At 39.6% G+C, this 244,617-nt stretch overlaps 5 protein-coding genes across 5 annotated transcripts in view; 2 read left to right on the top strand and 3 right to left on the bottom strand.

Moving 5' to 3' along the window:
- Positions 1-5,337: 5,337 nt before the first annotated feature.
- Positions 5,338-48,256, bottom strand: CSN6 (COP9 signalosome subunit 6). Its single transcript, XM_067158088.2, has 6 exons — positions 47,964-48,256; positions 38,438-38,569; positions 26,329-26,480; positions 21,311-21,473; positions 17,042-17,235; positions 5,338-8,152 (listed from the first exon to the last, which is right to left on the bottom strand). Exons 1-6 carry the CDS (start codon positions 48,163-48,165, stop codon positions 8,012-8,014), a joined length of 984 nt encoding a protein of 327 aa, XP_067014189.1. The 5' UTR covers positions 48,166-48,256; the 3' UTR covers positions 5,338-8,011.
- A 326-nt stretch (positions 48,257-48,582) lies between these two features.
- On the top strand, positions 48,583-76,719 carry LOC136885668 (uncharacterized). The gene is made up of 7 exons (XM_068230303.1): positions 48,583-49,740; positions 53,038-53,376; positions 59,489-59,515; positions 59,595-60,581; positions 62,817-62,996; positions 70,290-70,442; positions 72,475-76,719. Exons 1-7 carry the CDS (start codon positions 48,733-48,735, stop codon positions 72,631-72,633), a joined length of 2,853 nt encoding a protein of 950 aa, XP_068086404.1. The 5' UTR covers positions 48,583-48,732; the 3' UTR covers positions 72,634-76,719.
- A 6,250-nt stretch (positions 76,720-82,969) lies between these two features.
- Tcs1 (Threonyl-carbamoyl synthesis 1) lies at positions 82,970-94,685 on the bottom strand. Its single transcript, XM_067158393.2, has 3 exons — positions 94,374-94,685; positions 93,983-94,169; positions 82,970-85,608 (listed from the first exon to the last, which is right to left on the bottom strand). The coding sequence occupies exons 2-3, from the start codon at positions 94,008-94,010 to the stop codon at positions 84,935-84,937; spliced, it is 702 nt and encodes a 233-aa protein (XP_067014494.1). The 5' UTR covers positions 94,011-94,169; positions 94,374-94,685; the 3' UTR covers positions 82,970-84,934.
- Positions 94,686-103,049: 8,364 nt separating this feature from the next.
- LOC136885667 (protein SET-like) lies at positions 103,050-134,264 on the top strand. Its single transcript, XM_067158363.2, has 6 exons — positions 103,050-103,114; positions 109,305-109,417; positions 115,392-115,468; positions 119,896-120,056; positions 129,039-129,103; positions 134,051-134,264. The coding sequence occupies exons 2-6, from the start codon at positions 109,323-109,325 to the stop codon at positions 134,262-134,264; spliced, it is 612 nt and encodes a 203-aa protein (XP_067014464.2). The 5' UTR covers positions 103,050-103,114; positions 109,305-109,322.
- Positions 134,265-150,584: 16,320 nt separating this feature from the next.
- LOC136885666 (uncharacterized) overlaps positions 150,585-244,617 on the bottom strand; it is a 158,282-nt gene continuing 64,249 nt past the window's right edge. Inside the window, exons 2-15 of the mRNA XM_067158362.2 lie at positions 234,547-234,689; positions 225,281-225,477; positions 208,589-208,730; positions 204,900-204,996; positions 195,211-195,387; positions 187,964-188,128; positions 184,032-184,259; positions 179,001-179,238; positions 172,584-172,764; positions 170,497-170,669; positions 167,203-167,462; positions 161,022-161,213; positions 158,596-160,285; positions 150,585-156,199 (exon numbers count right to left, since the gene is read on the bottom strand). Of these exons, the coding sequence (XP_067014463.2) occupies positions 160,103-160,285; positions 161,022-161,213; positions 167,203-167,462; positions 170,497-170,669; positions 172,584-172,764; positions 179,001-179,238; positions 184,032-184,259; positions 187,964-188,128; positions 195,211-195,387; positions 204,900-204,996; positions 208,589-208,730; positions 225,281-225,477; positions 234,547-234,677 (2,364 nt within the window). The 5' untranslated portion in view covers positions 234,678-234,689 and the 3' untranslated portion in view covers positions 150,585-156,199; positions 158,596-160,102. The remainder of the gene's footprint in view (positions 156,200-158,595; positions 160,286-161,021; positions 161,214-167,202; positions 167,463-170,496; positions 170,670-172,583; positions 172,765-179,000; positions 179,239-184,031; positions 184,260-187,963; positions 188,129-195,210; positions 195,388-204,899; positions 204,997-208,588; positions 208,731-225,280; positions 225,478-234,546; positions 234,690-244,617) is intronic.

Below are 244,617 nucleotides of genomic sequence, written 5' to 3' on the forward strand. Positions count from 1 at the left end.
GCATCACGACAATGCTCCAGCACATCATGCTAATGTAACAATGGATTTTCTTGCCAGATCAGGATTGACTGTGCTTGATCATCCTCCATACAGTTCTGATCTTGCCCCATGTGACTTCGCACTCTTCCCAGAAGTGAAGATGAAGCTCAAAGGGCAGCGTTTTGCATCCGACGAGGAGCTTCTGGCAGCATGGGATCAAGAGTGTGAAAATGTAACCGAAGAAACGTGGCAGAGTTGGTTCAGTGACTGGTTTTGACGTATGGAAAAGTGTATTGAGTGTGGTGAAAATTATTTTGAAAAAGTCTAAAGCGTTCACTCACATTGCAAAACTTTCCTAGTGCCCTTTGTATCTCGCCTGCTCCACACTCCTTGCACACCACGGAACGACGGTTGGACGTTCACATTCCACACAGAGGATGAAATACTTAGGTATTATCGGTGGGATTAATCATCAGAATTTGACAGGAAGTCAATGATAGTGATGTCTGTCTGTTAGGTCATCAGCCCAGAGGCTGGTTGGATCCTCAAATAGCACCACCAAAGGTTATGCGGTTATAAGGAAACCCCAAAAACCAATGGCAACACCAAAATGAGGCGTACTAAGCAAGATGAGGAATGAGGTAGTTTGCCATTGCTTTCCTGACTGGGTCAGAAAGTACTATTGCAGCACAACTGACCCTATGAGTAGCACCTTTCATAACACTCAGATGCACTAGTCATGCTCCGAATGTCATTACTCAGCACTACCCATACCCCAGCAACTTCCATATTGCCACAGCCATGGATGTTGACTGGGACTTTGGTGGAAGCTACACTTTACTCTGGCCTGAGGTCATAATCCCATTAATATGATTACCCCAATGAAGATCTTTCATTACAGTATATTAAAACCCAGGTACCTACAGTAATCCCTATGAGGTACTTTCACCCCATCAACACTGTAATTAAAAATGAGAGGACTTATTTTCTTGGTAAAACTTACAATCTGACTTTTCACCCTGTTCACCATCACACCATTGTCCGCTGTCCATCTCACAACACTATTGAGGTCTTTTTGCTGCCGTTCACAATCCTTTTACTTATTTATTATTCCATTCACTACAACACCATCCTCAAAAACGTACAGGGTGCCATGTAACTACCATAATAAGACTTTGGTTAAACTATGTCTGCATACTGGAACACATTTTTTGCCTACTTATAAGGGATAAAAATTTATGGAAATGTGGTAATATAATTAGCACTACAAATAACATTAGATTTCAATATAATGAATGAAAAAAAAAATGAAATGGTGTATGGCTTTTAGTACCGGCAGTGTCTGAGGACAAGTTCGGCTTGCCAGATGCAGGTCTTCTGATTTGACACCCGTAGGCGACCTGCGTGTTGTGATGAGGATGAAATGATGATGAAGATGACACATACACACAGCCCCCGTGCCAGTGAAATTAAACCAATTAAGGTTAAAATTCCCGACCCTGATGGGAATAGAACCCGGGACCGTGTGACCAAAGGCCAGCATGCTAACCATTTAGCCATGGAGCTGGACAATATAATGAATATACCGAGCAAGAAAAAATAAAAAATTATTATCTTCTGTTTGATGGTATCATCCAAACAGTTCAAATAGCAGAAATCCTAACCAATTTTTTCAGTGAATGTAACATCAAAATATAAACTACAAGAATGGTAATAATTTTCAGCATTAATCCCTTATTTTTGGTCTGGTCTAGTTTGTATTACGCTGCTGTTATACATCACACTGGTGTGAGGATACAGAACCCTGTGTTCCTGTGCTAAATGAATATTACTAACAGATGTTCATCACACAAAATGGCAGTAATTCAAAAAGTCAAAAAAAGAACACGTCTAGATCAGTCGGTAAGATCACGCTATATGGACTATTACAATAGTGCTTCAAGCGGTTCACTAGTTGGCTGCTGAAGTTCCTATCCACCGTATGGTAGTGGCTGCGCTTTAGTCCACCTCCGAACGGTAACAGCATTATTCGTTGTTGTCCACGGTGGCCCAGGTTTGGTTCTGGATATCACCACAGATTTAATAATGGCAGCAGGATTGATATGTGGCTATAAGGTGGTGGTGGTGGTGATTATTGTTTTAAGAGGAAGTACAACTGGGCAACCATCCTCTATATAACACTAATCAGAAAGAAAAATGGAAGGGATCCGACACTTCGAAAAATGAAGATATCGGCCAAAGGAAGACAAGGGCCACGAAGGGCGTGAAAATGAAAGACTCCCTAGCCCTCGCAAACCTAATAGCGTCGGGGTCGGAAAAGAACAAGAGGTGACCAAGGAAGGTCGGATAGGATAGATGAAAGTGAGGAGCCTGGCACAAGTAAGTGGAAGCAATGCCAGGACTCAGCTAAGGGCCCCGTGGTCGCCAACCCACGCTCCAAAGTTCAGAGCCCCTGGGGCCTGTGGCTATAAGGGTACATGCAGCTCACTTCCATTGGGGGTGCGCCTGAAAAGAGTTACACCACTTCAGGACGAGGGCATGATTTTACTGTTTTATTGGGCTTTATCGAGCCTAGCTTAAATGATGTAATTCGTACTCACTCATGTTGGTACTTTATTATAGTAGTATGTGATGCAAGCTATTAGGGACATCTTTATATTAAACCATCGTTCTTTGTTAACTCGTGTTACATGTCCCCAAAGTTGAACTTAGAGAATGGAGTGGTTCCTAATATTGAATACTTACTAACATTGTTATTACTATAGCATATTCCCTAAGAGTGGGATTCAGCAAGTTACAGAAATGTGATTATGTTTCCAGGATGTCAGACGAAATGAATAAAATGAAATGGTGGGACCCAGATGACATGAAAAAGGCCATTGTTTCAGTTCAAGAAAAGAACTGCCGAAATATTCAACGTACCCAGGACTACTTTCTTCAAACTGTATGCTGTGAAGAATGTTCATCTGAAAGATTCCTCCCAGACTACATTTGCAAGATGCTTGGTACTTCCACCGAATTTAGAAAAGAAACTTGTGGATTTGGCCATCTGAAGCTTGTGAAAGCGAGATATTTTGGTCTCTCTAGGGGTGATGTGGAACAGCTATCATTTCAGCTAGTGCAGGCAAATAACAGTACCAAATCCATTTTCAAAAGAACAGAAACAGCTGGCAAGAAGTGGCTGAAACTCTTTTTGTCCTGTCATATTTTTGCTAGTGGCTTCACGTCGCGCCGACACAGGTAGGCCTTATGGCAACGATGGTATAGGAAAGGGCTAGGAGTTGGAAGGAAGCGGCTGTGGGCTGAAATAAGGTACAGCCCCAGCATTTGCCTGGTGTGAAAATGGGAAACCACGGAAAAACATCTTCAGGGCTGCTGACAGGGGGATTCGTGCCCACTATCTCCTGGATGCAAGCTCACAGCGGCGCGCTCCTAACCGCATGGCCAACTCGCCCAGTGTCCTGTCATAAAGAAGAAATATTTTTACGAAAGCCAATGAGAACATCTTTTGCTAGATTAAAAGGATTTTATAAGAAAGAATTTTTATGTCTTTAATTTTTTGCTTTACATCGCTCCAACACAGACAATGGTATAGGAATGGAGAAGTAGAATCGAATGTATCTATGTGAAGATGGGCGTGTATGAAGACGTGGAGATCGTCCTTGTCTCCTCTTTCTGTTTCCGTAAAGTCACAGTCCTGGAAAACATGTCTGTTATACAGGTAGAATCCAGTAAAATGGAAACCTTAACGGGAATAGCACCAGTCTAAAGTATGAGACAAGCTCTTCCAAAAATTTCTACAATATCAAATTGAGTGATGGCTTTCCTTGTATGTCTGATGTGAGCTCTTATTTCCTCACTATAGTATGCCTTTGGTGGTCCCGCAAATGTCTAACGGTTGCATCTAGAGCAGCTAGCGTCAACTCAGAGCGGAACAACTTCGGATCCAGTTTGCTTCCCGCTGTTGAGGAACAAGAGCAGCTGAGCTAGTATGGAGGGGAAGTGCAAGGCGTAATACGTACTGAAGGGCAGTGGGGTGCACGTTATTCTCACGCCACACAAAGTCGAAAATTTGGAAAAAATATATAATCGCATTTTTTACCCCCTTGATTTATCTGCGGTTTCCACTAGTTACGAACCACGGATTTACCTTGTCTTCGTAATTCATGCCGATGTACGGAAATCGGGAATTAGTTAAGAAATACCAGTTCATGTTTCCCATGCTTGGAGAGGAGGAAGTGTCTAGTTACTCAACAATCCAGCGCCCGGGGCCACAACACACCTGTGATTGCTAGCCATAACTCGTCCTTGTTATCAACTGTGACTCACACGTAGGAGTGCAAGTCATGCAAACATGCGTTCCTACAGCATAATGTACTTGAGGTTCATTTTTCTTTACACGTAAGCATAGGAAAATTATATTACGAGTTCAGCTCACAATGACGCAGTGTCTCGCTTATCTTCGTATATTAGATTTCCTTTGCAATATAATTTCTAACAATACACACTAAGGAGCTAGAGGCATGTACTGTTGGTAAACAATGCTGTCTGTATTTCTGTGTGACAGAGGGATTGTTGAATAACAGTTCATTTTCATCAGTATTTAGTATTCATTATGCAGTAGAAACAGCTTCGCGGCAATGACGACGACAGATTGAAAGCGCTTGTAGACATTAAGATGGCAATTATGGCAATAATGTCACTTTAGAAAATGAATCCGAGTTTGTAGATAGTGATAGCCACAGTGAAAGTTACTGAAGTGAGCAGAACATTGAAGAAAGTGGGAGTGAAAGTGCCGCGGAGGTTCTTCCAAATGCCCGTGGCTGGTGACACAAAAGAAACGTAGAGACTGGAAATAGGAGATAAAAGACAATAATCCTGATATATATCCATTTCATGGATACAGCAGTGTTTCAGAAATACTTACAAAATTTTTATAGTGCGCCTACAGTCCGAAAATGCGATGATTTTAGAGTACACAGATCCGCTCTCTTTGAAATTTTAAATGAAACATTTGTATAACAAACAGCAGTCACTCAAGGAATGAAGAATGGGTAACTCAAAACTTTCAATAGCATGAATGCAAAATTTGAGTGAATTATCTGCACTAGTTTTGTTTTATGCATGTTTTTGCATGACAGGTACACAAACTACGGGAGGGCAAATTAAATCAGATTCCACAGTCAACAATGTGGCCATTTATTGTGATGTGCATGGGTTAAGGAACACAATGGATAGGAAGAGCATTGTCAGATATGCGGTATTGTTTCTTAAGCAACAATATCTTATATGTCCTGTCACCATCAATTCAAAATTGCTCCTACAGGTCCCTGGTCAAAACATATTACAAACTAAATATAAACAAAGAAACCTATTTATTTTCCTTTTACACAGTAATTAGACAAATTAATAGGAACATAATTACAAATTATTAGCCAAGCAATTCATCTCCTCAATATCACAACACACTTTTCACTAATAACATGTTTCACATCAATAGCATTTATTCACATTTACCATTCATTTTGATTCACTTAAAATACCTTGTGAGCAAAACTTATTTCTATCTTAATCACAGATCTTATGAACAATGACTGCCTACGATTTAGTTTCAAACAATTCTCCAAATAAATATTACTGAAGAGGAAAGAGATCTGTGCTTTTTCCTTTTTCCTATTCAGTATGTATTATGCAGTAGAAACAGCTTGTATAAAGACTGCACTTAAACATTCAAATTAAAACAGGAAAGCCCAATAAAAGATGCACACTTCAGACACTGTTGTCAAGAGAATGAGTAGCCTATATCAGTAATAAAACTTGCAAGCTTTCGGTAGTAATTGTTACAAAAATCTTGTGCTCTGAGATTTGCAGTAAAATAGTTCATGAATCCCTTATACTTCACTGTAAGAAGTCAGTTACCTTGATAGAAGAGAAATTTGAATTACGTGATCAAGTTCTCGTTAACACTCGTTTGTAGATAAAGAAAAGCTTTCAAATTTTGAAAATGCACAGAATGTCGCAAATTGCAAAGGGAATAAAGTACAATATCAGCAAAAGTTGTATTTGAGGCTGGTCAAAAAGCAAAACTCTATTTCAAGAAACAAATAATAATCGCCAGGCATTTTACAGCAAGAAAGCAAAGCACCCAGACATCGAAAAAAGGCTCTTGATTATGTGAATGAGAAGAGACAATACACATACACAGTTACAAGTGAAATAACAACTAAACACTAGCTACAGCCAGGGAACTAGATATCACAGGTTTCAAAGCTCACTGGGGTTGGATAAGATGATTTTAAAATCAGAATGGATTAGGCCCTTAGAGGAAAATTAGCACTGCAACAGATTCCAGCTCATTACAGAGAAAAATTGTTGAATTTTGATCAATTCATAATAAATTTGCACCGAGAGCATTCATAGATACTTTCACAAAATGGCAATGCAGATCAAATGCTGGTTATTTTGAATTTACCCTTATAAATTTAGGGTGTGTGGACCGTTGGCATATATACATTACTATTTATCGACATATTAGTCATGATAAATTCATAATACTCTACTGATAATGAGCAATATATTGCACTAAAATAGATCATGAATGCTAAGACCAGGATTAGTTTTCATAAAATGGGACCTATATTCGTAGTCATTCAAGTGTATTTCAGGTGAAATTGAATTTTTCTTGAACTGGGTGTCCTTAAATGTGGGAGCCAATTACATATTTTTATGATAGATCTGCTGAGAATTTTGAAATTATTCCTCAGAAATGGACATTTTGTACTTACAGAAATGCGAAAGCAAAGTTTGATTGGAAGTACTAAAGAAACAGTTTACTTCTTAGAAAGTGAATAACGTATATATGCAAATAATCCTTGCGTATTTTTTTCAGACTATGGTGATGAAAAGCTGGCATGTGGGTATTATTTGCACGAAGGTTGGTATACAGTGCTCCAGTCATACAGAAATCTGGAAGTTTGCATTTTTCTGCTCATGATGTTGGCAAATCTGTTTCCCGCCAAACCAAGAAGTTTGCAATGTAGACCTACATATCATGTCACTCGTGTGACATCAATCCAAGTAGTGATACATGTTCGGGATGGCAGGTTAAGTCCTTGTTGAGGTCGTTCATAATTAAAGAAAAGTTCCATATTATTGAAGAAGCAGAGGAAATTTGTAACCGCTGCGTAGGAAGAAAGTACGATGTGTAGGAAAGTTGCGGTACGTGACTGGAGGAAAAATGAAGTTTTGAACAAACAAGCTGCATCCATCGAGCATTTCACAAACAAAAAGCGACATTTCCAGAAATCAAAAACAGGATATGCAAATATGTGACTGAAAACAGACAGTCACAGATGGTCACAGTTGGAATGTGTCGTCAGTTGAAAGATATAGCAAAAGAGATAAAAATTACAGTTTGTACGGCTAGTCGTGGCCAATGCGTGGTGTTTTTGAACAAAAACAACTTCGGTTTTCATAGAAAAATTAGCACGGCACATTATCTCCCAGCCAATTATGAAAGAAAGATTGTGAATTTCCACTATTTATTATTGGTTTGCACCGGAGAAATTTGCAATTATTCTCGCATATTCGTAATGCAGACTATATTATAAGAGCAAGGAGTTCTCAAAATTTTATAATTCATTGAGCTGCAGTATTTATGGCTTTCAATATGAATATTTAACACTGCTATACAAGTACAAAAAGACATTTTCAGTTTTTCTCCAAAATTTTGCTAAAATTAGAGTGCAGGGATTATTTGCATACACACAGTATTACTTGGAACTTTGTTTTTCTCTGAAGACAGTTACCAAATAATACAATGCCTCTACAGATTATTCTTTGATAATATTTTCAGCATTTTGAATATTTCTTGGTCAACAAATGTAGACAGTAAAACTCATTCAAACAATCCTGATACAAGTAATGCATGAACTTTGGAATTAAGTCCAATTGAAATGGGGATAAGTACAGCACATCGAGAGCATTAGACAATCCCAGCAGACAACAATTCATTCAAAATTCCGTCCTCCTCTCAGAAGAAGAGGCCTCGCATGCGACGACCCATGCCTTGCCGGTCGTAAAGGACGTTGAACTTGTTGACGAACTGGTTGGTATCGTTGCAGCCCTTTGTGATGGTGCCCAGGTAAGTCATCAGGCCAACATCGTTGCATTGCTGAAAGGAAGAAAAATCCTGGTACAGTAAAACCTTGTTAATTCGAAGTCGTTGGGGCACAAAAATCGGACTTCAAATTACGTGATATTGAATTAACCACTAACTCCTAATTCAGAAATACCAACCCTTGCTGCATCACAAAATATTCTAAGACTCATTATAGAATGCAATTACCTTCATTCACAGTTTAAACCTTTCAAATGCCATGGCAAAAATCTATTTCCAAAATGTATCCAACAAAGTGCATTTACAGTATTCAAATAATGCCTTGGATAACTTACTAACAAACATAACCTCACAAACGAAAGAAATAAATTAAAAGAGCATGATTCAAACATGAGGATAAATCTATGCTGGCTCCCCAGTGCACGTGCTCTATTCATTGGACTACTGTACTGTATGCATTTTAGATGCCCTGTACTTGCACAGAAAGTATCCGATGCCCTTAAAACAACGTGGCTTATCGAACTTTCTGGTGACGAGGGGAGAAAGCTTCCATCTGCATTACAATATTCTTCGATTTTCCGCCAAGGCACCTCCGTCAAAATACAGAAATGCACCCATTAATGCGTGCAATCGCTTTGATTCACAGTTTAAACCTTTTAAGTGCCATGGAGAAAACTATTTCCGAAATGTATCCAACAAAGTGCATTGACATTAGTCCTACTCAAATAATGCACTTGGATAAATCACTGGCAAACATAACCTCACGCAACGAAAAAAATATACACGATTCAAAGACGAAGACAAATATTGCTGACTCTCCTGTGCAAATGTTTTTTTTATTACTTTACTGTCTGCATTTTTTTAGATGCCTTGTACTTGCACAGAAAGTGCCCGACGCCCTTAAAACATCGTGGTTTATCAAACTTTCCTATACAAGGAGAGGAAGTCTCTCGCTTCCGTGTGCATTACAAGTTTCAACACAATACAATGACCCCCACCCTTGTACGATTTCCCGGCTAGCGCTTCTCTCGTTTAAAACCTTAAGTCCATTTGGGCTTGGCATTTAAAAAAATGCAGTTTCATCGACAATGACAATATTGATAATACCAATATAATGGTCCGTTATTGGACATTATAAATTTTCCAGCTAACTCAGCTAACCAAAATATTGGTATTATAAATTTACTCATTCAGGACAAATATTTTAAGTTCCCTATGGGAATCAACATCTATATCAAATGACAATACTGTTCGGTGCGTACAAATTGATTATATATGAGCCACTCTTTTTAGCCGATTGTCGGCATCGCCAGTGTTCGCGGATTCTGCTTCTCCGCACACTGTTTGCTACGTAATATTATTTAAAGTTAAGAACTTCGTTTTGGTCCGTATTGAATCTAGATTTACACTATAAATTGAGGATAATTATGTCCACCTTTTCAATACAAATACAATGTGACGTCATTAACACATCACGAATTTAATACCTTTCAAAAAATTGGGACCGGTTTCGGCATTATTTGTATGCCATCATCAGCCATAGGAAACTTTGTGACAAGGCTTAAGTACAATATTAACATAACATACAACATGAATATATATAAAAATTGACCACATTCTTACATAACTATTAAAATTTTTTTGGTATACTCCTTTAAACTTAAGATTAAAATTGGTAGCATATTATATGCAACATATTATGACTTATTACTTCTATACAATTTTTTACTAAAGTTAAAGCTTTGTCAGGTTCTTTAAATACTACAAAATGCTGATTTAGCATCCAGTTAAAAAAAAATTTCAATCTTTGAAATTTTTTTATAACTACTAGGTGTTTAAAGGCAATTGTGCATTTTGGTCAAAAATACCTAAAAGTGACATGTATTAAAATGAGTTCACCTATTATCAGATTGGAAACAGTAACCTATTTGTACTAGGTGTAGAGATATGTTACAGTATAAGTCTTTGGTAACTCAATGTCTTGCGTTAATGCAGTTTAGTTATTTAACAACAGATCGAGTAAAATGATAAGTTCGGCTGATATTATTTTAGACTTTAAAACATTATTTGTCCATTATAGAGGTCCCTTGCAGTAAAGATTTTTAGTGGGCAAAACAGTTCCTTTTAGAATTGATTACAGGTTCACTCTGTTTTGGGGCTTGAATAGAATGAAATTCTTATTTCATTATATGTTGTTGTGCAATATTCATATACATAATGTTCCGTGTTTGCTAGTGTCCTTAAAATATAGATCGACTTAACAGGAGTGGACTGGTGAACCGGAATTTCTTGGAGCATTACATTCAAGGTCTTTGAGGTTCTAGAAATATCTCGATCCAAGACGGACCTAGGAGAAAGATATATATACTACGTATTAGCATAAGAATAACAAAGTTTGAGAAGGCCCTATTTCCATTTAAATAGAAACTCACCCCAAGCACTACGTTGTCGAGAATAAAGCCAGAGAGGAACTGTCTACTGGAAAGGCAGATAACAGACTACGAGTACTAGAAGAGGGGCGGAGCATATGATGTAGGGGAAGAAGGATCGCGGTAACGCGAGATTATTGGTCGGGAGGGCGTGGATTACGGAGGGGATGGTAGATGAGCATATTGCGCACCGTTTTGTGTACTGGTTGATTTATTGGTCTTTTTAGATTGTTGATCACTGAAATGAGCGTGTCAAACAATATTGTGGGTTTTTCGGATACCTCATTCAGATTATAATTAGGGTTAAAATACTGGTCCAATGATATGAAACATTGTTCCATTATATCAAGTAAGGGCCCTTTTCCCAATATTTCTACGACGTCAGTGTCATGATTGATGTCATGAAAACTATGTTTATAGTCATTTATGTGTTGTCCTATAGCTGAAAATCTCCTATATTTAATGGCGTTGACGTGCTCATTATACCTAACCTTAAAGGATCTCCCTGTTTGTCCAATGTATGTACTATCGCAGCTGTTTCAGTGAAATCTGTATACGCCCGGTTTATCATATGGGTTTGGTGCGTTGACTAGTTTAGCGTTATGAAATATGTCAAGATTTCTGTTGTTGGTTTTAAAAGAAATGTTGATATTTTTCTTGAATATTTTTGTAATTCTATATATGTTAGGATTATATGTGAATGTTGAGTAGACTTTTGGTCTAGTTATTTCTTTTTGTAGGTTTGATTTCGGTCTGTGCTTGAACTTATAAATTATTCGTTCTATGAAACTACGATTATAGCCGTTATGGACTGCAATGCTACGTATTGTTTTTAGTTCTCTATTTAAGTCTGATTTTGACATGGGAATACTAAAAGCTCGGTGTATCATACTATTATAGGTTGCCCGCTTTTGGCTGGGTGGGTGTATGGAGTCATTATGAATGGTTGTGGCGGTATGTGTTTGTTTTCTATAGATCCTGTATTTAAAGGAATGCGGGAGCCGAGTGATGGTTAAATCTAAGAAGTTAAGGACTCTGTTATCCTCGGATTCTATTGTAAACTTAATAATATCTGGATCAATATTATTAAGGTGTACCAGGGTGGTGGGTGCATCGGAAATGTGCCGGTCCATAACTATAAACGTATCATCAACGAATCTGGCCCACAAGAGAATTTCTTATCATTTTCTATTCTAGTATGTTCAAGGAAATCCAGATATATATCAGCCAAAATGCCAGATGCTGGTGACCCCATGGCCATACAAGAAAAAATCCTTTTTAAACAATCGTTTATATGAAACCCACCTTTAAGTCACTGCTTTGTTGTCTAATGCACAATGGAATATTTTTCAAGATAAAGTATTCAGCAAGCTAACCACTATACTTTCTCAGAAACAGTACACATTAGACCATAAATTCCAAACCCTAACCAATAAATCAAATGCAGAAAACAGGCCGTCCAGGATCTCTACCCTTAATAACACGCATAGCCAAATTTTAGATCAATTTCACCCGCCCCTTATTAATCTCTCCAACAGTGACTTTGACGAAGAAGAAATCGCTATTTTCTCTGAAGGCCCAAGCATAATTGGTGTAACTATAATATAGTGAACATGACCAAACAGCTGGTAATAGAAACAGAAGCGGCCATCAACAAAATACCTATTGACACTCAGAATGAGGTTAGATATGAAGCCAAGAAACAATTAAACAGAATTCTAAATGCACCGGTTTACACTACTAATTCAACGCAACACGAGAACCGAAAAAAGATCCTACAGCTTAAGAATAAAATTAAAGACACAAAAACCATCATCACAAAGGAAACACCACTATTATAATGGATAAAACTGATTATATAACCAAAACAAAATTTTTTTTTTACAGACAGTTCTTTTACAATAATAGAAAAAGATCCAACTAAATTCATTCAAAAACAGCTAAAACAGATACTAAAAAACATAACCTTCCTGTTGACTGACAGCGAGAAAAACAAACTGATCAATATGAACCCTGGTCTCCCCACGGTCAAAGCCCAATCAAAAATCCATAAAGAAGGAGTACCGATACGTCCCATAGTAAATTTTAGACCGAGCCCTCTTTACAAGACAGCGCAATTTATACAACAATTTCTTACAAAACACTATACTTGTCAAGCAAACAAATCCGTGATTAACACTCTAGAATTAGTTAAAAAACTAGACAACTTTAAAATGCAACCCCATTATACTATGCATTCATTTGATATCATCAACATGTATGCAAACATAAAACCAGAAAAAGTACTGCCAATTATTTCAAAAAACCTACGTACCCACAGCAAACTCAGTCAATTAGAAATAGCAGATTTTATAACCATCCTTAAACTATTAGTTAATAGCAATTACTTCACATGGAGTCACCAGCATCTGGCATTTTGGCTGATATATATCTGGATTTCCTTGAACATACTAGAATAGAAGATGATAAGAAATTTAATAACATTCTCTTGTGGGCCAGATTCGTTGATGATACGTTTATAGTTATGGACCAGCACATTTCAGACGCACCCACCACCCTGGTACACCTTAATAATATTGATCCAGATATTAAGTTTACAATAGAATCCGAGGATAACAGAGTCCTTAACTTCTTAGATTTAACCATCACTCGGCTCCCGCATTCCTTTAAATACAGGATCTATAGAAAACAAACACATACCGCCACAACCATTCATAATGACTCCATACACCCACCCAGCCAAAAGCGGGCAACCTATAATAGTATGATACACCGGGCTTTTAGTATTCCCATGTCAAAATCAGACTTAAATAGAGAACTAAAAACAATACGTAGCATTGCAGTCCATAACGGCTATAATCGTAGTTTCATAGAACGAATAATTTATAAGTTCAAGCACAGACCGAAATCAAACCTACAAAAAGAAATAACTAGACCAAAAGTCTACTCAACATTCACATATAATCCTAACATATATAGAATTACAAAAATATTCAAGAAAAATATCATCATCTCTTTTAAAACCAACAACAGAAATCTTGACATATTTCATAACGCTAAACTAGTCAACGCACCAAACCCATATGATAAACCGGGCGTATACAGATTTCACTGAAACAGCTGCGATAGTACATACATTGGACAAACAGGGAGATCCTTTAAGGTTAGGTATAATGAGCACGTCAACGCCATTAAATATAGGAGATTTTCAGCTATAGGACAACACATAAATGACTATAAACATAGTTTTCATGACATCAATCATGACACTGACGTCGTAGAAATATTGGGAATAGGGCCCTTACTTGATATAACGGAACAATGTTTCATATCATTGGACCAGTATTTTAACCCTAATTATAATCTGAATGAGGTATCCGAAAAACCCACAATATTGTTTGACACGCTCATTTCAGTGATCAACAATCTAAAAAGACCAATAAATCAACCAGTACACAAAACGGTGCGCAATATGCTCATCTACCATCCCCTCCGTAATCCACGCCCTCCCGACCAATAATCTCGCGTTACCGCGATCCTCCTTCCCCTACATCATATGCTCCGCCCCTCTTCTAGTACTCGTAGTCTGTTATCTGCCTTTCCAGTAGACAGTTCCTCTCTGGCTTTATTCTCGACAACGTAGTGCTTGGGGTGAGTTTCTATTTAAATGGAAATAGGGCCTTCTCAAACTTTGTTATTCTTATGCTAATACGTAGTATATATATCTTTCTCCTAGGTCCGTCTTGGATCGAGATATTTCTAGAACCTCAAAGACCTTGAATGTAATGCTCCAAGAAATTCCGGTTCACCAGTCCACTCCTGTTAAGTCGATCTATATTTTAAGGACACTAGCAAAGACGGAACATTATGTATATGAATATTGCACAACAACATATAATGAAATAAGAATTTCATTCTATTCAAGCCCCAAAACAGAGTGAACCTGTAATCAATTCTAAAAGGAACTGTTTTGCCCACTAAAAATCTTTACTGCAAGGGACCTCTATAATGGACAAATAATGTTTTAAAGTCTAAAATAATATCAGCCGAACTTATCATTTTACTCGATCTGTTGTTAAATAACTAAACTGCATTAACGCAAGACATTGAGTTACCAAAGACTTATACTGTAACATATCTCTACACCTAGTACAAATAGGTTACTGTTTCCAATCTGATAATAGGTGAACTCATTTTAATACATGTCACTTTTAGGTATTTTTGACCAAAATGCACAATTGCCTTTAAACGCCTAGTAGTTATAAAAAATTTTCAAAGATTGAAATTTTTTTTTAACTGGATGCTAAATCAGCATTTTGTAATATTTAAAGAACCTGACAAAGCTTTAACTTTAGTCAAAAATTGTATAGAACTAATAATCAGATAAAAAATTAGATGTATGGCTTTTCAGGCGTTTGCTCTATTAACCCAGCATTTCGTCTTAGGTCTGACACTAGACTCTTCAGAGTGGGATGTGTCGGACCCTACCCACTGATGCTGGGGTGTATGCAGGTGAACTTATCAGAAGTCTTTTATTAGGCACAGTCTGATAACTGCATACGTGAGATAAGACCCCACAAAGGAATTAATGCCCGCCTAGCAATTCCAAATGGAAATTCATCTAATTTTTGATCTGATTTTGATATGCTCTATTGGTGGAAAAATATCTACTCCCCTCCATGGGAACTTAGAATTTCCATTTAGAAGTAATAAGTCATAATATGTTGCATAAGATATGCTACCAATTTTAATCTTAAGTTTTAAGGAGTATACCAAAAAAATTTTAATAGTTATGTAAGAATATGGTCAATTTTTATATATATTCATGTTGTATGTTATGTTAATATTGTACTTAAGCCTTGTCACAAAGTTTCCTATGGCTGATGATGGCATACAAATAATGCCGAAACCGGTCCCAATTTTTTGAAAGGTAATACATTTGTGATGTGTTAATGACGTCACATTGTATTTGTATTGAAAAGATGGACATAATTATCCTCAATTTATAGTGTAAAACGTAATATTATGGTGTTCCTTAAAACGCTGAATACAAAAGACTTATGATTTTGCTTGAACTTAGCAAATATGAAGCACACACTGTAGACACACAGAAGTGAGTGAAAGTACGGTTAGCTACCCCTGTACATTTCGGAAGACTCGTTCTATCACGACGCGAATAAATTTTGAATTTAAATTACTCAGTAAAACACAACTTTTTTAAAACTTAAAGGCAGTTTTGAATTAAAAGTCTGAATTTCGGTAATGGGACCGACGTTGTTCTTCGAATTACGAATTATCCGTATTTCGAATTAAACAACTTACATAAAGTGCAAAACCATACCTCATGTTTCCAGGAACGAGAGCTTCTTCGAATTAGACGTGATTTTGAATTAACCGATTTTGAAATATCGAGGTTCTACTGTAATACATTTCGAAGTTGAAAACCAGTAACACAGCATTTTATCTACACTGACAAATGGAGATCGAAGTGTAGCACTATATTAAGGTAGGATAAAAATAAAAGAAGACATGAAATCATTAGGTACTTTCAAATACCCTACAGGCTTAAAAGTGGGTACCAGAAAACTATCCCCCCACCTCCCCAGAAAAAATGAAAATTCAAAAACTACATAACACTACTATTAGCGGGCTGAGTATGCAGAATAGAGATTGCATGCTATTATGCTAGTACAGAAGATGATTGATTGTATTCAATACACAGGGTGACCCAAAAGTCCGCTAACATATGACGAGGCAATACTTCATGGAATACTGGAGGTAGAAAAGTAATAATTGACAAACATAACTGGCATGAAAAGGGGTGCACAAACAGGCCAACAGATGGCGCTGGATATATATCGCGCTGATCACCGGGAGCTGGCAAGTTACTTCAATTGATCTACTCATCTTCAGCTTCAGCACGATTATGGATCTTCATATGTGTTTGATTGTATTATGACTTTGTGTCCGACAGTGTATACAAACTAGCTCATTTAACCGTTTTTCAGTTTCATAAACATTATAAGACTTTGCCTAACACTGCGTGTGCCATACTGCCGTTCAGAAAATTACGCACTGTTTCTTTTAAGTGACTTACATTTTACTTCTTCTGAATTTTACAGTGTCTACCCCCGTCATTTTTATATCGCCTCTTATACTGATCCGAAGTGAACTTGATCTTTGATTTTCTTTTTCCTATGCATTGTTTTTCATGTTTTAATCGGCTGATGATGACCTGGACTAGGGTCGAAACTGGTACCACTTCTACTTATTATTAAATAAGAATGTAATCACTGCATTTCTTATTCTTTTGTATTGAATAGGTTGAACCTCTTTATTTATTATTTCAATTTTAACTGGATAGCAACACGTCAGTGATGCGGCATGAGACTAGTGTGCGGTATAAAAGGAGCTGTTGTGAGAGAGGGTGTTAGACGCGCCTGCAATCGCAAGATGTATGTATTTCGTGGCCAAGATTGTTAACAGTTCTGACAGCTTGAAAGTGGGTACTTACATTATAGAAGTCCTGCCTGAAACGAGGCCCATGGAGGACGGGTAGCCTATGACTCAGACTGTATGCTTCACGCAGTACTTCGTGGCAGTGTGGTAGGTGACCGCCCTGCACGGCTCTCACGTACTCTAACACCAGTTTCACGCGGCTGTGAAGCATCTTGATGGCCGAGTGTTGGGCCGTAAGGTGCTCTGCCACTGAAACAGTAACACACACGTTTCAATAGTAATCATTATCACCACCATAATTACATTCTACTTACAAATGCGTATCATAAAACTAAGTCAGAGCCATGTTTGTACGAGTTTGACCCGCTGTAACTCAGAAATGGCTTCAGTGAATGACATTTGGAGTGCATTTAAGTGCATTCTTAACATAACTACTAAGCTATATTTTACAAAGGTAACTCAAACAAGGCACATGCAGTAGAAGACAATGCAGAGCAAGTCGACAAAAAAAACACTTGACACAGATCTTTGAAAATTACTGGCATTTGCAAATGATTGCAGATAGAGCAAAATCTCTAAGTAAATAATTTTCAAATCTTAACACTTCCAGGACCAAGCCCATATTTTTATACTTGTCCCCATAAACGAGGCAATTTTAGTGATGTTCAAAAATATCCCCCCTACACCTACTCAATGGATCTTAACTTGTGGTACACCATCCAAAAGGTGCTGTCTTTTACGTTTATATTCCACTTACTACGTTCAAAGATCCTCATTAGTGTACAAGTATAGGTATTTTTGTTAATACTATGTACAATTATAAAAAGTTATAGGCTAATATTACTCCATTAACTTAGGTAGTTTCTAGAGACTATTAACAATGCTATTTCTCTAATTCATAAGACTATGTACTGTATGTTGTTGTTAAGTGTAAGAGAGGGCTGTGAGCCATAACTTCGCCACATACAAAGGCATAAAATAAATAAATAAATAAATAAATAAATAAATAAATAAATAAATAAATAAATAAATAAATAAATAAAGCACAAAACTGAAAAGTAATTTCAACTTATTTGTGGCTTTTTTCATATTAAATACAGATTATGAAAGTGATACAAGCGACATCTTAACATCAAAATGTTACGATTTAAGCCTACTCAAAATTATTTATGATACATAACCTTCAAACCCACCACTAGTACTTCCCAGTTAACCTATTTCACTATCAGATGAAAGATCTTCATACCGAGCTCGATAGCTGCAGTCGCTTAAGTGCGGCCAGTATCCAGTATTCAGGAGATAGGGGGTTCAAACCCCACTGTCGGCAGCCCTGAAGATGGTTTTCCGTGGTTTCCCATTTTCACACCAGGCAAATGCTGGGGCTGTACCTTAATTAAGGCCACAGCCGCTTCCTTCCAATTCCTAGCCCTTTCCTGTCCCATCGTCGCCATAAGACCTATCTGTGTCGGCGCGACATACAGCCAATAGAAAAAAAGAAAAAGAAAAAGAAAGGGTGTTTAGGGGTTGTAGTAAATTGGTAACAGATGTCAGAGTAATAACCAGCAAGAGTCTTGACAATGACCACCGTCTATCAGTAGCGGACCTGAGAAACTTCTGTCCCAAAAGTACAGAACAGGAAAATGCCAAAAATCAAAGTATGGGTACTCCAGAAAACAGATATGAGAAGTGAGTATCAGAACTGGATAAAAACCGTTACCAAGAGATGAAAGGAAAAATGAAGAGGCAGAATGGACCAGACTAAGGGACACATTGGTTAAGGAAGCAACTGAAGTCTGTGGAAAGACAAGTATGAAAACAGGAGAGAAGGTAACACCTTGGTGGAATGAAAGAGCGAGAGCAGCAATCAGAGAAAAAAATCTCTTGCGGAAAGAAAGGGACCGGGAGAAAAATAAACCGGATCTTACTAGACGAGGCAAAGATCAAAAACCTCAAACAATTACACCGAAACAAGAAACTGTACGTTAAAAGAACAGTTACAGAATAAAAGACCAAGGCATGAAATATATTTACTCAGAAACAGGACAAAGACAAATGAGGCAATAAGAAACTACTGTATAGTGTTAACAGAGGTAAAAGGAAGCCAATGAATACCATAAAGGCACTTGAAGATGAAAATGGAAATCTGCTTAGGACAGAAAGTGACATGAGAGAAGTCCTGAAGAATTTCAACCACCTACTGAAGAGACCAGTTCAAGAACAAAATACAGAACCGGAAATCCAAACCTACAATGAGGAACCTCAGATCACCTGGACAGAAACTGAGACAGCCTTAAAATCTATGCCTAAAGGGAAATCTCCAGGTGCAGATAAAGTGAATGCGGACATGATAAAGGCAGCAGGCATCCAGGGTATACAATGGCTACACAGATTACTAAATGCCGTATGGACAGACAACAAAATACCTGCAGATTGGAGCAAGGGCGTTATAATTCCCCTGTTTAAGAAAGGCAGCAGACAGAAACCCACCAACTATAGAGGAATAACATTGCTGTCTCATGGGATAAAAATTCTAGAGAAGATCATAGAAAGGAGATTGAGAACCATCATTGAACCACAGTTAGAGGAGGAGCAATATGGATTCAGAAGTAACAGATCAATAATGGATCTAATTTTTAGTACCCCCGTGCTGATGGAAAAGTATTGGGAGAAAGGCAAGAACCTGGTCGTATTCCTGGATATAGAAAAAACCTATTATTTATGATACATAACCTTCAAACAAGGAAGCCTCCGTGGCTCAGGCGGCAGCTGGCCAGCCTCTCACCGCTGGATACCTTGGTTCAAATCCCGGTCACCCCATGTGAGATTTGTATTGGACAAAGCGGAGGCGGAACAGGTTTTTCTCCGGGTACTCCGGTTTTCCCTGTCATCTTTCATTCCAGCAACACTCTCAATCATCATTTCACTTCATTTGTCAGTCATTAATCATTGCCCCAGAGGAGTGCGACAGGCCTCGACAGCCGGCACAATTCCTATCCTCACCGTAAGTTGGGAGCTTCATTCATTCCATTCCTGACCTGGTCATTCACTGGAAAACAGGTGGTAGGTTTTCATTCATATAACCTTAAACACACCACTAGTACATTCCAATTCATCTATTTCACGATCAGAGCCATCTAGATTACCTTATATATTATTTATTTCAATCTCGTCTTCTCCTAACCCTTTTCGCACCAACTTTATTCCTACAATCACAGATGATAAATTCTTTCACTTCTCTGCAATGCATTCCTGATTCACGAAAAAATATAACTAAAACTACTCTCAAATATCACATCTAGTGACAGAATTAGTTTCTACATAGCACCACAAAGCTGTAACGAAGCCTGTAAAAACTGCAGGCAGGGATTTTCAATTATATTTTATACTTAAACCCATAGAAGATATGGGCTAGGAAAATTTCAAAAGAATGGAAACACACAGAATCCATGGGCATGGTCACTAGTGTTATCTAGATTAACTAGATTTATAAGTAACCAGAAGCATACGTCTATCTCCAATAGAGAGCTCACAATAAGCATTTTTATGGTTTCAGTCTTTACTGTTTATAGAACAGTAAAATGTTCATACAATTACTGTGAAAACATGAGATATTTAATGATGATAAAAATACCTTTTACAGGAAGTATTTTGAGTGAGCCGACACCATGGTGTAGGGGTAGCGTGCCTGCCTCTTACTCGGAGGCCCCGGGTTCGATTCCCAGCCAGGTCAGGTATATTTACTTAGATCTGAGGGCTGGTTCGAGGTCCAGTCAGCCTACGTGATTAGAATTGAGGAGCTATCTAATGGAGATGGCAGCCTCGGTCTGGAAATCCAAAAATAACAGCCGAGAGAATTAGCCGTCCTGACCACACGACACCTCGTAATCTGCAGGCCTTAGGGCTGAGCAGCGGTCGTTTGGTAGGTCAAGTCCTTTCAGGGCTGTAGGGTATTTTGAGCGAACAGTTTTCGAGATGCTGTCTTTGGAAACAGTTTGTACTCGTTCAACGATGACCAGCCGAAGCAGTGGGAGTGTGTTCATTTGACAGAACAGCTGGCCATGTTTGAAGGCTAGGAGCACAGCTTCAGCTCATCGAGCTTCAATGTGGCAATACAATTTATAAATGCTAGGAGAAGATATAGGCAATAGGAAGAAAACACAATTGTCCCAACTTCTAAAATGACCCTCGTATACGGAGTTCTTGTCTCCATCACTGCCTTGCTTTAGTCCAAACTGATTACTGAAACCTCGACACTATCTTTCTGCTATGCTCTGTTCCAAGATTCAAGAGGAATCATTACATTCAATGAACTGTTTCCACTTACCAAGAGAGCTTTCTCCAGCCTCGTTGCTAGACATTCGAGCCACGTGGTCAACACCGATACGCTCGGCCTCCTCTGTGGCCAGAGTATAGTGGAGTTCTACAAAGAGCATGGTGGCCTGGCCCCCGACCAGATCTATCACAGACTCGTACATTGTCACGGGAAGCTGGTAACGAGAGGTACAGAATTATCAACATATTATGGAAACAGCTGCGAGATGAATAACTTACCAGATTATGGGTCCCCACACACAAAAATAACACAATGGACCAAAAATTCAGTTGCAATCCTAGACAGATAGGAAGGTAGAGGTGGAAAAGAGGAATTTTACAGTCCAATATTCGTAGGAAAAACATGAGAGATACAGCTGCACTGTATTGCCAAATCAACAACAAGTATTTTGGTTCTTTGAGGAATATTTCACCTTTACAAAACTATAACTATTTAACTTCGTTATTCTGCATGGAATAAATAATTACAGTATTGTAAAGGGGGATTTTTTCCTGAAAGAACCAAAATACCTGCAGTAGGTTGGCAAAACGGGCATTGATAATGAATTTTATTTCATGTAATTGCCAAATCTATTCAGTGGATTTGTGACCTATCGTTCCCAATCTTAATATGCACACTGTTCCAATTAATAAATGTACGAACACACACACAGGGTTAAACTGTTTCAAGTGAGTGCACAACACACAAAACACGGCGAGGAGCAGTTCACGGTTGACAATGGGACGCTGTCAAAATTCAATCTCTGGTTTCATACCTTGTAGTGGTTTGTAGCCTGAAAGAGCTGTAAACAGAGATTTACTGAAATCGGGATCTATTGATTTATAAGTGGGCCAGCCAACACCATCAGCTACCTGTTGTATTTCACTTTCCTCCCCATCTGCGTTATTTTTGTCATCACCTCTGTTACTTACTACGTCCAATTCACTCTCTTCTGCTTCAGACAGGTCATCAAGATCTTCATCTGCCATAATGCATTCAGCCAAGTCTGTTTACTATTGCTTCAACCTTGGCGCAGATTGAGTGGACTGGACACAGCTAACGGCTACACTGCCATCTAAATAATACATTTCCGACAGACTGTCAAATAATATCTGGATGTTACAAAGTTCCATGCTGAACCAAAATATTTTGTATCCGAAGCCATCTCTTTTCAGTTTCAATTCAATTAATTTATAACTGTTGAGTTCTTCAGTCTACTGAAACTAATTTTAAGTAATAAATTTATAAACTACCTGAAAAAGAAAAACATATCGTTGCTGTGGTGCCAAAACTGTGAATGTGACTATGTTCTTCCTATCCATTATTTTCATTAACCCAATGGCTGCCAAGATCCGATGTAAGCCAAGTGAACATAGACAGAGAATGTAGAACAGTTTACATATAGAAGTAATGAAATCAACCCTGAAATTAATAACAGACTAAGTAAAGGTACAACATTTTATCATCAAGTCAGAGAGCTTTTATGGGATGACAAAGTACCCAAGAGAACGAAATTAACATTAACAGGAAAAGAGGAAGGACAGAAAGGAGTAGAGGAGGCTTGTTAACCACACCCGGGCGACTGAAATGGGACATTGACGACTACTACTACTACTACTACTACTACTACTGTCGAAAATGAACATGACAATTATCTTAATATTAATGAGCGCAACGCAAGTCATCACGACGACAAACCTAACCTCAATTTTCAACTTTCAATTTCAAAACCTATAATCATTTGGACATTGTTAAACATAGAGATTTAAAACTTTTAACATTAAAAGACAACACAGTTTAGTGATTCTAACAGCGACATTAACATGTATATGAAATAACAAATTTGCACAATTACAGAAAGTGGAAATTAATCATTCATTAATTTTTTTAACGTAAAGACATGTACACCAACAAAGTAAATCACAGGACATATACATGGATATATCATGTCATGAAAAAAATTTCATATATATAGATTCAAAAATGAGGCGTGTGCAAAATTTTCTCTAAGACCTTACATTTTGCCTTAATTTAGGTTGGCAGTTTTAACAGTACTACAGAATTTTAGCTTGGCAGGGAAAGGGTTAAGAATGGTTGCACCTCCCAGCCACATAAGGATATCCAGTCCATCGGCAGATTTTCGTCGAGTTCATTTTACTATGCATGTGTGTAAAGGAAAATGAAGCTTACTATACTGCACTGTAGGACTTATTTACCCACTGCCAGGGTGTGATGAATTTAAGGTGCATTTTCCTTTATAGTGTAGCCTAAGAAAATGAACACAACGAAGGAGTCCTCATGGACTGCATATCAATACAGCAAAACCTTGATGCATCGTTTTTCAAGTGGGAGGGGAAAAAATGACGACGCATGCGGGAAAATGATAAATGGGAGTAACAAAAAATAAGGGAAGAGCAAAATAATAAAATACAGGTACTGTACTTGGACATTTTTCATCATGTAAATATATTATTGTTATTATTATTATTATTATTATTATTATTATAGGCAATCTACGCACCTATGATAATGCAGCCCTACCAATAAGATGAATTCTAATGCTTAAGTCGGCGCGCGCAAGCATGCACGCACACACACCTCCCAAACCGTCGGAATTAACCAAGGAAAGTGTCAGACCTAAGACGAAACGCTGGTTAATAGAGCAAACGCCTGAAAAGCCTTACATCTGATATGCTTTTGAAGGTTAAAATCCCCAACCCGATTGAGACCCCTTGAACCAAAGGCCAACGTGACGAAAATAAAAAAATGACTTTATGCCGTTTCTTTTTCTTTATATCTCGTAATAACTGAAAACCTTTAAGGTCAGTTCTCTCATTGGAAATTGGTATACGTAGATATTATGGTGATAACCTGTATTTTGGTAAAGATTCCGTAGACTCTTCGTGAACGATAGGTTAGAGACCAACATGGCATGGCTCAGATGATGTCACAGAGGTTAGAAACTCAACGCGGCGTGTCTCGGACGATGTCACAGCGGACTATGAGAGGCTGCCAACTTAGAAAGTAGTTACAAGCCAACGCTAGTGAAAAGATTATTGGTCTGGCTTGGTTAGGTCCAGCTTGTAACAAGACAACTGGGCAGGGGCCAACACAGCTGTCAGTATGCCTCTAGCATTCCACAAGGTACGGCACAATTAATAACCCTGTGACTAATTAAACCTGGTGCATGCCGTGACTATTTAAAACTCCGCGATTTTCTGATTTTCAACCAAGGTGGCAGCCCTAGCCAGCCAACAGCAGCACAGAAAATGGTGGCAAATTTGAGTTTTACAGTGCCTCCGTTTTAATTCTTGTAAATAAGAATTCTTCTAGAAGTCGGTCGAGGAGAAGCGTTAGTGTCAGGAGGCTCGTAATGAGGTTGCAACTCTGAATCACTCGGACATTCTCGCACAACAGGTTGCCACTATTATAGGCCTATGTTAGAGTAATGAGCTGTCTCTTTAAATTCAAAAAAACTTTAGCACATATTTTCCTTGCATGTGGGAAAATTGTGGCTGAGGACAAATATTTTTTTGCCAATAAAAGAGATAAAACAATAGTTCTAGGAGCGATAATGCGGGGAAATTTAACATTGGTTTGTATGGAACATTTCTGACACTGAATAAACTGAATGATGAATATGGAAAAACGACAGTTCCGGGAACGATGCATCAAGGTTCTACTGTATGTGGCTGTGAGGTGTGACCAGTCTTACGCGAATAGGTAGGAAAAGCATTGTCACATTTACAGTTTTGGCATAGGAGTGACGATGTGGTAACAATACTACACTTGAAAAAAGAAATAACTTAATTAAAATAGAATGACTTGTTCTTGAAAGAACAACATCAGATTCTGTTCATCAGATGATGTTCTTTCAAGAATGAAGAATTTCACTCTATTTTAATTAAGTTGTTTCTTTTGCAAGTATAATACTGTTACGAAATGTTTTCTTTTTCTGCTAGTTTATAAATTTGAGTGAAAACTTACAACCTGTTATCCAGTCATTGACCGGGTAAGGGATGGAATGAATGAAGCCCCCATCCTGCGGCAAGGATAAGAATTTTGCCGGCTACTGAAGCCTGTCGCACTCCTCTGGGACAATGATTAATGACTGACAGATGAAATGAGATGATAACTGAGAGTGTTACTGGAATTAAAGGTGACAGGGAAAACCGGAGTACCTGGAGAAAAACCTGTCCCGCCTCTGCTTTGTCCAGCACAAATCTCACATGGAATGACCGGGATTTGAACCACGGAACCCAGCGGTGAGAGGCCGACGCGCTGCCGCCTGAGCCACGGAGGCTACTAGTTTATAAATTCATTACACAAAATTAGTTTCGGGGTTGAAGAAACTAACAGTTATAAAATGAACAAAAATATGGCAGTATAGTATAGCATCATGTACTTTGTCGGATGAGAGACGGTAGTTACAAGTAACTATTCTCATTTTGGTTCCGTATTGAAGGTGACGCATATCACAAATATTTGTGATATGAGAGACGGTAGACAAGCGGTGGGTGATGCAATGTCATATCGAGCAATCCCAGACATGCGACCGGCTAGGAAATATCCCGACAGATGAGGCGTAAGGGTTAAAAACCCTCAAATATCATAGTAGTTAAGATGAAAAGAGAACAGGGATATGCAACTGCTTTCAACCATGGGACAAAATTATTATCCTGACCTGAAATGTTAATCACTGTCCCCCTAGTTATCAAATACCTTTATTCCTTCTTGTTTATTCATTTTATGTTATTACCTAATAAATACAAATTTGGTTTAATGTGAAACATTCAGTGAAATTAGTGTTTCATGTTACTGGACATGAATGTAAGACTTTCCTCATACGCAAACCCAACACTAGGCTCAATCATTCTCACGGGACACTCTTGGTCGGCAAACACTGCTAATGTAGGCCTGGTATCAGCACAATATGGGAAGAACAAGAACAAGAAGAAGAAATGAAGAAGCACTGCAGTAAGTAGCACAAAAAAGCTCAGTCTCATTAAGCATTAAAGCTTTATACTTACATCGCTATGCCTGGCCTGTGGGTTGAGTCTCAGATGTACAGGACTCTCGTTGATTTCACATATTTGCTTGTGGATCTTGATGTCCGAGTCGTCTGGCTGGTCACCAGTTGTGTACCACCCCAAGAAATCCATGTCGCTGAACACTTGCTTGACTAGGAAGCATAAAAACTGCATGTTAATAGAGAGAAACATAACTGAGAGAACATAGCACAGTTCAAAGGTAGTCAGTGCTAGGTTCATACAATGATACATCAAGAGATAATGACAGGGCGTGTCACGTGTGAGGCACCTGCGTTTCGCAAAGCGTGAAATCACAAATTTTTCGACAAATTTGGCTCAAAACACAAAATTGTTTATCTTTAAGCAATATCACAAATAATTGACAAAATTATGTGAAATCCCTCTTGATCCAAGAAGCATAACGAAAGGTGATTTAGAAAATGATGAAGCATCTCGCCTGATAAACCAAATTCCCATCCTATGAGAACTCTGAGCATAAGAATATCTTGAACCATATACAGTGTTTAGGGATTTAGTTGGTAGTTCGTGTAGAGCAGGTAAAGATATTGGTGTGATCGACATTCTTTCTTTTGAAATCAGAATATGGGCATTTCGTGAAATGAAGGCTTTATGGATCTCAGTCAGTAATGTTGGTAGTGAGAGGTCATTTTCAATTAATTTTAATATAATGTCCGACACGAAACTGCCAGTAATATGGAACTCGTGGTACGTCTTCTTCAGACTGACGTGTAAATTATTTACGTAGGCTAGATCCTGCTTGTTAATATGGCAGGATATTTTTTTCATCCATGCTTTCATAAATATGTAGGTTAAGTAAGATGTGTTTTTAACAAAAGCATAACTCATGTTTCTTGTATACACGTATAAAAATACTGCAAATATGCTGTCAACTATCTTTCGGTTTAGGTTTTATTACTGAAAATTGGAAATACAATTCAGGAAAATTATTGACGAAATAAAATAAAAATAGCGAAAAATATACCAAAATAACTTTTTTAAATATGACAAAACTGGGCAACTTCTAACAAAACTGTACAAAAACTATTTTAATCCTCCTAGTCAATACTAATTTTTTAAGTCCAATTAAGACGAAAGTTCACACATAAATAGACATGTTTCGACCCGGCATTGGGTCATCCTCAGCAAGACATGTATTAAAAACATAGGAAACACACAAAATGAAATGAAACTGGGCAAACATTTTTGCCACACAATCAGGTGCCTCTAGTCATGCGAAGTGATGAGCAATCAATCACCAAGACAGTCCTGCACCTCTACTCAGATGGTTGAGGCTCTGGACTTCTGACCCCAACTTGGCAGGCTCCATCCTGGCTCAGCACGCTGGTATTTGAAGGTGCTCAAATACGTCAGCCTCATCTCAGTAGATTTACTGGCATGTAAAAGAACTCCTGCAGGAGTAAATTCAGGCATCTCAGATCCTCCAAAAAAAACAAACGTAAAAGTAGTTAGTGGGACGTAAAGCAAATAAAATTAATTAATTAATTCATCCCACACATTGGCCCCATGGGCAACCTAAGAAGCAGTGGTGTGATCGGCTAAAAGAACACATGCGGGACACCAATGGCTGCTCGCGATGCTCTTGATCCGCAGAACTGGTGACTGGCAACCAAAGAGCAGACCCTGCGGCAAAGCAGAATAAGTGCTGAGAAGAATAGGATAAACACAATGGCACGTCAACTTGAAAAGGGGGTACAATGATAAGTATAAAAACACAAAAGAAAAGGGAAAAGCTCCCATCTCCAAACAAACTGGTTCTCTCCTTATCAATCCCAATTCTTTTACATCCACTTCTTTTCGCCCCTGACATGATTGCCTCTGCTTCCCAGCTTCAAGAGGAGGGCAGGCATCAACACTCATTGAGGGGCCACTTTGGCAGATCTTCAGTCTTAAAAGTGTGGGGTAGGAACAAAGATGGATAAACAGAGCAAAAGGAAAGAGACAAAGATTATTATTTATACTTACCCAATGGGCTTCTACTGTGCTTGTTCTCTGTTCCTAGTCGTTTACTAACTGTATTCATCTTTCGTTTGTCTCCTCCCTTTTCTTTTGTTTATCCAGCTTTTTTCCTCATCCTGCATTTCGTACATCAAGATTGAAGATTTGTTGAGATGGACCTTCTGCGAGTGTTGATGCCCACCTTCCTGATGAGAGCTGGGAATCAGAAACAAGCTTGTTGTGGGCTTAGATTAATGGAATCAATAGCTGACGCTGTGCTACCCAATACTCATTACATTCAGCTGTGTGCGAAATGACTGTAGTTTGTTTTCTTGTTGCGCCCTTCTCGCCGAGGACGTGAGTACGTGCTCGAGCGGTCAACAATGCTGCCAACCTGCTAAGTTCGGAACTAAGTTTAGTGACAAAACCATTGGACTGTGACCAAGCAAAACAGGCCTGGGGGCGTAAGCCCGCACTGTATGTTGGACAGTGACGAAAAGCTGAATTAATTTATAATTCGGGTCAGTGACAAAGCAATTGGTCTGAATTGGTTAGGTCTGCCTAGTGACTAAACCATTGGACTGCGCTGGTTAGGTCCAGCTAGTGACAAAATCATTGGTCTGGATTGGTAAGGTCTGGCTAGTGACAAAAACATTGGTCTGCGTTGGTTAGGTCTGGCTAGTGACAAAACCATTGGTCTGGATTGGTAAGGTCTGGCTAGTGACAAAAACATTGGTCTGCGTTGGTTAGGTCTGGCTAGTGACAAAACCATTGGTCTGGATTGGTAAGGTCTGGCTAGTGACAAAACCATTGGTCTGCGCTGGTTAGGTCCAGCTAGTGACAAAACCATTGGTCTGGATTGGTAAGGTCTGGCTAGTGACAAAAACATTGGTCTGCGTTGGTTAGGTCTGGCTAGTGACAAAACCATTGGCCTGGATTGGTAAGGTCTGGCTAGTGACAAAACCATTGGTCTGAGTTGGTTAGGTCCAACTAGTGACAAAACCATTGGCCTGCGTTGGTTAGGCCCAGCTTGTGACAAAAACATTGGTCTGGATTGGTAAGGTCTGGCTAGTGACAAAACCATTGGTCTGCACTGGTTAGGTCTGGCTAGTGACAAAACCATTGGTCTGCACTGGTTAGGTCTGCCTAGTGACAAAACCATTGGTCTGAGTTGGTTAGGTCCAACTAGTGACAAAACCATTGGCCTGCGTTGGTTAGGTCCAGCTTGTGACAAAAACATTGGTCTGGATTGGTAAGGTCCGGCTAGTGACAAAACCATTGGTCTGTGTTGGTTAAGTCCGGCTAGCGACAAAACCATTGGTCTGCGTTGGTTAGATGCGGCTAGTGACAAAACCATTGGTCTGCGTTGGTTAGGTCCAGCTTGTGACAAAAACATTGGTCTGGATTGGTAAGGTCTGCCTAGTGACAAAACCATTGGTCTGAGTTGGTTAGGTCCAACTAGTGACAAAACCATTGGCCTGCGTTGGTTAGGTCCAGCTTGTGACAAGAACATTGGTCTGGATTGGTAAGGTCTGGCTAGTGACAAAACCATTGGTCTGAGTTGGTTAGGTCCAGCTTGTGACAAAACCATTGGTCTGGATTGGTAAGGTCTGGCTAGTGACAAAACCATTGGTCTGCGTTGGTTAAGTCCGGCTAGTGACAAAACCATTGGTCTGCGTTGGTTAGGTCTGGCTAGTGACAAAACCATTGGTCTGCGTTGGTTAAGTCCGGCTAGTGACAAAACCATTGGTCTGCGTTGGTTAGGTCTGGCTAGTGACAAAACCATTGGTCTGCATTGGTTAGGTCTGGCTAGTGACAAAACCATTGGTCTGCATTGGTTAGGTCCGGCTAGTGTCAAAGCCATTAGTCTGGGTTGGTTAGGTCCAGCTAGTGACAAAATAATTGGTCTGCGTTGGTTAGGTGCGGCTAGTGACAAAGCCATTAGTCTGGGTCGGTTAGGTCCAGCTAGTGACAAAATAATTGGTCTGCGTTGGTTAGGTGCGGCTAGTGTCAAAACCATTGGTCTGCGTTGGTTAGGTCCGTCTAGTGACAAAGCAATTGGTCAGGTTGGTTAGGTCTGGCTAGTGACAAAACCATTAGTCTGCATTGGTTAAGTCCAGCTAGTGGCAAAACCATTGGTCTGCACTGATTAGGTCCAGCTAGTGGCAAAACCATTGGTCTGCATTGATTAGGTCCAGCTAGTGGCAAAACCATTGGTCTGCATTGGTTAGGTCCGGCTAGTGACAAAACCATTGGTTAAGTCTGGTTAGTGAGAAAACCATTGGATTGTGACCAAGCAAAGCGGGTCTGGGGTTGTAAACCATCAGGTTAGGGCTGTGAAGTGGCTTTTAGGCCTCTACATTCTGTAAGGCGATAGCAGCGCTGTCTATGTTGGACAGTGTGGAGAAGCTGAATTAATTTATATTTGGGGTCAGTGAGACTCCGCAAATAACCTCAGCCTTTGTGGGTGGAATTAACTTCCAATAAGTAACCAGGGGAACCTGACCCCTACAGAGCGCATCACCAGGTGGCAGATAGGGTGCCCCTACAGTACGTAGGGCTGGTTGAAATACCCAATACAACACACGGACCAATCATGTAGCCCGATTCCTGGGGGCTTTAAAATACTGGGACATCCTCTCTCCAGGGGTCATAAATATGGAGGGCCGTTGCCCTGGGATATGAGAGAAGACCTCAACAGCATCTAAGGCGGAGAAGATGGACTTCGGTACAGTGGAGATGGCGGAAGGGGTAAGCCCGTAGTGTCTGTACTCCAGAGGAGCGGCTACAAAAGGCGCCTGACTCCATGTTAGGGGCGGCCTAATTTGAACCTGCTATGGGAGCTCATATGAAAGAAGCGAACCACAAATTCACTAATATCAAACAGGACCTTCAAATCATAAGTAAGATCAATAAAGGAACACTAATGAACAACCTAGAAAATATCTACATTATTCTTGATAAATTAGAAAATGGGGAACGGAATCTTAATTAAATGAATGAGCAAAAAGACCTCTTATGCGAGCACATCAGTAAATACATGGAATGGGTTGACAGACAACAAATAGGACGAAAAAATGAAATAATCAAGCACGACGTTGCGGAATCACTGCTAAGTCTCCCTCCTCCCTCAAATGACGAACTAGATGATGACACAACTCAACCTCCCTTTTCTTCTGTGGATTGCACGAACAATCAAACCGTGTCACATCGCTACTATACTAGGTCGTACACAAAGACAGATCCCCAAGGCCATATTCTCTTTGCCCAAAGCAGCGCGGAATAAACATCTTTCCAAGATATGATAACGTGAGGCAAGCTGTTCTAACCAGATGACCGCCATTTTGTAACAGAGAAGATACCAAAGAACTTTTACCGATCAAACAATCAACACAGCAAATATTTTTTTCCAGAACTGTAATTACTGCAAGCTATTGAAATACTGAACAGATAAACGTTGACTCAAATAAGTGTAAATAACAAGGATAATGGGCGCCACCTGCCAAACAATTGCAGGAATATTTAATTATGTAGAGCAACGAGCCACTCCCTCTCCCAAGGCGACGGTCATCAGGCTGACGAGGCTCCAGACTTACTTTATAACCTTACCTGTTGCTATATAACCCCTGAAATTAAACTTGGGTAACATGCCAGGTTCAGCCTCACTCCACTGACAAAAGACTCACTTTAAGTTTGATTCTATGACTTTACTCCCAGAATAAGAACTAATATGTGACAAACACCAACAAAATCAACACTTATGTAACCCACTTAGTGCTTGCTGTTTACATAGAGCAAATATACACAATACTACCCAACAAAATCATCTCTTCACGAGATTTATTCGTTTGCCGTCTACAAAGGCAAATTACACATCATTAAAGTCACCAAAAAAAAATAGAACATCATTATACTTTTAACATACCTCCAGGTAAGTGCCCCACTGCACTCCACTGTTACCGTGAATCCTAATCTGGCAGAGAAAAGTACGACGACTATTTCTCTACATATGGATGCAACCTTCTTTACTAACAGCATCCCTAACCTTATTTACACTTCTTCGTCGACGTCTTGAATCCTTTCCAATTGCCGGCTGGACAGAAAGCGTTACATGTCCGGAGGCAAGCAAACAGCAAAATTCTCCATCAACTGAAGCTGCATACTCGGCTGACAAGTTACAAACAAACACTTTCTTTTTCAGAAAGTCCACTGCAAAGCCAGTAAGTCGTCGTGATTATACCATGTTCACTCCGTAACAGATACGAACAATAGCAGATCGTATAGCAAACTGCGCAAATACGTAGCTCCCGCAGACCAGTACAAATGAGAAACGCACAGTATCAGCATCAGAGTCAGAAACAGAATGAGAATCAGAATAACTCGCCGCACACGCGTACACACTTATATATGCTTGCTACACGTGGTTATAGCGTCCTGAAAAGTTTACTGGTAGCAACGCTCACACCGGCACTTCTTCCCGCGTCACTCTGTCAACCCAAACCTCGCTCAAAACAAAGCCCTCGCATTGGCTATCGAGTATATGATGTGACATAGACCGTCCACTCATGTATGTCCACATTGATCTACTCCAATTCTTCAACCGATACAACCTGCCGTACCCCGTGTTTCCAAGCCACTTAGTTGCAACACACACAACTGACCTCAACCGTCCTTCCCGATATAGTCGCTGTTTTCCCGGTTGCACAATCCTAACGGCTAGGCCATATTTACAGACTCTTACCCAAACGGAAATTTATACAAAATATTTTTTTTTTTTTTTTTTTTTTTTTTTTTTTTTTTTTGCTAAGGGCTTTACGTCGCACCGACACAGATAGGTCTTATGACGACGATGGGATAGGAAAGGCCTAGGAGTTGGAAGGAAGCGGCCGTGGCCTTAATTAAGGTACAGCCCCAGCATTTGCCTGGCGTGAAAATGGGAAACCACGGAAAACCATTTTCAGGGCTGCCGATAGTGGGATTCGAACCTACTATCTCCCGGATGCAAGCTCTCAGCCGCGCGCCTCTACGCGCACGGCCAACTCGCCCGGTATATACAAAATATGATGATGAACATATGCAATATTCCCTAACTATACATTCTTCTTATAATATTACGTTTATACATTGTAAATAAACAAAATTACATGATTTTAACATTACAAACTATATACGAAAATTTTCTAACCTAAAAACTCGGGAATCGTACATACATACGGTTACAGAACCTAAAGATTAACGCTTGTGTTCATTGTCCAATATTTTTCATCTAAGTTTCTAAGTTTTCCTTATACAGCTGATGATGACCACTAAGTGGTCGAAACATGTTCTGTGAGTGATAATGTATATTTAATTTTGCCCAACGCAAAAAATGCTATATGGTAGAGACGGCGGTGGTTGTCAATTGGTGCGTGTTGAAACCTTATAAACTCAGTGCTGTAGTGTTTTGGTGAAGCTATTAGTGTCCAGTTCAATTCCTAGAGTGAATTTTAATTCGAGGAAGTGTTATTCACAAGAATAAAAGTGTGGTATAGTAAATATTAGTTGAATATTAACATCACACAGTTCAGTTTTGAAAGGGAAGCCATCTTACTTTGTGACGCGAACAGGGTGCGCTCCTTATATTGGGTTAGGCTTCAAAGACGCAGCCCTCTTGAGTTTGTAAAGATCAAGCAGACAATGGGAGACAATCAAAGAGAAAACAAATGTGCAAAATGCGATACAGCATTCTCAAATGAAGATAGTGTTATTGGCTGCGACGGAGTATGTAATCTCTGGTTTCACAGAAAATGCACGTCAGTCAATGTAACGGAATTCAAGGCCCTATCATCAAATAATGGATCCCTCATGTGGATGTGCGGGTCGTGTAGGCATCGTCTAAAAAACTACGGGCTCAATTCTGCTATACAAGAGAACGATGAAGCCAGGCAAGCCACACTCGAAAACAAACAAACATGTGACGACATCAAAAAGAAACTAGAAGTAGTGAGTGAAGAGTTGATGAAAAAAATGACACTTATCTTGGAAACACAACTTCAACAAGCTGAAATATTAGCTTCAGGACTAGGAAAAGTCTCGAATAAACCAGTACAGGACCCAGAGGGATTAAAGCAAAGAAAATCTATTACCAACAAGGAGGAAGAATGGACAAAACATAAGAATACCAACAACAACAGGGAAATTGCTAGGAGTATGATTGAGTTCGGAAACCCTACAACAACAGCCCAACACAGGTTATCCTCTCCTAGAAGAGATACAAGACAATATGAATCACCAAGAAGACTCCCCCAACAAGGCACAGGAGGCAAAGAAAAAGGAAAACTAAGAGCAGCACCCAGGACAGCATGGGTGTACGTGGGAAGACTGAAGGATGACATCACAGAAGAAGATCTGAAAGAACATCTCTCAAACAACGGTATCACTAAAGTAATTGAATGCGAACAATTACCCACTCGAGGATCAAACAAAGCGTTTAAAATAGGCATACCTATGGAAGAACGGGAAATAGTCTTTGACCCAGAATTCTGGCCAAATGGAGTAACCTACCGCACTTATCGATTTCGTAAGCAATAAAGACGAGACTCCAAGAGAATTCCAGAAGACGACAGGCAAGACATTGGATATACTACTCTGGAATGTGGAAGGGTTAAAGAGTATTGTTAATACAGCACCAGATGATATTTGGATAGGACAAGATGTAATAATAGCTACAGAAACTTTTTTGACGGAGCCTTTTGGCATCACAGGTTACTACACAGCACACTCTTTTGCTAAACCAAAAGCTTTAGGCAGACCGGAGGGAGGTGTATCCCTTATGTTCAAACACACCATAGGAAAAATTAAAGAGATAGTAAAGGAAGAAAACATGACAATCGTAAAATCCACGGACATTACAGTAGTGGGGATGTATATTACATATGGCACGTCAATAGAAGATACAGCGGAGCAGGTATTAGGGGCTATATCACAAGTGAGAACAGAAGAAAACGTAATTATTGCAGGAGATTTCAACTGCAGAATTGACAAACCAAATAACAAAACAACAACTATACTGAATATTCTACAGGAGGAAGGTTTTAAACTCATCAATAAGGCCGAAGATATAACCTATATAGCGTACAATGGAACAAGCACAATAGACTTAGTTTTTTATAGAGGAAAGAAGATCATAGTTAAAAACCAAAAAAGGAAATGGAATACCTTAAACACACTGCTCACTAAACATATCCCCATACATACCAGATTTCTACTAGTAAGAAACATAGATGAAAAGACACTTCCTGACCCACATAAAACAACAAGGAAAATAAACTTAGAAATGCTACAAAACAATACACAGGCTATAGAAAGCGCGAAGCGACACCTAAGAGACAATGATATCAATCTCACCATGACTACCATTCAAGATGCTATAATTGCAGCAACGGTACCAGCCAAAATAAGGAAATCGAAACCATGGTTTGACACTGAGTGCTACCAACACCGAAGAAAAACGTTAGATGCCCTACACAAAGCAAGACTCAAAAATTTAAAAGATGACCTAGAGGAATATGCTAGGAAGAGAAAGGAATACAAGATACTCTTGAAAAGCAAGAAATCACAATTTATAGAAAAAGAAGCACTAAGAGAAGCAGATGAAGCACGCAAGGACCCCTACATAGCACTTAGAAGAAAGGTCACCAGAACATCAGATGAAATCCAAATGGAAAGTTGGGAATGCCACTTCTCTCGAATTTTAAATAAAAGACAGACAAACAAATCACATGATAGTAGGACACCGAATGAGGAGGAAAAGGCCTCCCAAATAACAACAGAAGAGGTTGAAACAATAATCAAAAACACAAAAAACAAAAAGGCAGCAGGACCAGACGGTATTTATAATGAGATGTTAAAGGAATCAAGAGGAGTGTTAATTGAAATATGGACAGAGTTATTCAATAAATGCCTCAGCTCAGGAGAAATTCCAGATAACTGGAGAAAGTCGACAATCAAAGTCCTATACAAGGGATCAGGGGATACAAATAATCCGAATTCTTACCGTGGTATAGCACTTGAAAATAACATATTTAAAATCTATACAAAGTTACTCAACAAACGTCTCATGGAGACAATAGATCCATTGATTCCAGACCAACAATTTGGCTTTAGAGAAGGAAGGTCCACCTTACAGGCCGTACGTAATCTTCTTAATGACATTGACCAAGCGCTGAGACATCCAAAAGGCAAATTCAGAACCGTCTTCATCGACTACACAAAAGCCTTTGATTTGTTGAATAGGACAAAACTCGTAGCAAAAATGGAATCCATGACAAACGGAGGAAATGAAGTTACAACAGCCATAAGAAATATACTGACCTACAACAGAATAGAAATAAAGGACGGAATAACAACTTCAAGAGAGATCCTGCAGACAAATGGGGTTCTACAGGGGGATCCCATCAGCCCCACCCTATTCAACATCGCCACCGCAGATATCGTGAATATCTTAGAAAAATCGAATTCATTATCTTTATATATGTACGCAGACGACATGGTCATAGGTTCCTCAAACAGACTTGAATTACAAGAAGCACTAAATGACTTACATAACTGGGCAGAAGAAAATGACTTCAGTATCAATAGTAACAAAACAAAATACATGGTGTTCCGGAAAGGTGGAAGATTAGCAACAGAGGATAAAATTACTTTAGGAGAGAAAGAACTGCAGACAGTAAACTACTATAAATATCTAGGAATCACCCTACAAACAACACGCAATTCATTCAGGATACACGTAAAGGAAAGAATAACAGCTGCTATAAGAGGAATATATGACATAAAGAACATAACCAATCTATCCCTCCAGACGGCTATGATCTTATTTAATGCCAAAATATCGCCAGTGCTGACCTACGGATTAGAATTGATATGGGAAAACCTATCTTTTTCAGACCTAAACTCAATGGAGAAAGTAAAAGCCCGATATCTGAAAAGAGCACTTGGAGTGGCAACAACAACACCTTCTAGGCTTGTTTACGAATTGGCAAGAGAAACCTTCTACATCGAGGACTTACGTTACAAACTATCCCTGCCATCTACTGAGCAAGCGACAAAACTGATCCAGACAAGAGAGAAGAAGCGCGAAGAAATCCCTCTGGACTTCTATAGCACAGATGCAATGATCGACAGGAGATGGGTAAAAGAAAATCAAGAACTTAGAAATGTAATTACAAGATTGGCAGTTCATGGTTTTCACCATAAAATATGTAAAAACAAAAAGTTTCACGAACCAAACAATGAATGTGTATGTGCATTGTGTAATAACCACTGTGACAGATACCATATAACCATGTGTCCTAAACGAGAAAGATCGATCGTGGACTATAGCAAAGAGTAACTATATAGGTGCGAATTTTCCTTTTACTTCATCTATGTACATTAGTATGCAATAATAATGATATAAAAAATAAAGTATCGATTAGGTGGTTCTTTAATTATACTTGTTGATTATACTCATCGATACGGTCATGATGTGGACAACTTGCAATTCAAGCAGAGCTGTCGAAATGCATTCTGCCTCCTACCAATTGTTGTGGATACTCTCTGCTTTATGATTTCCGAGGATTCTCTAAACAATACTACCCGAATGCGACGCTAAGATGGTCCCTTATGCAAGTTCACCGCCGATCGCTCTTCCAGTACGGTACAGTACTTCCTCAAATTGCCGCAATGACGGGACGTTTAACACCAAGATCCGTAAATATGCCATAGCCGTCCTTTCATGAGATACAGTTCCTTGAAAAAAAAAAAAAAAAAAAGTGCGATTGAGGATTTAGCATTGATGGGACCGAAATTTATGGACGGTTGGTCCGGGAAATCGTTTCTTCGGGGAACGGTTAATGCGGGATTTTTACAATGTGATTTAATTAGGATGCTCGCGGGACCACATAATTTGAATGAATAATATGGGAAAACGTAGTTTCCTGGAACGTATAATCAAGGTTCTACTGTATTAAACATTTTGCTCATTAACACGGAATTGTGCATACTGTTTCTGAGTTTTGACTAAGTATAACATATCCCAATCTGTTTAATGGATAATATAATTGGAGGTAAGCTGTCAAAAGAGGAGAAAAGTCTACAGTATAAAACTTACACTGTTCTTCCTTAGTGTTGTAATAGTCTCGGTCAATGATGATGTCGCCCCCAATAGTATTGAAGAGCAGCTCAAACGAATTCATGATCTCAATATTACGACCCTTCTGCTTGCCGATGAGAGCTCCAATAACTGCAGAAAGAAAAAATCAATTATAGTACAATAATCTCTAGATGAGACAGTACAAACACACACTGATTCATCCAGTTAGTAGCAAGTATGTACAACAGTAATATTGTAATGGTACAATAACATCCGTCATCCCAATGTGCGGCACGGGAAGAGCAATCTAGCCAGCCGCAGTAGCAGTGACATCACCTGTAGTGCCATTTCTATGAGTTTTGACTTGACAGTTAACCGGAAGTCAGACACTGGTGTCAAACTGTTACAGCTGATTCATGACATACAACACGAATGGAAATGTATATACTCGAATATAAGTCCAGAATCAATTATTCTTTGTAGCGACATGCATGACTCACATAAAAATAACAACAACATATTTAGGATAAGATAAAAATATATCAGATATTAGATAAAACATGAAAAAGTGACATTTCTACTCACCATCTAGAATCAATTACATTTCTCGTAAGGAAGGAAAAATCCTACAAAGAGAATACACCACTCATTTCTGACTCACTATTGGCATTGTCATCGTCTGTTGAGGTTTTGCTCTCACTTGACCGTGACGAGATAATGTCTTCAACATAATTGTCCGTGATACTTTCCCTCTCCCAAGCTTCACTTATCTCGGATTGTGTCTCATGAGCATGCTCCACTTACACGACCTACGGCTTCCTGAAGAAGTCTTTCATCTTCCGAAGCTGTGAAGAGTCGGTTATTAGAAGCTACATATTCCTTCACTTGGGCCCAAATCAGTTCTATGGCGTTAAAATGGCAATGGTACGGTGGAAGGCGAACAACTTTATGTCTATTTCATTCACCACGTTGTACCGGGAACGCCGCTACGAGAGAAGTCCGAAGCATGTTTGTTGAACTTCGCGTGAGGAGGAAGGTAGGCAGCCCGCCGAACGCAGTGACATACCCAGCGAGTGACGTGGCCGCCGTAAGCCAACTATTCGTGCCATATATGGTAATGTTCCAGCTCACCCTTAAAAGTACATTTTGAGCTACTTTACCGCTATTTTGACACTGCCATCTTAAAAACCTTTACAATGGACGTCATCTGTCAAGATTTCAAGAAAATCTACTGAGTATTATAGAAGTTATAACGGTAGACAGTACCCGAGTTCTAGACACTTCCATGCGAACGTGTATAAAAGGAGGACCACCCGACCTATGAAGTCAGTGTCTGTCACTCCGCCGTCTCCGTGACACGGGTGACAGGAGAAGTATTGTGTGTGTCGAACTTCTGGTTGACAGTCTGCGAAATCCAAGTATTGGAACTTCGGCATTTTCTCTAAGTGTTGTATCGGGACTTTATCATATTCTTGAAGTGCCTGAAGTGGACTTTGTTATTTTCTGCAAGCATCGTGTTGGAACTTTGTCATATTGACACATTGGAACTTTGTTATTTTTCGTGTGTCGTGACTGGACTTTGATATTTTCTTAAAGTGCCATATAGGAACTTAGTTATTTTTTCGGAAGCGTTACATTGGAACTTTGTTATTTTCGCCAAGTGTCGCAATAAGACTTTATTATTTTCTTAAGGTGACATATTGGAACATTGTCATCAGAACTTTATTTTCTTCGAGTGTCGTGTTGGGACTTTAATATTTTGACATATCAGAACTTTGTTATTTCTACACATTGGAACTTTGTTATTTTTTTTTGAAGTGCCACATAGGGACTTACTTATTCGACGACGATTGAAAGGACTTTGAATTTTCACAAGTGTTGTGTATCGCATTGAATTTACGTTTCGAACTTATTCGAACTTGTATTTTTTCAATCAATTTCTGGAACATTGAAGTTTTCCGAGCGTGTAGGATGAACTTGTGCCCTACCAACATAAACTTTCGTGTGAACGATATGACTTGTTTTCTCAAGTGCCTCATTGAATTCATGCCTTGTAAAGACTATGAAACTTAGGGGACGTTCAACATTACGTTTAATTGTGAAATATGCAATACTTTCCAAGTGCTGCACAGGGACTTAAGTTTTGATTCTTAAAGACTGTGACAATTCAGAATACGCATATCGCATTCCCAGAAAGCCTAGAACTTTCCAGTATTTTGAGTGATCCATAATTTATGAAGTCAGACTTTTTCTTTCAAATATTATTTTCTTTAATGGCTATTCAGTTCGCCTATTGACGGAACAGGACAGTTTCCGAGTGCTACTTGTTCAGTTCATTGCCAATATGTTTTAAATCTTTAGAACTATGCATTTAGGACTGCAGTGACAGTAATCCTCTAGAACATTCTGACTTACAGTGAGCTTGCATTATGAACTTGCATTTCTACCAGTACTTGTTCTTCGAGTGATTATTCCAGAACGTTTTGATTTAATATCTAGAGTGCAGTAACTATAATTAAAAGGTCATATCTGTTCGGACAGTGCCATGAATGTGTGGAGTGCCGTGCAGGAAATTCAAGTGTGAATTACATCTCGAATCGAACCCAGGAACATGTGCCAATCTTCAAGACATTCCAGAACATTACATGTAATAAATATCATTTTTGGTCCGTATTGATGATATTTGATTGAAATAATAACATTAAGTTATTTATTAGACCACCTAATCAATACAAAATCATCTTGGATGATTTACATAGATTTGTTAGCTAATAGTGGTACATGTTTCGCCTTCCCTGAAGGCATCATCAGCCATAGTCTTAACCTTAAATTAAAAATAAGCGTCTAAATAACATGTAGTAATGAAATGAATTTTAAAATCTTGAAGAGATTTGAAGTAAAATAACATTAAAAATAACAATGATGGTTTGAAAATACAATGTGATGAGATATAATAGTGGAAGTATTGACAAAATTAACTTAGAAGGCTGCTAAAATAAGTACAATGGATAAAACAACAGATTGTTATACAACAAGTAGTAAGATTGCATAAAAGTAAAGTTGATAGTCTGGCGGTTATAATTAGACGATGGCGAAAAATCGCATATAATCAAAGTAAAGAAGAGAGAATAAAAGTCAAAGTTAGTCGAGAGATCCGGAGTTAATCATGATCTTGAAGATAAAAGACGAAAGTCAGATGCATATGGTGAAGTTGTAGAACACGTTGAGGTTATGAAGTTGGTGAATAGAAGTTGAAGAACAGTTTCAAATAGGATCACTATGGGCCATCTCAAAATTTGAAGTGATGTTCAAATGTTGTAAATTGTGAGTTTGTAGATATTCTAGTTGAAAAAGCATATAAAAGTGGAATCATTTGACGGTGACAAAGATAGCTTGTAACATTATGAGTTAGAAGTATTTGCATCAGTAGACTTCTTGCTACGTGTGTTATAAGGCAGCGCTCAAATGTCAAGTCGAAACTCATAAGAACTAAACTATATAGGGTCGCCTGCTCGCTCCAACTGCACTACTCATGGATGAGCCTGAAGCTCACTCAGTGACGGAGCAAGACCACAGTAGAAACAACTCGAAGCTGAAAGCAGACCTTTTCATTTCTAGAGAGATCCAGGGGCTTTTACTTTGCAAAGCACCTGGAAAGACTGCCCTCTCTCTAAAAAAAAAAAAAAAAAAGCAAATGAGGAAACAGAGTAAGTTTGATTTCAGTTCTACCAGCAATTGAGAATGAGGAGTACAGCGTAGTGACAGCGCTGCGCAATTCACACTTTATTACCATAGGAAAAGTGGTGGTGTGCTGAGAGTGTGATAGGAAACTAGGCTGTTAAAAACAAACTCAATTATAACAGCACACATGGAGCGCACTTCACAACAAAGCGGCTGCATTCAGTAAAAAAGCATACTTTAAAACACAAACACAAAAAGATGCCTCTCAAAGCAAGTTTCATGAAGACACGCATGAAGGCATGATCGCAGCAAGCATACCACGGAACAAAGTTCAGGTGCCAAAATACCACGCTTTTCTCTAGAAGTCCTGTTGTCACCAATTCCTGACAAATCTACACTTTGTAAGGGATATCTTGATTCCTGGTACGTTAATGCTGTAGACTCCATTAGAACAAAAACTGGCTCTCTTACATCTGGATTGCTTTGGACCAATACATTATAAACTTGGTTGTGGGACAGCGCACCCACACCATATATAACTACCAGCTGAATTCTAAAATGAACAGATCATGCAAACAGTTGCCCAATTCATTAATGACATACTAAAAGTACTGCAGCCTGGAAGAATGTTCTATTAATGCAGGTACTGTACACTGACTCAGCAGTTTATATGATGTAACTGCACTTGAAGTATTCCATTCCCACCCCATTCATTTCACATGTTTGGCCCATATTATTCACCATGTTTCAGAAGAGGTATGAAGTCACTTCCCGTAAATCAATGATCCTGCTTCTTCAACCAAGAAGGTGTGGTGTCAGTTGACACTCAGCCACCCAAAGTTTGCAACATTATAATGAAGTGAAAATAATGCAAATCTTACTACTATTTCCTTTTAGAGGAGAGATGTGTTCATTGCGATATCTAAGAAACCACAGTCCGTCCCCCAGAAGTACATTTACTTTTATAACCTAATAAAGAGCCCCCTGCCATAGTCCATTGATAAAGTAGCTACTTGCAATCCTACTGATCAACGTGAACAGAATGCAACGCCATTGCCATCAATGCTGATAATTACACTGCGTTACCAACCCCGGCTGAATAATATCACAAACACCATATAAAGGAAACAATAGAGTGCCTTAGGCGAAACAGAATAGGCTCTTATCGCCCTACAGAATGCTAGAGTCCCAAAAGCCGCTTTGCGGCTCTAACCCAGGGGCTTATGCCCCCAGACCCCCTTTGCTTGGTCACAGTCCAATGGTTTTGTCACTAACCAGCTCTAACCTATTCAGGCCAATCGCTTTGTCACTAGCCGGACCTAACCAATCCAGACCAATCGCTTTCTCACTGACCCGAAATATAAATTAATTCAGCCAGCTTTTCCACACTGTCCAATATATAATGCGCTGCTATCAATCCAATGTCACTAGTCTTAGTTCCCAAATGAACAGGTTGGCAGCACTGTTAGACCGCCCGAGCATGTACTCACGTCCTCAGCGAGAAATAAACAAACTACAGTCATTCCATGCGCAACTGAATGCAGTGAGTATTGGGTGGTAGTGTTGGCTACTGAATGCATGATTCGAAGCAGTGTATCGATTCATTCAAGTGTCCGAGTGAATCGATTCACAGGAACGGCGAGCTCACGGCACACGATTCAGCTTACTCCCAGCGGACAGTGCTGAGTGGCGCACTCACTGGACGTTGACGGGGAGCCGAGCTTCCGCTGCAGCGAGACAGTGAATCATGGCACATCGAAAGAATCGTGAACGAGTGCGGCTCAGTGAGACACATGATACACACGGCTCCTTATCGGCTCACTGGACACGCGGAGAGCCGAGCTTCCGCTGCAGCGAGACAGTGAATCATGGCACATCGAAAGAATCGTGAACGAGCGCGGCTCAGTGAGACACATGATACACATGGCTCCTTATCGGCTCACTGGACATGCAGAGAGCCGAGCTTCCGCTGCAGCGAGACAGTGAATCATGGCACACCGAAAGAATCGTGAACGAGCACGGCTGAGTGAGACACAAGATACACACGGCTCCTTATCGGCTCACTGCAGCGAGACATACAGTGAGCCATGCTACACTGAAAGAATCGTATGCTACAATGGACTCTCGAGCTCAGCTCATATGAAAATAATACCCATTTGCATTCACTGTCCTCTTCTTACAGGCAGGTTTAAATAATAGATGGATTTATTTGCAGTGTTAAAAAGGTAGTCACAACATAATTCTGAAGTAGCTAGTAAGTAGGTAGGCTATTAGGTTATACTATTTATTAGTTTAATGAATCTTAGTATTATAACTTAGTTGACATTTGACAATTAAACTCGACTCTAGCCTGCCCTATGACTATGAGTCATGCTCATGACCATTCAAAAGTACCTGTTTTATATTGGGAAGAACGGCTCAGTATTCTCTCAGTTCATATGTCACATCGTTGCACAAGACTTCAATCATATGTGGACAGACGCAATAACAGTATGTTGAATCAGAAAACCAGCGGGCTACTGTACATCTCGGGTAGCCTATACAAAATATGACTATTAAAAAAAATCCTCAGCTGATAGAAATTTTTTTTTTTTTTTAAATGACTGAGCGAGTTGTCGTGCGGTTAATATCGCGTGGCTATGTGCTTGCATTCGGGGGATAGTAGGTTCGAATCCCACCGTCGGCAGCCGTTAAGATGGTTTTTCGGTAGATTCCCCATTTTCACACCAGGAAATGGTGGGACTGTACCTTAATTCAGGCCATGGCTGCTACCTTCCTAATCCTAACCTTTCCCACCCTGCGTCGCCGGAAACCTTTCATGTATTAGAGCAACTAGCACTTTTTCTAAGAAAGGAGTTCATAGTATGAAGACCAGATGGCAGCTGCAAGCACTGAATGCTGTTGCTGCTGTCTTACCAGCACATACTACACAGATGCAGTAGGAGCGGTGACCAATGAGCCGTGAATCGGATCACTGTATCGATTCAGTAACGTGAACGGAATCAAATGAATCGATTCAGTAAAATGAATCGAATGTCCCATCACTATTGGGTGGCACAGCGTCAACTAATGATCCCCAAATTAACATGATTGGGCACTTGGATCAGTTAATTTCTACAATGAATATAGCCTACTTTCAAGATGTTAAGACTGCTGTTGACTCCCTCCTGAGTGAGAGATAAACAAAACATCTTTCAGAATCCTAAAAGTGCTAATGATGTTGCACACATCAAAGCTAACTCTGGCTGGATTCCTGAAAATATAAAAAAAAGTTTGTAACTTGTAGGTTATTCCTCATGAAATCGATGATCATCATATGTGACATGAGAAATAAATTGAATGCTGTTCATAGGTTACTAGGTCAAAAATTCATGAAAATGTTTAAATCACTTCTTGAGAGAAATCCAGGTTACACCAGTTTGTTTATTGATAACCAGATCCTCAGTGAAGAGTAACGAGAGTCTCCAAAAGACATCACTCCCAAACACATCCATTTATGTAAGTATGCACCAGTGACCTAATGAGATGCTGAACGATCATTTTCAGAGTACAAGAATATACTCTTCGATAGCAGACGAATCTGACACCTGAGAATATAGAGAAATACCCTATAATATACTGTGCAGCGCTCTCCCTCAGATCATTTTAATGGGTGCACCGCCCTGCTGTTTTTACAGACCGCTAAGCTAACATAACCTAGATATAGTTACATAATATTAATACAATGTTGAGTGACTGGATGTTCCAAATTAAAATGTAAGTACTGTAAAACTGTTTATTTGAATGATAAATCTCCGTTAATGTCAGCATAATTGTATCAATTACATCGGAGTTCAAGTGTTTAGCTTGACTATCACGCAGTGTCGTGCGCGAGCGGTGTCTGGATTAGCATGTAATCGCATGCGAGCGCTCGATTCTGCATGATGTCACAAAATAGTATGGCACTCCATAGCAACCGAGTGGTAAGCCCCATTGTTACATAATTATGAACATGCATTAGGACACTGAAGTTCAAAATACTCTGTTATGCCGTGTTCGTGATACGAACATTAAAATACTTTAATTTTGCAGTTAATGTTTACCTTCCTGACATTACTGTTAATTTTTTCATATTCATTTTTTACGTAGTATTCCCAGCCTGGATGCTCATTCCTGTCAACCGGCTGACGAAAATTTCTGGGGAGAACACTACTGTGCTTTGCACATTGATGGAAATCTGCACTACAATCTAATGTGACTTAGGCCAAATTATTTAGGCCTATATTGTAATTTGTTTAAAATTAATCTTTTTTTTTTAACCTTTCAAGCTCAATAAAGGCATTTTTGAAATATTTTTGTATTTTTGATATGAAATATTTTGAGGTTTTTGTTATATATTTGAATTAAGTATTTATTGCAGCCAATGGCCATAAATACTTCATTAGGCCTATACATTTCATAGACTAATAGTACAGCCTACTGTATACAAAACTCGGACTCTACTCATTACATTTCACATGAGGTTTTATGGACAATATTACAGTTAAAGTGATTTTTTACGAGGTTCCAACAAAACTACTGTAGTGGTGGTGATTATTGTTTTAAGAGGAAGTACAACTAGGTAACCATCCTCTATATAACACTAATCTGAGGGAAAAACTGGAAGGGATCCGACACTTCAAAAAATGAAGATATCAGCCAAAGGAAGACAAGGGCCACGAAAGGCATGAAAATGAAAGACTTCCTAGGCCTCGATGATGATGATGATGCTTGTTGTTTAAAGGGGCCTAACATCGAAGGTCATTGGCCCCTAATGAACGAGATGGACAACATGATATGTGACAGTTACAATTTTTAAAAACATATATCCACTGACTAGATTAAAAAATGGGCATGAAAAATGAGTATGAGATTAAAACAATCAGTGGATCTAATTCGCAATGCCTTATGTTGGAATAAAAGAAGAGAAAATATAGGAGACAAAGAAATAAGGCATTGCCTGGTAGTACAAATACACACACACACACACAATTATCGTTAGACGTTAAAATAACACATTAAAATGCGCAACACAAACTAAAATCAAGTCAATAGGATAAAAGTGCAATTGACACAAATACACTAGCAAAGAAACACAACATTACACACGATAAAACAGACCACATTCCCTCATAAAGCGGATGACGAGGTCTACTGACTGCTCTTCATCACGCAAGATAAGGGAGATGGTACTCGGGAGATTAAGACTACGGCGAAGATCGACCAGGTCCGTGTACCACGGTAAGATGTTCACCGCAGGTACACACCGGAGGAGGTTCTCCTTTCAGAAGATGCGAGTGAGTCAAGATACCATGGCCGATCCGAAGCCCTAGGCCTCAGGAACCTAATACCGTCGGGGTCGGAAAAGAACAAGAGTTGACCAGGAGAGGTCGGATAGGATAGATGAAAATGAAGAGCCTGGCACAAGTAAGTGAAAGCAATACCAGGACTCAGCTAAGGGCCCTGTGGTCGCCAACCCACGCTCCAAAGTTCAGAGCCCCTGGGGCCCCTTTTAGTCGCCTCTTACAACAGGCAGGGGATACCATGGGTGTTATTCTACCGCCCCCCACCCACAGGGGGGAACTACTACATAGTACAAAAACAAAGAAGCAAAATATGTTGACAGAATCCACAGTAATCCAATTTATTACTGTGGTCATCCTGCAAACATAATAAGCGTTTTCCGGTTAATTATTCTCAACTCAAAGTGTAACATAAGACGACGATAGTCGGGAGAGAATGAAGAAAAAGAGTGATCCTTTTTAAATTTGCAGAAAGCAAGGCGAAATTAAATGTCCATTGTCCAATACAGCACTGTGACAAATGAGAAGTAGTTTTAACAAACCTTGTTGAGGAGTTCCTTTCTGGGCACGTAATCTTGTCCAATGTTCAGAGATGTTCATTATTACAAGAGGGTGCAGGGAAACAGACACACTTCCAACAGTCCCTGACGATGCCATAACACCTTTAATAGATGAACTAACATTTGCCACAACTTCATCAACCTCCATTTCACTTTGGCGAGGACTGCTCGTTTCTTCTGCCATATTTTGAGAATTTTATCACAACTATTACACTTAAAGAGACGGTCGGCAAAACTACAACCCAATCAACATCAACAAGCAGGTCCTTTCCAGTTCCCACTCCAAAGTCCGACTCTACCGCCCTCTACAAAGAGCACACACCACAGTGACAAATCCAAAGATCTTCAATTACTTTGTAGATAAAAAATACCCTTGCGTAATGTGGTACAAATACTTTCTGTCTATCAGTTTTAAGGAAGAATACATTAATACTTCATACGTATTTATTAGAAACAATTTCAATCATACTATTATATGTATAAAATAAATATTGTCGAAGAAGAGAAATTTGTATTGAATTGGAACAAATAGTGTGTATTGTATACACGAAGATGTTCTCTGACTAAAAAGACAATCGAAAATGCAGGTGAGTGTGAATTACGTTCAGTAAGGTTATATCCTAAGACTGCAACACCTATTCAGTGATTAAAATGTCATGTTCAGACTTTTCTGCCGTAATTTATCATGAACTAGTTGAAAAGCAGCATTAGCTCAGTTAACAATATCGGGGTTTTCACGAGTATTGATAAAATGGTTGTAAACAAGGCACTAGTGGATGTCCGGTCAAAATATGCAAAGTACTTATCTTTATTTCCTCAGAATTTTGCTTTCTGTTTTGCTTATGGATCTGGTGTATTTAAACAATCCGGGCGTAGTAGTGGCCGTAAAAATATGATTGACTTCATTTTTGCTGTTGAAAATTCATCCCAGTGGCATAAGCAGAATATCCAGTGGAATCCAAGCCACTATTCGAGCTTACGTAGGTTGGGCCATAATTTTATTGCCAGTTTTCAACAAAACTGGGGTGCAAAAGTTTATTTCAATACACTTATACCCGTTGATGATGGTGACTCTCTTATAAAGTACGGTGTTATTTCCAAAACCGATCTTGTGACTGACTTACTGGACTGGTGCGATTTATATGTTGCTGGTCGTCTTCACAAACCTGTGGAAGTGATTCGTCAAACATCAGACTCTCAAATTAAATTGGCTCTACAACAGAATCTGCAGAGTGCTGTCCATGCTGCTTTACTTATGTTGCCAGAAAGTTTTGCAGAAAGAGATTTGTACCAGACAATAACTGGACTTTCATACTTTGGAGATTTTCGTATGATGTTTGGTGAGGACAAGAATAAAGTGACTAATATTGTAAACCCTCAAATTGAAGCATTTCGTGATCTGTATATGCCTATATTCAAGTCATTGCACGATTACATGGAAGTACCTACTAGTACAGAAAGTTGTTGGCAGAACGCAAGTCCAGAAGCTAAGGTGTTTCATCTGAACCAGCTACCCAAAGTTCCGCAGCGTGCTGTGGTTCGTGCCTGGAGTCGTGATTCTGGAAATCGTCGACGGGACACTGAGGATTCTCTCCATGCACTTGGCCATGATCCAGATTGTGGTCTTGTTGTGAGAACTTGTCTCAGTGACATTGTGTGGGGATCTAGTGTCCGACAAAGTTTGAAAGGCATTCCAACAGCTGGATTTACAAAATCTCTGCGCTATAGTAGCAAGAAAGTTTTAAAAATGCTTCAGTCAAAAAAAATGAATGAAATTCATTAATTTGTCTTGGTGGTTAGGTCTGTTAAATTTATGATAAAACCTTTTTTTTTGTTGTCATTATTGTACATAAACTATTGTATTATAGATTGGCTTATATTGAAGATATCAATTAAAATAATCATTGAACCTCATTACCAGTGCACGATCAGCTATAATAGTCATGTATGAGATTGATGATTTTATTTTCAGGGACTCTGTTGTATAGTTTGTAGTAGTATACGGCAAAACAAAACAATCATTGTACATTAGGTTTTGAAAATAGAAGGAATGGGAATTATGATAATATTTTCTAGTCATTATTAGGGAAATATTCATCAATATGGTTTATATAATCCTGTCTATCCTGTGTGTGTTCAATTTCACCTTCAGTGGTGTTCCTTAAGTCCAAATGAAAAAATCATGAACTAGTTGAGGAGCCTGGCACAAGTAAGTGCACACAATGCCAGGACTCAGCTAAGGGCCACATGGTCGCCTGCTTGCGCTCCCAAGTTAAGAGCCCCTGGGGCAGATAGCACAAGAACACAGCCTCCAAGCTCAAGGAATTAATAATGTTATTGGCTTTACATCCCACTAACTACTTTTACGGTTTTCAGAGACGCCGAGGTGCTGGAATTTAGTCCCACAGGAGTTCTTTTACGTGCCAATAAAGCTACCGACACGAAGCTGATGTATTTGAGCACCTTCAAAAACCACCGGACTGAGCCAGGATCGAACCTGCCAAGTTGGGGTCAAAAGGCCAGCGCCTCAACCGTGTGAGCCACTCAGCCCGGCCTAAAGGAATTACCGTATAATTTCGAATACCACCCGCCACGGAATAAGACCCGCACCCTTATTTTGAAAGAAAATTTTTAAAAAAAGTTAATTAAAAATTATTTACAATCTTTACTAACACACATCAAATGATTAGAAAATACAAATGAAAGTAAACAAACATTTCCAGAACGATATCTAACGAGTTCATTCATCATCAGTACCAACTTTGGAACTTTCATCACCATCACCTTCCCACAAAATGTTGTCATCGCGGCCATCCATAGCATTAGAATTGCTACATTTCCTGAAGATCTTCCATGTGAGGTCTCCAGGGATACGATTCCATGTTGTCAAAATCCACGAACACAGCAGCCGAACTTCCGGGCGCTGAATGCGACCAGTTGGCATCACTGTGTGATTATCAGCCACCATCCATTCTGTATAGAGCTGTTTCAAGGCTGCTTTAAATAGACGGTTCACGCAGACATCCAGCGGCTGTAGCACAGATGTCATCCCACCCGGAATGACTGCTAGATCGGTTTTCCCATCCTTGATATGTTTCTTTACAGCGTCTGTTGTGTGGCCGCGGTAACTGTCGAGAACAACCAAGCTCTTTTGTCCCAGTAATGTACCAGGGCGACGTTGCCAGACACACTTTACCCATCTTCCACAAGTGAACTGTCCATCCAGCCGGAGTTCTGAGAGCTGACGATAACACCAGCAGGTAGATTTTTAGGAAGCGTCTTTCGCTTGAGAATAATGTATTGCGGCAATTTGGTTCCGTCTGCGAGAATAAACAACATTACCATATACCGTTGTTTATCATTACCACCTGTTCTAATGGTAACACTTTTCGCACCCTTAACATTCACAATCCTGTCCACTGGCATTTCAAATTAGACTGGCGTTTGATCTGCATACCAGTTTGGCAAAGCAAATATGCATTTTCCTTCCGCAACCAACTTATGTGACACTGAAACGACAATAACTTCTCATCGTAGGCACCAGGAAGACGCTGTGAAATTGAGGTACGCCTTTGTACGCTTAACCCATTTCTTTTATAAAAATTACAAACCCATCCTCGGCTTGCCTTAAACCCTTCCGTAGAAAGTTCCTTTGCCTTTAGCTGACGCATTTCGGTTGACACACGAAATCCCAATTCCCGCCTTTCTGTCACACATTTATAAAGTTTTTTTTCAATTTCTGGAAACTGTTCACTCAGTCCACGAAAAGCTCTACGATCACCACTACATGTTAATAGCACATTTTTCTTCTTTCTCCAATCGCAAATACACAACTCGTCAATATCTTATTTCCTACCGGCGGCACGATTTCCAATCATTTCGGTTTCCCGAACTACTTTCAGTTTCTCACTCGCAGTAAAAGATCACAAACACTTTGTGGAATTCATGTTGATACTCCGAGAATGTGCGTGAGGCTGACCCCAAGTGCGAAAGTAGCATATACTGAGAGCGGAGAGAGCATTGATGCTAAGCTGCGCCGGCAGTGATGCCCGATTTACGCACATTCGGAAAGATAAATTCCCCAAATTTTTAAATAAGACCCACACCCAATTTTGGAAGCGAAATTTTGGAAAAAAAAACGTGCGTGTGGTACTCGAGATTATACGGTAACTAATGAAAGTTAAAATTCCCAACCTGGCCTGAAATGGAATCCAGGTCCCCTCAGATCACAGTCCAGTTTGGTAACCATTTAGCCATCTAGCTGAACATGAAGTTAAAACAACACAAGACTGGAGAGAGTATGGGAGTTTTTCCTGAAAGGGTGTAGTTTCATTGTTATATGTTTTCAATGGAAAAGCATCATCAGCAATAATAAATGGTGTCATGTATCGTTGTTGTAGTAAAGATTTCCAGTTTGGTGTGTTCAGACCAGAGTATGCAAACATTACTGCCCCCTGCATCAATATTAAAAAATTAATCATGGGTGTTTCTTTTTAAGCAAGTTGAATAACACAACAGCTGCAGAAATGCATCTTCTTTAGACTGGCACAGGAAGGTGAGTGATCTACATAGTGCTGCCCTAACTGTACTATGTCTCCCACAGTGTACATGGTTTTCTACCTAGAGAGAGAGGACAGTCTAGAGTGTACAGACACCTTAATAAGAGCCTGGAACCATTGAACTTACTCCTTAGGTTTTTCACATCTGGTTCCTTCAGTTCCTACACTACCCACACTCTGTATTCTCTTAAGTCCGATTTCTTTACTTCTCTGCCTCGTGTCATATGAGTAGCCTGTCTCCTGCCCGTCAACACAAGCTTGACTCATTGCAGGTCTGTATTTTCCACTCTTTGTCCATTTTTGCCACTTGTGAGCACCAGTTTTGTACCCTGGCAGGCTACGTGAGGCAGCAAGCCAGCCAATGAGGTTGCAGCTAGTTCGCCCCAGTTGGCTAGTCCAATTCAGGGTTTTTTTCTTTCAAAGACATGCTCAAACCGAATGCCCCAGCCATTCGTTTGGATTCTCAGTAGCTACATGAGACAACCATGCCTTCTAAGATTAGCAGAAAGGCCACCAAGAAAGCTGGCAAGGCCCAGATGAACATCTCTGAGGGAGATAATAATAATAAGAAGAAGAAGCACAAGAGGAAGGAGATCTATGCCATCTCTATCTCCAAAGTACTTAAACAGTTACATCCTGATACTAGCATCTCCAGCAAGGTGATGAGCATCATGAACAACTTCGTCAAAGACCTCTTCAAGCGTATCGCCGCTGAAGCTTCCCGTCTTGCCCACTACAACAAGCGCTCCACCATCATCAGTCGGGAGATCCAGACTGCCGGTTGTCTCTTGCTTCCCAGAGAGCTGGCCAAGCACGCTGTCAGCAAGGGCACCAAGGCAGTCATCAAATACACCAGCTACAGGGGATAACCACCCTTCTTAAGACTAAGGAGCAAGCTTTCTTACTATCTGTAAAACAGCCCTAGAAAATTGTTTGTGTTTCTCTCTCGCTAGAAAGTGGGAGTGGGGAGTCGAAAATATATTTTGTTAACATTAAGCATAAACCAAAACTTATTGCAATGCTCCATTATTTATTAGGCAGATTTGTATAAGTTTTAGTTCCATTATCAAATTGTAGATTGGATAATACTGATTTTAAAAATGAAAATTTACTTGGCAGGCTTATCCCTCATGCTTCACCTCGCAGGATTTGTGGCCACTGGCCTGACGAGAAATACCACTTGTCTACGGTACACCAGGGTGGTCCGTTTACTGTGAGCTATATGGCACCTCCAAGTGTAGTGATGTCCAGGAAAAGTCCCTGCTTCCTCTTTATCGTGTTAACGAAGCTGAATTCCCATCCACAAAATACTGTTACTGCAATAGACGCAGCTCTGTAAAACATTTTCTTCGGGTTACCTATGTGCTCAGGAAACTTGTGTAGAGTTTTTAATATCTTCCCGAATCTACTTGAAGATATTTGCCGTTCTTTAATCATATTCTTTAATTGAAGCCATTCTGAGAGCAAAAATATGCAGATTCACACCACCATCCAGCACAAAAACAGGGCATTCTCACGACTCTCGCCATGAGAGAGACACGAATTTGTAAGCTATCAAATATAACAGGAGATAGACACACTCGAAGTCACGTTCAAGGGTAATGGTTACGACGATGTACAGATTCTTAGAGCCCTGCATCCCAGAGGGACAACTAATCAAAGCTCACAGAAAGAAGAAGGGAAGGGAACTGCCTACCTGCCTTACACATACAACACCACAGACAGAATTGCCAAGGTCCTTCGCAAGCATAATATAAAAACCATGGAACTCAAAATGTGCCGGTGACCATCAGTGGAAAGATTGTGATAACCCACGAATTCAACGCTGTGCTAACTGCGTCAGAGCCAATTCATTCGTAAAAAACAACAGCAAGAAGCTCGACATAAACCACAGTGCCTTTAACCAAGAATGACCCAGAATTCAAAGAAGAAAGTCAATAATTAGCAGCAAGACCGACTTCTAACATGGATACTCTTGTATGTGCACAATTAAATACTCATCACTGCAAAGCTGCTATGGCGCATGTATCATTATTTTTAAATCACAACAATGTTGACATATTATTCAACCAAGAACCCTATTGTTATAATGGAATACCCTGCTTTATTCCTTCAAATTACACATCCTACTACATCACATCTGATAACGACCCTAGAGCCTGCATTCTCGTCAAAAGCAACATCTCACATAATTTTATTCTACTTCACAGTTTCTCCACTGCTGATAATGTTATCATTGCTATGTCAGGCAATCAAGATATTTACATAGCCAGTTCATATCTGCCTCCGTACGATACACTACAGCAAGATCTCTCACCCATACAAGTGTTCCTGAGTTCCATGCACCCAACTAACTTCATCTGGGGTCTAGACTGCAACTGTAAGCATAGTCTCTGGTTCAGCCCAATCACAGATGCTAGGGGCAGAATACTTGTGGAATTTCTTTCTGCGAACAGTCTGATCACAATAAATGAAAAGGATGGTCCCACATTCTCTGGTGCTCAGGGGGATAGCTGGATTGATATTACTGTCACATCTACCAACTAAGCCCACAGAATTCTGAATTGGCACGTCAGTGAAGAAGACACTCCATCGGATCGTAACCTTATTTCCTTTGAATTATCTACTCACACCTCCTCTAGAAACTTAATTCGTCAAGTCAGCAACTCTACTAGACAATTCGCACGCAAGTAGGAAACTGGAAATTATTCCAACGTAAAATCAGTCAAATCGGCAATCTATGGATGACGCAATTAATTAATGTTAACACAAGAACACACCTGGAAGGCACTCTAGCATCCATATGGCAACAACTTAATGAAATAAATAAAATCTGTTTCCCACCTTTCTTACCAACAAATAATTTCAAGCCTTGGTGGTCTCCCCAGTTAAATGTCCTCAGGAAACAAGTTAACACAGCTAAAAGAAGACTGAAGAAAAGTAAAAACCCAACACTTAAAATTATCTATGAAAATAAATTTAAAACTCTCAGAAATCAATACAAATTGTAGTTAATTAAAGCGAAACGTGAATCCTGGAAACAATTCTGTACAGAGAACATCAAAGAATCTCCTTGGAAAATTTACAAGGGTAGTAAAACAGGCTTTACCAAACGTATGCCTTCAACTACTTTAACCCTAACAGATGGATCCTCAACCTCATCAGAGATAGACACAGCAAAGGCACTGCTCGAAAAATTATTTCCGGATGATGTCTCGGATTCTGATAATGATGAACAACAGAACATCAGATTGATAAACTCGAACTTTAGGGCCCCTAACACACAACCGGAACTCGAATTTGCAGACCATGAAGTAGAGAATATTATAACCAAAATTCAGGGTTAAAAAGTGCCCAGGACCCGATGGAATTGATGGAGCAATAGTTAAAAGTATACACAATATCCTACCAAATTTTTGGAAAACTATTTTCAATAATTGCTTGCATTTCGGATGCTTCCCTAAAATATGGAAAAATGCCAACGTAATAGCAATTCCTAAAGCGGACAGAAGAAAACTGCAGTCAGTAGAAGGATACCGAGGGATCAGCTTACTATCAATCCCTGGTAAATGTCTGGAAAGACTATCTATGGAGAGGTTAAACTACTTTCTTCAAGCCAACGGGCAGGTACCATCAGAACAATACGGATTCACAGCAAGAAGATCCACTACAGATGGAATAAAGGCAGTGTCAGATTTTGTTCACCAGTGTAAAAGACTTGGACTGAAAAGCTGTCTTCTTGCTCTAGTTTTGTAGGTGCTTTCGACAATGCATGGCACGCTAGTATTCTAGCTCGCTTACAGGAACAAAACTGCCCTTCAAACATTTTTAACATCATTAAGGACTTCTTACAAGATCGTACAGCCCACTTCACCCTGGAAAAGACTTCAATCTCAAAAGCCATCACAAAAGGATGCCCCCAAGGTTCGGTCGCTGGTCCCACTCTGTGGAACGTCATCATTAGTGGCTTAATCGTACAGCTATCAAATGAACCCGATCTGGATATAGTTGTTTATGCTGATGATGTTATGCTCATGTTCAGAGGTCCTTCTCATTCTCGTATCCTTTCCACGCTTCAGGCAGCCCTCGAAATCGTGCGGGATTGGTGCGAAAAACACAAACTTGAAATATCTAAGGAAAAGTCAGCACTAATGCCAATGCATATCAGGAAGAAGGAATAATATACCAGTCATCCTTCAGTTACAGCTTGGGATCTCAACGTTGTGTCTAAAATGAAGTATTTGGGAGTAATGCTGGACAACAAAATGAACTGGTACCCGCACATGCAATACCTGGACATTAAAATAATGCAAATCCAGAACAACTTAGTCAGATGTTCCAAAGCGACTTGGGGCATGTCTTATCATCATTTGATGACGATATATAATCATGCTATTCTACCCGTCATATTGTATGCCGTAGAAGTATGGAGCATCTCCATATCAAAGGAGCCAAATTGAAATTGCAACAAATACAAAGATATTTTCTCATATTTGCAACAAAGGCATACAGAACAGTCTCAAACAATGCTTTGCAAGCTATAGCCTGCACAATGCCCATAGATGCAGCCATTCTTTCACATAATGACATCAAAGCCATCTCCAGAGGTCAACCCACAAACACAGTAGTTTCTTCACTGAAAGGAACTGAAATCCAAACAAGATCAACAAGAAACCATCGTAGAGGTAATCATATAAACATAAATACTTCAGGAGCTGTAGATAAAGACGTCCTCATCTTCACAGACGGATCGAAAACCCAAAACCTTGTCGGAGCAGGAATGGTAATACCAATACCAATGGCCAGGCAGGCATCTATTTTTGGAAATGAGACATAGCTCTCATAGTGCATTGGCACTGCTGGTGGTTTCAAATAGCCTATGCAGTGGCCTCCACGGTATGCACTAGCCTTGCGTCTTGGGTGGTGTGCTAAGTCCCAACTGACGAGCCTAACTTAGCACACGAGGGCGAAACGCAACCAAGAATGAGTTCGCTGGAAAATTTATAATGTCCAATAACGGACCATTATATTGGTATTATAAATTTACTCATTCAGGACAAATATTTTAGGTTCCCTATGGGAATCAACATCTACATCGCAGGAATGGTAGTCGAGAAAAACTCGAAAGAAATCTTCATTCAAAAAAAAAAGTTAGATATCAATTGCTCGGTATTCAAAGCCGAACTATTGGGCATCATCATGGCTGTGGAATGGATAGAACTACATAAAAACTACTTCAACTTACGCTATTCATGTTGACTCAAAAGCTGCAATTTTTGCCATAGCTAATAAGAAAACTACCCATCCTCTCGCCACTCAAATCAGAGACAAACTTATTACCCTCAACAAAACGAACAAGATTACTCTTCACTGGATTGAAGGACACACAGGACTTCGGGGGAACGAGAGAGCTGACTATCTTGCCAGGATTGCTGCCAGCTATAAATCTACAATAGACTACAAATCACCACCTCTAAATTATGCCAAACAAGTATTAACTGAATACTATACAACAATTTGGAACTCCATATATACCAGCTCCGAAGATTCCCTCCATACAAAATTATTCATTCCTAATATAGGCTACCACACAGGCTGTCCTCATCTATCTGGCCCAACTTCATAACCACCCAGTTTATTACAAATCATTGTCGCTTTAAATCCTATCTCCACAAAATGAACATACCACTCTGCAGCTGCCCGGAAAAATCTCCACAGACTGCTCGACACGTGTTGACTGAATGCACTACGTACTCGAGAGAACGATCAGCTGTGCTATGATCAACTCCCCTGCCAATGATTGTGAAATACCACTGGAACACTGTCGAAGTAACAGAATTCCTCAAGAAAATCTTCCATTCACTTCAATACTTTATCCGTATGTTGTTATCATAACTGTAAATATCTCTTGATATACCTGTAGGTGAAACACGGGTTGTAAATATATTAGCTAAATAAAATAAAATAAAAATTTAAAAAACCCATGTTTGGCACCGTCACTGAAATTGCTCACAGTTTACGTAAAAGCAAGGACAAATTGTCCCCACTGTTACACCCTGGGGTGTACAAAATTAGCTGTACTTGCAGCAAGGTATACATTGGCCAAACATGCGGGTTCATTGGGACTCGCATTAAGGAACACCAAAGACATATCCGTCTCGACCAGCCAGACAAGTCAGCAGTAGCTAAGCGCGCCCTATCGTTGGGTCATGATGTCGTGTTCCAAGATATTCGAGCTCTTACCCACACTAAACACTACAGGTCTAGGATTATACGGGAAGCTGTGGAAGTACATAAAAATCCTAACAATACCAACAGGAATGCTGGCTATCAATGAAGTAATGTGGTTATTAAGGATTTACGTAGGTAGTTCCCTTCCCTATCCTTTCTATATTGGTATTTCGTTTCGGTGTTTTCCAAATGTGTACGTTCATCATCACCAGTTGGTTTTCATTCCAAGCTTTGTGTTATGTCATACTGGAGCTTAATGTTGTTGAAGCTCCCGCTTGGAGTGCTCTCCCAGCATACAGCGAGCCAGCCACCTGGTGATGAACGAGCGTACCGCTACAATTCTCAAACGGTAAAATATTGTTAAATTCAAACCCTCATTATTGTAGAAGACTTCCTTGGCAACAGTCGAGATTTATCTTCTGAAAATGCGGAGCAAAGTTCTCTGCGAAACATAAATGTAAAGAGTTTCACCTTGTTTTCTTGACACTGCATAAGCCCATATCATGTCTACAAGTACAGGCCTGAAAGCATCAATGTTAACATAATGCATGACTTTGTATTTTATGGATATTCAGGATATATTCGATTACTAGTTTAATAATTCTTTGCACATTGTGCGCATTAAATAAATTAAAGTTTCCCTTACAAAATTCTTGGCAACATTGATGATAACAATGACTTCAGATTTCATTATCACATATTCTCCCTTTGTTTCAGATCAAAGAACTAAACTCAAAAAGAGAGGTATGAATTCCAGGAGTACTGTAAGAACTCACCGGTTTGCAAGGTGGCATTGAATCCTTCTTCAAGAACAAATTGATGAACTGTAAAAATGTCTGGCTTCATCGGGCCTGCCTTGCCTCCCCATCTGAAAAGTTCTAGCGAAGAAGTAGAGGACCCTCGCAGTACCAAGGATGCCGGCGACCAGGTCGGTCATCGCACAGCTCCTGTGAAACGTAAGTCGTCGTCCACTAGCTCCAGAGCAGACACAGAAGATGAGAACGGTTCTGTCCTTATACTAACGGCTGACATGTCAGATGAACTGTTCTGTGATGAAGAAGAGGAAGAATCGTACGGACCGGCCTTGCCTCCAAAATTAGAGAAGAACCGTGATCTTCATTCAAAAAGGTCAAAGGTGCGTGCAAACAAAAAGTTAAAATCTACATCACAGAACAGGAGGACTGTTAGCAGTGATGAGGAGGATGCCAGCTCAAATAGTGAAAATGAAACTAGGAAATCAATCGGACCAGCTTTGCCTTCGAGGTTGAAGTCTGCTGTACATAGTGTAAAGCCAAGCAGTGAAAAGTGTTCAAGTTCCAGTAGTGAAAAGTGTATAGGACCAACTTTACCCCCTGAGTTATTAAAACAACGTAGTGTAGACGACGTAGATGAAGGTGATTCGTCCAATCTCTTCGGACCAGCATTGCCTCCAAAGCTGCAAGATAGTGTTGTTGATTCTTCTGATGAAAAGGCTAGTGAACAGGCAATTGTCAAGGGTGATGAAGGAGAAGACAAGTATCTGGGGCCTGCGTTACCTCCTGGGTTCAAGGTCAAAGGGGCGATTGAACCAGAGGAAGATAAACGTAGCTATATTGGACCTGCATTGCCACCAGGCTTCAAGTTACCTGCACAGAACAAGTCGGACAGCCCAAACCCTGGCGAAGAGCCTGTCTCCAGTAAGAATGACGATGCCAGCTCAGACAGTGAAGGTGAAACCGTGGGACCCCAGCTGGAATTTGATGCTACCAGTCAAGCTCAACGGCAATTAGAACTGAGAGCAAGAAGGTTGAGGCATGATATTGTATCCAAGGTAAGAATGAAAGTATTATAAGTAATATTTCCATTACTGGGATAGTGTAGGAAATAACTTAATGAAGGTGCCAGTACAGAGAGATTTGTTAAGAAGGAAGCCATACTTTCCAATGATGTAACTTAAAAGCTTTTCAGTCTGTTGAACACACAAGTTAAATATATCAGTGTAAGATACAAGGAATAAAAATTCACACTATTAAAAAATGAATGGTTCCTGGTGTAGGAGGTCAACTCCTGGACTAAACTATGTTTACTTCGGTCTGTTTGCTTTACGGGAGTGAAAGCTGGGTGGACTCAGGATATCTTATTTATAAGTTAGAAGTAACAGACATGAAAGTAGCGAGAATGATTGCTGGTACAAACAGATGGGAACAATGGCAGGAGGGTACTCGGAATGAGGCAAAAAAAAAAAAGCTAAGTTAGGAATGAACTTCATGAATGAAGCTGTATGCATAAACCAGCTTCGGTGGTGGGATCGTGTGAGACGAATGGAGGAGGATAGATTACCTAGGAGAATAATGGACTCTGTTATGGAAGGTAAGAGAAGTAGAGGGAGACCAAGACGATGGTTAGACTCAGTTTCCAACAATTTAAAGATAAGAGGTATACAACTAAACGAGGGCACAGAACTAGTTACAAATAGAGGATTGTGGTGGCGATTGGTAAATTCACAGAGGCTTGCAGACTGAACGCTGAAAGGCATAACAGTCTATAATGATGTATGTTAAACAAAGAATGACATGTTTCGTTCTTGAAAGAACGTCAACAGATTCTATCAAATTACAGTGGAATATTTATAAATGTATAGATATTTATGTTTATTCCTGTTTAAATACCTAGGAACTTGAATCTGGAACGTATCTTAATGAAGTCCTGCTTTATCTCCACTCCATCATATACGGCATAGATATATATATTTTTTTATTTTTTTTCAAACAAGAAATCAACAAACAAATGTTTCGCATTCACTTAAACCTAAGTAATTACTGACACCCGACGCAGTTTTTGTGGTAAAGAAAACACACAATTTTCAAGGGAAATTCATTTTTTGTTTACTCAAAATAATGGCCATTGGCTTCTTCACACTTCACCCATCTTTCAGGTAAAATTATAAATACCCTGCCAGAAAAACTGCTTGTCTCTTGCAGCAAACCATTCGCTGAGCCATTTTGCAACTTCCTGGAAATTGGTGACTTGCTGCTCTTCAAGCACATGCCCTATTGATATGAAGAGGTGATAGACGGCGCCAGGTCGGGGAAGTACAGTGGGTGCAGAAGGCTCATTCAAGCGATGGTTTTGGTTTTGCTGTGTGAGACGGAAATTGTCGTGTAACAGAATCACGTTGCCATGTCTTCTGGCCCATTCCGATCGTCTTTCGATCAATGCATTATTTAAATTGATAATTTGTTGGTGATAGCGTTGTCCATTAATGATTTCGGTGGGCTACTAGAGTTCATTATACACGATACCGCTCCGGTCACACCAGACACAAAGCATGGTCTTCTTGCCAAAGCAATTTGTCGAAACCATGTCTCACATGTTCTAATCGATGGAGCGTGTTCTCCATATGTTTCTACCACCAAACGATGACTTTCCACAGCTGTTTTCTTTTGATTAAATAAGGACAGCAATGCATGCCGCAAATGTTCTTTTTCAGGCACAAACATCGACATGATCACTAAACGATACAACACAGGCGCTAGTGTTTGGCGGACTCAACTTTTGTGTGTTGGTAGATTAATGTCAGACAGGCAAACTGACGTATGTGTCAAATTCATACGCTGCGTACTGTTCTCTGGCGCCATCTCTTAGTGAAACCAGAAAAGACTTATGCATACACCTGATATGTTAAAAATGAAGCAGTCAAAAAATGCTAGTGGAGACAAAGCAGGATTTCTTAAGATAAGTTCCAGATTTCACGTTCCTAAGTATTTAAACAGAAATAAATATAAATACACGTATACATTTATAAACATTTGAGTGTGATTTGATAGAACCTGATGATGTTCTTTTAAGAATAAAGACATGGCGACTGTACCAAATGTTTTCTTTTTCAGTCATTTTATAAATTTATTATTCAAAATATGTTTTGGCAGACTGAAGAACCTAACCGTTATTTTATTTTTTTAAATATTTTGATCTGCACTATTTAGCGTAACAACATTATTACTCTTCTTTTCATCAGTGGTCGTAATAAGTTAATGTGTAATATTGCATCTACATGAAATTTCAGGACAGTTCAACTGACACGGAACAGAAGCGTGAAAGCTGGATGTTGGAACTGCCTCCCGAGAAGGCAGTCGATCTTGGTCTCGGACCAAGACAGTTCCGGAAACGAGAGAGGATGGATCCTGGTGACAGATCTGTGTGGACGGACACTCCTGCTGACAGAATGAAGAAGAAGCTGGATCCAGTAAGTTTCATTAAACACTCGCAAATTTTGAAGGGTCCTTTTTCCTGTTTACATTTGCAAGACTTATTGAGGGCTGTGAAACCAGAACGGTATCGTCACTTGCTTCTCACTAGTATGGCTGCAGTTTGATTCCTAGTCAAGAAATGGTGTTTGTTTGTTTTTTGTTTTTTTTTAAATGAAAGGTTGAAGATTTGATTCCACATAAAACTAGAGGTCTGGTGAATGGTGCTGTCTCCCCACAAACAATTGTTGACCATCATTGAGTAGGTTATACTAGAACAGGCTTTCACAGACGATGTCAAGTAACAAGCTTTGGTTCTTTTCAGAGCTATTAGGCCATGACACACCATAATAATTAATTTATTTCTTCATCGTCTTTCGTTTTGGCAGACTATGGACAACATTAATTTGAATTTAGCTTCATCTGTTTCTGGGCTTTGATCCTCGTCCAGTTCCCCTTCATCCTTCACTCTGCAATCTCCTCCTTTCTTCTGTCCATGGTGCTTGGATACAGCATTTAACTTTTTCTTGAAGACTCTTGATGGCCCTGATCCTCGACTTGTAAGCATCCTTGTTGCTGATCTCCGTTCATTGTATTCCCATTTCTTCTAGATCGCTCTTCACCTCCTGGTACCGGTGCACTGCAGTTTTCCTGATCTCAAAAAATCTTATTATCTGATTGGCCAGTCAGTCTTCCCAGGTTCATTCTGTAGATATGTCCAAAAAACATGGCTCTCCTCTTCCGGATGGTATCTGAGATCTTTTCCATCTTGAGATATAATTCTTGGTTTCCTTTCTTTCTGTATGATCCATTCTCTGCTCTTTGGGGTCCCAGTATCTTCCTCAGAATCTTTCTCTCCACTAGTTCTAACTTCTTGACCAATCCTGTTTTTATCAGGTTCAAATTTTCAGGTGCATGCATATAAAGCCTCCGGGCGGATCACTGTCTGGTAGTGTCTGCGTTTTGCATTGATCGAGATATTGATTGATTGATTGATCGATTGATTGATTTGTTTATTTATTGTACGACATAAACAAAAGCATGCCAGATACAGATACATTAATATTTACAAATTCGCAGGGGCACACGAAAAGGCAGGCTGATATCTTGAAGTCTAAACCCATCCTATGGTTACGGATGTTGGCAATAGGAAATCCGACAGATTTGCTTGATATGCTTTTCTTTAACATTCAAACACAATATGGTGAACTGATTGTGAGGGAGCACCGCACTCACATTGGGGAGAAGGAATTTTACCCCATTTAAAGAGTGATTCAGCACAGATTCCATGGTTAGTCCAAATCCTAATGAGAACAGCCCACATTCTTCTTCGTGGGTCAAAACCAGGTACAGGCGTAGTTCCAATGAAGTCACTCCAAACTTGAAGGTTGGTGTCGGTATTCCATTCGTTTTTACATAAGACATTCAGTACAAAATGGTTTTCATAAAAAATTTTAGCATAGTTGATTGGTGGATGTCTAGATTTCATCCGGCTCCTACTCAGACCAGAGATACCACAATGAATAGGAAGAGCTGGGCTATTCTCAAATCAGAGCAACTTTCCTGCATGGGTGTAGTAAGTCCACTGATAAGTCTGATGGTGTTAAGGAGTTGTTCAGCCATAATGCAGTACAATATTCAACTGCAGAAAAGACAAGACCTAATGCAGAACACGTCAGAGTTATTTAAAATCAAATCAACCACTATTGATCTGCATGTAGGGCAGTCACCCAGGTGGCAAATTCCCTATCTGTTGTTTTCGTATCCTTTTCTTAAATTATTTCAAAGAAATTGAAAATTTACTGAACAACTCCCTTGGTAAGTTATTCCAATCCCTAACTCCCCTTCCTATAAATGAATAGTTGCCCCAATTTGTCCTCTTGAATTGCAGCTTTATCTTCATATTGTGATCTTTCCTACTTTTAAAGACACCACTCATAGCTATTCGTCTACTAATGTCATTCCACGCCATCTCTCCACTAACAGCTCGGAACATACCACTTATCGTAATCTATAACCTTCATCTCCATGTTGACGAACTACACAATTAGAAATAGCAAAGGATTTCCACCTATCAATACTTATTTATTGCACTTTCCTATTTCTAACATACCACTTAGTCGAGCAGCTCGTCTCCTTTCTCCCAAGTCTTCCCAGCCCAAACTTTGCAAAATATTTGTAACGCTACTCTTTTGTCGGAAATCACCCAGAACAAATCAAGCTGCTTTTCTTTGCATTTTTTCCAGTTCTTGAATCAAGTAATTCTGGTGAGGGTCCCTTACACTGGAACCATACTCTAGTTGAGGTCTCGCCAGAGACTTATATGCCCTCTCCTTTACATCCTTACTACAACCCCTAAATACCCTCTTAACCATGTGCAGAGATCTGTACCTTTTATTTACAACCCCATTTATGTGATTACCTCAATGAAGGTCTTCCCTTATATTAACACGTAGGTACTTACAATGACCCCCAAAAGGAACTTTCACCCCATCAATGCTCTAATTAAAACCGAGAGAACTTTTCCTATTTGTGAAACTCATAACCTGACTTTTAACTCCGTTTTTCATCATACCATTATTGCAGAAGCACTGCAAGTAGTACCACAAACCCTGTGCAGGATATTATTCCTTCCTTCTAATTTTGGCAGCTGTGTTTTCAAGATGTTTTTTGGAAGATAATGTATGGCCCAGGGTGACACAGGCCATGATCCCTGATAAGTAACAAATGGAGACATTTTTCCTGTTTTGTATGTCTCATAACATGGTGGTTGTACCCTGAATGTGGCACCACTGTTGGATGTTCCACGCCCGGGTAATCTTCTTCAGCCACATTCAAGTTTCCCTTCTATCATCAGTTGTATCAGGTCTAGAATAAAAGATGGAGAGCAGTGACTTACTATGCAAGAACAACACAAGAGTGAGTGTTCTGTCTTTCTCACCAACTATTGTGCTAAAATTCTGTTTCGGGTCATTCCAGTTATAGTTCTGTTTTCTTCTTCTTCCACATACTTATCTTTATTGAACGCTGCATGCATGAATTTGACAACTTTTGTTACCGTAATAGTTCACTACTTCGTTCTATTCAACCTTGAGAAATTCTCCCTGCTTCAGTCAGTATTAATTGTGGAAACTTACGAATAATGTATTTTATCTTCATCATAAGAAGCACAAATTTTACTTTAAAGAAAAGATTTTAAAGTGTGATTATTGTAACTTGAAGAAACAGTGGGTATATATTCTATTTTTAAGACTGCAATTTTATGGCTCAGATTTTGTTCTAAGCATCTTTTAAAATGTACTCAGTGCATACTCATTTGATTCTAGGACTTAAAAAGTTGTACTGTACTACATCGTTGTTCTTATTATAAGAAGTTGCTTTCCGTCGCACCGACACAGATAGGTCTTATGGCGACAGTGGGACAGGAAAGGGCTAGGAGCGGGAAGGAAGCAGCCATTGCCTTAATTAAGGTACAACCCCAGCATTTTCCTGGTGTGAAAATGGGAAACCACAGAAAACCATCTTCAGGGCTGCTGACAATGGGGTACGAGCCCACTATCTCCCGAATACTGGATACTGGCTGCACTTAAGCGACTGCACCTATCGAGCTCAGTGGATCGTTGTCAGTATCTGTTATGTGTATTTTAATTTAAACTGTATGAAGCAGCTAAAGTAGGAGATGAAACATGTACCGCATATTTTTTAAAATATAATTAATCGCTAAGAGTGATGAAAAGTTGTATTGATTGGGTGGAAATCCTCAAATATCTATATATTCTGAATATTCAAAGTCAATACAGAACAACAATGAAATTTATAACTTGGAATTACCGTGTAGGACCGCATGAGTAGAGAACACACAAGAGAAAGATATGGGTGGAAATCATTATTCTAATCTTCACTCACAAAAACTGCAGCCAAAAAGTTTGCACCCACGTCTTTCTCTTGTGTGTTCTCTACCCAAGCGGTCTTACATGGTAAGTGTTCGCTCTCCACCTGTTTCCTAGACTTATATATATCTTGCTCCTGCTAGCATTTTTACCTGAACGTGCATCGTTTTATGTTAGGCCTTTCAGGAGATACTGTCCTGTGTTTTGCGAGAGGTAACACTTCACATGATTTCTTGTTGGCGATTCATCTGCATTTCAGAGGAAGCGGTTAGTTCATCGACAAAGCCTCTAGTGTCCATCATTGGACAGCATAAAGCAGCACCAATAACATACAGTGTATATGCAGATGCACTCCGTGCATAATTTCTTTCCTGGAATTTAGCGAAGGAAAAACTTGGGTGCGTACATTATTTGAAATAATATTGGTACCACTTTGCCTTCAGTGAGTGAGTGTTGATGTCCACTCTCCTGATGAAGCTGGAAAGCAGAAACGAGCTCGTCAGGGGCTGAGAAGAGATGGATGTACAAGAACTGGGATTGTTGAGGAGAGAGCCAATGTGGAGATTGTTCTTTTGTGTTTTCCTATGTGTCCTTGTGCCCTCATTCTGTTTCTCCTTCTTCTTATATTGACCTGCCGTATGTTGCTCTTATTTTATGTTCCTTTACACATTCGTCATCATCATCATCTGGAAAATTTTCCAACCACAGGCTGGTTCTGCTTGGAACATAAGCCTTTCTAGTGTTTTCTGTCCATCCGCCACTTCTATTTTGTCACTGTTGTCCAGTTCCCTCCTCTTGCTTCGATGCTCTTCTTTACACCTGTCCCTCGGTCTTCTTCTAGGTCTCCTTCCCTTCAACTCCATTTCTACAGTTTTCTTGGCATTCTCTTAACATGTCCATACCACTGCAGCCTTGATTTTTCTATCTTTTCCTGTAGGACATTTACCATTTCCCGAACTCCCTCATTTCTTACTCTGTCCATTCTTGTTAAACCTCTGAAACTTCATTCCCACTGCTTATATTCTACTTTCATCCCTCTCCTTCATCACCCATGTTTCTGATCCATATGTCAATATTGGCACAAAATAAGCCTTACAGATAATTCCTATACATCTCTGTGGTACATCCCTGTTCTATATCAGTCCCACTCTTAAAGAATCCATTTGCACACCTTCCTCTTTCATTGATTTCCACCCTGTTTCCTCCATTTTCTTCAATTACACTTCCCAGGTATTTGAATCTTTAAGCTCTTTTCAACTGCTCCCTTCCTAATGTCATGCCATTATACACTCAGTTCTTGTTTCGTGTTGTTACTAGCACTTCACTCTTTTGTGCTGAGAATTTCATTCCTTAAGACAACACAACTTCCTCCCATACATTTAGCTGTTCTTGCACTTCACTCTCACTGTTTCTCTGTATTAGAAGATCATCTGCAAATAACACTGCTTTCATTCTTCTCTCCCTGGTGTATTGTATCAACCATCACCACTACAAATCTTTATATATGACTTTGTTTACGGTTTCTTCTGATCAGCTTCACATTCTATGATATTCTTCTTTGGGTTGAACACTGCCATCGTCTTGAAGTCTTAAAAAAAAGATAAGTCTACTCATCACGGACATAGATATGCATGTCAGTCTGTTGTTTCTGAAAGTATTTATCTGAAATGTAGCACTATACGGGTGTGAAATATCGACACTAACTGCAACAGAAAGAAGGGGAATAGAAGCCCTTGAAATGTACTGTTACAGAAGGTTAGATGGGTCAGTCGGATCGCAAACAGAGAAGTATTGGACAGAGTAGTTGTAAGAGTACAATTTGATGATATTTGGCTTGAGGAAGAAATAGGTTGGTTGGACACCTTCCGAGACATGCAGAAGTAATTTATTTAGCTTTGGAGGGAAGCATACTGGGTAGAAATGGCCGAGGGATATTAAGGGATCAGTATGATAGATTAGAAAAGATGTAGAATGTGATAGTTATGTAGCAATGAAGAGAATAGGGTGGTGCGGAAAACTATATCGACCCAGGCTAACTGGGTAAATACCTTTACCCCTTCCCAATGTCAGCCGCTTATAATCGTCAAGGTAATTATTTGCAAGTTCTGTGTACCGCTTGTAAGCAGCATCCAATTTCATATATTTATTACGGATTGCGTCAACCGCTTATACACGTCAGAAGTTTATAGATTCTTCTGATCTGACATCTGTTGGCCTTAGTTTGCAACAAAGTACTACATTTTATTTCGATGGAACATCGTATTCCATGTAGAATTCATGTGGCCATGCACATGTTTTCCGTGTGGTCAGGAGTCGAAGCAACAGGGCTTCTGCTCTAAAACCCCAATTGTAAACAACAAGGTAATTTTGCAGTGGTATTGAGTGAATACTCTTGCTTTCCGATGAAAGTGAAGACGAAAGCGACAGTCATTCTTCCGAATCGAGTGATGAATTCCACGACGACGAGACACGAATGTGAAGAAATTGAAAACATTCAGGCTGACTGGTTTACGTTTGGAGGGCTGCGCAACAGATTAGATTTTAGGAGGGATAGTGGGATTCTGTTAACTTTGGGGATAATTCTGAACCATTAACAACATTTGTACATTTTCTTAGTGACCAAAAAATCTGAAGTAAACTGAATTGTGCAACACATGGAAAGTTAATGCTCAGTTAAGGGGTTAATGTATCCACTATCTGCTCAGAACGTCGAGGAGTGACAAATGGGTTTTTACTCAAGTTGTAACGAGGTGTTATGTGTGATGATCTTGGTGAAAACAGAGAACTGGCAGGTTCAATCAGTAGGGCTGGGCAGTCCGTAGCGAGAAGGTTGGTGAGATGGATTGGAGAACTATATCAGACCCGTCCAAGATTGGTGACGATAAGCTGCCTGGGAAGACTGAGCACCTCAGATTTAGCAGGGGTATGTCAGTCACTTTGATAAGGAATACTGAAAAGTACTCTAAACAACAGTGTCCACCTGGATGAAGATCTTAATATCACGTAGCTAGCACCTTGCATAAGACATATCTGTGTTGGTGCGACATAAAGCAAAAAAAAAAAAAAAAATGGGGCATAGTGGGTCTGAACCCCACTGTTGGCAGCTTTGAAGATGGTTTTCCATGGTTTCCCATTTTCACATCAGGCAAATGTTGGCGCTGTACCTTAATCGAATCCATGGTAGCTTCCTTCCTACTCTTATCCCTTTCCTGTATCATCGTCGCCATAAGACCTATCTGTTTCACTGTGACATAAAACAAAATTTTAAAAAAAAAAAAAAAAGAAACACCTTAATACCATAAAAGCTTCAACTCTAATACTTTTCCTTTCTTGCCTCTTCAAACAGTTATAATCACTTTTCTGTAAGAGTAACTCAGCCTTGCTGTCCCATTTTGTTTCCAGAAACCATCGGAGCCTGACAGAGCACAGCTCTCGATGCAGGCTGTGCAAGAACGAGACGAAGTCATGGATAAATTGGCTGAGAAGCATTCAAGTAAGAGAGGTGCCCAGTCCTTGCTGGAAATGCATCAGGAGAAACTCAAGAAGAAAAAGAAGGTAAGGATTGAGACGTCGAGGTAGAATTGTAAAATGCTGATAAGATTTAGAAGTGCAGACCATCTTCATTACATATGTATTTAGACTTTATGTTTGCTCTAAGCACTATCCTTAAAGAGTATAATATTTCAAGGTTTCATTGAATTATGTCATTACATAGCTATAAACTCCTGCTGAGGTATTAGTACCACTGCCTCCAAATTCTGTCCAATCATTAAGCAGTCATAGCTATACGAAACTAGAACTTTTAGATTTAATTAATTTTTATTAATCATGATATGTAATGAACTACTGTACATAAACACTCTCAATGCATTTCAGAAGGAACCTTGCCTTTCTTCATCAGGAGAAAACAGAAAAATAAAACATGACACATCAAAGGTTGCCAGGAAAAAGCAACTAAGAACTTAAAATGCTGCCCTAGGATGTAATACGGATGCCATTTTAGCCCCATGCTCAATGAATGGCAACAGTAAAGCATCATTTTCTAATGGTTCTGATAATAGGTAGTCATGATTAACTGAGGTTGTAGCCTGTATCGCAATTGAAATTATCTGGGTGTTTACGTATTTCAACCGCCTCCCTTATGATTCTGGGGCGATATTATTTTATACGTGCAAGAACATCCACTCATTGGAACATAACATCATGACCAGGTGTTCAGTAATAGCTGATTTATCAGGTTGATTGAGTCTGATACACCTGTCGTCGTTCTTTAATGCGTGTACATATCTTTCTCGAAGTTTTTTGTGTCTAAACAAGAACAGAGCAGAAAGCATTTTGAATTTTAGTATATAGTGACTAACTTAATAGGTTTTATTCGTTTTATGATTTGAAAGTTATTCTATTTTTAAAGATTTTACTAATCAGGAAATCATACAAGGGTGTAGGTCCCTGTACTCTGTGTTGCAATGCACACAGATGCGAAAGACTTCCTTCCCTCGTCGTGGAAAAGTTCGATAAGCCACGATGTTTTAAGGGCGTCAGGCACTTTCCATGCAAGTAAAGGCATCTAAAAATACAAACAGTACAGTAATCCAGAGGTTATGTTTGCCTGTATTTTATCCAAGTGCATTATTTGAATACTGTAAATGCACCTTGTTGGATACATGTTGGAAATAGTGTATTCCATGGCATTTGAAAGGCTTTCTCAAGGACAGTCGAGATTTTCTTCTGATAACGCAGAGCATAGGTCTCTGCGAAATGTAAAAGAATTTCACCTTATTTTCATGACACGACATAAGCCCAAAAGTACAGGCCGTGAAAGCATCAATGGCAGCATGGAACTTTCTGCCTTAAAATCGTCAATAAGTATTTAAAGAGACCATCTTCGATGATTTTCTTTAACATTCAGTAGACTTCAATTTATATTTTCATTACACAGTATTAGTTGGTATACTTTGTGGGCCAACCTGCTGGCCATGATTGTTAAGGCATTGACGTCTAAACGGTCTGACACCGAGGTTAGCCGATTAGAGTCCCATCAGAATGTTGGCCGCTAGAGTAGGGGATGGTGGTATACAATTTCTAATCATTAGATGGCGTGCTAAAAGTTTGGATTAAATTCCAAACCTCTCCGCAATGCTCATATGGAGTGAGGGCATATGACGCTGTTGATGGTGATCCATCCGTCGGATGGGGACATTAAGCCTTGAGCAGACCCCTTGGTGCTATTCGACAGAAGTAGGCTACGTGCCGGCACTGGGTTTCACCCTCTCCCTTCCTAGGGTCATATATCACGTCATTAATTTCATCTCATTAACTCCTCTGATGAGGTTGATGTCAGGGAGGACATCCAGTCGTAAAAACCCGCCATGACAGATTCATCTCATCTCACCTCACCTCATACCCGACCCCGTAGAGAAACAGGACAAGGCTTGGACAAACAACCAAACAAAACATTAAGTATACTTTGACTTTTAGGCAACCTCTAAATTCAGGAATTGTTACTATGTAATATATATATAATTTAATGAATTTAATTGAGAAATGCTCAGTTATAAGCTATGTCTTGTTTTTTTTATTTTTACAGAAGGATGAAAAGGAAGGGAAGACTGAGGAACGCCGCCCTTTTAGTCGAGAACTGGACTTGCAGACTAACCGCTTTGACGAAGCTCAGAAGAAATCCATATTCAACAAGGCCCGACTTCTTAACGATCGTTTCTCTGCTGGACAAAGCAAATACCTGTGACACCAATACGTAATAAATGTGGATATTGTAGATAACTTTATACTGAAATACTTACACTTTTATGTGAGTAAAGGAATGGGAAAACTAATGGGATATATTTTGCACAGACCTGTGTGTTCTCTATATTAGATACGGTGGTTAGAACACGTTTTTGTGTCACAATAAAATATGATGTAACACGCTAACCAGCATCGGAAAGTATGCTGCAACATTACAGTTAGGGTTAGATAGTAAACTAGCAGCAGCCATAACTCCGCCCACTTTGAAATCAGAGTTAGAAATTAGTTTTAAACAGTGTTGGTAACAGTAGTGAACAGTCCAATAATAACTTACCATATTTATTCAGTTATATGTCGACACCAATTGTAAACCGAACCCTGAGAAATTAGAAATAAAAATTTAAAAAAAAAAATGTTAATGAAGCACACAAAGTATAAGTAATTAATTTTGTGCCATTTAATTGTTTAGTCAGGCATTTCTGTCAGATGGTTCAGATTCATCATCATGTCCAGAGGTGCCAACCTTTGAAGTGGGTTATCCGTAATCCCCTCCACACCCACCTTCAGAAAATATTCGAGTTAAATCCAAAACATGCTACTGCCTTCTCGATAATGACACCTCATTTGCCCTTCCTGACAGCAATCTATTCTAAAGTATTTCATACTAACACAATACAGTTTGCACATTCCCAGTTAGTTCTATCATAAAACATTCTTTGTAACTTGTTTCGTACCCAGCAGCTACTTTTCAGTGTAGGTTTCTTTTGAAGCATCCTTTTCCCTGTGATGACATTTTTGTCCTTTGAACCATAAGCCATACCAGTGTAGATGTACTTAATAATGCTGCAAGCTCTGAAACTAGGAGGGTTGAGCAGTAATGCTTCCTTCTTTCCTTTCTCTCCTAGATTTGTTTGGTGATAGTGCCACTCTTCCGTAATAATTTCCCCTTTGACCGTAATAGTGAGGTGAAATCCGTAATTATTACAGACAATCTGTAATAATAGTTGGCACCTCTGTGTGTCTGTCTTCTACGCTATTAAGTGTATTCTATATCTAACTACGAACAATGATTTTTCATGTAATGTTTGGATACGATGTTAGAATTTCAAAAGCTACTGTTAGCAGAATTGTTAGGGAGTTTCTGCAGTGATAGCATCCCAAGAAAAGATTACGTAGTATTTCCTTCAGTTGAGGAAATCAGGTCCGACTCCTTGGCTGAATGGTCAGCATTAAGAGCTTTGATTCCTGGCTACTTCACGGATTTTAACACTAGAACGGCCGAACTTTCCTCATACCTATAAAGGCCACAGGCGGTCATTTTGACCGCTGCCACTTACTGACATATATCTAGCATCCAGGATCTGGGAAACATGCGAATGTTCAATTATTAATTTTAAAGCAACATAGTTAACAATTGGGATGTATTGTATACAGATCAATCCATTGTTAAGTATTAATAATTGTTCATATTCTCTCACTTCTAATAGGTAAAAATGAAATATTTTGACGGACTTGCTATTGAATTCCTTTATGAAAAATGATAAGAGTCTCAATTTGTTTACAAGCCTATTTAGGCACTTGACAAGCAATTTATGCAAGTTATATAAGGGACAATATCGGTGTTCCCTTCTAAACTACGGATGTAATTTTTGGCGTAAATGTACATAACCCTAAAAGATTAAAAGTCACAAAAGCACAACTTCGTGCATTAAAAAGTACGAGCGTGGAAATACCTTGAAATTCGCTAACGGTCAAAATGACCGCTCTGGCCGTTCTAGTGTTAATCACATCCGATTCATTCTTCTGGCTCGGGGACTGGGTGTTTGTGTATATCCCAACACCTTCCTCTTCACATTCAGGCAACACACCTCACTACCACCCGCCACAGAAACACGCAATAGTGATTACATCCCTCCTTATAGGTTTGACGTCACGAAGGGCATCCGGCTGTAAAACAGTCCAGATCCACAGTTCACAGGTGTGGGCAAAAGCAGTAGATTATCAACAACCTTATGAAATATGCAGTTTACCTGGTGATGTACATGCAATAGATGGTACACGTGCAAGAATCTATAGGCCATTCCACGTTAAGAAAACAGTATTATTCTTATGACAACAGCATTGCCATATTGAGCAGCTCTGGTCAACAGCATCACAGGAAAAGATTGGCACGTACATTTTTGAAACTCGGTATTTCAGTTCAAGATAAAAGGCAGAAAAAACAAGCTGAAAATTATTTTAATGAACTCAAATGGACTGGGGGTTTAGATGGGGCAAATTTTGGTGTTCACAGCATAATGGGAAAACGGTGGCACATACATTTGTGGAAAAGAAGATAAAAGGGGTGAAGAAAATAAGCTGTAAATTAAGCACAGTTTACATATGTTTCTTCCTCAGCCTCATCCATGAAGTAAATAAATCGCTGTATAAATGTTAAAGAAAGAAATCGTACACGTAGCTAATTACTCACATAACACTCACTCAACAGAAGAGCAGTATACACTGATATAATGACTAAAAATCATATGCAACTCATAAATAAAAGACTTCTGTTGCCAGGATTCACATAGCAACGGTTTACATGTATCAGAGCGACACAGAGGGAAAACGAAGGAGGGCAATACAGCGATGGCTGTTCCAGCCATTGTGCCTCCTCCCTGCAAATGCATTCATGAAATAGAGATGATTCAGCAGTTATTTAAATAATGTAGATGCAAAAAATGCCTCATCCTTTTTACTTTTTCATAATATAAATTATAATATTCCTTAATCACGAGGAATTTTCGGTGTCTAAGAGGGGGTACTTGTAGCGCCATAAGACCAATACTGTTTTCTTAACATGGAATGATCTATAATGATGTAGAGTCAGTAGAGCTGAAATATGCTGCAATCAAAAGGGATACTTTTTTCTATTAATGCCCACGTGATTAATGACACTTGTTCTGGTCGTGCTCTGTAAACGACAGTGATAATATTTAATAACTCCGATATCCGAGCAGAGTTTGAAGTGGGGGACAAGTTACAAAGGGATGCTGAACAGCGTGGGAAGGATGATACAGGTCTGTAAAAGATGGTTTCCCGTCATTAGCTGGGACTAGTTATTATAATTTTCAGACAACCTGTTTTCACGCACCAAGTGTTACAGCTGTATTCAAACAGAATCGCATTTGACCTGCTCAAAAACTTCTTCTAACCATGCTAGGCTTGTAGGCTTGTAGGCTTGGTGTACATGGACACATCTGAGTATTTGATGATCTTGCCTAGGCATTCAGAGTTCTGCCCTGCAAAGTGCTATCCTTCGGCAAATTTCTGGACCATAGACCTACACAAAAGCAACAATTAGCTTTACATCGCACCAACCCAATAGGTCTTATGGTTGCGATAGGATAGGAAAGGGCCAGGAGTGGAAACGAAGTAGGCGTGGCCTTAATTAAGGTACAGCCCCAGCATTTGCCAGGTGTCAAAATGGGAAAGCCATCTTCACGGCTGCCAACAGTGGGGTTCGAACGCACTATCTCACAGCTAACTCACTTGGTACATACACAAAAATTTTGCAGGTAAGGAGTATGCTGTCGTATTTTTCACAGTGAGGTTATTGGTAGAATGTTCTTTCCTCCACGGAGAGAGGATGGAGGGTGAAAGAAAACATTGGTGCTGTACAGGAGTGTAAATTAGTCACCTGTATAAGTTGTAGAGGTTGAGCAGATGGTAGCGACGATGGAAAATTATCACTCATTTTTGGACAATTATTGCAATACAGTGAATTCTACCCTTCTATTCAGACCTACATTTTTAGAGTGTAACAAACAAATTGACTAGTGTTGTTCAGCCAAGGCTGTTTTTTAATGTGCATTTATATCTTGTTAATGGATCTACTTTTCTAATGTATGTATATTTGCTCATAAAAAAGACTGAGCACATAGTGTTCAATGTTCCTGACATTTAATAATCAGACTTCAAGGAACATATCTATATATCTATAATTGTTTCTGAGAAAAGTACACCTGGAAGGAACATACAACACCATGCCCCCATTCTTTTCTTTGATCTATTGTATAACTTGTGTTTTAAATACAGTAATATTATAGTGAAACAATGTTGTATCCTCTCTTTCTGTCTAATCCTTCCTAATTTTGAAACTATTTTTCAAATTGCCCTTGATAAAGTTGATACAGGAATCAAAATCAACAGAAAGTGAAGAAATCTGTACATTAAAAGAGTTTATACTAAAAACAGCTTTGGCAAATCCGTCTGTCCATTCTACTAATGGGCTGATGTGGTTCATTTCTGTTTTATTCCTTCTGGAATTACCTACTGGTGAATTGCGAGATACTGATAGGTCTCTAAGTTCTGCCAACTTTGAGTAACTAATCATCATCATCATCAATGTCCCACTCCAGTTGCCCGAGTGTGGTTAACAAGCCTCCTCCATTCCTGTAAACGACAGTTATAATATTTAATAACTTCCATATCCGAGCACAGTTTTAAGTGGGGGACGAGTTACAAAGGAATGCCGATCAGCATGGGAAGGATAATAGAGGTGTGTAAAAGATGGTTTCCCATCATTAGCTGGGGCTAATGTTGTAGGGGTTGAGCAGATGGTAGCTACGATGGACAGTTATCACTCATTTGTGGACAATTATTGCAATACAGTGAATTCTACCCTTCTATTCAGACCTACATTTTTAGAGTGTAACAAACAAATTGACTAGTGTTGTTCAGCCAAGGCTGTTTTTTTAATGTGCATTTATATCTTGTTAATGGATGTACTTTTCTCGTATATGTATAATTGCTCATAAAAAAGAATGAGCACAATGTTGTATGATCCTCACTTACTTTTCTCAGAAACAATTGAATCTATAAATATATTTGTTGACATCTGATTATTAAATGTGAGGAACATACAACACTATGTGCTAATTCTTTTTTATGAGCAATTATACATACATGAGAAAAGAACATCCATTAACTACTACTGACGGGAGAGGCGGTCCTCGTAGACGGTGACGCTGTCTCTCAGGCCAGGAGATTTCTTACGGTGAAGATGCTCCGAGAAGGTGAGGGGGTTCGTGACTGTGGCTTATATTAGGAACTGTCCCGGCATTCGCTTTTCTGCAGAACGGAAAACCATTCTCAGGACAGCCGACGGTTGGGGCCAGCCATGAGGTCCAGCCCTGTCCCGTCTCCCGAATTCAGGCGCGTAGAGCCGTGGCAAGCCCTCATCTGCTCGGCTGGCCAGTGGGAGTGCAGAGCTGTTGGACCACAGAGGCCACTAATGGTCCAATACCCACTCTGCACTACAGATGCTTTGAGTGATCATAAAATCAAATCATTAAATGATCACTCCAATAATTTCGGGTGAAGGCTTACCCTAACCCACAATACACTCTGTACTTAGCGGATTGCTAAGCGACTAACACTTTCATTAATATTCTGATATACGCGATTTTCATGCTTAGTAATGCCATTGCATGCAGCCATGTTTCATTACTACCTGTCAAGCCAGAGAGTATACACTTCCTCTGATGATGGAAGAATACTATTCTCTGCTAGATCCTCTCTGATTCTCTGACCTTCCCAGCTTCTGAATATACCCAACAGATGGCAGAACATTTCTAATAACTTATATGCTGCTAAGGGAAGACAGTCAAGTTGACTCGCCTTCTGTATGACTGTTGATAAAGCGCAGGGACAAACTCTTGGCAAAAGTAGGTAGTCTATTTACCTGAAACAGTAAACAGCCACGGCCAATTGTACGCTGCACTATCTCAGGCAAGATCATTTGAAAATGTTAAGATCCAGATACTGCCAAATGGTCGACACATAGAGAGTATAGTATGGAAAGAAGTGTTGTAAACTACCATCACCAGGTGAGTTGGCCGTGTGGTTAGGGATGCGCAGCCAGGAGATAGTGGGTTCGAACCCCACTGTCGGCAGCCCTGAAATGGTTTCCCATTTTCACACCAGGCAAATGCTGGGGCTGTACCTTAATTAAGGCCAGGGCCAGTTCTTTCCCATTCCTAGGCTTTTCCTATCCCATTGTGGCCATAAGACCTATATGTGTCGGTGCGACGTAAAGCAAAAAAAAAAACTACCATCAAACAGGGTGATTTCGGACAGTAGGGTAGATTTGCCTTTTTCTGTTGCATTGCAATGAGTCGCCGCTGCTGTGCACTTCCAGACGCGTTTTAGTTTGTTCTTGAGGTTATGTTTCCGGCGTTCCACATTTTAAAATTACGAGTTAACTTCTTACTTTCAAAAATTTCCAGTGTGCACTGGTAGTGTTGAAAGTTTATGCGTTATCATTAAGAGGATAGTTTTGATTGTCGCGACTGGAAGGAATGCATTATAACTATGATTCTTAGCGAGATCAACTGACTGAAGTGTTTATAAACGATTGCTGTCGAATTTTGGTGTGATTTAGTGAAAAGTAGTGTTTTATACACATTTTATTGAAAATTGAATGCAGTCTGCGTGATTTCGGACAATGACTAGAAATAATCAAAGGCAGATAGGAGTTACATCAAAGTGTAATTACGAAACAAAACTATTATAGAAAGCCGTAGGCCTACGTGATAGTAAAAGTGGCAAGATGTCTTATAGGAAATAGTTTGATTTGCATGGTACACCTTGGCCCACCCTACAAAAGTGCAGAAATTATATACAAAAACAATGGCAGGACAACCAGTGCTATATAAAGAATGAAGGAAATGCTGAAGGAAACACATTACCTTCCAACACAACCTGCTACTTCCTGCTGCCGCAAATGAAATGTTCTTCCTGGGAAGTTGAGTTTTGGCCGTGACTTCCGAGATGAAAGCAGTGCAGAAATAAGTGACAGTGCTGGCAACAGCAGTGAAAATGAATGCGACAAAACACACAGTGAAGGTAATGACCAAAGTAATGACGTTCTGGTGTTGGAAGAAGAGGCTTTCCTAGTTACAGATTATAAATACAAGTTGAGGAACAAAGAACATACGAGGCAGTATTTTGATGTGGCCTCAAAGATTCGTTCAAGGGATGTGGATGTCAAATACTTGCGTCCACATACAAACAGCAGGAAAGTGTTTGTGTTCCCCAACATCCCTTATGAAGAGACAATAGATAAGTATCGTTTGTAAGAAAAATTATCAAGATTTTTCAGTAGGAAAATTTTACATTTTGGTTGCCAGAAAATAAAGATCAGAGAGTAACACATTAAATTTATCATTACAATGATTTTAACCAGCTAGTCATATTTTGGACACCCTCAGAATACTTTAAATATCACAACACTAAAGCAGAAAGAAAGCAGAATTAAAATTAAGGACTGTTTGTGTCCGAAATCACCTAATACGCATTGAAACTTCGGACAGCGCTTTTAAAAGCATGTGCATCCAAAATCACCCCGATGTAGAGGGGTGAATTCGGATACTCCTTGTTATTTTTTTAGGATAACATACGCAGCCGTATATTTTTTGTTTATATGGTATTGTATTAATTGGATATATTCCTCATTATTAGGATAAAAAGTACAATTTAAAATTTCCTTCGTGTGTTAAGATGAAAATAACCTCAAAACCGTCCAAAATCACCCTGTTTGACGGTACATTAAAACTTTTTTCAGCTTATCCCATTTATTTATGGGGTTTAAGACCGGATGCCCTTTCTGACACTGCATGAATCTTGAGACGAAAATCTCAACACAGGATCGACAGGGATTCGAACCTCTGCCTTCAGGGTGAGAAGCCAGGAGCTAAGCCACTGAGCTAATCATCCCTCCCCATGTGTTATAAACTACATTACGACGGGCATATCAAGACGAGTTATCTGACCTGCTGTGGAGCAGCGCGGGTCCTCTAGTAAGTATTGGAAAGAAACAAGTGTCACATGAAATAAAACACATGGAGAGAGAGAGAGAGAGAGGAACAAGAAAAAGAATACAAAATAGGATGAACATAAGGGCAGGTGTGAGACTATTTCTAGCACATTTACCAAAACAAGAATATAGTTCAGCTTTATGAAAACGTTTACTCTACGAGTCTCGTTTTCTAAATCTCGCATATGTGCAGTAACAGTAATGATTCATAACATGTCTATGTATGTACAAAGAAATCTCCAGAATTTTTTCCACTTTTTAAAAGTTGATAGGTCTGCCTAGTAATTAGGGAAAAAAAGACAGGAAGAAGACATCTCCATCATCCTACACTTCAATCAGTTACTCACTACTGATCTGCATTTAGGGCAGTCGCCCAGGTGGCAGATTCCCTATCTGTTGTTTTCCTAGCCTTTTCTTAAATGATTGCAAAGAAACTGGAAATTTATTGAACATTTCCCTTGGTAAGTTATTCCAATCCCTAACTCCCCTTCCTATAAACGAATATTTGCCCCAATTTGTCCTCTTGAATTCCAACTTTATCTTCATATTGTGATCTTTCCTACTTTTAAAGACGCCATCCAAACTTATTCGTCTACTGATGTCCCCCCACGTCATCTCTCCACTGACAGCTCGGAACATACAACTTGTAACATACTTTGTATTTACATACAACTTAGTCGAGCAACTCGTCTCCTTTCTCCCAAGTCTTCCCAGCCCAAACTTTGCAACATTTTCATAACGCTACTCTTTTGTCGGAAATCGCCCAGAACAAATCGAGCTGCTTTTCTTTGGATTTTTTCCAGTTCCTGAATCAAGTAATTCTACTTTGTCTCATACTCTATAGTATGATTCATACTCTATAGTCCGCACACATTTTAGCGATATTTCTTTGTGTGGGGGTGGAGTAATGAGGAACCTCTCACGGTTTCGGTAATACTGCCAACTGAATGAAAATGAAATCTGAATTGAAACGATATGATCGATCGATATTAATTTTCTAAACCTTTATCATCTTAAGCCAACTATGTCATACACACTTTATATAACGTTTCTCGATGCGAATCTTGTTCCCAGTATTAATTCTATAGTTTGGCTTTGCTGTGTAAACAACAACAGTACTAGTACATAAAGTGTACACCAGATGTCGCACAGTGATGCATAGTTTGTGTTTCAAAGGTTGCCAATACGAATCTCGAAGATGCCCGAGGTCGACCTATTCAGCACTATAGGTTGTCCATGTATCGCTAAAAGGTGCGCGTACGGTAGTTGGGGTATCACACCAGAGACAAATATACTCTCTCCTTTACATCCTTACTAAAACCCCTAAACACCCTCATAACCAAGTGCAGAGATCTGTACCCTTTATTTACAATTCCATTTATGTGATTACCCCAATGAAGGTCTTTCCCCATCAATGCAATAATTAGAACTGAGAGGACTTTTCCTATTTGTGAAACTCACAACCTGACTTTTATCCCCGTTTATCATAACACCATTGCCTACTGTCCATCTCACAACTTATAGAGGTCATTTTGCAGTTGCTCACAATCTTGTAACTTATTTATTACTCTGTACAGAATAACATCTGCGAAAAGCCTTATCTCTGATTCCACTTCTTTACACATATCTTTGATATATATATATATATATATATATATATATATATATATATATATATATATATATATATATATATATATATATATATATATAAGAAAACATAAAGGTCCAATAATACTGCCTTGAGGAATTCCCCCTCTTTAATTTTTACAGGGACAGATGAAGCTTCACCTAATCTAATTCTCCCAGTTCTATTTTCTAGAAACAGAGCCACCCATTCACTCACTCTTTTGTCAAATCCAATTGCACTCATTTTTGCCAGTAGTCTACCATGATCTACCCTATCAAATGCCTTTGACAGGTCAATCATGATACAGTCCAATTGACCTCCTGAATCCAGGATATCTGCTATATTTTGCTGGAATCCTACAAGTTGGGCTTCAGTGGAATAACCTTTCCTAAACCCAAAATTCCCTTATCAAGCAACGGGAAACTACCTCACTCCTCATTTCCCTAGTACGCCTCTTCAGTGACGCCTAGGCTATTTATGACAGCTGTTGGCGGAGCTGCAGAGGATCAAACCAGCCTTCGGGCTGAATACCCAACATACATACATACAAGACTAAATATTCGTCTGACCCCTCATGAAGCTTATACATGTAGGATTATTTTGGTTTAACTGTTATTGCTGAAAATTGCCAATAACGTTTAGTGAAAGTACTGTCAAAATAAAATAAAAATAGTGAAAAATATAATGGAATAACTTTTTATAACATGATGAAATTAAGCAAAAAAATGTCATGACCATGCTAGGAATTACCATTGCATATGATTATACTGATGTTCAGAAGAAATCAAGGAAACTTGGGATAATGAATTAATGAATAAGAACAAAAAGACAAAACAAAAATATCTGACACAACCAAACAATATATTTCCTTGTAACAGTTCAACAGAGATTCAACAATAATATATACATAAACACATTGGTTTTTTTTTTTTTTTCCAAACACACAAATCACTGGAATGTGATCACCACCTTCAAACAGGATAAGTTATTGCAACAATACAAAATAGAGCGAGATTAGGTGATGAAGTCGTACATAAATAAGTTATGGTAAGGAATAAACAAGTGACCAAGTTAATAAAGTAAACAGTTTAAGCATCTTGGTTCTTCGTTCAACGTTGAGTGCGACACTACTCCAGACGCCCGTGGAGTAAATGCGGCCTGGATGAAGTGGCGGCAAACTCCTGGTGTTCTCTGCGATAGTGGGATACCAATCCACCTGAAGTCCATGCTTTACAGAACTGTTGTTCGCGCAGTTGCTCTGTATGACAATTCCGGCCAGCAACAGACAAGCACTTCATGTCATGGAGATGCACATGCTTCGTTGGTCCCTTGACCTGACCCACATGTGTGTTGCTGTCTTTCTAAATATGACTAATAAATAAGTGATACTCAAAACGCTTTCAATTAAAGCTTACGAGCAGACCGCCAGTGAAGACAGTTGCAGGCTTTCACAGGGCGATATGAAACTACCAATGCTCCATAATCGTTTCTTGCTATTGGAGTACAAGGGATTAGACTTCATTTAGGCATGTGTAACTTTCTTTATCACCATTACTCAATATACAACTGTTTATTGTGGTGGAGTTGGTAACCATCTGTGTGGGTTAAATTATGGGAGTAACACAATATTTTATAATAATAATGTTATTTGCTTTACGCCCCACTAACTACTCTTTCACGGTTTTCGGAGACGCAGAGGTGCCGGAATTTTGTCCCGCAGGAGTTCTTTTACGTGCCAGTAAATCTACCAACACGAGGCTGACGTATTTGAGCACCTTAAAATACCACCGGTCTGAGCCACGATCGAACCTGCCAAGTTGGGGTCAGGAGGCCAGCGCCTCAACCATCTGAGCCACTCAGCCCGGCTCAACATTTTATAAACTGAAGCGATGTACCGAAAAGGAATCTGACATTTTTTCTGAAAGTGACGTTTCATCGGATTAAGGATGTTCCTGCGTAATGGCGTAGTCTTGTGGAAGAATTCGGAACTTGCTGCTATACTAGAGGGTGGAGAACTTCTGTATCACGCGGAAAAGGGATCTATCTTCAGTCCAAGATGGCGTTTTCTGCAATTAACTCATCATAAGGATTTTGGTGGTTAGACCCCTATTCGGCGCATCACTTCAACAGTAGCTGTCAAGAACAGTGGTGTGGTGCCTTTACCTGTAGGGATGAAGATCTTAAGACCTGACAACCCTAGCAGATTAGTTTTTAAAATGTTACAAAAGTTTATTAAGGTTGTACCACACCACATTACGGGGTATTTTTATCTTCAATGTAATGTAAGGTCTTTGGATTTGTAACTATGCTGTGTGCTCTTTGTAGAGGGCAGTAGAGTGGGAACTGGAAAACTATAAATCATGAAATTTATGTAAACCCTAGTAGAGACGACAGATGGCACCATAAATGTTGACAGAAGTGAACTATCACTGGAGCCAAACCAAGAGGATGCTATTCAGATGACTTTCTGTCCTAGTCACAAATTCTGTTCACCACTTAGAAGGACTCTGGTGCTGGCCACTGAACCCGATGAAGTGACCATGATAGGCAGAATCAGTGAACAAGCAGTTTCTGATGTAGAGAACTCCAAGCCTGCTGATGTGTTACCTAGTTCCTCCGCATCGTCTGTTGTCAGCAGACCACAGAGTCTAGGAAGTGACGATGCTATGTCTGCTATGTCTCGAGAAGTTCCTGGGGGAGAGATGCCGCAACACCTTTAATAGATGAACTAACATTTGCTCCAACTTCAATCTCCATTTCACTTGTCTTCACTGTTCCTTCAGTGCCGATCAACTCTCTCAACATCAAACTGTCTCACTGTTTTATCACCCGCCGATAAACTCCCTCAACAAGACCAAACCTGTGTAACCATTCTTTCACTGCCGTCAAACATACACCTGGCCTCAACACAAAATATTCCCCCGGGACACTCAAGTCCACAACTGTAGATCCTGACCGCAGTTCCTCTCTCGCCTCTTGACTGTTGTCTGTGAATACAGCGGCGAGATCAGGCCAGATGTGTTCAAACTCTTCTGGCCTAATACAACTCGGTTCGTTACTTCTATTTGCACTAGTTAAAGCTATAGGCTCTTTCAACTCTTGAACAACTTTACGAAGAAAGTCACTTCCTGGAACCCTGACACCAACTTTGGGGTTTCCTGGATTAAGCATTGGATTTAAAACCGGTTTCCGTTCCAAAACAACTGTCACCTTCCCCGGGAGTACGCTTTTTAATAGATTGGGAGGTAACGAATCCGTTTTGGCCCAAGTATCTATCTCCTCAACTCTCGATAGACATATGGACACAGGTTTATTGGGATCACGCCCTTTGATGGAATATAGTAACTCAATAGCCGATGTGTCCTGGACCAGAGCAGCAAGACCGTATATGGTGTCTGTAGGCACTGCAATAACAGATCCTGCTCTCAGCTTCTGGCAGGCTTCTAATACCAGCTCTGAGGGTGTTCTTGCAGAAACAAGCATGCTGCCTGCAACATAAATCACAAAATATTTTTAAAACAGACTAGCTATAAGTCTAATCAAGTAATATGAACATGAAAGGGAAAACAATGGGATAAACACAATGACAACTTAGTGTGGAAAGAGAGAGCCACAAAAGTTTTTTTTTTAAACAATCTGCTTTACGTTGCACCGACACAGATAGGTTTTACGGCAACGATGGGATACGAAAGGGCTAGGAGTGGGAAGGAAGCAGCCATTGCCTTAAGGTGTGAAAATGGAAACATCTTCAGGGCTGCCGACAGTGGGGTTTGAGCCCACCATCTCCCGAATACAAGCTCACAGCTGGGCACCCCTAACCACATGGCCAACTTGTTTGGTAGAACAACAGAAAGAGGAAACAAAGGCAAAAATGACAACCCAGGAGGACAAGGAAACTCTCCACATCTTCACACACTGCCATCTTGAAATAGGCGTGGGCTCTTTCCCGATCAATCTCAGTTCTTCTATATCTGTTTCTCCTCAAGCCCCAACCTATGGCTTGCGCAGGAAGAATGGCCACCTGCTTGAAGCCAAGAAAGCACTCTATGCTGAAGAATGCCTTGTTGGAGGACTGGAAGCAGCGTGTGACAAGTGTTTTTACTGTGCCAATTACCCATCTATCTGTGTTAAATTCTATGAATCTCACCATATTTCATAAATGTCAGTCAATCGCAGGTGAACTGGCGGAAACAATTACCGTCTTGGTAAAAGTATACACCATGCACTCCAAGCTTTGTAACATTATAAGGAAGTAGAAATTATGCAAAATTTATGAAGAATTCCTTTCAGAGGACAGATGGGCTCTGGTAAAGAAGTAGGGGACTGAAAATAAAAATAATATTGCACTGAAAATTACCCGTGCCTTCAGCACTCCATTTGAATATTTCTAGGTCCCGAAATGTAGCATTTTTAGTGATTTTGTGGGTTATATTGGTAATAATTACTCATATTTAATAGGCGACAAAATGGTATGGCCAATGTACACAAGAAGAATTCTGTGGACTAGTGATTTATTGGTCCAGGGATCATGCTATTTTTCTGTTGACCTCCATTTTGCTGTTTGAACTGGCCGCTGTAGTCATATGGACAAAGATAATGAGAATCCACAGACATAGCACTCCCATTCCATGGTGCTAGCCCTGGACCTGAAGAAAGTAACAAAAGACGGCCCAGCAGCGAATGGACAAAGATAATGAGAATCCAGAGACATAGCACTCCTATTCCACGGTGCAAGCCCTGGACCTGAAGAAAGTAACAAAAGATGGCACCAGCAGCACAGTACGACATTAACCAGTCCTGTCTACCAAGCCTTAAGTATGTTTTCATATTTCTCAAATAACAACGGTATTTCTTAATTTGCCGCAGATTTTTCACTTGATACGTGTAAAAGCAATTATTATGTTCCATTTGTGACAAATTTTATAGTGATATTTCAGGGATACGAATGCGCATCGTACCCTCAGTAATTTGCAATGCAATATTATTATTATTTCCAGTCCCCTACTTCTTTACCATTGCCGAGAGATGTGTTCATTGCAATGTCCAAGAACCCATCCCCAGAAGTAAATTTACTTTTGTAGCCTAATAATGAGCAGCATGGCAAACTACCTCACTCCTCGTCTTGCCTAGTACGCCTCATTTTAGTGCTGCCATTGGTTTTTGCGGTTTCCTTATAACCACATAACCTTTGGTGGTGCTATTTGAGGATCCAACCAGCCTCTGGGCTGATGACCTAACAGACAATGAGCAGCACACTTCTCAATTGCTAAGGAAGCTACTAGGTTTGTTCCAACAAGAACGGGAACAGTATGCAAACTGGCTGCTGCATGCACAGTACGGAAAGAGCGTTCCAACAAACTTCAAACTCAAACGCAGACTCGGAGCCGGTTGTTCCAACAGACTATGGACCATTCCTGAACCAGTTTGCAGACTGGTAAAGCAGTTCGTTCTCCAGAACAAGTACTGTTCGTCAGAGACATGCGCAGTACAGCAAAATAAGTGTGAGTTGTGCATTGTGGTCCATAGCTGTCACTTGGTGAAGCGTGAACAGCTGATCGGTATCATCTGGCGCGAGCAGACGACACGTTACACGTACAATTAAATAGAAGTACGGCGTTGTTATACAATTATACAGTAAAATTTAAAAAGTTATACAGTTAAAAAGTCATATTTGACTACACACTAATAAAGTAAGAGACACGAGAAGCAAACGAGAATGATGCATGACGATTTTGAAGGCGATTCCTTGAGCCAATAAGCTCACTGGGACATTCTATAACCAATAAATAAATAAAATAAATTCTGATGATGATCTTATGAACTTGGACTCCAGTGAAGATGATCTAGGTATATATTACAATATCCCAAAAGAAAAAAATGAAGATTATTTAGGCAAGTTATATATTTTTGTTTACTTGTTTGCAATTATGTTTAAATGATATTTATTTTCACTACATGTACGAGTAACTCATAATTTAGTAACCAAAATTCTCTTTCTCTCTCGCTCTCTGCCTATAGAAGAAACAGTACCTCGCTATGACAATGAAACATTCAAGGAACATTTTCGTGTCAGTAGGGAGATAATAGAAAATATGCAGAACGGTATGAAGGAAGTGACCAGTACAAACATCAGTCTGGCCAATATGAAAACTTTCTGCACTGAGTCAGGTTTGTCTGCAGCTGCTGCAATAATAATAATAATAATAATAATAATAATAATAATAATAATAATAATAATAATAATAATAATTTTAATAACTGTTAAGTGTTGCCTTTCCAATAAAGGTTCAAATTTTCCTGTGGTTTATTGGGCATCAGACTGCAAGTTTCCGAGATGTTGCAGATCGGTTTGACATTTCTATGAGCTCTCTACATAGAATTGTCAAACGATTGACTGTCTTCACAAGTAATCACTTGGCCTACAGAAGATGAGAAAGTAAATATTGAGCAACATTTCAGGGAAAGTGGATTTCCAGGTGTCATTGGTGCCATATGTGACTGTCATATTGAAACTGATAATAAGCCTGCAAATGATTCCAACTCTTACATAAATAGAAAAGGACACTATTCCACACAGGTATATTTTATTTATCAACATATGTCTTCATAGTAAACCACTGTTATTATTAATGAATTAATGAATGCAAGCTGTTTGTGACCACAAGCAAAAATTTTTGGATGTGTTTGAGTATTTCTTTAAATGCTATTTGTTCGGGGAGTCGACCCATGTTGATCTTTTGCCCCTGCTGGCACCATATTGTATGAACCTGCGTGTAATTGGAATGACGGTAATGTGGAATTTTGTGTGTGAGGAAAGGAAGATAAAGAACGTCATTACAATTAAAAAACCCTGACCCGGCCGGGAATTGAACCCGGGGCCGCCGGGTGACAGGCGGACGCTTAGCCCCCTATACCGCGGGGCCGGACTAGCGGAATATTTAGAAGTTCACCTCTTGGCAATAATTTAGAAGAAAAAAAATTGATCAGTATTTTGTTTTAGGTGACAGTTATCCTCTGAAGAGAACCGTCTACATCATCGGTTTTTACGCTGCCAGTACTCGTGGTAGAGTTATAAATTCACGTAATTCTGGAATAAAGTAATTATTATTTTAGAAACAGGTCCATTAGTCTATAATTTTATTAGCTGAGTCATTTTATTGCCTATTACCTTCCATTGAGTAGGCCTAACAAGTTGTTTAGCGGAGATGAACAAGAACAGCTGTTTGTTTATCCTCAAACAGGAATCTCCCGCGTAATTGTGAACGCATGTGCATTGTAGTTTTTCTTGACCGTCCACGAACCGTTCCAACAGACTGCTGTTTAGCGACTGTTCCCAACGAGTACATAGCTCGCGCATGCGCTTACATCAGTTCATGAATCGATACCAAACCGTACGCAAACTGCTTGTTGGAACAAACCTACTAACATTGCTATTGGCCAACATAAAATAGAATGCAACATCATTCCCAGCAATGATGAGAGATATTCCACTACCAAACCCCGCAGGATAAAAGCACAAGTAAATAGAATCTGTAAAGGGTGACACTATGTTAGGCAGGCGGCAGTTGGGAATCATTAGGAATGTCTGAAAAGTAATCTTTTACAGTACATGAAGTACCAGAGAGGAGAGATCCTTCCCCTCTCCTTGCTAAAAATGCACCATCCAGTCCCCAAAAGTATTCTTAGTTATACAGAGAAATAAAGTGAGACAGCATGAAAGAATGAAGTGCCACCATTATCTCTGAATCAGCTGTGCACAGGTCTATGTAAATTTTCGTGCTAGAGGTCGCATGATAAGTGGCCGCAGGGTTACCAAATTCAGTGAAATTTTATCCCCTGCCTTAATACAGGTACATTTTTGATCATACAATCTCTGTTGTGAGAAGTGTGTATATGAACATAACTTGAGGCATTTTTCTATAATCTAGCCCAATGGTTTTGTCACTAACCGGACCTAACCAATCCATACAAATGGTCTTGTCAGTAGCCGGACTTAACCTATCCAAAATAGTGGTCTTTAAATTAGCCCAGTCATTAAAAGATATTTGTAGGCTGAGATGTCATCCGAGCCACGCCATGTTGTGCAAACTCTGACATTATCTGAGTTGTGCCATATTGTTTCTTTAATTTGTATGATATCATCCGAGCCATACACGGCCCGCTAAAGATAGAATTACACCTGTAAAGGATCATATTGATTGCACGGCAAAAAAAAAAAAGGCAATTCAGTAGCTGCGACATTTTTGCACATCCAGGCCAATCTTTGTCGTGATGCTTTTTCAGTGGCTGCAGCGCATACTCTCTGCACGGCAAGAAAAAAGGTAATTTATTGCTCATCTTTTCTTCATAAGTAGACAGGTTGGCAGCCTTGTGCACCACCCGATCATGTCATCCGTGAGAAGGCAATAAACGACAGTCATTCCGCACGTAGAGGTAGGCGATACAAGTGGTGACCCGTGGCACTAACAGTGTTCTCCCCAGAAATTTTCATCAGCTGGGTGGCAGGAATGAGTAGCCAGGCGAGGAATACTACGTAAAAGAAGTGAAAATGATAAAAGTTGAGTTTAGTCTCTTCAGGCATTGATATATTTCAGTGTTGTCGCAAACAAGACATAACGGAGTATTTTGAACAACTAGTGTTCTACTGCTCGTTCACAATAGTGTAACACCGGGGCTTATCACTCGGTTGCTGTGGAGTGCCATACGGGTTAGTGACGGCGGGCGCAATCGAGTGCTCGCATGCGATTCCACACTAATACAGACACCGCTCACGCACGACACTACGTGATAGTCAAGTTAAACGTTGAAACTTCGATGAAATTGATGCAATTATGCTGAAAATAACGAAGATTTGTACTATAAATAAACAGTTTTACAGTATTTACGTTTTAATTTGGAACACCTAATGACTCAAATATGTACTAATATGTAACCAGCACATATCTAGGTTATGTTAGCCAGGCGGTCTCTAAAAACAGCAGGGCGATGCACCCATTAATAAGGTCCCAGGGAGAACACTGCACTAAGGTCGTAATACTGAAAGATGTGTTGTGACAGTTCTTAGATGCAGGTCCGTTTACTGCCTGCCAGGGTGGGAAAAAGGTAGTGGGAGGTATGGTTGCCAAGGAAATGGGTGTGGGCCCACTTGGTTGCCATGGAGATACACCTGCTGGTCAGCTCGCACTGCTTGGAGTTGCCAAACCTCTCACTTCCGAGTTAGATCTTATCGCAAGCGGTTCACTTTGAGTTATATTCTATTTGTTTAACTTTTTTTTTTTTGCTAGTGGCTTTACGTCACACCGAAACAGATAGATCTTATGGTGACGACGGGATAGGATAGGCCTAGGAGTTGGAAGGAAGCAGCCATGGCCTTAATTAAGGTACAGCCCCAGCATTTGCCTGGTGTGAAAATGGGAAACCACAGAAAACCATCTTCAGGGCTGCCGACAGTGGGATTCGAACCCGCTATCTCCCGGATGCAAGCTCACAGCCGCGCGCCCCTAACCGCATGGCCAACTCACCCGGTTAAAATTATTTTGAGGCGCCGGGTAGTGTGGGAAAGAGTACACATTTTCCCCCTTGAACACACGATTTTTTTTATTTGTTTTACATCTTATATTTACACTACTGCGGTGTATAGAGGCAAAGGATGGTTATGCTGAAGGATTTGACAAGCTACAAGTACCACTCCTGTTAAAGAAAAATAACATTAATTTTACATCCTGTTAACTACTTTTACAGTTTCCGGAGAAGACAAGGTGCCAAAATTTAGTCCCGTTGGCGTTCTTTTCGTGCCAGTATATCTATAGACACGAGACCAACATATATGAGCACCTTCAAACAACACCCGACTGAGATAGGATACTGCTAAGTTGGGCTTAGAAGGCCAGGGCTCTTCTGGCAAAAGTTGACATCATGCAACCCACATTTTGTAAGCATTATAAGAAAGTGGAATTGGAGTTGCTTTTAGAGGAGAGATGTGTTCATTGCAATGCCTAGGAACCCACCATCCCTCCCCCAGAAATACATTTACTCTTATAACTTAATAAAGAGCAGCACCCGCTATTGTCAATTGCTAAAGTAGCCATTTGCAATCCTATTGGCCAACGTGAAAAGAATGTGATGTCACTGCCATCAACGATAATTAGATTGAGTTACCAACCCGCCTGAATAAAAGCACAAATAAAAACACCATGTAAAGGAAACAATGTGAAATACACAACAGCAATAATTTTATAGGAAACTTTAATGCAGTGGCAGATATGGGGCTGGGGCAGCCTAAAGCAATTCATGCACAGTCACGTCTAGGGGGAAAGAGCCCTTAAATAGGAATTCGCCTGTTGCCTCAGACGGAATAGAATGACTCTTATCGCCCTTGGTCACAGAACAATGATTTTGTCACTAGCCAGTCCTAACCAACGCAGACCAATCTCTTTGTCACCGACCCAAATTATAAATTAATTCAGCTTTTCATCACTGTCCAACATACAATCCGCTCCTATTGCCCTGCAGAATGTTACAGAACTAAAAGTCGCTTCGTGGCCATAACATGAGGGCTTAGGTCACCAGAGACCCCCTTTGCTTGATCGCAGTCCAATGGTTTTGTCACTAGTCTTAGTTCCCAACTAAACAGGCTGGCAGCATTGTTGACCGCTCGAGCACGTACTAATGTCCTCAGCGAGAAGGCCGCAAGAGAAGAACGACAGGCATTCCACATGTGGCTGTATGTAGCAAGTATTGGGTAGCACAGCGTCAACTATTGATTTTAAAAATTACTGTGGTATGCAGGATATAGTTTCAATGAGATGTATGTCTATTAATTAATGGCTTACACATCCTGGCTAGTGACAAAATCCACTGGTCAACACGTCAGTGGTGCATAGTATACAGCCACTTAAAAGAAGTTTGGACACAGACTAAAGCCACTGGCCTAACAGCAAAGGAGTTTTATTGCTTGGTAGTTGCTAATGAATCTACATACCGAATTCTGGGAATAATGTCATTTTTTAATCATTTTCAGCCAATGGTGCATCATTTCTGATATTTTACTACAAAAGTAAATATATTACAAGGGCAGGTTGGTGGGTCCCTAGCATGGGCAATGAAACTGTCCCTCTATCCTACATGTTATCCAAGGTAAGATTTCCAAGATTCACATTCTCATACTAAAGAAATGCATGCTGAGGGATTATTGAATACCTTTACTGTTTGGTGAAATGGCGAAGGTGAAAGAAAGGAGAGGAAAAAATGGAGGGGATCCGACATTTCGAAAAATGAAGATATTGGCCAAAGGAAGGCAAGGGCCATGAGGGGCGCGAAAATTAAAGACTCCCTAGGCCTCGAGTGCTCTAATGACATCGGAGTTAGAAAAGAACAACAGTTCATGCAGGGAGGTTGGATGGTACAGATGAAAGTGAGGATCCTGGCACATGTAAGTGGAAGCAATGCCTGGACTCAGTTAAGGGCCCCGTGGTCGCCAACTGATGCTCCTGAGTTCAGAGCCGCTGGGGCCCCATTTAGTCACCTCTTGCGACAGGTATGAGATACTGTGGGTCTTATTCTACCGCCCCACCCACAGGGGAATTACCGTCTGGCAAACCTAAATCTGGAACATCAGGTACAGGCTAATCTGATCATGTACAGTACCATATTAGCATTTACAAAGAACAAATCCACAGAAGAATAAAACAATTTTTCAATCACTAAAACGCTTAGCAACATAGCTGATTGTATACTCTTACTGCTTAGTGAACCAGAATCCTGAACAATAGGTAAATATAAACCTGATAATGCACATAATTAGCATTTAGCAAGTAGAGATCCATGAAAGAATACAAATAAAAGTTTTTCAAACACTCTTACCAAAATTCTTAGCTACAGATGGACACATGGCTGCCTTCAACAACCACGAGAATCTTCCTATTATTTGCACAACGCTACACCCAGGCACTAACCAAACACATCATTTAAAATCCGTAAAGACAAGCAGTGAAAAGATGTCCAGTTCTCTGCTTGAAGACTGTACTCAAAATAGGTGAATAGCGGTTTCCTGAAAGAGTAAATAAAATACAATTTAGAATCAAACGAGAGAAAACTGTCATACATAAAAAATATGCAACTTACAAAGACACAATTCACTAAAACGTGATCGAAGTTAAGAGTAACTTTGCAATAAATGACGCAATTCAACACATAACCTATCGGCCGGCTTGCAGGCTTAGTATCCTACATTAACAACATATAAATCATATACCTTCTAAAATCTGTAATATACAATCTTCCTTAATTCACCCATCTAAGTCTATAAGAAGTTAGTTAAACGAAAACTCGTGGCCAATCTATGGAACTTGATTTCGTTTTACCGATCGAAGCTTTCAACTGTTTAAAAAACTCATGAGAAATCACGAGGAGGTTTCACGTTCATGTGAATATCTATGTGGATGCAGGATTGCCACCGGGCAAAAAAATGTTCGTACTACTGTAAATATTCCCCTAAACAGGTACTAGATTATGTCAGAAGATAATAAAATGGACCTTAATGCGAACAAAACCGAATTGGTTGTTTTCAGGAGGGGAGAAAAATTATCTAAAGGTTCTAGATTATGGAAAAGGTATTATACGCGAATCTTTTCTTGAAACCGATTTTTACAGGGCGAGAAGCCGGAGTGAGGAGTGAGGGGGGAGCGCTGCCGGTTCCGGTTTGTCAACTGGACAGAAATGAAATTTTTTAAAAAATCTCTTTATTTGCAAATGAGCTGTCTACTCGGTGGCAAATGGTACACTAAAATACATTATTGCCAAGCACTAAATTTTAAATTAACAAGAGGAAAAAAATCCTAGAATACAATATTATACAATTTACGCTAACATTTTTTCTATTAAACACACAGCTCATCCTTAATAAATTTATATTGTTTACAAAATTCTACTTATAATATCTCCTGTACTTGCAAATACAGTCAACTCATATACAGTATGTGGAATTATTTCAAATAATACTATACAACTGGTATAAGATTAAAATTTACATTGCATTTATTTATTTATTTTTCACCCATTTTATAATAAGAAGAATGTGCGCTCACTTGAGCATCTTAGTCCTTACTGTAGTCTGTAATCGATTTCGTTCTTTTCGTGCACTTTAGTAAGCGGTATGTGTCAATTTTTGCCGCACAGCACACACACCCGTATACTGAAAGTCTGACTATCACATGTCTTTGCTTCTGGTTTTCTCTGGTCCAGGACTTTTCCACAATAGCAGGTGAGCTGTAAAATTCCAGCTGTATTTCTTCCCTCTTCTTATTTCGGTTCCTTAGTAGCTCTTGATATGGTCCTGTTGATGGTAGGTGGTGTTGGGTCCTGATGAAGTAAGTTTCTTCCATCATCTCGTATAGAAGTCGTGAGGGGGCTCTTCCCTACTCCCATTGCTCTTTTCGTGTACATCGCCTTCACCTTTTCAATTTTGGTTAATTCACCTATTTTTAACTTTTCCCAGATGACCTGTATGCCGTAGGTGATGATCAGGGCTATTGCACTTCTAAATAGTGCCATCGCCGTGCTGATGGACAGGTTCCTGATATTCTTTATTTAGTAGGTAGGTCTATATTGCCCTGATTGCTGTCGCTGTCCTTTCTTCTACGTGAAGATTGTATGATGATACTGTTGTTTGCAGTGTAACTCCTAGGTTTCCACCCATTTTGGAACCTAAGTAGCATAACGACCTGCTCCGTCTTAACCAGAGCAAAACTAACTCCAAATTGGTCTTGACCAGAGCCCCTGAATTGATTCGATAATATGATCGATCGATATGAATTTTCTAAACATTTATTATCTTACGCCAACAACTGTGTCACACATACATTATTTAACATTATATAACATTTCTCGATGCGAATCTTGTTTCTAGCATGAATTAAGTTATATACTGTAGTATGGCTTTGCTGTGTAAACAATAACCACGGCCGACTTGATGCGTCGCTCTAGCGCAGCGAGGGATCCAGTTGGCCGTGCAACAACAGTATTAGTTCGTAAAGTGTACGCCAGATGTCGCACAGCGATTCATAATTTGTGTTTCAAATACGGATGTCGAAGATAACCGAGGTCAAATTCTAGCTCGTTGTCAAATACAGTAGACTGTATTGTATTTGCCGAGGTCTACCGATTCAGCACTAGGGAGTTCAGGCAAGACCAAATACAATTAATACATATGTAATTGTATTTGGTCTTGGCTCAGGGCTCAAGAAAAGGTTCGCATATAGTACCAAATCCTTTTTTTTAAATAATGGAGTGGGATTATTCATAAAGGCAGTTCAGAAAACGAAGTATACCTAATGCATTTATTAAATGATAAATTTTAGTTATCAGAACTTACCGGTTTTGATATTATCAATGATGAGAAGCAGCAATGTTGCAGTTTCAATCACCACCATCCTAAAGCTTCCAGTTTCAAGCTCACTACGAGTTGAGAGACATTTATTTATGTTTAGAATATGAACACTATGAATATTCTCATGCATTTCTTTTCAACATTCACACCCATTTTGGTTAATTTACCTATTTTCAACTTTTCCCAGATGACCTGTATGCCGTAGGTGATGATCAGGGCTATTGCACTTCTAAATAGTGCCATCGCCGTGCTGATGGACAGGGTCCTGATATTCTTTATGTAGTAGGTAGGCCTATATTGCCCTGATAATGAGAAAAATGTAGAAAACAAGTTATTACCGGTACTGAAATTAATGATTTTAATGTGCATATTTTAAAACATCAGAAATAATTCAAATGACTGCCAGACCTCAACTCCGCACTTGCAGCCTATTGTTCATGTCACTCTGGCAAGTCCATCTGAAACCCGAGCAAAAATGTAAATTACTTGTTCTCCTCCCTTGTCATCGCTTTAAGTAGATCTTGCTTACACCACTCCTGTACTTCTTGGAGAGGGTGTGTTGCCAATAGGTAGCCAATGGGACTATTCGCCAAACCGACAAAGTTATACTCTAAAAGCATACTCTGTCTCACACTCGCTGTACGTTACCTTTGCGACGATAATTATGGCATGGGTGTACAAACCGACAATTTTGTTCAGTCAACACATAACCCTGGTAGGGAAAGGTTCCACTAATAAAGCGATAATTCAGGACAGATCGCGCCTCGTCTGGTCTTTCTTAAGAAAGCGAGTCTCTCATAAACTCCTCAGCCGATTGTAATAACTTTCTAATGTTTATCATTCTTGTTATAACAACAACATTCGAACAAAAAGATCTAAAATTTACATTTTGGCGGGGAGGGGGTAATTTCATTACAGGGGAATTTTTACCCCCTCCCCCGCCGGATACTGTAGTTAAGCCCTATGTCCTTCTCCCGCCCACCACTTTCTGATTTCGCACCCTGATTCACTGTCTAATCCGATTTTGCAAAGTGAAAGTACAAAACGAATGCAGGTGGACCATGCGCAATATTGAAACAAGAGCACAGTACCGCAGCGTCTTCATTCGGCAAGTGTGGCCAGGCAAAGAACGAGAAAACACGCAAGTAAAATGGACCTCAGCCCATTCTCGTGCGGACCATCTTGAAGACGTGTCCCGCGGCGAGTAATCACGCTGTGTGTTGCCGGTCCCATCCAAGTTAGTGATGTGCAACTTCGACGCGAGATTTCGCGCAGTAACACAACCGAAGTGTGACCGAGGCCTACTTTAACCGCAACGAGCTGTCCAATTCAACCAAACCCACAAAGTTATACTCTAAACCAGGGCCTCTCAGGGTGCATGCGCGTGGTGCATGCACTGTGCACGGTACAAAAGACGACTTCGCTTGGTTGACCAGAGTGCAGACCCCCCACTCCTCTCTCCCTACACCTGTCGCCCCGTTCGGCCTGTCTCCGCGTTCCTCACCTTCACTGCTGTTTCACCCCCACTGCGAAATGTTTATGTGTGGTGAGCGGAGACGCTCAGTTGTATGGGACAAGGTTACCAGTGTTATTAAAAAGATTTTAAAAGTGAATTAGAAATACACATACATGCTTGAGAGGAATGTAAATATAATTTTTAAAAAATGCAGAACCCGTAACCAAAATGAAAATGCTATAGTACTGGAACAAACCTCATTTGTGGATATAGAATGCTCTTCTTCAAGATATTTCAACTTCCTTAATTCTTTCTCTCTGACGTCTCCTATGATTTCACAATCATTTTCCGAATGTAGTCTGTTGTAGTGTCTTTCAATGGACGATTTTCTTACGCACGTAATTATCGTCCCACAAAAAAAAAAAAAAAAAAAAAAAAAAAAAAAAAAAAAAAAAAAAAAACGAAAGTTCCCAGTTCGATTGAAATGGACTTTCGGAAGTCTTTGCTTTCTTCGAAACAGTTGCTCCATTATTATGTTGTTGTCGTGCGCTTATCTATTTCACTGATAAACACGTCGTCTACCACCAAACGCTTCGTCGCTCTCAGCACACTACACCATCTGAGTCGAGCCGAGTTGAGGCGAAGCGTACCGTTGCACAGTGCACAGAGCCTATGCACCTCGCTCTTCACGCGTGAGAGTTAGGGCGTTTGAGAGGCCCTGCTCTAAACGCTTACTCTGTCTCACACTCGCTGTAAGTTACCTTTGCGACGATATGGCATGAGCATAGGAAAATGTAAATGATCTGAATACCAACAAGGCAGAACTGGTAGTCTTCAGAGAGGGAGGAAAATTAGTAGGCAGGAATTTCATCCTATGTAAGGGACATAGGAATCATTTTGGTAACTCAATGTTCGGCTGCATGGCTAAATGGTTAGCACTGTCGTTAACATTTTTGTTTATTTTTTTGCAAGTGGCTTTACGTCGCACCGAAACAGATGGGTCTTATGTCGACGATGGAATAGGAAAGGGCTAGGAGTTTGAAGGAAGCGGCCGTGGCCTTAAGGTACAGCCCTAGCATTTGCCCGGTGTGAAAATGGGAGTGATGGTGGTGGTGATTATTGTTTTAAGAGGAAGTACAACTAGGCAACCATCCTCTATATAAAACTAATCAGAGAGAAAAAATGGAAGGGATCCGACACTTCGAAAAATTAAGGTATCGGCCAAAGGAACACAAGGGCCACGAAGGGCATGAAAATTGAAAGACTCCCTAGGCCTCCATACGTAATACCGTCGGGGTCTAAAAAGAACAAGTGTTGACCAAGGGAGGTCGGATAGGATAGATGAAAGTGAGGAGCTTGGCACAAGTAAGTGGAAGCAATGCCAGGACTCAGCTGAGGGCCCCGTGGTCGCTAACCCACGCTCCAAAGTTCAGAGCCCCTGAGGCCCCTTTTAGTCGCCTCTTACGACAGGCAGGGGATACCGTGGGTGTTATTCTGCCGCCCCCACCCACAGGGGGATGTGAAAATGGGAAACCACGGAAAACCATCTTCAGGGCTGTCGGCAGTGGATTCGAACCCACTATCTCCCTTATCTACCTTATGAGATTTAAGATCATTAACACAAGGATTGTCCTCTTTTTAAACATTTAGTTTAAACGGTTTATCCTACAAATTCTTCTTCTTCTTTATTATTATTATTATTATTATTATTATTATTATTATTATTATTATTATTCAAGGGATATGAATCATTTCTCCGTGTGGTCATATTACTTTGTTCAAAGGCAGGAGCGGTAGGTTGTATTGTTGCAATGTTGCACAACTGCTAATAATTTTGCACTTCATTTGTCGTCTTTTCTTGTAATGTTTTAGTTTAATAAACCTAACATATATTCGAAAACATGTTAAAATCAACCATCTTTGTTATAGGCCGATGACCTTAGATGTTGTAGGCCCCTTCAAAAATCGAGCATCATCACCCATCTTCGGTCGTTCGCTGTAGGCCTACTAATGCTTGGTAAAGGACTAATAAACGCTGATGGCTTCGAATCGAACTCAGGGGTTTGCTTTCCTACGGCAACTCCCAAGCGGACAGCGCGGCGTAATGTACCTCAGCAGGGACGAGCCTAAGCTTGTATAGCATCAAGTAGTAGTCAGGCTCCATGGCTAAATACTTAGCGTGCTGGTCACAGGGGTCCCGAGTTCGATTCCCGGCAGGGTCGGGAATTTTAACCATCATTGGTTAATTTCCCTGGCACGGGGGCTGAGTGAATGTTTTGTCTTTATCATCATTTTATCCTCATCAGGTCGCCTACGGGCGTTAAATCAAAAGACCTGCACATGGCGAGACGAACATGTCCTCGGACACTCCCGGCACTAAAAGCCATACGCCATTTTCATCAGATATCAAGCTGGCCAGTATCGGTCTCAGGGAGTTGCACGAGACTAGCTAGTTCCCTATCGAGAAACAATTCAAAATGTCCCCGTTAGATTGCGCCACTCCGTGGAAATTACTTCATTCCTACTTTCTCTCCTCACGCAAAGGTAATTTCATTCCCATTTTTTAAATTTACAACTTTTTGTTTTACGTTACACCGACGCAAATATGTCTTATGGCGACGATGGGATAGGAGAGGGTCAGGAGTTGGAAGGAAGCGACCGTCGCTTTACTTAAGGTACAACCACAGCATTTGCCTGGGGTGAAAATGGGAAACCGCAGAAAACCATTTCAGAGCTTCCGACAGGGGTGTCCGAGCCCACTATCCCCTGAATGCAAGCTCACAGCTACGCTACCCTAACCGCGTGGCTAACTTGCTGGGTCATTTCTTTTCCACGCATACCAGACTACCCACAATATTACCAACAATCGTCGCCATAAGACCTATCTGTGTCGGTGCTACGTAAAGACAATAGCAAAATAAATAAATAAATAAATAAATAAATAAATAAATAAATAAATAAATAAATAAATAAATAAATAAATAAATAAATAAATAAATAAATACAACGTTACCAACATCTTGTTTCAATGAAAAACAGGAGAGCAAATTTTCAATTCAAGTGAGGCAAAAGTAACTGTGCCAGGCTGAGTGACTCAGGCGGTTCAGGCACTGGCCATCTGACCGTAACCTGGTAGGTTCGATCCTGGCTCAGTCCTGTGGTATTTGAAGGTGCTCATGTAAGTCAGCCTCGTGTCAGCAGATTTACTGGCATATAAAATAACTCGTGCGGGACTAAATTCCGACACCTCGGCGTCTCCTAAAACCGTTTAAAAAGTTGTTAGTGGGACGTACAGCCAACAATATTGTTAAGATAACTGTAACTTAGTTGTAGTGTATAATTAGCCTCTTATTTTCTGGGCTATAATTGCCAGATATATTTCAGTTTTAGTAGGAATGTAGTTCATTACTTAACGATAATATAATTTCTTGTTATTTCTGTAAGCAAAAAATAAAAATGTGACACTGAAAATTTTGGTGCAACACCCAGCTTTAGATACCGTACCACCAGCCACCACAGTTCAAAGGTTACTGTTGTATATTTTAATTCTCTGTAATTAGGGCTAAATGTAGGTATTTCTTTTGTAATTATTTGAAATGTGTTAATTTTCCTTCTTTATGCAATATGTAAGTATGTATATCTTTTGCTTTTAATGTCCTCTTAAAGACATTATACACCTTTGAGTGCTTTCTTTATTCCTACAGCTTGTTTTGGTACTTGCTTCATCACCACTCCCACTTGTTTTGATTGCTTAAAATATGGTTGACGCGGCTTTCAAGTGGATTAAAAAATGACGGTGCAACTGCCACTCCATTGTCTCGTCCTTTTGGCCCGTTGAACGAAATGTACTATAATTAGATATCTCTACTGTATTTGACCTTACGGGCCTTACGGCATCTCGAAATGTAAACCACGTGATTGGCTATCGAGACGATACTGAAATTGAACCATGTTGTCCAGTAACAGAACGCGTGATTAATAAAATTTTTTTAAATATTTTATTATTAGAAAAGTAGGATATATGTGACAAATTAACGCTTTAAAATTCTCTATATGTTCATTCATATTTGGTTCTTAATGTACCCAAATCGCAATACAGAAATAGCAATAAGTTACTGTTGGCAGTCCTGTTTGCTGATGTGGCAACTTTACACTTTTTCTAACCAAATAGGTTACAACCTGTTTGATCCAACTTCCCTCTATCTTCGTGTTGAAAGGAAAGATTCCTATCATAGCATAGACAAATATGTTACAAGGATCATTGTAACCTATTTGATATCGATACCTACGTGATAGAGCTGTTTGTCGTAGGACTGGGATCTGGGAGAATGTTGCCATTCATGATTCACTTTTTGCGCATGCGTGAGATTACAATGATAAGATGAAAATGATAAGATCCTTGGATTAGTATTTCGCCTCCAAGGTTTACGCAAGAGAAATCTCCAGTTGAAATTCGAAGTAAGAAACTATCGAATTCACATTGTTGCGTGTGAGGTTTTGGAGCTAGAGAAGTGGTCAAGACGAAAGTTTATAGCGAGAAGACGGACTTCCTATAACAATAATATGCAAAGCCTATCCAAAATACTGTTGTTTCAAAAATCTTCCTCGAATTAGGATCCCATTTTATTCTCAACTGATCTCAACGCCGTATGGTGTACTTCGCGCATGCGCAGTTGCGCAGTACAAAGAACGTAATAGCCAATACGATTTATTTCGTTGACATGTCTCACAAAATAACGGCGGAGTACGGTACCAGTAATTCATCTTCTTTTCAGTGCTTCTAATTGCATTAGGGCAGGGTAGTGAAAACAACATCTTTGATGAATATGGTTGTTGGAATTGTTCGTGTTTAAGTTTTCCTTTCTAAAGTTCGTTTTCCACTGTGTAAACAAAGGAAACTAAGTGGTGTGTGTCTCCGCAATAATACAGGTGAACAATGAATGGGACTAAGCGAGCTCGTCTGGTGGACGACGATTATCAGAGGGAAACGTTGGAAAAGCTGGATGGTATTCAGAAAGATATTGATGCTTTGAACGTGAGTGCTGCTCAAGACATTATCAAAGTTGAGGAGGTGTATACAAAGAAAAGAAAAATCCATTTCGAGCAGCGATCTGAACTGTTGAAAAGTATTCCAAAATTTTGGGTATCAGTCGTATCCTTTTTTTTCTTTTCTCTCATGACTTTTCTATTGTGTCATGTTTTCTTGTTAAGATATTTACTCCTCTTCTTGCCCAGTATCTGGAATACAATAGGGCCTACGATACCGTACACTTGGATTTTCGTACCATTGTCGGAAAACATATTTCTTTTCAGTTGCAGTACAGTGGGAATGAAAATTTGCCTGGATTCACAATGTGCGGTCACCCAATCCCGCCAATAGTGACGTCGGTTGTAAAGGCGTAAGGTAGTGGATTTTTTTTTTTTTTCCTCTTCTCATTTTTCATAATCATTATGTTAATAGGATAATCGCCGCTATTTCTTATACCAACTTTTCGAAGACGGCCAGGTGTTTGTTGAACAGTTATCCAAGATTCTTGATTGATGAGTTTGTAATCAGACTGTCGGCATATGATCCGTCACGAGACTGTTGGTTTTCAGCACCCGTATGTCACAGACCGCAGTGTGATATCCACGCACGAACTTCATCATCGAAAGAGAGTACCAGTGCCGGTTGCCAGTGTTCCGAATTCATCATTAGCAGGGAATATAATCACGATTGTTAGATTTTACCAAGAAACCTATTTTCCTTCTTTTGTTATCTAATTAAAACCTACCGGGCGAGTTGGCCGTGCAGTAGGGGCGCGCGGCTGTGAGCTTGCATCCAGGAGATAGTGGGTTCGAATCCCACTGTCGGCAGTCCTGGTTTTCCGTGGTTTCCGTTTTCGCACCAGGCAAATGCTGGGGCTGTACCTTAATTAAGGCTACGACCACTTCCTTCCAACTCCTAGGCCTTTCCTATCCCATTGTCGCCGTAAGACCTATCTGTGTCGGTGCAAAATAAAGCCTCTAGCAACTAAACAATTAAAACCTCTCTTTAAAAGACATTCCTTCACTTTGATTAGCAGTTTTAAACATATTTGTTTTAAAATATAAGATCGATAAATAATGGAAGATATTGCCCTGGCTGATTTTTATTGCAATATTCTGCTTTTGTTCGTTTCTCTACTTTAAAGACATATTTAAGTGTATATAATTTTAACTTAGAAAATAAGAAGCAATCCTGTTTGAGTTAGCATTGACAATTACTTCAATTTTGTTGTTATGGGATGCCATTGGAAGGAATGGGCTAATAACATGAGGTCATAAAAACCAGCTTTTGCACCAATGTTAGTTATGATTCTCAGACAGTTGCCATTTGTTTTCACATTTATTAATCACAAAGCAAGTTGTACATTCCCTGTTTGGCTGATGATGGCATTCATCATCCCGAAACCAGCTCCATGTAATATATAATAATATGGTGATTTAAAAACTGCTACATATTTGTATTGAAAAGGTGGACCCTCATACTTCAATTTTTTGCTTTGCGAATCTCCATTCAGTACGGACCAAACAATGAAATTCTTGACATTGAACATTTATTAGTGAAAAGATGCTCCCAAGAGGGCATTTGATAAATTCTGTTAATTTTCTGTGCTATAAAAGCATAGAGATTTTGTTCTACTCTTGCAAACCGTAAAGTGATGCTGTTCACATTTCTGGCCGCATAATGTGCAAATACATTGATCGTTAGCTTGATGAAACTTTTTGTTTACACATGGTGAAACCCATGTATCGCTAGCCTAATGATAGCATGTCTTTGTATTTGGTTTGTTCCGGTCCAATCCCTGTATATCACTGCGTCCATCCTAAAGAAATTGTAGTCTATCTCCTCTGCTTTCCATTTTCCTTCTGCTATCAGTTCATTGTACAGTCCGGTGGGAGGTAGTTGTAGTTTGATCCTTAATTCTTTTAGGAAGAAAATTTCTCTTGTCAGGGCATAGATCATTCTGTTTGGTGCAAATTTTCCAGATCTAATAGCTCTTTTCAGGAATCTTGTTTTGACATTTTTAACTTTTTAAAGATCAGAGATGGGTAGTTTCTCCCAAATGAGAGTGAGCCCATACGTAACTGAGTTATTGTAGTTTCAAAAAGTGTCAGCTGTCACTAGTGCAAGGGATGTTAAGTTCTTAATGTTATAAATTGCACATATGGCTGTCATCCTTTCTTCGATATGCATGCTGAAAGATTTGGTGGTTATCTGCAGTGTTATTCCAAGATATTTTAATTTCCATGGGTTCATTTTTTAGTAAAATTATGTCATTTCTTGTGTTTCTTCCCTCTTTTCTAAAAGTCATTTGCTTCGTTTTATCTAGATTTATTTTGAATTTGTTCTTCTGTGCCCATTGTTCAAGGTTGTTTAAAGCTGATTGCAGGTTTTCTTTGTTGGACGAACCTAGGACCATATAATCAGCATATAGAATAAACAATGTTTCTTTAGTTCCTTCCAAAAATTTTCCTATGTCAGCAGTTACAATGTTGAAAAGAAGGGCATTAATGGGATCATCTTGTAGGACTCCATTTGTTTGTACAATATCTTTAGATACTGTGACTTCATCGCTGATCTGAAGCACGTTGTATTTTAAAATATTTTATATGATTTTGATTATTGTATGGTTTTCTCCAATCATGCCTGTGAGTTTTGATATGAGTATTCCGCAGCCTACGTGATCAAAGGGTTTAGTATAATGTATGAAGATTGCATGATATTTCCCTTTTGGAAACCTCAGGTTGCTTTCTATGTCATCTAATAAAACTTTCACCGCATGAAGCGTCGATTTTCCTTTTCTGAAGCCAAATTGGTAATCAGGTATCTTTTTCATCTATAATTTCTGTTAATTTGTTTGTCAAGATTTTTGTGAAGGTTTTGGAACTTGAGTTTTTCAGGGCAATTCCTCGATAAGAGTTCATGTCGTCTGTGTGACCTCTTCCTTTGTAGAGAATCGTTAGCGTTGCTCATCACCATTTTTCAGGGATTGTTCTTGATTTTAAGCATTCATTGAAAAATTCTGTCTAGAATTGACCAAGTATGTCCTTTGATGCCTTCAGGTGTTCGTATGCTATTTGTTCTGGTCCAGTTGTCTTTTCATTTTTTATTTTTGTGATGGTAAATTAAACTTCCTCCCGTGAAAGTATTAGTTCTCTAGCTATGTTTGTATTACATTTATCTTGGGTTATTAAGTTTGGCTGATTCTTTCATTCTGTGTTCAATATGTCAGAGAAGTGTTTTTCGCATTTTTCAATTGGAATTTCTGCATTCCTACGTTGATAATTCTTTTTAAGAACAATGAAAGGATCGCTTCTTGCATTCTCGGCTAGTTTTATGGCTTCATCTTCAATGTGTTTTGTTTTCACATTTGGAAATAGGTTATATACCTAGCATTCTTACAAGACATGGGATGAGGAGAAGGAGGAAGAGTTATTACCTCTTCTGGTATGTTGTTTGTACACTATGGGAAGTTTTAGTTGTTGGCATTACTGTTGTGGGATACCATGGTGAACAAGCTCTTGTACCTGGTAATCTGTTTTCATATAGTGTCTGTACTAGTGCGTATTTTTCACTTTATGCAGGGCTGAAGGTAGGAATATTGTTAAAATTCTGCATGCAGATTACTGTCTTCTTTCCCATTTCTTATTAAGTTTGGGATCAATTTCTTCCATCTGCTCGTATCCTTAGAAAAATCCAAGTTCAGTCCCCATTGAATAGGGGGTGAGAAGGAGTGAAAAAAGAAAATGTCGAAAATGACAGAGATTACGGGTGAATGTGTGTGTGTGTTTCAGCATAGCTCTCAACCAAACATGATACTCATATGACTTACTGTTTGGGAAAGAAAACTGTTGGGTAAGACACCCCTACAGGCGGGGGTGGAAAGGCAGTGAAATAGTAAAATAATAGAAAACAACCAGTATTAAAAGTGAAAACGATGTACTGTATGTTAATAATAATATAGTTTTTCTTTTGCATTTAATTAAATGGTTTAGAAAAATCTAACACAGTTGAATTAATAAACGCGGGTGAAGGTGTGGGCACCTGCTAGTAATAAATAATTGTAAAACTCTCCGTATGGCATGATTTTAAAGTTGTACTTCACTATTGAAATACCCTTAACCGACTCGGTCAGTAAACGGTTTCTTTCTTCTGACCACTTTGTTTTAATCAGGAAAAGCACGCTTTCAATGGTTACATTGCAACCTGGAATAGCGAAATAGAACTGTTAAATTTTGAGGAGCTCACTAAGTGTTTCGATATCAGGGCTACATTTAAAAAATTCACACCACTGCTTATCTAATGTTTTATGTTCATCAATTTTGGAACTCCTAGTGTAATTTGTCTCACCAAGCGAGTTGGCTGTGCGGTTAGGGGCGTGCAGGTGTGAGCTTGCATCCGGGAGATAGTGGGTAATGAACCCCACTGTCGGCAGCCCAGAAGATAGTTTTCCATGGTTTCCTGTTTTCACACCAGGCAAATGCTGGGGCTGTATCTTAATTAAGGCCACGGCCGCTTCCTTCCCATTCCTATCCCATCATCCCCATAAGACCTATCTGTGTCGGTGCGACATAAAACAAAATAGCAATGTAATTTGTCAAAATGTTTAGAATTGTGTATCTCCACGCCTTTCGATTGCAAATACTCAAGACAGGAAGAACGTATTCAAATTTAACATTTTTCATATTATGAAGCTTCACCCATTTAAAACACTTTAATTTTTCCATCATAGGGTTCACTGATAAAATCAGAGCGCATACGCATCAAATAACTAAGTGAGTAAATGATGTATTCTGAGAGAATGTGGACTGAAGTGGAGGAAATTCAACAAAAATAGCTTTGCAGTAGAGAAGACATTAGGAAACTGAATAACTACAGTGTTCTCCTCAGAAATGTTTTTCAGCATGGTGGCAGGAATGGGTAGCCAGGCAGGGAATACCACGTAAAAAAAATGAAGGTGAATTTTTAAAATTTATTCACCTCAGGAAATTAACAATAATATTAGATGGGTAAACCTTTTGCAAAATTGAACTATTTTAGTGTTGTTGTCATGAACAAGACATAACAGTATTTTGAACGTCTAGTGTTCTGCTCCTTCATAATCATCTGACACCGGGCTTAGGCCTACCACTCGGTTGCTGTGAACTGCCATACAGGTTTGTGACTTCATGTGGAACAGACTACTCGCATGCGATTCCACAGTAATCCAGACACTGCTCGCACCCAATGACACAAATATGTATTAATATTATGTAGGCTTACCTAGCACAATCGAGGTGATGTTAGCTGGGTGGTTTGAGAAAATGGCAGGATGGTGCGCCCGGTAAAAAGGTCCTAGGGAGAACACTGAACTAAGAACACAATATACAAAAATCTATATTTTTAGTAGCAAATAGTAAATGCCTGCTGGACAGGAGAAGCATTACAAAAGGACATGTCCGGTAAATGCCGGTCAGTTGATCTTGGGTGTTTTCCTTTCCTCTATACCAGGTGAGTTGGCTGAGTGGCTAGGGTCGCGCAGCTCTGAGCTTGCATCTGGGAGGTAGTGTGTTTGATCCCCACTGTTGGCAGCCCTGAAGATAGTTTTTCGTGGTTTCCCATTTTCACACCAGGCAAATGCCGGGTCTGTATGCTGTACCATAATTAAGGCCACGGCCGCTTCCTTCCCACTCCTAGGCCTAGATCTATCTGTGTCGGTGTGACGTAAAGCAAATTGTAAAAATTGTGAAAACTTTCCTCTATAGGTGTCCAAACCATTTCAAACATGACTGGTCTCTCCTTCCACTGATCCCTTCTACTTTGAAGGAACAACCTTTTGCTTTCCTGAACCTTGGTTGGTCGTTCATATTTCTGCTCCATTCATGTTTATTTTAATGGCATTCTTGTTTAATTTTAATTTTAGTAGTATTTATTCTGTACAGACACTGTTAAGCAGGTTCTTCAACAGCTGAAAATGACCTATTTACAGGTTGAAACTGGTACTGTCCTTTTATGTAATATTGACACTATGTAAAATAAAGTATTGATTAGGTGGAGAACTCATCCTTCATACTTGTGTGTATAAATGATCTGACTTTATGGTGTCAGTTATAAAAGATATTTGCTCAGACAGATGATTATATACAAATCAGAATTACATACACTGGAGTTCCATGTAAACCAGTTTTGGCTCTTTTCAGGACCCTCTCTTACCTTACTCGTGATTAATGATGTAAATATTTCTCCCCTAAAACATCAACAGTATTTTTATATTTAATATTGTATTTGTGTTGTTTGGTTGATGATCATGAATGATAATTCCTTAACAGAAGCACAGTTTCAAAATCACCCAGATATGTCGCAGGTTGTGAAAGATGAAGAAATTTATTGTCTGAGTCATCTAATTAATGTGGTAGTTGATGAGAACGAGAAGATCGCTTCGGGGTACAGGTAAGGTAACAACTGGAACTTGATTGTCAGATCACCTGTCAGTGGTCATTATTTGTATTTAGTTGTAAACTATTGATTTGTAGCATGCATTTTGCAGAATTCATTATTTAACTTTAAAATGATGTGATAATGAAGTTCAAGTGAAATGCTCTCAAGAACTTGTGCATCTACGACTGTCAGGTGCAAGATATGGGATATTCATGTTAATTTTCTTGCTAGTGGTTTAACACATCTAGCGCTACCAGGGAAATTGAAGGTTGCCGCTTGGGAGCAGCTCCCTAAAAACCTGTTTTAGTGCTCTCCCTGTTATTGCTTTTCTGAATTGTGGTTATTTTTTATAGTTTTATTTGCAATGTCATAATCTTGGAAATGCCTACCTGTCTGGGATGTCAATATGTCACAAAGCTGGCATTATTCACTCATTTTTTGACAGTTTACGACATTGGTGCTGCGCTGCTTGGTTTGGTACAAAAATCTGGCTAGGGAAAAGACAGAAGTTATGCTTGAACCCACGCCAAGGAGGTGAATATATATTCTGAATCTTGTAGTGCGCTCATGTGCCTCAAGTGTTACCAGAGTGAGCATATAGAGTGTAACCGTGATGATGTTACAAAATTTCAGGGATGATGGAGGACGGCAAATGGATCAATTTGAGATAAGGAAACGTTCGAGTCAAAAGTTATTAATAATCCAAGTTGTTTTATGTCTGTTCGTTCTTAACAGTTCAAACGACACGGGGGATATTCGAACGGGTATGACAGAACTTTGTACAACGGTGCAGTGCCTGCATTGACTCAGGGGGACACCATTTCGAATATTTGTTGTAAGTGGAGCAGCTTGTGAAACTTGTGCAGGTAAACAAATAAAAATTAAAAGATTAATATTAAAAATTAAACAGATTATGTGATAACTAAAACATATGTATACCAGACAAAGACAATGTTGCAGGAATAATTATAACATTAAAATACATATAATAATAAAAATTATGGTTATGATCTTCTTGTCATAATATGATGTCTTTAAGTTGACGTAGGACCTCAGGCAAAGACGTAAATCTCTAACGTCTGATGTAGAACAAGCACTGACTTCTTGTAGGAAGATTGCCACTAAGTGGCTGAAATTATTCCCAAGACTGATGTGATATATTGTATTGAAAAGGTCAATCCATCTTAACTTTTTTTTTTACAAGTTGCTTTATGTCGCACCGACACAGATAGGTCTGATGGCGACGATGGGACAGGAAAGGCCTAGGAGTGGGAAGGAAGTGGCCGTGGCCTTAATTAAGGTACAGCCCCAGCATTTGCCTGGTGTGAAAATGGGAAACCATGGAAAACCATCTTCAGGGCTGCCGACAGTGGGACTGGAACCTACTATCTCCCGAATACTGGATACTGGCCGCACTTAAGCGACTGCAGCTATCGGGCTCGGTTCTTAACTTTTGACTCGATCATTTCCGGAATATGGTTCTTTGTCTCAAATTGACCCATATGCTGTCCTCAGTCATCCCTGAATGTTTGAAACATCGTCACGGATACACCCTGTATAGCTCAATAAAAATTAATTAACTTGCAACTTATAATTTCTAACGATTGCCATTATTTTCAACAAATTCTATTACAGACAATTTAAATTGTGCATCATAACTACAGTTTTTCTTTCCCATCATGTCACTAAGAAAGACGTCACACAACAATTCACACGTAAGAACACTGTTGAAAGCGATTACTGTACACGTGTGAGTCACAGTTGATATCAAGGGTGAGCTATGGCTAGCAGTCACAGGTGTGTTCTGGCCCCGGGCGCTGGAATGTTCCTCCTCTCCTAGCATGGGAAACATGAACTGGAATTTCCAAACTAGTTCCCGATTTCCATACATGGGCATGAATCACGAAGACGAGATAAGTCTGTGGTTTGCAACTAGTGGAAACTGTACATAAAATGAGGGGGGAAAATATAGGATTTTTTTTCTCCAAATTTTTGTTCTAAAAATCAGGGAGGGGGAAATTACATGAATATATATGGTTCTTTTCTCCCTGGATCTTAATTCCTCCTGTTCCAAGTTTATCTATGACTCCATCCAATGTCCTCTGAATGTACCTGTTGAACAGGACTCCGTGCTTGATGCTGGTTTCTTCTTGGTATTCTCTGCACCTCAACACATACAATCTTAACATCGAAGACCTTATGCAATAAAATAGTAAAAAAATAATCATCCGGCTACTTTTAAAATCCCACTTCTAGCAATGAATACCAGTAAACACTGAAAGAATATTTAGATTGTTGCTTTCACGGTCCGTAATTGTAGGCATGATAATAGCATTGCCATGTCAAGGAAACAAGGTGAAATTCTCTACGTTTCACAGAGAAATTTCCTCTGCGTCTTCAGAAGACAATTTCGACTGTTCACGAGGAAGATTCCTCCAATAATGAAGGTTTGAATTTAACAAGCGGAGGTCACAATGTCTGCATCATCAATTTTGTTCAAACTTTGTAGGTTGCTAGTACTGCATCACAAAGTCATAGTGGCAAAGTAGTAGCATGCAACTCTCAAACATTTTCAAACAAAGGGATTTTGAAAATGTTGAAAAAAGTTAACAGAGGTTTAGCATGCTAGGTACCATCAAGCGAGACACTGGTAGAGCGGTTAAGGTTCTCCACTTCAGTTAAGAAGATGGCGAGTTCAAGTGTACAGATCTCTGCACATGGTTATGAGGGTGTTTAGGGGTTGTAGTAAGGATGTAAAGGAGAGGGCATATAAGTCTCTGGTAAGACCCCAACTAGAGTATGGTTCCAGTGTATGGGACCCTCACCAGGATTCCCTGATTCATGAACTGGAAAAAATCCAAAGAAAAGCAGCTCAATTTGTTGGAATTCAAGAGGACAAACTGGGGCAAATATTCATTTATAGGAAGGGGAGTTAGGGATTGGAATCTTACAAAGGGAGATGTTCAATAAATTTCCAATTTCTTTGAAATCATTTAGGAAAAGGCTAGGAAAACAACACATAGGGAATCTGCCACCTGGGCGGCTGCCCTAAATGCAGATCAGGATTGATTGATTGATTGATTGAAGTCATGTTGCTACCAGCTTTTTACCCCTCTTTTCCCCCTTTTTTCATCTGTTACAAATTTATTTTCTTCTATTACTGTCAAAATAGATTTAAACATTTTCTTTTCCAGTAATTTGGCCTCTTGTTCAATCTCTACAGTGTCTCCGGGATCCAGTAAGCAATTTATATAAAGAAGGTGCTCAACGTAAGCTATGGCCCTTTTCAACTGTTTATTTATTGCTTGCTCTCTTGGGAGCTTGTTTTCACTTTGCGTAGCTTCACATTCAAAAACACTTTCATTCAAACATAATTCACCATGTCAGATCTCCATGCCGATCAAACTTATGATGAGCACGTCTGTATACATTGCATAGAACTGTTACAGGGCACAATGTGGTCAGACAGTGACTAACTGCTGCTCCCATTCGCAACACGAGGAAAACGGGGATCAGGAAATGTCAGAAAAAAAATTGAGACCAGTGTGACTTAAACTCGCCATCTTCATAACTGAAGTAGAGAACCTTAACCACTCGACCACCGCTCCACAGTCTCTCGCTTGAAGGTACCTGGCATGCTAAACCTCTCATAACTTTTTTCAACATTTTAAAAATCGCTTTTTTGGAAATGTTTGTGAGTTGCATGCTACTTCTTTGCCAGTGTGTTTTTGTGATGTACTCGTAGTACTACCAACCTACAAAGTTTGAACAAAATTGGTTATGTGGACATCGTGACCTTCCCTTGTAAGAATGGTTTACCATTAGTCTATAGTAAGTGGTACTCTTGTCCAGCCCTGCGGTGTAGGGCGCAACACGTCTGTCTGTCACCCGGCGGCTCTGGGTTCGATTCCCGGCCGGGTCAGGGGTTTTTAACTGTAAATGATTAATATCCCTGGCCTGGGCACTGGGTGTTTTTGTCGTCCTTAAGGGGAGAGACCTAGCTTAACATGGGGAAAATAGGCCAATATTCATTCGATTGTTACATATGCTACAAACGTTGTTGACAAATGCTGCACATATCCCAGTATTGGCATGCTTCAGAGCATTCAGAAGCAACTTCAATAATGTCAAAATTCTAATTATAACATTTTCAAAAAAAATGTTCAAAATTTCCTGCCTTTTTAACAATATATTACGGTTTCCTTCATAACCCTCTTACTGATTCACACGGATAATTGTGGATTTTTCAGAGTTTCCTCCTATAGTGTTGTACTACAATCTGTACCTCGTTCAGGTCAATAAGATTTTAATTAAATTTTATATAACATTTTTATTTAAAAAACTATAAATATTTTCTGGTGCTCAGAATAAAAACGCGACAAAAAATCCAAATCACAGTGTATGTTAATGATTGAGGTTCATTTTGTAGCTGGAGTTTTGATACACACTTTAAAAAAGGAAAAGTACGAAAATTCTTATAAACTTGGAATTTGTAAGGGACATTATTAAAGTTGCTTCTGGTTGCCAGGAAGCATGCCAATACTGGGATATGTGCAGCAATTGTCAACAACAATTGTAGCATATTTAACAATCAAATGAATATTAACCTATTTTTTCCCATTGTTAAGCTGGGTCTCCCCCCTTAAGGTTCCTTTCCTCACGTTCAATATGTGCCACTTCTGCCATTTACATAATACAGGCAGGTTCCTCACATATGGTGCAAGTAGGGGCAAAAGATCTTTTTAGGTTAACACCCCGAACAAATAGCATTTTAAAAAAAGTGGTACTCTCATTCGTCACTGTGTGCTAGCATTTCAAGTGGGAGCTGACAGCACCATCTAAGCTCCAATTAAGATGTTTCTTGTATGTGCGTTGTGAAGTTACGGCAAGGTCACCAGACGAATGAGGGACGAATGTGGTGGAAGAAATAAACAGAAATAATAATAATGAAATAAAATGCAAAGAAAGACTCGCAGGATCGAAGAATCAAAGAATAGCATCAAATTAAATTACACAAAAATGCATTTTTTTCTACTTACATTTAGATATAGTTTCAGAATGTTATCTGCTTCAGCTTGTTGGTAAAAATGAAGATAAAAAGTTTACTTTTTAACTTCTACAGAAAAAATTCATTTTTTAAAATTCTGAAGGGAAAAAAGAAAAAGAAAAAAAAAAACAAAAGCAAAGCTTGACTAATATTTTTTCGGCTGCACAAGTACACCTCATCAACATAGACAGCAAAGTAATGTTGCCCAGACTGAGCATGTGGCCGCACGGTTTGAGTCAGCTTGCATTTAGAAGATGAATCCTACTGTTGGCACACCTGAAGATAGTTTTCCATGGTTTCCCATTTTCACCCCAGGCAAATGCTGGGGCCATGGTCACTTCCTTCCCACTTCTAGCCCTTTCCTATCCCATCGTCGCCATAGGACTGATCTGTGTTAGTGCGACGTAAAGCAAGCTGAAAAAAGAAAAATCTTCTCTGCCCACATATCTCCCCTTCTGTGTTCAGTTGTATCAGGCTGTGTTCGTCTTTTCGGAATACGTGACAGAACTAGGCTGCTTTCCTGCGTTTTGCGTTTCCCGGCACAACGGAGTACTTCCTCGTCCGTGTTATGGTCTACCCATGCGATCTTCAACATCGCGTGATACAACCACATTTTGGTTGTTAGTGTCCATCCTTCGACTCCATAAAGCAACACTGTTAACACTTCATGACTCGCCAACAAATTATGAATTGAAGATCATGGTTGCCCACAAAATGTTGTAACTTCAGAAACACACTCTTTCCAATGCTAATTCTAGATTGATTTCTACATTTAGATCCTATTCTTGCAATAGCCTGCATACTAGGTGATTTAAATGTGATGCCCTATCAATGGCGTTTCTGTCTAGAGTGGTAATAGCTTTGCTGATTTCTATGAATTTTGTTTTGAAATTTGCTTCTAATTATTTTATGCATTGCTTTTTTTTTTTTTTTTTTCAGAATACATTTTTATTTTGAAGCAAATCCTTTCTTTGACAATGAAATCATCACTAAGGAATTTATAATGAAACCGATGAGTAAGTATTTTTTCTTTCAGTTGTGTGTTATTTACTATGTTATTTGATGAAATTGTTTTGAGATACCAAATTTCTGAGGGCTGCTATGAATGTTTTGTAACACAGGGAAGTGACATACAGTTGCAGCTCATGGCTGTGAAGTTAGGTGAAGAAGTAGTAGCGAATTAAAAAAAGAGTGAACTCGCGTATTTATTGTATACCAGATTAATCCTTCAGTCCTTTAAGGCTGCAGACTTGTCTGTAATATCTTCATAGAAACTGCAGTTGAAGTTCTTTCTGAATTGCAATATTCTTTAATAAAAAGTTTCTCTTCTTAAATTGCATTAAACCATACTCCATGGCTCAACAGCCTCAAATGCCTTGGCCTACCGAGTGACCACTGCTCAGCTTGAAGCCCTGCAGATTACCAGGTGTTGTGTCATTGGCACGAGGTATCCTCTTGGCTATTAATCTTGGTGTTCTAGACTGGGGTCGCCAACACACCGTCGGATAGCTTGGAAATGAAATCCCAACACCGAGAAGCAGTTACGCTAGATAAATGAAGTTCGGGAGGCATGTTTGCACATCTGAAAGATGACACTTATTTATATTTGCACACTGTTCAACAAAGAGTGGTGCTAGTAGTGTCAGTATGATCTTGTTTGTTAAGAATGAAGCCGTACTTTCCAGTGTCGACTTAGTTAAATGTAACATAAAACTTTCTAGTCTTTCAACGTCAAGAATTTCATTATATGGTCCATTTTGAATCAAGATTCACTGAATAATAAAATGGAATATAAGGATCCACTTATTCAATACTAAATGTGACTTTCCAGTCTGTCAAACATACAGCAATTTCAATATAAATTATAACACTATAAACATACCTATAAAAAACATGGCATGTTCTAAGTGATTTGGTAGAATGAAACATGCCATTCTTAGTATAATAGTGTGTATTTTTTACAGGTATGTTTATAGTGTTATAATTTATATTGAGATTGTGTGTTTAACAGACTGAATAGTTTTATATTTCAGTATGATCTTTGCAAAGCAAGTTTCGTTTAAATACGTGCTGTACACTTCATGAGCGTTAGTCATCGTCCAGTATTATTGTATTGAGGCAGGTGTGATTCAAACATGCGTTTAAGGAGATGAAAAAGGCAGTATCAGCAGCTTAGTTTGAACGAGGCCGTGTAATAGGGCTATGAGAAGGTGGACGTTCTTTCCGTCGTATCTCAGAAAGAGCAGGGATGTATCCACAGTGCATTGGTGTTGGCAACAATGTTCATGGGAAGGTACTCTCTCAAGAAGACCAGCATCCGGTCGCACATGTCACTGCAGAGAGGGAAGACCATCGTATTCGTCACATGGCTGAGGTGGATTGTACAGCATCTGCAACAGCCATTAGAGTTTAATTTGGTACCAGAGTGACACAGTGAACTGTGAAAAATTGATTATTTGAGGTACAGTTCTGAGTCAGATCCTGTAACATTCATGCCACTAACTCCGAATCACTGCCATCTATGGTGTCTCATTAGAGAAGGGAGAGGAGATCTGTTGTGTTCTCAAATGAAAGTCATTTCTGTCTGGGTGCCAGTGATGGCCATAGGTTGGTAAGGAGGAGGTCAGGCAAGCCCTTGGAGCCAATCTGTTCACTGTGGCATTGACACGCTGGACCTACACCAGGAGTTATGGCATGGAGAGTGATTGCCTTTGACAGCAGAAGCACTCTTGTAATCATCCCAAGAACTCTGACGGAGGATTTGAATGTCAAATTGGTGATTAAACAGGTTGTGCTGCTGTTCAGTCGCAGCATCCAACGGAGTGTTTTCCAAAAGGATAATGCTCATCCTCATACTGCTGCTGACATCCAACGTGCTCTACAGAGTGTCCACCAGTTGCCTTGGCCTGCGAGATCACCAGACCTTCCACCCAGAGAGCATGTATGGGATGACAAATCCACCGTCACCCAACACCAGCATTAATCGTTATTGATTTTATTGCCCAAGCTCCATCCCACACACTGTATGCTTTGCATTCAAAAATTGATGCGACTACAGCAGTTATTAATGTACCACAATGTCACATGTCTTCTTGTGCACACGTATGCCTGATATCTGAAAACTTTAATCAAACAAATACGGAATGTTACCTAGACCTTTGCTTAGCCTAAACTGTATTCCTCTAAACAAAGTCTTTTTGGTGTTGGAATTTTATTTTCCACCAGTGTATTTCTGATACGCCTTCCTTTTCTTGTTTACAGGCTATCCTTACTTCATCATTTCTCCAAATTGTTTCCGAGGAGTCCCTCGTCTGTCAAATGGAAGTGGGACTCCGTTCAGTCTGAGGCTTGTTTAAAAGCTTGCTCGATAAAAGTTCTGTGAATGCTACCTTACTTTCACCTAGTCCCAGTGGGAATCTCTCCTCCTCAGTTGATTGTATAGTCCCAGGTGCCTGAGCACACTCCTGTTCCATGACAACTGGTATCCCGACTCTCCGGACTGCTTACTGGGCCACTCAGCTGTTGCCCATGGTTCACACACTAGGACGTGACTACAGTGACCCAAATCAAGAATAATAATTTTAATAATAAATACTGCAGGTCTACTGGAGAAATTTCCTGTTTGTTTGTGAGCCTGGGGCTTAATTTCTTTCCTTTGAGGAGAAAGAAGTCATCGGTTGGTGTAGTTTTCTTTTTCCTGTCGCAGGTTTTTTTCCGGATGAAATTGAGCCAGCCTGTGCTTCTGAATAATTTGATTTACAGTGCTTACACTAACACAAAATGTTGTAGCTATCTCCCTTTGTGTCTTAGAAGTATTCTGCAATCTTGTGCTACTGAAAACAGGTAAACTCTTTTGAATCTCCAAGGTAACCTCAAAATTCTTCACATGCAAATATTTTACCCAACACTATTGTCACACTGAGCAATTACCATTCAGTCCACAAACAACTCAACAAAAGAGTAGGATTTAAGAATAAGTAAAGTGTAATACACTACTGTCAGCTACACAAAGTCATAAAAAAAAGGAAACTTTACTCTGATTAATTGGCAAGGGACTGTAACACTGCAGTGTTTGTAGAGGGACTGAATGACTGAGATGTGGTCTAATGCTAAAGAGTAGTGTGAAGGCAGATCAAATATAAATGGGAATTTGAATGTACCGCTGCTGTTAGGAATAATTCTGAGGCAGGACTTTGCCAGGATGTTGGTGAGGGTGTCTGGAGGTGTGGTTTGCGTGCGCGAACGACAGTGGAGAGCTGGGTTGCTTCAGTACGCCATGAGTGAGCAAGAGGTGCACGTGTCTGTTGTGTAACGCATCATTATCAAATCTCTCACAAAAAAGGGCACCAAAACTTCCGAAATTTATGAGATGACTCTGCACACAGTTTGGGGAAGAAACACTTTCATGTGTGTGAGTGGGCTAAAAATGTGTGGCAGGAAGAGAAGCTATGTAAAATGAACCTCATGAAAGGAGACTGCGGACAAGCATTACTGCAGACAACATTGTTTCCATTCGTGACATTATTGGTGAAGATTGGCAAATAAAATTGTGCAAATTGTTTAGCCATAGGAATAAGTTACGGAAGTGTTCAGACCATCGTCCGAGATGAACTCCATTTCAGAAAATTGTTTGCCAGGTGGGTTCCTCGTTTCCTCAACCAGGAACAAAATACTTTAAGCCAGGAAGTTTGTCAGAGACTCCTGTGTCACTGCAAGGAGGAAGGAGAGGATTTCTTGTGTTGTATTGTGACTTGTGATGAAACTTAGGTGCATCATTACATCGCAGAGTCAAAGCAAGTAAGCATGGAGTGGCGGCGAAGAGATGTAGCAAGTCCGGTCAAGGCCAAAACACACCCGTCTGCTAGAAAGGTGCATGTAACCGTTTTATGGGACTCCATGGGAATTTTGCCAGAGGATTTTCTTCATGAACAAAGGACACTTAATCAGCCTATTACTGTTGCCTTTTGGGATGTGGCAAAAACTGCGTATCGCAACAAGTGATACCGACGGCTGATCCGAAACGTCGTTCTTCTCCATGTCAATGCAAGGCCGCATACTGCCGCTTTAACACAGTAAAACTGGAGGAAATTCACTGGACACTACTGGAACACTCTCTGTACAGTCCAGATTTATCGCCCTGCAACTACCATTTGTTTGGACCACTCAAACAAGACCTAGGAGGACAGCAGTTCGATGATGATGCAAGTGCAGAAGAGTTGGTCCGCAACTGGTTCTGCACATGTCCTTCTTCTTTCTATCAGGCCGGCATCAAAAACTTACCAATCTATATGTGTATTTTGTTGGTTGATGCAATTTTTAAAAAAAATCCAATTTATATTTGATCCATCCCCGTACCTTTCAAATTCTACATTTGACTGTACAGCCCACATGTTCCTCTCTGTCATAATTGTCAGGTTACTTAGGCCTGTTCCTTCAATTTCAGCTCGTACTGTGTCGACTAACACACCTATCCTGTGGAAAGAAGGAAAGGAACTGTCCAAACCAACATTGAAAACAAAAGGAAGGAAACGTCGTTATGAGAGAATATCATTTTTCCATTGGATTCAAGATCATTCAGATCCTGATAATGATGACATTGCTGAAGTGAGTATGTTTCAGTTTTAACTAATAAGGTAAGGCAGGTTCTCATAGAGTTCTGAAGCCAAAAGATGAGGTTTTCTCAGACAAAGTTTTATATTTGTATGAAGCAAGGAGTTAATGACAGTTATTAATGGGAAATTACGTCCACACATTTGTATAATCCTCAATGGGTTATAAAAGTTTACTTCACAATTTATTTAGTTTTTTACATTAGGCCTTTTTATACCTTTTTAGTGTTTTACAGGTGTTTTGAGAATACTATCTTGAGACCAATACCTTTTTATCTCTGGCTTTTGGATTATTTCCATTAAAAAAAAACTAATGCTCTAAACTGCTGAATTCCACAATAGTTGGTTTCTTTTCAGAACAAATTTTGCTTTACGTCAAGCAAACACAGATAAATCTTATGGTGATGACGGGATAGAAAAGGGCTAGGAGTGTGAAGGAAGCAACCATGGGCTTAATTAAGGTATAGCCTGGTGTGAAAATGAGAAATCATATAAAACCATCTTCAGGGCTGGCGACAGTGCGATTCGAACTCACTATCTCTCAAATTCAAGTTCACGTCTTTCTGAAACTGAGCCCTTGTATGAGGAGATTTATTTCCAAGTTTTTCAACACACTTTTTGTCATAAGAACTGGTTTTGATCTCTCTTAAACTTGCATCATCATCCATTCGAAATAGTTTGAAACAGTCAATCACACTCACCTCCGGTAATAATCCAACCTTTATACTAGGATTTCATGTAAATGGAATTATGTTCGATCGTGAAGTATTTCCAGGCCGAAACTTTCATCACGCAAATATATGTTCTATATCTCCTATCATCACCATTGCTTTTGATGTAATACTTCGTCACTTTCACTACAAGTACGAACAGAGTCATCATCAAAAAATCATTTGAATCATCACTGCTGGCAAAAATAATAATATCACTGGGCACGTCAATAATTATTTGCAATTTTGCTCTAATTGTCTTTAGGTTGGCTCTATGGTGTTCTGTGCTCATCAGCCACTAGATAGCACTGTTGTCTATGTCTGTGGTAGGTTTCAGCATTATCAGATCAATACAGCTTGCGCTGTTGCGACGTAAGAATGGCCGTGCCACTCTCTGTTTGCGCCAAGGAAGAACAGCGTTCCATTATCTGTTTTTTGCGGTCTGATGGTGTACCAGGATCGGAAATTCATAGAACAGTCGCTCATCTGTTATTCAGGATCCTATCATGCACTTATTCAATATTGGCATCAGTTACGGCTGCAGAATGGACACCCGAATCTTTCCTCATCCTTCACTCTCGTGCGAACCCTTTCGAATTGTTCAGTCCACTTGTAAAGACTTTGCTGTGACAAAACATTGCCGTATTGTGCTAAATGAAATGACGTATGGCTTTTAGTGCCGCGAGTGTCCGAGAACATGTTCAGCTCGCTAGGTGCAGTGCTTTTGGTTTGACGCCCATAGGCCACCTGCGCGTCGTGATGAGGATGAAATTATGATGAAGACGACACACACACCCAGTCCCTGTGCCAGAGAAATTAACCAATTAAGGTTAAAATTCCCGACTCTGCCGAGAATCGAATCCGGGACCCCTGTGACCAAAGGCCAGCACGCTAACCATTTAGCCATGGAGCAGGACCCTGTATTGTGCTGAAAGCATTCTATGAATTTCCACTCCTCTGGTACACCCTCAGATCACAAAAAACGAATTACGGAACGCTTCCTTGGTTTTTGAAAATAATTTTTTTCTGTATTGAATCTTAATAATAAATGTAAGAAATTTATTTTAACTGCAACCTATTCAGTACAGTACAAGATGTTAACTAACACGTTAACATCTTGTACTGTATTTATTATTACGCTTCCTTGGTGCGAACAGAGTGTGGCATGGCCATTCTTACGTTGCAACAGCGCAAGCTGTACTGATCTGATAACGCTGAAACCTACCACAGACTAGACAACAGTACCATCTAGCAGCTGGTGAGCACACAACGCCACAGAGCCAACCTAAAGACAATTAGAGCAAAATTGCAGATACTTATTGACTTGCCTACGTATCTTCGATGTAGTCCCTTATTTTGTCTTCAGATAGACATCTCTTCTGTTTCGCATTTGCTATTTCTGTTTATGAATTTATTATTTTTAACCATTATGGTTTATTTTTTGGTTCATACTGACTTATATCCGAGGCTCGTTTTGTAGTTGAAAGTACTGGGAAAGACTCCAATGATGTAACCACGTAGGTCAGTTTAAGCTGCAATGATGAGCCTGACCAAGAGAGTCCGCCAACATGGAAGGAAGTAGAGACGGCCCTTAATAGTATGCCCAAAGAAAGATCAACAGGATTTGATGAAGTCAGTGCAGATATGATCAAAGCAACTGGTGCAATAGGAATACAGTGGCTTCATAGAGTAATTAATGCAATATGGAAGGATGGGAAAGTCCCAGATGATTGGAAAAAGGGAATAATAATACCTCTCTTCAAAACAGGAAGCTGGAAGAAATGTAGCAATTATAGAGGGATCACTTTATTGTCTCATGGTTTGAAAATATTTGAAAAAATACTTGAAAAAAGGCTAAGGAAAGTAATAGAACCACAACTACTGGAAGAACAATATGGATTCAGAGAACACCGATCAACTACCAATCTCATATTTGCACTTAGAATACTGTTAGAAAAGCAATGGGAGAAGGGCAAAGACATAACACTAGTGTTTTTGGATCTCGAAAAAGCATTTGATAGTGTTCCAAGGAAGACTATATGGGAATGCTTAAGAAAGAAGAATGTACCCAAAGGGCTTATCCAGAAAGTTAAAATGCTTTACGAAGACTGCTGCAGTTGCGTACAGATAGGAAACGGTAATTCTGATTGGTTCCAAACCACTAAAGGAGTGCAACAAGGCAGTACCCTTTCACCATTACTTTTTATCACTGTCATGGATGAAGTCATGAAAGAAATTAAGCAGAAGAACAATATGGACATCAATGCATTTGCATTTGCAGATGATGTAGTAATTTGGAGAAATACAGAGAAGGAAGTCCAAGAGCGGTTGAACACCTGGAATGAACATTTGAAAGCACACGGATTAACAATAAATAAATCAAAAACTGTTACTATGTCTGTCAACAGGCAGAAGAAGAAAGGAAAAATAATGCTGGAAGGTACACAGCTTGAAACAGTAGACCAATATAAATATCTTGGGTGCATCATTTCAAGTGATAACAGAATACAGCATGAGATTAACAACCGCATTCAAAAATCAGCTCAGTTTTACCATCAAGTTCGCAACCTCCTCTGGAACAAACAAGTTCCCTCAAGATCAAAGCAGATTCTATTCCAATCATACTTCACCCCCATAATAACATATGGCCTAGAAACCTGCACAACAACCCAACAAGTGGATAGCAAACTACAAACCGCAGAAATGAAGTTCCTACGAACTATGGTACAGAAGACAAAAAGGGACAGGGTAAGGAATGAAAGAATAAGGGAGGAAGCTGGTGTGTTTGAAATGGTTTGGCCATGTCAAACGACTGGACGATGGAAGGACAGCAAAACAATGGCTACACACAGTTGTGGGTGGAAAACGACCAGTAGGAAGACCTAGGAAGAGATGGCTGGACCAAGTGAAAGAGGACATAGGAACAAGAGGAGTCGGCTGGGATGTCGTCCTGAGAGAAGAGTGGTACATGGACAGACAGAAGTGGAGAGAGCTCGTAAACCACACCTGGGCAACTGGAGTGGAAAACTGATGATGATGATGACTGACTTATATCCAATAACAAAACTGAAAAATCACTGATTAATATTATATGTCCAACTTGTCACTATTATTGCAAACCATCTGCTCCATGGTCCGTATCAATAAATTAATCAATAAATCAAGGAGAGAAATTATTCCACGTAATTGATACCTTTTATTTTGCCTTTGGCAAATTTAATTTACAAGTAGTAGACATTTCGTTTAGACCGACTAAACATCATCAGCTACACTTTTAGGTTTAGGTAGAAATTCATAAAATTACAGAGACATATTTTTCATGTGAATCTTAAAACAATCTCTAACATATTAATTTTTATAAATTAGGTTCAACTTTGAAAACGGGCAAGGGGCGGGGGACAGGTTAAGAAGTTAGCTATGTCTATTTTGGTTAAAACTCATGTTAGTAAACATTTTTTTAAATTCATTATAATTGATGATTAGAAAATGTCTTTGTTCTTTTTGTGTTTCTTTAACATGAAAATGTAGAAATGTGAACTGTCTTCTTATAGCGCCATGTTTGAACTGGAAATTCCTAGTTGCATCTTTTGTGTTGAGGCTAATGATATTTGTGGTGGAATTTAACGTTACTCCGAGAATTTATAAGTTTGTGCAAGCCATGTTTGTGCTTTGAATGGTTAGTTGGTTTGTGACACAACATGCAACCAAGAGAGAAAAAAATGGGAGTGTGGGTGTTATACCTATTTAACCTTCGGCCTTTGGTTAACTTGTGTTAGAATTTGTCAAACTTAGCCCGAATATAGGAGCGTTGCCCCACGTTCTTACTATCTTGGGAGTGGCCCTGCACCCATAGCCTCAGCTTTTTAACCCTGGTGTAATACCGATGTTTGTTCATCAGGGCTAGCTTGCTAGCTCGGCAAGTTGTGGAAATGGGAGGAACAAGTGTATCCACCTCGTCATTACTTGCTGTCGTCTTTTGAGTGGAGGAGAAGTTTGGTTGAAAATCAACGGCTCTAATACTTGTTGGTATTGTTCCTGGATTTATCGTAATTCCTTTCTAATACTTTTAAATATCCTAAGATATGGTCTCATATATAAGATTTTTTGCTCAATCATGTTGTTTAGGTTTTTATTCTTATTATCGAAGGATCCAAAAGGATGCAAATATTTTCTAGATTGTTCATTAGTTCCCCTTTGTTCACTTTACTTACAGTGGAGAGGTCTTGCTCGATGGTAGAAAATTTATGGCCAGGACTGTCCATATGGGCTCCAATAGCAGAAAACCTTATACACTATGTCAGCTGATGACGTTTGGTCTAAATGAAACATGAACATGTCGTACTTTTAAATTAAATTTGTCAAAGGCAAAAGAAAAGGTATTGATTAGGTGAAATAATTTCTCTGCTTGATTTAATCCATATTAATTAAAATGTCGTACATGTTTTTGAGAACCACATTCAGACTCAATAACCAAGAAATCCACCAACTAATCTGCGAATTTGATACAATAGCATATTAACAATATACTATCAGATAAGTTATAAATTATAATACAAGAATTGATCTAAATAAAATCTTTAAAATTACATAAAAAGCATCTCTTCCTCTTAAAATATGCTGATAATGTCTCTAAAAATGATATGTGCATCAAAAATGTAAAACTTAAAATTTATATTGCAGCTCCTTCTGTACTCTTTGTCTGTTGAAAATATAAGGGGCAGTCAAATGAAAACTGAACACCCGCCATAACACAAATTCCGCGCAAAAGTTGGCAACACTGTTGTTACTGCCATCGCTGTGGTAGGACTGCACAGTGACAACTCACAGGTGCACGCAGTTGTTGGGTTATGTCTTTGTTGGCGCGCGGCTTGTTCGTCCAACTGTAGAAATGGAGGCAAGCAGAGAAGTGTGGTTCGTTTTTTGGTGGCTGAGGTAGCTGGAGTACTCCAATAAATACACAGTTGATATTTAAAATCAGCCTTGTCAATACTTATAGTTATTTAATACATTATTTATCATCACCCAATACACCGTACATGTTTCGAGGACCTTGTTGTCCTCTTCCCCAGCGGTTCTATTCACACTACCAAATATCTCTTGGAGCTCTTTACTTATTATTAAACACCAAGCACCAAAGTTATAAACATCTCTTAGTTGAAATCTAATGTGTGCCATAATTAAAATAAAATATATCATAAATGTCATAAAAGAACACTAAAACTACACTATTCTATTTACAGTCTTCTTAAAACATCATCCTTGTCTATTACCTAAAAATATAATCAGTTTATTAAAAAACATATTTTAAAATTTTACTAAAATCTTCCAGTTCAGAGATCATGTCAGTTAAATGTTGCTAGTATTTCCATCTGTCCTCGAACATATTATTAAATTACAAAATCAAACAAGAGTCTCCGGGGCTCAGGTGGCAGCGTGCCGCCTCTCACCGCTGGATACTGTGGTTTAAATCCTGGTCACTCCATGTGAGTTTTGTGCTGGACAAAGCGGAGGCAGGACAGGTTTTTCTCCAGGTACTCCGGTTTCCCTGTCATCTTTCATTCCAGCAACACTCTCCAATATCATTTCATTTCATTAATCATTGTCCCAGAGGAGTGCGACAGGCTTCGGCAGCTGGCATAATCCTATCCTCACCGCTAGATGGGGTTTCATTCATTCCATTCCTGACCCAGCTCTGAATGACTGGAAACAGGCTGTGGATTTTCATTTTCACAAAATCAAACAACAATGGTTAAGTTAATAAACTGAGTGCTGGAGTACGCAAAACTCATCGTCACATGTCTGCTGTGAATGGCGAACACTGCATGTCCATGACGAATGTGCACGAGTGGCATAGGAGATTCCGAGAAGGGCGCACATCACTGCCCAGGACAGGCCTATTGAGCCATTACTCCTGATGTGATAGGATGGATTGATGGCCTTATCCAGGAAAACTGATGAATCATGGAGGAAGAAAGACATTCGTGGATGTCGGTTTCATTTAGATGGGGAATTGAAACAGTGGGTGTGTTGTGGAATCGTCAGCGACTTACCTCTTTCTACAAAACTAGAATTCGTCACCTCATCTCCCAGTGGGATAAATGTAGTAACCCTTTTGGCAATTACTTTTGAATAAAACCATTCCGTGGTCACATTTTAGTGGGTGTTCAGTTTTCATTTGACTGCCCCTTGTACCTCCAAAATGACTAACAACATTCTAGTCTGGTTGTGATTAAGCAGCCACAACAACTTCAACCAAAGTTTTGTTTGCAGCCTTCACCAGTGGAGGATATAATCATTTCCTTAGCTGCCTCTGTGGATCAGTGGTAGATTGTCGGCCTCCGGATCCCAAGATAGTGGTGTTAAAACCCGGCAGAAGTAGTCGGATTTTTGAAGGGCGGAAGAAAGTCCGTTCAACACTCCATGTCGTACGCTGTCGGCATGTAAAAGATCTCTGATGACACATTTGGTGTTTACCCAACAAAATTCATTAAATCTCAGCCATAGACGCCCAAGAGAGTTTCGGTTTACTCGGTCTGTCATCTAGTGGGCCTAGAGTAAAACAGAACGATGAAATTGATGAGCAGACAGCCAGATGGCGTCAAATTGAAATGTCTGCACACGGTAGCTGAGACCATATGATTATTATTATTATTATTATTATTATTATTATTATTATTATTATTATTATTATTATTATTATTATTATTATTATTATCATCATTTTCTTTTCTTTTATGTGTACACCATCCACTTAGTCACTGCTCTCCATTTGTTTATTAGACAATTTTTTTTTCTTCTGAGTTATTTACCCGGCTGTCTTCTGAAGATGAGTATTAACACTTATCCTGCTGATGAAGCTGAGAAACAGAAACAAGCTCATCTGGTGTTGACGAGAGACTGATGTGCAAGAACTGGGATTTGTGAGGAGAGAGCCTGTTCATTTGAAGATATGGAGGTTGTCCTTGTCCTTTTGTGTTTTCCTTTTCATTAACACGTTCCGTGCGGTTCGGGTCACCATGTGCCCCGAAATATGTTACTCTTATCCGTCGGTGCGAACTTCCCAGAATTGCGAAGCGAGTAACTACGTCCTAGTTACGAATTTCCGTTAACTAATCGACAACATAGTGTTCCAAAGGAAGTAAAGGATCGAGGCATACTGCTAGTTCTGATCGGCCCACCAGTGACCCAATTATTTCCGGGGCCATTTCTGTTTCACGCAATTGCTGAATCGGAACACTGTCGCACAGGTAAATACGCTGGAATGTCTCCTCAACAATAACGCACACAACAAGTGCACATGCATGATTTAGGGTGTCATACTAGGGAGTAAACAAAGTCAAATTCGTCAGGTCACCGGTGACCCGAACCGATAATAACTAAAGGCAGTATCGGGTCACCGGTGGGCCGATACGACGTAATATTAAGTCATCGTAATTCACTACCGCAGGGAACGTGTTAACACTTTGAAGGCGAGCGCCGTATGCCATACATCGATGATAATGTCCTGTGGAGAACAAGCGACGTACGGCATTGAGTTCTAGTGCTTATATATCCGCTTCAGCAGGATAGCACAGTACCATAGTAATTTGTTTGTCTCTTTTTTTTATTTATTCAGTATTTTATATATTTTTATGTTATTTATGTATTTCACTGGTTAAGTGTAAGACAGGGACACGTGTCCCTAACTTTGCCAGTTAAAATAAACCATATCTATCTATCTATCTATCTACAAACATTAGCAGAGTGCTGGAACTCATTCTGCAGTGCTTGTAGTAGATTTTAAAAATACCAGGTAGCAGCACAACATCGGAACCTAATTCTATTATGATACTAAACTGGTCCTACCGAAGCAGATCTCGTGCGGCCGACGACTAGAACTAATTTCCACAAATAATGCAATTTTTTCATTTCTCAACCATTAGTATGTATGTTGTGTTTCATAAATATATCAAGGTAGTGTGAATACGTAACTTTTCATCTTTTTAATGTGCATTGTGAAAATTTTAAAAACTGAGAGAAGAAAAAATGTTTTTTAAATTCATTTACAAAAGCTGTTGGTTTTGCTCCAATTTTGAAAAACAAGGTATGCATACGTTCCTGAATCCGAAATAGGTTTGCGACTGTAAGTAAGGTTATCAGTTATTTTTGTATAAAAATGTGAAAACACACTAAAATGCTCAGTCCACAGTGTAAAATCTAACTTCACCTGCTCAGTCTTCAATGCGTTTGTATTAACTATTCATCAGTTGTTGTTTCTTGCATTACAGATGATCAAAGAAGACTTATGGGTTAATCCCTTGCAATTCTACTGCATATTTGAGGACGAAGAACAGTAAGTTCAATATTCTATTTTCTTTAATGTACATTTTTATCCAGCCATACTTGTAAAACATGGATTCTTGTGCATTTGCACCCCAGTGAAAGTTTAATGGGGCTTATGGTTCCAATCTGTAGCTATTTTCAGGTAGTTCCCGTTGGCGATTTTAAATGGCGCTGGAGGTCATTCACACCGTGTAGATAGTTGTAGATTGCATGCAAGTAGGCATGAAATGAGCAATATTAATAACTGAAGGCAGTTTGCCTCGAAGTGAAGTATTTCAAGTCTAACCTCAATCAGTGGGCCCTGCTGACAAAGAATTAGTCGTACCACATCAAGTATTATGGAGATAATATTGCTGGTTGCATTGAATCCGACTTTATCCAATCGATTAACCTTGTTTGAACTTGTATTGATTTTAAGCAGTAGTTCCCGTGATGCTACAGTATTTGTCTTGTTTGAAAACCAAGTGCCCATGTGCTTGCACTGTAAAACTTTGTTCATTGTGCTTGTTTATTAGAAATATATCTTCGCCAGTCCTCCTGAAATCCTGTATTTCCTGTTTGAGCACACCTCAGGGGTTGAAAGCTGAATGGTTCTATTGATGTAGTTCTATATATTTCCTGTCTCAGAGCATTTAATTCCGTTATTTTTATTTTCATGTGGTACTTGGATATTGATCCCATTCTCTTGCATATGGTGTGCTCTGCTGTCTTGCTTTTGAAGGGATTTCTTATTTGTTATATTATCAGCTTTGTGTTCATGTGTCAATCATTCATTTGAAGTTAAAGCTGCATTGAGGTGTGAGGTTATATTCTCAGTAACATAGTATACTGTTGTAACCAAGGTTGAAGTTTACAGAACACAACTTTATTTGCTTCACTTTATGATATTTACACAAATAACTGAAATGTATTTTGAAGCAAAAAGGAATATTGAATCTTGAGAAAAGTCTGTCTTTATACAATATGTACAGGTTTGCAGTCTTTATATACACTTCTATCTTGAAAAGATAGTCTTTGTGAATTGACACTTTGATAGTCGAGAACTATCTGGCACACTAACATAAATGTTCATGAGAGTCCTTGTTTGTTGAAGTGCCTGAATTCCTAAAAAGCAAGTTCAATTGATTGAAGAAATTCCACCTAGCGAAACTAAGGGAGCTTGCATAAGTTAGGGAATGAAAATGGCTTGTAAAAGAATTACGGAACATAGGCAGCGGAAACAGGTAAGGGAGCGGTGACCAGAGGTGAAACCTCGTACTGCCAGAAATTCAGTCCACCTGGTCGAAGCACATTTTCAAGAGGAGTAGCCTCCGTGCTCGACGTAGGGTGTATTCTGGAGCTGGACACCGGGGCAAGTGGGCGAGTGAGCAGGCAGGGAGCTCCTATTTATAGTACACTCGATGGTCAGGCACGCGCACTGAGGGCTGCGCGTCGAAGCTAGCAGAATGATACACAGGCGCGCGTGCAGCTGGCTGGCGGAGCGAGAAGGGAGCGCCGGACATACAACACCCTCCCCTCCTAAATACGCCGGTACGGCGTGAAACGGCGGCGGCGCTGGCGGCGACTGCGATGCTGGGGCGGAGCTGCTGATGTTTCTGTTGTATTGTCCGGAGCTGGAACTGGGCGGAGTGGCGCTGTCTCGTCCTGAAAGGAACCCATTGTTATTAAATGATCTAAAGCTCTGTCAGCAATAGATTTATCAGGTTTAGCAATAGCATCAATAGCTGGACAGGGGCGGTAGCGCAGACGTATCTGATCTTGATGGCGGCAGATACGTTTCTCCGTAGTCTGTATCTCGTAGAGACGATGACCCAAAGATCTGCAGATGACTCCAGGTATCCAGAGTGGGTTGGATTTGAATGTCCTGGTGTAGACCTTGTCGTTGAGGGAGAACTTCGTTGGTGAGGTCTTATGCTGGGCCGGAAGAGGCTGTAACAGAGAAAGTAAAGTTCTGTGAGGTCGTCCATGGAGCTTCTGTGCAGGAGTGATATTATCAGCGCCTGGTAGAGTTCTGTAGGTGTTTAAGAGTTGGAGCAAGGCTTGGTCTTTCGTTAAGCCTGAAGAGACAGCTTTCTTCATACTTCTTTTAAATGTTTGTACGAAGCGTTCAGCTTCACCATTAGATTGAGGGTGAAAAGGTGGTGCTAGGATATGACGAATGCCATTATGTGTACAAGTTTATTACATCGTTGACAAGTAGCTTTGAAAAAACGACAGTCACGACGTTCATGATGCTTGAAACAACCTCGGCAGGAAGGCAGGAGTTTCGAGGTGCTTTTAGAATTGGGCTTCCGTGTAGCATTACGAGAGGGAACCTGGCGAGAATGCTTGGTGGAGAGCGCCTTATCCGTACGGTTCACTGTAGCAGAGGACTTGCGGGCCTGAGGCGAGACTTGTGCAACTTCGTGTGGAGAAGCTATGGCTGCGGCAGTCTGGGTAGTAAGCTCATAAACCGTAGCAATACGCTGGACGTCTTCTAAAGAAGGGTTACTCTGCTTGACAGCGTCAAAACGTATTTTGTCTTCAGGAGTATGTAAAATTATCATGTCTCGAATGAGAGAATCAGTGTAGGATGAACCACAACCGTCCTTGGAGCAGATGAACTGGCAGGGTTTAGCTAGACCACGCAATTCAGTTATCCATTCAGTATGTGTCTGATGGGGTTGCTTTCTGCTCTGAAAAAATTTATAGCGAGCAGCCACTATGTGAGGAGCTTTGGCATAGTGTTCCGTGAGACGGGCTAAGAGCTGCGTGAAGGGTACCTCAGATAAGTGTTCTTCTGGACTTAATTTACGTAGTAATTCACACGTAGCATTGCCAACCGAACTAAGAAATAGTGCGCGGCGGCGTTGATCATCTGTGACAGAATGGCAGATGAAATGCTGTTGCAAGCGGGCTAAATAAACTGACCATTCTTCCTTAGCCGGATCAAAAGCAGAGAACGGAGGAATAGCTGATGGCTGTGTAGAGACAGAAATAGCTTGAATAGCCTGAATTAATGCTGCCTGTTGTTGTTGCATAAACTGTTGTTGTTGCTGCTGTAAGGCTTGGAAGACCGTAGCTAGTTGTTCCGCAGTAGCCATTGCGAAATGCGTGCAAGAAAGAGGAAGGTAAGCTGTGTGTCAGAACTGGTTGGAGTGTCGTTGTTGTTTAGCACGTCGCCGTAGAGTTGACAACTGGACCCGTTGAATGGTAGTGTTGGTTTCGTGTGTACCTCGTCGCTATAGAGTTGGCAACTGGGACCGAAGAATTGTAGCTTGTTGCTTGTTTACCTCGTCGCCATAGAGTTGTGTTGTAACCAAGGTTGAAGTTTACAGAACACAACTTTATTTGCTTCACTTTATGATATTTACACAAATAACTGAAATGTATTTTGAAGCAAAAAGGAATATTGAATCTTGAGAAAAGTCTGTCTTTATACAATATGTACAGGTTTGCAGTCTTTATATACACTTCTATCTTGAAAAGATAGTCTTTGTGAATTGACACTTTGATAGTCGAGAACTATCTGGCACACTAACATAAATGTTCATGAGAGTCCTTGTTTGTTGAAGTGCCTGAATTCCTAAAAAGCAAGTTCAATTGATTGAAGAAATTCCACCTAGCGAAACTAAGGGAGCTTGCATAAGTTAGGGAATGAAAATGGCTTGTAAAAGAATTACGGAACATAGGCAGCGGAAACAGGTAAGGGAGCGGTGACCAGAGGTGAAACCTCGTACTGCCAGAAATTCAGTCCACCTGGTCGAAGCACATTTTCAAGAGGAGTAGCCTCCGTGCTCGACGTAGGGTGTATTCTGGAGCTGGACACCGGGGCAAGTGGGCGAGTGAGCAGGCAGGGAGCTCCTATTTATAGTACACTCGATGGTCAGGCACGCGCACTGAGGGCTGCGCGTCGAAGCTAGCAGAATGATACACAGGCGCGCGTGCAGCTGGCTGGCGGAGCGAGAAGGGAGCGCCGGACATACAACATATACCATACGAACTAGGGGTATCAGATCATTATTTACAACATAGTAAGTACTTGGAAATAAAAATATATGATTTACAATGTATTGGGCATGGAAGGCGGTTGGGGGAAGGGGCTGTCCAGGGGGTAGGGTAGGAGAGGAGGGGAGCTGTAAGCATAACAAGATGTGTGTCACTGCACTGGATGTTACTTCTCTGTGCTATCTGTTGATAATAACAGTAAGGTATTGCACAAAATGTGCACTGTGGCGCAATCTCTGATTTGTTCATGGTTGAAGATGACCTAATGTAGCAAGGTCGAAACTAGTACCAGTTATATAAGATACTATATTAATCTAATAGTATTGAATAGGTGGACCTTTCCCTACCCTTTGATATATATCAGTGGTAGCGCGGTTCTCATTTAAAATACAATTCAGCACCATTTTTTTGTTAGCGAAATAGACCAAATGTTTTTTTTTGGCTGATAGGACATTTCAGTAGGACTTCACATTACATAAACAATCTTCATCTTCTTCATTCCCATCAATTTCTTTTCTTGGAGGTGATGGGTGATGAACTCTTCTATATTTTCTAATGCCGCCTCTGTCTCAACTTCTAGATCAGTGGCCATGTTATCTTCTGCGCTGACATTACAATAATTACTCTGTTCGGGAGTTTGTTGAAACAATCAGTATCTCGGCCATCTTAGATCCATTTCGAATATACATGTACTGAAAAGGATTAGGAAGTAAATTAATACTGTATATTTCTTTCATTATGGTTGCAAAAGTCTCTTCCATATTCCACTGCACTGATTACAGGTAAACTTACATGAATATTAAACCATAATTCATGGGACTGGGAAAATTTTCTGATATGGTCGGTTTCCCTGTTTATAAAGGTTCTGCTAAATGCATGTTTTATTGTATAACTGTTCAATAATAATTTTTGGACTGTAAAGGGAAAAATGGACCAAAGTTCTTTAAGTTCTTCCTGTTTACACTTTCAGCTTTTACAACCAGAATTCTTCAGAGTTGAGAGAGAACGGGGCAGTCGATGATGGAGATGAAGACGATGTTGAAATAATTGATGAAGAGGAGGTGGAAGAAGAAGAGGAAGATGAAGAGCTGGATGAGGAGGAGGTTGAGGATGAAGAACTGTTGGAGGAAGATGGAAACGAAGAAGAGGTCACTGTGATTGATGACGAGTGTAAAGATGCCTGAAGCAGGACTTCGTTTTCAAAACAAAAGCATTTTAGTAATATTTTTAATCTTATTCTTATTAACACAGTAAAAGCTTGCAAATTGTTTACAAACTAATTTTGTGAGCCACAGTAAAATGCAAGGATTCTAGTAAGTTGATACCAGTGAGAACCACCACTTGTGTTGATGAACTGTTCTTTCTCAGTGACTGAACTTATGACTCTGTGATAGTCTGTTATTAAAGCTAAGATTCAGACTTACTGACTAGGTAAGATCATAGAGGGTAAGATTCTGTAATTTCTACAAGAGATGAAGATGATGTGGTCAACACTTGCACTTTGACGGACTGTATATGAGGAGAAACTTCTCAGGTTTTCATGTAGACTAGTATCAACGTTTTCACTCTTATGTTCTCCTTTTAAACCGATTTCTATTAATTTTACCCCATATTTTTAAAATACTGATACATTTGTTCACTGTCTATCTTAACCCATTGGCATACCAATTTTCTAGGCCTTCACATACCTAGAATTATTATTTATGTTACATGAGTCACAGCTACTTATAGGTTTTGATGAAAATGTTTCATTTATTAGCCACAGATGTTTGTAGGTTTTCATGCAAACTTCATTCATAAAATGAGAGAATCACAAATATTATTTTACCTTGTTTGGCATTTCAGTAGGTTTTCGTGGCGTTGATCAGGGATGTCTTGTATGCTTTGCACACTGCTAATCCGTGAAAATGAACCTTTTCTTGTTTGGTTTACTGCTTCTTCCCTCTATTCATATTTAGTTTTTTTCTTGAATTCACCTGTGCAGCATCACTTTCAGAATTTTCTGGTTCACTGTTCCATTTCACTGCCTTTGTCACCTCTTCCACTAAACTATTCGCAATCTGACATTTCTGACTTACATTCACTCTCACTTTTGATCAGAAATTCGGAAAGAGTCCAGGCATGACAGGGATTTACAACCAATGTTAAACGGAACGTGATCCAGTCGTGGTAATGGAATGCAGTCTTTCTCATGTGAAAGAGCATTTCTTCCTTTTTCAAATGGTATATAACATTTCATTTCTTGGCAGAACACCTTAAATATGTGCTCAAATCTGATCAAGCTCATACGACTGGGAGCCACGAGTATATGCTAATATAAATGACCCTGAATTTCTAGAAAGTATTTACATAGAAAATTAAATAATCAATGTACTTACAACAATTCAAGCTTTCCTATAACTGAGATATTTCAATAAGCTGTTATATAAACCTAAGGACAGAAGTTTTATTATAATATACTGTGAGTTTTTAGTTTTATTATGTAATACTGATAGGCAACGAATTTATCAGTATTACAAGTTATAAACTTCATATTTTGTTGTCGACCTTAATGGGCTTACTAATAGCAGAAAAGTCCCATCTTTACAAGTTCAAAAATGTTTCTTTTAAGTATTACAAGAACATGTTTCGCTCATTCTTAGTTTAAAAATGAAGTGTGCAGTTCTGAATAGGAGAACTTTCTTCACACCACACCATTTGCTCCTACGATTAAACAACTTTAGTTTTTAAGATGTTATTTCAACACAGTGCAAATGTATTTTAAATCATTTAATTTACAAGTGGAATTTTAGAATATTTTAACTATGTACATTTTCACCTGCAAATGGTACCTTGATTATCAGTGAATGAGTTCAAGCTGATGTTGTTCTAAAAATGAACGAAACGTACTTGTAATACTTAAAATAAACGTTTTTGAACTTGCATCGTAAAGTTGAGACTTTTCTGCTATTAGCTAATTTATCGTCGGAATCAGCCCAGCTCAGTGTGCAATAGTCCCTCCTCAGGCTTGCCTTAGATTCAGTTACCGGAACTTGTATAGCAGGTTTTTTTTATTTTTTAAATTGAGCCTCTATGGACTGCATGTTAACAACCAATCTCATTTTCAGTGTCTGGGTCTTGTTCGTCTGCCGGCTTTGACATCCTGCCAGTATCTCTTGAGCCCATCCATCAGCGCTTTCTTCTGCTCCTCTGGTAAAGGGTCTCTCCATCTTCTGGGTTCTGTCTCCACCATAAAACGCTCATAGCTTTTCACCATCCTTCTGAAACTAACCCTCCGTATTGATGCCCACCTCTTTCTCACACTCTTGGAACCATCTCAAGATTTTCTTTGTGAGCCGGTCATTATTCATACAGAAGATGTACCCATAACACTGCAATCTTCTCTTTCTAATTGTTGTTGTTATCAGCTCCAACGTGCTGTATACTTCCTATTGGATTTCAGTCGAACCTGCCCGTCAATCCGTCTGTTGCCCAAGATGATATTATTAATCTAAACACTCCTGTTAGTATTCCCTTTACTTTCATCCTCTCTCGCACATTAATCTATAGGAACTCTCCCCACGCCTTTGCTTGGTGATGCAATGTTTCAGTGTTTACATGGATATGTTCCTTTTTTTTTATATCTTGAGTGACAGCAGCACAGGAACACTGAGTTCCTCTAGAATGTTTGGTTCTATTTTATACAAGAAATCTTTTTCTTCTTCCACATCACTCCTTTCTTCCACTCAGTGTCGGGTGTTCAGTTCTTTCCATTATTTCATTTTGGTGTTTCTTTCTCGGTAGTTTGTAATTCCACTGACCATTTGATGGATGTCCCTTGTGGTTCGCTCATGTCTAGCCTCAAGCTCTTGCTTAGCTTTCCTTTCAACATCATACAGACCATTTGAGTGACCAATGTCACTGCTACCCCAAGCTCTTTGTTCCGTATTCTGTCTCTCCTAGTCTTGTTGACAACTCAACGTAGGTATTTCATTTCTGAGCTTGACCGAGAGGATGAACAGCCAAACAACTTAGCATTATACAGGGTGGTCCAGAACAACATGAACCGAGTACATGAGTGTGAGAGAGATGGCCATGCTGATAAGTAATTATAAAAGAAAAAACTTAGATATCTCTCCCACCGTTGTCATTTTAACAGCTGCTAAAGTTAGCAAATCAGGGCGAATTCAAATGAGCTGTTGCTTCTGCACGTGGCTTCGTTGCACTTGAGAGTCATGCCGAGAAATGAGCATCAAGCACTAACCCGTGGGTTTTAACCAATGCCACCGTAACGTGCTTGCTATGGGCCGAGCCTATCCTTGTTCAGGTCCCTGGAAAAGTTTATATTGTCTGTTGGCACTCTCAAGCCGGTCATAAGCCACATACAGATTTAGCAACACTACCTCGAAAAGTCCATCTGAAGTCACCTGCGAAGCGATCTGATTGGCTAACTTCAGCCGCTGATCAAATGACAATGACGCGAGATATCTAATTTGTTTTTTCCAATTATTTATCAGTATAACCAACCCTCTAACACCCATATTCATGTTGTTTCTGACCACCCTGTAGATACAACTGCAAAATTTAATTCTGTTCCTAAGAAGTGTAGAGACCTTTCAAGTTCCAAATAATATTGTTATAGTAATTCACATGTGTTTAGAATGGTCACGAAATGGACCGAAAAGTAAGACCTGAATGGAAAAGAACCATGATTCAAGGAGACAGTTTGATTCCTCTGTTATTCATCATTTTTAAGGATCAAGTGATTAAACAACATAAAAGAAGAACAAAGAAAAATGTTCAGTGAGTTAAAACTGGGCCAGCTTATTGCACAAACAGCTCCTGTCTACCCACAGATTGACACCTGGTTACCTTAGGACTGCTGCTGAGTAGCTCGACCGACCTAACCTCCTTCGATCCACTGTAGTTCTCTTTCAACTTTACAAGGTCCGACTCGTTGGTTGAATGGTCAGCGGTTCAGAGGGTCCCGGGTTTGATTCCCAGCCGGGTCGGGGCTCGGGGGCTGGGTGTTTGTGCTGTCCCCAACATCCCTGCAACTTACACACCACACATAACACTATCCTCCACAACAATAAACACACAGTTACCTACACATGGCTGATGCCGCCCACCCTCATCGGAGGGTCTGCACTCGGCTAGAAATAGCCACACAAAATAAATAAAATAAAACTTTACAAGGACTAGGAACATTTTCATTTTTACTTTTCTTGCTTCTTTGATGCTCTAGAACTTCTATTTTTCCTGTAAGTTAGGAGTTCTATGTAATAATTCCCTAACCCCAAATGCATGAAATAGAGGTATTGAAAGTTTAAGTTTTCTGATTCAAGAAAATGTTATACAGAGGTGTGCTGTAACTCAAAAAATTCGTAACAGACATTAAAAAGAAGTATAGGTAACAGAGAAGATAATGACACAAATTAATTGTTAAAAGACACTAACGAACTAGGGCAGGAGAGTTAGGGGTTCTTGCACAGATATCTGCAGAATTCAATTAATCACTCCAAACAAAGGTTTCTTTTTCATATTAGGTTGTATGAATATAGAAAGTAATTAAAACAAATTAAAATATTTCTTAGTTTATTTTGAAAGAAATTGTTTAGTCTACTTTGCCTGTAATTGGGGATTGCCTAAGCTGACAAACTTACAAAAGAATACAGTTAATGTTTAAAAGAAATTAAATAAGATGGTTCCACACAAATTCAGTTAATATTTAGTTTCATATTTAAAATTAAATACAACGGTTCCAAGCTACTTAAGGTTAAATTTTAGAAATGAGAATTGAATACTTAAATTTCAATTGATGAATTGTATTTTTGGTTCTGTATTGACTTTGAATAGCAAATTCATTTATTCCTATAAATAATACATTTCTTTCACCTTTCAATACTTAATAAGTTCAACATATGATAAATGGCAGATAGTAGAGCATGTTTTGGTAATTATTTGTAACCTTCTTCAGCTATAAATGTATGAAGTTTACATGAAACAACTTTTAGCAGTTTGAATTCCATAACATTATTATTTTCTGTGTACAAAATTCAATATTGTACTATTACTATATACCATGGAATTTGTTCATTATTTATGGGGTTATTGGATGCAGCCAGTAGGGAATAAGGCGAGACATTGATGATGAAACAGAAAATAGCCATATATTTAGGGCTACAGGGTTCTTGTAGCAAATTCTCTTGTAGACTCTGCCAAATGGGAAGCTGTTTCCATTGTTATCGTTTCATGAGGTAAAAGTAGGGGATATTTAATGCAGTAGTGAGTTAAGTCAGTGGAAAAATGCAACTACACAGCAGCTGCTTGATTGGACAGTTCCTAGTATCCTCTCCAGGCTAAAATGCTTCTTATTTGCCACTGATTATAAGTGTTAATCTTTTCTCCTCTGGATTCTCACTTGAGGCCGTGTGCCTGCAGTACCAGATTTTTTGGCTCACGTCATGTAAAATGCGTTTGTTTCATCCACAACATTCGTTAGAATTTTCTTATTCACAAAAGGTTAAAAAATACTCCAGTTCTGGGGATTCTGGAATAAATTAGCGTTCAGTATAGCTAGGATCGTTAAGCTTATTTTGATGATCTTAATTTCTCAAAATCAGGCTCAAAAGGTACAAGATACAGTCTAAATCTGGACTCAAGCTTGTTGCTGTACTTGTTTTTGCATTGCAGCATCTCTAAGAATATTTTAACACATAACTCGGCTTTCTCTGCAGTTCCTTTAACTTTTGCAGATTTGATTTGTGGACTTGCATCTTGTTCCGCTATGACTGTTTACTTCCTGCAGACCCCTGAATGGCCCAGCAGAGTGGAGAGGCTGATTTATGATATAAGATGGACAGAAACATGTTGCTTGCTTGCTTGCTTACTTTCTGGCTTCAGGTAGCCATACTGGAAATACTTCAAAATTCCTTTACCCTCAAAGATGATTGAATCTGAATTTTACCAGATACAAGGTCACAAGGTTTAATTATATTATCTTTTATATTGGTCTTAAATATTATTTTTGTTGTGTGTATGCATGCATGTACAGTATTTATAATAAGCAATGAAGATGACAGTTAGAAAGTAAGTTCTGAATATTTATGATGGTGCCACTTTGGTTTACCTCTGTCTTTGTTGGTTTGATCCTGGTAGAGGTTTGTAGAAATGCAAGATGTTGGAATGAAACATGAAGGTGATTTTCATTCTTTTCATTGAACAAAACATTTGTCAGCTGGGCAATATGCACTCTTAAAGGGTTCCAAATCCACCTGAAGACGTCACCTTTATAGATTTTTGTATGAACACAGTTTACCTTACCGGATTCCACATGCATTGCTGCTTGAAGATTTCCTTACATTCATTTTCTCTGTATCAGTACAACAAGCATGAATTTTATTTTTAACCAAAATTTTAAACTTCATTCCTGGCAGCCTCGCTGGTCTGAGAAATAATAGTTATATATTTACATTAGTACCTAAACTCATTACGTTCCAGTACGAGACCTGTTGGGCAATTCCACCTTCAATATCAGTTTAATCTGTACAACTGAAAGGTTCCGGTGTCTTAAGTCTTTGAGAAAATACCAGCGGTTGACCCTTTGACCCTCAGGTACGAATTCGTGGGTGCACAACAAAAAGAGTATTAACAACACTTGATCACTGCTGAGCAATAAGTGATTGTTTCAGAGATGCACAGGAAATGGTCAGAGCTCAGAGCAGCTGGTATGGAGGGTGGAACTTGTGTGAACTGTAGAGAGAGAGAATAAGACACATACATCCATTATTGGCACAGTAGTAACCTCCAATGCGTGCCAAAATGTGAAGGAAGAGTGATTGATAGGCTTAACGCCTGTACTTTTCGATGTTGTCAAGAATACGGTGGTATGGTATACAGCTCATATTAACGTGGTCGTATGAGTAGCAGAAGATAGTGTGTATTATAAATATCATTTTAACTACAGATATTTGAAAATGCTAGTCACAGGATTGTCTGCCATCTAACAAGGCACTCGTAAAGACATTAACCTCTACTTAAGTTGAAATGTATGTGACTTAAAGACAACATATAATGCTGCACTGGTGCTGGTTTTCACGACCAAGCAATCACCAATTTTTAATGTCCATAGCCAGAACTCTGTATCCAAGATGTTCAGTAAATACCACAGGCCTGCATTAAACATGTGAAACATTAGGTAGTGGAAGAGTAATAATGATAAATGAATAATTAAAAGACCAACAGTAAAACAGTGTGACATACTCATACCCCAAATGCGTAATCTATAGCACATTACAAGTACACGTGCTATACTTACCAGATTGCCATATCTGAATGGTGAGATTCTCAGTCACTTTCTTTGTCAGATTCCTTGGAATTAGAACCAGAATCTTGAAGTTTGATAATAAAAGGCTCCATCACACGGTCTCTTGGGAGCTCCCTTTAGAAATCCTCTTCCTGAAACTTCTCTGTGCATCTGACACAGTCACTCCACACTTCTGATGCAATTCTATCTACTGCCTCGTTAGTAAACCTTTTAGCATCAAACATCTTGAAAGTGTTGTTCTTCCCTGCTACGTAAAGGTCAGTCTCCCCTGATTAACACTTAACAACAACACGTTAAAAATGTCATGTTGAAATTGACATGTATACGAACATTTGGTTCATAGTTGATTTAACATGTTAAGTTGATATGTTGGAGTTAACATATTTTACATGCTGGCGTGTTTTCCGGTGGGTTTGGGAAATATATTAAATCAATTCGTTGTTTGTGTGGTATCGGCCTTTACTTCTGCCCATACAAGTTCAATCAATGCCGTTGGGAATTCTCTGTTAGTGTGCAAATCAAAATTCATCTGCCTTAACAGGTTTTCATTGAAGATCTGTTACTAGTTTTCGGCAGTGAGGATTTTTTGCTGGCGGACATTAACATACAGTCCTGATTGTTTTAATGGACGATTTTGCTTCACGTACAATTCTTTGTACTGTTCAAACACTGGCGCCACACGCAGGTGAAGTGAGTTCCTGTGTTGAGGTAACATCTCCTCTTGCTTTCTGCTTACTGCTTCATGTTTTACAATATTCATACATTTTTCCAGCTTGCTTATACAAAATTGTCATTTAATTAATTCTGCTTCCATCGGAATAAAAACATGCGACAATTACAATACCAGTATAAATGGTCTGTTATTGGAAATTATAAATTTTCCAGCTAACTCGTTCCTGGTTGCCAGTGTTTTGCCCCAGTGTGCCAAGTTGGGCTCATCAGTTGGTAAATAGCACACCCACCATTTATATTTGTATTATAAATTTACTCATTCGGGATAAATATTTCAGGTTCCCTATGGGAATCAACATCTATGTCATAGACAATTACCTCAAGTTTCTCTTTAAAACTTGCAAAATAATCAGTCTTTATTTAATTCAACACAACCGTTCAACTTCTAAAGGCTAACTGATTCTGATTGGCAGGATATCAGGATGGTTTGACATAATGATACCATGGTGTTCTGTGCTCCGCCATCCCAATTGTTCCAAACTCTAGTTACCTTGGAAGGATAACGCTATACACAGTGCCACCTTCTGGAAATTGCTAAGACTTTGCATTTGTTTTGTATTTACAAAGTATTTTGAACACGCCTCGTATTTTACTTCAGTTTATAATTACGAATATCGATCATTATTGGCTGAGGATAGTTGTGGTCCACTTGTCCAAGTGGCTCAGATGGTGAGTGTGTCGACTTTCGAGCTCGGCTTGGCGAGTTCAAACTTTGCTCAGTCTGGTGGTTTTTGAAGGGCTTCAGATACACCGCCTTGAGTCTGGTAGATTTACCAACACACAACAGAATTCTTGCAGGACAAAATTTTGTTCAACTCACTGCCTAAGTTTTTTTTTAAATCCTAGAAGACAGCAATGAGTGCCAAAGCCAGCTCATTCGTAACCCCTACCAGAGGAGTGCAATGATCAAAAATGGTTTTGAAGAATAACTTCTCTTTAAGTGAGTGTTTTAGATAAATATGAATCAAAGGAGGGAGACAATATTACAAGCGGCAATGAAGAGCATGTTATCTTGGGTGTGTGGCTTTTACAGTTATGCTTCTGAAGTCGAAAGATGGTTGTTATTATCATCGTCTAGCTCTGTGGCTTACTGGTTGTCATGCTGGCTTTTGGCTTTCAGGGGGGTCCTGCGTTCCATTTCTAGCTAGGTCAGCGACTTCAACCTTCATTGATTATTTCTTCTGGCTTGGAGGCAGGGTGTTTGCATGGTATTCAACATTTGATTTTTTTGTACGTAGAGCCTGTCCTCACAGATGTGAGCCCATGGACTTCAACTCGAAAGACTCTCAAGAGGCTAAATGCCATCAGTATTATGGTTGTTACTCTGATTAAATGTAACCATTTCTAGTAAGACCTTTTGTATTCAAGTACCTGTATAAACTTCATTTTTTGCTTATTGTTATAAAAAGTAATTTATTATTTACTGCTCTGCTGTTAAGGTACTCTTGAATTTTTACAGAATCTCTACATTCCAACTGTCATCCTCATTTGATATTCGTACAAATTTTGTAAGATTGGATAGCATCTATAAGAATGTTATTTATATAATTGTACATTTTTCCTTGTTATTGTGATGAATAAATTTGTTCATATTTGACAAATTTACTGAGCATTTCACACTGTACCTGAAAGTTAATAAAGGTGTTTCTGTTTTAATGTGATTTCTTCAATAATTTGTCTTGTGATTTTTGCACTGGTATCATAGCTGTTGAGATGTGTGCGAGAACCATGGAGTTCCAATTTGGTATGCATTGCTTTTTCTTTTTTTGCAGGCTCTTAGCTTTCACCTGTCGTGTTCAGTCTACCTGGGTTAATTCTGATTCACTTCGTTGTAAATAGAGATGCAGACTGGTGATCTATCCTTGATCAAACCATCTACTTTGTGTTCGTCCTCGAGGTCTTTTACCTTCCAGTTTGCCTGAAGGTACAAAGGGCACTAGGAAAGTTTTGCAATGTGAGTGAACGTTTTAGACTTTTTCAAAATAATTTCCTCCACAATCAATACACTTTCATACGTCGAAACCAGTCACTGAACCAACTCCACTTTTCTTCGGTTATATTTTCACACTCATGATCCCATGCCGCGAGAAGCTCCTCATCGGATGAAAAACGCCTCCCTTTCAGCTTCATCTTCACTTCTGGGAAGAGTGTGAAGTCACATGGGGCAAGATCAGCACTGTATGGAGGGTGATCAAGCATAGTCAAGCCTGATCTGGTAAGAAAACCCATTGTTACATTAGCACGATGTGCTGAAGCATTGTCGTGATGCAAGAGCCAAATGTTGAGCCATGACTTTGAGAGCTTGGATGACCTGAGGCAGACAAGTCTCACTGTACCACTGACCTTTGTGTTTCTAGCACAACCCGAGTCAGGATGCCCCGTTTAGTGAAGAATACTGCAGTCATCCTTTTCTGCACTGACCTTGACTTTCGCACAGTCACAGGAGTACCCTCATCTTCAAACAGCCACACCTTGTTCTGGGATTTTGTTGGGACATCGTAATAATAAAGCCAAGTTTTGTCACCTGTAACGATGCTATTGACATTACGCAAAGTCCCATTTTCAAACTGTTTTAGTATTTTTCGGCACCATTTCACTCGATGTGCCCTTTGTTCCTCTGAAAGTGAATGGGGCACCCAAAGGGAACAAACCTTTCCAACATGGAGATGGTAGTATAGAACTGAATGAATAGCTGGTGCAGGGATGTGGAGGGTCTCCTCTACCATATGTCAACCGCCTCTCTTGCTGCAACATTTTCCTCGCAGCTTCAATGTTTTCATCAGTCACTGATTCAGACGGTCGCCTTGAACGAGGATCGTCTTCAACCCCAAAATTTCCCCTCTGAAACTCATTGTACCAGCGGAAAATTCTTGTCCGATGTGGACAGTCTTTCCCCAGCACAGGAGTCATTTTCTTCAGGCACTGATCAACCGTTAATCCACGAGCAAAATTGTAGCGGATAATTGTGCGATATTCACCTTTAGACCACAATGACATCTTAACTAGCTTTCAGTCATACTACTCTGTAACAACTGGTGTGAAGGTCGCACCTTGCTGTCTTCTAGACCGGTTTACACCTCTCTTTTCATTCCTTACCATAACAGGGGTGTCCTGCCAACCGTTTTTGCATATTGCAAAACTTTCCTAGTGCCCTTTGTAGCTTTCACTCACATGAGAAGATAGATGTATAGTTCTTCTATGGTGGACACATTTGTTCTTATCTCCATTCATATTATTTATAGCATCGTCTGCCAGCACCACATTTCAAAGACATTAATTCGACTCTTGTCCAGGTCTTATGGCCAGAGATTTAACCAGACTTATGTTTGTAGCTCTTGATATTGGCCGGTTCTGCCAGATGTTATAGTGTTTGACCATGGGCACTCAACCTAGGACAATACATTCCATATCACTGAGGACTGAGCTCAGGTATCCAAAGTAACAAACTGTATCAAACTCCTATAAGCATCCTTGTCAATTCTATAATTTGCTGTTTCTTTGTTATCTTAAATCATTTACTTTTCACCTGACATGAATGAATGGAAGATGCAAATTTCCATTTTTGAGTCAAAATTTGGAAAGAATGTTGTTGATACTGTCTGAGTAAATACGGTAGGTCATCACCATCCACTTTCCTCATCCAACTCCTGCTGTGTTGAAATGTTTATAGCACTTTTTAATCTTGGTCCATCCAACCACCATTCTTCTCAACTATATGTTCCAATTCAGGTTTTCATTTAATTATACTATTCTCATGTTAACATTGATGCTTTCATGGCCTGTACTTGTAGACATGATATGGGCTTATCCTATGTCAAGAAAACAAGGTGACCGAGCTCGATAGCTGCAGTCCCTTAAGTGTGGCCAGTATCCAGTATTTGGGAGATAGTAGGTTCGAATCCCACTGTCGGCAGCCCTGAAAATTGTTTTCTGTGGTTTCCCATTTTCATACCAGGCAAATGCTGGGGCTGTACCTTAATTAAGGCCACGGCCGCTTCCTTCCCACTCCTAGCCCTTTCCTGTCCCATCGTCGCCATAAGACCTATCTGTGTGGGTGCGACGTAAAGCAAGTAGTATATTTCATAGAAAATTTTGCTCCGCGCTTTCTGAAGAAAATCTCGACTGTCCACGAGGAAGACTTCTACAGTAATGACGGTTTAAATCTAAGAGTGCTTTACCGTTGGAGCTATAGTGATACGCTCGTTCATCACCAGGTGGCTCGCGGTATGCTGTTCTATCACACCGTGTGTACGTGAGAAGTAACAGTGTGTGATAGAACATTTCTATTGGAGCTTAATTTTGTCTTCAGCTCCTGCTTAGAACGCTGTGCCAGCATACTAGGAGCCACCTGGTGACGAACGACCGTACCACTACAGCTCCAATGATAAAGCATTCTTGAATTCAAACCCTCATTGGAAGACTTCCTTGTGAACAGTCGAGATTTTCTTCTGAAGGCGCGAAGGAAAGTTCTTTGCGAAACATAAAGAGTTTCGCCTTGTTTTCCTGACACGGCATAAGTCCAAAAGCCTATATCATGCCTACTATTATAGATCATTTTCAGCTACATGAGTATGGGTCTCACCATCCAATGCAGCATCCTTTCCTCATCCATTCTCTTAACATGTTCAAACCATCTGTGTTTATTCCTCTCCATTCTGTTGTAAAGCTTTGCCACTGCAATTTCTTCCTGATGTCCTAATTTCTTACTCTGTCCTTTCTTGTCTTTCCTATTAAACTTCTTAAAAATTTTATTTTACTGGTCACGATTTTATTCTCCCGTCTTTTTGTCAGTGTCCAGATCTCCGCTGGGCAGCAGTACATCACCTCTTTACACTTCATTGGTACTTCCTTCCTCCACACCAGGTTTCTTATCGTCTTCAAATGCAATTTTATATGACGGAAATAAATATCACACGAGAACACGTTCACTTCCTTATATAAATTACTTTGTCACTGTAAATCACAACACACAATTATACACGGTAGCAAGTGACACAACAACACTTCATAGCGGAGTACTCTGAAGTCGATTCTGAAAAGTACAGATAACAACAATACTGACTCGCGCACTATAACATACGCTCTCTTGAACTCACCGACTCCACCTCGGAGCCCAATATCACTCGTAGTCCATCACTTGCCTATGAATCCAACCTGACTAACTCACTGACTTTTTTTAAATTTTTACGGGGGGCCCCCGTAGCCCGCTCCCCCGCCGTGACCATCGACTCAATCTACATGGCCTCCGACATGCTATTAATGTCTAAGAAAAAAAGAGATAGCTGGGTGGAGTGGGAAGTGATAGAAGGAGTATCTGCCGGTTTCCGAGTCAGACTCGCTACCACGGCAAGAGTTTGTGTTAGGTATGGTGTTGACCGACGGCTCGATATATATACTGTTCGATCAACCATCTAGAATTATTGATTTCTGGAAGGTTTTCTTACAACACACTAATGGAATACACTTGAAACATCGATCGACCAGCTAATCGAATGGAGTACTCAAACTAAGACCAACTACAATATATGTAATTGTAGTTGGTCTTGCTCAAACTTTCGTTTACTGTTTACCAATACACATAGAAATTTCTCTAACATTCTTAATGTCTCTACATGTATCTGGATAATAAACCTTACAGTAAGTTTCCAGAACCTTTCATATATACCAAATTATAGTACAATAAATCTAATATATGAACAAAATAGAGGTTTCTACCGCTTTTGGCTATATAGATTTTGAGGTTAAACCTATACACAATACGTATTTGAGGTTATACAAATTTATAATACATATTTACAGGGAAACCATGTATTAGTCATATTTAACATTTAATAAAAGATAATTTAGCATTTAATTAAATATAATTAAAATATATTAAACATAATAATTGAAGGTTTTACACTAGTTATGAGGTCGTACCTACGACATTCTCACACTCTGGTAGGTAAAAATGTATGCAAACTTGTAAACCTTTTCAACGACAGAAAGACTCATCATTAGGGGGCAGATTTCTATGACAAGTCATATTTTTTCCCTTAACATTATATCTTACAGTCTTGTATTTTCAACACGTTTCCAAGCATGATAATCAACATTAAACAGGTTTTATTGGACATGTAAATGCATATTTAGGCTTTCTTAAGTTTTATGGCATATTTTGAACAAAATATCATTATAACAGCACATTTTGGTAATTTTCATTTGAATTTCATTTTATAAAAATCAGAATAAGCTCTAGAAATTATTTTTCAGGACAGACTGGAATATACTACTGAAGAACCATTCTAAGGTAGGGTATGGAATGTTTCTAACAGGTAGGAGCTATTGTTTGCTAGCTGGGTCAATTCCTGGAAACCGGCTTATTGTTTACACGGAAGCAGAGGTAATTCTGCAGTTATTTGTCATTGTTCTTATCTCTCTCCTTCGCCCTTCCCTCTTCCACCTTCAACACACTGAATGGCCTTGGTCATTAGGGAGCTTCAGTCATTCAGTTCCTTTCAGTATGCCTAAAATGAAAGTCTCAATTTGTGAGAAGTTGTGAAGTTGTTTTTTTGCGAGTTCGGTGAAAACATATTCAGTACAGATGGAGTGATATTATTCTGTAAATTCTGAGAGGTAAAAGTTACTGCTGAAAAATGCTTCTCTGTGCAAGAACACTGTAATACTGTAAAACGTAAGAATTGTGTAACTAGATATTCTGCACTCTAAAATAAGTGTCTGCTATTCAAAGCCCCGACATCAAGTTCACCATTTTCACAAGATGATGGTTTCGTCTAATATTCCTTTAAAGAAACTTAACAGCCAAAGTTTCAGACAGTTTCTTGAAAAATATACAAAGCATCCTGTTCCCAACGAATCTACTCTCAGGAAGGACTATCTGACCCCTTGTTATGAAGGGATGTTGGATATAATAAGGCGTGACATGGGAGACAGAAAGGTATGGGTTTCAATAGACGAGACCACAGATGTGGATGGAAGATATGTAGCAAATGTGATTGTTGGCACGCTGAAGGAAGACCGGCCTGGAGATACATTCCTCCTGACATGTGAAGTGCTAGAGAAGACAAACCATTCCACCATTGCAGTTCTCTTCGACAATTCAATGAATCTGTTGTGGCCAAACGGGGCAAAGGGAGAGCACATTTTTCTATTTGTAACTGACGCTGCTCTGTATATGGTGAAGGCAGCCAAGGGACTTAAAATACTATACCCGAAAATGATGCATGTGACATGTCTTACACATGCCTTGCATAGGGCAGCTGAAGAAGTTAGAAGTAGCTACCCTGAAGTTGATAAATTAATATCAAACTGCAAGAAAGTGTTTGTCAAAGCTCCACTTCGCATTCAGAAATTTCAAGGAGAACCACCAGAATCGAGACACTTATCGTATCATGGGAATCATCTTTTGTATGCCCGTGTCGTAGAAGTCTGCCGCCTGGGAATGGAACCAGCATGTGACCTTCACCTTCAGCTCTTCATCTGCATGAAGATGCTGACAGGACAGAAATTTCTTGAGTGCAAGTAAAGATGAAAATCGCTGGAAGCAAGATCAGGACTGTATGGTGGATGATCAAACACCTTCCAGCCGAGCGCACAGACGTGGGCGAGCATTGCCATGGATCAGCACACTACCTCTACTGAGCATTCCACGGTTCTTCCTTTGAATGGCCCATTACAGTTTCCGTAGAAACTTTATCAAAAACCGAATCTTGCAGGCGACGGAGGAAGAATACGAGCAGCATTACGAGCCACTGCTGCTGCGCTACTGACACCAGGCGGGCCTTGTCTGGCCAGTATATGGTTGCTACGTCATAGATCTGACGCACATGCTCATATCTCCTGGCTAAATAAGTTTATTTTACAAGAAAAGAAATAGGGAAACATAATTTCTGGATGACCTACGTAGTTTGTAAGCGATTGTCTCTGTTCGCTAGAATGTGCATACTGGAGCTCATTGGCTGAAGTTGAGGATACTTTGATCTTGGCTCTCAGTCTGCTAAGATGAAATAATGAGCCATACACTGTTTCTACACTTGGGGGGAGTCTTCCCTCAACACGATACAGTATAGTCCCAACATATAGATTACAAAATTAAAACTTGACACCGGGTGAGTTGTTCGTGGGGTTAGGGGAGGTAGTGGGTTCGAGTCAAATGTCGGAAATTCCGAAGATTATCTTCCGTGTTTTCCCATTTTCACACCAGGCAAATGCTGGAGCTTTACCTTAATGAAGGCCATGAGCAATTCTTTCCCACCCGTAGGCCTTTCCTATCGTATCATCGCCATAAGACCTACCTGTGTAAAATAAGTTGTAAAGAAAGAAAAGCTTGACACCTGACGTAATCTGAAAGGGCGCTCCAGGTCGGTTGCTGCTGAGAACTGAAGCATTTGTGCTGTCATGGAGTGAACAATTAGTTGTTTCGTTGGTAAGGATACTGGAAGTTAATAAAACACAGTTTATTGCCTTCTGAACTTGCAGACGCAAATTGTAGTCTTTATTTTGCAAAAATGTTTCCTGAGATAAAAAAGTACACTATAATATTCCAAAACTCTATACATCAAGCATTTATAGACCAACCCGTCACTTCTAGGGTACACAAAGCTAAAATACAGGACATCTTACTGAAGGATATGGCTCAAAGACTTAGTACCTAAATTCCAGCTATGGTTTGTACACACACATTCGCACACATCTCGTTTCATCAATTAAATAAACACAGAAGTTTTCTTCTTCCCTCTGCATAGAACAAACTTATGTACATAGCTTGGTTTTCATAGATCATGTACTGTGATCTCATTTACATGCAAGAACTGAATTCAGCGCTTATCATTTGTATACGAGAAAATATTATACAATGCTTCCTTTGCAAATTTATGTACTTTTACAAAAAAATCTGTCTTTTTTCCACAACTAACTGTTGTAAGCCTGTATTGTCATCGCCGTGGTAGTTGGAAGACTCGACGAAGGCAGTGGGACCTAACCCAATAATAACAGCCTATACTTTTATACATGTGGCAGATATTAAATATTAAAAGGATACCTTTAGGAATACAGAAATTAAATATATTGCTTACTCCGATAAAGCAGCTCCACTCCAGATGATGTTGAAAGCAACTTTTACACTTTGTGTTAATGCAGATTGGCTGATGAAGATGAAGGTGCCAGTTCAATTTAGGAAATACAATAGCATATTAATGATAGATATCAGGGTGACCATATTGCTGAATGTTCTAGATCCCATAGGCAGACCACATCAATGTTAAGTCTTAACCATTGCAAAACGAAGTAAGGCAGCCTATTTTGGTCACATCCTCCAAAATGATGAATACAACCCGATACAACTGTTCATAAAAGACAAGATGAAAGGGAAACAGGAAATGGGTGGAGGAGATTATCTTGGATGAGAGTGGTTCAGTCATAAATGATGCAGGAACATGAAACAGGAAAAATTATTCCACGACTGTTGCCAACTTTCTGTGAGGAGACAGTGCCAGAAGAAGAACACTGTGTCTTATGACAAGCCAATCTGTCACTTTCTGTAATCCAGTGAAACCTCGTTAGAGCATTCCTCATGAAAACATTTTACTGCTTAGCACATTGTAAATTAAAACTCCCAATTATCATTATATTAAATTATGTAAAAGTACCGGTACCTTGCTTATCATGTCACAAATTTTCACTATTACTGCTTAGCATGATCACATTTTTCCTAGCCTTAAAAATGTACTTTGTCATCCCTAGTGAAAGGAACTTTAGATCCAACTCAGGTAAGAGCCCTCACTGCAGGTGGCAGGTCTCAGAAAGTTGCGTAACAACAAGGCAAGGCCGTGAATTCCTGAACTTCACAGCGTAAGTTGCATCGTTTGGGACCAAGCCTTTAGCCTCAGGAATGTTCAGTTTTCCTTGCCGGTTAGCAGTGAGATTGCTGAATAACCAAGTGAGCCTATTTGTGCTTGTATTTCGCTTTCCACTCAGAAGTTAGAAATTTACTTTATGTTGAGTAGTACAGTGAAGAGTAGTGTTATTTGTCGCTTAATAGCCTACCTCTGGATTAGGAACATAATCATGTGAAGCTGACTAGCGTGGGCATTTTGTATTGTAACAGCCTAGTTATAAATGTCGAAAAAGTCATGAAATTCCTTACTACATAAGACAAAATAAAAACCCTTCAGAAAGTGGACTGGCATCCACGTCTCTAAGCGTGCAGACGTGGCACGAATGCTGAAACTTGCACTTTCAAGTTTCGACTTGATCACTCGACCAATATAAATGGTCTATTACTTTCACTGCACTGTTGTTAATTTATAAGCCCCAGGAAAAAGATTTTTATATTTTTCTCTAGTGTTTTCCACACCTTTTAATAAATACTCTCCTCTCATCTTTAGAAATGGTAGATACAGTTTTCACTGTACCCACAGATACACAACGTAAAATGCCCTCATTATAAACTTTTAAACTTATATTATAAAACTTATATTATAAACTTTATAAATTTATTACATATAAAATGCCCTCATGGAATTGCTAGGCGGGCAATAATTCCATTGTGGAGATTTATCTCCCGTATGCAGTAATCAGACTGTGCCTCTTATAATGGGCTTCTGATAAGTCACCTGCATACACCCCAGCGTCAGTGGGTAGGGTCTGACACATCCCACTCTGATGAGTCTAGTGTCAGACCTAAGATGAAACACTGGTGATAGAGCAAAATGCCTGAAAAAAGCCTTACATCTGATAAATGCCCTCATGTCAGAAAGAAACAGTATCTAATATTTCCATATCCCTGTTGGGTAGTTTTTATTCATGTATTCAGTAGTATGCTTTCTCGCTGAACACCTTTTACCTTGTCCCCTGCAGAAACATCTGAACGAGGTTTTACTGTATTTGTCTTTAACCTCTTCTTTGTCACTTGCCAATTTGCAATTAACTGACACAGGATTCATCTTCTCAACTTATAACGATGTGATATTAAAATACGTGGGTTGATTCAGAAGTCTTGGCAATGATTCAACCCCCACCCGCCCTAGAGAAAATGTACAAATGCTAAACATGTAATATATACATTTGAAATGGTGCAGGCAGTGCATCATTCCAGCCAAGATCACGTTCCCTCTCTCAGTCGTCTGATGACCGGTGCGTAATGGCAGTAACCAAAGTCGAGCAGCGTATGTACATCTTAGTCCAGGTGATTTTCATCTTATTCCCAAAGTGAAGGAGCCATTCTGTGGGAAACACACTGCCTATGAACAAGACATCGTATGAGCATTTTGATGTGAGGTAGTGCACACTGACGAATCTCATGCATCCAATGATATTTTCTATATTCCTCATCATTATCAATAAACCACAGACAAGCTAGGAGATTACTTTGAAGTAGTAGTCAAGTTCAAAGGTAATGGTTACAATAATGCAACCCAGAGGGACAAATAAGTAAAGCTCACAGAAAGAAGATGTGAAGAGAACTGCCTACCTGCCTTACATTCGAAATACCACAGATCGAATTGCCAAGATCCCCTGCAAGTACAATAAAATAAAGTCATGTTTGGCACCGCCACTAGAATTGCTCACAGTTTAGGAAAAAGCAAGAGCAAACTGTCCCCACTTTTACACTCTGGGGTGTACAAATTCCCTGTACTTGTGGCAAGGTATTTATTGCCCAAACATGCCAGTCCATTGGTACTCACATCAAGGAACACCAAAGAAATACAGCAGAACATCGATTATACATTTCCCCATATTATTCGTTCAAATTAAGTGGTACCGCAAGCATCCTAATTAAATTACGCTGTAAAAATCCTGCATTATCCGTTCCTCGAAGAAACGATTTCCCGGATCGACTGTCCAGAAATTTCAGTCCAATCAACACTAAATCCTCGATCACGTGTTTTCAAGAAACTGTATCTCACAAAAGGACGGCTACGGCATACTTACGGATCATGGTGTTAATGTCCTGTCATTGCGATAATTTGAGGAAGTACTGTCGTGGAAAAACGATTGGCGGTGAACTTGCATAAGGGACCATCTTACCATTGCATTCGGATGGTATTGTTTAGAGAATCCTCAGAAATCATAAACCAGAGAGTGTCCACAATTGGAAGGACACAAGAGTGCATTTCAACAGCTCTACTTGAAGATGGAACGAGTTTCTTCAAATTTTCATACTTGCAAAACGTCTACATTATGCCCAGGGTTAGACCTTTACTTTTTTCGAGTGTATAGCTGAACAGATTTTCAGCACTTCCCTCAGGGTATTGCATAGTTACCGGGCTTTCAGGCAGGAATCGAAACTGCTCCTTCTTAAGCAACACAAATTTGGTATTTTAATATTATCATATACGATTATGTTATTGAGACCAGAACAGATGTTGCACCCTATATACATAAAGCCATGGGAGGTTTTGGGATTGCCTGTTGCTGTTTTCATCCTAATATAAGACTGGGAATTTCACATTTTTGTGTTAAAATGTTATAAAAACCGCAGTCGTTTTATTTGCGCACGTTACATTTAAAAACTTTGTATCATTTTGCACTTGTACCAACTTGTACAGCGAGGGTGCTTTCCAGTTGAGCTCAAGGTCGTGAATAACTGTCATTTTGGAAATGTTAATGACAGTTTTTCTCTTTCCAATTTGATTGTGATTAGTGACGGGCAGAACTGAATATAATGCATTCGAGAACTTGAGAATCGATACATTCAAAACCATATTCTCGAGTTCAACATAACCTTTAAGAGTCAATGTAGGCCTAATTTACGCGGTACAAATTTTCCATAAACTGACTATGAACAGTATACCGGTGACCAAATTACAATGGAATTTAAAAAAAAAAGGGATTTTGCCATCATGTTGGGTGCTTTTGTATCTAATGTTCTTTATTTTATTAGATTAGAGAATTAAAAACTACTTATGGTCGATTGTTGTTAGGCTTGGCGTTACGGGTATTAGATTTTTTGGAGAGTTCGGCTGATCAAAGTTGCTGAACTGAAATAAGTTTCCAGAGGAAACTGAATGTAAAGTTTCAAGATTTTTAGGTCTCATACAGGTAATTAATGTTTGAAGCCGGCCCCACGGTCTAACTTGCCTGCCTCTCACCCGGAGGGTCCGGGTTCGATTCCCGGCCAGGTCAGGCATTTTTGCCTGGACATGAGGGCTGGTTCCAGGTTCACTCAGCATATGATTACCTTTAATTCAGGAGCTATTTAATGACGAGATGGCGACCCCGGTCTAGAGAGCCAGGAATAACGGCCGAGAGGATTCGTCATACTGACCGTGCATCACCTCTTAATCTGCAGGCCTTCGGAACGAGCAGGAGTTGCATGGTAGGCTTGGGGCAGTAGTTTGGTTTAGGGGTGTTTGTAAGATTGTAAGTATAGATATTTCATTTTTGTGGTGTTTAGCCAAACTGTTGATGGTTCATTCGTTCCCGAATTTTCCGTTTTCCCATCTTGGACGTTTTTTTCTGTGGTACCTCCAAAAATGGAGAATCGACGTTCCACTGTATCCGTCTCAATCAGCCAGACAAGTCAGTAATAGTTGAGCACGCCCTATCATCGGGTTGTGATGTCATGGTCCAAGATGTTCGAGCTCTTATCCACACTAAACACTAGGAAGCTGTGGAAATATGTAGAAATCCTAACAATTTCAACAGGGTTACTGGGAATCCATTAAGTAATACATGGTTACCAGCAATTGAGGATTTATGTACGTACTTTTTTTTCCCTGTCCTTTCACTATTGTTATTTTGTTTCACCAAATTCATACATTCCTAATCACCAGATATCTCATTCCAAACTTGTGTTAGGATCACACTTTCATTACATGTGTATACACCTGCTTTGCCCCTCCCTCCCTGACCAGCTCTAAATGGTTCCGTCAGTTCCCGCTTGTGCCAGCATGTGGTGAGCCATCTGGTGATGAATGAACGTAATACTTTTTTTTACTACCGGTAAAATTCAAACCTTCATTACTGTAGAAGTCTTCCTCATGAACAGTTGAGATTTTCTTCTGAAGACACGGAGGAAATTTCTCAGCGAAATGTAAAGAGTTTTTGCCTTGTTTTCTTGGCACCGTCCGTATAAGCCTGAGTTTTTCAACAACAACACATTTAAAATAATCAAGAAAGATCCTACCCAAAAAATCCAGAGGCAACTAAAGCAAACTTTAAAGAACTTAACATTTCTTTTTACAGACCATGAAAAATCTAAACTGATAACCATGAATCCAGGCCTTCCTACAGTTAAAGCCCTTCCGAAAATTCACAAACCTAATATTCCTATCCGACCCATTATCAACTACAGACCCAGTCCACTCTACAAAGCATCCCAATTCATTCAAAATTTTCTAACAAAAAATTATCACTTTCTCTCCAACAAATCCATTAAAAACACTACTGAACTGATTGAGAAATTAAAGGTATTAAACCTACAACCTAACCACTCCCTCCACTCCTTTGACATAGAAAATATGTACCCGAGCATACCAATTTCTAAACTTCCAAAAATCATTGAAAATAATCTAAGTAAACATAGTTCTCTTAGCAAACTAGAAATACAAGATTTCATTCAGCTTCTAAACCTGGTCATCAATAATAATTTCTTTGTTTTCGACAAAATTATATATCAACAGAATGGACTGGCGATGGGATCACCTTCATCAGGAATTTTGGCTAATATTTATTTAGATAACTTAGAACATACAAAAATCAATAATAACAACTTTCCAAATATTCTCATGTGGGCTAGATATGTGGACGACACATTCGTCATTATGGATGAATCAATCAAGAACGCGGAATCCACTCTTCAAGACTTGAATAATATTGACCCATACATAAAATTCACACTAGAATCAGAAACCAATAAAGCAATCAATTTTCTAGATATAACTATCATTAGAAATACCTCTGGCCTGTCTTACAAAATATACAGGAAACCTACACAAACTGCTAACACTATACACAAAGATTCCATACATCCCATAATGCACAAACGTGCAGCATACAATAGCATGGTATATCGAGCTTTCGCCATACCCATGGCAAAGAAAGATCTTAATAATGAACTTAATACCATAAGGGCAATTGCTAAGTTCAATGAGTACAACAGGCAGTTTATAGAACAAATAATAAACAAATATAGGTACCGGCCTAAAACTAAACTCATAAAAGAAAAAGAAAAAACTCATATTTCAACCACCTTCACTTATAATAATGACGTCCACAAAATCACCAACCTTTTCAGAAAACACAACGTAAGAATTTTATTCAAAACTAACAATAGAACTTCCGAAATTTTACACAACTCTGCATCAATCAATACCCCCAGTATCTACTCCAAATCTGGAATATATAGACTAAAATGCAATGAATGCAGCAGCTCCTACATAGGTCAAACAGGACGCAATTTTATGATTAGATATTCGGAACACGTCAACGCGATGAGACACAATAAGTTCTCTGCCATGGGTGTACATATGCACGACACTAATCACAAATTTACCGACATTGAACAAGATATGGAAGTTCTTCAAACAGTAAACAAAGGACCCACAATGAATATCATTGAAAGTTGTTACATCAACTGCGACCAATATTTTAACCCCAATTATAATTTAAATGAGATTTACGAGAAACCCAATATCCTTTTTGATCTTTTAATCGATTGGCTTAAAAATACCAAACTATCGAAAAACAGTTCGATTTTCCAAGTAATCCGGAATACACATTCCCGTCAATTACCCCCACTACCCCATCCTTCCGCCCCGCCTTAGTTCCATTCCCCCGCAAGTGCTCCGCCTCCTTCCTTCCCCTCGCCTTCCCCTAGCCTCCTTTACCATTGCTCACACACTTCGTCCGGCTCCGTCTGTGTAACAACACGTTCACATGCTGCTCAAGGTGAGTCAATCATCATTTAACGATTCTAATGTTTCCAGTAACTTCCATACATTGCTTCCAACATCTAACTTAGCTAATTTCTTCTTCAGGTTCAAATTGAAGTGGGAAGTCATCTCTAAATACATCGCGATCTTACATGATCAAAGTAAACTTCCCTGGAACCACCTAATATCTAAAGGAACAAATGTCATTCACATAGACAGTATACAACTGTAAAAATTCACTTATCCCGGATGCACACAGACTGAATTATGTAACGAACAGCCGGAATTTTAAGAATTTTATATCATACCAATTGTATCATAATTTTATCGTATTTCATGTATCACCACATTAATTGTATGTTATTTTATAATGTGTTAAAATGTGTTTTAGATGTTTTAGGAATGTATATCTTGTTTTAATTTGTACTCAAGGCTGATGATGGCACATAGATGCCGAAACTGGTACCATTTGACTATTTGACATGTGATTAAATCACAATAAAACGTCATTGTATTGAATAGGTGGACCTTGAAAGAATTTAATTTTGTTGTAATCCCACTTCAATACGGAACCAATGAAATTCATAACTATAAGTAAGCCTGAAAACCCATATCACATCTACAAGTACGGGCCGTGAAAGCATCAATGTTAGGTACTTTGAATGATGTTAAACAGCTTGTAAGATACGTACATACAGGTTGTATGTGAATACAACAAATAAAACAATGATCACAAAATGCCATGTTTGTCCTTGTACCTTATCAAAGATTCCTGCACTCCCAATTTACGTGGTGTCACCTTTAAAAAATCCTTCTCATACACTTTCAAATGTGCAGGTAAAGACCGTTAATGTGGATTCGTTATCCGCAATTTTGCATGTACGCCATTTTGGTTTTAAGTCTAGTGCTGCCATCTGTTAACAGTAAGTGGAAGCTTTAATGCCTTAAGGCGGGTTCACACATGCGTGCCGAACTCTGTAACGCACACTACGCTGTGCACCAAGCTTAAACGCAGCAAGCGCACATCTACGTGCATCTTCTGCAGTGTTTGTTGAGACATGAATTGCCAGTTCTGGTCAGTAGAGCTGTGACGTTTCACTTGACAGGTTTCATATTTAAAACGCCAGGTAAAAGGAAAGAAACATGTACCAAAGTCGCATTTGTTAAAAACAAAGTTAGAAGCTTTGAATCGCTATGAGAAAGGTGAGCGTACTGTTGACATTCAGCGTGCTTTCAGACTTAGTGAATCCACTGTGAGAACTATTCATAATAATGCAGAATCAGTTTGAAAGATTGCTCAATCTTCTGTTAACTTCAGTGTGACTAGTGACCAAATCTCACTTGAAAGTGATGGAAAGAATGGATTGGACTGAGCATTACAACCAACAACAGATGCCTCTCTCTGGAGTTGCTATTCAAGCTAAAGCCAAGAGCTCGTATGCAGAGTTTAGTTTATTACTGTGTGTTTCAGTGTTAAATATTTAAGTGTATAAAGTTTGCATTAAAATACATTTCAGAAACATAATAATGGTTATTTTTTGTAAAAATACTAAGAATGTTAAATTAAACTTAATATGTGAGTAAATGGAAATCTAGCCCCATATTTTACATATAAAATGACTCGATTTATGTGAATTTGGTATGTGCGGCGATTTCACGGAGCGCTAAGTATAGTGTATAATGAGGTCTTCCTGTACTTAGTAAATTTTCTGTGTTTGAGGTTTTTGGAGAGGAAAAAAAAAAAAAAAAAAAGTTGCCATAACTTCTGAATCAACCATTGTATTACCACAGTTTTCTTTCATGATCCTGCTCAGACAATGAGACTAGTGTCATGTCTTCCTTTCCCAGCTTGACTATGTCTAAACACTTTATACCAAGCAGGTAGCTTACCTACTGGAAACTTTCTGTAATGTGGTGCTAATAACCACGGCACTGACTAGTTCCTATTTTCTAAGGATTCACACACTCCTAAAGCTTACACGATAGGCCTAACACTTTAAAAACAACAGAGTTGCACAGCCTTTAGAAAATGGTATGTAGTTCTATGATTGGTGTTTTGAACAACCTCATAGGAAAGGAGCACCAAAAGTTGTGTACTAACACAATATCACAAGTTGGTATCGATGGGGGCGACGGGCTTTTCCGTGCCGATCAGTTCGTCGAACAGACTGTTCGTGGTGTGAGGAGGCGTAGGCGCATGCAAAGTGGCCTGAGCGTGTCTTAGAGTCGCACTTGCGAGTTCGCCCACTGTCCACTGACGGTCTCGAAGAACCCTTACTACAGTGTCCAGCTGAAAGAAACAGGAAGTCATTTATAGAATGGTAGGAACATGAATAGGAAAATATGATGACAAATTTTATTACTCCATTACACAGTGTACGCTGGAGTTGAAACAAGGCAGGACTTCATTATGGTAAGTTCCAAATTTCAAATTCATGCGTGTTTGGACAAAAATAAACATAAATATTTCCAAATATTGAATGTGACTTGGTAAAATCAGATGATGTTCTTTTAAGAATTAAACATATCATTCTTTGTTTAACAGTGTGCATTTTATCCCTCGTTTAATAACTTTTATCTTTTACAGGTATGTTGTAGTGTAATATTTATATTTAACCTGTGTGTTCAATGCACAAAAGCTTTTGGGTCGACACTGGAAAGTGTAGCTTCTTTCTTAACAAATGCTCTAACCATTTCTTTCTAATGTTCTGTCCAGGTAAGTGACGGAATCTACCTTCTGTAACTGGTCTGGTTCGTTGTTAAGAGATATCTTTGTTGAGCCTGTGAAAACTGCTATGTGAAATACTTCAGCTTAGAACTTTGGTCAGTAAGGTTCTGTGCTCTGAAGTTCAATATTGTACAAGTAATTTCAAAGAAGTCTTGCTCTTAATAATTTACATACTGTAGGTCAGTATTTCTCCCATAATGTCATCACACAGCGATTTCCACACGCGCAATGACGATATGAGGGTTACTGTTTTCTCTCTCTGTATGGAAGTGTGCTTCTCTGAATGAAAAGGGCTTACCTTGAGCAACTTGTGATGTCCACAAGTGTAGTACTGTAGAGAAGGAACTCCAGCCACGCTGGCTGCCAACCACTGAACCACTAACTTGAGCTGTGGGTCTCCCACATGAGTAGAGCCACATCCCCAGTTCCCAGTAGCCACAGGCCGCAAGCCAGATGAGTTCTTCTTGCCCACTGTTCCCAACATTGACACCTGCAACAAAGAAACATATTTCAACAACAAATAATAATTCTGCAAAATTATGGAAGTTACTCAACAGGTGATCCTTCCCATATTCAAATTCTATGTAAACAATCTGATTGCTGTGGTAGGTGATAATACATCATCGCCAAGGACACCAATCAAAAGAGGTGTGCCACAAGGTCCTGGCTTATCCCCATTGCTCTTCATTATTTACATGAATCTTCTAATAAAATACTGGAGGTTCCTTCCCCATGGCAATGTCATCATTTACAACAAGTTTAAATTAGATAATGTAAAAGAATAAAAAAGCATCAAATCAGGTCACAGAAAGAGATAGGAAGATGAAAAGGAACACAAAATAGCATAGATTAATGACAGGTCAGTGTGAAAAGAGGAAGCAACAAAAACAAAAGACCAGGACAATCTCCAGATCTTTATACTCTGCGGTCTTTGGTAAATCTTTACCAAGCTCTCAGCACGGTACTGTTGTCTGATGTTCATTTGTTGCTAAGGACATACTTAGTTCCATGCGACTGCTACGAACTGATGGGGAGGGGCGTTTGGTGGGTTCTCTGTTTAATTGATTTATTGCTATGTCAATAAATATTGTAAATAGTTTAGATATGATGTGAGCAAAGGTTGCTGTATAAAGTAAACTGATTTTAATGATTTTATAAATAATTTTGAAAGTTTAAATGTAGGCATAGCACAAAACTGAGCAAAGTAAATCCTCATTAAGACGTTTCTGCAGGGGACAACAAAAATGAATGTGTTAAACAAGAAAACGTACTGCTGAATATATGAATAAAACTATCCAACAGGGTTATGGAAACACTAGATACGATTTTTTTGCGACATGAAGGCATTTTACGTCGTGTATCTGCGGATACAATGAAAACTATTTCTACCATTTCTCAAGATAATAAATAATGGCGTATGGCCTCGGGAGAGGCCTGGTGCGGATCTTTTTCTCGTAGACGATTTCTCAAGATGAGAGAAAAGTATTCAAAAGTGTGAAAAACACGAGAGAACAAATATGAAAACCTTTTCTGCTGGGGCTTGTAAAATAACAAGTGCACTGAATGGTGTGAAAAACACCAAACAACAAATAGAAAAAAAAATGCACGCGGACCAATAAAATATCCTTTTATTATTGCAGATCACTCTCTTTCTAAAATAAATGTTAGTAGAAACATTTTATTTCAGAGCTGTGGGTTATAAAACATTACTTTCTGGTCACACTCTTAGACAATGAATTGGAGGTTATATTCGGTTATGTGCGACTGCGACAAGGACAGATTGACTTTGGCTGCCAATTTGAAAACTTTGACTGAGTTGAAACTCGAAGGCGTGAGTTCAACATTCGCGACCTCTGTGCGCTTAAAGATGTGGATGCGAGTCCACTTTCTGAAAAATGTTAATGTTGTCTTCATTAGAAAGGAATTTCACTTCTTCCGTATCCATGCCTAGCCTATCACAAGACAAATATTTACCACGCTATTCAATTTCACACAGTTATGTTCGTAAGCCAGATATAGGAGGTATAGGCTACAGTATCATGCAAAGAAACTTCACTCTACCACTCAACACAAAATAAATTTCTAACTTCTGAATGGAATACAATCACAAATAGGCTCACTTTTCCATAATCATGCAACTGTGGTGACGGCTCTTACCCGAGTTGTAAATCACGTTTCTTTCACAAACGATGACAAATAACATTTTCAGGACTGGAAAAACGTGATCGTACTAAGCGGTAATAGCAAAAATTTGTGATGCAATAAGTGAGGTACTTTTATATAGATTTAGTATGATGAGAATTGGGACTTCGAATTTACGATGTGCTAAGCGGGAAAACATGTTAATGAGGATCCCACTAATGAGGTTTCACTGTATTAGGAGAGGGAATGAATTATTTATTTTTTAGGTGCTCACATTTGAACAACTGTGTTAATGTGTGTTCTACAGGTTTTCAACAATTTTTCAGCATTTGTTTGCCCAAGAGCAATAACAGAAGTAATTAAGAATTTATGGCTCTGTAGTATGAGTAAATTAACAAATTATGGCTAGGCCTGAACCAATAATATGAATAATTAACAAATTATAGTTTGATATGGGGAGTGTTCACTAATCTGGACAAGGGTAAAAATTAATTTTAATATGTTGGCTGCTGGAGTGAGTTTCCCGTGAGGCCACGAGGGTAAAAAGTACCGCTGATAGGTGTTGTTATATGAGTTTCCCTGCCGGGCCAGTGGACCACTGGACTTTGCTATGCTAGCATGCCGCTATGGCCTCGCAGCATTTTTATTAGTCCTTCCTCCTTTTATTAGCAATATATGAGTATTTGTCCAACCAGTTTAGCCACGTGCTTAGGTGTGCCAGGTTAGCTAATTTGCAAGCTCGGGATCTTGGAGATAGTGGGTTTGAGTCCTGCTGTTGGGGAACCCGTCAATGAATGTGTGTGGTTTCCCATTTTTACTCCATGCTTATGCTTACCTTATTAATAAACCACACCGATTTCTTCCAAATCCTTGCATCCATATCTATTTCTCTGAGCTGATACCTGATGCTTAACCCAATAAATTTACCATAAACATGACCATATTTGCATTTTCTAAACTGACAACATTCATTGACAACATCACAAAATTACCAATGACAGTTTGGCACGGCGTATATAGGAAATAATTTATTGGAACACAGATTCAAGAAAAATATTAATTCATTTACAAAATTTCTGCACAGAAAATAATATATCACACTTTTTACAATATCTACTATACTTGTGTTGATGAAGGCTTTCATGGTCTATACGTTTACCTTGAGAATGTCTGCTGCGGGATAGGTGAAACATGGCAGCATCACTTCACAACCCTAGCGAAAAACAACTGAGTGCCTTAGGACTGTAGTGTTAAGCACTAGTAAACAAATCGTGGCACAGTCTGCTGGCTACAATGAGTACTATCAAGCAATGAAACCTCTAGTACCAATAGATTGTACCGCTCTGGCCATCTAGACAAAACTCTATACAGTGAAACCTCGTTAGTGCATCCCTCATTAACACGTTTTCCTGCTTAGCATGTCGTAACTTAAGGTACCGATACTCATCACATTAAATCTATATAAAAATACCTCACTTATCGCGTCACAAATTTTTGCTATTACCACTTAGTACAATCACATTTATCCTTGACGTGAAAACGTTACTGTATTTGACATCCCTTGTGAAAGAAACATGATTTCCAACTCGGGTAAGAGCCGTCGCCACACCTGCGTGATTACAGGAAAAGGCCTTCCTGAACTTCAAAGGATAAGTTGCACTTTCGGGGAGCAAGCCGTTAGCCTCAGGAATGTCCAGTTTTGCTTGCTGGTTAGCAGCGAGATCGCTGAATAGCAGAGTGAGCCTGTTTGTGTTTTTATTTCGCATTCCATTTATAAGGTTGTATTTTGTGTTGAGTGGTACAGTGAAGTGTGGTTAATATTTGTCACGTGATTGGATTAGGAATGTAATTGTGTGAAATTAACTAGCATTGTGCATATTTGTCTTGTGATAGCCCAGTTATGGATATGGAAAATATTGTGAAATTCCTTAATAATGAAGACAAAATTAAAATCTGTCAGAAAGTGGACTGACATAAGCGCGCAGAGGTCGTGGATGTTGAAACTCGCACCTTCGAGTTTTGACTCGAACACTCAAGTTGGTCAAAGTTTCGTTCGACGCAAAATGGCAGCCAAAATTTCCTCGCAGATCACAGTTGCACATGATCAAATGTTACCTCCAATTCATTGTCTGTGAGTGTGACCAGAAAATAATGTTAAATAACCCACTGCTCCGAAATAAAAGGATTCTACTAACATTTGTTTTAGAAAGAGTGTGATCTGCAATAATTCTTCCATATTTTTGTTGCCCTCTGTGACGTTTTCATATTTGTTGTCTGGTATTTTTCATACCTTTCAGTATAACATTTATTTTATAATCCCCACCGGAAAAGGTTTTCATATTTGTTCTCTCGTGCTTTTCACACATTTTAATAATTTTCTCTCATCTTTATAAATGGTAGATAGGCCTATAGTTTCACTGTACCCGCAGATACATGACGTAAAAAATCATATCTAGCATTTCCATGTATCTGGTGGATAGTTTTTGTTCGTATATTCATTAGTACATTTTCTCGCTCAACACGTTCTTTTTCCCTGTCCCCTGCAGAAACATCTTAACGAGGTTTCACTAGTGAAATGTTGTGTGAGGCCACGGCGGTACCTTCAGGTGCTAGGAATGTTTATTGTATTTAGTGCGTATATTGAACACCTAAATGAAATATCACTTGGAACAGTGTTTTACTTTTGATTTACTATACGCCCAGTAGAAACAAAGCTTTGGTCATTGGTACATTTCTAGCTATGTGTCCAAGCAGTCATCTTGTTAAAAAGTGACATTCTATGTTTGAAAGTGCTCAAAATTTGAAGTACTGAAGTAAGTAATGATGAAGTGAGAAGCAGAAACAAGCTCTCCCCACAGGCTGAGATGAAATGGATGTAGAAGAATAACTCGCACTGTTGAGGAGTGAGCTTATCTACGTGGGGATTGTTCTTGTCCTTTTGTGTTTTCATGTTTTTCCCTGTCCCCCCTTTCTGTTGCTTCCTCTTCCCACACCTACTTGTCATTATGTTTATCCTATTTACAGAGATAACTCACACACATTATTGTGTTCTGAAGAAGTCTATAATGCTTTTGGTTCTTCATTTGCTTCTTTACCTTGAGACGTATTTTGCATGCAGCCAGTAGCGGCGATCAGCCCCCCACTTTGTGGAGAAAATATTCCATTTTTATTCCATTTTAGCTGGTTGAAACTAGGAATTAAAGGAATTATTTTAAAAAAAAAAAGCAATTTGTAAAAGCCCTGTTGTCTTATCAGCTAATTATTTCCTTAATTTTCTTTAATTCTTCTGAGGACGCAGAGCACAGTTTCCTGTGAAACGTAAAGAATTTCACCTTATTTTCCTGACACGGCATAAGCCCAAAAGCCTATACAGCATCATGTCTATAAGTACGGGCTGTGAAAGCATCAAGGGCAGTATTAACAAAATTATTAGCGGAAATACCTACACAAAAATTATCGTTCGTCCCAGCTAACAGATTTGTATAGGGCGACAGTAAGTAGTGGGGACTTTGCATGTGCTATGGGGTAGGGTGGCAGGGATATATCTTTTTGCCAAGGTCATGTACAATGAGGTATAATTCACCCGGTTGCCATGGGCATTCGTCAGTCTGGCAGTCTCTTTAGTGTCTGTTAGTTTCTTAGTGTGCAGTCAAATGCTAAATGGTTTTAATTGTATAATCACACCATACTTCTTTTTAATTCTAATACTTGCATAATATTGTTCCTTTCATGAAAGTTTTATTGTATAGTATTGAATCGAAATCTCAAAAAGCTATTATTACCACACTTAAGTTAGTAAACTATCAACCTTTACCCCTCAGTCAAAATTTGCTCACAGACCATCAAAAACTTACCATTTTGTAGCTGTTTTTTAAAATGTGGATTGAATCAGTGAAGAGCAGCATAAGAAAACGAAATTTAGACTGGCGCAAGATCGTGGAAGAGGAATGGTAGAAGGAAAGAGGAAAATGAAGAAGTGCCATAAATACCCTGACCTGGCAGGAGCTGGATAAGGGGAAATGATGATGATGATGATGATGATGATGATGATGATGATGATGATGATGATGATGATGATGATGAATAATGTCACCATATTCAAATCCCCTTTGTCCCATATAATCCAATAAGGTATCAATTCACTGCAGAGCCATAGTATGAGAAACACTTTCTTATTCCTCAACCTCAATTAAACTTATTCAATTACAGTACAGTATTTTTAATAAGGTGAAAATATGCATGGTTAATCCATAAACTGGATAATCAAGAGTATACTGTACAAACTATGGTAATCAAGCAAAGTCAACTCTTAAATGGATCACTCTATAGTAACTTACGAGCTGAGCTGCCAGTCTGTGGTTGTGCCGAGCCAGTTCCATGCTGAGCGAGCGGGCCACAAGGGCGAGTTTGGTCCTGTTCTTCTCGTGTTCCTGTCCTTCTAACAGCGGCACCCCAGCAAACGAGTCGCTTAGGGTTCTCTTTAAAAGGCTGCTAGCGAAGCGTACGACGGCAATATCTCGAGCGTCCAGCTCACGGCCACCCTCAGCATCAGCATCCTCCAGCCAGTGACTGTACTGGTCGTACAGCTCTTCTAGTTCTGTCGCAAATTGAAAAACATTACATTTTATTTCAAATGAAAAAGGAGTAGAATCAGAACTGACTAAAAAAAAAAAGCAGTAGTGAGAACGATAAGGAAAAGGATGTCAATTTTATAGTTTATGCCATTTAAAAATACAATATTTAACATTACATATCTTAAATAATGCCCCATAATACTGTACTCATGTTACTGTTGATTCGTCAGTCCAAATTTGGGCTTATCTTCAATGGTACTGGTAGTAATGTATGGGGTACATTATTTTCTTTTCTTTGGGATTTTACACACATTACACTAATTCTCCACATAACCATCACTTGTCAAAACAGGGCACCAATTTTTGTACTCACTATCTCCAGTGTGTCAAACTGCTGCTCTTCAACAGAGTCTCGCACAGCGTGGTGTCATCTCCAGAGTAGTTCACACCAACACAGAGAGGTCTTATAGAGACAATGAGATAGGAAAGGGCTAGGAATTTCAAGAAAGCAGCCATGGTCATAATTAAGATACAGCCCCAGTAAGAGTTCCAAGGTACACATGCGATGTATTTGGATTTTCTTTAGCCATTTCAATAGGTTTCAAAAGTTCATTTTTCAGCTATATTTCTTTGCTTTATAGTAAAACTAACAATAGTATTCAAAGTTTTGTGATTATACCGCCAGACATTTTATGGCAATGCATAATCAATTCAATGAATATTGAATTTTCACAACCACATTGTAATCAAAATCGACTTTCAACCTACTAGGTCATGTTACACACATTTAGTACCCGTTGAAGAGCTGTTAAAACCTCTCGATTTCGCATCGGTTGCTCCATCAATTGAGCTATGGTGGCATAGGTCATCTTTGTTCTGTTGGAAAGGATCTAAGCTACAGGTCTGGCACTACTGCCGTCACACTGTAGAGTGCGTGCAAGTTGCCCCGTTGAGGGCCAAGTCAATGAATATTGAATTTTCACGACCGCATTGTAATCTATTTTCTTTTTTTTTGCTAGTTGCTTTACGTTGCACCAACATAGATACGTCTTATGGCGACGATGGGGCAGGAAAGGCCTAGTAATGGGAAGGAAGCGGCCGTGGCCTAAATTAAGGTACAGCCCCAGCATTTGCCTGGTGTGTAAATGGGAAACCACGGAAAACACTCTTCAGGGCTGCCAACAGTGGGGTTCAAACCTACTGTCTCCCAGGTGCGAGCTCACAGCTGCACGCTCCTAACTGCATGGCCAAGTAGCCCGGTCGCATTGTAATCAAAATCGACTTTTAACCTATTAGGTCGTGGTAGGGCCTCTGTGGCTCAGATGGCAGCATGTCACTCTCACTGCTGGATACAGTGGTTCAAATCCTAGTCACTCCATGTGAGATCTGTGCTGGACAAAGCAGAGGTGGGACAGGTTTTTCTCCGGGTACTCTGGTTTTCCCTGTCATCTTTCATTCCAGCAACACTCTCCATTCTCATTTCATACGATATATACTTCATGGTTTTGATCCGTAATGAATTGTGATCACAATAATAATTATTAAATGAATTAAATTACATTACTAAACTAGGGACTGGGGACTAGTTATGTAATTCAATAATATTGCATAATATAGTATTGAAAAAGGTGGGCCATATGACATTAATTTAATAATTATCATTGGCATTCTCATTTCATAACATCAATCAGTCATTAAATAAATCACCTTGGCAGTGGCGACTCCATTATACTAATAGCCTATATATGGTTCGTTCATTACATCCCTGACCCGGTCAATGACTAGAAAACAGGCTGCAGGTTTTCATTTTTCACATACATTTAGTACGTGTTGAAGAGATGTGGCCTAGGTCATATTTGTTCAGTACACATGCAGCCATACAATAGTAAACAATACAGTGCATGCGGTTTCAATAATATGAGTCCAAGAAGATGGTGTGGTTTGCTGTGCCATATGTGGCATGCTGGGTGGATCCAGGTTAAGCGACTGCAGCTATTGAGCTTGGTCTTTATGGTCTGTTATTCCTTGCAGCATTTAGTCTGCAAGCCTCTGTGAATTTACTAAACACCTTCATACTCTCCTATTTGTGCCCTTGTTCACTACCTCTTATCATTAAATCATTTGAAACAAGTCTAACCATCATTGTCCTTCTACTTCTCTTACCCTCCATGACTGAGTCCATCATTCTCCTAGGTAACCTATCCTCCTCCACTTGCCTCACATGACCTCACCAATGAAATGGAATGGCATGTGGCTTTTAGTGCCGGGAGTCTCCAAGGACATGTTTGGCTTGCCAGATGCAGGTCTTTTTGATTTGATGCCCATAGGCGACCTGCACGTCGTGATGAGGATGAAATGATGATGAAGACGACACATACATGCAGCCCACGTGCCAGCGGAATTAATCAATGTTGGTTAAAATTCCCGACCCTGCTGTTAATTGAACCTCAGGATGGCAGTGACCACCCCACAAATGGAGCCGGTTAATGCGTACAGCTTCATCTATCGAGTTCATTCCTAATAGCCTTTATCTCCTCATTCCGAACACCCTCCCGCCATTGTTCCCACCTGTTTGTACCAGGAATCATTCTCACTACTTTCATGTCTGTTACTTCTAACTTATGCATAAGACATCCTGAGTCCACCCAGCTTTCACTCCCATGCAGCAAGGTTGGTCTGATTTCCTTCTTACAGAACACTGTTGATTGCAACGGGGAGCTCACTGCATTAGCTTTACTGCGCCCTGATTCAGTCGCACTTACTATATTACCATCCTGGGAGAACACACAGTTAGTGAGGATGGACAGAAATGGGTGATGAAATTAATCTTGGAGTTCTTCAGACAATGGAAAACAGAGTCAAAATGGTTTTGGGAAGTGAGAAATAACTAAAGATAAAGATAAAAAATATACATAGAAAGTGTTTTGGAAAATAAATGAATTCATGGATTATTTGTCTGGTCAAAATGTCCTGGTTATCCCGCAAAAAAGAAAAAGAAAGACCCTATTGGAAGCCTTTGATAATTTAATTTTTTGAAATAAAATGTGAACAGCTTACCTGAGCTGTACTCTGTGCTGAAACTGTAACAGGACGACTTGCCCTTGAAGCCAGCTTGACGTTGTCTTCTTCGTTCACTCTCTTCCACTTCCTGCTGCAGGTTGTCTCTCATGACACGATCCTCTGAAGAGTCTTCCTGCAGCATGAAGCCACGTGATCCACCTCGTCGTACCCTGAAAGCCACATAGTTTGTGCTCGTTCAACAGTTACGAACTAATTCATGTTAGGTTTCTGAGGTACAATAACGAAAGTATCAGCAGTTAATACACTGACTGTGGATGAGGCAAGAGCAACTGATGCTCGAGGTATGACTTTTGTGATGTCACACACTTGCCCACTCTGATGGCAACTTGAAGAAAGTAGACTAGTACCCAGAGGGTTGTTTTGAATATTGTCAGAATAAGTTTACCTGGCAACAATCTGAATATTATTCTGATTTTAAAATGTTAAAATCCCTCTGCAAGTGCGGGCAGTGAAAAACATCCTGTCATGAGGAACCCCCAGAACCTCTCAACTTGTAAACAGAAAATGGCAACCAAGGGTACTTTGAGGGGTCATCTTGACAGATCTTCAGTCTTGATATGGGAAGTGTAGGATAAGAATAAAGATGGATAAGTAAAGGAAGATCTGACAAGATGATTCCCTCAGTAAGTGTTGAAGACCTTCCTGCTGATGAAGCTGGGAAATAATAATAATAATAATAATAATAATAATAATAATAATAATAATAATAATAATAATAATAATAATAATAATAATAATAATAATAATTTTATTTTATTACAATATTATAATAAATAATAATAATAAATAATAAATAAATAATACTATAATAAATTATAATAAATAATAAATAAATAATAATATAACAAATTATAATAAATAATAATTATAATAAAATATTATTATTATTATTATTATTATTATTATTATTATTATTATTATTATTATTATTATTATATGCGAATAACCCCATTATGACCTCGCAAAGTACTAAGAGGCGTGCATTTGCCTTCTTCTGTGCCCATATTTCTTTTGTTCTTTTACTGTGGGCTTCTTTCTGTCTTCAGACCAGGTTGTTCCAGTTCCCTTCTTTGGTCTTTCCGCTTGGTCAACTTGCCATTTGCATCTGAAGATTACCCTGTTTTGTACATCTGCTGGTGTAATTCCTGCCTGTTTCAAATCAGTTTTAATTTTGCCAATCCATTGCATTAGGTCTGTTTTAGGTTTACTCCTGTTTTCATAGAATTCGACCATTTGTTTTGTAAGTCTGCCTGCATACAATCTTTTAATATGTCCATAGAATCGTAGCCTGCATTGTCTAATGTCACTGTGAATATTTGTCTATTGTTTGAGTTCCTGTCTGCCTGTAAGTCCTTATTACCCATTGGCAAGTTTTGGGCCTAGAATTTTTCTTACAATTTTGCATTCCTTCTTCTCAACGTTTCTGATGTCTGATTTCCTGTTCAAAATTAGCATCTCTGATCCATAAAGACATTCCGGTTTAATGACTGTAATGTAATGTGATTGGAGATACATTTTTGTTATAGATATTTTGGGTTAGTCGATGTGCAGTTTCTATCTTTTGGCATCTAATTTCATTGGCTTTTGTTTCGAGTCTATTTTCCTTAATTGTTTCACCAAAATATTTAAACTGTGATATCTATTTCATTTTGACATATTTTGTCTCCATGAATTTTGGTGTTTGTTTGTTGCAGGTCGTGTATTCTGTCTTTTCAAAGGATATCTGAAGGCCAAGCTTTTAAACAAAAAAAAATTATTATTATTATTATTATTATTATTATTATTATTATTATTATTATTATTATTATTATTTGCTTTATGCTGAACTGACACACATACGTCTTATGGCAACGATGGGTTAGGGAAGGGAATAAAGCAGCCATGGTCTTACTTAATGTACAGCCCCAGCATTTGCCTGGTATGAAAATGGCAAACCACAGAAAACCATACTCAAGACTGCCAACAGTGGGGTTTGAATCCACTATCTCCCGAATGCAAGCTCACACAGCCAACTCGCTCGGTCGATATGATTCTATTGTTTTCATGCTTTGAAATTCTGTCACCTGATATCTCCATCTTGAAGTTCAGCTCCAGCTATCGTAATCCCAACAGCATAGCTGGAGTCTGAGCTGATCGATGACTGCGCTTCCCTGCAGAGAGCATCTCTGAGCCTTGCTGCAAACGTTGATCTTCGTTCGGGAGTGTCAAGCTGGGCACTGTATCGCCGTGCACAGTCTTCACTCTCTGAAAACAAAAGGTTGAACTTAAGAGTCTACTCAAGTGAAAACGAACAAGTCTTCCTGGCAGAAAAATAGTTAGATCACTGTTTTGCTTTTCTTTCTGTGGACATTCTTGTTTTAACAGGCAAAACAATAAGATTATCAGTATTGGAAAGGAACAAACAAGTGTCAAATCCAGTCATGTAAAGATAGGAACACATATTATGACAAACACAATGATGGGTCAGTGCAGGAAGATGGGACAAAAGAAAGAGAAGACAATTTAAGAAAGGAAGACATGCAAAGTATAAGAACTACAGAGATATTACACTTCTGTTATTATTATTCAATCAACTTTATTGTGGCGAAGTTAGGGCTCCCGGCCCTTTCTTATACTTAACCACTTCATGTATATAAATGAGTACTAATTTACAATGTAATTTTTACAATTTTACAATGTAAGAATTTCAACAATTTACATTTTAATATATACTTACAGTATAAAAACTGAAACGACCTTATTTAAACATATTCAATCTTTACAACCTGAAGTATAAACTAAACTAACTAAAGGTTCACTAAACTAAAGTATGTAAAGTCTTTCTTCTTAATTCTCAATCCTAAGATTGGTTGGCAGCAATTCGTCTTCTCCACTCTTCTCTGTAATCCACTAATCTCTTCATTTCCACATATGAGCCTGCTCCTACGTCATCTCTGATCTGTCTTGCATATTGCAGTCTAGGTCTTCCTCTTCCTCTTTTACCTTGAATCATTCCTTCCATGACATTAACTATGAAATCATTGTGCCTATAGAGATGGCCAATTAACATCTCAAATGCTTCCAGACGTTTCTTATCACATGCACTAATAGTCCACGTTTCTGAACCATACAAGGCTACACTCCAGACAAAGCACTTAATAAATGTCTTCTTAGTCTCCACATTTCAATTTCTCGATGTAAGTAGTATCCTTTTCTTGTAATAAGCAATCTTTGCTTGGGCAATTCTGCTCTTTATGTTGACTGAACTTTTGCCATCTGGAGTGATTTTACTTCCTAAATAGGTAAAGACATTTACTTGCCTTAGTGGTATATCACTAATTCTGATGTCGACTGCAATATGTTGGCGGTTGCATGTAAAGTATAACTATAGTATAAACAGCAACACATTACAATAAATATTCACTCTCATTCATGCATCCCATTCACACTCAAGAAAGACTGGAAGTGCTTATAAGATGACGCTGGCAGAAGATTTTAAACTTCGTCTTAGATTTAGCCTCCCTGATCTCAATGGGGAGTTCATTCCACCAGCTTGTGGCGGTGATTGTGAACGATCTGTTGTAGGTTGCGGTTCGATGTACAGGAATTTCTAGCGTACAGCCTGACCAGGTATTGCACAGGTGTAGTGAACTAAAGTAGGGAAATCTGGTGGACAGGTAAGGAGGAGTGTTTTCAGAAAGCACTTGATACACCAAAGTAGTTGCATGGAATCTACATCTGTCTACAGTATAGGCATACGTGGGCATATGGACCTATGTGGAATGCATACCTGATGCATGCATTTTGGGCACGTTGCAGTCTCATGCCTTGCTCATTACTGATATTGATAAGAACTGTATCACAGTATTTGAGAATTGGAAACAAAAGTGACTGAATGAGCTCTATTTTCTGTCCCATGGTTTTAAGATTATGTAACAGATTATCAATCCTAGACTCCGAGGAGGAACAACATGACTTTAAAACTCACAGGAGGACTGAAGACCTGATCTTCGGTATGTGGATGCTCAGGGAGAAGTACTGGGAAAAGGCCTACTTATGGGTCTTTTTGGATTTAAAAATGGCTTACGACAGCACTCCAAGAGATGTCATCTGGAGAAGATTAGAAAACTAGCAGTACCAGAATACCTAGTCGGCAAGACCAAAATGTTATACAATAAATCCTACAGTTGCATCAGATTTGGCCTTTCAGAATGGTTTGAGATAACTTGTGGAGTACAACAGGGGAGTGCTCTTTCACTTCTGCTGTGTGTGGCAGTCATGGATGCTCCAATGAAGGACTTGAAGAAAGAACTAAATGGAGAGTTAAATGAATTGGTGTCCTGTGATTGTTGACAGGCCCTGGAGATCTCCGTAGTACTGTGGCTAGTGGTTCTTGATGGGCCCCGGAGATCTCCGTTATTATGCATGGTCATGGTTTGGAGCTTGTGCTATCTGTTGGCTATAATTTTAACTACTTTCAATCATGTCATGGAGTAGAGGGATCTTAGATTTTAGTGTCGATGTATTTTTTTATTTCTTTTAACAGTCTTTGTAGCCATGGAAACTTTGTATATATACAGGTGTTCTTATGTGCTGAGAACCCATGGCAACGTGCCCTATATGATAAGAAGGTATTTCAAAATTTACATGCAGATTCATTATCTGATGTGCCACATGGGTAATGAGCCCCGAGAATTCTCTTAGTTTCTCAGCCGACAGTAGATGACAGGCTTTGAGAATTCTCGCTTTTATGCACCTTGAATTTAATTGATTATTGATTAAATTGTAGGCAAGATTATGAGTTCTAAAGGGTGGAGTCATGGAATATAAATTATTGCTGCATTTTTCTTTCTTTAAACCTTCCTGTGAGAATCCACAGCCTGTTTCTGGTCATTTGATTGGGTCAGGGATGGAATGAATGAAGCCCTCGTCTAGCGGCGAGGATAGGAATTGCGCCGGCTGTCGAAGCCTGTTGCACTCCTCTGGACCAATGATTAATGACTGACAGATTAAAGGAAATGATACTGGAGAGTGTTGCTGGAATGAAAGATGACAGGGAAAACCGGAGTACCCAGAGAAAAATCTGTCCCACCTCCGCTTTGTCCAGAACAAATCTCACATGGAGTGACCGGGATTTGAACCAACGGAACCCAGAGGTGAGAGGCCAAAGTGCTGCCGCCTGAGCCATCTTCGAATGGAAAATTCTTAATTCCCATGGAGGGAATTAGATATTTTTCACCAATAGAGCATGTCAAAAACATATCAGATGTAAGGCTTTTCAGGCATTTGCTCTATTAACCAGCGTTTCATCTTAAGTCTGACACTAGACTCGTGAGAGTCTAAGACGAAACGCTGGTTAATAGAGCAAATGCCTGAAAAGCCTTACATCTGATACGTTTGAGCCATCTTCTGTACTTAACAAAATACATAGGTCGAGTCTTAAGTCATGGCAACTATTTTTTTTTTCTTCTCGCGAACAGGAGACAACACAGAAAATCTAAGATATGCATTTGGAAATGTACAATATGTACTTGTGTATGATGCCACTAGATGGTGTATGTAAACAACAGTGTGGGTCTAAGCATGCCCTCAAGTTCAGTGTGCGAGTGAGAGCGTCACAAGATGGAAGTCAATAAGCAGGAGCAACGATCGTATATTAAAATAGCAGTTCTCCACGGCAGAAATGCACGCCAATGGCATGCAGAGCTGCAGGAAGCATTAGATGTGCATGCCATGCCCTATCGCACAGTGGGGAGGTGGGTGCAGGCATTCAAACGGGCGACAGCTCACACAGCAGCCATCATTCAGCGCCGCTTACACCGGTGGGGATGGGAGGTTCTTTCACACCTGCCTTATTTGCCTGATCTGAGCCCTTGTGACTATGATCGAATCCCCAAAGTTAAGAAGCCATTATGCGGACAACGGTTTGCTAACAAGAATGACATCGTAACAGCATTTCAGAGAGATGTGTCACACGTTAGTGATACACATGCAGCGAATGGTATTCAGCGCCTGCCCCACCGTTGGCAATGCACAGTGGAAACCTTGGGTGATTATTTCGAAGGTTTGTAACCAGTGGAGACCTGTCCTTTGTACGTAGTCTTGTGTATTTGCTGTCTATACCATAATAAAGCAATGTTTACCAATGGCCTGTGTTCTGTCACTTTCCTACGGGAATCTCCTGAAGTCAGAATTTGTCTTTAGGTGCTATGCATAAGTACATGCCCTATATTTTCAAATACATATCTTAGATTTTCCGTGCTGTCTCCTGTTTGCGAGAAAAAAAATAGTTGCCATGACTTATGACTCGACCCTCGTAATGTCGGATATGTAAAGCTAATCTCTGGAGCTCCAGTGCAGATGTCAACATGGCGCAGAGTATTCAGTTGCCATTCGCTACCGATAATTATGATTAATTATCTACAGACCGATTATAATAGGTACCGAGTGATAGTGAAGTAGATATTTCTAATGATTAACGGCTAACACTAAACAGGGAGTAGCTGTAAAGAGAAATCCTTGCGTACTTGAAAACAATGAGTATAGGAACAGCACAAATACGGCATTCATACTATACTGTGTTTAGAAAGACTATTAAATGGAGCCACAAACGGTATTACTTTGAAAAGTACCACAACATCTAGACTACGAAGCAACCTAGCGAGTACATCTTCCAAGTTTGAGGTCGATATTTTGAATACATTTTGAGTTACATTAGTCTGAGTGCAGCAGTGCCATTTATTTCTTGGAGGCTTGAACTATCTGGTCTACATGGGGTAGTGGCCTCCATTTGGGGCCCGTCGTCAATATGTTAAGATGAAAGTTAGCAAAACAAAAACCATTGCAATGAAAATGAGTAGAGATAATCTGGTTAACAAATACAACTTGATGGACAATACGTAGTATGTCCGGAAAATACGTATAAAAGTTGAATAATAACTTTATTTGACAATTATTCAGGTATTACAATATGGTCTCCTTCAAAGTACTCTCCCTGAGACAAGATGCACTTCTGCCAACGCCGTTTCCACTGTTGATAACATTGTTGAAAGTCTTCAGTTGTGATGCTGTTCAGTTGCCGTGTCGTTTCTCCCTTGATTGCTTCCACATCACCCAAGTGCCGCCCCCGAAGCACCATTTTGCATTTCGGGAACAGGAAGAAGTCACAAGGGGCTAAATCGGGTGAATAAGGCGGGTGGTCTGTCACGGTGATTGAGCTTCGGGCCAAAAACTCACGCACAACGAGCGACGTGTGAGCGGGCGCAATGTCGTGATGAAGGATCCACCTGCCCCCTTGTGCCAAATCCGGTCGAACTCGGGCCACACGAGCTCTGAGACTTGATGTTGATGCGCTGTTCCTCAATCAGAGAGAGCTCCGTACCGACGGCAGGTTAAAACGGGTAACTTTCAACAAGCAGCCGCACACCGCTACTGACACGCAGAGCTCTCCGACTCGAACTGAGCGTTGAGAAGATTGGCGACAACAGCAGTGCCACCTGGCGGCGCCTCCACGATACGCGATACGTCACCCCGACGGATTTATACGTATTTTCCGGACACACTACGTACATTACAACAGTACAAGAATTCAAGTTTAATACCTTTGGGACAAGATCACAAACAAGGATGGAGCAGGGCAAGAAGAACTTAATAGAGTGGCCAATGTGTCTTAAGTCTATAACCTTATACATCCCCCGATCTGGAACAAACCAAGATGTCTTTATAAATCGTATCTGATTCCCATACTCACATATGGCCTAGAAACCTGCATCTTTGCGAACTGGAGACCTTGGTAAACTGCAGACCTGTGCAAATGAAATTTCTTGGGAATGCTGTGCAGAAAACATAGCACGATCATGTGAGAAATGAGGATGCTGGATCGTCTCTGGGAGTGGAGCACCCTCTGCAAGAAAAGCTGCAAGACTTAAATGATTCAGGCATATAAAGAGAATGCCAGGCACTTGAACACTACATGCACGTATGGAACAGACAGTCAGCGGAAGGAGAGCTGTTGGATGACAAAGCAAACAATAGGTGGACCAACTACACGTCGAAAGTAGAGGTGTGGACTGGAGAGATCTTCCATGGTTAGACAACGCTGGCTAGAGTTCATTCAACACCACCCTTCCCAGCAAGCTGGAAGGGTTACGAGATGATGATGATGATATGAAGTGTGGGCAGATTAGTATGGCAAGGTATTTCATGATTCTCACAAATTTAATGAAGTTGCCTGATAAGGACAGTAGATCTGTGCAAATCAGGAGGCATTATTTCTGTGAGCAGTGGGAGCCAATTCACTGGCATGGATTAATAATGCAGAGATGAGAAGGTTATCACAGGTTTACAAAGATGGGCAAGTGAGGGATTTTCTTGGCCTCGCAAACCTTATATCATATAGATCAGTAAAGAACACAAAATCACGGGACGTCAGATAAGAAATAACACAGGAGAGTGACACGAAAGTTAAAGCAACTGTAGACTCTGCTTGGAACCAAGCTTACCACTGTCATCCTTCTCCAAGCTGGTGCGAGCACTGTGATACTCCTCGTCAGACTCGCTGTGGCAACTGGAGTACACGCTACAGGCCGCTCTACTGACAGGCAAACACTCCCCAGATGAACCCAACACAATGAACCGTCCACGTCTTCCACCCATCGGGCTTGGAGGACGAAGTAAGCTCTTGCTGGATGTTACCTTTACCGGTGGTGGTGGAGGCGGTGGTGATGGGAGAGGTGCCACCTGCAGGTCGAAGAACATATTAACAAGAAATATATTTTTCTTTAGATATAACCAGGTCTCAGATTTTAAACTAAATGCTTTTTTCTTTCTACACGACTAAACTGAAACTAACTAGATATCTTTACACCTTTTCATCACCATCATCATCATCATCATCATCATCATCATTTCCCAAATCCAGTGTCCTGGGTGTGGTGTACAAGCGCTCGCCATCTTCTTCTCCTGTCTTCTTACATCTTCTGTTCCAGTACATCTTCCCATTTGTGACCTCTGTTCTCCACATCTGATCTTACAGTCTCTGTCCAGCATTTTCTTGGTCTTCCCTGTGGTCTCCTTACTATGAGATCAAGGTCAAAATATTTTCTGGCAGGTCTTTCTCTGTTCATTCTCATTATGTGTCATACCACTGAAGTCTGCATTTCTTTATGAAACTGGTAATAGGAACCTTGATACCAGCTACTTTCCTATTCACTTCATTTCTGATCTTGTCTTTTCTGGTAGTTTGGTTCATGGTTCTAATGAATATCATTTCAGTTGCTTGGATTCTACTGATGTCTCTAAACTGTACGTGAGGATTGGTACGAATTAAGTGTGGTACACGATTGTTTTCACTTTTTGTGGTATTTTGCAGTCGCAGAGAAGATGTCTGACTTGACTGTAGAAGTTTAATGCTTTCTGTGTCCTGCTGAGTATTTCCTTCCTAAAAATGGATGTATGCATGTATGTTCCACATCTCCTCTTAAACCACTGGAGCAATTTCAACTAAACTTGGTAAATGCATGACTTAATATCTGGAAAAAAATACTGTAGGGGTACGGCAGCCCTAGGGGAGGCAGTTATCAAAAACAACCAATATTAGTGTCAAATTCATAGTTTTCAGGGTTGTTGAAATGAATTATGACACCCTGATGCCGTTTAAGTCCAAGTACAGCCTCAGTCAGCAAGGGGTTTGAGAAGTGGTGAAAAAATGTCCAAAATGATTGAGATTAGTGTTGAATCCACAGTTTTTGGGGTTGCTAGGCTGATTTGGTAGTACCGGTGACAGTTGGACCTATATTATTCTTCTTCTTCTTCCATTCCCTTTTCCAGATTCTCTCTGGTTAGGGTAGTGTACCAAAGTCCTACACCTTACTCAATCTTTCCACCATGTCTCTTCTAGTACTTTATTGCTATCGACTCCTCTGTTTGCAATAAAGTCCGCAACAAAGCTCCGGCATCTCATTCTAGGCCGTCCCCTAGGCCTCTTTGCCGTCTCTGTATCCATGAATGTTTTCTTTGGTATTCTCTCTCCTGGCATTCTCATCATGTGTCGAAATCTTTTTAGCTTTGCTTTTTCAACCTCTAATAATAATAATAATAATAATCGTATGGCCTCAGCTACCGTGTGCAGACATTTCAATTTGACGCCATCTGGCTGTCTGCTCGTCAATTTCGACGTTCCGTTTTACTCTAGGCCCCCACTAGGTGGCAGACCGAGTAAACCGAAACTCTCTTGGGCGTCTATGGCTGAGATGTAATGAATTTTGTCGGGTAAACACCAAATGTGTCACCAGAGATCTTTAACATGCCGACATCGTACGACATGGAGTGTCGAATGGACTTTTTCCCGCCCTTCAAAAATCCGACTACCTCTGCCGGGTTTGAACCCGCTATCTTGGGATCCAGAGGTCGACACTCTACACTCCTATGCTTCTCCTTATTTCCTCATTTCATATTCTATCTCATCTTGTCTTTCCCTTATGCTCCTCAAGAACCTCATTTCAGCTGCTTGTATCTTACTTAGGTTCCGCTTAGTCAACATCCAGGCTGTTGAAGCATAGGTCAGTATAGGTTTATAATAGGACGAGTATAAAACCTTCTTGCACTTCATTGACACATCTTTGTGTTCCATACAATGTCTCTCACACACTGGTAGAAACTTGCAGACTGCTGTATTCTTAAGTCAATTTCTCCATCCAAATTTCCATCTTGTGACATTATGCTACCCAAATATTTAAAATTTTTCACTACTTCACTACATACCTATAGTAAAAAAAAAAAGGCAAAGTCATTCCGTACAGGCCATGAAGGCCCTTGGAGGGATGGAAGGTAAAGGCTTCCACTATCTGCAACCTCAGCACTTGATGGGGTAGAGTGGTTAGCTCTACCCCCAGCCGCCTTTGCCCCCAGGAATTAACCTGGTACTCATTTTTGGTGTAGGCTGAGTGAACCTCAGGGCCATGTGCACCTACGGAAGTGGAAATCTTGTTTCCTAAAGTTTACGACTTCCTGACGGGATTCGAACCCACGTCCTTCGGGGCGAACCGAGCACACCTTTACCGCCTCGGCCAGGCAGCCCCTACATACCTATAGTACAGCACGTAAATACATACAATTAATCTTTATTGTTTGAGAGGATCAACTACGTCCCAAAGAATCTGAGCTGCCACAAGGACAAAGTTTTATATGAAACTAAATAATCTAAAGGGCCGATGACCTTGATGTTAGGTCCCTTAAAACGACAAGCATCATCAAATAATCTAAAACTTAAACACACAACAAAATGTCCAAATCTATAAAAGAGTTTTAAAATCAATTAACAATAAAGAAATCTATTAAAAAATCATTTCAAAACAGTAATACAAATCCTAAAATGTAAGTAAATATTAAGAAAAAATATTCAAGCAGAACAGGGTAAGTTACTGTAACTAGTTTTATATAAAATACATGAGTTTTTAGAAGTTTTAATGTTTCAGGCCTAAGAAACCATGACATCAGGAAGTACAATGCACACAGTCACATTAAATACCAACATCACCTCTCATCAAAAATGGTGTCGTATTTAATTGTGTTACGATAATGGTAGTGTTCACACTGATATTTTGGACGCATGATGCTGAATACACATTATGCTATAAATCAAATGTTAATGTCTGTTGAACTTTTAAGATAAAACAAACAAAAACAGTACACCATTACAGATGAAGAGAGGACGGCCAGGTCAGAAAGAATGAAGAAGTTCCGGGAAGAGAAGAGGAAGTTGAGAAAATATTACAGCTAATATTGTGAAGACTGTAGTGCATATGGATTGATTTAAGTGCTCCAATGTGGGCATAAGCTATGTAAATAATAAATAATAAATAAAGTGGGGATAATGTGACTTATGTACAGCAGAATTATAATTCTACCTGAGCTCAATTGTGTGTTCCATAAACTCTTTTGTGCCTTAGTTAATTCTTTATACTTTTGTAGAACAGCAAGTAGAATGTAATGTTAATGTTACAGGAGCCCATGAACTTGTAAATGGCTGTCAAGAATAATAAAAGTGTTAAACAAGCTTACAAAAACTGCTTGAAGGTAAGAATATCCTAGTTGTAAATTATTCTTGTTTTCTGAACAGAAACACCAAGCAAGAAAAATGGGCAGAACCATAAGTAAACTCTAACTACTATACATGCATCCTATAATGTAGATCAAATGACAATTTGTAACATGTTATTGACTAAAAGAAGCCGGCCCCATGGTGTAGGGGTAGCGTTCCTGCCTCTTATCCGGAGGCCCCGGGTTCGATTCCCGGCCAGGTCAGGGATTTTTACCTGGACCTGAGGGCTGGTTCGAGGTCCACTCAGCCTACGTGATTAGAATTGAGGAGCTGATGGTGAGATAGCGGCCCTGGTCTAGAAAGCCAAGAATAACGGACGAGATAATTCGTCGTGCTGACCACACGGCACCTCGTAATCTACAGGCCTTCGGGCTGAGCAACGGTCGCTTGGTTGGCCAAGGCCCTTCAAGAGCTGTAGTGCCATGGGGTTTGTTTGTTTGTTATTGACTAAAAGAGAGTGAGGTTTTATGAAATGAGTTTCATGATGCACACGATTCTTAACCGTCACTTGGTTCGCTTGACGTTTCACTCACAATTTTATTCTTACTCACCGGTACACAGTTCCACTCAGGTTAAGAACTGAGTATAAAAACTTTTAATTTATGAACTGCAATTCTGTAACGCAGTGCTAAATGAGGAATGGTGCAGAAACAGAAAGTGGAGAGGCACCATACCTGCCCCCAACCACTGTCTGTTGGAAAAGGGGAATTGAATGATGATGATGAATTCCAAACTTAGTAAACTACTAAGGTAATTTTTTTTTTATAATTTGTTTTACATCACACCAACACAGATAGGTTCTTATGGCGACGATGGAATAGGAAAAGGCTAGGAGTGGAAAGAAGCGGTCGAGGCCTTAATTAAGTTACAGCCCCAGCGTTTGTCTGCTGCGAAAATGGAAGACCATTTTCAGGGCTGCCGACAGTGGGGTTTGAACCCACTGTCTCCTGGATGCAAGATGGTGGCTATGTGACCCAAACTGTGCAGCCACTCACTCGGTCAACTGAGTTAAATATGAGATTTTCTTAGTATATACTCTAGTAGTTTTACTGCAGTAAAATAATAATAATGTTATCGGCTTTATGACCTTCTAACTACTTTTACGATTTTCGGAGGTGCCGAGGTGCCGGAATTTAGTCCCAGAAGAGCTCTTTTATGTGGCAGTAAATCTACTGTCATGAGGTTCATGTCTTTGAGCACCTTCATATACCACCGGACTGAGCCAAAATCGAACCTGCCAGGTTGGGTCAGAAGGCCAGCGCCTCAAGCGTCTGAGCCACTCAGCCTGGCGAAGTAAAACAAGATAGAGCTATTACTTTACTCTGGTAGTTTTATGAAGCACAGTCTAGTATATAAAAATATTTACTGGTGAGATGGAGGAGAGGGACTATTCAACGTCTTGCCAGAAAAAATGTAATCTATTCTCCCGCACCTTTTCTGGTGGCGTAGAACTACAAGACTCTCCGATAGGTGACAGCCTCTTGCTTGCTGGATGAGGCGTCTGCTGTTGCTGTGGAGATTGTACGTGGTGAAGGTCTGGCGTGAGCTGCTGCCTGAATCCCAGAAGAGCTTTGTTCAGTTCCCGCAACACGTTGTCCTCCTCGTATTGGCTCATGGGCAGTCGCATGTAGTTTTCTGCATCCATACAACAGACACTCATCTGGAACAACAGAATGGTGTCTTACTTCTCCTGGGAGCAACAGAATCTTAGAATGAATTTGTTTCTGTAGAGAAGATATGCGAACGAAAGTGAACAATACAGTCAAAACTGGTTAAGACGTCCCTCTCTAGCGTGTTTCCCTGGTTATTATGTCCCAGTCCTTGTCCTATTAAGTACATGTTAAAGAAACCTGAAGAGCACGTTTACATCACTCTTTAGTACATTCATAACTCCCACCATAAGTTATTTCAATTCCCGTTCCCAGCCACGTTGCACACACAGTGCTCCAGCGACGACTGGCCTGGGTGAGGATTTGGTAGAGAATTTAATTTCATGGCCCTAGCGTGTTGGCCTACAGCTGCAGGGAGCATCAGTTTCAAGCCAGTCTTTGATGTGGTGTGTGTTTGTTTTGATCACAGGCAACGTATTGGTGCTTAATTTTACGTTCATAAGTGCTTTGTGTAAAACTGTACATAAATTAAGCCTACTGTACTTATGCATAGTGGTTTGCAGGACATTCAGTTATGGAGAAGCAGAAAACTAGACAGTTTATAAATGATAAAGAACTGAAAGTTTAATGAGAAAGCAGATGCTAATCCACACATGAAATATGTGCAAAACGCCCAGATGTCGACATTCCTATGATAACTTTTAAAATAATTGTAAGCGAGGAGTATAGTTCACGCCTCTAAGAACATTTTTCCTTGATGTTTTACTATGTTGGTGTTCTTAATATGTATTATTTATTTATTTCATTAATTATAATTTAAACACTTATTTCATTGTTTTCATCGTGATTATTTTTAGGTTCAAACCTAACCTTAAATTTAACAGTGTAATTGTTTTCAATTTTTTTAGCACGTTCCCTTTTTATAACATTATTTTTTTCGGTCCCCATGAAAACGTCCTAACCAGTTTTGGCTGTATTTATATAGATGCTTTCACAGCCCGTAATACTAACAATGGTTTATTTCCACTTTCAAACTCATTTTCTACAACACATAATACATTGAACTTTTGATAAGTGCGCTCGGCATATGCCGTGCAATAATGACGGCCACATCCGAGTACGTATTTGACCACATATGATTTATTCAAGGTAAAATTTTCCACCTATTCAATCAGTTTTTACATTACGTTATAGAGTATGGTATTAGTTTTGACCCTACTCGGGTTCATCATCAGCCATAAACATTCAATTACGCAATTTATTCAAAGTATCCTAAAACAATACATTTTAGTTAAAATAAGCAATATTACATTATCCAGCTTAAATGTTAATCATGAAGAAATACAAAGATAATAATACAAATATAAACTAGTGTGCCTTTGTAAAATGGCTACATTTGGAACCAATTACTATGGTTCTAAAGGTTTGTCTCTCATGTGAGTTTTTAAAGTATTATTTTTGCATAGTGCTGAATAAAGTGAGCACATTTGTGATGAAACTTCATAAAATAATTGCTTCAGAAAATGCTTTATAATTTCTAAGTACTAATAGTCTAAAAGCAAGTTTTTCTGGTAGATTCTATTGATAGTATGGCCTATGTTTTGGCCTGTTAAGTTACACAAAGACAAAGACACCTTCGTACAGGCCATGAAGGCCCTTGGAGGAGTGGAAGGTAAAGGCTTCCACCATTGCTAACTGCGGCACATGATGGGGTAGAGTGGTTAGCTCTACGCTCGGCCGCCTTTGCCCCCAGAAATTAACCTGGTACTCATTTTTGGTGTGGGCTAAGTGAACCTCAGGGCCATATGCACCTCCGGAAGTGGAAATCTTGTTTCTTAAATTTTATGACTTCCTGACGGGGATTCGAACACAAGTCCTTCTAGGCGAACCGAGCACGCCTTTACCGCCTCGGCCAGGCAGCCCCTGTTAAGTTATACACTATTTCAAAATGTTAGCATATGTATGTCATTGGGGTAATATTGTAGTAAAATTTGACACTTTGGTACGGTACTGAAAGTTTTTTGATTTGTGTCTTTCATTAGAGTTCTAATAATAATATGGCCTTGCTGATATTGAAGTGAGGAGAATAATTCATGTGCTAATGTAAACAAATAAAAAGATATCATTGAATAACTTCCAGTAGAATTCTGAGAAGCTGAATGCAAGCACTTTTAAATTGAAACAAGAAATAAAGTGGTTCAACCTATTCATTACAAGGAAGATAAGAAATGTAATGTTACATTCTTATTTGATTAAGAGCGGGACCAGTTTTGACCACTATTCTGGGTCATCATCAGCCAATTAAATAAAAATATAAAACAATGCATGGGAAAACAATAGGAAATGCATTGTTTTAGGAAGTCTATATCCTTTCCTAATTTCTTGTTTCAATTTAATTGTGATACAGTTCAATACGGAACATTGTGAAATTTTTATTTTTAAATGCAAGCACTGTGCGTGGTGGTTGAATAAATATTTATGAGAAGATTGAAGTGTCAGTTCATTGCGGAGCAATTGGACCTTGCGCGGCAGTGTGTGAAGCGTGGCTGACAGTGTATAATAGGTGGAAAATTTTATCTGAATAAATCATATGTAATCTCAGTTCAATGCAGACGAACCAGAATGAAATTTATAACTAGAGACGGGAATTATAGGCACGAATAGGTTAGAATGCAAACGTATTTAACCAAGGCACAGGTGCATGTTACCCGCATGACGGTTCTGCGGTGAGATTTGCATATATATTATCGGTCTGGACAAACAGAACCCCAAAAATTTATGGAATTCCCCGACATAACTGTAGAGCGGCTGGATTACACTTGCGCCTTCTTTAAATACGTTTGCATTCTAACCTATTCGTGCCTATAATTCCCGTCTCTATTTATAACCCTTAACATATTTGACCGGTAAACAACCTCTAAGGAGTATGAAATTTAAAAAAATAACAATAAACTTATTTATTACAACTTTGAGAGACAAGAAAACACATTTTGGATCGAGAAAACACTGTCATTTCAAATTTTTAAAATGTATGACACTAAGAAAAAAGCCAAACCAGTGACAAAAAATCTTTTTAATTACTTTCTAAGGTGTTCTTTGTATGTTTTAAATTTGTCTGTTGTCAATTTTAGATATTTATTTCAGCTGAAGATGTCTTTAATTGAGACAAAACATGTCCTAATTTAATGTAAACCTATAATGTGTTAGTCCTGAAGGGCTATAACAAAAAGTATTGAAAGGCAGAAAACTCTCTCAATCAGAGTAGAGTAAAAGTCAATCCAGATCCATAAAATGAAATTCATAAACTGAATCCTGGATGCAGTGATGTATCCCTGTGTTTGAACATGAGAGTGGCGGATTTTCTCTGGAGTCGAGCCAGGGAACAGTCATGTTGTGGTGGCCAGCAGCCCTGTGTTCATATCTGTCTGACCGCAGCTGCTGTGCGAAAAAGCGAAAGTAAGGCAAGCTGTCAATCAGGATTATCACCTGCCTCAGGTAATACCGGCGAGCTGCACTACCTATTGTGAGGACAGACATAGACTTTGTAAATAGCAATTATTGGAGTGTAGTTATTCATGGTTGAATATAATTGTGTGTATACTTATTTGGTCATCCTAGAATTAAATTAGATAGATAAAGCAGACAGCTTTTTATTCATAACAATAATAAACCACCTCCATTTGTTCCACCGTGGTATGCAAGCCCTGTCCTTGTCCTGCAGCACAACCTTCTTCACTCTCATGTGGTTACCTACCAGAGGTGGTTGAGAGACGACTTCCATAACAGCTCGATGTCTCGGTCCAGTGATCCGAGTTGTCTGCATCACTCCCTCCACTGCCACCACCTCGTTGTCTTCTAGAGCCTCGACACAGGACAGCATGGTGAGCAGCTCAGGCTGTGTGCAGAACTGCAGGCACTCCTAAAGTGAGAGTTATAAACAATAGTCACATATATATAGATTAGAGAATGAAAAGGAGTGTGGAGAAAATCAAGGCAATGGTGTTGACTAGAGGAGAACAAAAAGAAGGGAAAAGTACTGAAAAAATTGGGAGACAAGATCTTAAAAATCATGGAAGGCTTCAAGTACTTGGGAAGGAAAATAATGCAGGACTGATCACAGAAATCAGTAAACATACACAATTTTTTTTTTACCAGACTGTGAAGAATTTGATTTTACCATTTCTCAAGCAACTACCCCATGTGGTGGTGGTGGGGGGGGGCGGTAGTATAACAGCCACGGTATCACCTGCCTGTCGTAAGAGGTGACTAAAAGGGGCTCTTAACTCGGGAACGTGGGTTGACGACCACGGGGCCCTTAGCTGAGTTCTGGCGTTGCTACCACTTACTTGTGCCAGGCTCCTATCTGACCTCCCTTGCTCAACTCTTGTTCTTTCCTGACCCCGACGGTATTAGAGCACTCAAGGCCTAGGGAGTCTTTCATTTTCATGCCCTTCATGGCCCTTGTCTTTCTTTGGCCGATACCTTCATTTTTCAAAGTATCGAATCCCTTCCATTTTTTCTCTCTGATTAGTGTTATATAGAGGATGGTTGCCTGGTTGTACTTCCTCTTAAAACAATAATCACCGTCACTACCTCTACCCAAGCAATTCTGCCAAAGTACCATATTTACCTCGATACAGACAGGCATTTTTTCGAAATTCTCAAATCCAAAAATCAGGGCTAATCTTAAAATTGCAGATAAGGGAATACTGTTACACCACATGTGGGCCAATATTTTTATGGTGCATAGTACACAGCCACACTCGAGGGAATAGATTGTCAGTATAACAACGGCCACATAATAGCCAATCCATAGCTCCCGCTGCGGATCAGTGCTAGAATGTCGGCCTCCGGATCCCAAGACAGCAGGTTCAAACCTGGCAGAGGTAGTTAGATTTTTGAAGGGCGGACTAAAGTCAATTTGACTCTCCACCTCCTACGATGTTGGAATGTAAAAATTCTCTGGCGATACATGTGGTGTTCACTTAACAAAATTCATTAAAACTCAGCCGTACATGGCCAAGAGACATTCAGCTTACTCTGCCATCTAGTGGGCCCAGAATAAAACAGAATGTTGAACATTTGTTTTTTACAAGTTGCTTTAAGTTGCACCAACACAGATAGGTCTTATGGCAACGATGGGACAGGAAAGGGCCGATGCGTAATTCCTGTTCCTATAAAATAAAATTTGCCCTAATTTACCCACTTCAATTCCAATTTTATCTTCATATTATGATCCTTCCTACTTTTATTATTATTATTAATAATAATAATAATAATAATAATAATAATAATAATAATAATAATAATAATAATAATAATAATAATAATAATAATAATAATAATAATAATAATAATAATAAAAACTTGAAAGATTTTAAGTACTAGAAAGAAGAATTATAAGAAAAATATTAGGCCCTCTAAAAACTGCAAAAATTTTGAAATTAAGAAGTAATAACAACATTTATCAGACCATAGAAAACATATCTATAACTGTATGGAAGAAGAGACTGCTATTTTTTGGACATATTTACAGAATGGACGACAGTAGACTAACCAACAAGATCTTCACGTATCTTCGGAAGAAAAAGTCGACAACCACCTTGATTCAAGAGATCAAAAAAGACTTGGAAAGAAACATCACAGAAGAAGAAGCAGTAATGGAAAGAGAAATTTTCAGGAAGAAATTTTTTAAGATGGAAGGATTCCAAGGGAGGGAGGCAAAGAAAACCAGCACAAAGAAGTGTCTCAGAAAAGAAAAAAGCAATATAGTGAAACAATGAAGGAATAATAATAATAATAATAATAATAATAATAATAATAATAATAATAATAATAATAATAATAATAATAATAATAATAATAATAATAATAATAATGTTATTGGTTTTACATACCACTAACTACTTTTACAGTTTTTTGGAGACGCCAAGTTGCTGGAATTCTGCCCTACAGGAGTTCTTCAGCAATCCAGTATATCTACCAGCTCGAAGCTGATGTGTTTGAGCACATTCAAATACCACCACACCGAGCTGGGAATGAACCCACCACATTTTCTCCTTTTAAAAACTTCATCGAAGCTTATTCTTCTACTAATGTCATTCCACGACATTTCTCCACTGTCAGCTCGGAACATACCGCTTATTGGACATTATAAATTTTGCAGCTAACTCATTCCTGGTTGGCAGCGTTTTGCCCCAGTGTGCTAAGTTGGGCTCATCAGTTGGAAAATAGCACGCCTACCAAGACACATGGCTAGTGCATACCGTGGAGGCCACTGCGTAGGCTACTTGAAAATGATAGTACTGGTAAACAAATTTTAAATCTGGAAACAAATTTGAAATATGCAGAGCTTCCACTTCCATTGGTTCACATACTAAGTCATCTTCCTGAAGATCAACCTCTGGAGCTTCAAATAGATAAAACTGGAGGTTTTGTAACTCTTTCCACTGCGGTCCATAATGTTTCAATAGAAGTTGGTGGATGTCATTTAGCTTTGCAGCACTTATCACAGTCGTAGGAAAGATGTCAGAAGCCTTAAGTCCATTCTTAGCAATGAACTTTCTTACACTTACATTAACTTGGTGATTCGGTTCTCCTTGTAATTTAATGTTTCCTTTGGTTTTGAATAGTATAAACCTCTTGCACAAGTTGAAGCTGCCATGCCAACTTCCAACACTCTTGAATACACGCTTTGCACACAAGTATGAAGGATGAGTTTTCCGTCTACAATACACACTCTATAGAACTCAAACCTTTTAGCAGGCACTCTCTATCAGTTATTCTAATTCCTACTTCCTTTTCCTTTCTCAGATTTTTGAGTTTACCTGAGCGTAAATACAAGTATGAAGAGGGGAGCTCTATTAACATAATTTCTTTAATTTCAATATGTCATACATAGCATGATATGCCTCAACAAGGATCCTGAAAACTAGCATGTATCAGCAACAACATAGACTAAGAATGATCATAGTACCTGTTAAACAAGCTACAGAACCTCTATCTACTGAACACAACGTTCCCCGCAAAATTGCAGCCCAACAATGCACCTTGATTCTATCTATACAACTGTTGGACATAATGATGGTATACTGCATAGATATTTGAACTTGACACCAAAACCTCAGTGACTCTTTATTCTCTAAAAACTATACCCTATTTCTAACCTCAGCTATATAATTTTTGGAATAATGGCATTTATGGGACTCCACCATGCCAAAGCATTTCATTGTACCATATGTATATATCTTAATATTAGTATTATATTAGAATAAGGCATTCTTGTTTAATTAGTTTTTAGTAATGTTTTATTATGTAAAATCGCTATTAAGCAGGTTCACCAACAGCTGATGATGACCTATTTACAGGTCGAAACTGGTACTGTTTTAATGTAAATAATTCCAAACATTATGTAAAATAAAGTATTGATTAGGTGAAAAACTCATCCTTCATACTTGTGTGCTTAAATTATCAATACGGACAATGAAGCTGATAGATTATAGTACACGCTTTGCTTCGCTTTTCCAGTCATTCCATGATTCTACACAGTTTCTTCATAGTCCTTTGGTTCCACAATGACATTATTTTCTCACTTCCTTCTCCACTCTTGCAAACACCCTGTCTGGAGGAATGGATGAATGCCCAATTACAGGAAATATGAATTGTATACTTTGTACTGAAGCAGCAGCATCGCAGTGAAATTTTCATTCTACCTACCGCAACTATCTGTGATGAGCTATTCATAGATGTGCTGCACAAAGTGTGATAAACAGCACTTGCTATTTCATTTGAGCTTATGGAGTACTCATTTTCTGTCCAACACTATGAGTATACATTGTCCTCGTAAAGTATTGTTTTGGAATGACCGCGTCTACTAAAATAGGCAGACTGGTCTGGAACCTTTGGCAGAGGAAAATTTTTCTCACAGTTGTATGAAAAAGTAGGCTAAGAACATTAAGTTCATGCTGTCTTAAAATATCAAACAATACTTTGTATTTCATTCGATGAACTCGTTTTTCATTGCTGCCTGATTTTAAAGTCTCTTTTCCACCTTCAATCGTTCTCCTATTTCAATGCACTTTGAACAAGCATCTACTCTTGGGGTCCCAAATCCAATATTATAATTAGTGTTAAAAATATTTCTAAAAAAGCATTCCTTTACTTTATGCACACTTTGTTGATTGTAAAACCGCCACAGTTTCTTTACGTTCAATTCTGGAGGAAAGTACACCCGGATGCTCTTTGATCTACAATAATGACTTTCTTTTGCTCTGATTGACTCGATGAATGTCCTTTCAGCTTTTCTTTTTTTTCTGAATTAATTTTACTTCTCCTATCTCCACCTCTATTCTCCACAGGAATTTTACCAGCCAAAATGTTAATTTTTTCAGTACACCCTGTACTCTGTTTTTATTCAGACCTAAGCATTTTAAAAATGTATCTCTGAAAACAGGAATTAGGGATCCAGTTACTGAATCGCATATTTGGTAATTGTAGGTTACATTTCTCCTTGTTCCTTTGGTACCCTTTGCTTCGACCACAGCACAGTGTTTGAGAATGAAATAATCCTGTTGAATTTTATTTCAGGAACTGTAATATACCTCGTGAAATTTCTTCATGTCATTCATTCTTACCTGAGCGTACTTGAGCTTTGTCGAACTGTGTCCCACATGTTGTTGGTTCGGGAAGACCATTGGCAGAATAACCTTTCTCTCTTCTTTATGTTTTGCTTCCACATTTCTAGCTGCATAATTCGTTTCTTTGATTCATGAGGAGCCACTTTAGAAGCATACTGATTGTGGTCTGACATTATATTCATCAAAAACTCACTCAGAAACTCACTTTAAAATCCTTCAGTCTAATCTTGTTATCAACACAAAACCAGCATTATAAATGAACAAGGTGCCAATTATTGGCTCTAATCGCTTCCGTCACAAACCTTGTGACTACTTTTATGCTTGCTCATTGGCTAACTATATATAGCGGCTTTTGAACCTAAGTGTATATATTAATAGTGTGTTTTGAACCTCACCTCAATATTTAAATGCATGAAACTAGTGGAAAATAGTGGATTTTCCTTCTAAGGGTACTCGATTCATATGCTCATGACGAAAACGAACAGGGGTGTGCAATAAAGGCAATATTGAAAAGAAGTTGCCATAGAGGGTTTTGAATCTAGACGATTCATGCTACTGAATACAAAAAAAATAACTTATAAATGTGTATCACCTATTCACCAAGGACCACCTTATTTTAATTTAAGTGCCTCTCATAGATATGTTTGATCAATCAACCCCAAGACAAGTCAAGAATTAAGAAGAAAATACAAGGACAATTGCCACACTTTTAGCATAATTATAGATGTAGTTCACTTCTTATGAATTTCAACTTGACATTTGAGCGCTACCTTTTGCGGAGGCTACGTGAATTAGTATACAGCCAATCATAGGCTCCGAGAGAGGGCGTTAGACTCTAGTTCCGGTTACCAGCGCTGTTGATCTGTAGTTTACTATAACTGCTATCAGCTGTGTGTTGTATTGTGCTCAGTTCTCTCCACGGTCTCTCCGTTCACTCGGTCATTCTTTACAAAGCACCAACAATGACAGCTAAAAGTAATGAGTTGATGAGTGGTTGAAGGAGCACAATATTTCGGTTCGTGATAAAGAAGCCCTAGTACCCAGTTTCTGTGGTGGATGAAATAGCCGGGAGGCATGGGCATAAAGTTGTTCACTTTCCACCACACCATTGCCATTTTAACACCACAGAACAGATTTGGGCCCAAGTGAAGGAATATGTAACCGACTCTTCACAGCTTCAGAAGTTGAAAGACTTCTTTGAGAAGCTGTAGGTCGTGTAAGTGCAAAAGACTGAAGCAAGACTGTGAAACACAATCTGAGATAAGTGAAGCTTGGGAGAGGGGAAGTATCACAGACGATTATGATGAAGATGTTATTATTTTGTTATGGTCAAACAAGAGTGAAACCTCAACAGATGATGACAATGGAATAGTGACACAGAAATGAGTGGTGTATTCTCTTTGTAGAATTTTTCCTTCCTTAGGAGAAATTTAATCGATTAGCAACGCGAGCTCTTCTAGATGGTGAAAAGAAATTTCATTTCATCCTCTTGCGTTTTACCTGTTCGAGCATTGATCTATTTTTATCTTATAGCTTTATCCTAAATATGTTACATGTTATTATTGATCTTATGTGAGTCATGCATGTCGCTACAAAGAATAATTGATTCTGGACTTATGTTCGAGTATTGTGTGTTGTGAATCAGCTGTTTGTACTTGTAACAATTTGGCACCAGTGTCTGACTTCCGGTTAACTGTCAAGCCGAAATTCATAGAAACGGAACTATAGTAAGTTTTAATGTTTTTCTTCCACTTTGTTTTTAACTGTATTGTTTCACATTCACACATAATTTTATGAATTAAGATTTCAAGTCATTCTAACATGGCGACATAAGTTGCCACACATGCCCCATTTGTTTGTGGTCATGCGGAATCGAGTGCTAGCATGCTGGTCCACACTAATCCAGACACCGCTCGCGCACAATATTATGTGACAGTCAAGCTGAACATTTGAACTCAGATGTAATTGTTGCAATTATGCTGACATTCTGAAGATTTATCATTTAAATAAATAGTTTAACAATATTCACATTTTAATTTGGAGCATCGAATGACTCAAATATGTATTCGGTTATGTTCGGTGCGTCCATTAAAAAAGTCCTAGGGAGAACACTGCCATCTATTTTGATTTGCCGTCCCATGTGTCAATTGACGCCAATGGCGTGAAAAGTGTCTTGAAGAATGCAGGGGCACAAGTTAAGATGGTGGTGATAATGGCATGGAATAGTACTGTTAAGTGAATCAAGAAATGTCTTCGGAATTCTCTTGTAAATAAGGGGTTGCATTGAATTCAAGCTAGTCTTATATCTGGATCAATCACTCTTGTTTTCCATTTTTTCTAGCCAGCTCATCTACAACCAACTTACTTGTGACGTTCCTTCCCCCAGAACACGACCGCCAAGGTGACTACTGGCAAAGCAGACGTGTAGTGCTCCTGCCTCGGCACGGTCCAACCGCCCTTCGTGTCTCACCAACAGCGGACAGAGCGGCAGTCCACACTCCAGCCAGTCTTCTATCGTCAGCCAGTCACGACCTGTCATCACCTGAAGTTTCAAACACAAAGATCTTTAAAAAGTGGAGATAGATATTTGAAGAAATATTTTTCAAAGTAAAATTCTTTCAAACAGAAGGCACTCATAATAGGACAAACAGACTCGTGTTTGTCCTTGCTTCGTCTTTCCACACTGACTGTATTCTATTATGTGTTTCTATCTTTCTACGAATGACTCACTTTCATAATACATTGAGGACGGGTCCCGAATGGAGGCTACCCCGTGTAGACTGGATAGTTCAATCCTTCTAAAAATAAATTACACTGTAACTCGGAAAGTATTCAAGATACTGACCTCAAACTTAGAAGATCTACTCACTAGGTTGCTTAGTAATCTGTACGGTGTGATACCTTTGAAAGCGATACCATTTGTGGCTCCGTTTTAGTCTTTCTAATCACAATGCAGGAGGAATGCCCTGTTTGTGCCTTTCGTGCACATATTGTAATCAAGTATACAAGGACTTCTCTTCACTTTACAAAGGAAATTTAATTGTCCTCCTATTCAATACATATGCATCTTCATCCTTAGATGGAGTAATCTAAGTCATACATGTCTCAACTCATTTGAGCCATCTCCAGTGAAAAAAAGGGTTAAAAGTTTTAAATAACTGATGCTAAAAATATGTTAAAACAACAATGAAGAAAAGAATTAAAACAATGAGTCACATACATATTACCTGGCCTTTGTTTTCTTCTCAAACATAGTTTCTCAATTTTTCACTGCCCTCTTGACTATTTGTAATTGTGACTCAACGAAGACAGACTGTCATTTTAAATTTTTAGCACAGAGAAATTGTCCACATTTTTAAATTTTAACACAATGCACGTTTTAGATTAAGAGGTCCACAACCTCGCCATAATCACTTATTGTTTTAATTACGTCTCGTTTGTTTTCATTCTTTTCTTCTTTGTGTTTTAACATATTTTTAGCATCAATTAAGTAAAAAAAAAAAACTTTTTGTTTTCACTGAAGATGGCTCAAACAGGTTGAAACATGCATGACTAATATTACTCCATCTAAAGATGGAGATGTGTATGTATTGAATAGGACAGATTAAATTTCCTTTGTAAAGTGGAAACTATCAATACGGAATGATTTTTAATGGTCTTGACGGTTACACCCCATTTAGTGTTAGCCGTTAATCATTAGAAATATCCAATTCACCGTGCTCAGTACCTATGATAACGGGTCTACATATAATTAACTGCAAATATTGGGCCTATGACCTTCGATGTTAGGCCCCTTTAAACAACAAGCAAGCAAATATCAGTATCTGTCAGCAATTGAATGCACCACGCCATGTTCACGTTCAATGTTATTTTGTTAAATATATGAAGGTTTAAAGAAAGAAATATGCAGCGATAGTGATAGTTTATGACTACACCGTTTGGAACTCATTATCTCGCTCACAATTATATCAATGATCAACGAAATATGAGGTGCATAAAAACGAGAATCCTCGTAGCCCGTCACCTACTGTCAGCTGAGACACTACTAGAATTCTCCAGGCTTGTCACCCATGTGGCACATCAGCAAGGTAACGTATGCCGTTTCATCAGACTGCGTATAAATTAATTTGTCGTCACATAGCGCATGCTGCCAAGGGGCACGCAATCTTGACAGTTGTCTCTAGGTGCAAGATTACCCGTGTTTTCATGGTTACAACGATCGTAAAAGTGGAAAAAAAATATCGGCACTAACATAAATGATCCTACTACTCCATGATATGATGGCAAATAGTTCAAAATCTAGTTAGCAGACCGCGCAACAAGTTGAAAACTAAGCCAGTATGTAAAAATGGAGGTTTCCACAGTAATACGGAGATCTCCAGGGCTGGTCTTCAATACCTCCTCTACCTGCTTCCCGCCACTCACTCCTTTCTATGTGATGCGCGTGCAAAGGAGCAAACTTTGACACTCCAAAACAGGTGCTAAATATACAACCGGGAATCTCGAGAGTCACCCACTGCCACCTCACGACCTACTGGAGTCATTTAGTATACATTATGTGCCGTTTCACAATTCTTTATAAGAGCTAGAGCAACAAAGATGGAGTCTCTGCGGTCAAAATCTCAAATAAAATACATTTAACGTCAGTACGGGCCAAATTATAAGTCTTTTCGTCAGTCGGTTACGGTAATAGCCGCGTTTAGAAGGCGCAGAAAAAAATGACAGATGGACATTATTTGAAACCATTATTCAAGAAAAAAGATGCTCATCTTTTATTATCTAATCTGACTTCGGTGTATTAAGAAGACGTAAAATTCATTTTAAAGGAATTATCCAGCGGAGCGATATATTGGAGATTTGGAAACGAAGATTAATTCCCGACTACACGCTATTTTGCGGAGATCAAGATTTAAACGCCGCGCGGGAGATTTAATACGAGAAACAATAAGAGATAACATATACTACTGTGGAACTACGTCACGCAGTGACGCAAGCCCTTGATGAAATTTGCCCGACACCGTTTAACATTGAAAGACACTTACGGACCAGTAATTGAATGCATTTAGGCTGATAAAAGACGGCGGAAAGAAATTTATTTTCAAATCAGAATATACCGAATATATGTCTTAGACAATTCTGGACTATTTATTGATTTAACTGTGTCCCAGTAAAAACCTATGCAATCTGAGCAACGCAAGAGCTATAGTACTTGGAAAATGTCAGCAATGAGTCAAATATTCTATCATTGTTCTGTTCCATACGCACGAGTCTTCACCATGGGTCTGTAAGGAAGCAAGGCGATGCTGCTTGGATCCTGACGAGGCGAGACGATGTTGGCTGTCCCGGATGACCATTGAGCGATGATGAGAAGCCACGATGTACCCGACCACTTGTGGAGGAACCAGATGACCAGTTCCTAGTCTCAGATGACCGGAGAGGAGGAAACGCCGAGACCATCTTGAGCAAAGCTAAGTCCAATATCCAAGTCGTTTTCGTAAGTAAGAAGATATTATTTCTTTATTTGCTTGGTAATATTTATTTGTGCGAACACAGTGCGTAAATAAACATCTAGCTAAATTGATTGGAAGTAGGTACTCATCCGTATGAAACGTCAATTCCATTTGTAGGCGTGGTCACCAAGTGATGTCCCGATCGTAATGTTTTCCAGAGATATGCGTGAAGAGATCGCTAAAATTATTATTATTATTATTATTATCAGTGATGTGTAAAGAATGAAGTAGGCATTTATATCTGCGTGTCCTAAACTTAAGCAACGTCAAATTGTTCGAGATCATGCATAGGATTTGTGTTATGAAGGAATGGCAGTAGACTACTCTAAGTTACGTTAAATTTGGCACTATGACTGTAGTAAATAAAGTAGGCATTTTAGTAATGTCGCGGCACGTTGATGTGCAAGTCAAGGTAATGAATTACGTGATGAAGTGATAGTGTGGTTATATGAAATAAGAGTAATGATTAACGCGTCATGGATATGATATAGAGTTGTTGATTATGTATGATGGTTGTAGTTATTGTTTCTTCGAGAGAGAGTCATAGTTGCATGAAATAAGGTCTCGTGACTTCAAATGTTGTAATTGAGAAGGTCACTGATTTCTCGCCAATTCCACGCAATGATTCTAAGCCTACGCATTTTATCTAGCTCAGGACATGATCTCGGGACGTGTTGTGCAATGTTTCTTTTATCCATATTAAGTTACCTGGAGAAGCATATGCTTACTCTGGATAGATTTGAGCCTTCACTGATTCGCTTAGGAAGATCTCGAGAACTCTCACTGAATAATTACATTTCTGTATAAATTTCAATCTATAGGCCGATCACTGGTGACCCAGATTTTCGAAGGAGAATCATTTTCTTTTAGCTGGAGATAGTGTCATCCGATTAAGTAGATTTTCCATTGGTAGCATGTGTTATTATAACCCTGTATAACCAGAGTGGTGACGTTTCTTGCTACTTCGTACGCACGTAGTCTATGTCAATAAGATAAGGTCATATTACCTTAAATTCATGAATTAAATCTTGCGAAGATGTTACTTATTGGATGATTACGGCTTACAATGGACGTAGCTTAGCTCATGATGTGTAACACAAGGAAATATGAGTGTCTAAGAAGCGACTAGATAGGCAGAGATCAATATTTAAGACGTAAAACATATACGTGTGTACTTGTCAGAACAACGCAAGAAGAGTTTATAATAGCCTTATTGATAGTCTTAAAACTACAGACAGCCAATCAGTCAGTGAAAATTTAAGTAATGTGACGGTTTTAGAATAAATGTCAGGTGTTAATTACCATAATCTAATGCGTTTTCCAAGAATGGTTGACTTAAACAAATGGAACTCCATTTCTTGACTGAACAATAGCTCAGAAATTCCATATGCGATTCTTTATTTCTCAAAGGAATACAACTAGAAAGACTGTAAATAATAGTTGATAGGAGTTTTCTTTTCTTTTCTGTGGATGCATCCTACATTTTTAATGTAAATAATTTTCATGTTTTATTTTCTTGCCAAGAAGGCACTTGTAAATACTATTAGCTGTGTTCAATTTAATTTATTTACTCATCACCCAACTCGCTAGGTGAATTGAAAGAGAAGGATAGGGCAGTTTCTTTTTAAGAATCTTCCCACATGTTACATGTCATTTACACTATTAATTGATGATTTCGGAGATGAATGAGTACTAAGAAAGGAAGCTATTTAAGCCGAGAAGGCATTCAATCATTTAGGGTGAAGTCGAAAGACGTGATTTTTCCAAAGTTATCGACGGACATGGATTACTAGGTCGACAATGAGTCACTCATTACAAAGGCTACTTCATTGGTAAAATTTTGAAATAATTTCTTGAATATCTGATTTAATATTTAAATAAATTTTGAATGGTGAAACCTAAAAACTCTTTCTCTGTGTTCTTAGCATAAGGATTAGTTGTAAGACTGTAGTAGTAACGATCGACGACGATTTTCTTAAGAATTAATGAGAATGGTACCTAACTAAATACGAGTAAGAGACGTCTTTCTGCATTAGTTAGAGAATACCGTTGATTGACCTGAACGTTTTTCTGTTGCGGAACTCACACCCGTAGAACTCGGTCACCGGATTTATTAAAGTTAGAGCTAGTCTGGATCTCTTGTGTCCTTGCCTGGACGCGGGAACGGCGCAATTACGTTTGCATAAGTCACCTTGAGAGCGGTGAGTTGTTTTTGCAACAATTTGTAATTACTAAATGAACATGTCCGTGAAGTATGGTGCAGTTAAAATTGAGACCAAGGCAATTACAAACTAACTGTTTACATTGCTGTGGCCTTCTTTGACATTTTTAGCCCTGCGGGCTTCACCAACAGTGAAGCAAGGGTTACCTACCACAGTACTCCTAGATGAATCCAGGCATTCCTTCCACTTATCCTCACTTGTATCTGTTCTATCCCTTGGTTGACTCTGGTCCCTTCCCCACCGCGATCGTATTAGCTTTCTGGTGCTTCGCTTTCTTTAGCGGATACCTTCATTTGATGGTAATGGACCTCTTCTTTTTCTCCTCTGATATGGCTGAATAAAATATTCCTCAATCAGATTGGAGACTTACAGATGTAAGTGTTTGCTTGTAAGTCTCTTTGTACTTTATCCATTGTTTGTTCTTCAGTGTCATTTTCGAGTAGAAAAAAAAAAAAAGAAGGTAAACATCATTTTCATTTCTTGGGTGGGGGTGAGGGAATCCATTGCAAAACATTAGGGTTAAGGCCACTACACATAGAAAGCTATGCTAACCTAAGCTATTCCAAGCTAAAGTTTACAGATCGCACATGCGCACAATAATTTCTTTTGTTGGCATCTAGCATGTGTCTGGCTTAATACAGTAGCTATTATAACTTTAACTCCGCTTTTTTCACTGAAGATGAGATGAAACATGTTTGACTATTATTAGTCCATCTAATGATGGAGTTGTGTTATGTATCGAGTAGGAGGACATATTAAATTTTCCTTTGCAAAATGAAAGACAATTGTTGGCAAGAAATAAATGAAACTCTGGAAGTTTATTGTATGTATCATTGTTTTCACGTGCATTTTTACCCTGCATTCTTTAATTTTGGTACTTCATATTCAGTTGTTCTTAATATCATCCTCAGTAATAGAGAGAAGCTCACGAAACTGTTCCTGATTTAGACAAAAGTAATTTTTAGTTCTTCAACATTCCTGCTCAGTGCTTAATGGAATTCACCATGAATCATTCTCTTTCTGATTTCATGTATACAGAATCTTCTCCTCTTTTCATTTCTTTCTTCATCTTACAAAACTGTGGCCAATAAAAAAAGCCTCCTCTTCAATTGATCACTCATCTCTAAACAAGGTTCCTAGCATAGTTTAGCTTACCTTTTTATTTGTGACATAACACAACATAGCTTGGCATTGCTTAGCATAGCGTAACATATCTTGCTGTGTGTGGTGTCTTTAGAGGCTCCCACTGTTCCAGCATACCAAGCGACAAAGTGTTTCATATTCATCTACTGAATACTTTGACCAATAGATTTTGCAAAATTATAGAAGACTCAGAAAGTTCAGAATTCGCATCTTACCAGTGTGATGTTTTCTCTGATGATAAAATAGACGGTTCTAAGATTGATGTTTCTTGGAGTAAAGTTGTAAATTTGAAGAGAGGAAGTGGTCAAATAAACCAGAACACCGTCAGCAAAGTAGCGTATGCCGTTTCATCAGAGTCGTGAAGTATGATGTTCTCCATGGTTTCCCATTTTCACACCAGGAAAATGTTGGGGCTGTACCTTAATCAAGGCCATGGTTGCTTCCTCTCTAATTCCCCTTTCCTATCCTATAGTTGTCATGAGACCTGCCTGCATTGGTGCGTTGTAAATCAAATAGCAACTAAACAAGTACTTAACCCTTTCACTCCAGTCGACTGCTGTAGCATTCGTGCCGGAGCTGTGCCTCATAGCCGGTCGACTGCTGTAGAAGTAAATATGTTGGAAGATGGTCCGCCTAGTCAATACTATTTATTTATTTACCTTTCACCTTAACATCTAGTACATGTTTCGAGAATATTATGCATTCTCTTCCTCAGCTAGTGGATTAAAATTCAGTATACAATAAGACCTTACTAAAATAGTAAAATAATTAATCTTGTACAAATCCAATTGAACTTCGCAAGATAGTATTACAATTCCAAGGACACCGTAAATTCACATCATTATACGACGCTGTGTCCAATATTTTAATTTAAATAGACATCATTTTAACACCCATTAACGGTGGATATCGGCAGGACTTCAAGTTTTAATGCAATTTCATTCATTCCTAACTCAACTTTTTTGAACTACGCAAGGCAACTTCAAGGATACTGTGAATTCATATCATCACAAGACGTTGTATTTAATTAGACATTACTATATTGTGTTTTTAATTTGTACTTGACAAAATGGGATTTTAATTCTATGTTTGTACCATCCAAATTTTTAAGTGTTACATTGTAATACTCATTGTTTTGAATTTTTAATGGGGGCCCCCCCTATTTTAGTAAGGTCTTATTGTATACTGCATTTTAATCCACTAGCTGAGGAAGAGAATGCATAATATTCTCGAAACATGTACTAGATGTTAAGGTGAAAGGTAAATAAATAAATAGTATTGACTAGGCGGACCATCTTCCAACATATTTACTGTTACTAAGTCAATACGGATCCAATCCCGACCATCATGGTCAAGATTATAAATAATGCTGTAGAAGTTGCGTGTCTTTCTTCTGTTTTCCGTTTCGCTATGATAGTCTGCTGGGGAGGTCTCTTGTGGCTGTCTTGGGAATCTATCGTTATGGCTATGATTATTAGATGACAGAAGTAACCAGCTTGAAGACGAAAGCAATGTGTCCGGTATGCTATTCACTTCGCACCTAGTTGCTCCGCTGTACTGACGTGCTTGTGCTTCTCGATTTAGCTTTCAATCACTTTGAAATTGTGAAAGGCCTGATGACGGAGGAAAGATATACTGCAGAGGAAGCTCTTGCCCCCATACTGGGTAATAACTTTGAAGATGAAGGTGATGATGATGATGATGATGATGATGATGATGATGATGATGATGATGATAGCGATTTATCATCTGATTCCGAAGGGGGAATGACTTCAATCACACCTTCTACTTTAAGTATGTTTTCTACTTCAGTTACTGCTTTATCGTCTACAAGGTCGGCCTACTTCGACGATTCGAATGAAGATGAAGATAGTGAGGATGAAGACCAGGTGCCTGAACCACCAAGCAGAAAACTAAATTGGAAAAAGAAGAATATGAATCCGAAAAAATATAATTTCAACGCAGCTAAATCCGGACTGAAAGATTTAGTGCTAAATTTCTTTCAGCTGGTTTTTAACATGAGTATCATAACTCTTCTGTGCAAGGAGACTAATAGGTACTTTTCTCAGAAGGTGACTGCAGGTGGAGTTCCACATTTAAAATAAAATAAAATAAAATAAAATAAAATAAAATAAAATAAAATAAAGTACATTTAACCTCTTCCTGTTCTCTCCTCATGTCGCGAGGCGTATGTGGACGAGCGAGTGGAGTGAGACAAGTATCCCGTACAGCAGGATCGGTGAGCCACTCACTGCTTGTGTCCAGAGGGTCACGCCACCACACTCGCTACGCTGGACTGAAAGGGTTAACACAAAAATTATTTTTAGGTTAATTGTATTTTAAGAGTGATGATTCTGGGTGGTCACATCCGCTCTTCTGTTCCGTGCTGCAACTGCCCTCATTAAAGTAAACTCGTGTCCTCATCCCGAGGTGGTGCAGCTCTTTCCAGGCACGCCCCCTTTGGAGGTGAGCTGCATGTACCATTTCAACCACACACCAGCCCTCCTGCCATTCTTAAATTCCTGGCAGTACCGGGAATCGAACCCGGGCCCCCGAGGATGGTAGCTAATAACACTAACCGTTACGCTACGGAGGACTGCCCTCATTAATGATGCGCAACTGGTGGTGGTGGTGATTATTTTTTTATTTTTTATTTTTTTTGCTAGGGGCTTTACGTCGCACCGACACAGATAGGTCTTATGGCGACGATGGGATAGGAAAGACCTAGGAGTTGGAAGAAAGCGGCCGTGGCCTTAGATTATTGTTTTAAGAAGAAGTACAACTAGGCAACCATGCTGTATTAACAGAAATCAGAGGAAAGAAATGGAAAGGGTCCGACACTTCAAAAACTGAACATAACGGCCAAAGAAAGACAGGGGCCACAAAGAGCGTGAAAATGAAAGACTCCCTAGGCCTCACAAACCGAACAATATCAGGGTTGGAAAAGAACAAGAGTTGATTGAGGGTTGTTGGACAGAATAGAGGAAAGTGAGGAGCCTGGCACAAGTACATGAAAGCAATGACAGGACTCAGCTAAGGACCCTGTGGTTGCCAATCCATGCTCCCTAGTTAAAGAGCTCCTGATGCCCCCTTTAGTCACCTCTAACGACAGACAGGGGATACCACAGGTGTTATTCTACTCCCCGACCCACGGAAGTCTGGTAATGGCAGTGTCTTACCTGTCTAGAGAAAGTGATCTTCTGTTCTGGCAGTCCATTGCTTTCCAGGTAGTCGAAGTACTGCAGAACACTCCGCAGCTTGGCTTTTTGCCAGCTACTGTAAACAAGCAAACCCAATTCCATTAGTACCGAACGAGGGAAATGTACCTCATCCGCTTTCTTGTTTATTTCGTTACATATACGTGGATGAATGTTTCACTACAGACTGTTTTTTCTTTCAGCATTCTATAACACAATATGTACACCGTAAATGAGGTCAGCACCTACACAAACATTTAATAGGAACTCTTAACAGGATGAATGTAACGATAGGTCACCTTGGGAAGAGCGAGCAACAGAATGAGGGGACAGGATAATCTCTTCCTTCATACACTGCTGTCATCTTCAAATTGATAGGCTCTCTCTCCTCAACAACAGTCTAACAACACAAGCCTGCAATGATTTCCTGGTTTTGGTGAAAATACAGTCCAAAAAACTTTTAGTGATACTTCGTTTTATGGGGAGGGGGAAGGAGTAAGCAGGGAGCTACCCCGGTTCCAGTAATACTGCCAAGTGAATGGAAATGAATCTCAACTGAATCGATAGTATGATCGATGGATATGAATTTTCTAAACCTTTATTATCTTAAGCCAACAACTGTGTCATACACACATTATAAAACATTATATAACATTTCTTGATGTGAATCTTGTTCCTACCATAATTCGCAGAAATATCACTTCCACATTCAATGACTTAATCCTCTTAATAGTTGCAACAGATTTCAACGTACACGCGACAGCTCGTTGAATAGAGATGCTGAGGGTGAAGAGCAGCTGTTTATCGTCTCTCTCCATAGCACAGCACTCTGCAACTTGAGCTATTTTTATTATTCTTCCGTCGCTGTGTATAGCACTTGATGGTCATTTCCGTGTAAGAGTTCTAGGTTGTTCCTGTGATGTACTTGGATTTTCCTCACTCTGTTCAATCCTAACCTATATTTTGGCTTTACTGTGTAAACAACAACAGTATTAGTAACGCAAAGTGTATGCAGATATCTCATGGTGATGCATAATTGATGCATAGTTTGTGTGTCAAAGACTGCCAATACAAATCTCGAAGATAACTGAAGTCTACCGATTCAGCACTAGGTAGCCAACATGGTATGCACTAGCCATGCGTCTCGGTGGGTGTGTTAAGTACTAATTGATGAGCCCAACTTAGCACACGGGGGCAAAACGCTGGCAACCAGGAATGAGTTAGCTGGAAAATTTATAATGTCCAATAACGGACAATTTCTATTGTTATTACAAATTTACTCATTCGGGACAAATATTTCAGGTTCCCTGTGGGAATCAACATCTATATCAGCCGAAGTATCACTAAAAGTTTCGCGTACTGTAGGTGGTTCATATGGAAAACGGAGTGTTGATTTCAAAGATACCAACCGTTTTGAAGTAACATGAACAGATTTTATGTAATTAGACATTTTATATGTATTGATGTTCGAGATTTAATGTCAGTTTAAGGAAATTTGAATTCATTTCATCATGTTTCAAATTTTTTTCCAGCCATCAAAATATATGAACAACAGAAATATTTTATATCGTACCATTTACAAGATATCTATAAAAAAAAATGGGTATCCTAAAATTCTTTAGAGTCTTGAGATTATAGAGCCTTCACATCCAATACAAAGAAAGTTCAATTTTAACATAGTAGGCTCGATCTTCAAGTACAAAATAATTACTTCTGTTAGATGCATAAGACATTTGATTTGGTATAAGCAGACCCATACTGCTTCAACTTCATTAAGTACAACAACTTGAGACCCATGAAAGACGTTAGGACTATGAAGGTCATAAAGATGCCACACCACAACAACTTTAAATTCACTAATCATATATAGTATTACAAGGAGAGAATTTTTGCCTCTTTTGTAAAATGATTTGTAATCTGTACATAATATATTTAAAGTGTTAATTTGATTGTATAGGGTCGATGCATAAGTTCGTGTGGTATTCTTCTGGGTTGGCAACAATGTGGCGAGAAGGGATTGCTTATCGTTATTCCATTGTTTTAACTGAGTCTGGAGTTTGTGTGTTTTGAAACATAGGTTTTCTTGATTATGAACGCATTATTTGTGTATATTTCAGACAAACGGATATAGAATGTCAAGTTGAGAAAAGTGAGCATTTCCAACACATTTTACTCTTTGAGTTTAACCGAGGATCCAGTGCAGCAGGAGCTGCGAGAACAATTTGTGAAGTGTACGGGAACGGAGCAATTGCTGAAAGAACAGCACCGAAATGGTTTTCCCGCTTTTGAACAGGACGGTTCGACTTGTCTGATGATCCACGTTCTGGAAAACCTTCAGATTTTGACAAAAATCGCTTGAATGAGTTGCTTTATGAGAATCCCCGTCAAGCAACGCGGGAGATGGCACAAGTTTTTGAATGTGATCAGTCAACTATTGTACGCCATTTGCACTGGATGGGTAAGGTACAGAAATTGCGTATATGGGTACCAACATGTGCTAAGTGACAGTAGCAAAAATCAACGAGTACACATCTGTTCATCATTGCTTGCCCGGCACCGGTTGGCTTGTGATACACACGAAGCATTCCTTTAAACCATTGTCACCGGTGACGAGAAATGGTGCCTGTATGTCGACATGAAGAAGAGGAAAGAGTGGCTCAGCCCATCAACAGAAAATCATGTTGGTGGAACAAAGATGGCATTGCTCACCATGCACTTCTTCTGGAAAATGTCACGATTACCTCTGCTGTGTATAGTGACCAGCTAAGACGGCTTGCCATTGCTAATGACAACAAAAGACAACAACCAGTATTATCGCTCCATGATAACGCTCGCCTGCATGCAGCGCAAATGACCAAAGGTGTGATTGCTGAACCTGGCTGGGAACCTCGTCCTTATCCTCCGTATTGTCCTGACCTTGCCCCCTCAGATTTCCATCTTTTCCTCTCTCTTTCTAACCACATTCAGGGGCAAGTGTTTCCTGACAAAGCTCCTCTTGACCAATGGCTAACAGATTTCTTCCAGTCAAAACCAAAACAGTTCTACAGGCGAAGCATTCAACTGCTACCTGAATGTTGGGAGAAGGTCATAGAGAGTGGAGGTCAATACATCACTGAGTGATTGTGATTGTGAGTTAGTGCATGACAGTGACAGTAAAATGAAATATAAGATCCGCACGAACTAATGCATCGACTCAATATTTGCACTATATATTGTCAGTTATGCTCCATGGCTGAAGATGACCCATAATGGGGTTGAAACCAGTCCCATTGTTTATGTGATTTGACATCATATTAAATGGTACTGAATAGGTGAACCTCCATTTCAATTTCCTATTGATTATCGATGGTAAACCAACTCCAGACATATTTACTATTACTCCCATGTTCAACGTAACTGTGCCCTTTACAATTACAATAGTAAACTTCATTATTACTAACATATTTACCAACACTCAACACAAGTTACGCCCACTAAGTGATCACCCTAAATAAAATTTGAGCTACTGGGAAATAAAAATTGAAAAGCAAGAGATCCTTCAGGAAGAAAAAAACAACAACATGTAGATCTATATCTGAAAATTAAACAAGTGAAAAGCATCTAAGAATGTTAGTCCGACTAAACATCCAGTGTTAGTCTAGCTACCACTCTATGGGAAAAACTGGACCTACTTGTCAAGATGCTTGAAGAAATTGGTGAAGTTGAAGTCCTGCAGAGTGGGGTGGGTTTTGACAGTCCTCTTGGGGAACGTCGAGAAGAAGGCATGCGCCAGCAGCGAGGCCACAAAACTCCGCTCCAGTTCCACGTGGTCCGCTGGGAACATCAGATAACAGTATAGTGCAGGGAGATTTATACATAGTAGTAAGTGGAGAAAGGGCTTGGAAAATGACTGATTAAATATGTGCAAGCAATGTACAATACTAATCCTGTGGGCAGGACAGAATGAAACTGGACTAAGACAGCTAAGTACACTGGTGAAACTGTGAAGAAGACAAAGGGAAAATATGGGGTCGGGAGCTGAAGGTGATGAAATGAAAAGGAAGAATAAGGTTGAATGAGTATAGAGTCTCTTATATAAACCCAGTCAGAATGGTGAGACAGTTATCACTGCAGAACAGTATTTTCAAATGTAAAAGTTCTGATTTCATCTTAATGGTCGTGCGAACAGACATAACTCTCGCTATTGGTGTGCAGAAACTCCTAATGGCATTTATGAAGTCCGTCATTATGATATGAAGATTGGTGTTTGGTGTGCTGTCAGAGCAAGACAAATAATTGGGCCTCTTTTTTTCGAGGTGACAGTAAATGCAGAGAGATACCAAGATGACATTTTGATGCTGTTCTTCCAGCAGTTAATGGAAGAAAAAACTGCATGGGTGGTTCCAACAAGATTCAGTCCCTGCTCATACAGCAGAAGAAGTGTTTGCATACAGAGTGATCACGATCATTGATGGTCTGTATTCCCCTCGTTCTCCAGATCTAACAGTGTGCGATTTTTACTTGTGGAGTAAACTGAAAGAAAAAGTGCATCGAAAAAATCCTCGCACATTGGAGGAATTGAAAGAAAATATAACAAATGAAATCAGAAACATTACAGTGGCGGTACTTGCTCGCGTCAGCCAGAATGTGGTTACCAGATACAAAGCCTGTATAAGGCAGGACGGACGACACTTCCAGCATATTTTATAAGGCAGGATCTCATATAAGATTGTATACCGCTTAAAACAGGGCAGGCGTGCGCGATATTAAGTTCGACTGAGGCAGCTGCCGTTGTGCAGAGAACAAACACCATGTGTTTGGTCTGGATTTATGTGAGAGACCCTGTATACTGGTATTTATGAAATGAAAATGAGTGTGGAAAAAAAAGTACGGCAATGCTGTTGACTGTCTGTCTGTAAGGTCATCAGCCCAGAGGCTCAAATAGCACCACCAAAAGTTATGTGGTTATAAGGAAACCGCAAAAACCAATAGCAGCACCAAAATGAGGCGTACTAGGCAAGACGAGGAATGAGGTAGTTTGCCATTGCTTTCCTCACTGGGTCAGAAAGTGCTATTGCAGCACGACTGACCCTATGAGTAACACCTTTCATAACACTCAGATGCACTAGTCGTGCTCTGAATGTCATTACTCAGCAACATCCATACCCCAGCAGCTTCCATATTGTCACAGCCATGGATGAGACTGGGACTTTGGTGAAAGCTACACTTTACTCTGGCCTGTAGAGGAGAAAAAGAAGGCAACGGTTCTGTAAAAATTGGGGAAGAAGACCTTGAAATTGTGGGAAGCTTTAAGCACTTGGGAAATTAACTGATGCAGGACTAGACATGGAGATTAGCTGGATATAACATTTTACCAATGAGGGTGCATGTTTAGGAATGAGAAAATCATGTAAAAATGGTGTGAAGTGTTATATGAAATAGCAAAGAGAAAAGATCCTTCCTTTATGCTTGCCAGGCACCCACCAACTCACCCGTAGAAGTATTCTTACTGATATAGAAGAATTAAATCCGAGTCTATGTCAATGTGGGGAATGTGACCATTTTCTGCGTTCCTATTGGCCGGAACTCAGCCACAGGACTGCCACATTCTATGAAAATAATGAAACCACGAAGTTTGGAAGTGTCATGGTATGGGCCAGTTGTATCCGCAACATGAGTATATTAAATACAGGAGCGAAATCCACAGATCTTTTAGCCACACCAGCAAATTGTTTAAACCGACCCAGACCAATGGTCCTGTCACTAGTTGCACCTAAGTTGGCAGCCTTTTGTAACATCTTGTGATGTCTTGCGAGCCACGCCATGTCTTATTAAAATTTTACCTACCAGAGAACTCAGGGGCGTAACCAATGTGATACAGCAATACAAATTCGCGCCCCCTCAAATAAAATGTAAACCTATGAATAACTTAATCTAAATTAAATTACAGCAGGTAGAAGTAATGTCACGTTATATGAACAAAGGGATTATTCGTTAATACTATTTAATAGGTTTCATTTGACTGCCATCGTGGTTGAACGACTAAGCTGCTGAACTCCGAACCATGCACCACTTAGATGTTCGTACTTTAATTGGTTTCATTTTTTAGTAAATGCAGAACTATACTCCGTAACCGTTACCGAAGTCTTGGTTATAACAATCTAATACAAGCAGGAGCTGACGACAAGGTTAAGCTCCAATTAAGATGTTCTATCACACCATGTGTGCGTGAGAAGTAACAGAGAGGATATCACACGAATCAGAGACAAATGTGGTAGAAGAAAATAGAATCTAATATAATGCAACAAAAGACACCAGGATTGAATAGAACAGAGCTATCCTGAAACTTCTTAATTGGAGCTCCCGCTTGGAGCACTCTGCCACCTGCTGACGAACGAGCGTACCACGGTAAAGCATTCTTAAATTCAAACCCTCATTATTGTAGAGGTCTTCCTCGTGAACACTCGAGATTTTCTTCTGAAGACGCGGTACAAAGTTCTCTGTGAAATGTAAAGAATTTCACCTCGTTTTCTTGAGATGGCATAAGCACATATCGTGTCTACAAGTACGGGCCGAATGTTAACAGATATCAGTGATGTCAGTCTTCACACACAATCAACAGTGGCACTGCTGTTATTTTGTCCATAGTGGCTAGTTGCCGGTATGAAAGAACTCATCATTTTTATAACTGATTTCTGTTTTAAACAGATCATAATGGTTTTATAGTAAATCAAGAATAAAATTTGCTGACCATTAGAAAATATTATCAAACATAATCTTGGGAGGATATAGTTAAATAAAAGTGGATACAGTATTTGGCATTTACAATACACAGTAAGAATATGAGAATAATTCTATATGTCGAACAGCCAAAAAGGGAAAACAATGAACATGTCTTACCTGGTACTGAAACATGGACTGGCTGTTATGCAAGACTGTCTACTTTGGTGGAGCATTTCACCATTCACATACAAAACAGTAAATCACAGCTTGTATCAACCAAGAGGAAGGCTAGTTGGTCAAGGTGTAAACGTCATGTCAGGAGCTCCGTGAGCACGTACACATCGACCAATTCATGTGGCTGGAATTATTCAGAAAAAATAGCCTACAGTATGTTTAACCCCATAGGAACTCGTCAATAAGCTCTGGCAGTAGGGCAGTTTCTCTCAGAAAAGCCTTCAGAACACTCCATTAATTTTCGACATTGTTAGTATGCACTCCCGTGACATGGGCAACGAAATGGCGTGAGTGATTTACGGTCACATATCCTAAATTACTCAGACCATGGTAGGCTTTTCATTCATCGGTATAAATCATTGACCCTGGGAGTACATACTGCTAAATAACTGATACCGGTATTAAATTTTCTCTATTCCTCCTAACCATCAAGGGTTATGAACTTCATGTACTTTTACTTTTGTACTTTTGTACTTTTATTCCAGACTTTTTAAAATGTTTAGTGTAATTGTATTATTTAAGTTATTACTCACCTACATCACACGTAATATTTCATTTTCATTTGCAACAGTTTGAGCGCCATAGCCCTTGCCTAATTCAACCACACTTCATATTGTAAATTATATATTCATAAGATTTTTACTGCTTAGAAACATGTTTTAGGATTTCGTCAAATATTGTGTATGTTTAATATGGCTGATGATGACCCCGAGTAGGGTTGAAACTAATCCCATGTAATGTAAATAACATTGTAAATACAACTTAGTATTGAATAGGTGCAAAACTCACCTGTGTATAAATTATATGTCCTCCTAACCAGGTATATCACATTACCTCGGCGTAGTACATACACAGTACCCATCTTTTTCGTACAACATTATATGATCCTTAATTGTATTTCCGTCTAGTAATTAAGCTTTCATCAATTTGTACTGTCACACCAGATCCACTGAACTGAAAATTTTGGAAATTTAGAAATTTTTCCATGAACAAATGTCCCGGAAGAATGTTTGAATAATACTAACTTTAGAGATACCAATGACAGTGAGGCCGAAACAGACAAATGAATGCACTACTACAATTATTTTTCACAATGGTAGATGCCTATTCCCGAAAAAAATGTCCCTAAAAACAAACAAATAAGGGTGGTATTCTTCCACAATTTCAGTCCTTTTTCTGCATCGATTGTATTCCCCAAGGGGTGGCAAGAAATGAAGATGCTGCGACTCTTCTATAATAGCTTTATTGTCCTTACTCAGGAACGTATGGAGATCACTTGCTGTCGTAATTCCCTCCATTTGTTGTTGTTGTTCTTCTTCTTGTTTACTTTTTGGACATCGTAGTAAAACGCTATGGCCCGCTTTCCCCTTCAGAGAAGGAATGAAAACATTTAGTAGTAGTAGTAGTAGCTGTGTGGTTTTGGGGGTTAGTGGGTTCGAACACCACTGTTGGCAGGCCTGAAGATGGTTTTCTGTGGTTTCCCATTTCTCACCAGGCAAATGATGATGATGAAGGTCATCGAAGGTCATCGGCCCTGCAGGCAAATGCTGGGACTGTACATTAACTAAGGCCACAGTCGCTTCTTTTCCAGTCCTCGCATCTCCTTTCCCTCCATTGCCATAAAAACTATCTGTGTCAGTGCGACGTAAAGCAGCCTGTGATCAGCCATGATATCACGACATGTGCTGCCGTAACCATATCCACGGGAAGCGATGTCAGCACCATGTTTGCCAACCGTATGGACATTTGTAGATTTCATTATTTTACGAAAGTTAACTTACTCTAAACACTGAGCACATTCCTTCAGAAAGTCAAAATAACTTAAACTTTGGTAATACTCGTCATCGCTAGTAATATCAATGTTTAGAAAATGTCTTGTGGACTCGTAGTAGTGTGGTATTCAAATTGCATCATGGTTCACGGGACTCACCTAGAATACTAACAAATATGTATTTCCCTTTCTATTTTGGAATGCCAGAGTGGAATTCCCTTTCCTACCTCTCGCCTGAGATTAGTACAGTTTTACGAGGCAAGTTGACCGAAATGGCGTCTTCTACAGAAAGGGGGATTAGTAATCTACGGCAGGTCTTTAAAGACGTGAATGCAAATTTTGAATTATGTAATATGTGCAAACAGAAATTATATTATAAAATAAGTACTTCAAATTTGAAGAAACATTTGAAATGCAAGCCAACTTCAGCTGCTTTGCCAGAAGGCAGTAGTCAACAATCGGTATTTTGCTGTTTGTTAGATCATCAGCCCGAAGGATGGTTGGATCCTCAAATAGTGCCGCGAAAGGCTATGTGGTTACAGGGAAAATGCAAAAACCTATAGCGGCGCCGAAATGGGACGTATTAGGCAGGATGAGTAATATGAAAGTTTCCCGTTGATTTCTTCACATCTGGCGAAGTATTTCTCATCTCTATCATATTGCAAACATTTGCTAGCACTAAAAGAATAGAATAATATAATAGCAGGTACGTCGAGTCGTTGTTCAGAACACATTTAGAAGGCACTCTGCCGGGTTGAGTAACTCGAGTGGTAGAGCACTTGCCTTCAGACCAGCTTGGCAAGTTCAAACCTGGCTGAGCCCGGTGGTATTTCACAGTGTCCATATACGTGAGCGTCGACTCGGCAGGTATACTGTCACGTAAAAGCGCTCTTACCGGTAGTGATGGGCGAATGATACGGAAGTTCGAGTAGGCCCACACCACACATCGACTAAGCGGAGCGCGGATGGACCATTCGTCATATTAGATTACTACGAGGTACACTCAGTATATTTATGTGTGGGGGGTGGTGAACACAACGTTCTCAGTGGACGGAGAGAGCATTTGTTTAAGTCTTTCTGGCAGTACAAACAACAGATTGGTAATATTTATTTCGTTAATATGTACCTTTGCATTTTACATTTTGTCTGCTCTTCAGAAATGCGTTTCTGTATACCGTAACTTTGTCGTGTTTTGCAGGCTTAATGTTGTTAATCATTACTTTCAAGTACCGATAGTTAACATGTTTTTCGTATGCTACGAGTTATTATTTTCTCATTAATAATTAGTAATACATTAGACTATTATAACAGACGAATTTGTTATTACTTCAGACAGAGCAGACAATGGCCGGTAGAGAAAGGTCATGGACTTCGGACTACTTCGAAGAGCTTCCAGACAAACGAGTAAAATGCACACGATGTGATAAAATATTAAAAACGATAGTAAAAATACATCAACGATGATAATACACTTAAAAATTCATAATCTTCGTCCTTCGTCGAATTATTATTATTAAGCGTATGGAATTTACAGAATGGACGTCGCAGGCTTGGTGGAGCAATGTGGGACAGGACTGGCAGCCAGTGCGTTGCAGTAGGCTTCAGAGTACCAGAGTTGATACGCATGGTGGTGTTAAGCTGTACATCGACTTTCTTCACGTGGCAACTGTTAAGCCATACTGAAGAGCAGTATTCAGCTGCACAATACACGAGGCCAAGCTCAGTGCGTCGTAATGTGTCCGCTGAAGCACCCCATGAAGTTCCACACAATTTAAACAGAATATTATTACATGATCTCGACTTAGATCCGAGGTTTTCAAGATGCTTTCTATAAGATAGGGTTCGGTCAAGCGTTACCCCGAGGTACATTGGATTAGGATTGTGCTTTAGCACTGAGCCATTGAAGCATACTTGGAGTTTTGTATTAGCCAACTTGTTGTGGAGATGGAAGCAAGCAGATTCTGTCTTATTCATGCTGGGTTGTAGTCTCCAGGTTCGGAAGTAACAGCTAAGTGTATTCAGGTCAGACGTCAGGATGGTCTCGGCATGGCTGAGATCTGGATGTTGAATGGCAATGGCTAGCTCGTCTGCATAAGAAAATTTTAATGATTTTGTCTCAGGGATATCCGATATGTAGAGATTGAATAGAAGAGGTGCCAATACTGATCCCTGGGGAAGGCCATTTTTTAGTTTCCTAAGACGACTAATGTCATCATACATGACGACACGGAAGAGCCTTTCGGTTAGCATATTGTTGATCAGTGTGGTTACAGTTTTGCAAGGGAGAACTCGTTGCAGCATCAACATCAACCCTTGCCTCCACACAGTATCATATGCAGCCTTTAGATCTACAAAGACTACAGATGCTTTAGTACCCCTTTGAAAACCAGCTTCAATGTGAGTTGTTAGTGCTAGCACCTGGTCAACACAGCTTCGGGTCTGCCTGAATCCAGCTTGCTCTACTGGGATCACATCATTAATGGCCGAACTAATTCTATTGTACACAAGTCTCTCAAGGAGTTTATAGCAAACACTCAGCAATGCTATTGGTCGGTAGCTATCGACTTGGTCTTCCGGTTTACCGGGTTTCAGAATTCCAGTGATCTTGCTTACCCGGAATTCATATGGCAGATGTCCAGACGATAATATATTAGAGTAGAATTTAGCCAACCAGAGCCTTGTGTTTGGACCACTATGTATCAGAAACTCAGGAAATATCCCATCAAAGCCAGCAGCTTTACCTGGTTTGAGGCTTTTAATAGCAGTATCTACTTCCAGATGTTAAAATGGTTCCGAGTATATAGAGTTCTCCTGCAAGTTGCTTTTCTGTTGTTTGAGCAACTTCTTTACTTGGACGGTATGTTTCTTATCAGAGGGCGCTCGTGACATATTAACAATATGTTCAGCTACTAGGTTGGGGGTGATGCAACCATTTCTCTCGTTTCCGGTAAGTTTCCTTTGAAGACTCCAGGCTTTTCTGCTGGACTGTTTGAAGTCCATAGTCTCAACCGTATTGTTCCACTTCTGCTGTCGAGATTCATCTAAACTCTGTAACAGAACACTTGCTATTTCAGGATCTCCACCCTGTAAATACTCCTCATAGAGTGTCTCACAAGTTTCATTCCATCCAGGGATATACTCTTTCTGCAGCCCTCTTGGAATATATTTCTTGGCAATTGATATAATAAGTCCAGCAAAACGCTCGTAGTTAGACTGAATAGGTGGTACGAATCGGACACATTTGTCAAGATCTTCTGAAAAGCAATTCCACTTAGCTTTGTTGAAATTCCAGCGTGGTCAAGGTGTGCTTTGAACCAAAGGGTCGGTTTTTCCCTCGGACTCGGCGAGGGATGCCACATCCCTACCGCCTCAAGGGCAGTGTCCTGGAGCTTCAGACATTTTGTCGGAGGATACAACTGGGTAGAACGACCAGAATCTCGCCCAGGTGGCCTCGCCTGCTATGCTGAACAGGGGCCTTGTGGAGGGATGAGAAGATTGGATGGGACAGGCAAGGAAGAGAGAAGGAAGCGGCCGTGGCCTTTAGTTACCATCCCGGCATTTGCTTGGAGGAAAAGTAGGAAACTATGGAAAACCACTTCGAGGATGTCTGAGAAGGGAATCGATGCCCCCCTCTACACAGTTGACCTCCCGGGGCTGAGTGGACCCCGTTCCAGCCCTCGTACCACTTTTCAAATTTCGTGGCAGAGCCGGGAATCGAACTCGGACCTCCGGGGGTGGCAGCTAATCACACTAACCACTACACCACCTTCTCAAGTTTGCTGGGTGTTGGACCTCTCATAAAAAAACCAGCAAAATTCGTTCGCGATCACGAGTTGAAATAACAAGGACGTCGGGCGGCCCGATGATGGGGACCACGCCGCGATTTTCTGGTCTTTAATTTGAATTACTTCATTATGCCCCCAGTTAAAAACTGCGGCATCCAAAAATTCTTAAAGTCAACGAACGATAAGTACTCCAATTAATTTACAGTGGAACTTCAAGATATAAATTCAAAACGGAATGTTTACCAACTACGGGTACTTTCAACAAATTATATATAATTAGTCTTTGCGAGAAACATATTGTAACTGGATGTATACCACGGCAATGAAAATATTGATATTCACGAAAAACATGGAATGATTTTAGCAGGAATAAGTAAATGATACAGCACTGAAGAGTAGAATTTGTAAAATAAACAGATCCATTCTCAATGTTCATTTTAAGTAATCGACATCGAATTATAAGTTTCTCCTGTTAGATTGTTTTCTTACAGAATTTGTCACAGGTGTGGAAGAGACGGCAGTGCTGAGATACGGCTTAACGGTGGAGGAATTTCTGCATCTATAAAATCAGCATTATTTTCATCGTTGCCTACGTTATAATACATTTTAACACACAGAACTTTAGCAAAAAGGCTCACTCACGCCTGACGTATGATAATGCTGGTATCTAGTAGTGAACGTTGGAATTGGCTGCAACGGTGCGCTGCGTGGTGGCTTCAAGGCGAAGCGAATGTAGTATTTCCACGGCCGACTGAATCCCTCGCTGCGCTCCTTATACCGGCCTTGACAATCGTTTGTGAAGCCCAGCATAAAGCTGTAATTGGAAAGTTTCACCGTAAGGCCGCTGGAGCGCTGGCCTACTACCCACTGACAGGAAGTTGTATATCGCAAATTGCCGCATTTCCAGTTTTATTTATATGGTTTTGCTGTCGTAAATGTTCGCAATGTGTTCGCAATGAGGTGCTTGTTGGCTTGGTATTGAGATCTGATAGTTATGCGCTAGTGAGTTTATTTTTTATTATGTAGTGTGGTGATTATATTTTTTTTAATGTTTTTACAAATCTTGGAATTTGTGACATTCTTGTGCACCTTTTCGTACTTCGAGCAGAAATTTTATGAAAGTTTATGGAAACAAGAACAAAGTGATTTCTCGCTGTGACTTCGTCCTGAACAAGGATTTTAATTTATGCGCTAATTCGTTTTTAATGGTGTGGTGATTTGCTTTTCTTTGACTGTGTTAGGAAATATTCGAATATGTATTGCTGTGTGCGTTTTTTGTTTTCCGAACAGGAAGAAAAGAGCAAAGGGACACTATCATTTCACGAATTCTCTGTAGACCAGGACAAAACTACGGAGTGGCTAAAAGCAGGTAGCACTCTCATCTTATTTTTCCGTTTCTTTTTCGGTTTTTACCTTTGTTCTTTCTTTCTTTCTTTCTTTCTTTCTTACTCTGTTTATCCCTCCAGGGTTGGCTTTTCTCTCGAACTCACTTAGGGATCCCACCTCTACCACTTCACGGGTAGTGTCCTGGAGCGTGTGTATACTGTATGTTCCAAATACCAGCGTAATCTCTTGTTAACAATTTTCTCCGTTAGGTTACACATTGTATTTGTCAAGGCGATGGGACGATAATTATCTGGGATCAAAATGTCCTTTCCTGGTTTGAGTATAGGCACTACAATAGCACAACGCCATTGATCTGGAAATAGTTTGGAACTCCATATATAGTTGAAAATAGCAAGTAGATAATTGAGTGCACTATGTGGAAGCTGTTTTAAAAATTCATATGGAATGGTGTCTGGGACAGGACTAGATCTGCCGCATTTGTTGAGTTCTGTAACAATTTCTTGTAACTGTAAAGTATCATTATAAGCATAGTTCAGTGTAGGTACAGTTTCACTTAAGTCTATTGGATCTCGAGTTGTTTTCATGTGAAGAAATTCAGGTTCATAATTGTTATCGCTAGAGATGTTTGAAAATGATTTAGCCAGTTGATCAGCTATTTGATGAGGTTCATTTACAATTGACCCAGTGACTGGATCTCTTAGAGAAGTAATACAGAATTTATTGTATTTACCACGTATTCTTTGGATTTTATTCCACATAACTTTTTGTGAAGTTTGGGAGGTTAAGGAGGAGACGAATGTTAACAGGAGGTTTTCTTACTTTATTTTATTTTATTTCGTGCTATTGCTTGATATTTCTGAAAATTGATTTTATTTTCAGGCGTGGGATTTCTTTTGTAAGCACGGTTTTTATTTTTGATAGCCTCTTTACAAGAGTCATTCCACCAGGGAACCGTTTTCTTGAAGGGCATAGGAGTTGTTTTCGGGATACTCTGGTCAGCAGATTTAATTATTACTTCAGTGAAGTCTTGAACAATATCACTGATGTTCTTAGAAGGAAATTTATTTGTTGGAGTTAGATCATTTAAATAGTTATTTACAGTCTTTCTAAATGATTGCCAATTTGCCTTATTTAAATTCCATTTACAGTATTGGGGTTTTGGTGTGTTGTCTGGAGAACTTTGATCATCATTAATTATAATGGGAAAGTGGCCACTTCCTTGTAGAGTTGAATAAATGGACTAGTTAAATAGTGCAGCTACGTACATGCAAGCACAGAAATGGTGTCCCGACGTAAACAATCAACACTGCCCCACTCCAGTACTGAAAGGTGGCGAGGGAGTGAAGGGGTAGTGTCGAAGGCCACTCCAGTACCGAGAAAGAGGGGAGGGAGTGAACGGGTAGTGCTGAAGGCAGGGTGTGTGTATTGCTATACATCCACCACTGTGCCCATTTCAATCACAACAGTCTTGTAGCGGGCTGTCTACCTGCAGCAATGCGTTAAGCGTGGAGGTGGGGGTATACAATTCTTTGTTTATACCGGGACACCATTTCTGTGCTCGCATGTACATACAGTTAAATCTATACTACTGTATGTTCCGTGTGCTATATCAAAACGGGTTGGGGCAGTTGAGTTCAATAATACTAGAGTAAATTCATCTAGTATCTTCTATATTTCTTTCCCCCTTGCATCAGTATTGCGACTACCCCATAAACTGTTGTGGCTATTAAAATCACCCATCAAAATGAAGGGTTTGGGGAGTTGGTGTATTAGGTTTCTTAAATCATCAGCGTGAAATGTACTATTCGTAGGAAAATAAACATTACATACACATATAGATTGTGGTAGGTATAATAAAACTGCGACTGCTCCTAATCAGTAGTTAAAGGAACCTCTTGATGGTGTAAATTATTTTTAACATAGGTGGCTACGCCTCCACTTGCATGATTTGGATTAATTCGGTTTTTATAATGTACGTTGAACTGTCTTAAATGGGAAACAAAGTTGTCTCTAAAGTTAGTTTCTTGTAGACAGACAACTGAAGGCTGATGTTTATTTAGTAGAAGTTGTAAATACTCTTGCTGTGATCGAAAACTGTTGAGGTTCCATTGAAGTAATGATATAGTCATAAGAATGACAAACAAGTGTAGAGGGAATTTTATCATCATTATGTGAGGGAAGTAGAGTCATCGCGGGAGTAATCTGGAACTAAACTGTTAATTGCTTCACCTCGGTTTTCACTGCTAGCCTTAGTCAGTTTTTTGACTATTCGAGTACTCCTGTTCTTAATGGATTTTTCAGTGTAGTATGGATATAGTTTTTGAAGGGCTTGGGCTAAACCCTCTAGATCTTGGGTGTAATTGGAAGCTATTGCTGCAATGTCATTAACTCCAATACTGTTTTCAAAAAAGGATTGGAGTTGTAAGTAATTGAGGGGAAAGGACTGAGGGTTGGCTTCTAGAACTTGCTTAATTGGCTTAAGCATATCACTAATAGTTGTGCTTTCTTTTTCTGTCTTTGGTTTCTTGTAAGTTTGTTTTGTCTTGTGTTTCCCTGCCTGTTGACTTATCTGCCTGCCGTAAGAGATGACTAAGTGCGGCCCCAGAGCGTGAGTTAGTGACCCTAGGGCCCTGAGCTGGGTCCTGACATTGCTTCTACTTACTTGTAGCAGGCTTCTTACTTTCATCTCATCTATCCGTCCTCCCTTGGTCAGCTCTTGTTCCTTTCCAAAGCAAACACATCCCTCTGTAGGTAGGGGCGGTAGAATAACACCTACGGTATCCCCTGCCTGTCATAAGAGGAGACTAAGAGGGGCCAAAGGGATCTTAACTTGGGAGCGTGAGTTAGTGACCCTAGGGCTCTGTGCTGGGCCCTTAGTTCTGTAGAATCAAACTCGGCGCTTTCGAGTAAGAGGCATTAACAAACATAGTGTGCCCTGTTTGTTGTATGAGCTTTTAGCCAGAATCAAAGATACTGTTTTACTGCCGGATAGCCTTCCTGACATCAACGCAAAGATGTAATTACTAGAAACTAGCTCTATCAGTAACAGAGAACAGAAACAAACACAATAATCTGTTTTACGGCCGGATGCCCTTGTTAACGCCTAAGGTCTATCAAGTAACAGGACATTATGTCGCCGGGATTTGAACCGCGGTATCCATCATTTTATTTCAAACTGAATGTGTGTTTTTCACTTGTCTATGCGCGAACAAGGTGATGTGTATTTTTGCTCAGTTGTCACGTGACTTCCGTTCACGTTTCTGCAAGCAGTAGCAGAACCTCACAGTATACGCTCTCATTTGCTGGTATGACTCGGCACACTACATACATACATACATACATACATACATACATACATACATACATACATACATACATACACACAAAAATTTATGATTTGATCGTTTTCCTCCCCTTTTTTTCATGTAAGTATCTTAGGTAATTCATACATCTGTGTGTAAATTAAAAATCTTGTGTAAGTGCTATCTCGCAACATTTTTGTCCGTGTGTTCCGTTTCCCGAAAAAGGAGTGACGTGTGTGCGTATATCAGTGTTCTGCTCGATAACTCGTGTTGTGATGTGTTCCTATTTTGTAAATTATCGTTTACCGAGCGAGTTGGCTACGCTGTATGTGCAGTATGTGTTTGCGCGGTTTTTGATTTTCGCTCTAGGCAAATGATAGAAGATGTACATTACCTGTATTCATGTTTTGTAAATTATCGTTTACCGAGCGAGTTGGCTACGCGGTATGTGCAATATGTGTTTCCGGAGTTTCTGATTTTCGCACTTAGCAAATCATAGAAGTTGTACGTTACCTGTATCCATATTTTGTAAATTAACGTTTACCGAGCGAGTTAGCTACGCGGTATGTGCAATATGTGTTTCCGCAGTTTTTATTTTCGCACGTAGCAAATGATAGAAGATGTACGTTACCTGTATTCATATTTTGTAAATTAGCATTTACCGAGCGAGTTGGCTACGCGATATGTACACGATGTGTTTCCGCAGTTTCTCATTTTTGCACTACGCAAATGATAGAAGATGTACGTTACCTGTATTCATATTTTGTAAATTAGCGTTTGCCGAGCGAGTTGGCTATGCGGCATGCGCACTGTGTTTCCGCAGCTTCTGACTTTTCGCACTTAGCAAATAAGAGAATATGTACGTTGCCTGTATTCATATTTTGTATATTAGCGATTACCGAGCGAGTTGGCTACGCGGTATGCGCACTTTGTGTTTCCGCAGCTTCTGATTTTTCGCACTTAACAAATAAGAGAAGATGTACGTTGCCTGTATTCATATTTTGTAAATTAGCGATTACCGAGCGAGTTGGCTACGCGGTATGTACACTATGTGTTTCCGCAGTTCCTCATTTTTGCACTAGGCAAATTATAAAAGATATACGTTACCTGTATTCATATTTTGTAAATTAGCGTTTACATTCATAATGATCAAGTCTTAACATGCATAACTATGATGACGTCATCACTGCAGATTATAAACAGAATAATAGCACATGCTCATTCTAGCCTTATGCATAAGATCGCATCGTTATAGTAATGCATGTTCGATAGAGTCATAAAGCTATGCCTTGACGAAGCGAGAAGAGGAGGAGGCAGAGGTGGTGTAGGAGGAGGAGGAGGAGGAGGAGGATATAACAGCCTATGTATAGCCACAATTTTACGCAAGCTGTTCCGAATTCTAGTCTTGTTATCACTGCAGTGAGCGATATATTTTTTCTCTGTTCGAATCCTATAAAATCCATCTTCTTAGGACAAGGGTATCCCCTGCTAAGCAGTAAACATATTTAGTGTTCTGAACGCAACAATCAGTGTTCTCAACACGTGTAACGGCAACAACAGCTTCGTTTCAGATAGTATGTATGTTGACAAAATCTTAGAATGTTGAAAAGAGCAGCTTAGTTTAAAATCTAGGTTCTCTAAGGTAATAGTTGTTGAGAAGGGCAGCTCGGTAAGTATGTTGAGAAGGGCAGCTTGCTTGCTTGCGAAGTGGCTAAATCTCGTCAAGATCAATTTAAATTCCGCGCTATAAAGTTTACTTCCGTCAAGATAGCAGCACTCAAGTAAGCCATGTGCATGTAGTTAAAGATGGCGGCTGTTATCTTGACAAATGACAAAAAAACATGTGGAATTTAAATTGCCAGCTACCACATGCATAAGGTAGCAACCACATGGATTTAGCCTCGTTAAGAAAGATGTCGGCACAGAAGTTTGCGATCGTCTGTTGTTTAAAGATGTTAAAAAAGCACGTGGAATTTCAAATTTCGCACGGCCACGTGCAAAAGGTAGCAGCCTTACGTTTTAGCCCCGTAAAGATGACAGCACTGACGTTAGCGATCGTCTGTTGTTTAAAAATGGCAGCTGACAGCTGTCAAAAGAGCACGTGGCTTTGTTTACAAATGAAAGCGCGTGCTAAAGTAGCAACCATATGGATTTAGCCTCGTCAAGATGTCAGCACAGAAGTTTGCTATCATCTGTTGTTTAAAGCTGTCAAAAAGCACATGGCTTTGTTTACAAATTCAAATTTCGCGCGCGCCGATTTCAAATTTCTCGCGCTGATGACGTGAGCAGTCATGTGACTCGCTCCGTGTCTTCTGATTGGCTCGTATTTAGAATCACCACAGCTCCTCTACTTTAGCAATCCCGTACTTCTTTACTGGAGCCGTGTCGCCAAGAGTTCACAAGATTGTCTGGTCATCCATCCATACCTTACATCACAACCTGCACAGTTGCTAGGTATCATTGTCTGGCCATCCATCCATACCTTACATCACAGCCTGCACGGTTTCTAGGTAACATTGTCTGGCCATCCATCCATACCTTACATCACAGCCTGCACGATTCCTAGGTAACATTGTCTGACCATCCATCCATCCATACCTTACATCACAGCCTGCACAGTTGCTAGGTATCACTGTCTGGCCATCCATCCATACCTTACATCAGAACCTGCACGGTTGCTAGGTAACATTGTCTGGCCATCCATCCAAACCTTACATCACAACCTGCACGGTTGCTAGGTAACATTGTCTGGCCATCCATCCATACCTTACATCACAGCCTGCACGGTTTCTAGGTAACATTGTCTGGCCATCCATCCATACCTCACATCACAGCCTGCACGGTTGCTAGGTATCATTGTCTGGCCATCCATCCATACCTTACATCACAGCCTGCACGGTTACTAGGTAACATTGTCTGGCCATCCATCCATACCTTACATCACAGCCTGCTCGATTGCTATGGTTACACTTCCGCCACACATTTTGTCGCCTCACGTTACACAAATGTTAAAACGCGTGAAATCCGCTGTCATGTGTCACACAGCCATAACCGCGGCTTAATAGAGCTTACCGCTACACCGCGAAGGTGAACAAGAAATTGTTGTTTTGACCCTTGGTAGGAATATGGTAAGAGTCTGGTAAAAGTAAGTGGGGACAATGCCGCGCTCAGCTGACTACCATTCGTATTAGCCCTTGGAGGAGGAAAGTCAAGGATACTCACCTTGCTGCTGAAGACTGAACCGCAGTCCTGACGGAGGCTTGAACTGCTTCAGCTGCAGAGCTCGCTGCACCATGGCTGGAGTGGTGTGTTCCAGGAAGTGGCGTCGCTCTTCAGGTTGCAGCTCCTTCTCCAGAAATGTCTCCAGCTCAGAGAACATCGTGGGATCAGGCGTCTCCTCGTCAGGGTCCAGGCTGATGCTACAATTAAAGAATGAACTTACCTAACGGTACTACACTACAGGATATACAGTAGGGTGGGCCGAAAAAACTCGAATTATTTCTTCCAAGTCGTAATACCGCAGAAAAGTTGCGAATTGGGGAGAATAAAACGGGGTAAAAAGAGAAACAAAATGGGTTCATTTCTTCTGGTCACGCACGTGCTCTAAAGTTTGCCGAAATTCGGAAAAAATGTATAGTTTTACGATCATTTTCTACCCTGCTTAACTTGTCAAGATTTAAATATAATAGCTCTAGTCGACTCTTACTAGAACCAATAATGATTTAGAAAAAATAATGGCTCATATCGGTTCAGATCTTCCGCTCGCGCAACAGCCCTCAAAAATCTAACAAATTCTCGCGCTCGTCGTAACTCGCTCGGGTCAAAGATTCTGACGCTCTTTGACCTACCACTCTCGCCACTACGCCATGCCATTGTTGTGTCATTCTGCACTTATCCCTTGTGTGTGATGTGTGTTTCATTCGCTCTTCCAGTTACTATTGTGGCATTTGCATCTACTGTATTTCGATGTTTTGTGTTATGACATTTTTGTGTAACTTTGTGACTTAACGGTTGTATACTATATACTCAGAAAATCATCTCAAGACAGGTATTTGATTGCCCTATATTTTCTGCACCTAAAGACTTTTCATCAAACAAGCTTCCTACTGGTGGGGACGTGATTCGGTGTTGTTCACAGGAGAGATACCACTTGGCACATAAAGTTAATAATCAGAGCGTCAGTTTTTCTCACGTTGCCAGTACAGTAGCTAACAAAATAATTGGTTTGTATCAGAAAACATCCATCCCAACGGTTACAGATAAGAGGATTGTGCAACTTATAAAAGCGTTGCATGATAAATATTACAGCATTCGAAAATCATATACTCGGGATAAGAATAATGATTCGTTTAAGCCGAAAACTGACGAGTTTAAGCAAAAATGCTCAATGCTTTTTGACGTAGCAGCTTGATAATGCCCCATTGTTGTTAATTGCATTTGTAACAGAACCCCTGATTTATGTAAATGTGATATAACTGTTAGCTGTGTGCAAAATGGAACAAAATACCTGCTATTGAGCTAAGATTTGTTTACTTATTACGAGCACATGGAATAGGTAAAATTGGAGGGTTGGACGTGTCTGAAACAAAGAAACGTATTAAATCATTGGAAAGGAGATCACGTGACATCCATTTAACTCTAGATGATAAATCTGAATCTAATGTGAAACCCTCGTGCTCGTATTCAAATGTAAATATTGTTGAAACTGATGATGAAGACCAATATTTTGATCGTTATCGCTACCTTTACCAGAAGGATAACAACTTTAGCTTGTTTGATGAAAAGCAAATATAGGGCAATAAAATACCTGTCTTGTGATGAGTTTCTGAGGTACAGCAATAGTATACCACCGTTAAGTCACAAAGTTACACAAAAATGTCATAACACAAAACATCGAAATACAGTAGATGCAAATGTCACAATAGTAACTGGAAGAGCGAATGAAACACACATCACACACAAGGGATAAGTGCAGAATGACACAACAATGGCACGGCGTGGTGGCGAGAGTAGTAGGTGGGCTGAGCGTCAGGGTCTTTGACCCGAGCGGTTTACGACGAGCGCGAGAATTTGTTAGATTTTTGACGGCTGTTGCGCGAGCGGAAGACCTTAACCTACTTGAACCATTATTTATTCTAAATTATTATTGGTTCAAGTAAGAGTCGACTAGAGCTATTACATTTAAATATTGACAAGTTAAGCAAGGTAGAAAATTATCGTAAAAATATACATTTTACCGAATTTCGGCAAACTTTAGAGCACGTGCGCGACCGGAAGAAATGAACCTATTTTGTTTCTTATTTTACCCCGTTTTATTCTCCCCAATTCGCAACTTTTCTGCGGTATTACGACTTGGAAAAACGAATTCGAGTTTTTTTTTCGGCCCACCCCAATATACAGGGTCTCTCATACAAATGAAGACCGAGCGCACGTTGTTTGTACTCTGCGTTACGGCAGCTGTCACGCCGCCCTGCTTTAAGCCTGTATACAATCTCTTATGACATCTTGCCTTATAAAAGATGCTGGAAGTGTCGTCCTTCCTAGGTTATACAGGTCTGGTAACCACATTCTGGCTGACACGAGTGAGTTCTGCCACTCTAATGTTTCTGATTTCATTCGTAATGTTTTCTTTCAGTTCCTCCAATGTGTGAGGATTTGTTCGATACATTTTTTCTTTCATTTTACCCCACAAGTAAAAATCGCACACTGTTAGATCTAGAGAACGAGGGGGAAATACACAGCACTGTCTGCAAACACTTCCGAGATTGAAAAAAGGGAGAAGGGGCTGCATGTTGTTGAAACCACCCACACTATTTTTCTGTTAACTGATGGAAGAACGCGTCAAAATGTCATCTTGGTAGCTCTCTTCATTTACTATCGCCTCGAAAAACTAGGCCCAATTATTCGTCTTGCACTAACAGCACAGCCAACGGCCGTAGCCGTGTTGAAACACCGGATCCCGTGAGATCTCCGAAGTTAAGCAACATTGGGCGTGGTCAGGAGTTGGATGGATTGCCACGCGCTGTTGGTGGGGGGGTGTAAGGGAATGGAGGAGCGGAAAGGAACTGGCCACCCTACCGCACGTAAACTCCGGCTCAGGAACACCTCTGCGGAGGTTCGGACCTGCCTTCGGGCAGAATAACCCTTACCTTACGTAACAGCACACACAAAACAGCGATCTTCCTATCATAATGGGGGGACTTCATAAGCACCATTAGCGAGAGTTATGACTGTTCACATTAAGATGAAACCAGATCTTTTACATACGAAAACACGGTGTTGCAATGATAACAGCTTCACCATGTTAACAGCAGAGACTCAGACTGGCGACTCATGCTTGCCAGGTCGAACACGTACAGGCTGCTATGCGCGCGCCTCCCATACTGGAGCATGCTGTTCGGAGAGTAAAAATGCCGCCGCTTCGACGTTCTTAGTTTATAGGAGAGACCCTACATGTAGGAAACAACACTCGAACATTGAGTAAAAGGAAATGTGGAATGATTTTAGTCTAGTTTTTATGATGGATGTGGCTGTTTCAAGGGGAAAAAATTAAGACATTACCAGTCCTAAAACTAGTCGAACCGAGCTCGATAGCCGTAGTCGCTTAAGTGCGGCCAGTGTCCAGTATTCGGGAGATTGTGGGTTCGAGCCCCACTGTCGGCAGCCTTGAAGATGGTCTTCCGTGGTTTCCCATTTTCATACGAGGCAAATGCTGGGGCTGTACCTTAATTAAGGCCACGGCCGCTTTCTTCCCACTCCTAGCCCCTTCCTATCCCATCGTCGCCATAAGACCTGCTGTGTCGGGGCGACGTAAAGCAGCTTGTAATAATAATAATAATAATAATAATAATAATAATAATAATAATAATAATAATAATAATAATAATAATAATAAAACTAGTCGAGAAAGAAAGTAAAAGAGGGCAAATCAATTGAAGAATTAAAATATGTAAAATGTACACTTCAATTTTTTCCTCATACCGGTGGCGTCCGCTGGGACGAAGCTAATGAGGTACCACTTGAACATTAAAGTTGTGTATGCCAGAAATCACTATAGAGACTTATGGCTGTCCGTGTTCTAGGTAATATTTAAGAAAATGCAAAACAAAACTATTCCCTATTGGTCTGGCCGTTCTACAGGACCGATCTGCTTCATTTTTCTTTTATTCTCTCCAGAGTTAACTGCCGGTGAATCATCAGGCATTGATGAGTCAACGGTGAGTAATCTTAGAAATCAAATCACTAAACGACCCACCGAGCGAGTTCGCCGTGCGATTAGGGGCGCGCAGCTGCGAGCTTGCATTCGGGAGATAGTGAGTTCGAACCCCATTGTCGGCAGTCCTGAAGATGGTTTTCTGTGGTTTCCGATTTTCACACCAGGCAAATGGTAGGGGTCCACCGTAATTAAGGCTACGGCCGCTTCCTTCCCACTTTCCTATCCCATCGTCGCCATAAGACCTATCTGTGTCGGTGCGACGAAAAGACAATAACTGCATACTAATAATAATAATAAGAAGAACAGAGAAGTTCAGGCTAAAAATAAACACACATAAAAGGAAAATGATGGTCGTTCAAAAGAAGAAGGCTGAATTGAAAACAAACATTAAATTATGCTGTGCAAAAATAGATCAGGTTAAAGAATTCAGTTATCTGGGTAGTGATATTATTATTACCAATGGTAATTAGTGCCTGACCCAAGTCAAAAGAAGAATTGCTATGGCAAAACAAGTATTTCAAAGCAGGAAAAATCTATTCACATCCTTAGTTGCCATTTCTATTATCGTGAGTGGCCTCGCGATTCCATGGCAATCGACCATTATATGGTATTTTCCAGACTCCACCGGGCAGTGATCACGGCGGGGAGGATCCACTAGTCATTCTGCAGTTATTCCTTTGTTAATCTTCAGGCTCCAGCCAGCAATTAGCACTGCAGGGGGAGCAATTATCCCTTTATACCAAACTCCTACTCCAGTTGCGAGTAGCCTCGCGAATCTGTGACAAATCTCCAGGCTCCAGCCAGCAGTTAGCACTGCAGCGCGGGGGGGGAGAACTATTATACCTTTATACCAATCTCCTACTACACTTGCGAGTAGCCTCGCGAATCTCTGGCAATCTCAGAATATCTCGTTAATACCACGCTCCACCGCTCAGGGACCACTGCGGGGAGGGCCCACTATATTTAATTTATTGTTCTGCTTATTCTAGTACTCTTATCTATTATTATGCTTATTATTATCACATTAGTATTTTATCTGGTACAGTTAAGTGGAAGGTGTTCGCCTAGGTTGGGCAATATTATTTCTCTCCATTAAGAATCACTAAGGTAGGAAATACTGTAGATCTGGAGGAAAATAAATAAATAAATAAATAAATAAATAAATAAATAAATAAATAGCAACATGGGGTCTCCTCGAGACTTAACGTCCCCATCCGACGGACGAATCACTATCAGCAGCATTATAGCCTACGGCTTCACTCCATATGAACAGGTTTGGAAATGAACCCAGTCTTTTGGTACGCAAGCTACTGACTGGAAATTGTATACCGCCACCTCTCCTACCCTGCCGGCCAACATTCTGATGGTGAGGATTTATTCGAGCGACAGGACTCGAACCGGCAAAGCACAGTGTCAGAGCATATGGACTTGACTCATCAGGCGGGATTGTATCTAAAAAGTGTGAAATACAAAATTGATGGATAATTCAATTTGCACTTTTTTGTGTCTGATACATTTCCTTGTACGACAGGAAGAAGAACGTCGGCTTCGTTATCGATCCACCCGTGAGGCTTGAAGAAGGAAATACAAAAGCTGAAGACGTTGATACCGCGCTTCAAACGTCTCGAGGAGAACTACAGCCTGTGACAATAATGTTCGGTGAATAGTCCTGTACTATCAACATAGATGAACAATGCACGACAGTTACCTTACTGTCGAAATAGTCCCATCCCATAACTATGCACTGCTGAGATCGACGATACATTTCATGGAAACTTTGCAAGAAGGCTTCCTTTGGGATGGTGTTCAAAAGCCGTCTCCCTGTATCGCGATTGACCTGTCTAAGGCATTTGATAGGGTAGATCATGGGAGACTACTGGCAAAAATGAGTGCAATTGGACGGCAAGGGGGAACAGGGGACATGCGGAAGGATACTTTTCGTAAGCTCTTGAGTTGAATTTCAGTATAGCGGTAAACGTTTGGAATTGGCTGCAACGGGGCGCTGTAGTTTCAGCCCACTGCCGAGAAACAGTTCCAAATATCCTCGTTAGATTGCACCACTCTGCGGAGATTACTTCATTCTTACTTTCTCTCCTCTTGCAAAGGTAATTACATTTCCATTTTTCAAATTTACAAAGTTTGCTTTACTTGCACCGACGAAGATAGGTCTTACGGTGACAATGGGTAGGAAAGTGCTAGGAGTTGGAAGGAAGCGACCGTGGTTTTAATTAAGGCACAGCCACAGCATTTGCCTGGTGTAAAAATGGGAAACCGCAGAAAACCATCTTCGGGGCTTCCGACAGTTGTGTTCGAACCCACTATCCCCGGAATGCAAGCTCACAGCTACGCAACCCTAACCGCACGGCCAACTTTCTGGGTAATTTCTTTTCCACGCCATACCAGACCACCCACAATGTTAGCAACATCTTGCTTCAATGAAAAACAGACGGCAAATTTTCAATTCAAGTGATGCAAAAATAACTATGCCAGGCTGAGTGGCGCTGGCCCTTCTGACCCCAACGTGGTAGGCTCTATCCTGGCTCAGTCCGTGCTCAAATACGTCAGCCTCGTTTCAGCAGATGTACTGACATGTAGAAGAACTTCGGCACCTCGGCGTCTCCAAAAACCGTAAAAAGTCGTTATTGGGACTTAAAGCCAACAACATTATCCTTAAGATTAACTGTAGTTACAATGTTTAAGTAGCCTCTTATTTCCTGGGTTGTAACTGCCAGATATATTACAGTTGTAGTAGGAATTTAGTTCATTACTTAACGATAATAGAGTTTCTTGTTATTTCTGTAAGCTATAAAAATGTGACACTGAACATTTTGATGCAACACCCAGCTACAGATACCACTCCTGGTGTGTAGTCAAATACTAAATGATTTTTAATTGTAAAATCACACCACACTTCTATTTAATTGTAATACACGTGTAATATTGTTCCTTTGGTGAATGTTTTATGGTATAGTCTAGTATTGAATCAAAATCTCAAAAAAATGTTATTACCGCACTTAAGTTGGTAAAATGTCAACCTTTCCCTCTCTGTCGAAATTCGCTCTGAGAGCATATGATGTTTTGGAATATCACAGCATGTACTAAATTATCGAACTGTGTAATTAATTGGAAATTAAAATAACACCAGAATTGATCCTCAACAGAAAGAAGTTCAGAAGTCGAGTAGATGACCATAAATTTCATGAAGAGCAGCGGAAGAACAGGCCCAAATTTGTAATATCTGAGGAGCAGAGAAAAATAAGAAATGAACGAATGAAGAAGTTCTAGGAAGGGAAAAGAAGAAGACTGACCAGAAAGCATTAAGTTTCACGCGGTCCACACTTGGCCAAATTCGGAAGCAAAAAGAACAATTGGAAAGATGTATATATTTAATTAGGGATAGGTCATTTTAAATTATTATGTTTATATATAGGGTTTTTAGTCATCCATGTCATATCATCATCTCACTTCTTTGTATCACGGCTATAACGTATTCTGAACGAACGACTTCTTGAGGAAGGTATTACAACATCAATCGTATCTGTAGCTTGCCCTAAATTTCCAGTAGCCGAGGTCAGGTGCTAATTACGAAGAAATATACGTCATAGCTTGCAAGAGTCCTTACCGCTTTCATATTCTGAAGAGACAGTTGAAGACTTGTTAACGCCTACTTTTTGAAGTTCGCTACATGACGCGCTGAGAGCGCGCGAAAGTTCAACCTATGTGAATGGACGTTATGGAACAAGGTGATGGACATACAACGATGGATACGAGAAGGGATAATACATCAGATCTTACTGGACCATGTGATGTGGTACATGGAGGGAGATTTTGGAGCCTATATACATCAACGACAAGAGCTAGAGAGGTCAATTCTAATCTATTCTATCATTACATCGAAGGAGGGCTGTACGTCTTGACATCGGAAACGGTCTTAACTGCTGAAGATCTTAACTTAGTTCACTTCGCATCTGAGTAGAACACTACTCAAAATTACTCTCACTGAGACGTGATTATCTCAATGACGAGAGTTAAAGTCAACGAGAGACGGGCTTTGACTCGTATAGGGCAGGAGAAATTTTGTTAAGTATTTAGTTACTCTACAGTTCTGTGATACGGAAGAATACAAGTCTATTCTCTCCGTGAACGTAACCCAAGGTGGTTTTGCTATTAAAATTAGGACTCATTACAACTTTATGTGAGAAGTACTGTAGGAAGTATTTAAGTCAGGAAAGTCATTGTTCAATTAGTGAGCTATGCACGAATCAGAAGTAGGACTGGTACCTACAATGAGAGATGACGACGTCAGCATGAAAGGTCCATCAAACATCAGCTGCTACATAGATCGTGTCCAGATAACAGAGTCTACAAATGGTGAGATAATGGCACCAATTACTACAAGTCTCCGCGTAACAGTTTATTTTTTATTAAGATTCATTCCATTCAATTTTTCTTTCGTTTCCGTAAGTTCAGAGTTCGTAAATACGCCGTCACGTTTTTCATCCTAATAAATAGTTATTTAATTGGTTATTGTAGAAATTCTTATTAACGATCCTTAATTTCCAAGTTAGTGTGTACTTAATGGTTAGTGTTCCGTCACCCTACCTTTGGGAGTATTTAGTCTCAATACCTATTATTATTGTTATTAATTATACACTATCGTCTTCAAGCCACAAGTTTGAAGTCTGGCGCCCATGGGATATTGCTTATGAGAAGTATATGAACAAGTATTCATTTATATTAAAATTAAGGTGACGCTGAACATCACACACCCGTGGTGCGAGAGTGGGTGGTCACAAGCATAAACAACTTACCATTTTTATTGTTTTCTGTTTTGATGTATGTACCCCCCACCACCGCTATATCCCTCAAACGCGGGTTCTGTTTATTGGACATATTTTTGCCCCCGCACTCTTAACTCCCAATCGCCACTACTGCCGAGATACAGAGTACCGCTTTTTTTACAACTTGCTTTTTGACGCACCGACACAGGTAGATCTTATGGCGACGATGGGATATGAAAGGCCTACAAGTGGGAAGGAAGCGGCCGTCGCCTTAATTAAAGCACAGTACAGCCCCAGCATTTGGTTGGTGTGAAAATGGGAAAAGCATCTGCAGGGCTGCCGGCAGTGGAGTTCGAACCCACTATCTCCCGGATGCAAGCTCACAGCTGCGCGACCGTAACCACACGGCCAACTCGCCTGGTGCAGAGTCCAGTAGACCGACCGAGTGCCTGAGAACTAGAAAGAGTGAACACTACTTCTACATGCCATACTTGCACATGTTGTGTATCTTGAGCATGCCCTCGATGAACTCCTTGGACGAGCGAGCCAGGGCCAGCTGTGTGAGATGGCGCTGCACCTGAGGCCACCAAGGGAGGTCACACGGTAGCATCACCAATGCCATCTTGCAACAGCTCTGGAACAAGAACAAAATACAGTTATTACGCGAATAATACCCGCACATTATTTTTAAAAATTGAGGCACGAAATTGGGGTGCGGGTTTTATTTGCGTCAATGTTGACATTTTTTAAAAATAAGCCTTCCTAAAGTTAGGTTGCGGGGATTATTCGCGTAAATACGGTATTATACAGTATGTCAGTACAGAGAAGTTCTGGGTTGTCTACAAAGATATTGCTGGTTTTGCATTTCTACATCTTTGAGGCTTTTCTAAAGAGATTTACTGTTTGGAAACATCTTAGAAATGAATATTCCATGATCTGATTAAAATGTTGCGAGTTTTGACAAAAATAGAATTTTAACCTTAAAAATTCCTCAATTCTTCGTCTTTGAAATCCCGCTATTAGTTTACCCTAATACCATTTATAAAGTTCTAATGCCGGACTTAAAGGGTTCCGGCACGGCGTACATAGAGCAAGTATATGGCGCTTTCTGTCTGGCTTCAAAGTTCTTTCGCACTACCTTTTCAATACTCCAGCTGGAATTTATTTACCTTGTAGTAGGCCTAGGTAGTACGTAATATGAGACTACTACTACTAAACACTTTTTCATTCCTCCCTTGAAGGGGGAGGCAGGCCTCTTAGACGGTAACGCCGTCTGATTCGTTACGATAAAGGAGATGTGCGGAGAAAGTGAGGAGGTTGGCGGCCGTGGCCTACACTAGGAACTGTCCCGGCATTCGCCTTAGTGCAGGAGAATGGAAAACCATTCTCAGGACAGCGGAAGTTTGGGGGCAGCCCTGTCCAGAGGCGTAGAGCCACGGTAGAGCCGTGGCCATCCCTCCTCTGCTCGGTTGGCCGGTCAGAGTGCAGACCTGTCGGACCACGGACCAGCCGTGGCCACTTGTGGGCCGAGACCGTCTGTGCATCTACCGACTAAGACGAAGCAGAAGTCTGAGGCAGTAACTTACAGTCCAGAGCAGTTTTAATACAGGTAGGTTTCTTAAAACTTGCAATTGCATTTTTCCTAGCTTGACGTATTATCAGCTCTTTGAGGCAGAGTTCTTATCAGACTCACCTACAATTTTCTGATAAATTTACAATATGTAGAGGAATTAAAAGTGGTTCTGCATTTTATTATCCGTTGAATATTATCTTCATATTTTAACTCCTGAAATAGCAGGAAACTACATTTTTTCCTATTTAATGAATAATGAATAACTATAAAAAAAGCTCCAATAGTCTATACGTTGGTGCAAAATCCAGAGTTGCTCTTAAATATATAAGTATTTTTGAGAAATCTTCCAAGTTATAGTCATCCATCAAAAGAAAAAATCCTATACAGCAAGGAGCAACATGCAACATATAAACATGATTTGTCAATAACAATAAATACGTAAGTTGTGTGTGAATTTGTATATAATGATGCTGGATTTAGAGCGTTAAATTAGTAGTATTTCTTGAAATATTTTCTTTCCACGGAATTGTTTGTTGTACTCTTGTTGTTGTTGGGTAATTATTGAACCCATGGCCTTTGTGTCGTAAGGAACCAGAGTCCTAAAATCATTACATGAGGTCCCATATAAATTACAAGACATGAGCTCTAGCTACATTTTGTTTATCTCTGACAAATGACGGCACGTAGAGAAACAGGTGGTTGTTCTCAATCTCACGCTAAAGAAATTACGTTACCCGCACGTGTAAGAGGGGCATGGATATGTTGGACTGCTTGTTCTAATAAAAAGTACATTTTAACAAGAGTTGGCGATGAAACTGCCGTAGAAAACGTTAGGAAATTGTAAGTGAAACAATTTGGTCCTTAATGATAAAAGTTTTAGACCGCTAAATAGCACCAGAAGGAAATTTGTCGAAAGACGCGCCTGTTCGTTCGAACTGACCAAATATAGAGCCTATCTTATGAGGTAATTTAACAATTCGGTTGGTTAAGAGAAATCCTGAAATATTCATCACCAACACCGCTACTAAACTAAGCAACTATGTGTTACGTCATGATCTGCCATCAAAACATTTTTATGGGATAGAAAAAGTGCAAGTAAAACCTTTGGCGGTAAATGAAAATGGCATGAGAGTGGGAGTAGATGGTATAAAGGAACGGTGCGCTATTTGCAATCCCGCATTGTGTCCAGTGAATTCGAGGCGAGTCCACGTATTTCAGAGAATAACTTTGCAAACCAACGTTTGGAGGACTAAGTTCCAAAAGGGGAGATAGGTTTTGGCCGAAGGTGGCTATAACATCATCTCCCAGTGGAGAAAGTTTTTAAAAGAACGGAAACGCAAACATTCCATGAACTACGTTTTAAACTGTTGTGTTAAGGAGTTGAGGTCGGCAATTGCCGAAAGTTACGTAACGTAAATCAGTCAGTCAGAGTATTCTTCCGATAAAGGTAATCGACGGTATTCCAAATGTGGAATCATCAAGTAAATTCAGGGACAGGCAACATAGGTCATTCTAATGCCGCGATCCTGCAATTTCTGCAATTGAAGCTGTAAATATTGTATTCTAAAGTATTGCGTGTGCGGGTCGGTGGGTCCACAAACGTGTTCGGTCCGCGCAAGGAAGAGAACGTGTGAAGGGCATTTTTTGGTTGTGGCATTACTTTCATGTGAATGGAAATTTAAAAAAAGGAAACATATGTTTTGTAAAGCCACTCTCTGTCGAGATGGCTAGTTAAAGAGAATGAGATGCTGGTGAATCTGTAATGATGGGAGACGACGTACGACTACAGGTATGTGAATTATCACATTTATAAGTGCTTTTATTTATTTCATGATGTCATTTTTTGTGAATCTGTGACGCATTTTAGTCACCCTTTTATTTCGTCAAAATGTCAGAGGAATATGACAAAAGGTCACTTGTTTTTATGTTTCTTGGATAATCGGGAAAGTCGCGAAACTAGCGTGTGAAGGGTTGTAGATTAGTTATTTGATGGTTAAGAAACGAATATAATGTCTAAAGCAAAGTTTCATTTCCGTACGTTTATTTTCTGTATTTGTGGTTTATCAAAGTTAAAATATCAATTTTTCATAAAATTCTGTTCAGTGTAAATATGAAATTCATTTAAGAGTAATCCGTGGTTATTCAGTTAGAGTTGGCATAAAGGCACGCCGTTGTGGTGTTAAGCCAAGTAAAATTTTATTGAAGGAAAGTTACGAGGCGAGACCGAAAAAATTTGATACAGGGGATTGCTTTTCCAAAGTCTGTTGAAATTTGTGTAGAACTGATGAGAGGAAAATAACGGTAACATTTTTGTAAGTCAAGTTGTGAGTTTCGGTTTGGAAATATTAGCTCAAATATGCGAGGAGAGATGGTTAGTTGTCACAGAGTATTTTATGTAACAGCACTGTGGGTCACCCAAGAGAGATATTCCATATTATTGTCGTGTAGAGAATTTGTGATAGCGAGTGTTTCAAGTCTTGCGAAATGGGGAGGAATGAAGGGTTGTGGATCAGGTTGTTGAAATCCTGTAGTGTTGATGCTGGGATGTTCAGTGTAGGAAACCCGAGGAGTTATTTTGTGTAAGTTATTGAGATGGGAATAGGTCATCCCATAATTAGGATTCCACGTGAAACCGTAGGGCCGTGACGGATAAGAATATTGACGTCTTAAAGTAAATCTCTTCGCATAATGTATGTGGATCAAGAATTATATTTCATGTGAATTGCCAGCGAGGCAAGTTTTTCCTTTCATTTGACGCAGGTTAAAATAGTGTTTTGTCTAGCGATAACGAAGGGAGGCCCGCGTTCCCGTTACTCCAGCCAGCTGTTGGGTGGGTCGATCCAGCTTGCTACTAGAAAGAAACTAACTGTAACAGAGATTTGTCATTTGTTGTATAATGTTTGGAATTAGATTTCATTATTTGGAAGAGACTCGTTTTAGTACAGACTTGCATTCATTTTTGAAGCGATGAAAATGAGACGATGATATGATATGTTGGAGATAACCATTTTCAGGGATGTCAATTAAGGATAATTGGTAATGATGTTGTTTGACATCATTTGAGGGTGTACAAAGTTTTATTTGAATGTCACGAAGCGATGTGACAGGGATTTGTTTATTTTGCATTGTGCGTTTATTTATGCAGATTGTAGGATTTAAAGTTAGGATTATCCAAGCTAGTTTCTTAATAATTGTTAGTGTTATAACATAAGCTTGCTGAGTGACGTCATGAAATAAATAATTTATTTATTTATTACAAACTTCCCCCATGCGGAGGCTGCCACAAGGACAAAGTATGTCAACTGCACGGTATTTTGTTTTCTAAGTTACTGTTGACTTTGCTACTGAGCCAGGTAGAAAAATCACAAGGCTCAGGAATAAATGTGCAATATTGTTGTTCAAATGCTATATAGATGATTACGGAGTATGGTCACTGAACCTCGTATTGCGGCGATAGCGATGTCGTGAAGTCGTGTCCGACTGAGGCCGAGAGAATCCCATAGCTGTACAAGATATTTAGGGATTGTGCCTCGAGCTCCGATCATAAGTCCATGGACGGAAATATCGTCTAGGTGATATTTTTCTTTATAGTAGTTTACAGTTGGCTGGTAAACTGACTTCTTTTCGGCGTCCACCTCTTCGGCCTGGCCAACGTGCGACTCGAAGCGTATTGTGGGATCTAAGATTAGTCCTTGCTTGCTAGCAGGTTGAAAAGCTATCATGTCAATACGCCTGTTACTCCCGTCGGAAGCTAGGCCAGAGACCTCTTCATGCACCGTGAAACCATGATCCCTCAGCGAGGTCGCAATCATGTGTCGTATTGTATGATGGCGGGAATTTCTCAATACCTCCCCGTGAGGGCAGGCTCCCAGGACATGGGCAAGAGTTTCGTGCTCTCTGTGGCAACGCCGACAGAGGGTGTTGTCCTGGGACCTTCCCGGCACGGAGCGAACGGCGCACACATTCGCTGTCATCTTGATGGCCTCTCTCCATTCCGCACAGGATAAGCCTCGGTGATCTCTTATCCATTTGTTCCCTGGCGTGTATTCCTGGAAGAGTCCAACGCCCTTTCCTTTGTGCGGCAACTTCGTCCATGACTGAAATTCTCTGTCTCGTAGTATCTGTCGGACGTTCCTTACATTGGGAAGATGGCTATTTTTGGACATAACTCGATCATTCATTTCTATGCCTAGATCTTGCAAACAAATTGTACGTTCTTGTTCCAGCTTCCTAGTTGCATTAATGTAGCCGTTATTTGCAAGTGATAATTTATTACAGATGTTAATATGCTGTAGTTTGGCTTCCCAAGTGGCGCGAAATAAACCGAGGCCTTTATACTTCCTTTCGGTGTATATCATGTGATCCGGAACGTCTGCTGGTAGTTGTAATAATTCTTTAGTTCCACTCTTCAGTATTTTATCAGCATCTGATAGAAAAGTTTTAGGTATCTTGTTTAGGGGAGTAACTTGGAGTGGGTAAATAAGAGTAGGTGATACTGAACTATTTAAAATTGAAAATTTCTGGTCAGATTGCAGCAATGGTGAGTTAACAAGGGTGTCAATCTTGTTTCGTGTCTTGTCAAGTACGGCTTGTGGATCCAGTTTAAGTTCATTGATGAAATTCACACCTAAGTAACGAATGGCACTTCCGTTGCACTGTGATTTAATTTCACAGTCGTCATTAATGATGATATTCTCCTCCGTTAGATGACCTTTTCTGATAGAAAGACAAGCTGATTTTGAAGCGCTGATGTCCAGGCCGAGTTCCTTAAATCTTTCTATGGCGATCCTAGCTAGTTCGGCAGCAGATTCAGTGTTTTTCCCAAATATTACCGTATCGTCAGCGAAACACATTATAGTGAGGTTAGGCTCCTCGTTTGCAATCGAGTAACCGTAATTCCTTGCTAAAGAATCTTCAGATAGTTCTTCCACAATATGATTGGTAGCGATGTTAAATAATGCCGGTGACAAAGGGGAGCCTTGAAGCACACCGCGATTAATTTTGATGGGTTTTGTTCCCTGTTTTCGTGTCTGTATCTGTGTTACGTTTCCTTCTTGTAGAGCAATTAGCAGTCTCGTCAATTTTTCTGGCACTCCGACCGACTCCAGTGTGCTCTGGAGGTGCGCATGTCCGACGTTATCAAAAGCTTTGCGAACGTCGAGAAATATAATGCATGCATCGTTCTTTTCTTGCCTAGTGTGCTGTAAAGCGGCTTCCAAAATTGAGGTATTTATGTAAGTACCGGGCGTATTGGTGAAACCCCTCTGATTATCATGAAACACAACGTAGTTCCGAAGCTGTTTATCAAGAACTTTCTCGATAACCCGTCTAATAACTGAGCATATAGTAATTGGACGCCAGTTACTGGGATCATTTACATCACCTCCTTTATGAACCAGAATTGTACGGGCTTTCTTGAAAGTCGATGGTACTAACCCTGTTGTTAGCATTCTAGTGGCGATGATTGCGATTATCTCTGAAATCGTGCTGTTTTTAATAGCTCGGACGATTACGTGGTCAGGACCGCTTGCGGTGTCTATCTTGATTTTCTGTGTTGCCTGAATAATGTCTTCTTTAGATATGACCGGGTTGTATAGGTCGTTAGTCTCCATGAGTTCACTCTCAGTGCCTTTTTGAGGGTATTCTGGTCTTTTGTGGTTGTTCGGCCTAGAAAATATGTCCGAAAAGTATGTGTGCAGTACATCTTCTTTCAGGCTGCAAATTGGTTGTTCGTTTGTAAATACATTGCGTATGGCTTTTCGCCGCTGATTGTAATAGTAGAACTGAGTGGATTCATACATGTACTTCCTTCTTCTGTTTTCTCTTCCCCTTTTCGTTGATCTTTCAGGGTTTGAAGAGGTCCTATATGAACATTGGGCAGAATTAAGTTGGCCTTTTCTTCTCAGTTCATAATATTTCTGGGCGGGGTGTTTCGGCCCGGGAAGAATATGTGGTACTGAAGCTAAGAATTGGACAAAGTCATTAACGGCCTCGTCGAAGTGGTCGTCAGTTAGGTTTTCAGAAAACTTTGATTTCCATTTGATCAGATTGCGGTTGTACTCATCCATATTCGGAGCTGGAGTAGTAGCGGTATTGGTTGTGGTTTCATTGGACTGACGATCCTCTGGGGAATTTGGTAAAAAGCTGATTTTACTCTGCTTCTTGACCAGGGTATCTCTGTGCACTGCAGGGTGAGCTCTGCTAACGTGTATACTTACGCCCCTATCGGATCGATAATATTTTCCACAGTGCGTGCATTGTACAGCGTGTGATTGTTGTTCGTTGGAAAGATTATTAGCCATATTATGAACATGTATATGTGACCATATAACTTACGACTGAAATATTCTTGTCGATGAGCTGTTATCCAGAAAAGAATATAAAACGAGCCACGTGATCTTCTAACATCACTGCCGTGTCGACTTGATTTTCTGAATGAGGCAACGGAATACTAGAATATATGACAATTACATAACATGTATAAAAGTCAACCATACTAAACTCATCAACTATCAAAAATCTACACCCACGAAAGATTTAAAGACTATATAGGTACATTACGTCCATTATAATGGCACCGAGAAGTATACATTCCATGACTTATGCAACGCTGGTGAGTGCATGTAGAGTGTCTGTCTTCATGGTTTCCATGGCAGGGATGGCAAATAAAACAAGATGACTGACACTTAGGGCAAATATAGTATACACGTAAACCGAGTGTCTCAAGTTTCTCTCTAAGTAGCGTTATCTATGGACTGTCAACGAAACAAGATGGCTGACAATCAGAGCACAAAAGGCACAATATATTTGTATCAAAAACCAACACTAAATGATCCCAGATCTACCAGATAACATCAACATACACTCAACACATCCCACATCATCACAAACACTACCTGGAAGCCACAAATGAAGTACAGTTCCCTTCCTCAAACAGAGATACGACGGACGAAATCAACCACGGTAATAATAATTATAAAAATGTATCCCGTTTTCAGCAGCGATGAATAAAAGTATGAGCAATAAAACAATAATGTAATTAAATAGTTAGGTAGTTTAAAGAAACCATTTGTCCGGGATGGAAAAACAATTGTTGTTAATTAGGATTATGAGATGAGTTAATTTATTATGTTCTTTAATTCAGCGATATCGTAGTTGAGAATTAGCTTAAAACCAAGTGACTAACTTGAAAATGTATTCTGGACATGTTAGTTTTATTTGCAGGGAAATCTCGACTTATTAACGTAACAATTAAGGGGACATGTCTGATAGCAAAGGGACTTTACTGCCACAAGTGTTGTGAGCGTTTGTTATTGTTGTTATCATTTTGATTTGTTGAGCATCAGATGTGCTGGGGATTAATTAATGTTGAAACTTTGGTCATCAACTACTGTAACTTAATTGTGTTCAGCCTTCAGCTTAGAAATTCGGATGGTCATGGGGTCATGAACCTCAGTGACTTAGATGAGGGCCATCTGCCATTATAGCATCATTTTCTTTGCGGTCATCATCCACAACACTTTAACGTAAATTTCAAAGACAGATGTCGGTCCATGACATAGTCGCATGTCACATCGATTAAATTAAGGGTCCATGCCGTACAACCACTGTGTGGCACATACCGATTGGACTGCCTTAATTATATCAAGAGTCCAGAGCTCGGGCTATGGGGCTGGATCATCACGAATCATTATGATGGTACATGCATTCTCACATGGAAGCCGATCTTAGGGATCTCCAGACTTTCTTTATTTCACTCTTAACTTAAGGCAGTGGTTTCTAGTAAGGATGCCCATCAGGCAGTTGAGTTAAAGTCTTCAAAGCCAGTATCTCTCACCATCGTTATTATTGTCATTATTTTTAACGTTGTTTAGAGATGGTAAAATGTCACTTTTTATTTCATCGTCAATGGTCAACGAAACATTCATTTATTTGACTGGATTCCTCTCATTTAGTAGATAGTTTAAATTACTGAGACCCGCCTCTTACCTAAGCAAGTGACGAAGAACCCGTAGACCACCCAAAAGAAAGATCTCATGCTGATTAGCTAATAGGTAAGGAAGGTAGGTGTCCTACGAAGGACCTTAAAGGATTCATTATGTTTTAACTTTACATTATTATCACACTAATGTAAGTGATCCTTGCCATTTGCGATAAATTTGTTAATAATACTGTAACTTTGCAACCAATTAACTCGTCAACTCCAAATTTTGTGTGGCGCTACATCTTATTAATATGTACTTGTGTTTTAAGTTTGGTTTTGATAAGTAGTAAATTGTAGAAGTTCAAAAATTCAGTTTACTCAAGAATGAAATAGAGCTTCTTTGTTTTTACTTACATAATTATATTCCACGTCTTCTGTTGCCGCATTTCTTCGCCGGACTATCTGTGGCATATTGACTCGGAATTAGTTAAATAAAAGGTCACTAGGTGGAGTTAGTTCTGTTTGCACTGGCCGTGTTTGTGTTCCGCTCCATATCTCTCAACGGCATGTGTTAACAATTGAGATTTATTTGAGCCTTTAAATTGTCGCCCAGTTATGATAATCAGAGCAAGTACATAACGATGTCAGTGTCATCTCCACACCAGCACATTCATCGCCCTGCCCTTGTTGACCTGGAAATAACGAGATTTAGAGCGTGCCCGCATTGTCACAGTATCCTACTCCAGGGAATTACTAATGGAGGCAGAAATAACACGCTGAGTTCAGAAAATAGACAAGATTATAGTCGCAGCCTTATAATCCTCTTTTCACTCATTTTGACGTGAAAATGTCTTCCAGCGTGTACTAACGATATCGCCACTGTATAACAATATAGCTGCAAAGAACAACTCATTGGCCGCCAAATAAGACTGTTCGAGGGCAATCATTATAACTTCGCAACCGTCAGTCTATGAATAGCCAGTGAAAATGGGAACCCACAGAAAACCGTTCTTAGGACAGGTTCAATTTCCAACTCCACTGAGGCTCAACTTGCAGGACTGCAGG

The sequence above is a fragment of the Anabrus simplex genome, chromosome 14, assembly GCF_040414725.1.
Source record: "Anabrus simplex isolate iqAnaSimp1 chromosome 14, ASM4041472v1, whole genome shotgun sequence".
Taxonomy (NCBI): Eukaryota; Metazoa; Arthropoda; class Insecta; order Orthoptera; family Tettigoniidae; genus Anabrus; species Anabrus simplex.

What these genes read in the sequence shown, in the direction of transcription:
- CSN6 (XM_067158088.2), bottom strand. Translation starts at nt 48,165, where the DNA reads ATGGCAGAAGAAACGAGCAGTCCTCGCCAAAGTGAAATGGAGGTTGAT. An exon ending in CACAGGCCAGGCATAGCGAT is followed by an intron (nt 21,474 to 26,328) that starts GTAAGTATAAAG and finishes TCTCGTTACCAG; the next exon opens with CTTCCCGTGACAATGTACGA. An exon ending in TCAGGCAGGACTTCTATAAT is followed by an intron (nt 8,153 to 17,041) that starts GTAAGTACCCAC and finishes TCTTCCTTTCAG; the next exon opens with CAATGCAACGATGTTGGCCT.
- LOC136885668 (XM_068230303.1), top strand. Translation starts at nt 48,733, where the DNA reads ATGGTTGTAAACAAGGCACTAGTGGATGTCCGGTCAAAATATGCAAAG. An exon ending in TTTTAAAAATGCTTCAGTCA is followed by an intron (nt 49,741 to 53,037) that starts AAAAAAATGAAT and finishes ATGCCTTCTAAG; the next exon opens with ATTAGCAGAAAGGCCACCAA. An exon ending in TGAAGAAGAAGCTGGATCCA is followed by an intron (nt 62,997 to 70,289) that starts GTAAGTTTCATT and finishes TTTTGTTTCCAG; the next exon opens with AAACCATCGGAGCCTGACAG.
- Tcs1 (XM_067158393.2), bottom strand. Translation starts at nt 94,010, where the DNA reads ATGTGTCCATCTGTAGCTAAGAATTTTG. An exon ending in ATCTGTAGCTAAGAATTTTG is followed by an intron (nt 85,609 to 93,982) that starts GTAAGAGTGTTT and finishes TTTATGTTGCAG; the next exon opens with GCAGCATGCTTGTTTCTGCA.
- LOC136885667 (XM_067158363.2), top strand. Translation starts at nt 109,323, where the DNA reads ATGTCGCAGGTTGTGAAAGATGAAGAAATTTATTGTCTGAGTCATCTA. An exon ending in AAGATCGCTTCGGGGTACAG is followed by an intron (nt 109,418 to 115,391) that starts GTAAGGTAACAA and finishes TTTTTTTTTCAG; the next exon opens with AATACATTTTTATTTTGAAG. An exon ending in ATAATGATGACATTGCTGAA is followed by an intron (nt 120,057 to 129,038) that starts GTGAGTATGTTT and finishes CTTGCATTACAG; the next exon opens with ATGATCAAAGAAGACTTATG.